This window comes from Aotus nancymaae, unplaced genomic scaffold, assembly GCF_030222135.1.
Source record: "Aotus nancymaae isolate 86718 unplaced genomic scaffold, 86718_ANA_hifiasm-v0.15.2.pri h1tg000108l, whole genome shotgun sequence".
NCBI lineage: Eukaryota > Metazoa > Chordata > Mammalia > Primates > Aotidae > Aotus > Aotus nancymaae.
This window is the reverse complement of record NW_026988523.1, coordinates 39,919,094-40,128,698: the sequence shown is the minus strand read 5'-3', so window position 1 is coordinate 40,128,698 and position 209,605 is coordinate 39,919,094. Positions and strand designations below refer to the sequence as shown.

Sequence of the window (209,605 nt, the reverse complement as noted above, 5' to 3'; positions counted from 1 at the left end):
TGTGTCTGAGCTCCTGGTGAGGGAGGGGGGAGCATCCGAGCTCCCCGTGATGGGGGTGTGTGTGTCCATGCTCCCAGCGAGGCAACCGGCCTTACAAGTGGCATGGTCAAATACACATATTTAATAAGCTCTAGGAGAAGTCATGAATATTTATGAAAGGAGAAATGCGTGCAATCACAGTTGAGTTTCTTACTCCTTCATGGGTCCCATGTTCAAATAATGGCAGTGTTAGCATGATCCTAGGGTAATGTGTTCAGCCCTCTGACATTAAAAGGTGAAACAGAGGACATGAAAACTTGCTCTGTGCATCCTCTGCATACTGGCCAGAACCTCTCTGTCATGGGTGGTCTCTTAGCAGGCAAGAAAGGAGAGGCAGCTTCAAGCTGTTTGTTGTTATCAGTGCTGGAGTCTTTTGAAAGGGCTGGTTTCTCTTAAATCCTTTGTTGGAGTGTCTGTTCAGATTTGTGTGCATCTTTAATTGGGCTGTTTTACTTAGTTTTAAGATTTTTTTGTATATTGAATACAAATTCTTTCTCAGATCTGTATTTTGCAAATAGTTTCTTTCAATATGTGGCTTGTCTTTTCATTCTCTCTTTTTTTTTTTTTTGAAGAAAAAAGGAAGAAAGAAAGAGAGAAAGAAAAAAAAAGAATGAAGAAGGGGAAGAAAAAGGAAGAGAAAGAGGGAGAGAGAATGGGAGTATTGCTTTATTGCCCAGGCTAGAATGCAGTCAAAAATGGGAATTGAAAACCTCTTTTATGCCAATAATTGTGCTTAACAATGGAGACAGGAAGGAATAAGGGAAGAAAATAACAAACAAGCAGCCAACCAATATTTCGTTTAAACCTATGAAATGCTATGCAATTATTGAGGAGTGATTTACTTCCAATTATGTAGTCACTTTTGGAATAGGTGTGATATGGTACTGATAAGAACGTGTGTTTTGTGTATTTGAAGTGGAGAGTTCTATGAATGTTTATTAAGTTTACTTGTTCCGGGTCTGGGTTCAAGTCCTGAATGTCCTTGTTAATTTTCTATCTCGCTGGTCAGTCTAATATTCCATTATGTAATGTCCTTCTTTGCCTCTTTTGATCTTTATTGCTTTAAAGTCTATTTTATCAGAGGTGAGAATTGTAACTCCTGCTATTTATTTATTTATTTATTTTTGCTCTCTGTTTGGTTGGTAAATCTTCCTCCGTCCCTTTGTTTTGAGTCTTTGTGTATCATTGCATGTGAGATGGGTCTGGATACAGCATACCGATAGGTTTTGGCCTTTTATCCAGTTAATAATATATATGAGTTTAATACTGCCATTTGATGCTAGCTGGCTGTTTTGCCCATTAGTTGATGTAAGTTCTTCATTATGTGCATGCTCTTTACTTTTTGATATATTTTTGGAAAGGTTGATACTGGTTGTTCCTTTATATGTGTAGTGCTTCTTTCAGAAGCTCTTGTAAAGCAGGCCTGGTGATGGTGAAATCTCTAAGTACTTGCTTGTTTGCAAAAGATTTTATTTTTCATTCACTTGTGAAGCTTAGTTTGGCTGGATATGAAATTCTGGATATGAAAGTTCTTTTCTTTAAGGATATTGAATATTGGCCCCCACTCTTTTCTGGCTTGTAGGGTTTCTGCTGAGAGATCTGCTGTAAGTCTGCTAGACTTCCCTTTGTGGGTAACCCGACCTTTCTCTCTGGCTGCTCTTAGTATTTTCTCCTTCATTTCAACCCTAGTGAATCTGATGATTATGTGCCTTGGGGTTGGTCTTCTTGAGGAATATATTTGTGGTGTTCTCTGTATTACCTGGAGTTGAATATTGTCCTGCCTTACTAGGTTGGGAAAGTTTTCCTGAATAATATCCTGAAGAGTATTTTCCAACTTGGATTCATTCTCTTTGTCACATTCAGGTACACCTATCAAACGTAGATTAGGTATTTTCACATAGTCCCATATTTCTTGGAGACTTTGCTCATTCCTTTTTATCATTTTTTCTCTAATCTTGACTTCTCATTTTATTTCATTAAGTTGGTCTTCGACCTCTGATATCCTTTCTTCTGCTTGATCAATTCGACTGTTAAAACTTGTGCATGCTTCGTGAAGTTCTCATGTTGTGTTTTTCAGCTCCATGTCTTTTCATTCTCTTAACAAGGTCTTTTCCAGAGTATACACTTTTAATATTTAAAAAATCTGCTTAATTCTTTGTTCTGTGTGTATTGACACTTTATGTTGCTTGTTAAAATTAATTACTGAACCCAAGGGCAGATAGCTTTTATTCTATGTTTTCTTCTAGAAATTGTATAGTTTTGCATTTTTAGTATAAGGATGATTTGAGTGATTATTTGTATATGTTGTAAAGTTTTCACCTACATTCATTTTATTTCCTATGATTTCCAATGAATTGTTCCTTCCCTACTTTTGGGAAAGACACAGGATAGTGGGCTCTGTTAGAGTAGGTAGATAGCTAGACATGAACATGATGGGAAGGCTCACCTAGAGGGACCATCAAAAATTTATATATTAGTAGCATCTCTAATACTGGAGTGGATGGGCACCTGTCAGTTGTGGGTAGGAGGAAGAAGAGGTACCTATGCAGAAAGAAACACCCTAGAACTCCTCTTAGGATGCCCCAATCATCATTCACTCTACAGTTAAAATGTAGAAAATTCCTAGCTACATGCTGATAAGAAGGACAAAGGGGGCATTCTTAAGAGAAACCTGGCACCATACGCACAGATTAGGGCAGAGAAGAAGATTCAAAAGAGATAGGCAAGCACAGGAGGTACAGATGTGACCACTGTAGGGCCTTCCTGGGAGGCAGGAAGAAGCCAACCCCAACAGTGGATTTGGATTGATCTCCACACATGTGCCTTAACCAACAGTGAGGAGGTTCCACAAGCCAAAGAGGGGCAAGTCAGGGACCTAAGTTAGGAGCAGAAAAACCAGACAAAGAAAACAGGTGGAGACTTGAGACAGAGGCAGGAATGTGAAGAAGTCCAAAATAAAATTCCCTGCACAGGACTCTTGGGCTGTTTTCCTGCACGATCAGCCTGTTCCTCCCTTGGGGCCTACCTATGTTTTCTACAATAAGCTCTTTACACTGTGTTTATTTTCAATGAAGTTATCTGCCATTTTTGTACTGCTTCTTGGTGAAAATCTTTCTTCCAAGTTAGACAAGAACTGGGATATCAACTCTTTTCAGTAGTAGCTCCATTTTAGTTCGTATTTCCAGAACTGTGGGTGCTGAATAACTGGAGCTCTGATTTTAAGTGCTGCAGAAGGAGACCAGTAGGGGGCGCTAGCCATCACACTGGGAGCAAGAGGGTCCTGCAGTGTCCCAACTGCCAGCAGGGGATGTGCTGCCACAACACTGAGCAAGAGGATTCTGCAGTGTCCCCAGCTGCTAGCAGGGAGTGTGCTGCCAATACTCTGTGATCAACAGGACCCAACAGTGCCCCAGCAGCCAGCAGGGGGCGTGCCACCACTAAACTATGAGCAAGATGGCCCTGCAGTGTCCCAGCTGTCAGCAGGTGGTGTGCCACCACTACACTGTGAGCCAGAGGGCCCTATAGTGCCCCGAGAAGCCAACAGGGGGCACGCAGCCACCACACCATGAGCAAGAGGACCCTGCAGTTCTCTGGTTGCCAGCCCAGGGGCGCCGCCATGAAACTACAAACAAGAGGGTCTTGCAGTGTCCCCAGTGGCCAACAGGGGGCGTGCTGCCACTACACCGCAAGAGGGCCCAGCAGCACAGGCACCACACCATGAGCAAGAGGACGCTGCATAGCCCTGGTTGCCAGCAGGGGGCCCGTTGCCACTACACTGTGAGCAAGAGGACCCTGCAGTACCCGGCCACCAGGAGGGGACATCCAAGCCTGCCTTTTCAGATTCCTGAGGCTCTGCCACTGATGTGCATCATGTCACGGCGCCACCCTGTGTCACGTCACAGTGGTCTGCAGAGTTGTGTTCTCCTCAGTATAGACCTGGGGGGCACTTCGAGGGTGGAGCTGTGTCCTCCTCCAGAAGGACACCAAAAGCACAAACCACAAAACGAAAAACAAGACGACTTCCTCAAGATTATTTTGGAACTTTATAATTTGACTGTCCTATTGGATTTCTGTCTTGAATGGGACCTGTAACCCCTTTTTTCCTCTCATTTGGAACACCTGTATTTTCTCAATGCCTGTATCCCCATCGTATCTAGGAAGTAACTAGCTCGCTTTTGATTTTACAGCTTCATAGGTGGAAGGGACTTGTCTTTTCACAGATGAGACTATGGACTGTGGACTTGTGAGTTAATGTTGAAATAAGACCTGTGGGACTGTTGAGAAGGCATGATTGGTTTTGAAATGTGAGGACATAAGATTTGAGGGGTCAAAGTTAAAGAATCATAGGAATGTAGCTAAACATATAAAAACTTTGCAAACCCATAATTTTTATGATGAAACAAATACATTTTATCATCTTTTATGTATAATATGTTTTAATTTTTTTTAACCCAATGAAATGTGAGTTTTGTGATTTTGATCTTACTATAGCAATGGTTTTATAAACAAAGAAAAATGAATAATTCAGGATTGCAGAGATGTTGGACTATTAAAAGTAGTTTGGGTATTAAATTATTATGAAATAATTATGTATTAAATAATTCTAAATCCAATAGTTGTGATTGAACAGATCTGTAGGCATATGTAAGTGTTGAGGTGAAAGTGACAAGCAAAGCAGTTATGTTGAACATTTACGTCTGGAGGTAATCGACAGAGGAACTGGCTGTGGACCTTCACCTCTGCATCACCTTTGTTTTGTGCTGTAACTGAGTATCAAAAACAAAACAAAACAAAACCACCACTTATTTCTCAAAGAGAGAGAAAGAATATTTCCTTCAATTTAAGCATTCCTAAATTGCCACCTGATGGCCCCTGCACTCCTGGAGGAGGCCAAGGCAGAGCAGACCCTCAGGTGGGCGGGCAGTGCATTTGACCCTGAGGACATCAGGTACCCGGCCCGCCCATCCACTGCTGGCGCCCAAATCACCGCTGCAGCCTAGACGTGGCATGGGAGCAGCAAGTGGCTGGACACCCCAGACCACGCCCACGCCCCCAGCTCCTCATGCTGGGCACCTGGGCGGCAAAGTCAGGTGGTCCGCCCTGCCAGCAGCTGCTCAGTCTCATCAGTGTGGATGCAGAGTGCCCGGCGCAGGGGCCCAGGATCCGGAGAGGTGTCCAAGAGGAGCAGATCCTCAGGCCAGATGGATTGTGCACTCGGCGACCCTGATGCCACCCAAGCGAAGCTCCACCATCCCACACCAGTACCAGAGCTGTACCTGCAAACTGCGCATCCGGCATGGGCAGCAGTGGGGGCCGGTGGGTGAAGGAGCAACCCCTGACTTTCCATGCATCTCCCGCTCCGTGACACCTGCCAGGCAGACACCGGGGCCAGAGTCTCAGCGTTGAAGCCAGGCCATCCACGAAGCCGCTCCAGTGCCGCGGAGTGCCCATGCCAGACCCGGTCTCCCTTTGAGGAGGAGTGGGGCAGCAGTATGGTCAGACAGGTCTCCCCCTCCTCCCTTATATGAGATATATGTAAGGATTGATAATGTTCCACCAGGAACTCGTGTTTGTGATATGAAATGCACGCCTACAATCCTGCGCCTATTGTCCTTCGGCAGCCCGGGCGAGCCCAAGAGAACCCGGAGCCCAGCGATGCCTGCCCCCAGCTGCAGCCCCTCCTGCCTGCGCGCACCTGGGAGCGGCTTCCGGGAGCCGGGCGGCCTCCGTGGCGCAGGCGCGCACCTAACGGCTTTGCGGGGATCGCTTGGTCTGAGAGGTCGGAGGCTGCAAGCGTTGCTGCTGAAGGCTGTGGTGGACCCGGCTGAATCACGGATTCTGGGCTAGAAAGCGATTTGGGATCGTAGACTGGGGGTTGGCGCCGGGTGGGGGTGGGAGGAGGCAAAAGCTGGTTGCTGGGGATCTGAGAAGTCACCACCTTGAAGAAGTTCCTCGGGTTCGGGAGCCAGGGGCCAAGGCAGAGCAGAACCTCGGGTCCTGGGCTCCATAGACCCCGTCTACACCGCTTCCTGGCACCGAATCTGGGACGCGGAACAGCGAAAGACCCACAGGGTGGCGGTCAGGGGCAACGCCGCGGAGGTGGTGCTGCCTGGCACACAGGAGCGGAGACCTGGAAGTCCGGGACAAGCCGCACAGGTAGCGGGGCTCAGCGCGGGGTTGGAGGGTTGGTTCCCTAGGCCCGGCTTCTCCCCTGGGACGGGGCCTTGGAGGGCGCTGGGCACCCTCGGAGCATCGGAGCCAAATGAGCCTCAGCTGCTGTATCCCTCCTAATTCCCCAGCTGGAGCACTTGGAGAATGTGAGTGATTTAACTCACTAAGTTAGGCATATACAGTGTTGTTATTTTTAACGTTCATGTTTAAAATATGGTGTTTTCTACATTACAGGAGGTCCCTACTAAGAGAACTCATTCCCCCATCAAAAATACCGGGAGTCATTTTCAGTAGGCGAAAATTTTTTTAGATAAAACTGCCCGTTTTACATAGATCGGTTCTTTACTGAAAGGTCTTAGAGGGAAACTTGGAAGTGGGAGGTGGGTTTTGTGTTCTTGAATGAGAAGACACATTTTTCTCAAAATGTGAGCTCTTTTTATGTTTATCAATTTTACATAAGCCGAATGAAAATATCAAGGTTTTAACATTTTTGCAAGACATCTGCTGTCTTTTACTATTGTGATGACATTTTAAATAATTTTATAATGGACTGAAAAACTGCTTCTCTAGATATTAAAATGTGCTATTAATTTGAATAATTAATTACTAACAGCTGAAAATACAGATAAATGCATGGAACAGAATAGGAAATCCAGAAACACTGAAATGATATAAAACATATGTAAGGATTGATAATGTCGACAGATATAAACAGGAAAGGATGAATTATTAATGAAAAAAATGCCTGTTCTTTGAAGAAAACTAATGAAATTTTATATCACAAACATGAGTGCCTGATGGAACACAGACTGAAACTTTTACATATGCAAGTGAGAAAAGTATCAGAAGAAAACACAAATGCTTATTTTACAGGTATATTTTATGTTGACAAAGCCTTCCTAAGAATGACCTCAGAGGCAGGCATTCTGAAGGTTGATTTAGCAAACTAAAAATTAAAATTACCTGTGTATTGCCGGGCGTGGTGGCTCACGCCTGTAATCCAAGCACTTTGGAGGCCAAGGCGGGTGGATCACCTGAGGTCAGGAGTTCAAAACCAGCCTGACCAACATGGCGAAACCCCGTCTAAAAAAAAAAAAACTACCTGTGTATCAGAAAAAAAATGAGAAAGAAAACATACTTGAAAAGTATTTACTATATTATATATATATTCAGATGAGAAGTGTGTTTTCATTTTACAGGGAATTCATTATATTATATATCATGTGATATGTATAGTACTGGTATGTATAGCATATACATTACATATATAATGTTATATGTATATCAGTTATATATACAAATCAGATGAAAACTTACATATATACACACTAGATGAAAAGTGCATCTTCATTTTATAGGAAATTCTTTAAAATCAAATAAAAACTCTAATAAAAGTGGGCAAAGAACTTTTTGCAGATTTACAAGTTACTTTTGTACGTAGGAAAGAATTCTTTGAGTTTCTGGTATAAGAATTTAAGTTAACAGAGGAATGAAACTGTTTTCTGTCCACAATGTGTGTGAGGATGTTTTGTGCTGCTGCTTAAGGTTTAAGTGGCTGATTACCTTTTAGATAGATAATTTGGTGGTAAGTACTACATTTAAAAAACGTGTATACTCTTTGCCCATCAATTCCATTACACTAAAATACCCTTAGGAAGTGGAGATACAGGCATTTTGTTTTTTGCAGCAATTATTTTTAAAAGAACAGATAGAATGAATTCTATAAATTTCTGTTGCAACCATAGGATGGAATAATATGTGACCATTGAATGTGACAATAGATATAGAAGTATGTTGATGTGCGAAGATTTATTTTGTTATAGCCGGCAAGGAAAAAAGAATCAGTTTGATTATACATACACACAAACATACTATGGTCTTGTGTTAATGAAAAATGTGTACAAAATATGATAACATTTCTAATTTCTGGGCATTTGCGTTTTAAAGTTTTTCTTATCTGTGATTGCTGCAGTGAGCATGAACAACACTTCTAGTACAAGTTTATTATTAATGAAATAATTCTTGGGAAGAGGAATATGAACATTGCCCAGATAAAAATAATCTCTCGCTTTCTATTTTTTATCATTATTATTGTGCATTATTATCTATGAACTTTTAGCCTCTTCAGAAATAAAAAGAGAATGTTTTTATCTGTCTCCAGATTTTATGTATATATTTTATTATGTACATATATTTTTCTTACATGTAGTTTATCTCATATATGCAAACAATGATAGATCAGTCATTTCATTTTACTTGTATTCTTTGAAGATAAAAATAACAAATATAAATGATTACTATTGCAAAAATACTGCTTTATAGGAGTTTATTTAAAAATATTGAACTCCCCATCTGTATTTATCCATTCTTTCATTCAATTTATTCACCAAACATAACCTGAGTACCTGTTCTGTAGCAGACATATTCTACTATCTCTCAGGACCCTTCCATCCTTAAAAACTTCATGTTGACCTGCCCTGTCTGTACAAGCCAAGAGATTTGAAATGGGGATATTAGGACTTAATCTCATTTAAACTTTATCTCCCATCTTTCAAACAAAAGAATTTCTGAAATTAGAAAATAGTAGAAGATAACCTTCAACTGCCCTTTCAAAAGTTTATCAGTCTTAAACACTAATATTAATCATGGGAAAGTCTGATTTGCATATATTCTCTAAATACAAGTATTGAATTAAATGATCCATACCTATTCATTTGAATCATGAGTTTCCTTTGTCTTCAAGTTGTTTGAAAAATCCAAGAATTAATTTGTTTAAAAAATGTGTTACTGTTATTTCAGTGTTTTTCCCCGTAGTACCTTTAAGAACTGAAATGTATTTAAGTGCCAGTTATATCCCTAGAACTGCCCTAGACCTGCTGAGTATACCATGTGCTACTTAATGTAAGGACTCATGGATTGTGTGATGCCCCATTATTATATATTTCAATACAATAATTTTTTAATGCTACCAATTATAATTGTAATAAATCATGAATTATAAGTGGCATTGAAATATCAGAGGTGTTAAAATATGACCTACTCTTCAAGTCATCCTACAAAGTAGGTATAATTATATTATTTTACTTAATTAAAAATTTTTTGTTAAGTAAGTAGTAATAGAAACAATCCCAGAACTCTAGGAAGCTGAGGTGGGAGGATTGCTTGATGCCAGGAGTTTGAGACTGGCCTGAACAACAAAATGAGATTCTTGCTTTTCATAAAGTCTTAAATTAGTAGCTAGGCATGCTGGTGCACATCTGTAGTCCCAGCTACTCAGGAGACTGGGTATGGAGGATTGCTTGAGCCCAGGAGTTCCTTGATACAGTGAGATATGATTACACCATTGCACTCCAGCCTGGGCAAAAGAGTGAGACCTTGTCTCAAAAAACAAAAATCTAACGATTTTGAGTTGTGGCTGTAGGAACTATTTTAAATACTTTGCATAGTTTCTCATTTTAGCATCATGATGTCCTTTGAGATAGCTATTACTGTTGTTTTTACTGATGAGGAAGTTGACGCACAGAAATGCTAATAGCTGGTAAATGACAGTTTAAAGTAGGACTGAAACCCTAGTTGAACTGAATCCAAAGACCGAGCTCTTTCTATTCAAATAGGCTGCTGTTTTCATTAAGGTAGTGAGTAATAAGAGCTAAAAAGTATTGTACTTTCTTCAAGAAAAATAAGGAAGAGGGAAAACATGCTATTCAATGTTTACAATTATGTAAATGACTGTATATTTTGAGACATTGCACTACCGTTTCCTAAAAGGTCCTCTTACTCTTGCACTACTGCTCTGCATTTGGCCTGTGCCAGTGGCTGTGTGGAAGTGGTCGCTCTCCTGGTGAACAGAAAATGCCAGGTTGACCTTTGTGACAAATAAAACAGAACACCTTTAATACAGGTATATAGTAGCCAACTCTTTCAGAATGACATGGCTTTAATTTATATACATAAAATGAAAATAAATTTATTTTATTTAAATATAAGTAGTTGGTGAAACCTGTGGAATATGTATTTTGAATTCTTAGAATTTACAATCTATTTCTTGATCTAATATGGACAGGCTGTACATTGCCAGGAAGAGATTTGTGCCATCGTTCTGCTGAAACATGGCACCAACCCACATCTTAAGGATATCTATGACACCACTGCTCTCCATTATGCTGGGTATAATGAGAATATGTTACTGGCAGAAAAACTGCTTTCTCATGATGCAAATATTGAAGCAATGGACAAGGTGTAGATCAATCAATTTTCTTTTCAAAGTATTAGTTTTAACCTTGACATAGGTAAGGGTCCATTTTTGATATTTGGAAGCTCAAGCATTCACTCAATGTAAGCAAATTAAGTTATTTTGAAATAATTGTCTAAAATCATATTTTAAATAATGATACTTTGAAAGAAGCATTAAAGGGCATTACTTTTTAAAATACACTTTGGAAAATATTTGTGAATTTCTTAAAGGTAAAACCTTTTCAATTTTTTTTTAAATACAGGGTTTTTTTCCCCTAATTAATGTAAAACAACACAGGAAAGAAAATATGCCCTGAAAATAGGCTTTATCTTAAAACTCAAACAAAACTAAAGTAACTTAGAATAAATGGACATCTTGCTGCTGCTGACAATTTTCTAAAAACCTGATGTATCATCTCTCAGTGGTGAGGCTTAAGAGGGAAAAATGGGAAGGGAAAAGGAGAGCCGTCAGGAGTACGCAGGGCGCTTGGAAATTAGGTAACAAAGGAAAATGCAAGAAGAGGTTTTTAGTTTGTTGTTCTTCCAGTTTATGTGTTGAGACAAGATGCTCTTTAGCTGTGGGGCTAAAAATTTTGGTTTGAAAAAGAGAGTGAGTTGAAATTTGCCTAGAGATTAATTTTAGGAGGACTCCGAGGAAACCATATTGGCAGTGAATATGTGGTGACAACATGAGAAACACTTCAACAGAAGGTGAAACAAATTATTAACTGACTTACTACCCATCCAGGCAGAAACAGCCACTTAAATCTAAGATTCTAAACTTTCCTCTCAAATCTAGAATGTCCTGATGGAAAGGTGGGAGACAAGGAGCTTATTCATAGCAAAATAAAGTTGGATTTTGAGTTTATTTGTCCCTGTTCTGTTCATACCCATGAAAATTAAATGTAGATTTAATAAATGACTCTCTTACTCTTTTCTTTTTTGGCCACATCTACAACCGATAAAGGGAATTAGCCACATGGGTGAGGGATGAGACTGAAGCGATTGCCTGCTGCACTAATTCTCAGAATTGTGCATTATAGTGACCCGAGCAAATTTTGTTAAAAATCTAAAATTTTAGGCTTTCCCCTGAAGCTTTTGATGTAATAGATCTAATAAGGCCTGAATGTGTATGTTTTAAAATGTTCTCCTGAAGCTGGGCACAGTGGCATGTTCCTTTAGTCCCAGCTTGAGCCTAAGAGTTTGAGTCCAGATTGAGCAACATAGTGAGACTCTTATCTCTAACCACAATAACAGCAAAAACAAACAAACAAACAAAACCCTCGAGGTCTGGATATACTCCTGTTTAAGACCCCCAGAATAGATAAGTGCAATATATACATTTCTGTATCTCAAAAAATGTACAAAATCTCTGGAAGAGTTGGCATTTGCTGGGTGCTACTTTCTTTAAAGCTCTTTTCAATAAGATTAGCCTGACTTACCTGTCTTTATGTCTGTGACTGGGAAGTGCAAGGGAATATTATTGGCAGTATCTCTCAGCTTTCAGAATAACACCTATTTTCCCACCATTAATCATTCACTGCCCTTCAGAGAGTCTTCAAAAATTTGCTTGTAGGTAATCTTTCCATAAGTAGAGGCTGACTCTTTAATGATTTCATGTTCCTTTGTCACCATACAGGTGATTATGTGTCAACAAATGTTCATTACAAATTGGATTTTCTTAATTAAAATAATAGCCAATTCTAAATTTTTTTTTAGTTGATGTTGTATTATGAACTATCTCAGTATATCTGTTAAGTTTATAGATCTTTAGCATAACCAGGATGTCAGCTTTACACACTGAAATCCATGGAGTTGATATATATTTGATATAAATCAAAATTATTTTGATTAAAAGAATTTCCATAGAAATTATTTTAATAATTTAGTGTTGGCAGTCATATAAACTATCTATTTGGCTAACAACCTGGGAAAACTATATACAAATAGATTGTAAATGAATACATGTTGGAAAAATTCTTGAAGTGAGTATTATGATTCTTAATAGCAATTTTTATTATATATGAGGACTTTTTTTTTTGGTAAAACTTATGATACTAGAGAAAGAAAATACTTCACATGCAAATACTTGAATTATACACAACCATTTTGTTACACATTCACAGCAAATATAAAAACAAAAGGGCTATATTCTAAATGTGCACAGATTTGTTTGCCTCTATAAATTCAGTCAACATGTAAAATTTAGAAGACTTATGCAGAAATCTGGACTTAAGACTTGTCTCAAAAAATCAAATATGATGTCCCCTGAGTTTCTATCACTGTCGGCCTGCTGTGCGGTGGATGCTCATTTATAAAAGGTGTATATTCTCCAGCTCGCTGCTGTGCCGCATCAGTCCTTTCCTTACTCAGATAACCTTCCTTTGTCCTTGTGAGTATTTGAGTTTACAACTCTTCCGTTTTTGATAAAGATTTCAAGGCTTTTAAGTCAACGTGTATTTGTTTATAATATATAGTCTATAGATTATATAAATCCCTCAGTTATGGGGTTGAAATTTAGAATTTAGTTTAAAAGTGTTTTTCTTTATACCAAAAATAATCATCTTTCCATATGAATGCCTAGAAGGTTTTTAAGGTTATTCCTGGTTATAGTTGATAGTTTATGAATATTGCAGGCATTACATCTTTCTCCTCAGTGACCTTCCTTAAAAATGCAAGAGACTTACTGACTTTCATTATGCTAGAAATAACCCATATGGATCAGTATGAGAACATTCATTGTATTTGTATTTGCTTTATATTTAGCCTAAAATAAAAAAAAAAAATTAATAGCCATTTAAATGGAAACCAGTAAAAATGGATTTAAAAAGTAGAGTTGCATTAGGATCCCAGCATTACCATTACAATTGAGAAAAGAATTTCTTACTGAACTTTGGTTTTCTTTCTTTTTTTTTTTTTTTTTTTTTTTTTGAGACAGTCTTGCTGTGTCACCAGGCTGGAGTGCAGTGGTGCAATCTTGGCTCACTGCAACCTCCACCTCCTGGGTTCAAGCGATTCTTCTGCCTCAGCCTCCTGAGTAGCTGGGACCACAGGCAGGTGCCACCATGCCCAGCCAATTTTTGTATTTTTAGTAGACACGAGGTTTCACCATGTTGGCCAGGCTGGTCTCCAACTCCTGACCTCAAGTGATCCACCTGCCTTGGCCTCCCAAAGTGCTGGGATTACAGGTGTGAGCCACCATGCCCCACTGGTTTTTTTTTGTTTTTTTTTTTTAAGTTTTTAAAACCTGTCTCTCTTACACAGAACATACTGAGCTTTATAACAGTTAAGATAAAAATCTGTTCTCTTGTATTAAAAGAAACCCATGGACTATTTAATAATATGGAAAATATGTACATTTGAAGCCAATCACTCTTAATTCAGAGCTCATTTCCTTAGTGACCCATTTGGAGCAGGAGTGCCTGACATTGGCATCTGGGATCCTAATATCATTGATAGAAGTGAATCAAGCAAGTTTGTACAACCCAGAGGAAACCTCCCACTGTATTGGGAAGCTCTGAAAACTGTATCTCTGAAACTCTTAGTTCCTTAAATGTTAATATTTGCCACAAAAAGTATTGTCAGATGGGTATTAGGTAAAGTTCAAGAGATTTCTTGATTATTGGATATAAAATACAGTTTTGTAATACTTCTCATATGCAGATTGTCATGGTGTCTTTCTCTTGGGATACAATAAGCAGATATTCTTCAGAATATAGTTTAAGAAACTGCTCTAGAGATAATAATTTAGATCATTAATTTATGTAAAAAACAAAGTATTTGCTACTATGTTTTAGGTTTTTGGGGCTATAGAGATAAAAGATACAGGCCTTACTCTTAAGAAGCTCTTGGTTTCAGGGGGAAACAATGAAGTGATTACAATAAACCATGCTAAGTGCTGTGATCAAAGCAAGGATTCTTGGGACTGGTATGTTTGAAGGGAGTTCTGATGATGACCACAGTTAATGTGGGGAGGCAGAGGAGGGGTGTTTGCAAGGCAGAGAGCAGCACATCTGAAAGCATAGAGGAGTGAGAAGGAAGGGACTGGTTTTCATTTACTTCCTTTCTTCTTTTTTATTATTATTATTTTTTAAATTGCATTTTAGGTTTTGGGGTACATGTGAAGAACATGTAAGATTGCTGCATAGGTACACACATGGGAGTGTGATTTGCTGCCTTCCTCCCCATCACCTGTATCTGGCATTTCTCCCCATGCTATCTCTCCCCAACTCCCCACCCCCCACTGTCCCTCCCCTGTGTCCATGTGTTCTCATTGTTCAACACCCACCTATAAGTGAGAACATGCAGTGTTTGATTTTCTGTTCCTGTGTCAGTTTGCTGAGAATGATGGTTTCCAGGTTCATCCATGTCCCTACAAAGGACACAAACTCATCGTTTTTGATGGCTGCATAGTATTCCATGGTGTGTATGTGCCACATTTTCCCTGTCCAGTCTGTCATCGATGGACATTTGGGTTGGTGCCAAGTCTTTGCTATTGTAAACTGTGCTGCAATGAACATTCGTGTGCATGTGTCCTTATAGTAGAATGATTTATAATCCTTTGGATATATACCCAGTAATGGGATTGCTGGGTCAAATGGAATTTCTATTTCTAGGTCCTTGAGGAATCACCACACTGTCTTCCACATGGTTGAACTAATTTACACCCCACCAACAGTGTAAAAATGTTCCTATTTCTCCACATCCTCTCCAGCATCTGTTGTCTCCAGATTTTTTAATGATCACCATTCTAACTGGCGTGAGATGGTATCTCAATGTAGTTTTGATTTGCATTTCTCTAATGACCAGTGATGATGAGCATTTTTTCATATGTTTGTTGGCCTTATGTATGTCTTCTTTTGTAAAGTATCTGTTCATATCCTTTGCCCACGTTTGAATGGGCTTGTTTGTTTTTTTCTTGTAAATCTGTTTTAGTTCTTTGTAGATTCTGGATATTAGCCCTTTGTCAGATGGGTAGACTGCAAAAATTTTTTCTCATTCTGTTGGTTGCTGAGTCACTCTAATGATTGTTTCTTTTGCTGTGCAGAAGCTGTGGAGTTTGATTAGACCCCATTTGTCTATTTTGGCTTTTGTTGCCATTGCTTTTGGTGTTTTGGTCATGAAGTCCTTGCCTGTGCCTATGTCCTGAATGGTTTTGCCTAGATTTTCTTCTAGGGTTTTACGGTGTTAGGTTTTATGTTTAAATCTTTAATCCATCTGGAGTTAATTTTACTGTAAGGTGTCAGGAAGTGGTCTAGTTTCTGCTTTTTGCACATGGCTAGCCAGTTTTCCCAACACCATTTATTAAACAGGGAATCCTTTCCCCATTGCTTGTTTTTGTCAGATTTGACAAAGATCAGATGGTTGTAGATGTGTGGTGTTGCCTCCGAGGCCTCTGTTCTGTTCCATTGGTCTATATCTCTGTTTTGGTACCAGTACCATGCTGTTTTGATTACTGTAGCCTTGTAGTATAGTTTGAAGTCCAGTAGTGTGATGCCTCCCACTTTGTTCTTTTTGCTTAGAATTGACTTGGCTATGCAGGCTCTCTTTTGGTTCCATATGAAGTTTAAGGTGGCTTTTTTCCAGTCCCGTGAAGAAGGTCATTGGTAGCTTGATGGGGATAGTGTTGAATCTGTAAATTACTTTGGGCAGTATGGCCATTTTCACGATATTGATTCTTCCTAACCATGAACATGGAATGTTTCTCCATCTGTTTGTGTCCTCTCTTATTTCATTGAGCAGTGGTTTGTAGTTCTCCTTGAAGAGGTCCTTTACATTCTTTGTTAGTTGTATTCCTAGGTATTTTATTCTCTTTGTAGTAATTGTGAATGGCAGTTCATTCTTGATTTGGCTCTCTTTAAGTCTGTTATTGGTGTATAGGAATGCTTGTGATTTTTGCACATTGATTTTGTATCCTGAGACTTTGCCAAAGTTGCTTATCAGTTTCAGAAGATTTTGGGCTGAGATGATGGGGTCTTGTAAATATACAATCATGTCGTCTGCAAATAGAGACAATTTGACTTCCTCCTTTCCTAATCGAATACCCTTTATTTCTTTTTCTTGCCTGATTGCTCTGGCTCGAACTTCCAATACTATATTGAATAGGAGTGGTGAGGGAGGGCATCCTTGTCTAGTGCCAGATTTCAAAGGGAATGCTTCCAGTTTTTGCCCATTCCATATAATATTGGCTGTTGGTTTGTTGTAAACAGTTTTTATTATTTTGAGATACATTCCATCAATACATAGTTTATTGAGGGTTTTTATTATAAAGAGCTGTTGAATTTGGTCAAAGACCTTCTCTGCATCAATTGAGATAATCATGTGGTTTTTGTCTTTGGTTCTGTTTATGTGGTGAATTACATTTATAGACTTGCGTATGTTGAACCAGCCTTGCATCCCTGGGATGAAGCCTACTTGATCATGGTGGATAAGCTTTTTGATGTGCTGTTGCTGTCGGTTTGCCAGTATTTTATTGAAGATTTTTGCATCTATGTTCATCATGGATATTGGCCTGAAGTTTTCTTTTCTTGCTGAGTGTCTGCCGGGTTTTGGTATCAGGATGATGTTGGTCTCATAAGATGATTTGGGAAGGATTCCCTCTTTTTAGATTGTTTGTAATAGTTTCAGAAGGAATGGTACCGGCTCCTCTTTGTATGTCTGGTAGAATTTGGCTGTGAACCCATCTGGACCTGGGCTTCTTTTGGGTGGTAGGCTATTAATTGCTGCGTCAACTTCTGCCCTTGTTATTGGTCTTTTCACGGTTTCAACTTCTTCTTTTCTATATTGTATGTTGAAGTTCAAACATCTTAGAGAAGATTTTTAGTTCATTTGAGAAATTTGTAATTTTATGAATTTTTTTTGCTCTTTTAAAGGACAGAAACAACCCTTTTATTTGCTATATTTTGCAAGAGACAGCAAATGGTGAAATTTTTAGTGAAGGCCGGGTGTGGTGGCTCACGCCTGTAATCCCAGCACTTTGGGAGGCCAAGGCGGGTGGATCACGAGGTCAAGAGATCGAGACCATCCTGGTCAACAAGGTGAAACCCTGTCTCTACTAAAAATACAAAAAATTAGCTGGGCATGGTGGCACGTGCCTGTAATCCCAGCTACTCAGGAGGCTGAGGCAGAAGAATTGCCTGAACCCAGGAGGCGGAGGTTGCGGTGAGCTGAGATCGCGCCATTGCACTCCAGCCTGGGTAACAAGAGCGAAACTCCATCTCAAAAAAAAAAAAAAAAAAAAAATTTTTAGTGAAAAACCAGGAAAATGTATGTGCTGTTGATAGGCTGAGGCAGTGCAGTAGTTCTTGTTTAAAATAAAAACCTGAGTGTTCTAGAGTGGAGCCACTCAATTAAAAATATTAATAAGATTAACATAATTATGGCACATAGTGAAAAATATCAACACAAATAATCAGAAGAGCAAATATCTGGACTAGGATCCATTTTCTCTTATAGTGTTTGTTATTTGTAATCTGATGTTTTTGGTCTTGTAATCTTATATTAGCTAAAGATTTTTGTATTAGTTTTATTAATTTTTGAAGCGTGGACTTTTAGTTTATGACTACTAGTATTGCCATTATTGTTATTTATTGTTTTCAGACTGCAGATGGCTCTTATCTGACTCCTAGCTGATATAAATTACAATATATCAGACTAGGAAAGCAATGGGGAAATCTTCTTTTAAATCTTTGCCTACTTTAGATAAATGACCTCAGCACTGTTTATTGGCCATCAAGGGACTACAAGTTAGCAACTTGTATTATGTCACACCCCACGGAAACAAGAGATTTCCTTGTTGTCCCTTTCTTTTAGCCTTTGTGATAATTTACAAAAATGAGCACTTGAGCAACCAAGATGCTTATAGACACAGGATAGTACATGTAAATGGTTATTATGTCTACATTCACAGGCAGGATATTAAGTTGATAAAGTGTTTCCAACTAGCTGTTTATTATTGACTTTATTAGAGTTCTTGAATGGATTTATTTCTTTGTTATTTTAGAACAGCCCTGATGCTTCCTGTACATCATGGCTCATCGGGTATTGTCAATATTTTTCTTCAGCAAAATATTAATGTCTTTACTCAAGATATGTGTATGAGATGCAGAGGATTATGCTATTTATTGTGGTTTGACAAGGTAAGTGTTTGTATTAAAAGATGGGTTAATACTAAATTGATGTTTAAAATAATTGCAACCATTGAATCTTATACATTAGGTGAGAGTTCATAGTTTGGTTCAGGTCATTTGAAATAGCAAGAGTTAGACCACTTTTTAGCTAGAAATCAAGCAGAAGGCTAGATTAGTTAGAAGTAGAATGCAAGATTCTTTCAGGACTTTCAAGACCTTTATGCCTAGGGATCTCAATGTGGTTCATCTTATTCTAAGTATGATCCCTATTCATCAGATGAAAATAAAGCCACATCTTTGACTTCTGTTTTCTTCATTTCTTTTGTTTTCTTTTTTATTTTGTAGAGGCAATGTCTCACTATGTTGCCTAGGCTGGTCTTGAGCTCCTGAGCATAAGTAATCCTCCTGCCTCGGCCTCTCAAAGTGATAGCCATCATTCCTGGCCTGACTTTTCTAATGAGTTATTGGATCTTTAAATGTTTAATTTAGCAGAAATTCTTGTATTGTCCCCTGGGGATATCTTCTGTGTCTTCCTTCTTTGAATTTTCCAAGAAGCTAAGGTGTTTTCTAAGTCCAAGGAAGGCAATCTTTCTTTACAAGCCAGAAGGGGGAAAAAAGGCCATTCTAATTATTCTGTTGTTTCCATGGATTCACTTGATTTATTGGTGCTATTGTAACTGGTCCTGCAATCTGATAATGATTGACCTTTGCCACAAGGATACATTCACTGATTCAGACCCCTCAGTTTTCATGGTGATTCATACACAGAGTTCAAAGCTACCGTGTTTATTAGTTATTTACTTATGCTCAGCCATTGTTCTTAGCACCCTGCTCTGGGACCCAGGCCTCCTAGCTTTACCCACACAAATAGTGAGCAGATTGATGTTTCTCCTACACTAAAAACATGATTTGGAGCCCACATCTTCGCTAGACTTAGCCTAGGCCTTCATGGTAAGTTAACCTTTGAGACCCCTGTTGGTCTTTTCTCTAACAAATATTAGTTGAGATTGTTCCCACCAGTCAGAGATGTTCAAATAATGTTGCAGGAAGAGATTAGAGTTCCCTTTCCCTTTTGCTGTCAGATTTGTATCTTGAGGCTCTTTTATATCCTATGCAGCAGCTTTGGTTAGACAGCAGAAGGTTCCATGTTGCCTTTCCACAGAGCACTGGGAACCAACTTGCAGTCGGCCCCTCAAGTAATCCATTTCTACAGTAATAAAAATCTCCCAGGCTACTTGCATATCTACCTCAAGTTTTAAATATATTTTAAAGTTCCACTTCACAGGAAACCATTCGATAAAATTCTCTGAATCTCAAGTAGGTGATTTGGATTGAACAGAGCTGAGCTTCATCTATGACTCATGAGTATGCATGTATAAAACAGGGCTTTGCACTTGCTTCAGCAGCATATACTTTAAATTGGATCAATAGAGAGCAGATAAGCATAAGCATGGGTGCTGCCTAAGGATGGCTCACAAATTCATAAAGCATTCCGTATCTTGCATTGCCCCTGGAAAGTCATTTGACTATTTCTTGACCAGCTCCAAGGAAGCAGTGTGAGTCAAACCAAAATAGGAGACACCCGATATTAAAATTGTGATTATCACTATAAAACTATTGATGTACGGTGATGTATGAAATGAGAACAGAGCTGAGTAACATATGGGACACTACATGCAAATATGTTGTTAGTACATGTCTTGGAAATGGGAAAATATCAACTTGCATTTCCTTCATAAACCTGAAAACCAATAAAAGCAGGGGCTTTTCTTGTATGTTAGTTGGAGAGGACCATGGAGATCCAGCATCCTGGCACAGATGTGCTGGCTCAGAGTTTGAGGAGGTAGAGAAGGAGTGGTGGTTTTCCAAGCCAGGTTTTGACATCTGTTAATTTTCTGCTCTTGGTGTGATTGATGAGCTCAGTAATAGGGGACAATTATGTTATCTATTTTAATCAGATAATCTATTTATATATAAATTTAGTTATAAGTTATGAATTACCTAAAATGCCCTGAATTACAAGCCACAATAAATACAACTAATGAACAAAATTAGCACTTAATAACATTTTATGAAAACTGCAACATTTGAATATTAGACCCTATGGGAAAACACACATCAAGCTCCATTTGGGACTCCAAAATAGTTTCAGCAATAAATTCAAGAATAAATTATCCCATTGCTTTCCTATTTCTCTGAACATTTGAGCATGTAATCTCGTTACATCTTCCTAACAAGCTAGTGAAGTAAGGTAGACAAATCATTATTTCTTAGAAGTAGCCATGGAGCCTAAGAGAAGCAACTTGTCTGAGCACAGATACCTATTGGTTACAGAGCAAGGACTTGTTCTGAGTGCAGGATGCTTTGCACGATGCCCAGCTAACTACAGTTAATGTACTGAGCTGTGCTCCCTCCATTTATGAGTACTTCACTTTTTTTTTCTTTAATTAAAAGGTGAATAAACTTGTAAAGCTTAAAATTTTGAAGTGTATGGGACAGAAATTAAATCCTGGTATTAGCGCTGATATTGCCTGAAATGGTTTAAGAATTTAAAATGTTTGGTAAATATTTTTTATTTTAGTATTAAAATAACAATTTTATTTATTACTTTTCTATACATAGAATTTGACACCAAATTTTAGAACATAAAAAGAAGATACTTCAAGGCAAGTTAGACTTCTGATAGTAAATTTCTCATTTATCTTGTTGGTCCTACTCTTGATAAAAAAGAAAGTAAGATGTAAGATTAAGGTAGTTTTAATGGAGAATGACCAGTTTAAAAATATGTGTAAATTGCAAGTATATATACGTGTATACATATATATGTAAATTAATTTTCAAAATTTAACATATTTAGTTTGGAATTCAGAGTTATTTAAGAAGGTAGTTGTATCTAATTTATAATCTGAAACAGTATCATCTGAGAAAAACCATTTACTTAATTACAATCCCTAAAATTCTATATAATATTTTTTGCATAAATAAGAAAGAAGATTGTTAAGTTAGTATTTTGTATGTTTTCTCTATAGTCACATTATAACAAATTGAAGTTGTTATACGTAGGGATCTTCTATTTCATTTTTATAATGAATTGTTTGTATTTAGTAAATAAAGAATTATAGTTGATGTATGAATAATGTGGGGGTTAGGGACTGGGGGTTAGGGACTCTAAGCTCTGTGCAGTTGAAAATCTGAGTATAACTTTTACTTTCCCCATCTTAGCTACTAATAACCCAGCATTGACTGGAAGCCTTCCTGATAACATAAACAGTCCATTAAAACCTATTTTACTTGTGCCACATTATTATATACTGTGTTCTTACAACAAAGTAAGCTAGAGAAATGAAGCTGTTAGAAAGAAAATCATCAGAAAAAATATATTGACTTTTCATAAAACATAAGTGGATCCTCACACAGGTCTTCATCTGTCTATGGATTTCAGAGGCAGGAGAAAATCTGCATATAAGTAAACCCCTGCAGTTTGAGCCCTTGCTGTTCACGGGTGAACTGAATTACATATTAATTTTTGTCACTAAGAAAGTAACAATCTTTAGAACTGGGAACTCAACAGTCCCTTTCTTGTGCCATAAGTAAATGGCAATAAGAACTGTAAAATCAAACCAGCGTGCACCCATACAAATTGGAGATTATGTTTTGGAGACACCTACTGAGTGCAGAAGACAGAACAATTCCTTTGTGAGAAGTACGAGTTATGTTACATATTCTTACATAAGCAGAATGGTTTTATCTGTCATAGTTCACACACACACACATACACATATGCACATGCACATATACACACACATACATAAGCTCTTGCACATGCATATGTGCACACTATAAGTTCAAATTCCTGCTTATTCTTTATGACCAAATCCACTATTTGCAGGGAGCAGCAGATAACACATCCTACACTTTGGATGCAGTTCTTTTGACTTTTTGACTTGTTCTGTGATAAACTGCCTTTAATGGGTGAACCATGTTTCTAGTTTTATAAGAAATAAAAAGATTAGAAGCAAGTAAAAAGACCTCTATGATCAGTAGTGGACTGTTGTACTTTACTCAGTGATCATATGTTTTTCTCCAGGTACACAAGTTACTTGAATGATGAGTTCTCCAGTTATACAAGTTACTTAAATAATTAATTTATTATTATTATTGTTATAAGAACTGGGGTTTCTCTATGTTGCCCAGGCGAGAATACAGTGTCTATTCAGTGGCGCAATTACAGCCCACTTTAGCCTTGAACTTCTGGGCTTAATCAGCCCTCCTACCTCATCCTCCTGAGTAGCTGGGACCATAGTCATATGTGGTTACATCTAGCTGGATACACAATTATTTATTGATTGATTTGTTTGTTTATCTGTTTATGGTTGAGACAGTGTCTCCTTCTGTTGCTAGTACTTGAGTGTAGTGGTGCAGTCTTGGTTCCCTGCAACTTCTGCTTCCTGGCCTTAAATGATCCTTTCACCTCAGCCTCCCAAGTAGCTGGGCCTACAGGCATACACCACCATGCTTAGCTATTTTTCTTTTTAAGGTATGTATGTATGTATGTATTTTTTAGATGCCCACTATATTGCCCAGGCTGGTCTGGAACTTCTGACCTCAAATAATCCTTCCTTATCAATGGCTTTATTCAATAAGATACAGAAATACAAGAATCTCCAAGTCAAATATCAAGGAGAAAAAAGAAAAACAGATAGGGAAAGTTATTCTGCAAAATAACCACCTGATGACAGTTACATATCATATCAACTTAACAACAATTTTATATGATGCATTTGTGTCAAGGATTTCCAAGACCACCCCCAGATTTGGTGACTCACTAGAAGGTCTCACAGGACTCAGAAAATAATCATACTCAGATCTTTAATTTATTACAATGAAAGGGTACAGGCAAAATTAGAGGGAAAAGGTGCATCTGGTCAAGTCTGGAGGAAACCAGGCACAAGTTTCCAGGAGTTCTATCCTGTGGAGTTCCCAGGATCTGCTTAATTCTCCCAGCCTCACATTTTGGCAATACATGTGCAGTGATGTCTACCAGTACCAGAATCTCATTAGAGACTCAGGACCCAAGTTTTTTTAAATGGAAGTTTCTGTCCCTCACATGTACCCAAATTCCAGACTCCCAGAAGGAAAGCATCTGTTCAGCGTAACCACGTTGTTTCTCTAAACACTTTAGACACAGTGAGCCATTATTCTCAGGGAATGGTGGGAACTCTCTCAATTTCAGTTTCCTAAACACTAGCCAAGGGGCCAGCCTTGCATGCAGGCCTTTCTAAGGATGTCAGTCTTTTACCTGCTATATGAAAGCTTTTCTACACAGAAGTATTAGCCCCAACTTAATTTTTGGTGTTGTTTTAAAATTTCATTTTAACAGCAAGTAATATAAGGTAACTTGGTACTAGTTTCCGTTGTATGATCCATCCTTAGTTGCAATGCTGGTTACTTTTTTGAGTTTTGGTGACTAACAGGTATTTCTATGTAAGTTACCGTAGCAGTATTAGGTAATTACAATCTGTCCTCCTTATCTCATTAGTCTTTCAGTAAAATTGTTAAATAAGCCTAATAATTTCTGAGTTAAAATTAGAATAAAAATTGTCTTTTATTTTCATTACATGAATAATCTAGTTTTCATCTTGTGCTAAATCCCTGTTTAGAATTGTGAAATAAGATAAAATAATCATTTTATCAATATTTTCTTGCCAGAGTATGCAATTAAATTTATTTGTTTTACATATTTTATATACTTCAATTTGAGAAATAATGCCTACATGCTATTACTTTGGTCTTTAATCTCCAATTTTGGGGGTCACCATGTCTTGCTTAAATATGTCATAATAATTTATAGGTTCAGTGAATATCTTTTATTTTTCATTTTAGTTTTTGTTCTGGAAATCCTGGGATGCATAGACATTGAGCATGTTTTTTAGATCAATAACTATTTCTTAGAGCAGTTTTAGGTTCACAGCAAAATTGAGAGGAAGATACAGAGATTTCTCATTATTTTCCAAGCCTCCCACACATGCATGGCCCTTCCCATTATTAGTATTTTCCACCAAAGTGGTACCTTTTTTTTACAACTGATGAACCTATGTTGACACATTATAATCATTCAAAGTTCATAGTTGACATCAGGCTTCATTCTTAATACTGTACATTCTGTGAATTTGGACAAATGTATGATGACAGGTATCTATTACTTTAATAGGATGGATCAAACAGTTTTACTGCCCTAAAAATTCTCAATACTATGCCTGTTTATCTCTCCCTTTCTTCCTAGCAACTCCAACCACTGATCTTTTCTATCTTCATAGTTTTACTTTTTTCAGAAGAGTCATAGTTGAAATAATACAGTGGATATATTTTTCACTAGTTAAAAAGTTGAGGTTCTATGGTAATTGAATGTAGTCATTTAAGATATACTTTGTTCTTTTGTTTTTCTTCTTTTTATCATAAGATCTGATGACATGTGCTTTACATATTTAGAAAACATGATTTGTGTAGATATTTGCCACATAACGGAAAGGGTTAAGGAAAATGACACCATGCATTACCACACAGCACACACTGGAGCATCTTGGTTTATGGGGTTGGTTCAGATAGAGACTCTGTTCCTTGGAAGGGAACAAGTTCAAGCGGTTGTACTTTATAAAACTGGAATCACAAAGTCTTCCATACGTACATTCAGTTGGAAATAAGACCAGGCAGTGAATGCTATAGGTAAATACCCATGCTCCTCACTGATCCTCTTCCTTTGAGAAATGAGTGTAAAAACGGTCTGTATTATGATGACATGACTCACCTATGACTAGATTCTCTGTCATGAGGAATGGCAAGGAAATCACACAATTTTGCTTTATATGAGGTTTAAAAAGAATTTTTTTCTCCTGCTAGGGAGAGGGGAAAGCATTGGCACAATCTGGTAGGAAGAGGGCATTGATAATTTTCTTTTTACACATTTTTCACATCAGATAGTACTGCCTGGCAGCCTGCCACACCGCCCCAGTGTTTCTTAAGCTTCTCTCTGAATGTGAGGTGTGATTCAGAGTAGATAAGCTCTTAAAGGAGTGATCTTTCCAGTGGTTCTTTCTGTGGGAGGTAAAATAGCAGGTGAATTTGGGCCTCATTATACGTAGAGTTGAGCATATAGCTACAGCTAAATAAACCACCCAGCACCTTCCCCAGAAGAGTGTTAGCCAGAGTAACACATTGATCTCTCTTGAGCTCTTCACTGGCAGTTGGAAAGTTTTTGCAAGGACCCTTGTTTGTGGTCTGATTCCTATGTTTCACTGGCTTCTGGTGATAAGTCGTTTTATCCTAACCTGAACAATTTTAACTGCAGAGCTAGGGAGGCTGTGTTGTGTTCATCAAAATAAGTGCAGTAGTTCCCCCTTAAATGTAGGAGATCCATTTCAAGACTCCCAGTGAATGCCTGAAACCACAAATAGTACTAAATCACATGCCATTTTTTTCTACACATATAATTTAATTTATAAATTAGGCACATTAAGAAATTAACAACAATAACTCATCATAAAATATATTGTTATGGTTCTCACCCTTTTTCTTGTGATGATATGAGGTAATACAGTGCCTGTGTAATGAGATGAAGTGAGGTGAATGAGGTAGGCATTGTAATGCAGTGTTAGGCCACTATACACCCCCTGAATCTAAGTCAGAAAAAAGGTCATGAGCTGTGAGTGAGCCTGGATCTTCAGGCCTTAATGATGTTGATGGCTGGCAACAGAAGGAGACCGTGTTGATGACTAATGGGTGAACAGCATGTGCAGTGTGGATGTACTGAACAGAGGGATGATTCACATCCTGGTCTGCATGGAGGGGCTCAAGCTTTCATAGCACTTCTCAGAATGGCACACTAAAACTTATGACATGTTTATTTCTGAAGTTTTTCTTGTGATATTTTGGGCATACAGTTGACTATAAGCTGTAACCACAGAAATAAAAACAATGTAAAATCTGTGTTTGGACATTGACCCATTTCTTGGTGTACAATTCTTAAAATCATTAGAAATTCCAAACTAATGTCTTTTTGTATGCTAATGATTGATGGCTGGTAGCCCCTATGTAGATTCAGGATGGCAACTGGTCATTATCATGAAGACATTGATTAGAGGGTTGAGATCTGCTGTCTCACTCGGCAGACTCTGGGGTGAAGAGAAAGCCTGAAGGTTTTCAGTCACCAACAGCCAATGATTTACTTAATCAGTGGTGCATATGTAATAAAGCGTTCATAAAGACCCGAAGGGACTGGGCTTAGAGAGCTTCCAGTTTGCTGAATACCTTTAGGTTCCTGGAGGATGGCGTGTCCTGGGAGGGCATGTAATCTTCCTCCCACTTCCCTCACACTTTGCACTGTGCATCTCTTCATCTGTACCTTTTGTAATGGCATTTATAGCAAACTGGCAACTGCATTTCCCTGAGTACTTTGAGCCATTCCAGTAATTCAATTTAACCCAAAGAGGGAGTCCTGGGAACCTCAATTGAACCCCAAATTGAAGCCAGTTGGTCAGAAGTTCTGGAGTTTCAGACTTAGGACTGAGGTAGGGAGGCAGTCTCATGGGATGAGCCCTTTACCTGTGGAATCTGATGCTATCTGCAGATAGAGTGTGAAAACTAAATTAGAGGACACCCAGCTTGTGTCATCTGCAGAAGTGATTGCTTGCTTGTTGGTGGGGAAAAACCCTCCCCACATTTGATCACAGAAGCCTTCTTTGTTGATGATTGTTTCTGTGGTGTGAGAGCAGAGAAAAACATGGCAAGTGTGTCTTTTCCACACTTGTCATGGATAAGGGAACTACTGTATACTCTGTTTTAACTGCCCTCCTCATATTTTGGTTCAGAAATCATGCTCTTTGACACTGGTCACTCATCACACCTGTTCTGATAACAATACCATTTTCAGCCAATTTCATCGGGTTTGGCTAGGATGACTTGTACACAGCAGTTCACTTGTAGATATCAAATTTTGATAAATTTATTCATTGCATTTAATAAATACAGATTAAGGGAAGTAAGAGTTCTTACTGCACTAATCACATACCAGTAGGTATAACTTATATTAATTCTAATAAGGTCTCAGGTATGCTCCCAAAAGAATGCTTTGTAACAAAGCGTCAGTCCTATACTTTAAAGAAAAATGGTCTAAAGCATGCACATGTGTGCATAATTTTTTTTTATGAAGGTAGAGTCTTGCTATGTTTTCCAAACTGGTCTCAAACTTCTGGGTTTCTCAAGTGATCCTCTTGCCTCAGTCTCCCAAGTAGTTGAGATTACAGGCATGCATGACTGCCTTCTCATGATTTTAATATTCTATATATTTATTATTGATTTACAATGCATTTTGTTTTCCTTTAATAGATCCTGGGAGTTCTGATGAATCTGCAGTCAGGTAGGATTTTATAGATTTGAAAAATTATATTAACTAAGGAAATATAAATGGGAGAAACTAATATCTGTTGAGTGTTGTATTCTGGGCTAACCACCCTATTATGTGCTATGCATTTATCTCATAAAGCCACCACAGCGTCTGTGTTCTTATGATCTACTGTGTATTAAATAGGCAACTGTGGTTTGGAGAGGTTGATTAATTGGCTCATGACCCCATACTTAACAAAGTAGCTGATTCACAGTTAAACCATCAGCTGCCTGGCTTCCAAATCTTTCTTTTGCTCCTCAGCATAGATTGATAAAGGTCTGTGCAGCAACTGGATCAAGATATATGTTAGAATCAGATTAATGAATACAGTCAAATCTAGTTATATGTTAACTCTCATTTAAGGTTATTGTTAGAAATGAGGTTGGTCTAACAGTTTGTTCTAGTAAATTTGACAATTTCAGTGGTAACCAATATCTTATCTTTACCATCAAAGGCTTTATCTTTACCATAAAAGGCAGTGTAAAGGTTTGGCCATAGGATTGTAAATTTTACAAAACAATATTAGACAAGTCTTAGAGGGAAATTACTTGACTTCTCAGTTTGGTTTTCCCTTTAGGCTGGTATTTCTACTTCCACAATACTTTTCTTTAGTCTTTTTTTCTTTTTCCATGACATTTCCATAACCTTCGCTTGATGTTTTAAAGTGTTCTTTTCTGCCTTTGGCATTTCTTTTGTTCTATTATTTTTTCAAATTCTGCTGGCTATGTATCCCCAATTCTCCTATAGACAATCGAAAGCATGCAGAATTTCAGAATTTTAAGGAATCACAGGACTAATTAAAATAACCTCTAGTACTTCAACATGTGTTAAACGTTGTGGTCAGGTGTTTTTCTAGATAGAGAATCTGAGACTCAAATAGATTAGGATAGTTTTCTTTTTGGATGTAGGAAGTGGTAGAAATGAGATTTAAACTCATTTTAAAGCCCAGTACTCACCCTTCTTTTTTTATTTTATGGGCACGTTGTTGTTATTGTTGTCGACAGAGTCTTGCTCTCTCGCCCAAGCTTGAATGCAGTGGTGCAGTCTAGGCTCACTGCAACCTCTGCTGCCTGAGTTGTAGCAATTCTGCCTCAACCTCCCAAATAGCTGGGATTACAGCCACTCCATGGTGGCTCACACCTGTAATCCCAGCACTTTGGGAGGCTGAGGTAGGTGGATTAGGGGGTCAAGAGATCCAGATCATCCTGGGCAAAATGGTGAAAATCAGTCTACTAAAAATACAAAACAAATTAGCTGGGCATGGTGGCAGGCACCTGTAATCCCAGCTACTTGGGAGGCTGAGGCAGGAAAATTGCTTGAACATGGAAGGTGGAGGTTGCAGTGAGCTGAGATCATGCCATTGCACCCTAGCCTGGTGACAGAGTGAGACTCTGTTTCAGATAATGATGATGATGATGATGGTAATGATGATGACGACGATGATGATACAAAGGGGGAGAGAGTCTGGTGCACCCAGTGGATAGAATGAAAATTAAATTAACTGTTAAACCCAATGGCAGTGGCTAAGAATGAAATGAGTGGGGGAAGGCCAAGTTTGAGGAGAAACAATACTTTATTGGATAGGAATATGAATTCTTCAGTAAGAGATCAGAATATTGGAGTTTATGACAAGTTTAATAAAGATAAATTACAAGCATGAAGAACACAAGATGTTGGGAATTTACAAAGACACATTAAAATAGAGGGTTCAAGGGAGCTTTAAACAAGCTGCCGCATATTTTTAAATCAATGACAAACTTGAAGATTTTTACTGAAAGATGCTAAAACATTTTGAGACACTGGAGAGTCTCTACAGCAGATAGAAATGTGGCATCACACGCTTCCATTGTGATTTACAGAGGGTGGCTTAGAGCTTCTTGAGTACTAGGGGCTGGAGATTGCTGAACTACATAGATCTGTAGCCCAGGGCAGGTGCCTTCTCACCTCTGCTTCTTTTCATAATTCACTGATGGCCTTCCAATGTTCATGTAGGCTGGGTCAGGGGCATGATTGACTGGCCAATCAGTCATGAAGTTCAGTTGGGTAATTAGAGGTGTGTCTATGCTGGGGACAGTGGATGGAGACTCCAGTTAGCTTTTTATTCAGGAGCAGGGATGTAGAGAGCCACTCCTGGTCATTTGAGGCCATCCTTTCAGGAATCTGTGCTTTCATAGATTGAAGAATTGAAGATTGGAAACTGCCATGGCACCCTGCACAAGTGGAATCTGGAAGCCAATAGGAAGACTTAGATAGTACTTAGGGAAATAGAGGTACAACTACCAGGACTCTGTTTTTCCAGCAGTCTCTCTTCTTGGATATCTGAGTGAGTGCCTACGAAGGTTTTTTTTTTTAGAGGGAGTCTTGCTTCATCACCCAGGCTGGAGTGCAATGGCATGACCTTGGCTCACCACAACCTCTGCCTTCAGGGTTCAAACATAATAGCCTCTCTAGTAGCTGAAATTACAGGTGTTTGCCACCACACCTGGCTAATGTTTGCATTTTTAGTGGAAACAGGGTTTCACCATGTTGGCCAGGCTGGTCTTGAGCTCCTGACCTTAAGTGATCTGCTCCCCTCAGCCTCCCATAGAGCTGGGATTTTAGGCATAAGCCACCATGCCCGACTCTACCTGTGAAGGATTTAAGGGCTTCCTAGTTAATGTGGACCTGAAAAACGTAGGACGTATAAAGTGAGTATAATTGAATTTTTATTACTGTTAATGTGTTACTCTTTCTGGGAAGAGTATTCTAAAAGAGAACATACCCCTTTGTTATTAGACTTTTGTGCACTTAGCACTCACACGTTTCAAATATTGCAGGTGATTCCCCATAACGTTTTGGGATAAAGGAAAGCAATGGGACCTTCTTGAGTGGTTTCCATGCTGAGAAATCAAGACTGCCAATTTGAAGTGACACAGATTAGCCTTTTAACCAGAGATAGATAATGGACAAGAAATGGTGGATTTCTGCCTTGTTTTAGGTCATCGGGTTTCTTCCAGTTTAGGTAACAAAAATTACATCATTTATTAGTTGAATTTTAAGTACAACTTCAGGATAGATAATTTGTCAGGGTAAATTAGCATCAGGCTCTGGTATATATTGGCTGTCAATATTTGTTATGGAGCTCAAGGTCAGTTTTCATTGACTATTGTATATATTTAGACAGGTAGAGGTGTAAAAATAGGTAACCAAAATCTATTTTTAGAACAGAGACCATATTTTAATTATATCAAGAAACATTATTTAATATAGTCGGCTGACCCTTTCCCAGATTGTGTTTTTGTATTTTGGAGGGAGAAGGTGAATATGAGCTGGCAGTTAAAAAATTTGTAAAGAAATCAACTTGCTCATTTTCATTGTATATTTTGGCTCTAAAGCATTTTCCACAAACTGTGTGTTGATTCATGCCCTAAGCCAGATGATGACGACTTGACTGTTACCACCAAGGTAAAGTGGCCTCTTGTAAAATTAATTTTCTCAGTCAAGTTTTGCATATTATTTACTTTTAAAATTTAGCAGTAGTTTATCTACCTTTTCTTATGTTGGTAATAAAAAGTTGGTCAGAGAAAAGCATAGACATGGCGAACATTAAAAACTTTTTTTTAACCTTGTTAACTAACGAAAGATTGATTAACTACTGTGACAGGGTAGGGGCTGAAAGAAAATGAACTGGAAAATACATAGTGGCAGGAAAATCACATTAGAAAATGCTTTCCCCAGTAAAGGAAATATAAAATTTGGTTAAGGTTTATTTGGATACACATTAATATTGGCTTTTAAATCATATTAGTGTTACTTTCATAATATTTATGCCTGTATAAATCTTCACTGAATCAAATTACTTGTAGTTATCATGGAATCTCCTGGTACTATTTATTGGCAAAACTGTACAGCACATCGCATATACCTTTTTCTGGACACCTATTATTTTGGTATCATACAGTTTTTAGGAGAGATTTTTTTTTCTACTTCTATTACAACTTCTGTGGTGAGACTAAAATAATGTTAAAATTTGTAGAAAACTAGCTGAGTATGGTGGTGTACACCCGTAGTCCCAGCTAGTTGGGGGTTTGAGGCAGGAGGATTGCTTGAGCCCAGGAGTTTGAGAACAGCCTAGGCAACATAACCAGATTGTATCTGCTTTAAAAATATAAATTGTAGAAATGTAGAAATGATAAATTTATGTTACCAAACTTGGTATTACAAATGGATTTTTGTGTGTTTTATAAGTTGTCCATAAAGGGTATATGTAAAATGCTTCATCTAATGAATAACATGTATTTTACTGTGAATAACCAGTTATAGAAGCAGACTCTTAATACCAATATGGTAAGACTTTAACACCATAATTTTGTCATTGTAGTTTATTTAAAATATCCACTCATAGTCTTTATATTACATTCAGAAATTTAAAATTACAGAATTTTTATATTTAGTTGTTTAAATAATCACTTGAAGTTCCTGCATACTATGAGCTACTGGAGGTCATAGACATATTTGTGTGTATCCTGGAGTACCTGAAATACAGTCTTCCATGTAAGAAGCATTGTCGTTGCTGCTCTTTTGAGATGGAGTTTCACTTTCACCCAGGCTGGAGTGCAGTGGTGGGATCTTGGCTCACTGCAGTCTCCACTTCCTGGGCTCAGGTGATCCTCCCACCTCAGCCATCCAAGTAGCTGGGACTGTAGGCCTTTGTCACCATGATTGGCTGAGTTTTGTACTTTTTGTAGAGATGGGGTTTTGCCTTGTTGCTCAGGCTGGCCTTTAACTGTTGGACTCACATGATATGCCCACATCAGCCTCTCAAAGTGCTGGGGTTACAGGCATGAGTTGCCACATTCAGCCTTAATAGTTGTTTAATCTGAATAAATAGATGAATGAATTTTTATCTAATGGAATGTTATAAGTAATATACATAATGTATCTATTTATTAAATGCTACAGTTAAAAAATATTGCTTACATTTGTATTATTTTTTAATGTTTAAATATGTATGTTTTGATGTGTTATTTTGAGAAATTATACCATAAATAAAAAGGAGATAAATTAGAAATAGAGCATTAATAGCAAAGAGGGTTACAATATATTTTGTAGTATAACTCAACTGGAATCTTAGATTATGATTTTAGACTAAAATTTCTTAAATATTTTATTAGCCCCAACTCATGTTAGCCATGCATTACTCTTTTTTTTCCCCCCCTTAATGCCACTAATAAGCCAATATGCATTACTCTTTAGAATTCTGGTGACCAATTCTTCCTCTAGGTGGAAAGTTGATGGAAAGTTCTAGCTTTCCCTCTCCACAATAATAACAGTCTTTCAGGTAGTGGCAGATGACCATAGTTAGCTAATTGAATGTTTTATAGTAATGAAACTAAACTCTGTATCACAGAAATATTTTTTAGAAACTAATTGTAGCATAAGTATTAACCTGTATTGTTAGGGCTATAAAGGAACAGAAGGCTCAGTTACATATCAATTTCTCCATGTCCTTTATGGTACGTCATGTTGTTTCTTTTCTCTCTTGGATGAAGCTCATAATAAATTGACTAGTTAGCTTCTTTGTTGTTTCTCCCTTCATCCTCACATTTTAAAAATGATTTATCCCCACCTAATTTTTTTCTCACAGATCTCATTTCTGGTCTTGCAGTCCATCTGTGTCTTCATAGTCAGCATATTTAGTCCCAGCTTTCGCTTTAGTTATCTACATGTGGCTTTCATTCAACAATTAGTGCCCGCAAGATTTACTCTTGCTTTTTTCCTTTTCTTTGGAAGAGCTGAATTTATACATTTATCTTTATCTTTTTGACAAACAGAATAAAAGCAACTAATACTATTTGCAATGCCAATCCACTTAAATAAGGTACCACTATAAACTAAATTCTCATTTTCCCCCACAAGAAGTGATTTATGCAAATAATTACCTCCTGCATATGCCCATAATGAATTATTTTCTCATGTTTTTGAGCTCATAATTGATAAAGTATTTATGTGCTAAGTAAATTACTGCTTCATAGTATAATTCTGCTAATTTGCATGATTCATTTAAGAAGCTAGTATAGTGCCAGAAAAATAAAGTTTAGAATGTGCAAAAAATCGCTTTGTGTTCTGAAAATAAGTTTGTCTAAAATCTAAAGAATTATTTCAGGTTAAGCTGTGGCCAAATGCATCATTCTATGGTATATCTGGATGTGCAAAATCATAAGGAGAGTTAGAAACAGTTTAAATTGTAGTTTTTACTGAAATTGGAACTTAAAAGGATAATGCTGGGATTTTAATATGTTTATATATTTTGATTGTCCAATATAGATCTACAACAAACATTTTAAGTTAAGAAAAAAACCTGGGGAGTAGTAACTATGTGGGACTATAATAACGACAATTTTGTTTAGTGTTGTAGTAAATAGAAGTCATTTTCAAAAAGAGAACACACTGAGGACTTTTGTGGCAGCCACACTTATGGCAGCAGAAGTATAAAATAATAATGGTGCATTCTAATGTTATGACTGTGGAGAGAAATGGGAGGGGCCTGACTTTTCACTAGAAGCAGCTGGTACATAGTTTTGCCAGCACCAAGTAGAAGTCAAAAGACATGTTAGCATCCTGGTTCTGCCATTTACTAGCTACAGGACCTTGGAAAAAATTCTTTATTTGATTGTCATTGACTTCATTCATAAAAATGGTGCTAATGGTACCTCTCAGGTGTGTGTAATGAACAAAAGTAGTGGGAAATGTAAAAACATTTGTAACCTGGAAAATATGTTTACAAATGTGAGAGAAAATGATCACAGCAGTATTCAGTGACTTAGTAAATCTCGAGAAAAATGTTTGTAAACCTGATGGATGATAAAATGGCAGCAGCATCAAGAAAAGAATGGGAAAGTAGGAAATGGCATGTGGCTTTTAAATTTGGGGTAGGGGTGTGTTCAGTTTCGGCAGGCCACTAGGACTGAAGATGTCCTGTAGGAACATAGCTGTTTGGCAGATGAGACTTCCTGATGAAATTTTAAGTGTTTTGACCTCGAATTTATTTTGGTTATAGATCACAAACTGTGCTAGTCAGTGAGACACTGAATATACAAGATAAGATCTTATGCTATAGTAGTAGGAACAGAAAAAGAAAGAGCAAATACTTCTCACTATAAAGGCTTTCTATAAAGAAAATAGAAAATGTTAGAAGATATGAAGGAAGTTTTTGGTTAGGATGGGAATGGGAAAGGAATGGAAATCTGTGGTCAGAGAAGACCTCTCTGAGTATGCTATTTAAGCTGCCAACTGAAGGATGAGAAATAGCCAGCCATGTGAAAGTCTAAGAGGAGTCAATTCTGAATGGAGACAACAAAGGATCACGTGTATTCATTTTGCTTTTAACACCCTGGGATGAGCAGAAAGCCATCATCATAATGATTTTTTATGATTACAGTATGTACAACAAATGTGAACTTGAACGCTGGCACATTTTAGATGCTTTAGATGCTTCCTAAATAAATGTTCTTTTTTTTTCCTTTTAAAGAAAGCTTGCTACACTTTTGAAGTTCGTTCTTTCTTTCTCTCTCTTTTCCCTTCCCTTCCCTTCCCTTCCCTTCCCCTCCCTTCCCCTCCCCTCCCCTCCCCTCCCCTCCCCTCCCCTCCCCTCCCTTCCCTTCCCTTCCCTTCCCTTCCTTCCCTTCCTTTCTTAACAGGGTCTCACTTTGTTGCCTGTGCTAAAGTGCAGTGGTGCAATTTCAGCTCACTGCAGCCTTGACCTTCCAGGGTAATGTGATCCTTCCATCTCAGTCTTCTGAGTATCTGGGATTACAGGCATGTACCACCATGCCCAGCTAATTCATGTGTCTTTTGCACAGATGGGGTTTGACCATTTTTCCCAGGCTGGTTTCAAACTCCTGGGCTCAAGCAATCCACCCACCTTGGCCTCCCAAAGTCTTAAGATTAAAGGTGTGATCCACTGTCCCTGGCCTGATGGCTGCAGCCACTCACCATGGCATGTGTATACCTATGTAACAAGCCTGCATGTTCTGCACATGTACCCCAAACTTAACGTATAATTAAAAAATAAATGAAATTGTTGCACAGTTGATCACATATTTGCTTGCTTTTATTTAAATATAACATAAAAATTTTATTATTACATTATCATTCTATTCAAACTTTTTTTTCTATCAGTAAAGATTTCATTAAAAAATATGTAGGTGTTTTCAAATGTTTGTTTACGTAAATGAAGCATCTTCTATGGTGTTCTATTTATGCTCAATATGACATATTTCCAAGTTTTCTATCATAAATATCTTAACACTGAAATTTTTATGAGGATATTAAAAATTTTTTAATATTGTAAATATTACACCAAGTAATATATATTATTTATATATTATATATGTATATATTATATATACTATATATAATACACACATTTATATTATGTATAACATGTATTTTATATATATATATATAATGTGCGTGTGTGTGTGTGTGTGTATAAGTTTTTTAGATAGAGTCTTGCTCTTTCACCCAAGCTGGAGTGCAGTGGTGCAATCTCCGCTCACTGCCACCTCCACCTCCTGGCTTTAAACAATTCTCTTGTCTCATCCTCCAAAGTAGCTGGGACTACAAGTGCGCACCACCAATCCGGGCTAATTTTGTATTTTTGGTAGAGACAGGTATCACCATGTTGTTCAGGCTGCTCTCAAACTTCTGACCTCAGGTGATCCACCTGCCTCAGCCTGCCAAAGTGCTGTAATTACAAACATGAGCAAACGTACCGTACCTTGCCTATATATATATATATATATATATATATTTATATATATATATATTTGAAACAAAGTCTTCCTCTGTCACCAGGCTCCAGGCTGGAGTGCAGTTGCGCAATCTAGGCTCACTGCAATCTCCGCCTCCCAGGTTCAAGCAATTCTCCTGCCTCAGCCTCCTGAGTAGCTGGGTCTACAGGTGTGTGCCACCACTCCCAGCTAATTTTTGTATTTTTTAGTAGAGACGGGGTTTCACCATGTTGGCCAAGATGGTCTCAGTCTCTTGACCTTGTGATACGTCCCCTCAGCCTCCCCAAGTGTTGGGATTACAGGCGTGAGCTACTGCGCTCGACTGCCAATATTTATTTTTTAAATGTTTTATTTTTGGTGGAGTTTGCAAAGTAGAGTTAGGTACTTCGAAGCTAGTTCCTGACTGAAATATGCACATGCTAATATTTTATCTGTGAATATGTTTCCTTTGGGGTGCCATGCTCAGATAAGCAAGTCAATGGACATATGAAGATAACAGATGAGCCTGATCTAGAAAGTGTAGATGACATTCTCTACTGGAATGCTTTGCTTCTCTTATTTTTTAAGTCAAATTAGTTTTAAAATACTAAATTGAAACTTCTGGGGAGACAGAGTGTTGCTCTGTTGCCTAGGCTGGAGTGTGGTCGCATGATCTTGGCTCGCTATAGTCTCCACTTCCCAGGCTCAAGTAATCCTCCCACATCAGCCTCCAAAGTAGCTGGGACTACAGGCACACACCACAATGCCTAACTCATATTTATTTATTTATTTATTTATTTATTGTAGAGATAGGTTCTCATTATGTTGTCCAAGCTCGTCTTGAACTCCAAGCTCAAGTAATATACCTAACTTGGTTTTGCAAAGGGCTGGGATTATAAGAGTGAGACACCAAGCTTGGGTAAATTTATTTAAGTAAATTGATTAGTGCTGGGTGTGGTGATGCACATTGGTTATCTCAACACTTTGGGGGACAGAAGTGAAAGGATTACTTATGACCAGGAGTTTGAGCCAGGTGTGGTGGCTCACACCTATAATCCCAGCACTTTGGGAGGCCGAGGTGGGTGGATCATGAGGTCAAGAGATCGAGACCATTCTGACCAACATGGTGAAACACCATTTCTACTAAAACACAAAGCAAATTAGCTGGGTGTTTGAGATTGCAGTGAGCCATAATCATGCCACTACATTCCAGCCCTTGGTGAGAGTGAGACCCTGTTTCAGAAAAAAAGAAAAATAATTGATAAGAAAGTCTTTATGCGACTCATTATAATTTTTTAAATGGAAACTCATGTTTGATATTAACTCAACAGTGTGTCCCCAAGAAAGTGTCAGAGCCTTTACCTAGACCTTCCAATGGGAAAAAATATATATAGTCAATGTAAAAGAAGGTAAGAATACTATTTTATTTAAAAAGTCATTTGATAGAATGTTTTATTTTTTTAAATATGAGCACTAATATATTCAAATAGCTAAAGAAAATGTTCTATTAAATGTATCTTAAGTAAAGGAGAAGTAAAATGGTGACAAGTTGTATATCTAATCTGGGTCAGCAGTTGAGTCTATTGAGAGTACCAGCAAAGGAGATGAATTGTTAGTTCCCATTTTAAGATACTCTTAAGATCTGAGGCAAGTCAGGAAAGAGGGAAGAGGAAATGAATAAGAGAGAGAATGAATGAGGAGGGCAGAGTGTACATGGAATAAATGAAGAAACGGTATGTGTGTGTATGTAAAGCAGGGTAGTAAAGTCAAATTGATTTTTAGAAGGAGGAGGAGCAGGGTGATAGAAATGGGAAAGAAGGTAACATCAGCTTCCAGCCCCAAAGCGTGTCAGAGAACTAGAGTAACATCTTCCTGCTCTTGCTGTCATTCTCAGTATTGGTGAGGCATTAAGGATTGAGGTACCTCACCACACAGACCTGTGTTTTATCTACCATAGATGAATATCACCATAAATGGTCAGCCACGTATGGCCATAATTTAGTTTTATAGAAAATGTTATAACTTCATCGAATAGTATCATATAGGCCAAATTAATATAATTGAATAGTGTCATGTGATTTATGGAGAGGAAGTTAGAGAAGGTATAGCCTGATTAAAAGTTTATTAGAAACATTATGGCTTATAATGAAGAATTAAATTCAGGGACTTCATAGGGAAGAAATTGAGGCTAAGTTCCAGATGGGCAATTAAGGTAAACAAATGTGGAAGCACATTAGTGTAGAACAGAGCATCCAAATTTTCATGAATTAATTGAGGAGCTTCTGGAAAACAGACACTCTCATTCAGCAAGTGTGGGATTCTGCCTTTCTCAGGAGTACACAGGTGGTGTTTGTGGTGTTCCTTGGACACAGCTCTGAATAACAAGGAAATAGCCTTCCTTTAGAGAAATCTGGAAAAAGAACCATTGGACAGCAATTTAAAAAATAACAGAATCAAGGGAAGGCATTAATCTCCTTTCATTTCTGAAGTAGGATTGTAGCCACGGAGGAAGCAGAATGAGATGAAAAAAAGTATTGGTGTATACTACTGCTGAATACAGATGAAAAAAGTGGTCACAATTATCCATAAAAAGCAGTTAGGAAGAGAAGCATCAGGATGACAGATCTAAAGATTACTTTTGCAAGGGAAGAGGGATTGTGAAAGGGCAAGGAAGGGGGAAGAAAAGAAAGCTTGTTGGGGGACTTCGGAGATAAAACCAAGGAAGCTTCAGACACCTCACTTCCAGTTTCTTGGGCATATGCCCAGTCCAGCAAAAGCAGTTATCGCTGTGGAGCACACTGGAGGCAGGAGAGAGGGCTAGAATTGGGGCAAACCACAGCAGCTAATTTATCTTCATAACTGTCAGGCCTCGGAGCAAGAAGTTTCATTGACATGAGTGAATAAGATATGATTAAGTTGCATTTTGGCTAATTTGGGGGGGGTGTCAGCCAGTTCTTTGATATGATAGCTGTTTTATAAAAGTCAGTTACAGAGTAAGATGACATGCCAATCTTAGCTAATTTTAGAAGCAGTCATATTATAAAATTTATTCTGTGACTACCAAAATTGTCATTTTCTAAGAATACTGCACTGATCTTGAAATATAAAAGTTTGTTCTTTTCTATCAAGACTGTGACAATTCAATGTTTTCTCTTTTGATAAATATTTTGATATTGAAAGCTTATTCTATATGGTTTGACGTGTTTTAAGTCTTGCATAAGTGGATCAAAGAACTCTTAAGGAAAGGTTAAACAAGAGGATATGAGAAATTTAGGTGCTTCAGTAGCCATGTGGGCATGGGAAAATGAGAATTTTGAGAAACTGTTATTTCATAAGTGTGTATCATAGCTGATCAATTTAGAAGACTTTCTTTGATGAGAGGTGAATCACACATTCACCTGAACTGGCATCCCAACTGTGTATTTCCTAAGTGACAGGACAAGGGGAAGCACATGATAAATATTTGTGGTGTTCTGGCATCAATGCCTTTGATGTTCCAAGTTTAAATACTCTGTAGCATTCACTATCAGCCTTGACATTGATTCTCTCAGGTTATGATTTGCTCCACTGTTTAATGGTCCCTTTCATCCTTATCAGCCCAACATGTTCACATTAATATCCATACTTTTCTATCTTAGTTATAGGCATTTGAAACAATCTCACTTTTGAAATATAAACTTTGTGATTTAGGGATCTTGTATTCCTATTTTACTCAGTATATTTCCATCATGTTGCTGTCCTAGGCAATGAAAAGGAGATGCCAAAAAGAACCCTCAAAACCTTAAGTAATTATTTTCTGAGCCAGGCATGAGGACTCAGCTTGATACTAACACTGCATGAATGTTCGGTTGGCCCTGGTCATATCTGCATATAATTGATGACATGTCCCCTTTGCTTTGTAGGGCCTCCTGAATAACATCCTTCCTTGAAGGTAATTATATATATTTATTTTTAATTACTAACTTGATATTGTATAAAATATATATGATTTATTATTTTCTTTTAAAACTCATTCAGCCTACCACTGAAATGGAAGATTCTGTTGTGAGAGAAGCAGTACAAAGAAAGAATGTACAGACATCCAGAGCAGGTACAATTTCAATACAAATGGAATGCTGGAAATAAGTACATTAAATGAGTCGAAGTACTCACATTCTTCTTACCCCTAATTCTTTTTATTCTAAATTGAATGAATACATTGACATAAATGTTATTGTTGGTATCCATATTTTAATATAAATTTAGAAGTATAAGAAAATAAGATTTTTAAAATGTGAGTTTTAACTCAGATTGTTTCTATTTTAATGTTTTAAGTAGCATAACATTTCCAATATGGAATTTTTATACTTGTCAGGGATTCAAAGCAGTGAATTTTGAGATTCTGAGATATTTTCAGTGTCTTGTGTGCTAGTTGGAGTTCTGGTATTTACCTAAAGGAATGCTTTACTTAGATGTCAGTTTCCGTATTAACGTTAGAGACTTCCTGTTAATGTTATTACACTGATGATCTAAAGGCAATGAGATGTTCTAATGAGCAGACTGTGTATGCATGTGTGTGTATGGGTGTGTATGGGTGTGTTTGTGGCATCTTTGGTTATTAAAAACTAGGAAAGTAATCATTCATTCATAACTGGAAGACAGTCTTTTAAAATGGTGATTTTCAGATTTTTTGGTATAAAAGCTTTTTTAAAAAAAAATTGCACAGAGGCGACCATCATGAACATCATTGAGGCTACCAACATCATTGGCTGTTTTCCATTTCAATGCCTTTTTGAAATCCTTAACTATATTGTGATGCTCAGAAATAATATGCAGAATGTTTGTGTCCTAAAATGGAAGGTGAGTGGTTCTACACTTTACACATCTTTCTTCCACTTTGTATTCTATTTTCCAGATGTATCCACATTAATATGATTAGCTCTGGTTTAATTCGTTTTATGCTTTTCATTGTATTCCCTTATACCACTCTACCATATTTAATTAGAATCTCCTGTTGCATGAAGAAAGAAAAAAAAGAAAAAGAAAAATACGTTGGGTGCAGTGGCTCACACCTGTAATCCCAGCACTTTGGGACACTGAGGCGGGTGGATCACGCAGTCAGACCATCCTGACCAACATGGTGAAACCCCATCTAGTCCCAGCTATTCGGGAGTCTGTTACACAGAAATGGCTGGAACTCAGGAGGTGGAGGTTGCAGTGAGCCAAAATTGTGCCACTGCACTCCAGTCTGGCAGCAGAGCAAGATTGTGTCTCAAACAAAAAAAGAAAAGGAAAAATAATGTCAGATTAAAAGGGGCTTTTGTTTAATCAGTTTGTAACTGTGAATATTTACTATATGAGAGTTTAAGGCTGAGAAGTTCAGAATGCAAGAATGCACCACCATATTTAACAAATGCCCTTAGAATTATGACTCATGAGCCTTTAGCCTATGAAGTTATGACAATTCATTTCTCTAATGAAGTTTACTGCTCTCAAAAAAAAAAAAAAAAAAAGACAAAATAGCAAATGACATTGTCTTATTTGACCTCTTGGACATCCTCAAATGAAACTGCAACTTATTCATGTCAAAATTCTAAACCAACGTTTTGAACAATATATATACTTTGTGAATGAGTCCTTGATGATGAAATGGACTTTCAAGTTTTACTTTTGCATTTTTTGCTCTTTTTCTTGACTTGTCTTACAAAAGCTTAGATTCAACAGTTTTATTTCTACATAAAGCAGGAATATAATTTTTTAATATATTTCTGTCCTGTCTCATGGCATTGTGAACTCTTCAGATCTAGTGTGGACCTAGACTCATTTTTACATGGGAACAATTAGGTTTGTTTCTTTGTTGTGGTTGTTGTTGTTGAGACAGTCTTGTTCTGTGATGTGGTTCAGAGGGGATAAGCTCTTAAAGCAGTAATCTTTCTAGTGGTTTTTCTGTGGGAGGTAAAATGGCAGGTGAATTTGGGCCTTGTTATTACAAACAAGATTTTATTGTGCTTCTCAGACTGGCAGAGCACATATTGTGCTTCCCAGTAGGGCAGAGCACATAGCTACAACTAAAACACCCAGCACCTTCCCCAAGGGTATTGGCCAGAGTAACACATTAATATCTCTTGAGCTCTTCTCCACTGGCAGCTGGAAAGTTTTTGCAAGAATCCCTGTTTCTGGTCTGATTCCTACGTTTTGCTGACTTCTAGTGATAGGGTGTTTTATCCTAAGCTGAACAGTTTTAACTGAAGAGCTAGAGAGAATGTGTTGTGTTACACCAAAGTAAGTGCAGTAGTTCCCCCTTAACTGTGGGAGATACATTCAAAGGCACCCAGTGAATGCCTGAAAGCACAAATAGTACTGAATGACTGTTTTGTTTTCCTATACTTACATATCTATGTTAAAGTTTAATTTATAAATTAGGCACAGTAAGAAATTAACAACTAAACATAAAATGGAAAATTATAGTAATATGCTGTAATAAGTTATTTGAATGTGGTCTCTTAAAATCTATGGTATGGTTCTCACCCTTTTTCTGTGATATAAGTGAAACAATGCCTGTGTAATGAGATGAAGTGAGGTGAATGTGGGCATTGTCATGTAGTGTTAGGCCACTATTCACCCCTGACTCTAAGTCAGAAAAAAAGATTATCAGCTTTGAGTGTTCCTGGACCTTCAGGCCTTAATGATGTTGATGGCTGGATGCAGGAGGAGGCCACGTTGGTGACTAATGGCTGGACAGCACATGCAGTGTGAATACACTGGACAAATAAATGATTCACATCCTGGGATGGATAGAGGGCAAGAGCTCGAGATTTTATTGTGCTTCTCAGACTGGCACACTAACACTTATGACTTGTTTATTTCTAGAGTTTTTAATGTAATGTGTTTAGAATACAGTTAACTGTTAGTAGCTGTAACCACATAATTCAAAACTGCAGATGTAAAATCTGTGTTTGAACTTTGACTCATTTCTTGGTGCACAGTTCTTAAACTCCTTAGAATTTCCAAAGTGATATCTTTTGGTAGGTTAATAATCGATGGCTGGAAGCTCCTAGGTAGATTCAGAATGGGAACTGGTCACTATCCTGAAGACATGGCTGATTAGAGGGTTGAGATCTTCTGTCTCACTCTGCAAACTCTAGGGAGGAGAGAAGGGCTGAAGGTTGTCAGTCACCAACAGCCAGTGATTAATTAGTGATGCTATATATTGAAGCTTTCATAAAGACCCAAAGGGACTGGGCTTGGAGAGCTTCCAGATCACTGAATACATGGAGGTTCCTGGAGGGTGCTATGTCCTGAGAGGGCATGGAAATCTCTGTGCCACTAGCCCCATACTTTGCACTATGCATCTGTCCATCTGTACCTTTTGTAATGTCACTCATAGTATACTGGTAAGTGTGTTTCCCTGAGTACTTGGAGCCATTCCAGCAATTCAATTTAACCCAAAGAGGGAGTCCTGGGAACCAGAATTTGAAGCCAATTGGTCAGAAGTTCTGGAGTTTCAGACTTAGGACTGATGTAGGGAGGCAGTCTCATGGGACTGAGCCCTTTACCTGTGGAATCTGATGCTATCTGCAGACAGAGCGTGAGAACTGAATTAGATGACACCCAGTTTGTGTCATCTGCAGAAGTGATTGCTTGCTTGTTGGTGGGGAAAAACCTCTCCACATGTTTGGTCACAGAAGCCTTCTTTGTTGATGATTGCTGCTGTGGTGTGAGAGCAGAGAAAAACATGGCAAGTGTGTCTTTTCCACACATATAGTGGATAAGGGAACTACTGTTTACTCTGTTTTAACTGCCCCCCTCATATTTTGGTCCAGAAATCATGCTGTTTGACACTGGTCACTCACTCTATCTGTTCTAACAAACCATTTTCAGTCAATTTCATCGGGTTTGGCTAGGATAACTTGTATACTGCAATTCACTTGTAGATATCAAATTCTGATAAATTTATTCTTTGCATTTAATAAATACAAAGAGAAGAGTTCTTACTGCATTAATTACATACCAATAGTTATAATTTATATTAATTCTAATAAGGTCACAGGTATGCTCCCAAAGGAATACTTTGTAACAAAGCATCAATCCTATACTTTAAAGAAAAATAATCTAAATTATGTACACAACTGTGCATACTTTTTTTTTAATGAAGGTAGAGTCTTGCTATGTTTCCTGAACTGGTCTCAAACTTCTGGATTTCTCAAGTGATCCTCCTTCCTCAGCCTCCCAAATAGTTGAAATTAACAGGCATGCATCATTGTGCTTTCTTATGGTTTTAATATTCTATACATTATTGATTTAAAATGCATTTTACCTTTTCCTTTAATAGATTCTGGGAGTTCTGATGAATCTGCAGTCAGGTAGGATTTTACAGATTTAAAAATTATGTTAACTAAGAAAATACAGATGGAAGAAACTATTATCTATCGAGTGTTGCATTCTAGGCTAAATACCCTATTATGTGCTATGCATTTATCTCATAAAGTCATGACAATGTCTGTTTTCTTATAACCTACTGTTTATTAAATAGGCAACTGTGGTTTAGAGAGGTTAATTAATTGGATTACGATCCCATAGTTCACAAAGTAGCTGACCCACAATTTGACCGTCAGCCTATCTGGCTTTCAAATCTTTTCTCTTGCTCCTCAGTACAGATTGATAGAGATATCTGTGCAGCACTTTGATCAAGGTATAGGTCTGAATAAGATTAGTCAGATTAATTATTTTAATGTCTAAATTAATGAGTTTAAATAAGTTGAACTCTCATTTTAGGTTACTGTTAGAAATGAGGTTAGTCCTTGAGTTTGTCCTAATAAATTTGACAATTTTTGTGGTAACCAGTATCTTTTTTTTTTTTTTTAATTAACCACCAAAGCCTTTAAGGCACAGTAAAGGTTTGGCCATAGGACTGGAAGATACTCAAAACCAAGATTTGGCAAATCCTGGAGAGAAATTATTTAACTCCCCAGTTTTGTTTTCTGTGTAGGCTAGTATTTCTGCCTACTTCCATAATGCTTTTTTTTTTTCTTTTTCCATGACTTTTCTTCCTTGGTGTTTCTTTGGTTTTCAAATTCTGCCGGCTATGTATTCCCAATTTTCCTATAGACAGAACCAAAACAGAATTACAGAAACTTAAGGACTCTTAGGACAAATTACAATACCTCTAGTACTTCAATCTGTGTTGAATGTTCTGGTCAAATGATTTTCTAGATAGAGAACTTGAGACTCAAAGAGATTAGGATGCTTTTTTCTGGACATAAGACATGGTAGAAATGAGATTTGAACTCATTTTAAAGCCCAATACTCTTCCTTCGTTTTATTCTATTGGCATTTTGTTGTTGCTTTGAGACAGTTTCACTCCTGTTGCCAGACTGGAGTGCAATAGCACAATCTCTGCTCACTGCAACCTTCGCCTCCTGGGTTCCAGCAATTCTCCTGCCTCAGCCTCCTATCTGGGATTACAAGCATGCACCACCATGCCCGGATAATTTTGTATTTTTAGTAGAGATGGGGTTTCTCCATATTGGTCAGGCTGATCTCGAATTCCTGACCTCAGGTGATCTGCCCACCTCAGCCTCCCAAAGTGCTGGGATTACAGGTGCGAGTCACCACGCCTGGCCTGGCATGTGTTTTAATAATACAAGGGGGAGTGAGTCTGGTGCACCCAGTGGATAGAATGAGAATGGAATTAGCTGGTGAACCCAGTGGAAATGGCTAAGAATGGAATGAGCAGGGGAAGGCCAAGTTTGAAGAGAAATGACACTGGATACAGATTATTCAATAAGAGATTAATGTTGGGGTTTATGACAAGTCTGATAAATTATAAAGATGAGGGACACAAGCTACAAAGGCACATTAAAATAGAGGGTTCAAGGAAGCTCTAAACAGACTGCTGTGCTCTTTTTAAATCAAGAACTGACAAACTTGCAGATTTTTGCTGTGAGATGCTAAGACATTTGGAGACACTGAGCAGTCTCTACTGCAGACAGAAATGCGGTATAATCTAATTGCATCCTGACTTACAGAGGGTGGCTTAGAGCCCCTCGAGTACTGATGGGCTGGAGATAGCTGAACTACATAGATCTGTGGCCCAGGGCAGGTATCTCCTCATCTCTGCCTCTTTTCCCAATTCACTGATGTCCTTCCCATATCCATGTAGGCTGGGTCAGGGGCATCACTGGCTGTCAAATCAGTCATGAAAGTCCGCTGGGTAGTTGGAGGTGTGTCTGTGATGGTAGTGAGTAGAGACTCGTTAGGTTGTTATCCAGGAGCAGGGATATAGAGTGCTCCCACCCCTGGTCATTTGAGGCCATCCTTTCAGGAATCTGTGCTTTCATAGACTGAAGATTTGAAGATTGGAAACTGCCATGGAGCCTTGCACAAGTGGAATCTGGAAGTGGGAACCCACAGGAAGAAAGACATTCAGGTAGTATTTAGGGAAACAGAGGTACAACTGCCAGAACTGTTTTTCCAGCAGTCTCTCTCATTGGATATCTGAGTGCCTATGAAGACTTTTAAGGGCTTACTAGTTGATGTGGACCTGAATAAGGTAGGACCTATAGAGTGAAAATAATTGGATTTTTCCAATTGTTAATGTTTTAATCTTTCTGGGAAGAGTATCCTCAATAAGAAAATACACCTTCGTTATTAGATTTTTGTACATTTAGCTCTCACACATTTCAAATACAGCAGGGGATTCTCTGTACTCTTTTAGGACAAAGGAAAGCATTGGGACCTTCTTAAGTGGTTTTCATGCTGAGGAATCAAGACTGCCATTTTGAAGTGACAAAGATTAGTCTTTATGTCATCCATTAATTGAATTTCATGTTCTGCTTCAGGACAGATAATTTGTGAGAATAAATTATTATCAAGCTCTGCCAATATATTGGCTGTCACTATTTGTTATGGAGCTCAAGGTCAGTTTTCATTTAATATTATTTTATAAATTTAGACAGCTGGAGGCAGAAATAGGTAACCAAAATCTATTTTTGGAACAGAGGCCATATTTTAATTGTATCAAGAAATGTTATTTAATACACAGACGGCTGACCTTTTCCCAGATTGTGTTTTTGTTTATTGGAGGGGGAAGCTGAATATGAACTGGCAGTTAAAAAATTTGTAAAAAAAACAAAAAAATCAACTTGCTGATTTTTATTGTATATTTTTGCTCTAAAGCATTTTCCAAGAAACTGTGTGTGGATCCATGCCTAAACCAGATGATGAAGACTTGACTGTTACTACCAAGGTAAAGTAGTCTCTTGCAAAATCTTCTCTCAGTGGTTTACCTATTATTGCTTTATGATGGTTATGGAAAGTTAGTCAGAGAAAACCATAGACATATGGCTAGTTGATTAAAAATTTTATTTAATGTTGGTAGCTAACAAAAGATTGATAAGTACTGTGACAGGGTGGGGGCTGAACAAAAAAGAACTGGAAGATACATAGCAACAGAAAAATCACCTTAGGAAATGCTTTCCCCAATGGAGAAAATATGAAATTCTGTTAAGGTTTAATTAAATATTAATACTTTGACTGTTAAATCATACTAGTGTGACATCTATGTTTTTGCCAGTATAAATCTTCAGTGGATCAAATTCCTTGTGGTAGTTATGGAATCTCCTTGGCACCTTTTAGTTGAAAAAGTGTACAACAAATAGCATATAGCTGTTTTTCTTGGACACTTATTATTTGGGTATTATATACTCCGTAGGAGAGATTGTTCCTCTACTTATATTATTCGTTCTGTAGTGAGACTAAAATATTAAAACTTGTAGGAAAAATAGCTGGGTGTGGTGATATACACCTATAGTCCCAGCTACTTGGGAGTTTGAGTTTGCCTGAGCCCAGGAGTTTGAGAACCACCAGGGCAGCATAACAAGACTGCATCTGATTGATTGATTTTTAAAAATTATACTAAGTTCTAGGGTACATATGCAGAACATGCAGGTTTGTTACATAGGTATACATGTCCTATGATGGTTTGCTGCATCCATCCCATCATCTATATTAGGCATTTCTCCTAATGTTAACCCTCCCCACTCCCTCCAACCCCTGCTATCCCTCCCTTATCCCCCACTCCTCCCAACAGGCCCTGGTGTGTGATGTTCCCCTCCCTGTGTCCCTGTGTTCTTATTGTTCAACACCCACTTATGAGTGAGAACATACAGTATTTGGTTTTCTGTTCTTGTTTTCTGAGAATGATGGTTTCCAGTTTCATCCATGTCCCTGCAAAGGACATGAACTCATCCTTTTTTTATGGCTGCATAGTATTCCATGGTGCATAGATGCCACATTTTCTTTATCCAGTCTATCATTGATGGGCATTTGAGTTGGTTCCAAGTCTTTGCCATTGTAAACACTGTTGTAATAAACATATATGTGCATGTGTCTTTATAATACAATGATTTATAAACCTTTGGGTATATACCCCGTAATGGGATTGCTGGGTCAAATGGTATTTCTAGTTCTATATCTTTGAGGAATTGCCACACTGTCTTCCACAGTGGCTGAACTAATTTACACTCCTGCCAACAGTGTAAATGCTTTCCTATTTCTCCACATCCTCTCCAGCATCTGTTGTCTCCAGATTTTTTAATGATCGCCATTCTAACTGGCATGAGATGGTATCTTAATGAGATTTTGCTGTGCATTTCTCTAATGACCAGTGATGATGAGCTTTTTTTCATGTTTGTTGGCTGCATAAATGTCTTCTTTTGAGAAGCATCTGTTCAGTTCCTTTGCCCACTTTTTGATGGGGTTGTTTTTTCATGTAAATTTGTTTAATTTCTTTCTAGATTCTGGATATTAGCCCTTTGTCAGATGGGTAGATGAGTGCAAAAATTTTTTTCCCATTCTGTTGGTTGCTGGTTCACTCTAATGATTGTTTCTTTTGCTGTGCAGAAGCTCTTAAGTTTAATTAGATCCCACTTGTCTATTTTGGCTTTTGTTGCCATTGCTTTTGGTGTTTTACTCATGAAGTCCTTGCCTATGCCTATGTCTTGAATGGTATTGCTAGGTCTTCTTCTAGGATTTTTATGGCGTTAGGTCTTATGTTTAAATCTCTAATCCATCTGGAGTCAATTTGTGTATAAGGTGTAAGGAAGGGATGCAGTTTCAGCTTTCTGCAGATGGCTAGCCAGTTTTCCCAACACCATTTATTAAATAGGGAATTCTTTCCCCATTGCTTGTTTTTGTCAGGTATGTCAAAGATCAGATGGTTGTAGATGTGTGGTGTTAATTCTGAGGCTTCTCTTCTATTCCATTGGTCTGTATCTCTGTGTTGGTATCAGTACCATGCTGTTTTGATTACTGTAGCCTTGTGGTATAGTTTGAAGTCAGGTAGCATGATGCTTCTAGCTTTGTTTTTGTTGTTTGTTTTGCTTAGGATTGTCTTGGCTATGCAGGCTCTCTTTTGGTTCCATATGAAGTTCAAGGTAGTTTTTTTCCAATTTTGTGAAGAAAGTCACTGTAGCTTGATGGGGTAGCATTGAATGTATAAATTATTTTGGGTAGTATAGCCATTTTCACAATATTGATTCTTCCTAACCATAAGCATGGAATGTTTTTCCATCTGTTTGTGTCCTCTCTTATTTCCCTGAGCAATGGTTTGTAGTTCTCCTTCAAGAGGTCTTTTCATCCCTTGTTTGTTAGATGTATTCCTAGATATTATTTTACTCTCTTTATAGCAATTGTGAATGGGAGTTCACTCATGATTTGGCTGTTATTGGTGTATAGGAATGCTTGTGACTTTTGCACATTGATAGTGTATTCTTAGACTGCTTAAGTTGCTTATCAACTTAAGGAGATTTTGGGCTGAGACAATGGGGTCTTCTGAATATACAATCATGTCATCTGCAAATAGAGACAATTTGACTTCCTCTTTTCCTAGTTGAATACGCTTTCTTTTTCTTGACTGATTGCCCTGACCAGAACTTCCCATACTATGCTGAGTAGGAGTGGTGAGAGAGGGCATCCTTGTCTTGTGCCAGTTTTCAAAGAGAACACTTTCAGTTTTTGCCCATACAGTATGTTAGTGTCTGCAAGTCTGTCATAAATACCTCTTATTTTGAGATACGTTCCATCGACACCTAGTTTATTGAGTTTTTAGCCTAAAGAGCTATTGAATTTTGTTGAAGGCGTTCTCTGCATCTATTGAGATAATCACATGGTTTTTGTCTCAGTTCTGTTTATGTGATGGATTATGTTTATAGATTTGCCTATATTGAAACAGCCTTGCATTTCAGGGGTGAAGCTGACTTGATCAGGATGGATAAACTTCTTGATGTGCTGCTGGATTCAGTTTGCCAGTATTTTATTGAGGATTTTCCCATCAATGTTCATCATGGATATCGGCCTGAAATTTTCTTTTTTAGCTATGTCTCTGCCAGCTTTTGCTATCAAGATGTTGGTCTCATAAAATGAGTTAGGTTCTCAGCCCAAAATCTCCTGAAACTGATAAGCAACTTCAGCAAAAAGTCTCAGGATACAAACTCAATGTGCAAAAATCACAAGCATTCCTATACCCCAATAACAGACTTACTTAAAGAGAGCCAAATCAAGAATGAACTGCCATTCACAATTGCTACAAAGAGAATAAAATACCTAGGAATACAACTAACAAGAAACGTAAAGGACCTCTTCAAGGACAACTACAAACCACTGCTCAATGAAATAAGAGAGGACACAAGCAGATGGAGAAACATTCCATGTTCATGGTTAGGAAGAATTAATATCATGAAAATGGCCATACTGCCCAAAGTAATTTACAGATTCAATGCTATCCCCATCAAGCTACCAATGACCTTCTTCACAAAACTGGAAAAAACCACCTTAAACTTCATATGGAACCAAAAGAGAGCCCGCATAACCAAGTCAATTCTAAGCAACAAGAACAAAGCTGGAGGCATCACGCTACCTGACCTCAAACTATACTACAAGGCTACAGTAATCAAAACAGCACAGTACTGGTACCAAAACAGAGATATAGACCAATGAAACAAAACAGAGGGCTCGGAGGCAACACCACACATCTACAACCATCTGATCTTTGACAAACCTGACAAAAACAAGCAATGGGGAAAGGATTCCCTGTTTAATAAATGGTGTTGGGAAAACTGGCTAGCCATGTGCAGAAAGCAGAAACTGGACCCCTTCCTGACACCTTTATACTAAAATTACCTCTAGATGGATTAAACACTTAAACATAAGACCTAACACCATAAAAACCCTAGAAGAAAATCTAGGCAAAACCATTCAGGACATAGGCATAGGCAGGGGCTTCATGACTAAAACACCAAAAGCATTTGCAACAAAAGCCAAAATAGATAAAAGGGACCTAATCAAACTCCACAGCTTCTGCACAGCAAAAGAAACAGTCATCAGAGTGAGTCAGCAACCAACAGAATGGGAAAAAATTTTTGAAATCTACCCATCCAACAAAGGGCTGATATCCAGAATCTACCAAGAACTAAAACAGATTTACAAGAAAAAAACAAGCCCATTCAAAAGTGGGCAAAGGATATGAACACTTTATAAAAGAAGACATATACAAGGCCAACAAACATATGAAAAAATGCTCATCATCACTGGTCATTAGAGAAATGCAAATCAAAACTACATTGAGATACCATCTCATGCCAGTTAAAATGACGATCATTAAAAAATCAGGAGACAACAGATGCTGGAGAGGATGTGGAGAAATAGGAACACTTTTACACTGTTGGTGGGAGCGTAAATTAGTTCAACCATTGTGGAAGACAGTGTGGCGATTCCTCAAGGACCTAGAAATAGAAATTCCATTTGACCCAGCAATCCCATTACTGGGTATATATCCAAAGAATTATAAATCGTTCTACTATAAGGACACATGCACACGAATGTTCATTGCAGCACTGTTTACAATAGCAAAGACCTGGAACCAACCCAAATGCCCATCAATGATAGACTGGACAGGGAAAATGTGGCACATATACACCATGGAATACTATGCAGCCATAAGAAATGATGAGTTCGTGTCCTTTGTAGGAACATGGATGAACCTGGAAATCATCATTCTCAGCAAACTGACACAAGAACAGAAAATCAAACACCACATGTTCTCACTCATAGAAGGATAAAGCATTCAAAGTGCCATCTTGGAAACAGAGATTGGATTCCTGCAAGACTACAAACTTGCTGGTGCTTTGATCTTCCCAGACTATAAAACCATGAGAAATATATTTCTATTCTTTATGAATTACTGATATCACATACTCTGTTAGATAATATAGCTCTATATAAGATTCTTCGTTGAAAGTCTTTTTGTGTTGTTTTTTTTTGAGATGGAGTTTTGCTCTTGTTGCCCAGGTTGGAGTGCAATGGTATGATCTCAGCTCACAGCAACCTCCACCTACCTGGTTCCAGTGATTCTCCTGCCTCAGCTTCCCAAGTAGTTGGGATTATAGGCATGTGCCACCACATCCTGCTAATTTTGTATTTTTAGTAGAGACGGGGTTTCTCCAAGTTGGTCTCACTGGTCTCGAACTCCTGACCTCTGGTAAAACACCCACCTAGCCCTCCCAAAGTGCTGGGATTACAGGCATGAGCCATCACGCCCTGCCAAAAGTCTTTTTATTTCAGAACTTTGAACATTTTTTTTTTTTGAGAACTTTGAACATATTACGGCAGTGTCCTCTGTCTTTCATAATTTCTGATGAGAAGTCAGCAACTGATTTGCTGAAGATCCCTTCTCAATGGTGAGATGCCTGTGTCTTGCTGCTTTCAAAGTTTTCTATCTTTTAATCATTTGATTACGATGTTTTTACTGTTCATCTCTGAATTTTTCCAATTTGGAGTTTATTGAATTTCTTAAATGTGTGGATTCAAGTTTTAAATTAAAAAAAAAAAAAATTAGCAGGGCATGGTGATGCATGCCTATAATCCCAGCTACTCAGGAGGCCGAGACATGAGAATCCTTCGAACCTTGGAGGCAGAGGTTGCAGTGGGCTAAAATTGAGCCACTGCACCCTAGCCTGGGAAATGGAGCAAGACCCTCTCTCAAAAACAAAAAAAAATTAAAAGTAAGAATTTTTTAAAGTATACTTACTTTGTTTCCCCACTAGAATGTCAGCTCCAGGTGGGCTGCTGTATCCTCAGTACATAAAACAATGCAGAGCAGGTGCTGAACAAATACTTGTCATCCACTGTAGGAAAAAAACAATCAAATCATACAAAAAGATGTAAAATAAAAAGTATATTGTCTTCACTTCCATCAGTTCCTCTCCTCCTAAGTGACAGTTTGGTGCATGCTTTTAGAAGAAAATGTACAAGCATATAGATTTTTAAATAATATTTTGACAGATTTAAATGGATCATACTGTACACAGAGTTCTCTTTGTGTAGTTAATAATATATTATTTGGGTCCATTCTCATCTGCTTTTTGTTTTGTTTTGTTTTGGTTTTGAAATGGGGTCACAGTCTGTCCCCCAGGCTGGAGTACAGTAGTATGATCATAGCTCACTACAGCCTTGAGCTCCTGGGCTCAAGTAATCCTCCTGCTTTAGCTTCCCAAGTAGCTGGGACTGCAGGTGCACTGCTGCCATACCAGGCTTGCTTCATATGTGTTCATGATGCATGCTTGTCTGGCACGTGGATGTGCCCTGCTGGCATTACCTTTCTCCCATTCATTGCAAAAACAGGTTTTTCCCTGTTTTTTACTATCATGATCCATGCTACAATTAGTGTCCTGGTGCCTGTACTGGGGTACGGTGACAGGTCTATCCCTATCTAGCTGGCTTTGAAGTTTAAAGAGAACAGTGCAGGCCAGGCACAGTTGCTCACACCTGTAATCTTAGCACTGTGGGAGGCAGAGGTGGGGGTGGATCATCTGAGGTCAGGAGTTTGAGATGAGCCTGAACAAAATGATGAAACCCCATCTCTTCTAAAAACACAAAATTAGCTAGGTGTGGTGGCTCATGTCTGTAATTGCAGCTACTCGGGAGGCTGAGGCAGGAGAATCACTAGAACCCAGGAGGCGGAGGTTGCAGTGAGCTGAGATCACACCATTGCACTCCAGCCTGGGCAACAAGAGTGAAACTCCATCTCAAAAAAAAAAAAAAAAAGAAAGAAAGAAAAGAAAGTGCAACTTACCATTTTGCAAAGCTGGCCCCATATCAGGAAACCATATAGAGATGGACTATGGAAATTCCCTTTTAAGCACAGTTAAAAACAGTTAATGGTGAAGGATGACTTCAGATGATGCCCCATGTCTTTTCTGTCTTTTTATTATTAACTGTGTCATTCTTTTTGTAATGTTGTGCTCATTACAACTATTCCTTCTTGGTCAGGTTGACAAATTTTTCTGTGAAGCAGTGTTAAACATTTTTATAAATATGAAACTTATCTGTTAAACTACCACCTGCTTCATGTTAGCTGAGTTGCAGGTGGAATGTTTAAGGAAGTTCTAGCCTTTTCAGCATTTGTGAAAGCGTGCTCATGCTGACACTGAATTTTCTTAGTCTTACCTTAAATCTCTGAGTCTTGACCTGCAGGAGAGATGGTGTTCAAATTCAAGCCTGCATCAGAATCACCTGGATAGCTTAATATATTTGGTTGGTTGACTGATTGATTGAGATGGACTGTCACTCTGTCTCCCAGGCTGGAGTGCCATGGCATGATCTTGGCTCACTGCATCCTCCGCCTCCTGGGTTCAAGTGATTCTTCTACCTTAGCATTTGAGTACCTGGGATTACAGGCATGCAACACCACACCTGGCTAATTTAAAAAATATTTTTAGTAGAGATGGTGTTTTACCATATTGGCCAGGCTGGTCTCAAACTCCTGACCTCAGGTGATCCACTTGCCTCGGCCTCCCAAAGTGCTGGGATTACAGGCTTGAGCCACTGTGTTGGCCGACAGCTTGTTACTATAAAACGCAGCTTTCTGGGCCCCACTCAGATTTTCAGTTTAGTAGGTCTGGGTGGGGCCTAAGTATCTGCATTCCTAACACATCCCCAGTTACTGCTGCTGCTGGTCCAGGTCGACATGTAGAGACACACTGGAGTTGATCCTCGTTACTCAAAGTGTAGTCCGTGGACCAGCAGCCATGGCGTCACCAGATGCTTATTAACAGTGCAGAATTTTAGGCCTCAGCCCAGATCCACTGAAACAGAATTTGAATTGTAACAAGTTCTCTAGGTGGTGTATATAGACAAAGTTCATGAAACACTGGAAGAAAGCAGGAGTAAAGAAACTTTTTCTGGAAACTTTCAGCATTCCGGGCCATATGGTCTTTGTCACAAATACTTGTCTCTTCCTGCGTAATGGAAAAGCAGCCTTTGATAATATGGAAATCGATGAGTGTGACTGTGTTCCTGTAAAAATGTATTTAGAAACACTAAAATTCAAATTTTACAGAATTTGCATCTGTCATGTAATATTGTTTTGATTTTTTTTTTTTTCACTGTTAAAAACATGAAATCTGGCTGGGCACTGTGGCTCATGCCTGTAATCTCAGCACTTTGAGAGGCTGAGGCAGGTGGGTTGCTTCAGGCTAGGGGTTTGAGACAAGCCTGGCCAACATGGTGAAACCCGGTCTGTACTAAAAACAAAAAAATTAGCTGGGTGTGGTGGTGCATACCTGTGGTCTCAGCAACTCAGGAGATTGAGGCAGGAGGATCACTTGAACCCAAAAGGCGGAAGTTGCAGTGAGCCAACATCATGCCACTGCACTCCCGACTAGGCAAAAGAGTGAGATGCTGTGCCCCACAAAAAAATTAGCTGGGCACGGTGGAGCATGACGGTCATCCCAGCTTCTTGGGAGGCTGAGGCACAGGAATTGTTTTAACCTGGGAGGTGGAGGTCACGTTGAGCCAAGGTCATACCACTGCAATCCAGCCTGGGTAACAGAGCAAGACTCCGTCTCAAAAAAATTAAAAAATGAAATCCATGCTGAGCTCACGAGCCGTATGTGGACCTCAGTCCATTTTTGGCCAGCCCCTGGCTTAGAGGAATGTTCTTCTGAGAGGCAGGTCACCTGATACATTCTACTGCCAGCTCACAGTGTGACCTCGAAGCCAGTTAGCTCACCTCCCTGGCTCTAGATTTTGTCACACGGAAAATGAAGGGGTTAGATCTCAAACATGTCAAATTCCAGGCCCATCCCTTCCTTCTCATGCGCACAGCAGACACCCACAGTCACTCATGGCGTTCTTTCCCACTGAGTTACCTTCAAGCAGCCCTCCACATGCCTGCTGCCAGTGGACTGGAGTTGAGCAAGAAATGGCATCTCGTTGCTCTTCTGTGACTCCATGTTCCCTAAGATCACTTCTAGCTCCAGTGCCCCTGCATTCTGCCTTGTACATTATATTCTTCTTACACCCTAGTCCCTTGACTTTACCAGGATGCGCTGACAAACTCTGTCTCTTTTATTTCTCTTCAAATTTCTTTTTGTATTTTTAGTAGAGATAGGGTTTCTCCATATTGGTCAGGCTGGTCTTGAACTCCCAACCTCAGGTGATCCACCCACCTTGGCTTCCCAAAGTGTCAAAATGTTGGGATTACAGGCATTAGCCACCATACCCAGCCTTTTTTCTTTTTTTTTTGAGACGAATTCTTACTCTGTTGCCCAGGCTGGAGGGCAGTGGCATGATCCCCATTCACTGCAGCCTCTGCCTCCCTGGTTCAACTGATTCTCCTGCCTCAGTCTCCCAAGTAGCTGGGACTACAGGTGAAAGCTGCCATGAAAAGCTAATTTTTATATTTTTAGTAGAGATGGGGTTTCACTATGTTGCCCAGGCTAGTCTTGAACTCCTGAGCTCAGGTTATCCACCTGCCTTGGCCTCCCAAAGTGCTAGTATTACAGGTGTGAGCCACCATGACCATCCTTTTTTTTTTTTTTTTTTTTTTTTGAGATGAAGTCTCACTCTGTCACCCAGGCTGGAGTGCAGTGGTGCCATCTCGGCTCACTACAACCTTTGCCTCCCAGTTTCAAGCGATTCTTGTGCCTCAGCCTCCTGAGTAGCTGGGATTACAAATGTACACCACCATACCTGGCTAATTTTTGTATTTTTAGTAGAGATGGGGTTTCACCATGTTAGCCAGGCCGGTCTTAATCTGACTTTAGGTGATCCACCCACCTCAGCCTCCCAAGTGCTGAGATTACAGGCATGAGCCACTGTGCCCAGCTAATAGTTCATTCTTGTACATAACTTAGTATTCAGTTGTGCAAATGCACATAATGGGTAAATCAGTCTGTTCACTTGCTAATAAATGTCTGGCTTACCTCCAGTCTGGGTTATCATAAACAAAGTAGCTAAGAATGTTCCTGTATCAGTCTTTTATAAATATATGTTCTCAGCTCTCTTGGGTGGATGTCTGGGAAGGGAGTGGCTGGCTGTATGGTCACTATGTCTAACTTAAAAAAAAAAAACTGCCAAACTCTTCCAGAGTCACAGAAGCATTTTATAGTCATGCCAGCAGAAACCACAATCCAAAATGGCCCTAAGCTCTACGAGGCCATACACAAAAAAAGAGGACATAAAACTATTACACACAAACTAATGAAGCATTGGGCTTTTAAACCCAAAGACAGAAGCAGGGAGATCACTCACACCTGCCTTTTTTCTTCTTTTTTTCGAGATGGACTCTCACTCTTTTCCCTAGGCTGGAGTGCAGTGGTGCAATCTCAGCTCACTGCAATCTCTCCTTCCCAGGTTCAAGCAATTCTCATGCCTCAGTCTCCCAGGTAGCTGGCATTACAGGCAAATACCACCACACCCAGCTAATTTTTGTATTTTTAGTAGAGACGGGGTTTCACCATGTTGGCCAGGCTGGTCTCGAACTCATGACCTCCTCCCACCTCCACCTTCCAAAATGCTTTGATTACAGGCATGAGCCACCGTGCCCCAGCACACCTGACTTTTGAGAGGAAGTCACTCAGGGGTGAAGAAATGTTGTAAAGGGGTCCAAGAAGCCATGCAGACCCCCAAGCCCAGGCCTCCCTCACCTGGGTCCCCGAGCCTAGGAAACCCAGCAGCCCAGAGCTGCACGGGCTGCATTTCCTTCTCCAGTTAACGGGATCTGTGTGTAAAAGGCCACACCAGGAAATTCCAGCCTAGGACAGGGTTGTTCTTGTCATTGTCTCTGGTTCCACAGGGGTTACAGGTGCCAGATCTGGTTTATGCCTCTGGGAATTATGCAAGTAATTCATCTGTCAATGTCCCGAGGAAATGATGCCCTGGCCCCAAGCTAAGCATCCCTAAACACCAGGGTACTCACAGAGCCAGGCTCCTTTCAGGTGGCCCACTTTCAAGCCCAATGAGCCAGTTCTCACCACACTCTCCCTGGCAAGATGGAAGTGTAGAGATGAATAAATACAACTTGTACAACTAAAACCTGCCCAGCATTTACTCAGGCTAGGGCACATCTTATTATGACATTTATCTCACTGAATTTTCAGAAAATGCTCTGGGTAATAAATGGAGGCTCATGCCTGTAATCTCAGCACCTTGGGAGGTCAAGTTAGGTGGATTGCTTGAGCTCAGGAGCTCAAGAACAACCTGGGCAACATGGCAAGATACCATCTCTACAAAAAAAAATTAGCCAGGTGTGGCACATGCCCATAGACCCAGCTACTCGTGAGGCTGAAGCGGGAGGATGACTCCAGCGTAGGTGACGGAGGCTACAGTGAGCTAAGATGGCACCACTACACTCCAGCCTGGACAAAAGAGTGATACCCTGTGTCAAAATAAGAGGCATGTCAAAATAACAGTGAGGCATGAAGGAACTTCATGGACAGGCCTTGAGGTCCCCACCCAGGTCTCCCTGCCTTCACTCTCATCCCTAATATCCACCTTCCCCAGGGCAGCCTGGGTTGTTATAAACCAGAACTCAGCTGTGTACGGTGGATCACACCTGTAATCCCAGCTACTTGGGAGGCTGAGGTAGGAGGATCTCTAAAAGCCATGAGTTGGAGACCAGCCTGGGCAACATAGTGAGACCTGTCTCTATTAAAAATAAATAAATGAAAAGGCCAGGCACAGTGGCTCACACCTATAATCCCAGCACTTTGGGAAGCTGAGGCAGGCGGATCCCCTGAGGTTGGCAGTTCGAGACCAGCCTGACCAACATGGAGAAACCCTGTCTCTACTCAAAATACAAAAATAGCCAGGTGTGGTGGTACATGCCTACAATCCCAGCTACTAGGGAGGCTGAGGCAGGAGAATCGCTTGAACCCAGGAGGCAGAGGTTGTGGTGAGCCAAGAATGCACCATTGCACTCCAGCCTGGGTGACAAGAGTGAAACTCTGTCTCAGAAAAAATACATGTATAAAATAATAAATAAGTCAGGCATGGTGGTGTACACCTGTAATCTCAGCTACTTGGGAGGCTGAGGAACAAGAATAGCTTGAACCCAGGCGGTGGAGGTTGCAGTGAGCTGAGATGATACCACTGCACTCCAACCTGGTGAGAGAGCAACACTTCATCTCAAAAAAAACAAAAAAAGAGTGTATGTGTTTTGTTCTACTTCCTGAACCCTCAGGGACTAAACATCGCTAAGCACAAAAACAGCAGTCAGTGTCACCTCCTCGGTGAATTAAGAGCCAGGTCAGTGGAGGACCGTCTTGATTCAAACTCCGTCCCCCTCCTGAGGCTCTGCCTCTCCCATGGTGTCTCCAAAAACCTGCTTGCCTGGCAAGCTCCAGTTAACACAAAGGTGGGCATCCTTCTTCCATGAAAGGAAGCCAAGCCAGGCAATCAGCAGAGGTGTTGGTGATGAGGAATGCTGAAGTCCATGTTACAAATGTGGCCTTCATAGCAGGGAGAACACTGCAGGTGAGGCTGAAGGAATCCAGGTGATAGGTGATATTAGGGGTCAACTTGACAGGGTTAAGGGATACCCAGATGGCTGGTAAAGTGTTATTTCTGAGTGTGTGCCTGTGAGGGTGTTTCCAGATGAGACTGGCATTTGAATCAGTGGGCTCAATAAGGAGGATCCATCCTCACCCCATGTGACTGGGCACCACCCAATCAGCAGAGGGTCCAGACACAAGAAAAAGTCAGAAAAAAGGTAAATTCATGTGATTTCTCTTCTGCAGCCAGGATGTCATCCTCTCCTGCCCCTGGACATCAGAACTCCAGAACTGGCCTCTGGGACTTACCCCAGTCATTCCAGGTTCTCAGGCCTTTAGTTGTGGACAGAGAATTCCACCATCAGTCCCTGGGTCTGAGATCTTCGGACTTGGCCTGAGCCATGCTACCAGCTTCTTGGGTCTCCAGCTTGCAGATGGCCTAGACTTCTCCATAATCACATGATCCAGTTTCCCTAGTAGATACCCTCTCACCCTCAATCCATCCACTCATCCATCATCTATCAATCATCCATCTATCATCTATCCATCCACTTATCATGTATCCATCCATTATCTATCCATCTATCATCTACCTATCATCTACCAATCTATCATTTATCCATCCAACCATCCATCCATCCTACTAGTTCTGTCTCCATGTAATAAACAGGGACCACACCTCTGCCTGCCAACGACCTTCAACTGGGTCATGGAGATGGGCCATTTCCATACAATGCTTAGCCATGGAGGCCCAAGCTCTAACTCCCACGAGACAATTTCTCCCATCACCTGGACCACCCAAACAACCTCCTACCAGGGTCACAAGGTCCTCTGCTGATGTCCTAGTGGCTGGCACCATGGATGTCCCACATTTCCATCCACCATCTGGGTCTGACTGAAGGCCTGTATCCTGGGCATCCCTGAAATAGAATGAGGAACTGAACTTGGGTCTGGATTTTTTCTCTGTAAGGCCAACGGGTCTGTGGAGAATCCAATGCACCAAGCTGGCCCTATCACAGCTTATCATAGTAAGCTTACCCCAGAACAGGCAACAGAAACTAAAACAGCCACCGTACTGCCCCCATGGCCACAATCCACTGCCCCCACGTCACTTGCAATTTCACGTTCCAGCTCATCCCGCCTCAGGATGCGTCTTACGTCATTGTTTAATTGGCAGTTGCTTTTCTTTCTTACTGTTACACATAATAATAACGTATCATGCAACTGATGGTGTCTCAGATTTGAAGAGTTAGGGTATGTGCAGTGGAGGCCCTGACCTGATTCCCAAAAGAATGACAGAGATGGTGCAGTGGGGCATGCCTTACATAGAGGGTAGAGTCTAAAATCCAGTACAGCCAAAATCACCTGCAAATAGGGCTTCTTTGGCTAAACAAATGTACATGGTCAGTTGGACATGTTCTGTGTTGGACAGAAACACTTCAAACAGCAGGAACACAGGTTGAGGGGTGGAAAAAAAGGCTGACATGACAAAGCATCAGCAATCGTGAAATCTGGGTGACAAGCTTATTGAGTTTTATTATATTAGTCTTTCTATGTGACTGTACCCAGGCTGGAGTACAGTGGCACAATCTCGGCTCACTGTAACTGCCGCCTCCTGGGTTCAAGTGATTCTCCTGCCTCAACCTCCCAGGTAGCTGGGATTAGAGGCACCTACCACCACGCCTGGCTGATTTTTGTATTTTTAGTGGAGACAGGGTTTCACCACATGGGCCAGGATGGTCTCAAACTCCTGACCTCAGGTAATCCACACACCTCAGCCTCCCAAAATGCCAACATTACAGGTGTGAGCCACCGCACTCAGTCAACTGAACACTTTTATAATAAAAAGTTAAACACTTTTTTGTTTTAAAATAATTTCAAACTTATAGAAAAATTACTCAAATCATACTAAGAATTCGCTCAACTCACCACTATTAACACATTGCCAAGTTTACAGTAACATTCTGTCTCTATCCACACACACACACACACACACACGCATGTACATGCACACAAACACACATCATCTCATCATTTTCTAAACCATTCAGTTAAAGGCCTAGCACAGTGGCTCACACCTGTAATCCCAGCACCTTGGGAGGTTGAGGTGGGTGGATCACCTGAGGTCAGGAGTTTGAGACCAGCCTGGTCAACATGGTGAAAACCCATCTCTATTAAAAATACAAAACTTTGCCAGGTATGGTGGTGCATGCCTATAATCCCAGATACTCAGGAGGCTGAGACAGGAGAATCACTTAAACCCAGGAGGCAGACGCTGCAGATCACGCCACTGCACTCCAGCCTGGACAACAGAGCAAGACTCTGTCCCCCCCCAAAAAAGGTAAGATGTAGACTCTACATATCTTTACTCCCCCAAAACTGGGGGTATCCCCTTACAATCTAGGACATGCTCTTATGTAACTGTAGCACAATTTTCCAAAACAAGAATGAATGTTATTAGCATGCATCTGGTGTCCTGCAGTCATATACAAATTACATGAACTGTCCCAGTGACTCTTCAATAGTAATTTGAAGAAATTATTTAAAACGTCTAATCTTGAAGATGGCCGCTTAGGAGGAAGTCGGGATTGCAGCTCCGAGAGAAGGCACAGAGGGTGAGTGGACGCCGCATTTCCAGACGGATTTTTACTGCCCACAGACCAGGAGATTCACAGGAGGAGAAGCCCCATGGGTCGCCAGCACCGCTGGTTTGAGCGGCGTGGCCGCTCAGCCTACACCCTGGGGTGGGGGGCAGTGGCTTCTTATGCAGAGCGAGAGAGACAGAGTTCCCTCTAAGCCAGCAAGGGGAGCTGAAGCAGGGAGCCAAGCTAGGAGACCCCCGGGCAAGGACGCGCCACGAATCTCAGAGCCTCTGCTTCAGCTGACGCAGTGGCACACACGGCAGCGGATTTTAACTGCCCACAGACCAGGAGATTCACAGGCAGAGAAGCTCCACGGGTTCCCAGCGCCTCTGGTTGGACCAGAGCAGCCGCTCGGCCTGCACCGGGGGCGGGGAGCAGCGGCTCCTTGAGCAAAGTGAACGAGACTGTGTCCCCTCTCGGCCAGCAAGGGGAGCTGAGGCAAGGAGGCAAGCCAAGAGATTACCGGGCAAAGAGGGCCCCTCTGGAAACACGGCTGAACCCGGGACGGTCCAGCTCTGTGGGGGAGGGGCATCCTCCATCGGAAAACACCCTGCAGTTCCCGGGGCAATTTTCCGTAACCAAGACAACCCGCCACTACAGAGACTCCATCACTAAAGGGGCGGGCCAGCATAGCGGAAGCAGTTCTAACTACACCCATCCAAGCTGGGCGGAGCCCACAGCAGCTCAGCGAAGCCTCTGCAGGCTGAGTGTGACTAGCCTGCCACCTTGTGGGCAGGGAAAACGGTAGCAACACAGTTGAAAAGTATAAAGCGCTAACCCCCTGGGCCAGAACACCTGGGGGGAAGAAAAGGGGGTTTATGAGTTCAGCTGCTGCAGACTTAAAATTACCAAAATCAGAAAGACAGCAACTACAAAGTTAATAGGCGGATAAATCCACAAAGATGGGAAGAAACCAGCGCAAAAAGGATGAAAACACCCAAAACCAGAACACCTCTCCTCCTAAAAGGCAGCATAACTCCTCACCAGCACGGGAACAAGACTGGACGGAGAATGAGTGTGATGAAATGACAGAATCAGCTTTCAGAAAATGGATAATAAGAAACTTCTGTGAGCTAAAAGAACATGTTCTAACCCAATGCAAAGAAACTAAGAACCTTGAAAAAAGACTTGATGAAATGCTAACGAGAATGGACAACTTAGAGAGGAATATGAGTGAATTGATGGAGCTGAAAAACACAACACGAGAACTTCACGAAGCATGCACAAGTTTCAACAGCAGAATTGACCAAGCAGAAGAAAGGATATCAGAAGTCAAAGATCAACTCAATGAAATAAAACGAGAAGGGAAGATTAGAGAAAACAAGGTAAAAAGGAATGAACAGAGTCAACAAGAAATATGGGACTACGTGAAAAGACCTAATCTACGTTTGATAGGTGTACCTGAATGTGACGAAGAGAATGCATCCAAGCTGGAAAATACTCTTCAGGATATTATCCAGGAAAACTTCCCCAACCTAGCAAGGCAGGCCAATATTCAAGTCCAGGAAATACAGAGAACACCACAAAGATATTCCTCTAGAAGAGCAACCCCAAGGCACATAATCATCAGATTCACCAGGGTTGAAATGAAGGAGAAAATACTAAGGGCAGCCAGAGAGAAAGGTTGGGTTACCCACAAAGGGAAACCCATCAGACTCACAGCAGATCTCTTAGCAGAAACCCTACAGGCCAGAAGAGAGTGGGGGCCGATATTCAACATCCTTAAAGAAAAGAACTTTCAACCCAGAATTTCATATCCAGCCAAACTAAGCTTCATAAGTGAAGGAAAAATAAAATCCGTTGTGAACAAGCAAGTACTCACAGATTTCATCACCACCAGACCAGCTTTACAAGAGCTCCTGAAGGAGACACTACACATAGAAAAAAACAACCAGCACCAGCCACTCCAAAAACGCACGAAATGGTAAAGAGCAGCAACACAATGAAGAATCTGCATCAACCAATGGGCAAAACAGCCAGCTAGCATCAAAATGACAGGACCAAACTCACACATAACAATATTAACCCTAAATGTAAATGGACTAAATGCCCCAATCAAAAGACACAGACTGGCAAATTGGATAAAAAGCCAAAACCCATCAGTGTGCTGTATCCAGGAAACCCACCTCACATGCAAGGATACACAAAGGCTCAAAATAAAGGGATGGAGGAAGATTTACCAAGCAAACGGAGAGCAAAAAAAAGCAGGAGTTGCAATTCTCATCTCTGATAAAATAGACTTTAAAGCAACAAAGATCAAAAGAGACAAAGAAGGCCATTACATAATGGTAAAAGGATCAATGCAACAAGAAGAGCTAACGATCCTAAATATATATGCACCTAATACAGGAGCACCCAGATACATAAGGCAAGTTCTTAAAGACTTGAAAAGAGACTTAGACTCCCACACATTAATAGTGGGAGACTTCAACACACCATTGTCAATATTAGACAGATCAACGAGACAGAAAATTAATAAGGATATCCAGGACTTGAACTCAGACCTGGAACAAGCAAACCTAATAGACATTTACAGAACTCTCCAGCCCAAATCCACAGAATATACATTCTTCTCAGCACCACATCACACCTACTCTAAAATTGACCACATAATTGGAAGTAAATCACTCCTCAGCAAATGCAAAAGAACGGAAACCATAACAAACAGTCTCTCAGACCACAGTGCAATCAAGTTAGAACTCAGAATTCAGAAGCCAACCCAGAACCACACAGCCTCATGGAAATTGAACAACTTTCTCCTGAATGTTGACTGGATAAACACTGAAATGAAGGCAGAAATAAAGATGTTCTTCGAAACCAACGAGAACGAAGACACCACATACCAGAATCTCTGGGACACATTTAAAGCAGTCTCTAGAGGAAAATATATAGCAATAAGTGCCCACATGAGAAGAAAGGAGAGAACTAAAATTGACACCCTATCATCAAAATTGAAAGAGCTAGAGGAGTAAGATCAAAAAAACTCAAAACCTAGCAGAAGACAAGAAATAACTAAGATCAAAGCAGAATTGAAAGAGATAGAGACACGAAAAACCCTACAAAAAATCAATAAATCCAGAAGCTGGTTTTCTGAAAAGATCAACAAAATAGACAGACCACTAGCCAGACTAATAAAAAAGAAAAGAGAGAATAACCAAATAGATGCAATAAAAAATGATAAATGGGATATCACCACAGATGCCACAGAAATTCAAACCATCATCAGAGATTATTACAAACAACTCTATGCACATAAATTAGAAAACCTGGAAGAAATGGATAAATTCCTGGACAGTAGCCTCCTCCCATGCCTAAACCAGGAAGAAGTTGAAACCCTGAATAAACCAATAACAAGGTCTGAAGTCGAGGCAGCAATTAAGAGCCTACCACCCAAAAAAGCCCAGGCCCAGATGGTTTCACAGCCGAATTCTACCAGACATACAAAGAGGAACTGGTACCATTCCTACTGAAACTATTCCAAATAATCCAAAAAGAGGGAATCCTTCCCAAATCATTTTATGAGACCAACATCATCCTAATACCAAAACCCAGCAGAGACTCAACAAGAAAAGAAAACTACAGGCCAATATCCATGATGAACATAGATGCAAAAATCTTCAATAAAATACTGGCAAGTCGATTACAACAGCACATCAAAAAGCTTATCCACAATGATCAAGTAGGATTCATCCCGGGGATGCAAGGCTGGTTCAATATACGCAAGTCTATAAATGTAATTCACCACATAAACAGAACCAAAAACAAAAACCACATGATTATCTCAATTGATGCAGAGAAGGCCTTCGACAAAATTCAACAGCCCTTTATGCTAAAAACTCTCAATAAACTAGGTATCGACGGAACATATCTCAAAATAATAAAAGCTATTTACGACAAACCGACAGCCAATATCATACTGAATGGGCAAAAACTGGAAGCATTCCCTTTGAAATCTGGCACTAGACAAAGATGCCCTCTCTCACCACTCCTATTCAATATAGTACTGGAAGTTCTAGCCAGAGCAATCAGGCAAGAAAAAGAAATAAAGGGTATTCAATTAGGAAAGGAGGAAGTCAAATTGTCTCTATATGCAGACGACATGATTGTATATCTAGAAGACCCTATCACCTCAGCCCAAAATCTCCTGAAACTGATAAGCAACTTCAGCAAAGTCTCAGGATACAAAATCAATGTGCAAAAATCACAAGCATTCCTATACACCAATAACAGACTTAAAGAGAGCCAAATCAAGAACGAACTGCCATTCACAATTGCTACAAAGAGAATAAAATACCTAGGAATACAACTAACAAGGAACGTAAAGGACCTCTTCAAGGAGAACTACAAATCACTGCTCAATGAAATAAGAGAGGACACAAACAGATGGAGACATTTCATGTTCATGGTTAGGAAGAATTAATATCGTGAAAATGGCCATACTGCCCAAAGTAATTTACAGATTCAATGCTATCCCCATCAAGCTACCAATGACCTTCCTCACAGAACTGGAAAAAACCACCATAAACTTCATATGGAACCAAAAGAGAGCCCGCATAGCCAAGTCAATTCTAAGCAAAAAGAACAAAGCAGGAGGCATCACACTACCGGACATCAAACTCTACTACAAGGCTACAGTAATCAAAACAGCATGTTACTGGTACCAAAACAGAGATACAGACCAATGGAACAGAACAGAGGCGTCAAAACAGAGATACAGACCAATGGAACAGAACAGAGGCGTCGGAGGCGACACAACATATCTACAACCACCCGATCTTTGACAAACCTGAAAAAAACAAGCAATGGGGAAAGGATTCCCTGTTCAGTAAGTGTTGTTGGGAAAACTGGCTAGCCATATGCAGAAAGCAGAAACTCGACCCCTTCCTGACACCTTACACTAAAATTGACTCCAGATGGATTAAAGACTTAAACATAAGACGTAACACCATAAAAACACTAGAAGGAAACCTAGGCAAAACCATTCAGGACATAGGTGTAGGCAAGGACTTTATGACCAAAACACCAAAAGCATTGGCAACAAAAGCCAAAATAGACAAATGGGGCCTAATCAAACTCCACAGCTTTTGCACGGCAAAAGAAACAGTCAATAGAGTGAATCGGCAACCAACAGAATGGGAAAAAATTTTTGCAGCCTACCCGTCTGACAAAGGGCTGATATCCAGAATTTACAATGAGCTAAAAAAGATTTACAAGAAAAAAACAAACAAGCCCATTCAAAAATGGGCGAAGGATATGAACAGATACTTTACAAAAGAAGACATACATGAGGCCAACAAACATACGAAAAAATGCTCATCATCACTGGTCATTAGAGAAATGCAAATCAAAACTACATTGAGATACTATCTCACGCCAGTTAGAATGGCGATCATTAAAAAATCTAGAGAAAACAGATGCTGGAGAGGATGTGGAGAAATAGGAACACTTTTACACTGTTGGTGGAAGTGTAAATTAGTTCAACCACTGTGGAAAACAGTGTGGCGATTCCTCAAGGACCTAGAAATAGAAATTCCATTTGACCCAGCAATCTCATTACTGGGCATATATCCAAAGGATTATAAATCATTCTACTATAAGGACACATGCACACGAATGTTCATTGCAGCACAGTTTACAATAGCAAAGACCTGGAACCAGCCCAAATGCCCATCGATGATAGACTGGACAGGAAAAATGTGGCACATATACACCATGGAATATTATGCAGCCATTAAAAACGAGGAGTTCACATCCTTCGTAGGGACATGGATGAACCTGGAAAACATCATTCTCAGCAAACTGACACAAGAACACAAAATCAAACACCACATGTTCTCACTCATAGGCGGGTGTTGAACAAGGAGAACACATGGACACAGGGAGGGGAGCACTATATACGGGGGTCTGTTGGGGGGGAGGGGGGATAGCGGGGGGGTGGGGAGTTGGGGAGGGATAGCATGGGGAGAAATGCCAGATATAGGTGAAGGGGAGGGAGGCAGCAAATCATACTGCCACGTATGCACCTATGCAACAACCTTGCATGTTTTTCACATGTACCCCAAAACCTAAAATGCAATAAAAAAAAAAAATCTAATCTTTTAAAAAGATGTCTGTAAAAAGTTCATAAAGAGAAGAATGAGACCAGGCATGGTGGCTCACTCCTATAATACCAGCACTCTGGGAGGCTGAGGTGGAAGAATCACTTGAGCTCAGGAGTTGGAGACCAGCCTGGGCAACATGGTGAAATCCCGTCTCTGCAAAAAATACAAAAAAAATCTGTTGGGCATGGTGGAGCATGCCTATAGTCACAGATACTCGGGAAGCTGAGGCAGTAGCATCACCTGAACCTAGATCAAGACTGCAGTGAGCTATGACTGTGCCACTGCACTCCAGCCTCAGCTACAGAGTGAAAGCCTGTCTCCAAAAAGCCAAAAAGACAATGCATATTAGATGCAAAAAGCCAAAACGATGATGCATATTAGATGATTATTTGAAAGAAAGATTCTTCAAATAATCCCCAATAAGATGTTGACAATGGGCAGAAAAAGATGTACAAAAAGAAAACCACAAGGTGTCTGGGCATGGTGGCTCACACCTGTAACCCCAGCACTTTGGGAGGCTGATGTGGGTGGATCATCTGAGGTCAGGAGTTCAAGACCAGCCTCGCCAACATGGCAAAACCCTGTCTCTACTAAAAAGACAAAAATTAGCCAGGCATGATGGTGCATGCCTGTAATCCTAGCTACCTGGGAGACTGAAGCAGGAGAATTGCTTGAACCCAGGAGGCAGAGGTTGTAGTGAGCTGAGATCACACCACTGCACTCCAGCCTGGGAGACAGAGTGAGACTCCATTTCAAAAAGAAAAGAAGACCAGAAGGAGGTGTACTAAAATGATGAAAGTGGTTGCCTCTGGGTGTTTCATTACTACGATCTGCACGTGTTTTTTTAACCCATGTTTCCTATGGTGAGACAGTATTATTTTTCTAAGGAGTGGGGGATGGGGGGAACAATGTCAATAATAACTATACCTAATATTTTAAAAAGCCAAATCTATCAGGTTGAACATGATGTCTATGCAAGAAATTAAATACATACATACATACATACATACATACATACATACATACACACATACCCAAATCTGAAGCTAAAGCAAGAGCAGTCCAGTATATGGCTGTCCTAGGCCAAGCCTTCTGCAGATATTTAAGCTGCTCATGGCTCATGTGTTTATCACATTCAAGGTGATGGACTTGGGGGACAGAGTTGGTGTCTCTGAGACAACATGGCCAGCACAGGCAGATTCAAGACAACTCCGCAGAAGAGCAAAGGAGAGAAAAGTCAAGCGGGGAAATCAGCATGTTCGTTCATTCATTCATTCATTCATTCATTCATTCCCCACGACCTCCCTGAGGTCTCAGGGGCCCAGCCTTAACTTGTGATCCACCAGAAGGTGATCCTGGACAGGAAGGAGGTGCTGGACTCTGGGCAAGGATTCTTGTGGAAAGAAAGAACAGGTTAGGGAGGAAGAAGGGAAGGAATGATTCAACTTTTCATCTAGGCCAGAGCTTGGCAAGGAGTAGTCAGTCAGCTGTCCGTTCTTCCTTCAAGAGGACCAGTGTCTACTTCATACCATTCTGCACCCCAAAAGGATTCTCTCCTAAGCCCCAGGAGAAAGAAACTCATAGCACCTCCTCTCATTTCACTCAACAGAGTGTCTACCAGGTGCAACCACAATACAACAAGCTATCAACCCGCCTTATCTTCTATCCCCACAGCAACCCTAGGAGCTGGTGTTACCATCATCCCCACTTCACTCATTCATTCAACAAATGTTTTCTGAGCACCTATTATGTGCTAGGCACTCTATAAGGTACCACAGGGTTACCTTAGATCCCCACGACAACCTCCTAAGCTGGTATTACTATTGTCCTCATTTTCCTCATTCAGGCATTGAATATTTATTGACCACCTACTATGAGCTACACATGCTACCAAGAACTTATATACTTGCATTATTTTATATCCTCATGGAATTCTATAATTCTATAAACCTAGTATTACTATTATCTCCACTTCATTCATTCATCCAACAAAAATTTCCTGAGCACCATCCATGTGCCAAGCACCCTGCACACAAATCTAAACAAACAGAAATGACCCCTGCCTGTATGGAGCTTGTGGTCCACTGCAGTAATCATCAGTAATACCTGCCAAGATTCTCTACTATTAATAGCTAGCTCTGTTCTAAGTGCTGTACAAAAATTACCCTATCTAATCTTCATCCCCAACTCACAAGGTAGGTGAAAGTATTATATCATCCCTGTTTTGCAGTTGAAAGAAACTTGGGACCAGAGATGAAATGATTTGTTCAAGGTCCCGCAGCTAAAAGTGGTGGAGACAGGATGTGAGCCCCAAAGAGTCAGGCTCCAGAGAGACATGTGTCAAATGATCACATAAACAAATGCAAAACTGCAACTTCTGAGCCTTGATATATGTCCTGAAGGTAGAGAAATATTACCAATGAGACAAAGTCAGCTGATCTAGTGTACCAAGGTCCGAGAAGCTCCCCCAAGGAAGACAGTCAAGCTGGCACCTGAAAGGTGAGTAGAGAACTAAGTAACGAGGAAAGGCAAGGCATTCCCAGCAGACAGCAGCATGTGCAAAGGCCTGGTGGTAGAAGGAAGCACGGTAGACTCCAGGAACCAAGAGGGGGCCTGAGCAGTCTACACTGAAGGCTGTGCACAATCTACACTGCAGGCCACATATTTTGGTATTCATTCTAAGGGGAAGTACTGAGAGACTCTAAGCAAGCTATCAAATAACTTATTTCCCAGAGGCACGAAGATGAGCCCCAACTCAACATACAGGCAAGGAAAGGGACTGACACAGAGTCCTGGGATGACAGACCACGCCTGGCTTTCAACACAGATGCATTCGGGTCAAAATTCTGAAACACAAGCTTTAAGCAGGAGAGGAAGAAATGTCACCATGTAGCAATGAGAACTTTAGACAAGGACTCCACTCAAAGTCCCAGCCTTGTGCAGAGATAAGGCATTTACAGAGCCCAATAAGGCAGCATACTCAAGTGGTTTTCCATCCAAGGCTGGGTGTGTTTTAAAGAAATACTGTATCCTGGTGGGGTGTGGTGGTTCACACCTGTAATTTGAACACTTTGGGAGACCAAGGCAGGTAAATCACTTGAGGTCAGGAGTTGGAGACCAACCTGGCCAACATGGCAAAACCCTGTTTCTACTAAAAATACAAAAATTAGCTGAGAGTGGTAGCTCACAACTGTAGTCCCAGCTACTCAGAAGGCTGAGGCAGGAGAATCACTGGAACCCAGGAGGCAGAGTTGGCAGTGAGCTGAGATCCCATCACTGCACTCCACTTTGGGGACCCTGTCTGTATCCAGGCCCTATACCGACCAGGTATTCTGATTAAGCTGGTTTGGGGTTCAACTGGGGCCCTGAAACTTTAACATTCACATTCTTCTTGGAAAAGAGCCTGGGCAGGATAAGCCAAGAGCATTTTGTCACAATGGACAACAAGGAAACTAAGCATAAACAGGATTGTTACAAGGCCCAAGAGCCAAGCAGAAGTGGCACTGCAGGCTAAAAAAGGGACAATTTGAGCTTGGACAAGGAGAGTAAGTGCAATGGGCTAAAACATACCATGTATTTTGATTTGTTTGTTTCTTTGAGACAAAGTCTTGCTCTGTCTCCCAGGCTGGAGCACAGTAGTGTGATCTTGGCTCACTGCAACCTCCATCTCCTGGGTTCAAGTGATCCTCCCGCCTCGGCCTCACAGGTAGCTGGGATTACAAGCATGAGCCAGGACACTGGGCTAATTTTTGTATTTTTAGTAGAGACGGGGTTTCACCCTGTTGGTAACCAGGATGGTCTTGAACTCCTGATCTCATGGGATCCACCAACCTCAGCCTCCCAAAGCACTTGGATCACAGAAATGAGTCACCATGCCTGGCCAAAAACCTCCATTTTTACTTAAGGTTTTAATGATTAATTTCATGTTATAATGTGAAAAGTAATGAGTCTCTAGCAGTCTTATCCCAAAAACTGGGGCTGATTATAAAGCACTACTTGCTCAGTCCCATTTTCCTTCAAATCACATATTTTGAATAAATACACTAGTTTCATTTTCCACCCCTGTATAGGGGTGGTAAATACTACTAGGAAAAAAACCATAATTAGCACCAGTACAAATTCAAGGTTTCCAACCTGAGCGTAAGCATTGCTTTGTAATTTTTTTAACCCATCCCAGGTTACAGTCTCCTATTACCCCAAAATGAAATCTCAAATGTCCTCCATTCTGCCTAAAACCCTTGCTGGCCCCTCAGTGGAAAACATCAACTATGAATTATGGGTCTCTTCACTTTACCTTCACACCACAGATTTCTGTCACACTGACTGTGCTTATCACCATGTATGTCTAGCATTAGACTGGACTCCTAGGGAAGAGGAACTCACATTCATTTCTCAGTCCCGAGGGCAAAACCCCAAAGTGTAATTAAGGAAAGAAATAACCAATTCTTTCAAGTTCTGAATTCGTGGTCCTCTCAAAAATGGCAGTGTGTATTCAAGCTCTGCTTGTTTTCCTGATCCAGTTCTCTATTTTGGGGGGTCTTACAAAATAGGCGAGGAAGTAAAAAATGTCTAGAAATTACTCCCACATGGTAATCTTTGCAAATAAAACTCTTAGACCTAACTTTATACTAATAAAAATTTCATGATTTTTTTTTTTTTTTTTTGAGACAGGGTCTTGCTCTGTCACCCAGGCTGGAGTACAATTACAGCTCCCTGCAACCTCATCCTCCTGAGCTCAAGCAATCCTACCTCAGCCTCCCAAGTGTTGGGGCCACAGGCACTAGCCACCATGTGTGGCCCATTTTTTGTAGAGATGGGGTTTCACCATGTTGCCCAGGCTGGTCTCAAACTTCTGGGCTCACAGGATCTGCCTGTCTCAGCCTCCCAAAGTGCTGGGATGACAGGCATGAGCCACTGTGTCCAGCATCAATACCACATTTTAATTGTGTGTTGAGGTGGCTGGATTGAAGGAAGAAGTGGGTACTCCATTTTCTTTTATTTCCCAGTCCTAAGGGGTTTTAAACACACTAATATTAAAGTTTAAATGCCCCAGAGCTGAAAAAGAGATTTAAAAACTTAACAGTCTCACAGTGATTTCAGAGATGAAAAGCATGATTTGCCAAATTTAAAACAGCAATAGAAGCAATAAGTAGCAGATGAAATATAACCAAACAAAAAATAGTAACAGAAAAAAATCAGTAACTGAATTATCCTACAATTCAAATCAAAAGGACAAAATAGATTAACAAGATGAAAGAAAAAAATGTTAGAAATATGCAGATCAACCTTACCAATACTGCGTATAGAAAGAATACAGTATTTTTTTTTTTGACAAATTTATTGAGCATCGAGCATCTAGTATACTACAGTCATGATACAATAGAGAATGAGAGACATGGAATGTGTCTTCAAAACGTCCACATTCTAGAACAAATGAAGGTGTAGTAACCAAAGAAATTACTGAAGAAAACTATGCTTATGAAGAAAGGGGGTAGGAAGAGAAGGAAAGGAAAAAAATAAATGTATACATTTTATGTTTTAGCCAAATTTAAGGCAAAGAGATTCTAATAGAATTTCAAAGATTTCAGGCTGGGCGCGGTGGCTCACACCTCTAATCCCAGCACTTTGGGAGGCCAAGGCAGGTGGATCACGAGGTCAAGAGATCGAGACCATCCTGGTCAACATGGTGAAACCCCATCTCTACTAAAAATACAAAAAATTAGCTGGGCACGGTGGCGCATGCCTGTGATCCCAGCTACTCAGGAGGCTGAGGCAGGAGAATTGCCTGAACCCAGGAGGCGGAGGTTGCGGTGAGCCGAGATCGCGCCATTGCACTCCAGCCTGGGTAATGAGCAAAACTCCGTCTCAAAAAAACAACAACAAAAAAAGAATTTCAAAGATTTCAGAGATAAAGTATCCTTCAAGCATGGTGAGGATTTGGTGTCTAGGGTAATCAAGTTTTTAAAAACATCTGGATGGCAATGTTTTTAAACGAATACCACACGTGGACAAGGATACGGTTAAATTGGCACTCCCATACATTTGAAGTGGAAACATAAATTGTTTTAATTTTCTAGATGTAAAATTTGACGATTCCACTTCATGTACAGCTTCAGAACCTTACTAAGGTTTCTGCCAGGCATGGCAGCTCACGCCTGCATTCCCAGCATTTTGGGAGGCTGAAAAAGGCGGATCATTTGAACTCCTGAGGTCAGGAGTTCAAGACCATCTTGGCTAACATGGTGAAACTTCTACTAAAAATAGAAAAATTAGCTTGGTATAGTGGTGCATACCTGAAATCCTAGCTACTTGGGAGGCTGAGGCAGAACTGTTGAACCCAGGAGGCAGAGGTTGCAGTGAGCAGGGATTGTGCTACCACACTCCAGCCTGGGCAACAAAGCAATACTCTGTCAAATAAATGAATAAATAGAACCTGGGCAACAAAATGATACTCTGTCAAATAAATAAATAAATAAATAAATCCTCAGTAAGGTTTCTTATACCCTTCCCATCCCCTTCCATTCTTTGTGCTATTGTCATACCTTTTACTCCCACATTATAAAACTTATAATGCATTATTATTTTTGCTTTAAACAACTATCTTTTTAAAGCTACTGTTTCTTTAATTCACAATGTTGTACAACCATCACCACTAATTGCAGAACATTTCAATCACACAAAAAGGGAAATCCTGTACCTGTTAGCAATCACCTTCAACACAACAATCTTTTAAAGAGATTAAAAAAGAAAAAAAAAAAGTCTTATTTTACTTCCATAGTTACCATTTCTAGCACTTCTCAATCCTTTGTCATTTGCCTTCTGCCTGAACAGCTTCAACATTTCTTGTGGATGTCTGCCAGCAACAAGTTCCAGTAGGCTTTTTTTTTTTGTGAGACAAGGTCTTGCTCTGTCACCCAGGCTAAAGTGCAGTGTGGCTCAATTACAGCTCACTGCAGCCTCTGCTTCCTGGGCTAAAGCAATCCTCTCACCTCAGCCTCCCAAGGAGCTGGGACCACAGGTGTACCACCATGCCTGGCTGATTTTTGCATTCTTTGTAGAGATGGGGTTTTGCCATGTTACCCAGGCTGTTCTCAAACTCCTGGACTCAAGCAATCCTCCTGCCTCAGCCTCCCAAACTGCTGAGATTGTAGGTTTTGGCCATTGCACCCAGCCCCAGTAGGCTTTTTAAAAAAGTACTTTAAAGATGTCTCTCCAAGCCAGGCACAGTGGCCCACACCTGTAATCCCAGCACTTTGGGAGCCCGAGGCAGGCAGATCACGAGGTCAGGAGTTTGAGACAAGCCTGGCCAACATAGTGAAACCTCATCTCTACTAAAAATACAAAAATATTAACCAGGTGTGGTGGCATGCACCTGTAATCTCACCTACTCGGGAGGCTGAGGCAGGAGAATCGCTTGAACCTAGGAGGCGGAGGTTGCAGTGAGCCGAGATCACACCACTGCACTCCAGCCTGGGCAAGAATGACTCTCTCAGACCAAAAAAAAATAAAAAATAAAAAATAAAAAAAATAAAGCGGTCTCTCCATTGTACTTTGATTTGCTAAGTTTCTGATGAGAAGTCTGCTGTCATTCTTGTCTCTGTTACTCTGTACACGATGTGTATTTTTTCTCTGCCTGCTTTCAAGATTTTCTCTTTATTATTGGTTGCCAACAATGTGATGATGATGTGCCTTGGTGTGGTTACCTTAATAGTTATTCTCCTTGGGATTCTTAAATACGTGGGCTTACAGTTTTCATCAAATTTGGAAAATTTCTGGTCATTTACAATCTTTTTTCTGTTCTCCCCTTTCCCTCTTTTCTGAGGCTCCAATTACATATATGTCAGACTGTTTCTAACAATTGTCCGTGTTATAGTCATTGATGTTCTTATCAATTTTTCCATTTTTCTTTCTGTTCTCATTTTGGACAGTTTCTATTGCTGTCTTGAAGTTCAGTGATGTGCAGCGCCTCAACTACTGTTAATGCCACCATTGTACCTTAAAATTTATTTCCAACTCTAGATGTTCTGTTGGGTCTTTTAAAAATATACCTTCTAGTTCTCTTCCCATTATGTTAACCATTTCCCCTATTTTTTTGAACCAAGAACATATTTGTAATTGCTGTTTTCATGTTCTTTGTTAATTCCATCATCTGTCATTTCTGGATCTAGTTGATTTTTCTCCTAATTATGCCATATTTTCCTGGTTTTTTGCATGCCTGGTCATTTTATTGAATGCCTAACATTGTGAGTTTTGTGTTTTAGATTTTGCGTATTTCCTTAAATAGCACTGGACTTTGTTCTCACACACAGGTAAGATTCTTTAAATTGGCTGGATCTTCCAAGACTTGCTTTTTCATTGTTAGAGTAGTCCCAGAGTACCCTTCAACTTAGGGCTAATTTAGCCTCATTACAAAAGCCCATGCCCTTTTGATGCCCTTGTATATACTCTGGCTAATGGCAACACAGACTACTCCCAGCTCTGTGAGAGTTCCAGGAATCATTTGACCTGCTCATTTCCAGTGAGGTTCTTTCTCTGGCCTCAGGTGCTCTCCTCTCATGCATGTGTAGGTCACGACTCAACCTGACTTCAGGAGACTCCTCCACCTGCCTCTGGAGTTCGATGTACAACTCCCACATCTCTGGTACTCTGCCCCACAAATTATGACAATCTTCCCTCCCCAGCAATCCCCATCTTGTCCTCTCAATTCAGTAAGACACCAGGCTTTAATTTGGGTTCCCCATCCCTGCTCTGCACCCTGAAAACTACCTCCAGATAATAAATTGGAGCAACCATAGAACTCAGCAGGTTTGTTTCCCACCTTTCAGTGACCACAGTCCTGTGTTGCCTGTTACCCAGTGCCTACAAATTGCTATTTCATATATATTGTCCAGTTTTCTAGTTGCTTAAAATAGTAAGGTAAATCCATTCCTTGTTATTCCATCACTCCTGGACAATATATATTCAAGTAACAGTTTCTCAATTTTGTATCTTGTTGTTGCTGTTTTGAGACAAGGTCTCACTCTCACCCAAGCTGGAGTGCAGTGGCTCATAACTAACTGCAGCCTCAAACTCCTGGGCTCCAGGTATCCTTCCACCCAGACCTCCCAAAGTGCTGGGATTACAAGTATGTGTGTGCCTTTACACCCTCAATTTAGTATCTCAAAAATTAGTCTTCATCAAACTCTATCTCTTTTAAAACACCAAACAATATTTTTCTTCCTTTTATCTTGGAATTTGCTCTGCTTTTCTTAGTTTGACACTGAACTCTTAATTCTCCTACCTCTTTAATTATGATTTGATTCCTGAATCCTGAAAGTTTTAGGAAAGTTTAGGCAAGTTTCCAAAATCCTATTCTTGCCATATTTTCTTCTACATCTGTGTAGGACTTCACCCTGTGAAGTTCCACAAATTCATTCATGACCTCTTTTGGGGCTTTTTATATTTTTTGGGGGGGGTTCTTAACAGAAGTAACTATGTGACTGGTCTTGGACTTCTTCATTCACAGAGGGGGAAAAAAGGTGAATACAAAATATAATTTCTACATTTTAAAGAGTGTGTGTGTGTGTGTGTGTAATTTTCTTTTTTTGAGCAGAGTCTTGCTCTGTCACCCAGGCAGTTCAGTGGTGCAATCTTGGCTCACTGCAACTTGTGCCTCCGGGGTTCAAGCGATTCTCGTGCTTCAGCCTCCAGAGCAGCTGGGACTACAGGAATGTGCCACCATGCCTGGTTCTAATTTTTGTATTTTTAATAGAGATGGGGTTTCACCATTGGCCAGACTAATCTCGAACTCCTGTCCTTAAGTGATCTGCCGGCCTCAGCCTCCCAAAGTGCTGGGATTACATGCATAAGCCACCATGCTGGCTATAAAAATACTTTTATACACATACAGCCAGAGGGAAAAACAGAAGTTAATTCACTTAAAGAATGATGATCTCTAATATGGGTAACATTATCTTATTTTTCTGTATTTTCAATACACACATGCATGCGTGCGCACGCACGCACACACATACCTATTTTTTAAGTCCTCATTTCTAGCTCATACCTCCAGCTGTTTTTGCAGGCCAGAATCTCACACCACTACTTTAAAAGCAAGTCACATATCTTCCTCCTAGAGCCTGTCTCCCTCTGTGCCAGTTAGTGATACCCAGTCCTCCCATAAGCTTCAGTGTCATTTCAACTTGTTGGAAACAATAAATTTCAATCCATGAGAAACAATATCATTGCAGAGGGCTCCAGAATAATGATCTCAAAGGAGCACTAAAAAGCTAGCTGAATGAAAAACCCCCTTTTTTCCAGGTCAGAGATGTGAGGAAAATCTGCAAGGAGGAAGATTTTCATGTCTTTGTTAATTCCATCATCTCTGTCATTTCTGGATCTACTTGATTTTTCTCCTGATTATGTCATATTTTTCTGTTTTTTTTTTGTTTTGTTTTTACCTATTTTCATGCTTCATGCCCTTGGCATAGAAGCAGCTTGTTCCTGGGGAAAAGAGGTAAATTTGGAAGAGCAGGCCAAAGTTGGACAGTAAGCCAAAGGGGGAAACTGTTGAGCAGAGTCAAGAGGCTGGGGACTTGAGCCTGCATTTTGGGGGGTACCCATAAATGACAAAAGGAGAAACACGTCATAAACCCAGCTTCAAATGGCGCTTTGGCATAAAATTATTTTGCCGCCCAAACTCGCATTTAATATTGGTTGAAATGAAAAAGACATACCAGCCATCAACTTTTTACCATGTAATTAACCAGCTCTGAATAATGTCATGTCTTTTTACTTTAATGCTCTTTTGAAAATGGGTAACAAACGAACAATGTACAGAATTCAAAAGTCACAAAATAGTGTGGACCTTGAGAACATTGTGCTAAGTGAAACATACCAGTTACACAAAGACAAACACTATATGATTCTACTTGCATGAGCTATCTAGAGTAGTCCAATTTACAGACTCAGATAGTAGAATGGCGACTGCTGAAGGTAGGGGGAAGTATTAAGTACTTTTAATGGCTATGAAAAAGTTTTGGAGACTGGTTGTACACTACGAATATACTTAACACTACTGAACTGTACCCTTAAAAATGTTTAAGGTAGTAAGTTTTGGTATATGCATTTTATCACAATTAAAAATTTTTTTAAAAATTAAATTAGTATAGAAAGTATCACCCAATTGTGCCTTGTGGCCACTCAGTTCCACTCCTCAGAGACAGCCAGTGTTAGGATATATTCTCATCTTTCCAAATATATTCTATCTATATATGCTTGCAAATATATGCCTTTTGAGATAAAACACACTCATACACAAATAGTAGCATACTACATGTACTGTTCATGGACTTTGGTCTTTTCATTTACTATACCTTAGAGACTTTACTAAATTACTTCATACAGAACTTCCTTAATCCTTTTAAGAGCTGCTACTAATCCACTGTATGACTATATCAATTATTTTACTAGTTCCTTACGGGTAATTAAGTTTTATAAGAACGTTTGTGCTTACAAACAGAGCAATGAATACCTTTGTGCTATCTTTAACCCCCACATATGCAACACTGTGTGTACATATATGCTATATGCCTAGGATAAAACTACTAAAACAAAAGTTATGTGCATTCTTCATGTGTGACAGCATGTATGCACATTATATTTATTTACATACAAATGTGTATTGAAGTATAGCATACATTCAGAACAGTACGTAATTCTTAAGTTCATAGCTTGATGAATTTTCCCAATATAATCCCACCTAACACAGAGATTAAAAAAAACAAAACAAGATTATAAGCCTCCAAAAGCTCCTCATGACTCCATCAAGTAAACTTTCTAAGAGTAATACTACCCTGACTTCTAACACACCTAACATTATGTGAGTCATTCATGTTGTGTGAATTATAATTCATTCTTATTGCTAATATCCCATTATGTAAATATATCACAACTTACCTAAACTTATCTATACTACACAAGGTATGTGCATTCTTAAATTTTAATAAATATTATTCAACTGCTCTCCATAGAGTTTAGAATCTTACCATTAATATATGTAAGTAGCTATTTTCCTACACCTTAGCCAACAGCTAATCAAACTTCTTAATTTTGGCTAATCAGATATTTTTAAAATGCTTTCAGTACAGTTTCAATTTGCTTTTCTCTTATAACAACTGAAACTGAGAAAGATTTCACACATTTATGTCTGAAAGCCACTTGTCTTTCCTTTGAACTGCCTCTGAAAGTGCCCACTTGGCCTTTTGTATCAGCAAGTGATCCTGCTTTGTAAAGGAAATTAGTCCTTTGAACATGCTGCATGGCAACTACTTTTTCCCAGCTTATCACTGGAGTCCCAATTTTGTTTATACTAGTTTTTGCCATGTCTAGTTTGTTTTTTGGGGGTCTTTTTGTTTGTTTTAGATGAGAAGTCTCGTTCTGTCACCCAGGCTGGAGTGCAGTGCAGTGGTGGGATCTCGGTGGCTCACACCTGTAATCCTAGCACTTTGAGAGGCCAAGGCAGGTAGATCACTTGAGGTCAGGAGTTCAAAACCAGACTGGCTGATATGGTGAAACCCCCATCTCTACTAAAAACAAAAAAACAAAAACAAAAAAAAATTAGCCAGGTGTGGTAGCAGGTGCCTATAATCCCAGCTACTGAGGAGGCTGAGGCAGGAGAATCGCTTGAACCCGGGAAGTGGAGATTGCAGTGAGCTGAGATCACACCACTGTACTCTAGCCTGGCCGAGAAGGAGACTCCATATATAGATATATACATAAAAAGTGAAATAAAGATCAAAAGAGACAAAGAAGGACATTACATAATGGTAAAAGGATCAATGCAACAAGAAGAGCTAACGATCCTAAATATATACGCACCCAATACAGGAGCACACAGATACATAAAGCAAGTTCTTAATGACTTACAAAGAGACTTAGACTCCCACACAATAATAGGGGGAGACTTTAACACCCCATTGTCAAGATTAGACAGCTCAACGAGACAGAAAATTAACAAGGATATCCAGGACTTGAACTCAGACCTGGACCAAGCAAACCTAATAGATATTTACAGAACTCTCCAGCCCAAATCCACAGAATATACATTCTTCTCAGCACCACATCACACCTACTGTAAAACTGACCACATAATTGGAAGTAAATCACTCCTCAGCAAATGCAAAAGAACACAAATCATAATAAACAGTCTCTCAGATCACAGTACAATCAAGTTAGAATTCAGAATTCGGAAACTAACTCAGAACCGCACAGCTTCATGGAAATTGAACAACTGGCTCTTGAATGTTGACTGGATAGTCAACATTGAAATGGAGGCAGAAATAAAGATGTTCTTCAAAATCAACAAGAATTAAGACACAACATACCAGAATCTCTGGGACACATTTAAAGCAGTGTCTAGAAGAAAATATATAGCAATAAATGCCCACGAGAAGCAAGGAAAGATCTAAAATCGGCACCCTACCATCAAAATTGAAAGAGCGAGGCCGGGCGCGGTGGCTCAAGCCTGTAATACCAGCACTTTGGGAGGCCGAGGCGGGTGGATCACGAGGTCAAGAGATCAAGACCATCCTGGTCAACATGGTGAAACTCCGTCTCTACTAATACAAAAAAATTAGCTGGGCACGGTGGCGCGTGCCTGTAATCCCAGCTACTCAGGAGGCTGAGGCAAGAGAATTGCCTGAACCCAGGAGGCGGAGGTTGCGGTGAGCCGAGATCGCGCCATTGCACTCCAGCCTGGGTAACGAGCGAAACTCCGCCTCAAAAAAAAAAAAAAAAAAAATTGAAAGAGCTAGAGGAGCAAGATCAAAAAAACTCAAAACCTAGCAGAAGACAAGAAATAACTAAGATCAGAGCAGAACTGAAGGAGACAGAGACACAAAAAACCCTTTAAAAAATCAATAAATCCAGGAGCTGGTTTTTCGAAAAGATCAACAAAACAGACCACTAGCCAGATTAACAAAAAGGAAAAGAGAATAATCAAATAGATGCAATAAAAGATGATAAAGTGGATATCACCACAGATTCCAGAGAAATACAAACCATCATCAGAGATTATTACAAACAATTCTATGGACATAAACAAGTAAACCGGGAAGAAATGGATAAATTCCTGGACACTTGCATCCTCCCAAGCCTAAACCAGGAAGAAGTCAAAACCCTGAATAGACCAATAACAAGGGCAGAAGTTGAGGCAACAATTAAGAGCCTACCACCCAAAAACAGCCCAGGTCCAGATGGGTTCACAGCCGAATTCTACCAGACATACAAAGAGGAGCTGGTATCATTCCTTCTGAAACTATTACAAACAATCCAAAAAGAGGGAATCCTTCCCAAATAAGCTTATGAGACCAACATCATCTTGATACCAAAACCCGGAAGACACTCAGCAAGAAAAGAAAACTTCAGGCCAATATCCATGATGAACATAGATGCAAAAATCTTCAATAAAATACTGGCAAACCGATTGCAACAGCACATCAAAAAGCTTATCCACCATGATCAAGTAGGCTTCATCCTGGGATGCAAGGCTGGTTCAACATATGCAAGTCTATAAACGTAATTCACCACATAAACAGAACCAAAGACAAAAACCACATGATTATCTCAATTGATGCAGAGAAGGCATTTGACAAAATTCAACAGCCCTTTATGCTAAAAACCCTCAATAAACTAGGTATTGATGGAACATATATCAAAATAATAAAAGCTATTTACGACAAACCAACAGCCAATATCATACTGAATGGGCAAAAACTGGAAGCATTCCCTTTGAAATCTGGCACTAGACAAGGATGCCCTCTCTTAACACTCCTATTCAATATAGTATTAGAAGTTATAGCCAGAGCAATCAGGCAAGAAGAAGAAATAAAGCGTATTCGATTAGGAAAGGAGGAAGTCAAATTGTCTCTATATGCAGACGACATGATTGTATATTTACAAGACCCCATCATCTCAACCCAAAATCTCCTGAAACTGATAAGTAACTTCAGCAAAGTCTCAGCATACAAAATCAATGTGCAAAAATCACAAGCATTCCTATACACCAATAACAGACTTAAAGAGAGCCAAATCAAGAACAAACTGCCATTCACAATTGCTACAAAGAGAATAAAATACCTAGGAATACAACTAACAAGGAACATAAAGGACCTCTTCAAGGAGAACTACAAACCACTGCTCAATGAAATAAGAGAGGACACAAACAGATGGAGAAACATTCCATGCTCATGGTTAGGAAGAATCAATATCGTGAAAATGGCCATACTGCCCAAAGTAATTTACAGATTCAACACTATCCCCATCAAGCTACCAATGACCTTCTTCACAGAACTGGAAAAAACTACCTTAAATTTCATATGGAACCAAAAGAGAGCCCGCATAACCAAGTCAATTCTAAGCAAAAGGAACAAAGCTGGAGGCATCACACTACCGGACTTCAAACTAAACTACAAGGCTACAGTAATCAAAACAGCACAGTACTGGTACCAAAACAGAGAGATATAGACCAATGGAACAGAACAGAGGCCTTGGAGGCAATACAACACATCTACAACCATCTGATCTTTGACAAACTTGACAAAAACAAGCAATGGGGAAAGGATTCCCTGTTTAATAAATGGTGTTGGGAAAACTGGCTAGCCATGTGCAGAAAGCAGAAACTGGACCCCTTCCTGACACCTTATACTAAAATTACCTCTAGATGGATTAAAGACTTAAATATAAGACCTAACACCACAAAAACCCTAGAAGAAAATCTAGGCAAAACCATTCAGGACATAGGCACAGGCAAGGACTTCATGACCCAAACACCAAAAGCATTGGCAACAAAAGCCAAAATAGACAAATGGGACCTAATCAAACTCCACAGCTTCTGCACAGCAAAAGAAACAGTCATTAGAGTGAATCGGCAACCAACAGAATGGGAAAAAAATTTTTGCAATCTACCTATCTAACAAAGGGCTGATATCCAGAATCTACCAAGAACTAAAACAGATTTACAAGAAAAAAACAAACAAGCCCATTCAAAAGTGGGTGAAGCATATGAACAGACACTTTACAAAAGAAGACATACATGAGGCCAACAAACATATGAAAAAATGCTCATCACTGGTCATTAGAGAAATGCAAATCAAAACTACATTAAGATATACCATCTCACACCAGTTAGAATAATAATCATTAAAAAATCTGGAGACAGATGCTGGAGAAGATGTGGAGAAATAGGAACACTTTTACACGGTTGGTGGGAGTGTAAATTAGTTCAACCATTGTGGAAGACAGTGTGGTGATTCCTCAAGAACTTAGAAATTCCATTTGACCCAGCTATCCCATTACTGGGTATATATCCAAAGGATTATAAATCGTTCTACTATAAGGACACATGCACACGAATGTTCATTGCAGCACAGTTTACAATAGCAAAGACCTGGAACCAACCCAGATGCCCATCGATGATAGACTGGACAGGGAAAATGTGGCACATATATACCATGGAATAGTATGCAGCCATAAAAAACGATGAGTTCGTGTCCTTTGTAGGGACATGGATGAACCTGGAAACCAACATTCTCAGCAAACTGACACAAGAACAGAAAATCAAACACCGCATGTTCTCACTCATAGGCGGGTGTTGAACATTGAGAACACATGGACACAGGGAGGGGAGCATCACACACTGGGGTCTGTCTGGGGGAAATAGGGGAGGGACAGCGGGAGGTGGGGAGTTGGGGAGAGATATCATGGGGAGAAATGTCAGATATAGGTGATGGGGAGGAAGGCAGCAAATCACACTGCCATGTGTGTACCTATGCAACAATCTTGCATGTTCTTCACATGTACCCCAAAACCTAAAATGCAGTAAGAAAAAAAAAAGTACTGTAATTACAAACCACAGGAATTTGCAAAAAAGTACACAGGGAGGTCCCAAGTACTCACGCCCAAATTCCTCCAATGTTATAACTTATGTGACTCTAGTACACTGTCACCATCAGGAAACTGATCTTGGTACAATCCCAAGTTTATTCAGGTTTCAACAGTTTTGTATGCAAAATGGGACTTGAGAATGCTAGAATTTGTATGCAATATGTGTGTGTGTGGTTGGATGAAATTTTATCACATTTGCAGCTTTGTATAATCACACCTGAGATACACAACTGTTCCATCCCTACACAGCTCCCTCATGCTACCACTTTACAACCACACCACCCCTCACCTCCCATTCCAACTCCTAGCAACCACTAAATCTGTTCTCTATCTCTGCAGTCTCATTTCGATAATGTTACATAAATGCAGTCATACAATATGTAACATTTGACTGTCTTTTTTTTTTCTCTTTTTTGAGACAGAGTCTTGCTCTGTCACCCAGGCTGGTGTGTAGTGGCACAATCTTGGCTCACTGCACTCTCTACCTCCTGGGTTCAAGTGATTCTCCCATAGCAGCCTCTCGAGTAGCTGGGATTACAGGCATGCGCCACCACGCCTGGTTAATTTTTGTATTTTTTGTAGAGACACAGTTTCATCATGTTGGTCAGGCTGGTCTTGAACTCCTGACCTCAGGTGATCCATCTGCCTTGGCCTCACAAAGTGCTGGGATTACAGGCGTGAGCCCCCACGCCAGGCCTTCACTCAGTATAACTCTCTTGAGATAACCTAGCAGTACAAATTAGTTGTCCTAATATGTTAAAATTTAGCATGATATGCACTTGAGTGTATATAAACATTTTTAACATTTTAAAGTTTAAAACATTAAAATGTGAATCAAAGGCATATGAAATCCCTGTTTCACTGACACAGAACAAGGATTCTGAGATACAAATTTTGAAAACTGGTAATCTAATATACGTCTAGTACAATCCATTACAGGTTGAGTATTCCTTATCTGAATGCTATGGAGCAGAAATGCTTTGGATTTGGAATTTTTTCAGATTTGGGAATATGTGCATTATATACTAGTTGAGCATATCAAATCTGAAAGTGCAAAATCCAAAATGTTCCAAAATCCCAGAACTGTGAGTGCCAATATGACACTCACAGGAAATGCTCACCAGGGAATTTCAGAGTTTGCATTTTCAGATTAGGGATCCTCAACCTGTACAAGCACTTTATAGAAGAAAGGCCCAAGGCTCAGTGCTGTCTTATCAGTGTTTTTACAAGAGTACATGGTTTACAAGAACTCGTGCTTTTGCACTTTTTATGGCCAAGCTCTAGATTCCAGTTCTTTCCCAACCCACTTGAGTATGTGACATTCAAATATGACCACTTGCTCTTCTTCTCAAATGACCACAGTTTACTACCCTTTCAAGTTCTTCCTAATGATTGAGAAAATGAACTCCTCAAATTTCCAGCTCTGTGTGATGCTTTAGCTAGCACCACACCTCAGGTCCAATTCTCCCATCTCTATATGCAGCAGGTCCACATGACAAAGCCTCACTCAGAAAGAGCTACCCCAACCTTGGACAGATTCAAAAAAAACTCTTCTCCTTCTCCCTCCCTCCAGATGCCTAGATTCCCTCTCTCATTCCTCCCTAGTCTAACCAGCTAAGTCTTCCGGATAGCTCACCCCCACTGCCTGTTAGCTAACTGGGTGTGACAAAGCAAGTCCTCACACCTTCAGGTTTAGAAGGCAAACACTCCAGGAACTTACTTCTTGAATACCAATACCTTCGCAGTAACTTCCCTGCCTTTCCAAAGAGTGCTCTAAACAGGTAAAAGCTATAATACAAACTCTACATATTTTTGTCAAACAAATACCAAAAATGGCAGTTTTTTTTTTTTTGCAATTTAAAAAATCTGGTTGATAAGTTTATCGCTCTAACAATATTAGATCTAAATGGAATTTGAAGTAGTGGTAAAAGGCTGGTTGTGGTGGCTCACAACTGTAAGCCCAGCACTTTGAAAGGCCAAGGTGGGAGGATCACTTGAGGCCAGGAGTTTGAGACTAGCCCAGGCAACAAAGTGAGACCTTGTCACTACAAAAAATAGAAAAAATGAGCCAGGCATGGTGGGGTGTGCACCCGCAGACCCAGCTACTTGGGAAGCTGAGGTGAGGGGATTACTTGATGTGGGGAGATTGAGGCTGCAGTGAGCCATGACTGCACCACTGCACTCAGCCTGGGGAGACAGAGACAATGTCTCAAAAAAATAAAGAAAGGAAAAAAAAAGAAAAAAGGAAAGGAAGGGAAAGAAGTGAAGGAAGGGAAAGCATGAAAAAGGAGGGGGGAGGACGGAATGAAAGGAAAGGGAATGAGGCGGAAGGATGGAAAAAGGGAGAGGAAGGAAGAAAAAAGAAGGGAAGACAGGAAGACAGAAACACAGAAAGAGTAGTGGTAAAGAGCTTGGACTCTTGAGCCAGACTGCCTGGGTTCGAATCAGGCCTCTGCCACTGTACTACCTGGATCAAGAGTTAGTCAGTTTGTGTTCAGTCTACTCATCTGTAAAATGGCAATAAAAGCTACCTGCCTCATGGGACTGTTGCGAGACTTTAATAATATATGTAAAGCATTTAGACCACTGCCTAGCACATAGTAAATATTATCTGTAAGTATTAACATTAATCTCTACTACAGTCCAGATTCACTTCTTTGTGACAGTTCTCTATTCCGCTTGGACTCTTTTCAGTTCAACCTGCTTCTAAAATTTCCATACCAAGAAACAATGACAATGTGAAGAAATTTATTTCTTAAATTCATCTTGGCTAGTCAAAACTACTAGAACAAATTCTCTTTTAAGTCCTAGCAGTTATTAACATTTTACTAAATATAAATGCAAGCATTTAAAGTACAGGAGTAATGGAACAAATGCCAAGCCAAAGCAGGCTATCTAACAGAACATATATATGACACTCCCCGTCAAACAAAAAAACATGGAGGCGTAATAGGGTCATATGGATGTTTGTGTATGCGTCAAATGGCTCTGAAGAGTTTCACAGCAGCCTACTGACAGGGAGAACTGTCTGTTTTGGAGAAGGGGTGTGAAGACTTTTCACTGTACATGCCTTGCTATCTTTCAAATCTGAAGCAGCAAATGTATTACCTAGACAAGATTTAATTTTTTAAATGGGGGTGCAGAGGTGACTCTAAATAAGTACTCTGGAAGCCAGGTGTCAAGTCTCAATTTGCTACTACCTGTGTTATCTTGGGCAAGTCGCTTAACCTCTGAGTCTCAGACAAAGCAAGGAGCAATAAATAGTTGTAGGTTCTTTTTTTTTTTTTTTTTAGACAGAGTTTCGCTCTTGTTGTCCAGGCTGGAGTGCAATGATGCAATCACGGCTCACTGCAGCCTTCACCTCCTGGGTTCAAGTGATTCTCCTGCCTCAGTCTCCTGAGTAGCTATTACAGGCACCCACCACCATCCCTGGGTTTTTTTTTTTTTTTTTTTTTAAATTTCTTGGAGATGGAGTTTTGCTCATTGACCAGGCTGGAGTGCAGTGGCGTGAACTCAGCTCACTGCAACCTCTGCCTCCAGGGTTGAAGCGATTCTCCTGCCTCAGCCTCAGGAGTAGCTGGGATTAGAGGTGCACACCACCACACCTGGGTAATTTTTTTATTTTTAGTAGAGACGGGGTTTCACCACGTTGGCCAGGCTGGTCTCAAACTCCTGGCCTCAGGTAATCTGCCCACCTCAGCCTCCCAAAGTGCTGGGATTACAGATGTGAACCACCACACCTGGCCCTAGGTTCTATTCTAAAAGTTGCACACGAGAACAGAAAGCCAACATGTTCTCACTCATAGGTGGGTGTTGAATAATGAGAACAGGTGGACTCAAGGAGAGGAGCATCACACACTAGGGGCAGCTGTGGGGGGTAAGGGAGAGACAGTAGGGGGTGGGGAGGGTGAGGAGGGATAAAATGGGGAGAAATGCCAGATATAGTATGCACCTAAAGAAAAACTAAAAAAAAAAAAAAAAGAAAAAATATATTTTTAAAAAGTTGTATTATCTCAATAGGGCAGTAAATAGATGGTATTTTTTTTTAAGATATGAGAGAGACAGTAATCCAACATTTTGTAAAACAAGGCAATTTTTTCATGGACTTTATTTTCAAATACAGTGGACCCTTGAATAACATGGGTTGAGCTGCATGGGCCCATGTATACGTGGATCTTTTTCAACCAAATGCAGACCTGTATATATGGAGGCCCAACTTTTCACATACCCAGGATCTGCAGGGCCCACAGCAGGGACTTGAGTATGCCAGGATTTTGGTACAAATAGGGGTCCTAGAACCAACCCCCTATGGCATATGTCCTATGCATGTACCATAGGACAACCAGACTAATTTTACAGTGTTAAGAAACATAAATTTGTCAAGCCTATTAACCTTTCCAGATCATTTGTACTATTCTTACATAGAAACCCTTCTTAGAGGGGGTCTAATATATAGGAAATATCTACATACAATGTTCTGCATATTAGGGCTGGGCGCAGTGGCTGATGCCAGTAATCTCAGCACTTTGGGAGGCTGAGGCGGGCAGATCACCTGAGGTCAGGAGTTCAAGACCAGCCTGGCCAACATGGTGAGACCCCGTCTCTACTAAAAACACAAAAATTAGCCGGGCATGGTGGTGGGTGCCTGTAATCCCAGATACTTGGGAGGCTGAGGCAGGAGAATCGCTTGAACCCGGGAGACGGAGGTTCCAGTGAGCCGAGATCACACCACTGCACTCCAGCCTGGGTGACAGAGCAAGACTCCATCTCAAAAAAAAAAGAGAATATTCTGCATATTAGTATCTCTTGCACAACTTCAAAAGTGTTTTAAATGAACACATCTTTATGCTATGCCATGATCAGCAATAAAATACATTAAAACAATGTTTAAACATATAAATGACTATATACAAGAAACTTATTATACTTAAAGGCATTTATTATCAAACACTGAAAAAAAAAAGTAACATCTTCAATCAATGGTTAACAGCTATAACTGAGGACAGATTTTATTTCAGGAACATATATATAATCAACTTTTCATCCTAACAGTCATCTGGCAAAGTAGGTTGGTTGGTTTGTTCTTTGAGACAGGATCTCTCTACTACCCAGGCTGGAATGCAGTGGCACCATCATGGCTCACTCCACAGTGGGCTCACTCCATAGTGACCTCAGCCTCCCAGGATCAAGTGATCCTCATACCTTGGCCTCTCAAGAAGCTGGAACTAAAGGCATGCACCACCATGCTCGGTTAATTTTTGTATTTTTTTTAGAGACAGGGTTTTGCCCTGTTGCCCAGGCTGGTTTGAAACTCCTGAGCTCAAGAGATCTGCCAGGTGTCAGCCTCCCAAAGTGCTGGGATTACAGGTGTAAGCCAACCCCTAAGCAGGTGTAAAACTCCCTATTTAACATAAGAAATTGAGGCACCATGAACATAAGGCCACGAGTCTAAGAACTGAGAGAGCTGGAAGCTCCCCCCGATCCCTTAGATTTGAGCTCAGTACACCAAACCAAGGGGGCAGGGAGGGCTAACTTAATGTTAGCTGGCAGGCTGGTATAAGTTTGCAGCAGAATTTTCATTGATTTATGAGAAAATGGGGAAAAGTTAGGGCACAAAATAAACTTTTTTTTTTTTTGAGACGGAGTTTCACTTTTGTATCCCAACTGGAGTGCAATGGCACCAACTCTGCTTACTGTAACCTTTGCCTCCCAGGTTCAAGTGATTCTCCTGCCTTCGGAGTGGCTGGGATTACATGTGCACATCACCATGCCCAGCTAATTTTATATTTTTAGTAGAGACAAGGTTTCACCATGTTAGCCAGGCTGGTCTGAAAGTAAACTTTTCAATATAACTAAATAATTCCATTTAAAGATCTTTTATCCTGGCTGGGTGCAGTGGCTCATGCCTGTAATCCTAGCACTTTGGGAGGCTGAGGCGGGCAGATCACGAAGTCAGGAGATCGAGACCATCCTGGCAAACATGGTGAAACCCCGTCTCTACTACAAATACAAAAATTAGCTGGGCATGGTGGCAATGCCTGTAGTCCCAACTACTCAGGATGCTGAGGCAGGAGAATCACTGGATCCAAGGAGGCGGAGGTTGCAGTGAGCCACAATCGATCACCCCACTACACTCCAGCCTGGAAAACAGCAAGACTCTCTCAAAAACATAAAAAATAAAATGTATTATGAGAGAGTCTGTTCTTTCCAATTGTTTGAGTGAAAATATCCTTTTGTTAAATGAAATGATGGTGACAGGAGACAGTGGTGTGATATTTGTTTTTATTGGCTGTACCTGGTAGAAATAAAAAATCAGGCCAGGCACGGTGGCTCACGAGGTCAAGAAGAGATCAAGACCATCCTGGCCAACATGGTGAAACCCTGTCTCTACTAAAAATACAAAAGTTAGCTGGGCATGATGGCATGTACCTGTAATCCCAGCTACTCAGGAAGCTGACACAGGAGAATCACTTGAACCCAGGAGGCAGGGCCTGCAGTGAGCTGAGATCACACCACTGCACTCCAGCCTGGCGACAGAGCAAGACTCCATCTCACAAAAAAAAAAAAAATCAGCATTTCTATTTCAGCCTCCTTATTTTGGGGAAATATTTCTTTAGAAATCTAAAAGTCTGGCTCTTTACATCATTATGGCCCCAAAATAATCAGGGACTTTACACACAGATAGCACATGCCCCTCAAGATTCTCTCTTTAACTTCTACCTTATTCTGTTTGGATTAGGACATTTGGGGATTGTGAAATGAGAATCAAGTTGAGTATAAGCAATCTAAAACCATGTGCTGACACTGGATCCTGGAAGAGGACTTTCTTCAGAATCTTTTTCATCTGTTAACTTTTCTCTGGGCTCAAACTCTCTTTTTTTCTTTTTCTTTTTTTTTGGAGACAGAGTTTTGTTCTTATTGACCAGGCTGGAGTGCAGTGGTGCGATTTCGGTTCACCGCAACCTCCGTCTCCCGGGTTCAAGCAATTCTCCTGCCTCAGCCTTCCGAGTAGCTGGGATTACAGGCATGCACCACCATGCCCACCCACCTAATTTTGTATTTTTAGTAGAAACTGGGTTTCTCCACGTTGGTCAGCCTTGTCTCGAACTCCCAACCTCAGGTGATCCGCCTGCCTCGGCCTCCCAAAGTGCTGGTATTACAGGCATGAGCCACTGCGCCTGGCCTGGGCTCAAACTTTCTTTTCCTAAGAGTCACATCTTTGAGTAGTACTGCTACATGGCAATCACTATTCAAACTAACTTGAGGTGTCCAATAATCAGCTTTCATTTAAAGTCTCTTTCAGCTAGACAAAATAAAGACTTTCAATGTTTTGTCTACCTACATCGAAAATTAGTCTATATATGTATATATATGTGATTGTATATGTATATATACATATTTGATTTTGATCAGCCTGTTTATAAGCTATTTCCAAAACAAGTTGACCTGTAAATTCATTTATTAAATGAGTAGCTTATAAGCTACTTGATTTTTGCAAGTAGTTTATAAACAGGCTGATCAAACTGAACAAATTTCTTAAAAAAATTTCACTGTATAGATAGCAAGTAAGTTACTCTTCTTATCAGCATATCTTATGTTTACCTATCCTTCAACAAGCATCTAAGTTAAACTGTTTTATGTCCACAGCTACACACTGAAACAACACTTTCAGTCACAACATATTAAATTCACATTTAAAACTATAAAGAGATTCAGTTACTTTTAGTCTTACATGTACTTATATACACTTTTAATATACTTCTTGATTTTTTTGATGCACAAACACGCAGCTCTTGCAGGATATATAACTATGAGAATATTTAGACTGTATGCTTATTAAATGGTTCAAACTCACTTTTTTAAAGAAAGCCTATTTCAAGAACTTAAGCATACAATAAAGTACTCCTTCCATGCCCCAATGTCAAAAGAGCCATTTATTTTAGACTACCTGTTTCAAAAAATATCTAAAATTGATCATAATTCTGCTTAAACTCCATATTAACCTAGGATCAAAAGTTATTTTTAGTTCTTGTTTCTTAAATACTTGAAATGTGCTGCTGCATCATGTTTTCCTTATATATTTATTCATTCAATTAACTTCAGGTGGAAGGTACTTATGAGTTTAAAAGTCCTTTCCCAAAGTGGAAATAACATGAAAATTTTGCATAAAAGACACTCAATGTTTCTCAAAGGGTATCTGAGAGTCTAATCAGCCTATTAACTTGGTTTGGAATGACCACCAACAACAAATGTGAGCTTTTTGTCACATCTATGTATTTTCTCCAGTAAATTAATACCTACATTTTAAATGCCTTTTCAAAATGTTTCATTTGGCCATGTGATAATTATTTCCCCTGTAAAAAGCTACAGGATTTTAGTTTAAGAGCAAATGAGATAGATTATCTGGTCCAGGAGAAGGCTAAGTGGAAAGATCAGCACCCTGAAACTTGTAACCAATAACAAGACAAACTCCAATGCTACCTTGTTCATGTAATTAACAATATGTGAGTAGAAATAAACAAAGTAACTTGCCTAGGAAAATTTAATGCGTTAAAATAAAATATAACAGACAAACCAATTACAACATTAAAAAAAAAAAACTAAAATGATCAGTAACACAAATCGCTCAAGTTTAGCAAAGCGTGTGTTTTTAATCTGTTGTGGGTATCCTACTATACTAATAATCAACAACGTTTAAGTCATCCCAATGCCTAAAACACCACGATACACATAACATACTTGTCCTTTACTCCAATGAAGCTTAAACTCAGACTCAAACTCACACCATTTCCCCCTCCTGGCACACTAATATATACGAGGGGAAATCAAAGAAATCAGATATGTTAAGTGCCGGTATCTTCTTCCAGAATAGGGTCAAATTCGTGTTTGGGCGCAAATGTCACGGTCCCAAGAAGTCTGCAAATTCTTACTAGAGCTGGAGTACAAACAGGCCTGACCACAGAAACACCCGTCCTAGCACCAGGAAGACCCTGAGTCGGCGCCGGCCCCAAAGCCTCGGCTGCAGCGATGGGGGGGCAAGAGGTGGCCGCTGGCCTCGCGGGCGCGGTGGACAGGGTCCCACACCCCCGGCCCGCCTCCCGAGAACCAGGAAACCTGGCAGGCCGGTGGGGATCCTCCCTCCTCAGACCCTCGCGCTCCAGCCCAGCGCGGCCCGACCGCTCTGGCCTCCCGACTGCATTCTGTCACCTCATCCCTCCCTGGCGACCTCGAGGCCCCACCACCTTCGCCGTGCAGCCTGGGCTCGGACTGCCCCTGGGGCAGGAGCGCCCAGCCGCCGCCTCCTGCCCGGCCCCAGCCCGTTCCCCCGCGGCCCGGTCCGCACCAACCCCAGGCCCGAGCTCCAGCCTCGCGCTCCCCATCCTCAGCCTCCGCCCTCGCCCCGCGCGGCTGCTCCCAGCCCACTCCCCAGCCAGCTACCTGGAGGCAAAGGTGGCAGAGCACTTCACCCAGGGCCCCGGGTTGAAGAGGGCCCGGTGCTCGGGGTCCCGCTCCTTCTCCCGCTCCGCCGCCGCCCCCACCACCGCAGCAGCACCCCAATAGCTCGGTCGCTTGCTCCAGGTCCGGCCCCTACAGGCCCGCCGCCCAGCTGCCGGGAAAAGAGCGAGGCAGGAGGAGCGAGGAAGGCGTGCGCAAGCGCGGAAGGAGGGGACGTGGCGCGCAACCGCCAGGGAGGCTGGATTGGCCGGTAGAGACTGAGGCAGCACATCCCGGCGCGCGTGAGGGGCGGGGCCCGGGAGGGGGCGGGGCCTGGAAATAGTGTAAAGAGAAAAGAGAAACTTTTTCTTTCAAAAGCTCAGGCGGAACAACTAAGCCAAAATATGTTTAAAAAGGTTTCAAAAGAAAAACTATAAAATAAAAGAGGAGGAAATTGTGGGAAGTAGAAAAGTTCCTATGGTCCCAGCTCCACGGGAGGTTAAGTGGGAGGACTGCTTGAGCCCAGGAGTTCAAGGGTGTAGTGAGCTATCATTGTGCCACTGCACTCCAGCCTGGGTGACAGAGGGAGACCCTATCTGTAACAAAAACAGTTTGGGGCCAGATACAGTGGCTCATGCCTCTAATCCCAGCACTTTGGGAGGCTAAGGCAGGTGGATGACTAGTGATCAAGAAGTCGAGACCAGCCTGACCAAAATGGTGAAAACCTGCCTCTACTAATTAGCTGGGTGTGGTGGCACGTGCCTGTAATCCCAGCTGCAGGTCTGCACCACCATGCTTGACTAATTTTCTTAAATTTCGTACAGATGGTGTCTTTCTATATTGCCCAGGCTGGTGATCTCAAACTCCTGGCCTCGGGTAGTGTTGGAAATAGATGTTAGAAACAGATGGTCGGTACCACAAAGAAAAATTAGCACTGAGACAAAGGCTCTTTCAGCAACACAATTTTTTACTTCCTGGACTGCAGGAAGAGTATTCCCGGTAGCCATTGTGTCACGAGAGAACAATGAACAAAGGAGTAACCAGGTGAGCTGATCCCAGTTCGGTTCCATAACACAGGAAGCAGATGCCAAGGTGGAATTTGATGTGCAAGAGATTGATAGGAAAAAAAAAAAAAAAAGCCTGTGAAGAATAAAGGAATGCGGGAGCAAGAATAAGCATGGACGGGCCGGGTGAGGTGGCTCACGCCTGTAATCTCAGCACTTTGGGAGGCCAAGGCAGGCAGATCACCTGAGGTCCAGACTTTGAGACCAGCCTGGACAACATGGCGAAACCCCATGTCTACTAAAAATACAAAAATTAGCCTGGCATGGTGATGGGTGCCTGTAATCCCAGCTACTTGGGAGGCTGAGGCAGGAGAATCGCTTGAACCCAGGAAGGGGAGGTTGCAGTGACCTGATATCACACCACTGCACTCCAGCCTGGGTGACAGAATGAGCAAGACTCTGTCTCAAAAAAAAAAATCATAAAAATTTTTTTAAAAAGGCATGGATGGACACCATGGCTCATGCCTATAATCTCAGCACTTTGAGAAGCCAAGGCAGGAGGATCACTTGAGGCCAGGAGTTCAAGACCAGCCTGGGCAACATGGCGAGACCCTGTCTCTACAAAAAAATAAAATTATTAGCTGGGTATAGTGGTATGTATCTGCAGTCCTGGCTACTCCAGAGGCCGAGGTGGGAGGATTGCTTGAGCCCAGGAGGTGGAGGCTGCAGTGAGCCATGATGGAGCCACTGCACTCCAAATCCTATCTAAAATAAAAATAAAATAAAATAAACAAAACGAATATTCATGGAGAGCGTACTGACCCACAATGCAGGTCTGACAACTGTTTGAGAGCTCTGCAGAGAGCCCAGAGCAGACTGTCCACATAGGAGCTGTTTGTAAGGCAGGAAAGGCCTAAATCTGGAATCCATGGCATGCAGAGTCATTGGCTGGCACAGCCTGGGAAGAGCATGCCTCAGCATGAAGCCTGTGGTGGGCCCCAGTGTGTAACGGATGGAGTGTCTTGGCCAACCAGACCTCTTGCAGTAGGCTCTTTTTTTTTTTGAGACAGAGTCTCGCTCTGTCACCTAGGCTGAAGTGCAGTGGCACAATCTCGGCTCACTGCAACCTCCGCCTCCTGGGTTCAGGCACTTCTCCTGCCTCAGCCTCCCAAGCAGCTAGAACTACAAGCACGCACCACCACACTTGGCTAATTTTTGTATTTTTAGTAGAAGTGGGGTTTCACTGAGTTGGTCAGGCTTTGTCTCTAACCCCTGATCTCAAGTGATCCACCTGCCTCGGCTTCTGAAAGTGCTGGAATCATAGGCATGAGCCACCATGCCTGCCCCAATATATATATTTTGAATGAATGGACACTCAAAAAATGTTAGCTATTAGTATCTTTTCACAAACAATAGGCCCACAGCAAATATCTTTTCCCAAATAAAAAGGAAGTCCTGGGCCGGGCGCGGTGGCTCAAGCCTGTAATCCCAGCACTTTGGGAGGCCGAGGCGGGTGGATCACGAGGTCAAGAGATCGAGACCATCCTGGTCAACATGGTGAAACCCCGTCTCTACTAATACAAAAAATTAGCTGGGCATGGTGGCGCATGCCTGTAATCCCAGCTACTCAGGAGGCTGAGGCAGGAGAATTGCCTGAACCCAGGAGGTGGAGGTTGCGGTGAGCCGAGATCGCGCCATTGCACTCCAGCCTGGGTAACAAGAGCGAAACTCTGTCTCCAAAAAAAAAAAGGAGAGAAAGAAAGAAAGAAAAGAAAATCTACAAGCATGTTGGTGACCTCGGACTTAGCATCCAGTGGCAGCTCACTGGACTTCTCCATGGGAGGTGTCTGGAGCTGGCGCCTTGGGCTCCAGCAGACGCTCCCCCTCCCCGAATTATCAGTTACCATGAGTTTCCTCATTCTCTTTTGTCAAAATTCCCTTGATTATCCATGGACTTATGTAGGGTCCAGCCCTACAGGGTCCTATAAGCCCCTCTCTACTGGTGCGGAGACAAGAAACTGTAGAAATAAAGATACAAGACACCGAGATCAAGAGAAAGAGAGTTTGGGCCCAGGGGTCCATTTCCAACCAAATCTCGGAGTCCAGTAGTGGCCCCGAGTGCCTGGTCACTCTGACTTTTATTGCGTACAAAGCAGGGACAGGGTTGGTAGGGCAGATCATTGGTGGTCTGTGGGTAACACCCCACATGGGCACCGAGGAAGGAGAAATGTACAGACCCCCGGCACAATTAGTGCCTGAAGTATAACTCACTGCTTATTTGTGTCTAGCTTATATATAATCATACTTAGTCCCATATAATCTTTCTATATAATCATATAATATCTTACTGCTTACTATATCTAGCTTATATATATAATCATACTTAGTTCCATATAATCTTTCTATATAATCATATAATCTCTTACTGCTTACTATATCTAGCTTATATATATAATCATACTTAGTTCCATATAATCTTTCTATATAATCATATAATCTCTTACTGCTTACTATATCTAGCTTATATATATAATCATACTTAGTTCCATATAATCTTTCTATATAATCATATAATGGATGTAGTCGGAGCTGTACTGACACATTTAGTGCTGCTTTATATAATCGTTCTATATAACCATATAGTAGTTTGTAGTAGGAAGAATGCCTAGAGCAGTCACAGAACAGAAGCAGTACATAGGAAAACAGCCAGACCAGGATGAGAACCAGAGGCCCAGGCAGTGGTGTCCCTGCCTGAAAGGGCATATGCTGTATGGCAGGCTTGGAGCAAGAGCCTCTCCTCCTGAAAAAGGAGTTGTAATATCTTGCATCCAGCTCCTGTGGAAAGTAGGCCTCAGGCCTGAGATCCTGCAAATAACTGAGGGAGAAGAACCCTCTGGTGTGACCAGTCACGGCAGCTGTACACCCTGTCAGTCTTTTCTCACTTCTGTGCTAGCTCAAATCATCCTCCCATAAATACCTTAGAGAAGAGCACAAATCTGTCAGCTCCCACTGCATTTGCTTACAGTATCCTTCTATTAGAAATCCTTTGAAGTCTGCAGCCCCCAGATAAGAAGTGTTGTGCACGACACCTGTTGCACACAGCCCACCTGCTTGCCTCAGTGACCTAATGGGGGTGGACCCCTTTTCTGTACATGACCCTCTACTACTGCACATGGCACAGCCCCCTACTGCGCACGGCCCACCTCTCTGCCCAGGTGACCTAATGGGGTGGCTCCCCTCGCCTGCTACTCACGTGATTATGTATGCCCTATCATTAAGCCTATAGATGACCTCAGGCATGACCCTGCCCCCCTGTCTTGTACCCAATAAATACAGACTCTTCTGGACATTTGGGGCCTCGCCAGTCTCCACTCATAGGTGGCATGACCCCCTGAATCCAGCTGCTCTTCTCCAGTTCTTCAGTGTCCAATCTCTTTACTTCTCAGATCCTGCACCTCAGCACAGCATAAGGGACATCCCACGACCCTGTGGGGCCAATAGCCCTACAGTGGTCAGTGATAGGGTCAGGTAAATCACATGTCTCAGAGACAGGGGCCCAGAACTTTCAAGTAGCCGAGGTGAGGGCAGGAGCATATTGTGTCAGTACTTTTTTCATACTTGTCAAGAAAGAACAAAGACATTAAGATTTATGTTACTATTACTGATTACATCTTCTAAGAAAAAAAAGGAACCAGGTGCAGAAGCGGAACATGAAGGTGGACATGGAACGTGACCACTGAAGCACAGCATCACATAGAGACAATTAAGTCCCTGGATGTCTGCAAGCCTCCCTGACAGCTGTCAGGCCTACCACAAGAGCTTGAGAGAGCAGAATTTTCTCCTAACTCCAATGTCTCCCTTCCACAGCTTGCTAAAGAGCCGGCACTTTCCCAGTGCTGCCGCATAGCCAAGGTGCCCTCCAGCAGCCCTTATGTGGGTGTGACAGAGGGCTTAGAGCATCTTGCCTTAGGGTCACTTCTTTCACAATGTCACCTTAAGTTCACACTTTGAAACCTGAGAAATATTAGCAAAATTAAAAGGTTATACTGAGTACATATATTTAGGTATCTATATCTATGATTACTTATGTGATTATATTTCTAATTCTTTTCTATTTCATTATTTATAGGGGAACAGGCTGAGGCTTCAGAGCCTTGCCTCGGTACTTGCAGGGTCTCCCACCCACAGACTTATGCATTCATGTAAATTCTACAATCAGTTGTCAAGTTACATAAGGCATTCTGTTGATATATTGATATTTCATGGGTTTTGCAGAAGAACGTGGAGGAAGGGCCGGGTGCGGTGGCTCAAGCCTGTAATCCCAGCACTTTGGGAGGCCAAGGCGGGTGGATCACGAGGTCAAGAGATCGAGACCATCCTGGTCAACATGGTGAAACCCCGTCTCTACTAATACAAAAAATTAGCTGGGCACGGTGGCGCGTGCCTGTAATCCCAGCTACTCAGGAGGCTGAGGCAGGAGAATTGCCTGAACCCAGGAGGCGGAGGTTGCGGTGAGCCGAGATCGCGCCATTGCACTCCAGCCTGGGTATCAAGAGCGAAACTCCGCCTCAAAAAAAAAAAAAAAAAAAAAAAAAAAGAACGTGGAGGAAATTGACATCTTTATAATACTAAATCACCTCATTTATAAATAAGTTAAATCTCTTCACTTAATTAGTTCTCATCTTGCCCTTCAGTAATTTTAAGTATTTCTCCATACAAAGATTATGTGCATTTATTCAGTGGCTTGTTCTTAGGCATATTATGATTTTGTTCTATCATGAATGATATGTTACTTTCTCATATTTTCTAGGTGATTACTGCTGATGTGGTGGAAATTTTTTATTTTTAATGTTGGTTTTGTAGCCAACAATCTTGTTGAACTATTTTGTTAGTTCTAATAGTTTATTAATTCTGCTTCATTTTCTGTGTATCTAATCAAAACAATTGTGCCTCTTTGAGAAACTATATAGCATCAAGGTTAAGAAGGTGAAATCTAGAAGCCATAAAAACTAGTTTTAAAACTGGAGTTAACTGCTCTACTGCCTTTCCAGATTACAAATTTAATGTCCAATTTTCTTCCCTGACACTATATTCCTCAACTGAATACTCCTTTTCTAACATTCCTAATCTTCCCATCATCACTGCCCCATCTATACCACAGAGGAAGAAATCCTTGGCCCTATTGCCTCCTGCTGCCATAAAATCATGTTTTGTAGATATCAGAGTCTTTTTTTTTTTTTTTTTTTTTTTGAGACAGAGTCTTGCTTTGTTACCCAGGCTGGAGTGCAATGGCACCATCGTGGCTCACTGCAACCTCCGCCTCCTGGGTTCAAGCAATTTTCATGTCTCAGCCTCCCGAAGAGCTGGGATCACAGGAACCTGCCACTATGCTCAGCTAATTTTTGTATTTTTAGTAGAGATGGGGTTTCATCATGTTGCTCAGGCTGGTCTTGAGCTCCTAATCTCATGTGATCCACCCAGCTCAGCCTCCCACAGTGCTGTGATTACAGGCGTGAGCCTCAACGCCTGGCCTCAGAGTCTACAGAAGGAGGATGTGGTGGAAGATACTGAGCAATGGGATAGTAGAGTTGGGAACAGAGTTAAGTTTCATAAGGAATTAGGGATATGAGAAGCTCTAAGAGCCAAGATTTGGATTATTCAACTCAGAAAGGGGAAGGAACCTTGACTTCATGACGGTAAAAAATTCCACCACCTTTGCCAGAAAGAGGTGATTCACACGCTGATATCACTGTGTTCTCAGGGAAATAGCTCCCACAAGGTATTGCATTAGGGAGAAGCCACGGTGAGGAACAGTGATGAGCAGGGCATGAAGAGTGGTTGTCCTAAGCCAGATATGATGTCGTGAGGGTGAACTCCAGGACCTTCTGTCCTTCAGGACGATCCCACAGTCTCACTGACCGCTGAGGCCAGACTCATGAAAGCTTTGCCTTTCCAGAGACTGATCAGGGGAAAAGGTACTGACACAGCCTCTTCAGCTCCTGGCAGGGAGGGGCAAGGACTACTCACATTGAAAGTGGCCCCTTGGGGGATGACGGGAGGGTCCTTGTGTCCTGGGCTACCCTAGGTCTCATCTGACCTTGCATAGTGAAAGCTACTCATGGGAGAACTCCCTTATCAGGGAAGCCCTTAGAGTGGAAGGGCTTTCCTAACATCGACTCCCATTTCTGGAAGTCTATGCCATTCTTCTCCACTCTCTGCTGCACTGTGGTCTTAGCCTCTGTAGAGAATGTTTGTTGGTTCTCTTCAGCATTACAACATCCCATTCCCTTCTTAGGGATACCCTGAATTTGAGTAGGATTAGAGTTTGAGTAGGATTAATCTTAACCTGGTCCCTCAGGAGGAGTAGGCACTAATTATTTAAACAAAGCAGTATGTCCCATCCCTGTTATACACAGTATATTTCATCCCTGTTATACGATAATGAGTTCTGCAAGAAGTATACACTTTTTTTTTTTTTTGCTTAATTCTTTTTTTTTTTTTGCAATGGAGTCTCACTCTGTCACCCAGGCTGGAGTGCAATGGCATGACCTCGGCTAACTACAACCTCCACCTCCCAGGTTCAAGCAATTCTCTTGCCTCAGTCTCCCGAGTAGCTGGGACTACAGGCGCGCGCCACCACGCCAGGCTAATTTTTTGTATTTTAGTAGACATGGGGTTTCACCATGTTGGCCAAGATGGTCTCAATCTCCTGACCTTGTTATCTGTCCGCCTCAGCCTCCCAAAGTGCTGGGATTACAGGCATGAGCCACCACACCGGGCCGAGAGACTTCTTTGAGCCTTGTATGGAGACTTACCTGAAGCCCACATCTACCTAGGATTGTGAGGCAATATTTTCCTTTTACTATTTAAGCCAATTTTCTGATAAAGTGCCTTAACCTGATAAACTATTATCTGCCTAGCATTCAGTCCATCGGACGTTTCTTTAAAACAAAAATGGAACAGTTCATGAATTTGTGCCTCATCCTTGCACAGGGGCCATGTTAATCTTCTCTGTATCATTCCAATGTTAGTATATGTGCTGCCGAAGTGAGCATCATTGGATGTCTCTGACGTATTTCTACATTCTGCACAGGCTCAACCTGTAACCAGGTGCTTCTCTCGTGCTCTCTCACTACCACCCCAACTCCTTAACCCTCCTCCTTTGCTTATTCATCCCACAACCCGCTTTCTCCTCTAGTTCTTGCCGGATTAGAGCTCCTGACACAGTCAGCCAACATCGTTCCATGCTAGCCCCCTGGACGTTTGTATCATACAACAGCATGTAAGTCTTCACTGCTGCCTTGGTAATTCTCTCACCCTTCTCTCTTTTTTTAATTTTTATTTTATTTTATTAAAAAAATTTTTTTATAATAAAAAATGTGGAATGGTTCACGAATTTGCGTGTCATTCTTGCGCAGGGGCCATGCTAATCTTCTCTGTATAGTTTCAATTTTAGTATATGTGCTGCCGAAGCGAGCACGACCCTTCTCTTCTTAATTTTCTAAAGCCTTTGTCATTTGGCATCCCTAAACCATCTCCTCTTCCTACCTCCTCAGATAATTTCAGCCGAAACAGTGGAAAAGATGAGGTCATTCGACCTCAGCTGTCACTCTACTCAGGTATCTTGGGGTTCTACCTGGAGAGGTATCTTGAGTCCCTCCAGGAATACTCTCCACTCTCTCCTTTCTCTTCATCTGCTTCCTTGGACAATAATAAGGTGTAGTCTCGCTAAGCGAGATACAGCCTGAGAACAGCAGGGGGGCAGACTCTTCCCTGATGTTAAGTAGCGCTGCCATCCTGCCCAAGTCCTATTTAACTAGTTTCAGTCTCTTCATCTTTAAGACAGATCTAATACTTTGCTCATGGCACTGCTGTAAATCCAAACACAAGAATGTAAAAATGCTTCTAAATTCAGTGCTGGGCAAACCTGAGGCGTATTTTGTTTCAAATATGAGCTGGTTTTCCTTGACATGGCCAAGTCCGTCCCCTAGGTCTCTTCTACTCCGTTTTTCTCCAGTCCCCAGGCTGGGTTCAACTCTCAGTGGCCGCGGTGGCCTGGCCCCAGGGCGTCCGCGCTCCCCGCCAAGCGCTCCTTAAGGACCCGACAGGATCAGGAAAACTCCACGACCAGAATTCGAGGACGCCTGGAGCCCTGCCCCAGTGTCTCGGGGCTCTGGCTGCAGCCCTGACTGCGCCGGAAGTTTCTTGAGGAGGCACCATCGAGTTCACCCCTGTACTCTCGGTCATGACCCCACGTGAGCAGCCCGGGTCTGACTTGCGTTGCTGGCTACTTGCGGACGCGCCCCGGGCCCGAGCTGTGGGTGGCTCGCCCGGGTACTTTTCTCGTGGGTCAGGGACAGTCGTGAGCCTCTACCTTTCAAGAGTCGTTTGCGAGGCGCCAGCTGCCAGATGGTTTCCGTAGTGTAGTGGTTATCACGTTCGCCTCACACGCGAAAGGTCCCCGGTTCGAAACCGGGCGGAAACAAGATGGAACTTTTCGCTTTTGTTTTTCCTTCTCCATATCCATTCGAATTTTACATAACAATCCGCCAAGACCGCGGTGAGATCGCGGAACTCTAGGTCCGAGGACAGCTGAAAGGACTCAAACGCAGACCAAGCGGCTCTCTACAACGGGTGCGAGCGAGCGGGCGGGCGCCCCCGGCGGCTGTGGGTGACTGGGTCCCTCCAGAGCAGTGAGACCTTTTGACAGCAGCAGACACCGTGTCGCGGTTCCGCCCCGTCAGTTTTCTGCGTCTTTTCTAACACCCAGAAGGCCACTCCCGGCACATTGGGAACCAGAAATGGCTGCTCAGTGAATGAAGTCGTCGCTTCCGACCCGGACCCCCAAGGACAAAGTTGTGGTTCAGGGCCGAGTCCTGAACGGCCTCCTTTTTTCACACCCTGCTCAGGCTCCGGCTCTGGGCTCAGGCTCTGGCTCTGACCTCCGGCTGCGACTGCGACTGAGACTGATCCGTTTCCTCCACATAGTTTACAAACCTGTATGGAGATCCAAGTGTGTGCTGGTGATTATCTCGCTTTGCGCTGATTGCCGGTATCATTAACCCCGTAGTCCAGAGGAGCGAAACCAACGTGGTTGAGGGAGCTGGTATCACAAGTCGCTCTGCTCTATCACCCCCACCAAACCTGCCTTTATTGTGCTTATTTTCTCCACTTGTCACCATCCAGTCACGAAAATGTTAATTCTTTCTCTTTCCTCTCATTTTAGGATTCTTAGGGAATCCTAAGCTCTTTGGTTCTAAATCAGGTGGAAACAACGTACATTTTGTACGGAACCAGCCCCCACACCCCACCCATGGGTACCCTGAGTTCGGAGGCAACAAAGGAATGAGAAAAAGACGGATTAAGAATGAAAGTGGGACCAGGGGACCATCATTTTGTACTGGAGCCAGTGAAGGCCCTGAGCTCTGCGTTCCACAATATTTATTGAACACAATCACGTTCATCTATAGTGCAGGTGGTAGGGTGAAACGGTGAAGGGAAGCTGTGCATCAAACATAAAATTGACAGCAGCACGGTTTATGTGAGTTTCTCAAGAGCTAGAATCGTATGCTTATCAATAGACCGTGCAGCTGGTGGGAGTGGGCTCAGCCAGGAGCCTACATGTCTGGTTACATTGCAGTGCTTCAAGGGAGTGTTATGTCCTTGGGCACTTTGTTTAGAATATCAGAGCTTAAGTCACTCTGTTCCTGAGAACATGCTGGTAGTAGAGAAGCCTTCCTCCCCAGAGGCCTCCATGGCCTTCCGCAGTTTATTGTTCCTGATTTCTTTTATACATTACTTATAACCACTTTATGTAGGCACCTGTAAACCCTTTCTCCATTGCTGCTTCCCCCAACGCATTTTTAATTAAAAGATTATTTTCACAACTCTCCTAAAAGAGGGGCAAACAATTTGAACAGACACTTGATCAAAGAGGATATATGGATTGCAAATAATCACATGGAAAGATGTCCAACATCATTAATCATTAGGGAAATGCAAATTTAAAACACAATAAGATACCACTACACACATATCAGAATGTCTAAAATTTAAAAGACTGACCATACCAAGTTGCAAGGATGTGGAGAAACCAGAACACTTATTCACTGCTGGTGGAATTAAAATGGTACATTCACTTTGGAAAACAGTTTGGTGTTTTTTTTAAATGTTGAATTACTACGACTCAGCCATTTCACTCCTAGGTATTTACCCAAGAGTAAATAGAGCATATGCTTATATACACACGTTCATAGCAGCTCTATTTGTAATAGCCCCAAACCACAGACAACCCAAATGTCAATCTATAGCAGGAGCGGCAGAGAACAAATCTCTGGAACACTGAACTGAGGACGGAAGTGACTTTTTATTCGGCAGGGAGCTGTGGCGGGCAACAACCTCATTCACCGAGCTCCCCGAGCTGCAGCTTCTCTCCCCTTTCATAGGCTTACAATGCTAAAGGGGAAACTGAGGCAGAACTATGTCATTGTCCATTTGCTGGACATCCAACTTTACAATCTTTTGGCTTCATTGATTTGCTAATTCATATGCAGGGCGAGCGGGGACCAGTAAGGGAAAGGGGCTTACAGAGACAAGACAAAAGCAACAAGCTGTTTGTTGGCAGAGGTGTTTCCAGGAGGGAGCCTGGTCTGTGGAGACATGGAGGCATGAACCAGTGCCAGGCTCCAGCCTGGGGATAACATTCATTTGCAGCTCTTTCAAGGTTAACAGCAGAGATGCTGGGAACTAAAGAGGGAGTCATTTTCCCAGCTCTTTGGTATTTTATTTCATTTTTTTTTTCCTTCTTCACTCTCCTTCCCATGTGGAAGTAGGGGGAGGAGGTGAAATTGAAAGAGGCAAGGGGGTCTCCCTTGTCTTTTTTTTTTTTTTTTTTACTTCACAGCCTTCAGCTTCATAATCCCCTCTCAAATCAACAGGTGAAAGATCAATCCATACAATGGAATGTCACTCAGCCAAAAAAAAAAAGACGGAACTACTGATACATACAATAACATGAATCTCAAGTGTGCTGAGTAAAAGAAGCCACCGCACCCAGCCTCCATTAAAGCATTTTGATTTTACAATAAAACATTTTTGGGCCAGGCGTGGTGGTTCATGCCTTTAATCCCAGCACTTTACGAGGCTGAGGCGGGTGGATCGCTTGTGTCCAGGAATTTGGGACCAGCCTGACCAACATGGCAAAACCCTATCTCTACTAAAAATACAGCAATTAGCCAGGCCTGGCGGTGTGCACCTGTAATCCCAGCTACTCTGGAGGCTGAGGCAGGAGATTCACTTGAGTCTGATAGGTGAAAGTGGCAGTGAGTGGAGATCCAGACTGGGCGACAGAGAGACTCTTTCTCAAAAAAAAAAAAAAAAAGGTGGGGCCTATGAACTGTGCCTAACGTGTAAATTGGCCCTGATTTGTGGTGATAATGTGTATACACATGCCAACACTTGTTCATTTTAAATATGTTACATTTATCGTTGTCAGTTAAGCTTTAACATAGTTATTATAATTTTTTTAGTAGTTCCTAGAAAAAAAAAAAGCCCACATATTTGAAGGCTGTTTGGAATATTCATATAAAATACAGGTCAACCATCCCAAATCTGAAAATCTGCAATCCAAAATATTCCAAAATCCTAAACTTCTTGGGTGCTGACAGGATGATCAAAGGAATGCTCATTGCAGCATTTTGGATTTCAGATTTTCAGATTTGAGATACTCAACTAGGGTAGGTATAATGCAAATATTCAAAAATCTGAAAAAATTCAAAATTTAAAACAATTCTGGTCCCAAGTATTTCAGATATAAGATACTCAAATTGTACTTTTTTTTTTTTTTTTTTTTTTTTGAGACAGTGTTTTGCTCTTGTCACCCAGGCTGGACTGCAATGGCGTAATCTCGGCTCACTGCAACTTCTGCCTCCCAGGTTCAAGCAATTCTCCTGCTTCAGCCTCCTGAGTAGCTGGGATTATAGGCGCCCACCACCATGGCTGGCTAATGTTTGTATTTTTAGTAGAGACAGAGTTTTGCCATGTTGGCCAGGCTGGTCTTGAACTCCTGACCTCAGGTGATCCACCCACCTCAGCCTCCCAAAGTACTGGGATTACAGGCGTGAGCAACGGCGCACAGCCAATCTGTACATCTGTACATATTTTTAAATATTTTTAAGGCTTTTTTTTTTTTTAACAGGGTCTTGCTCTGTCACCCAGACTGGAGGCTACAGTGCCTAAATAACTTCTTTCTACCTCCTGTATCAGGGCTACAGGCATGTGCCACTAGGCCCTGTGATTTTTTTTTTTTTTTTTTCAGATGGAGTCTTGCTCTGTAGGCCAGGCTGGAGTGCAATGGCATGATCTCGGCTCACTGCAACCTCTGCCTCCTGGGTTCAAGTGATTCTCCTGCCTCAGCTTCCCGAATAGCTGAGATTACAGGTGCGCGCCACCTCCGCCGGCTAATTTTTGTATTTTTAGTAGAGACGGGCTTTTACCATGTTGGCCAGTCTGGTCTGGGGAGAATGAAACTGGAGGATGGCTCGAGCCCAGGAATTTGAAGCTGCTGTGACCTATGATTGCAGCACTGCATTCCATCCATGGGTGAGAGAGTGAAACTCCATATCTAAAAATAAACAAAAAAAAACAAAGTCTGATCCTTACTAGGATACAAGAGGGAAATCCAGGGACAGAGAGACAGGCCTTGTTTATGAGAAGAAACAAGACCATGGCTTCCCATGGAATTTCTAAGGTAATTTGTAACCGGACCCCTTGAGATTTCACCACACCAGCATTTTTAGTGACCGAAATGATGAAAATTCTGATCAGGCCCTTGCTTGCTTGCACTTGTGTTTTGCCCAATATTTCTTCTACAATATAATTATAAACTGCTAATGTACTGCTTTCTTTGTCAAGCAGAAGAATATAACTTAAAGTCTTGAAAAAAAATGCAGAAGGACCAGGCATGGTGGCTCAAGCCTGTAATTCCAGCACTTTGGGAGGTGGAGGAGGTGGAGGTAGGCAGATCACTTCAGGTCAGGAGTTCAAGACCACCTTGGCCAACACAGTGAGTGAAACCTTGTCTCTACAAACAAACAAACAAACAAAACCCCAAAACAAAAATTAGCTAGGCATGGTGGTATATGTCTGTAATCCCAGCTATTCAGGAGGCTGAGGTGGGAGAATCGCTCGAACCTAGGAGGCAGAGATTGCAGTGAGCCGAGATCGTGTCACTGCAATCCAGCCTGGGTGACAGAGTGAGACCCTGTCTTTAAAAAAAAAAAAAAAAAAAAATGTAGACGATTCTAATGAATGCCTTTAAGGATGTTGCAGCCAGCTGCTGACACCCAGAAGCTGGTTGTTCAAGGTGTTATCTGAGACTGAAGAAACACAGACTTTTCCCCTCAAGTCTCTGAAACTCCCTCTCCTTTATTCATCAGCAGCATAAAAACTGCCCACTTCAGCCAGGCGGGGTTGCTCAAACCTGTAATCCCAGCACTTTGGGAGGTCGAGGCAGGCGGATCACCTGAAGTCAAGGGTTCGAGACCAGGCTGGCCAACATGGTGAAACCCTGTCTCTGCTAAATAAACAAAAATTAGCCAGGCTTGGTGGTGCACGCTGTAATCCCAGCTGCTAGGGAGGCTGAGGAGGGAGAATTGCTTGAAACTGCAGCCTCGAATTCCCAGGCTCAAGCGATTCTCCCACCTCAGCCTCCCAAGCAGCTGTGACCACAGGCGCCCGCCACCACACCCAGTTAATTTAATTTTGTAGAGACAAGTTTTATTATATGCCCAGGCTAGAAATGCATCTTTTAATTCCCATAGATGAGCCCTCTGCCAAAGCAACAGTAAAAAGTTGGAAGTACGGCCAGGTGCGGTGGCTCATGCCTGTAATCCCAGCACTCTGGAGGACAAAGCGGACAGATCACGAAGTCAACAGATGGAGACTAGATGGGCGCGGTGGATCACGCCTGTAATCCCAGCACTTTGGGAGGCTTTGCAAGGCAGGTGGATCACCTGAGGTCGGGAGTTCGAGACCAACCTGACCAATATGGAGAAACCCCATCTCTACTAAAAACACAAAATTAGCCAGGCGTGGGGGCGCATGCCTGTTAATCCCAGCTACTTGGGAGGCTTGAACCCGGGAGGAGGAGGTTGTGGTGAGCCGAGATCGCGCCATTGAACTCCAGCCTGGGTAACAAGAGTGAAATTCTGTCTCAAAATAAAACAAAACGAAACAAAAAAAGAGAGATCGAGACCATCCTGGCCAACAAGGTGAAAAAGCCCGTCTCTACTAAAAATACAAAAATTAGCTGGGCATAGTGGCACGCACCTGGTAGTCCCAGCTACTAGGGAGGCTGAGGCAGGAGAACCGCTTGATCCCAGGAGGCGGAGGTTGCAGTGAGCCGAAATCGCGCCGCTGCACTCCAGCCTGGCGACAGAGCACGACTTTGTCTCAAAAAGAAAAAACGAAAAAAAAAAAGAAAGAAAGAAAGCTGGAAGTACATTAAAGCCCAGCCATAGAAAGAGTTTTAAATCACTCATTTTGCATGTCATCCTGCTCTTGGACAGGTTCAAGACTTACTGCTAACTGAAAAGACTCGGGTGAAGAGTAGTGTGTATAGTGTGTGGTATCTGAGTAAGGAGAAAATGGAGGAAATATATTTATGCACATATACATATATACATGTATAGATCTAGTTGGCCTCCCACGTCGGCAGGTTTCCAAAACATTGGAAAAAATAAAAAATAATGCAAATACAGACAACACAGTATAACTACATTGTATTAGGTATTATAAGTAATCCACAGCTGATTTAAATTGTGCAGGAGGATGTGCATAGTTATATGTAAATACTATGTCATTTTATAGGAGGGACTTGAGCGACCGCAGATTTTAGTATGGGGTGCTATCCTGGAAAAATACCGAGGGACGACTGAAGATCATCTAGGAAGGGCACGCAAGAAACTGTTAACAGTTGCTTCGGGGAAAGAGAATGGGGGAAATCAGGGTAGGGATGGAAAAGAGACTTTCCGCCGCGAATCACGCCGAGGTGCCCTGCATCCAGCCCTGTGCTCCGGCCCCAGCCCAGGCGCGCTGCCAGGCAGAGTCCCTTGCCCAGCCCCAAGGTAGGCAGCCCATCTCCGGCGCCTGAACGTCCGCCAACCTCATAGGCCTAGTGAAGACCCCAAATTTGACGCAAAAGGCCTGAGGCCTCGGGAAAAAGTTACCCGAATTTCCCGCAAGCTCAAGGACACCCAGGAGCGCCTCACCCCCTCCCGCCCCTGAGGGCTCCCTCAGTTACTCCCACGCCTCCCCCTTCTCTCACCCGCGTCCAGCTCTCAGTCGCTCTTGCGCCCCGCCCTTCCGCCCTCCGTCACTCGTGAGCCCCGCCCCTCCTCTCGTCCCGCCCCGCCCTTCTGCCCTCCGTCACTCGTGAGCCCCTCCCCTCCTCTCGCTGCGCCCCGCCCCGCTCCCCTCCCCGCGCCTCGCCGAAGTCGGGAGTTTTCCCGCCAGCAGGCGTGAATCAAGACCAGAAGTCTGGGAAAGGCTGCTCTCAGTTCCCGACAATGGGGGCTGGACGAGACAGAGACTGTACTGGCAACACGCCGGTGGAAGGGAAGCAGAGCGGAACGCGCGCGGGCTGTGGCGAGGGGGCGGAGAAAGAGCTAATCCAAACGCGCTGCCCCGTCAGCCTCGCGTAGACGTTGCGGGTTCAGCCCCAGGAGGACTAAAAGACCGCCGTGTCCTTCCCGAGGGGAGTGGCGGTCCCACTGACCTGCACACCTCACCTCATACTCGTGCGTGGACGTGGTCCCGTCGAGTCCCGTTCACTCCAGTTCCTCCGTCTCCACCCTAATCTTAATTACTGGTGTGTCGTTTGAAAGGGTTCTGTGAATTTATCAAGCAGGAAAATCTGGGGTTGAACATAATTAAGCAATTCTCTTTAATTAAATCGCTTTCTGCGTCTTTAATTTGCTAACATGCATTTTCTAATCGTAACTAACTTTTGCTTTACGTTTACTTTCTATCAGACTAGTTTACAGTGTCATCGAATCCTTTTAATAATCTTATGAAGTAACTATTATCAAAATATTGCAGATGAAGAGATAAAATTGTAGAGACATGCCTGAGATCCCATTATATTAAGTGTTGGAGCTAGATGCAAACCCAGATCATTTATACTGATTGCCCGCAAATCCCTTTTTATGCTGGTGCATCACTTGAAACCAGGCCTGCTGAGAATGTGATTTATCTTCGAGTCCTTGGAGGGGTAAACTGGGAGGTTCGAACCAAATAAAGGAACTGAGCCCCAGCCCTACCACGGAAGGGGTGGATAGCTTGGCTTCTTCTGGCCACAAGGTGAGGCAGTGAGGAAATTGCAGGAGGCTGGGCTTGGTGTCCAGCAGTACTTCCTGCTGCTTTGAACAAACACAGCTGCTCACCCTTCATCCCTTACAGAACACTCCCAAATATTCCAGTGAAACCCTGAAGGTAAAGCCAGTGCTGGAAGGAATCTAAGCCTCCTGCTCCTGAGGGAATGGATTTTAAAACCCTTTGGAGTAAGTGGTGAGAACTTCACCCAGCTTTATCAGGAGTTGGGGGTATGGAGAGAGGAATGGATTCTGAACAGATTTGACTCCCATCTCCTTCTAAGGGAATATACCTAGACAAGAATAAATGTCTTTTGTAGAAGTCTGGGAATAAGACAAGGAAGCCCGCTGGGCAGAGACTTGGCAACTAGAGGCAAATGGGATGGTATGAGACCATGGACTTGAGAAGTCAATGTTAGGATGATACTCCAAAAGGCGCAACAGAAAAAAGCTGCACTTCGCTCAGCACAAGGTACCCAGGGACAAGGTCAGCCCAACACATCTGAGAGCATCAGGGTGCCAGTCTAGTCACAGGGACTTGCGGTTGCCCCCTTTTTCTGCTATCTCTAGGTCATTGGTAGCTCCACCTTCACCAAGATGCTACCTCGGGAAGATAAGGGAGTGTCCCAGTTACCGATTGCTGTGTAACAAACCACTCCAAACTTACTGGTGCAAAAACAGCAAGCAGTTTATGATGTCATGGATTCTGCGGGTCAAGAATTTGGAAAGGGTATAGTGTGGATGATTTGTCTGTGCTTCAGAAGCACTGAGACCTCAGCTGAGAAGACTTGGAAGCCTGAGATGACTTGAAAGCTTGCGGCTGGAATCATTTGGAATTGCTCATTCACATATGTAAAAGGTACACTGAGGCACAATTAAAAAATTTTTAAGAGTTCATTTGAGTAGGAAGCAATTTATGAATTAGGAAATACCAAACCAAAAGAAGTTAGAAGCTTAGTTTTCCCATGAAAATCATCACGGGCAAGTATTTATGGGGTAAATGTGGAAGCAAAATAAAAAATTTGATTGATTGCAATTATACAGTTGCTTTATTCATTCTAACTTGTTGGAAAGTCCCTAGTTATATAAGTTTGTTGGCTACTTCCAATTGGTTGAGCTTAAGTTCTGTTTTTCTTTAATATAGGCATTTACAAGAAATGGCTCAACATACGTTTCCCTTGTGTTTGTAAATCAAGAAAGGTTGAGGTCACTTATGAGGCCTGGTTTTGTCTGCTCAGGGATTCTTCAGGCATGGTCTCCATTTTAATTTACTTCAGCATCTGTCTGAGGTTATGCTGGCTGTTGACCGGGATCTCAGCTGGGATTGCCAGCAGGAACACCTATGTGGTTACTCCATGAGGTCGTTCAGCTTCCTCATTTCCAAGGTGGCTGGATTCTGAGTGACTCCTAAGAGAATCAAATGGAAGATGTATCACTTTTTTCAACCTTGCATCACTTCCATCTTACTTACAGGCCCACCCAAATTCAAGAGGAGGAAATATAGACTCCACCTCTTAATGGGAGGAGTGTCACATTTAAGAAGCACATGTGTGTGGAATATCTTGTTACAACCCTCTTGAAAAATGCAACCTGCCACAGCCATTAAATTTTGAAGTGGTTATACAGAAATAGATAACTAAGACTTAGTGTTATGAGGTTTACTTAGTTCCTCTAGGTAAATGCTTGTTATTGTTTGATTTGCTAGAATGAAATCTGCTAGTATTCCTTCTGTAATTAAAAAAAAAATAACTTTAGGCTGGGAATGGTAACTCATCCCTGTAATCCCAGCACTTTTGGAGGCTGAGGCAAGCAGATTACTTGAGCCCAGGAGTTCGAGAGTAGCCTGGGCAACATGGTGAAACCCTGTCTCTACAAAAAAATACAAAAATTAGTGGCGCATGCTGCTCAGGAGGCTGAGGTTGGAGGATCACCTGAGCCTGGGGAGGTCAAGGCTACAGTGAGCTGCGATCATGCCACTGCACTCCAGCCTGGGTAACAGAGTGAGATCCTGTCTTAAAAACAAAGTGTTAAAAAAAAAACAACTTTAAAAGAAGATCCCTGAAATTGTAGCCAGGCTTAGATTCTAATTCTGACCACAATATTAACTGATTATGACCTTGGGCAAATCATTAAGCTTCTCAATATCTCAATTTAAAATTTTTTCCAAATGAGAGAAAATGATTTAAATATTCTCTTAAAGTAGCTGGAAAAGACAAACAAAAGCAACATTGCATATTACATGCAGTTTTGCAAAATTTGGGCTCAAGTTCCTTGAGATGCTTACAAAAAATCAATTCAATGGCTGAATAAACTGAGGAAATGCTGTATATTCTATCCCTCACCCACTCTTGAAGAGTCTCAGTGAACATTAGGAAGTTAAACATCTGAGCATTCCCATAGGAAATAAATTTATTCAATTTGTTTAACCAATCAAATTAGTTGAAGGCTAGAGATTTCAGATTTTAGGGACTGGGCTTTCAGGAACAGGCCAGTGTGGGGATTTGCCAGACTACCTGGGTTTGGTAACTGGTTCTACAACTTATTGTGTGTTCTTGGAGAAATTATTTAACTTTCCTGTGCTTCAATTTTCTCATATGCAAAATGTACTACTATTATGATTTTATATTTGGTTATTACAAAAATAAGTTAAAACATTTTTTGTTACATTTTAATTTAATCACTTCCATAATGATGATATGACTAATAATTCTGATCTAGATAGACTCTAGTCTCACTACTTTTTTTTTTTTTTTTTTTTTTTGAGATGGAGTCTTGCTGTCTTGCTCTGTTGCCCAGGCTGGAGTGCAGTGGCACAATCTCAGCTCACTGCAACCTCCACCTCCTGAGTTCAAATGATTCACCTGCTTCAGCCTCCCAAGTAGCTGGGATTATAGGCATTCTAATCTTGTATTACACCTGGCTAATCTTGTATTTTTTAGTAGAGATGGGATTTCTCTATGTTGGTCAGGCTGGTCTCAAAATCCCAACCTCAGGTGATCCGCCTGCCTCAGCCTCCCAAAGTGCTAGGATTACAGGTGTGAGCCACCGCGCCTGGCCTGTTATCTGCTTTCATTACTCCTTGGGAGTCCTCAAAAGGGTCATATTGCTTTTTTTTCCCAATTTTTTTTATTGTGGTAATATTACATAACATAAAATTTATCATCCAAACCATTTGTGAGTGTAGAGCTCAGTGGTATTAAATACATTCATATCATTTTGCAACCATCACCATTATCCATTTCCAGAACCCTTTTCATGTTGCAAAACTGAAATTCTGTACTTATTAAGCAATAACTCCTCATCATCCCTTCCCTCAGCTCCTGTCAGCCACTCTTCTAATTTCTGTTCTATGATTTTGGCTATTCAAAGTACCTCATATCAGTAGAATCATACAGCATTTGTCCTTTCATGACTTGTTTATTTCACTGGACATAGTGTCCTCAAGTTTCATCCATGTTCTGGCATGTGTCAGAATATCCTGCCTTTTCAAGGCTTAATAATATTCTATTATATAAGGTTGACATTACCTTTTGTTACTTTAGGAATTACAGTCTGGGGGCTGGCCTTAAGCAACCAACATGTTTGAGAGAGATATCTTCCTCAATGGTCTTCATTGATGTACTCCTATAGAAATATGCTACATTTTGCTTCTAGGAAGGGTCACCACACTTAATTAGCCCAGTGTTTTCCTCCAGAATTTTAATGTGTCTGTAAATTCACCTCTTAAAGGAGAAAGTGAAGGCAAGACAAAGAAAGATATAGGAATTGGCAGAAATAATTCTTCACACGAGTCCCTTCCTGGACAGCATTCTCAAGCTAGATATGTAAAAGAGCAGGCTCACAGAGCTGAATTAAGGAATCAGATTTTATAGGATCAGAAAATGATCTTAGGAAACTGGGCCATTTTTAGTCTTCATTTCTTTTTGTGTTCTTATTGAAAATTGTGAAGAGGGTGGAAGATATATGCTGAGGTGGCAACCAACAAACATTCTCTACAGAGGCTAAGACCACAGTGCAGCAGAGAGTGGAGAAGAATGGCATAGACTTCCAGAAATGGGAGTCGATGTTAGGAAAGCCCTTCCACTCTAAGGGCTTCCCTGATAAGGGAGTTCTCCCATGAGTAGCTTTCACTATGCAAGGTCAGATGAGACCTAGGGTAGTCCAGGACACAAGGACCCTCCCGTCATCCCCCAAGGGGCCACTTTCAATGTGAGTAGTCCTTGCCCCTCCCTGCCAGAAGCTGAAGAGGCTGTGTCAGTACCTTTTCCCCTGATCAGTCTTTGGAAGGGCAAAGCTTTCATGAGTCTGGCCTCAGCGGTCAGTGAGACTGTGGGATCGTCCTGAAGGACAGAAGGTCCTGGAGTTCACCCTCACGACATCATATCTGGCTTAGGACAACCACTCTTCATGCCCTGCTCATCACTGTTCCTCACCGTGGCTTCTCCCTAATGCAATACCTTGTGGGAGCTATTTCCCTGAGAACACAGTGATATCAGCGTGTGAATCACCTCTTTCTGGCAAAGGTGGTGGAATTTTTTACCGTCATGAAGTCAAGGTTCCTTCCCCTTTCTGAGTTGAATAATCCAAATCTTGGCTCTTAGAGCTTCTCATATCCCTAATTCCTTATGAAACTTAACTCTGTTCCCAACTCTACTATCCCATTGCTCAGTATCTTCCACCACATCCTCCTTCTCAAGACTCTGATACCTATAATATATAATTTTACAGCAGCAGGAGGCAATAGGCCAAGGATTTTTTCCTTTGTGGTGCTGGATGTTGGGGACTAGTTGTAAAACTAGTCTCCACTAGAGGGAGACTTAATCTCAAGAAAGAAAACAATATGAAATTTGTCAAGTTGAGAGGAAGTAGAGGTATTAACTCATTTATATAATAGCTTTTGTATTATAGCCAACTATTTCTTCTTTAAAAAAAACTTTTTGTTGTAAAAATAGAGATTATTTATTTTAGATTTCTTTAAATTTTTTTATAATTATGTAAAATACATGTTTTCAAAATAAAGTCTATAAAACAATATTCAAAGAAGTTTATCATCTACCCCTAATGCCTTCTTATTATTTTTTCTCTCTCCCTAAAGGTAATCACTTGATTTTTAGTAGAGATGAGGTCATTTATGTTGCCCAGCTGGTCTCGATGTTCTGGCCTCAAGTGATCCTCCCAAAGTGCTGGGATTACAGGCATGAGTACCGCAGCTGGCCATTTGTATTTCCTTCTCTGTGAAATGTTTAATCTCTAGCTCAGCTTCCTTTTTTCCTTTTTCTTCCTTTCTGTTTTTTTTTGGACATAGTCTTGCTCTGTCGCCTGGTCTGGAGTGAAGTGGCTCGATCTCAGCTCACTACAACCTCCGCCTCCTGGGTTCAAGTGATTTTTCTGCCTCAGCCTTCTGAGTAGCTGGGATTACAGGCGCGTGCCAGGCTAATTTTTGTGTTTTTAGTAGAGATGAAGTTTCACCATGTTGGCCAGGCTGATCTTGAACTCCTGACCTCAGGTGATCCATTCGCCTTGGTCTCCCAAAGTGCTGGGATTACAGGCGTGAGCCACCACACCTAGTCTCTTTTAATTTTTGTAATGAAAAACAAACAAAAAAGAACACACAAAAAAACCCTCTTTTACTGATGAGTATACATACAAATGAACCTAGACAACCACTAAGAGCCCCTCACACTTTCGTGTACACATGTATTCAGAAAACTATTCCATTTTTTTTTTTTTTTTTTTTTTTTTGAGGTGGAGTTTCACTCTTGTTGCGGAAGCTAGAGTGCAACAGCATGATCTCGGCTCACTGAAACCTCCACCTCCTGGGTTCAAGCGATTCTCCTGCCTCAGACTCCTGAGTAGCTGGGATTACAGGCCTGTGCCATCACGCCCAGCTAATTTTTTGTATTTTTAGTAGAAACGGTGTTTCACCATGTTAGCCAGGCCAGCCTTGAACTCTTGACCTCAGGTAATCCACCTGCCTCAGCCTCCCAAAGTGCTGGGATTACAGGCATGAGCCACTGCACCTGGCCACTATTCCATCTTTATGGCAGTCAGTCAACAACTGGTTCTGCTGCATCTTAAAAGTGCACAACTTCTAAAGTTTAAATATATGGTCTTGGTCAGGTGCGGTGGCTCATGCCAGTAATCCTAGCACTTTGAGAGGCTGAAACAGGAAGATCACTGAGTCCAGGAGTTGGAGACCACCCTGAACAACAAAGTAAGACTCCATCTCTACAAAAATTTAAAAATTGGCTGGGCATCGTGGCTCATGCTTATAGTCCCAGGTACTCAAGAGGCTGAGGTGGAAAGATTGCTTGAGCCCAGGAGATCAAGTGAGCTGTGATCACACCACTGTACTCCAGCCTAGGCAAAGAGTGAGACTCTGTCTCATAAATAAATAAATAAACACTCTTAATTACACCAATGCCTCAATGTCCCAAGACAGATTGTCAGTAACAGAATCTCAACTGTGTCTCAAAGAATCAGAAACAAAAAGGACAATTCAGTGTAATCTACAATATTGAGATATCTACAGGAAAAAAAAATTCATATTAACAAATTCCTTGGCCAGGCACAGTGGCTCATGCCTGTAAGGTGGCTCACACCCTGAGGCCAAGGCAGGCAGATCACAAAGTTAAGACATCGAGACCATCCTGGCCAATGTGGTGAAACCTCGTCTCTACTAAAACCACAAAAATCAGCTGGGCATGGTGGTGCGTGCCTGTAGTCCCAGCTACTTGGGAGGCTGAGGCAGGAGAATCTATTGAACCCAGGAGACGGAGATTGCAATGAGCCAAGATTGCGCCGCTGCACTCCAGCCTGGCGACAGAACAAGACTGTCTCAAAAAAAAAAAAAAAAAAAAATCCTTCCTTTTCTCCTTCTTACCTATTCTCCTCAGTTATTGACAAAGTTTTTCTACAGTACAAGAGAAAAGCCAAATTACCCAACATCAACTTTTTCAAAAAGAAACTTAAAAAGGTATAAGGCAAGAGACTTACGAATGTAACACCGTTGAAATGATATACCGAGCACTAACCCTAAATCTACTATTACTACAAAATCTGAGGAAAAAAACCTTTGCATTTCTGTAGAGTTTTAAAAAATTCTCCAAACCACTTCGCATCTGTAGTGTTTTGTATTTTTCAGACTTCTCATAAGTAACATTTCATCAGGATTACCACCATATGCCACAGTTGGTATGGAATAATTGTATCTAATAGATGAAAAAAAATACACATAAAGAACAATGTACCCTAATGTCATCCAGTGTTAACTACTGAGAGTTCGGATTATAATTTATATCCTATTCCAAACCCTGTATGCTATCCTAAACCCCTATATATTCTGTTTCACAGAATGCTAAAGTCACTATATTTATGTGTTCAAACAAGTTTTGGAAATGCTGTGTTAAATAAAGCTTCACTGTTTCCCATAGATTCTGGTTTTCATTACTGTTTTAAAAAACTCCCGTGCCACCACCATGCTCCTGGTCCGCGTCCCGCTCACTCCCATCGCGGACCCGCAGCAACTAAAGCTCTTGGTTTTTTTGAGGCGGAGTCTGTCGCCCAGGCTGGAGTGCAGTGGCGCGATCTGGGCTCACTGCAACCTCCGCCTCCCGGGTTCAAGTGATTCTCCTGCCTCAGTCTCCCAATTAGCTGAGACTACAGGCGCCCACCACCACGCCTGGCTAATTTTTTGCAACTGCAGCTCTTGCTGCTGAAGGATCTCAGCCTGGCCAACAAGGAGAACACGTCCCTGGTCCTGAGCGGGACCGTGACGGGGCCAGCAAACCCGTGAGGATCTTCTAGGAGCCTGCGGAGCTGAAAACTAAAGTAGCTACCCCTGGTGTGGAGGATGAACCACTGCTGAGAGAAAATCCCCGCCGCTTTGTCACCTTCCCCATCGAGTACCATGATAATTAGTAGATGTATAAGAAGGCGGAGGCTTCCTTCTGAACCAAGGAGAGAGATTTAATATCCCATGTTCCGGCTTTCTTCGCAGCAGGTGATGGTATAGTAAATGAAAACTTAGTGGAGCGATTTAGCCAAGAAGATCAGATTGCAGAAGCCCATTATGACTTAAAAACATACATTCTTAAATATATAGTCTCCTTATTGACACTTACACAAAAGATCCCAAAGAAAGGGAATTTCTCTTAAACACCATTGAAAGGATGCAGCTCACTGCAACCTCCGCCTCCTGGGCTCAAGCGATTCTCCTGCCTCGGCCTCCAGAGTGGCTGGGATTACAGGAGCCTGCCACTATGCCCATCTCATTTTTTTATTTTTAGTAGAGATGAGGTTTCACCATGTTAGTCAGGCTGGTCTTGAACTCCTGACCTCGTGATCCTCCTGCCTCAGTCTCCCAAAGTGCTGGGATTACAGGCATGAGCCACCGCACCCAGCCTAAAAAATATTTTCAAATTTAAAAGACACATAGGCTGTCTCAAAAAAAATTATTATGTATGTCCTTTTAGATTTTACCTGTAGTTCAGCCGGGCACAGGTGGCTCATGCCTGTAATCCCAGGACTTTGGGAGGCTAAGCTGGGTGGATCACCTGAGGTCAGGAGTTCAAGACTAGCCTGGCCAACATGCTGAAAGCCCATCTCTACTAAAAATACAAAAATTAAGCTGGGCGTAGTGGTTCATGCCTGTAATCCCAACACTTTGGGAGGCTGAGGCAAGCAGATCACTTGAGGTCGGGAGTTTGAGACCGGCCTAGCCAACATGGTGAAACCCCTTCTCTACTAAAAATAAAAAAATTAGCTGGGAGTGGCAGCGAGTGCCTATAATCCCAGCTACTCGGGAGGCTGAGGCAGGAGAATGGCTTGAACCCAAGAGGTGGAGGCTGCAGTGAGCTGAGATCATGCCGTTGCACTCCAGCCTGGGTGACAGAGTGAAACTTCATCTCAAAAAAAAAAAGCCAGGTGTGGTGGCTCACTCCTGTAATCCCAGCACTTTGGGAGGCCAAGGCGAGTGGATCACAAGGTCAAGAGTTTGAGACCAGCCTGACCAACATGGTGAAACCCCATCTCTACTAAAAATACAAAAATTAGCTGGGTATGGTGGCGCCCGCCTGTAATACCAGCTGCTTGGGAAGCTGAGGCAGGAGAATCGCTTGAACCGGGGAAGCAGAGGTTGTGGTGAGCCAAGATCACGCTACTTCACTCCAGCCTGGGAGCCAGAGTGAGACTCCATCTCGATAAAAAAATAATAAAAATAAATGAATAGATTTTACCTGTAGTTCATACTTTGAAATAATCACCCAATAGTGTCTTATTCTAGCATTGTCTAAATCTCTGAGCATCATCTGGTGGAATCTTCAGTAGGAAACCATGAGTTATTAATACATTTTTCATTCAAATATTAATTTCAGAAGGAAACATAAACTAATATTCTTTTTTTTTTCAGACAGAGTTTCGCTCTTATTGCCCAGGCTGGAGTGTGCAGTGGTGTGATCTCGGCTCACTGCAACCTTCCCCTCCCAGGTTCAGGTGATTCTCCTGCCTCAGCCTCCTGAGTAGCTGGGATTACAGGCATGCACCACCATGCCTGGTTAATTTTTTTTTTTTTTTTTTTTTTTTAGTAGAGACAGGGTTTCATCATGTTGGCCAGGCTGGTCTTGAACTCCTGAACTCAGGTGATCCACCGCCTCAGCCTCCCAAAGTGCTGGGATTATAGGTGTGAGCCATCATGCCCAGCAAACTAATATTCTTAATAGGGCTAGTTTTAATTAACCTGTTATGTTTGGGGAAAAAAAGCTGAGACACTGCATGAAAGATGATGTGGGATATATGTTGATCTTTTGGCCCCATTTGCTAATTGTATTTGTTATTTGAACATCGTCCTGTTCTATTTTTAGTTTTCTTCATCATTTATTGTATACTCAATTTTTAAATTTCTGTAATATGAGACATTTTCTATCTTTTAATTATTGTTACCTAAAGTTAATAAACCCAGATTCTATGGTCCTTACACTTGTGCAACATTAAAATGAATAAAGGCTTTGCCTTGCATTGTTAGGAAAAAACGAAAAACAAAAACCTGCAATTTGTTTTGCATTTTGCGTTTGACCCAGGAGTGGTTTAACAGCATGTTCTGAAATTTCCCTTTGGGGAAGTGTATGGGAGAGTGAGTGTGAGTATGTGCAAATAAAATTCCCTTTGGAAAAGGCTTTTTGGTTTGTTATTGTTTGGTTTGTCTAATTGTATTATATTTTGGTCAGAGAATACTATTTGAATTATTATTTCTTCACTTTGGATATATTGAGATTTTCTTGCCTTTAACAGCACTCAAGAAAAAATAAAAGAGATTTTCTTTGTAGCTTAGGATGTAAATATCACATTTTTGTGAATGCTTTATGCATTTTTTTAAAAAAAGTTTATTCTCTATTATTAAGGTTCAGTTTAATATTATTAAATCTACTTAAATAAATCTATTTATTAGGTTGTTTAGGTCTTCTATATCCTTATTGTTCACTTGATCTTTCTAGATCTGAGGGATTGATTTGTTAGTCTCCTATTATTGTGTGCCTCTATTTTTCCTTGTATAAAATGTCATTACCTTTTTAATTAAAATTGTAGTTAAAGTTTCTCTCTTTTAATGCTTTTTAGTCAGAATTCTACTTTGATGGATAATTACAACTGCAACCCCTGCTTAAATCTAGGAACAAATTCTGGTACATCCATTCGTCATTTAGCCTTCCTGAAACTCTTCTTAGATGTAGTTCTTTTATACAGCACAGTGTTAGATTTTGCTTTGTTAGTCAACGTGAAAATTTTCTTTTAATAGGTGTGGTAAACCCATTCATATTTATTGATGTTATCTGTATGTTTGGCCAAAGATCTGCCTTACAAATTTTATGTTGTATATATATTTAAGTTTAATTTCACCATGTGGTCTGTTTCTCTTGCTTCCTCCTCGCGTCCTGCCATCCCCTTGGCCTTAAACATATCTTTGATGTTTAGGAAGAGTTTGTATTTTTGTTCTAATGGATACCTTTATCCTAATAGTTTTATACAATACATACGTTCTCTCTTTTTGGCTACTATTTATATGAGCAACACTGAAATTATCTAGTAATCTGTTATTCTCCTTAGAACCTACCTTGAGGAAAAATCCTTTTACTCCTGGTTAATATCTGTGTCTGATAGAGAGCTTATTTTATTTCTCATGTACTTGCCCTAATCTCTCTCTCTTTTTTTTTTTTTTTTGAGATGGAGTCTTGCTCTGTTGCCCAGGCTGGAGTGTCATGCTAAGATCTCAGCTCACTGGAACCTTTACCTTCTGGGTTCAAGTAATTCTCATGACTTAGCCTCCCAAACAGCTAGGTCTACAGGAGTGTGCCACCACAGCTGGCTAATTTTTGTATTTTTAGTAGAGACGGGGTTTCACCATGCTACCCAGGCTAGTCTTGATCTCCTGACCTCAAGTGATCCATCCACCTTAGCCTCCCAAAGTGTTGAGATTACAGGCATGAGCTACCGAGCCTGACCCCCTAATCTCTCTTCATTGATAGTTGTACTATACTTACAGGATTTCCAAGAAATGTGGAAAAGTTAATGATTACATAGTAATGGTTTCTTGATGTATTTAAATACATGATAAAATAAAAGTATCTATTTCCAGACTTCATGGTCAACCTATATATTGTCAAAGCATATAGCCATGATATCCTATACTGGTACCATTATAACCATCATTTATTCTTAGTTGTGCAAGTAAACAAATTTATTCACACCACTAGTGAGAGATATTGATGTCTCTTCAGTGATTTTGGTTGTTTAAAGCTTGTTATTTGGTCTTTTTGTTTTAAGAAATAGTGTTATAGCTCCATCTCCACGAGTGTTCCTGCAGAGAGGGCTACCCCATAGGCAGTGTGTGAAGAGTAGACAAAGCTTGTTCTTTGGCTCCTCAGGAAGGGGATCTTATCAAGACGATTATTCTTTTGTATTGTTGGGGGAAAGGAGAAATGTAACGGCAGTCTCCGATAGAGGGAGCCTTAGCCTCAGGAAAGAAAACTGGATCAGCTATTTTAACTATAGAGAAGTTTTGAAATATAGCTTTTACATTTGTAGCCATGCCTCTCTTCAGGGGTCAGAACTACCCCTTCATTTCCTATAAGGAAATCTACAAAAGCCAGGGTGTATGAATAGCTCAAAATTTGGCCAGTAGTTTGGTTGGATGAAATCCTGTTAGCCCAGGAAATGGGGCAAAAGCCAGGTCTCCTATCCAAGACCCATCACCACCTGACCCAGTGAGGTGACATGCAGGGCACCTTGGAGCTACTTAGAAGAAACCCTGGAGAGCTCATGGTATAACTAGAGACAGTGATTCAGGTGGTTAAACTGTGTAATCGATGAGATAAATGCCCATGTTTTTACTATAAAGGGTTACTAATCATTTTTTCTGGTTTTAAAAATTGCCATGGGAAAAAAAATACATCGAAAGTTTCAGTTACTAACTTCTGGCTATTATAAAATAGAAAGGATTACATAAGGTAATTTAACAATGCAAAGTGTTAAAGGAAAAGTTATTGTGCATCTCTTTAATATCTGGGAAATGATGCAGAATGAAACCAAACAACTTGGAGATATAATCAATTCAGCAAGACTTTAAGATCTGTCAAAAGAACTCTCATACATCATTGAAGGAGGTGTAACCCCTATGGAAGGAAATTTGGTAATAGCTATCAAAATATACATACTACTTTTTGGCTTCACAATTTCATATCTATAAATTTATGCTCCAAATATACTCATACACATGCAAAATGGCACGTGAATAAAATTATTCATTGCCAAATTGTTGTAATAGCAAGTTTGGAAGCAACCTAAATGTTTAACAATAGGAAATCGATGAGATAAATTGTAATACATTATTAATGTAATACTACACAGCTACAAAAAAGTAAGAAATTTCTTTATGCATTAAGATGTAATGATATCCAGGCTGGGCATGGTGGCTTATGCCAGTAATCCAAGCACTTTGGGAGGCTGAGGTGGGAAGATCACTTAAGGCCAGGAGTTTGAGGCTGCAACAAGCTATGATCATGCCACTACACTCCAGCCTCAGCAACAAAGTGAGACCCTGTCTCCAAATAAAAGTAATGATAGCTAAAATACAGATTTTATATTTTAAGTTGGGTGCAGTGGCTCATGCTTATAATCCCAGCACTTTGGAAGGCCAAGGTGGGTGAATCACCTGAGGTCAGGAGTTCGAGACTAGCCTAGCCAACATGGTGAAACCCGTTCTCTACTAAAATATAAAAAATTAGGCAGGCTTGGTAGTGGGTGCCTATAATCCCAGCTACTTGGGAGGTTGAGGCAGGAGAATCACTTAAACCTGGGAGGTGGAGGTTGCAGTGAGCCAAGATCACTCCATTGCTTTCCAGCCTGGGTGAAAGAGCCAGTCTCTCTCTGTCTCTCTCTCCATATATATATATATACATAATCCCCATTTTACATATAAGGGTACTGAGACCCAGAAAGATTAACTTGTGTAAGGTCACACATTTAGACAGAGCCAGAATTTAATCCAGGCAATCTGACTCTAGCACTCATGCTGGTTGCCTTCACTTAGGTCCAATTTATACATCACCTATAGAGTACAGGTTACACTTGTACTTCAATAGCAGATTATCTCAATCCAAATAAAAGATTTCCTAATGGTTTAGTTTCAGTTATCAGAGAACTTAAGTAATGGAAGAAATATCTTAAGGCATATATAAAGGATAGGGCCTTTAATGAGCCCTTCCAACTTTGGAAAAAGTAAATCTGATCCTAGTAAAAGACCATCAGCTGTACCTGAAGTCAACCAGTTCATTTGAATAAAGCCTAAAATTCAATACACTTTTATTAGAAGCTTACAATTGCCTGTCACTACTGATATTACAATTTCCTAGTGTCTGTGAAAATTTTTTTTTTTTTAATAAAGACAGGGTTTCACCATGTTGGTCAGGCTGGTCTTGAACTCCCGACCTCAGGTGATCCACCCGCCTTGGCCTCCAAAGTGCTTGGATTACAGGCGTGAGCCACTACGCCCTGCCATATGAAATCTTAAATGGAAGAATTCACATAGGATCAAGCCAGGATTGTACCTTGGATTTTTTTTTTTTTTTTTTTCTGAGACTGAGTCTCACTCTGTCACCCAGGCTGAAGGGCAGTGGCTCGATCACGGCTCACTGCAATCTCTGCCACCCAGGTTCAAGCGATTCTCTTGCCTCAGCCTCCCAAGTAGCTGGGACCACAGGCGTGTGCCACCATGTCCAGCTAATTTTTGTATTTTTAGTACAAACGGGGTTTCACCATGTTGGCCAGGCTGGTCTCAAACTCCTGACCTCGACTGATCCACCCGCCTCAGCCTCTAAAAGTGTTGGGATTACAGGCGTGAGCCACTGTGCCCGCCCTATACCCTGGATTTTAGATTACAGAGACAAGTAATCTAAAACAATCACCTTTCTCTCCAGAACAATAGGTTAGAGGATCCAGAAACAGACCCCAATATGTTAGGGAATACATTAAACGTGGTATTTCAAATCAGTAGAAAACAACTTACTCAATAAATGATGTCAAGACAACTAGTTAGGGCATCTGAAGCATAACCTTGTCTATATTCACTAAAATTCCAGCAGGAACGAGAATATAAAATGTAAAAACTGAAGCTGGGGTGAATTATTTTTCAAATATTGGAATTTACAAAAAGCCATTCAAAGCATAAAATCCAGAGCATAGAAAAAAATGAGTAATGGCCAGACACGGTGGCTCACACCTGTAATCCCAACACTTTGGGAGGCCGAGGCTGGCGGATTACAAGGTCAGGAGATTGAGACTATCCTGGCCAACATGGTGAAACCTGTCTATTAAAATACAAAAATTAAAATACAAAAAAAAAAAAAAAATTAGCCAGGCGTGGTGGGGCACGCGCCTGTAGTCCCAGCTACTCGGGAGGCTGAGGCAAGGAAATCACTTGAAACCGGGAGGCGGAGGTTGCAGTGAGCTGAGATCACGCCACTGCACTCCAACCTGGCAACAGAGCAATACACCGTCTTAAAAAAAAAAAAAAAGATAGGTACAAGATCATGCTTAAAAAAAGAAAAAATGAGTAATACATTTGACTACATAAGTACTAGAAACATGTCCATTGCAAACACTCACACACACACACACACACACACACACACACACACACACAAAACCAAAATAAAAAAAAAACAAAAACAAAAACCCAGAAAAGCCACCAACCAAACAAAAGTAAGTGATAAACTAGAGGAAATGTTTGCAACATATTTGACAAAGGACTAATTGCCTTAATATACAGAGTTCAAACAGATTAATAAAAATGATCAACAGGCTGGATGCAGTGGCTCAAGCCTATAATCCCAGCATTTTGGGAAGCTGAGGTGGGCAGATGGCTTGACCCCAGGAGCTCAAGACCAGCCTCTCTACAAAAAAAAAACAAACAAACAAACAAAAAATAAGCTGGGCGTGGTGGTACATCCCTGTAGTTTTAGTTACTTAGGAGGCTTAGGTGGGAGGACTGCTTGGACCTGAGAGGCAGAAGTTGCAGTAAACCAAGATTGTGCCACTGCACTCCAGCCTGAGTGACAGAGACAAACCTGGTCTCAAAAAAAAAAAAAAAAAAAGGCAACAGCCCAATAGTAAGTGACAAAAGACATCAAAGGCCATTTTCAGGAAAAATGAATTAAAATTGAAAGGAATATTTTTTTTTTTTGAGACAGAGTGTTGCTCTTGTTGCCCAGGCTGGAGTGCAATGGCGCGATCTTGGCTCACCACAACCTCCACCTCCAGGGTTCCAGAGATTCTCTTGACTTAGCCTCCCAAGTAGCTGGGGTTACAGGCATGTGCCACCACGCCCAGCTAATTTTTTTGTATTTTTAGTAGAGATGGGGTTTCCCCATGTTGGTCAGGCTGGTCTCGAATTCCCAGCCTCAGTTGATCCACCCCCCTTGGCCTTCCAAAGTGCTGGGATTACGGGCGTAAGCCACCGTGCCTGGCCAATAAAAAGGGTTTATACACATATAAAAACACTCTAATTAAAGAAATGCAAATTTAAAACAATGATATACCATGTTGGTGGATGTGGTGGCTCATGCCTGTAATCCCAACACTTCGAAAAGTCAAAGGGGGAGAATCACTTGAGGCCAGAAGTTCAAGACGACAAGACTGAGAAACATAGTAAGACCCTATCTCTACAACTGTTTTTTTTTTCCCCCCAATTAGCTGGGGATGGTAGCTCATGCCTATAGTCCCAACTACTTGGGAGGCGGAGGTGGGAGGATCGCTTGAGCCCAGGATATTGATGGCACCACTGCACTCCAGAGCTTAGGTGACAGGGGAAGACCCTGTCTCAAAACAAAAACAAAAGGCCAGGCGCTGTGGCTCACGCCTGTAATCCCAGCACTTTGGGAGGCCAAGGTAGGCAGATCATGAGGTCCAGAGTTCAAGACCAGCCTGACCAACATGGTGAAACCCTGTCTCTACTGAAAATACAAAAATTAGCTGCGAGTGGTGGCACAAATCCCAGCTACTCAGGAGGCTGAGGCTGAGGCAGAGGTTACCGTGAGCTGAGATCGTGCCACTGCACTCTAGCCTGGGCAACAGAGCAAGACTCCATCTAAAAAATAAATAAATTTTAAAAATAAAATTATATACCATGTTCAGCCTACAGCTTAAGAAGCAATATGATAGGCCGGGCGTGGTGGCTCACGCCTATAATCCAAGTACTTTGGAGGCCAAGGCAGGTGGATCACCTGAGGTCGGGAGTTCAAGACCAGCCTGACCAACATGGTGAAACCCCGTCTTTAAAAAAAAAAAAAAAAGAAGAAGCAGCAATATGATATAATGGTTAAAACTGCTGCCTCTAGAGTCAGAATACTTGGGATTAAATCTGGCTCTACTCCTCACTGTGTAATCCCCAGTTTCCTTGCTTGGATTGAGAACTAACTGAGAAAATGTAATAAAGCAATTAGAACTGTGCCTGGCATGTACATAGTGACTGCTCAGTTAACATTAGTTCTATTAGTTCAATTAATTAGTTCTATTAGTTCAATTAAAATCAGTTTAGACTGAAAAAAATAGAAAATCGATAACGGAAAATAGAAAATCGATAACGGTGTTGAAAAGAAAGAGAGAACTAGCCATGCATAGGCTGTTGGTAGAAGTACAAACCGGTGCAATGTCTTTCAGTGGTAATTTGACATTATCTACCAATTTTAAATGCACTTTTTAAAATGTATCCTATAGATCACATGTACATAAAAATACATTTCTGACTTTGCAATGTACTTTTAAAAATGTATCCTATAGATCACATATGTACATAAAAATACATATATGTTCATAAAGATACATAGGGATTTTTCATTACAGCAATGTCCTTAACTGCAGAAGACTATAAATAACCTAAATGGTCATCCATATGCGTCTGAATAAACTATGGTGCATCCCAAAATAGAATATTATGATAAAAACATAATTCCCAAGATAGTAAAAAAGCAAATCAAAAAGCAATGTGGACAGCTTTCTCTCATTAGTGTTTATATTCATAGAATATTTCTGGAAGAAGACACAAGAAATGAATAACAGTAGTTGCCTCTGAGGAGCAAGACTGAGAGTTGAAATCAAATGGAGATTTGCTATTCACTGAACATCTTGTTAATATGAAACTTTTTTCCATGTACCTTACTTTTTCTTTTTCTTTTTTTTTTTTTTGAGACCGAGTCTCACTTTGTTGCCCAGGCTGGAGTGCAATGGCACAATCTCAGCTGACTGCAACCTCCACCACCTGGGTTTAAGCGATTCTCCTGCCTCAGCCTCCTGAGTAGCTGGGATTACAGACCCATGCCATCAGGCCCAGATAATTTTTGTATTTTTTTTTTTAGTAGAGACAGGGTTTCACCATGTTGACCAGGCTGGTCTCGAATGCCTGCCCTCAGGTGATCCACCCACCTTTTGGCTTCTCAAAGTGATGGGATTACAGGCATGAGCCACCATGCCAAGCCTACTTTTTCTTTTTTTTTTCAAGTCCTTGAGGCCAAGTAGCCATACCTTTTCAATTAAATAAAAACTAGTTAACTTTTAAAATGAGTGCAGTCATCATATATCATTACATCCTTATCAGAAAAGCAGAGGGAAGCATACCAACTGAAGACAAATTCTAAGAGAAACAATGCTAGCATATCATTGCAGCTTGCCTAAAGGACCAAAATGGATATCCTACAGCAAAGATAGTCCTTGGTTCTTAACTCTTCTCTCAGCTGGGCGCAGTGGCTCACACCTGTAATCTCAGCACTTTGGGAGGCCAAGGCAGGCAGATCATGAGGTCAGGAGTTCGAAACCAACCTGACCAATATGGTGAAATCCCGTCTCTACTAAAAATACAAAAATTAGCAGGGCATGGTGGTGCATGCCTGTAGACCCAGCTACTGGGGAGGCTGAGGCAGGAGAATTGCTTGAACCTGGGAGGCGGAGGTTGCAGTGAGCCAATGCACTCCAGCCTAGGTGACAAAGCAAGACTCCATATCAAAAAAATAAAATAAACCTCTTCTCTCTTCCACCACTCTAGAGTGATAAGAACCACAGGGACTAAGCACACGAGTTCTTTCCAGATCTCACATTATCCAGGTATCAACTCCAGAGCCTATAAAACAAGAGCTGTTCTTCCCTCCATATACAGAAGTATAGGAGTGTTCTTATATTTGATGTGTTGGTTAAGATGAGGATTCTGGGGGAAGAAGGAAAAGAGAAGGAACTGACAGATATAATTTATAATGCTTTCCTGGTCCTAATTATCTATATCTTTGGGCAACTTATTTCCTAGTTTTTCCCTTTCATCTTAACACCTTATAAAATGCACTTTACAATTCACAAAGCACAGTTCTACTTTTTCATTAATTCTCCTAACCACCTTGTAGATGGGTATTACAATACCATTTTAGATAAGTTTCAGAGGGGTTGCTTTGTCCCACAAATATTAGGCTTATGTCCCGGCACTCCCAGTGAACTCTCCAAACCTGGTGTTTTCCACTCTGTGACTTTCTCTTCATCCCTGCTCAATTTCCCTGCACCAGCATCTGATTCCATTTTATTCCAGCCAACACTGAACACCTGTGTTCTTAGTCACTGTGCTTCTAGAGAGTGATAGAGGAAATTATTTAAGGACCAAGGACAAGATATGTTTTTCCTTCTAAGGACAGATTTTAGTTAGTTGCTTTTTACATATTGTTTCTTTGTCATTCTGCCTGAGAAAACAAAGCAGTGGGTCTTATAAACAGGATCTCTCCAGTATTGAATACCTACTATGCTATGGTATTGTCTAGACACTTTATTCATTTTATTTCACTTATGCTGTAAAAGCAGGCTTTATTATCTCGAGTCAAATGAGTTGATAGAAATTTAGTGAAAGGCAGCTGGGCACAGTGGCTCACGCCTGTAATCACAGCACTTTGGGAGGCTGAGGTGGGCAGATAAAGAGGTCAGGAGTTTGAGACCAGACTGACCAACATGGTGAAACCCCGTTTCTACTAAAAATACAAAAATTAGCCAGGTGTGTTTGCACGCACCTGTAATCCCAGCTACTCAGGAGGCTGAGGCAGGAAGATCGCTTGAACCCAGGAGGCGGACATTGCAGTAAGCCAAGATTGCGCCACTGCACTCCAGCCTAGGCGACAGAGCAAGACTCCGTCTCAGAAAAAAAAAAAAAAAGAAATTAATGAAGGCAAGTCAGTTGCTTAATGTTATATAGCTCCTATGTTCCCATGTTGAATAAGGATTCAAACCCCAGTATCTGGCTTTACAGCCTGTGGTATTTTACACTGTGTTGTCCAACAAACACAGCTGTTGAGGTTACATGGTTTGTTAAAGAGGTTAAAAACGCCAATCAAAGGTCACGTGTAAGTTCTTAAGAAGGGGTAGATTATGCCAGAAAAAAAGTAGCTGCTGTTCAGCTAGTTTTCTCACATTTACTCAGTCTTTTCCCATCTCTAAAATGAAAATGAATCTAAGTTCCAGAGAAAACAAATGGGGGCAGTGTGAGCCAAGGAAGGGAATAGTAAGTAGGAGGGAAAGGAAGCCCCTGCTGATTGGGAGGTAGTCCCAGGAGGTCGCCTTCTGCAGTTGCCAAGCAACAAGTGTAAACAGCACAAGAACATGGCCACTAACTACAGTGCCAACCAGGTAAGTTCACATTCTCCATTTCTTTAATGTTTACTTTTGTTTTCCAGATTCTATCTTTAGACTGTCCCCTCTCATAGGATTCTGATCTTTGAACAGATAGCTGAAAGTGGGGTGAGATAATATTTTACCTCCTCAGGATAGAGAGCCCAGGGAAGATCCAAAGGTATCTCCAGGTTAAATTTGTAGGGTGTAAACCAGAAGTTGGCAATTTGTTTTTTTTTCTGTAACAGAGCAGAGAGTAGGCTTAGCCTGGTGGCTCACACTTGTAATCCCAGCACTTTGGGAGGCCGAGGAGGGCAGATCACGAGGTCAGGAGTTCGAGACCAGCCTGTCCAATATAGTGAAACCCTGTTTCTACTAAAAAATACAAAAATTAGCTGGGCATGGTGGTGCATGCCTGTAGTCCCAGCTACTCGGGAGGCTGAGGCAGGAGAATCACTTGTACTGGGAGGTAGAGGTTGCAGTGATCTGAGATCGTGCCACTGTATTCCAGTCAGGGCAACAAAGTGAGACTTCGTCTCAAAAAAAAAAAAAAAAAGGGCAGAGAGTAAAAACTTTAGGCTTTGCAGGCTAAGTGGCAAAGTCAAAAATATTATGTAGCTACTTACATAATTAGAGAAAAACATTTTTCCATAAAATGTTTAATAAATTCAAAATATAATTGAATATAATTTTTGTACTACTAATGAAAATAATGGAATTTTAGGGGATGAGAAAAAATTTCACTTAACTGGTATTCAAAGTTATTGTTCCATTTTACTGAATCAATTGTAAAATGTTCATCTATAAAAATCATCCTTAGCTCTCAGGCCATCCCAAAACAAGCAGCAATATGGATATGGCCCATAGTCCATGGTTTACCAACTCCTGATCTAGACCAGTGCTGCCCGACAAAGAGTGTGAGCCACAAATGTAATTTTAAATTTTCTAGTAGCTACATGAAAAAATTAAATACGCTGAATTTAACCCAATAAATCCAAATAGTATTTCAACATTTAATCAGTATTGAAAAAATTACAATCAGACATTTTACATTCTTTGTACTAAATCTTCAAAACCTGCTGGATGTGGTAGCTCATGTCTGTAATCCCAACACTTTGGGAGGCTGAGGCAGAAGGATTGCTTGAGGCCAGGAGTTTGAGACCACCCTGGGCAATATGGTGAGAACTCGTCTCTACAAATAAATTAAAAAATTGGCTGGGCATGATGGCATGCACCTGTAGTCCCAGCTACTTGTGAGTCTGAAGGAGGAGGATTGCTTGAACCCAGGTATCCAAGGCTGCAATGAGCTAGGATCATGCCTCTGACTCCAACCTGGGTGGCAGACCATGATCCTGTCTCAAAAAAACAAAACAAAACAAGAAAAAAAAACTTCAAAATTCAGTGTATTTTTTTTTTCTTTGACATGGAGTCTCACTCTGTCGCCAGGCTAGAGTGCAGTGGTGCGATCTCAGCTTACTGCAACCTCCACCTCCTGGGTTTAAGCAATTCTCCCACCTCAGCCTCCCGAGTAACTGGGACTACAGGTGTGCGCTACCATGCCCAGCTAATTTCTGTATTTTTTTTTTAGTAGAGAAGGGGTTTCACCATGTTGGCCAGGATGGTCTCGATCTCTTGACCTTGTGATCCACCCACCTCAGCCTCCCAAAGTGCTGGGATTACAGGCGAGAGCCACCACGCCCGGCCTTCAGTGTATTTCATACTTATAAAGCACCTCAATCAACAATTTGAACTAGTCATATTTCAAGTGTTTAACAGCTCCATGTGGCTACTGGCTCCATGCTGGACAGCACACATCTAGACCAAACAAATTACACCCTTGACATAGGTGAGTTAAAGCCTACATGGTTGGTCAGGCCTTTGGTCTTCAAATCTAAAGAACTGTGCCTAGTCATCATTTCCGGGTTTGGGGCCTTGAAGCTTCACAAGGATACTTATCTTTCTCTCCACAGTATGAAAAGGCTTTCTCATCCAAGTATCTGCAGAACTGGTCTCTCGCTAAGCCAACAAAAGAGGTATTCCATGTTCAGTGCACCTACAAGACAATCTCATGTTCTTCCTGCCACTTAACTCCTTTTAGCCTTCTCTAAATTCTCATATCCTTCTCTGACCACACCCTTAATTCAAGCTCCCCAAATATTTTTTCTTTTTTCACTCATAAACATTTCTCTCTTTCACTTGCACCTCAGTGCATCTCTTCCCATGAAGGCTACACTCAAATTATTGCCAATGATCGTGGTCATCTATTGCCTTCTGTGCCCCGTTCCAAGGTGAGATACTATCTTCATTCCTATCAAGAAAGACAAACAATTGAGGCACAGAACTGGGAGATTTGCAGTCTCTCACAGCCATTATCTGAAAAATTAAAGTGTAATCTAATTAATGTTGCAATGTGAGAGCCCCTGAACTTCCAGCCAGCTTATCCAGCAGGATAGAGTTGTGTTTAGCACCCTTCACAAGTTTTTAAATTGATCAATGATCTGTAAAAAAGAAAGCCTTCAGGTGATTACACTTGTGCAGTGGGTATTCCTCTGCCACACTCAGCCTAAGGATGCACAATTTTTTTTTTTTTTGAGACTAAGCCCTACTCTGTTGCCCAGACTGGAGTGCAATGGTGCGATCTCAGCTCACTGCAACCTCGACTCCCGAGTTCAAGCGATTCTCTGGCCTCAGCCTCGCAAGTAGCTGGGACTACAGGTGCGCACCACCACACCCAGCTAACTTTTTTGTATTTTTAGTAGAGAGGAGGTTTCACCATGTTGGCCAGGCTGGTCTCAAGCTCCTGATCTCAGGTGATCCACCTGCCTTGCTTCGGCTTCCCAAAGTGCTGGGATTACAGGCGTGAGCCACCATGCCTGACCTTTTTTTTTTTTTTTTTTTGAGACAGTCTCACTGTGTCGCCCAGGCTGGAGTGCAGTGGTGCAATCTCGGCTCACTGCAATCTCCACCTCTCGGGTTTAAGTGATTCTCTTGCCTCAAGTCTCCCGAGTAGCTAGGACTACAGCCTCAGATTCTCCTGCCTCAGCCTCTCAAGTAGCTGGGACTCCGGCTAAATTTTTGTATTTTTAGAAGAGACGGGGTTTCACTGTGTTAGCCAGGATGGTCTCGATCTCCTAACCTGTGATCTGCCAGCGTCGGCCTCCCAAAGTGCTGGAATTACAGGCATAAGCCACAGCACCCAGGCTAAGGATGCTGAATTTAAGTTGGCAGAGGAAAGGGGATGAAAAAATTAGGCCTGCAAAGCCTAAATGAGGGAGGTGGGTAAGGAAGAGTGGGAAGATTATGCTTTCAGTCTTGTTTCATAACCATGTATTCCTGAAGGTAAAGAATGGAAATAAGATGAACAGAGGTTCTGTCAATTGGTCAGTTACTTGGAGTGAGAAGCCCTATTGAGGTATCCCTTTTCATTTTTAGGCAAATCCTTGGGGTTCCTTCATGGGTACCTGGCAAATGCCTCTGAAGATACCCCCTGCTCGGGTGACACTGACCTCGCGTACAACTGCTGGTGCTGCCTCCCTTACCAAATGGATACAGAAAAATCCTGATTTACTCAAGGCCTCCAATGGGCTGCGTCCTGAAATCTTAGGCAAGGTATCTATTCTTCCCATCTAACCCCAAACCCTGTTCTCAATTTCTTTTCAACCTCAAAAAAGGTATATTGTTATGCCACCACTATCCCAGCAGGGGGACCTCTAACCAATCCATCTTATCCTGACTAGTCCCTAATCACCTTCTGAGGCCTGAAGGGATGGGCTAAGGACATCTTACCCCGAGCAGTAGAAAATGATCTAATCTCAAAGTGGGGGTGGGTAATTAGAGAAATCAAATTTAAATTTTCTTATTTGAAACTTGATCTACTGCCCATGGTATGGGGAGAAAGGGAGTTCGAATCCTGAGGTGCACTGGGAATGATCTGGGCCTGACCAGAGACCTGACTGTCTGTTCCACTCTACCACTGACAGTCCCATGATCCAGACAGTCAGAAGACACTCAGGAAGAAGTCTATCACAAAGACCGTACAACAAGCACCAAGTCCAACCGTAATTCCATGCTCCCCAGCTGCCAACCTCAATTCCCCAGATGAACTCCAAAGCTCACACCTGTCTGCAGGTCATACTCCAGGTCCCCAAAGCCCAGCAAATCCTAAGAGCCCACCCAGAAGTCCACGTATGCTAGAACTCTGGGCAGGGCCTAAGCTAGCTGAGGTCCAGAAATACAAACCTTAAACTTCATATGGACAAGGTAGCCACACGCTGAAAACCTTGTATAGCAACTGAGTGAAATAAACAAGAGTCCCCAGGCAGAACTGTAGAACAGGGAAATTTTGGGGTGGGAGTAAAGCAAATTTGGAAAATAAACATTTTTTGTTGAATCTTTTACTGATCTGGATTTTCTATTCTTGCTATGGCTGCCTCTTGTAACACAATTAGGGGAAAGAAGGTGGGGGAAAATAAAGTAGGGAAAAGAACATAATGGTGGTTTGGGTGGAACACATTTTTACAAGAATTGAGTCAGTTATACTCCAGAAATGACCAAGAGAAAGTTGGTCTGAATCATGGAAAGAGGGCAGAATCTCAAAAAACCAGTCCCTCACTCCTACCCACTCATTTTTTATCCTGAGCACGTACAACTAATGACTTCAAAATCAGAAACAGAATTGTTGAACATAGTATGTGTATGTGTGTTTGGAGGTGGGGAAGAAAAGGTAGAGAAAGCCAAAGGAGAAGACACTATGCTTGTGTAAGACTTTGTATCTAAGCACACGTACAAATATAGTTTGAAAATTGAAGATATTAAAGTGATTGGAAGACAGAGAAGAAAAAGATGGTAAGTAGAAATTTAAGGCATGATGCTCTGTCACACCTCCCACGCACCCACTACCATGCTTCAAACACCCAAATGGTAAGAAAGCACCAAGAAATTCGACTGCCCTACCCATTTTCTAGCCTCCAACATCTGTTTATCATTGACCTCATTTTACATTTTCCTGGCACTGGCTGTTAAATTTAATGCCCTTGCCAAACCTTTCCCAGTCCCAATGACGAAGTGTTCTCTCATGATCACTTGTCCCTAATTCCAAGGACAAAGTAGAGAACAGCTCATTTAAAATGAAGGAAAGGTACAAGGACTCCCCAGGGCCCCTCTAGTAAAAACAGAAAAGCAATCATTACTTAAAGCCAAATATTATTTGGGACCCTGAATGAAGACTACTGAAGCAGCAGGTCCACACCTTAAGTGAGGTCTTCCTATCCAACTGACACCAGCCAGTTACTGTTTCCCCTCTTCAACCCACACTTTAACTGGTTGGCCAACAACTCAAAGTGACAGATGAGATAGGTCATTCCAGAGTTTCCAAAAACTATCAAACAGCATGCCTGCTAAAGCCTGGCCTATATGGATTTTAAAAGCAGCAAGTTTTCTCGTCATACATTTTTTGCCAGGTTTTCAACAATCCCTTCTTTTTTAATCTCTATTCTCCCTTCTCCCCAAGCCTGTGTCTTCAGGTCATCATCCCTTAGCTATCACCAACACTAGTCCTCTGTGACCCTGACTGAATCATAATTTGCTGAATTGTACCATTAAGCTTATAATCAGTCCTTAATGGGATTTTGGTGCCTGTAATAACTCAAAAGCACTCTACATGCATCACTTCTTTTTCTCCTTCCTTCTCTGAGGCTTCTCTGTGATATTTAAATCTCTGGCTAAGTTCTATTTGATTTCCCTGAAAATTTTTCCAGTTATGAGATGTAGGAAAACTGACGACCGAAGGTCCCTTCCCAACAGCCATTTTCTTGGTTTCTCTAGATTTCAAGGAGAGTCAAAGATAAAATGAGTATTTTAATTCGGTTTCAGAAAAAAATGGTATATGACTTCGATGAGAAAGCATAAAATTAGGAGGCTTTTCTGGAAATGCAAGAAAAAGAAACAACCTTTAATATGTTCAATGATAATTTTCTGGATTTTCCTCGTGTCAAAAGCTATACATTTTCTCCTCAAGCAGCTGCTCTAAGAACTAACTAGCCCTCTTTATCTCCCTCTAGCTAGGATAGACTAATTCCCCTCCACCCCCACCTCTCTTCTTTCAATAACACTGCGTAGGTGTTAATGGCCTGGGCTCTCACCAATGAACAGAATTGTCCTTTAAGCCAGCAACCCACAGGCAGTGGCACCCAAAGCCTCACCCCCAGTTCCCAGGGCAGAAGCCACAGAGCTGGCATTGTTTCCACTGTCTCAGGAAAAAGGAGCCAAAAGCTGACCCTCAGCATAAATCAGAGCCCAATATGAAGAGGGAATAACTGCTTCTAGGCCCAGAGTAGGCAAGCTGTGGGCATAAAAGGGGAGTTTTTGCAGCCACCTCATTTTTAGAAACAAGGGGGAAATTAGACCCTTTTCCACTATTATGGTCTACAAGGTACTCTACTGCTCCAAGGGGATCTGAAAGCACAAAAGGATCTAAACAATTAAGGATAACTTTTCCCAGGCTGGAGATAAGAGTGATAAACAGAAAGATGGGTGAATGTAATAATGTGTAGGAAGATGATGCTGGGAACCTCCATTCTTCACATGGCTGCCAGCCCTAGAGAGGACAACACAGTAAGAACCAGAACAACCACTCCAGACTGGTATAGCTGGGGAATCTTCAGGCCTTTTCCTAGGTCCCACATCTGTGGATAGAGGAAAAAAAAAAAAAAAGGAATTTCAGTAACCAGGACACTTACAGTTCTGCCTCAGAAAGTAATTCTACCTAAAGGAATAGACACCTCCTCTCAGCATAAGTCTAGAGAAAAGCATTTCTACCCTTATGCCCCACCTTTACCTTTCTCAAAACCCACAGTATGGAACCTATTATCCACTTATTCCAATGACAGAAAATCAAGTTCTATTGTGTGGTGATGGTAGGAGGAATGTTCTCTAGAATGCCACAGGCCCTATGTGGTGTACAAAAGCTTCCAGACTGAATAGATACAACTTTTCCTCATGACCACACGTCTAGATTAATGTTTCTCAAACTATGTTCTTCCAAACACTTGTTCCTCAGAATGTTGAAAGCATTATATGGGGCAAAAACAGTTCTTTGGTCATACAAAGTTTGTAAACATTTAACTGCAAGACTTTCTAGACAGTTTATTAATGCATACTGTGAATCTCCAAAAGAGAGATATAATATGCATGATTTCCTAGATACAGTCAATCACAGAATCTTTTTATAGAGGGAAACTCTGTTTATTAGAGGACTAGTATTTCTAAAGGATACTCTGATCTAGAACACTATTTCTCAATTTTGTTTTGACCGTGACTCTACTAAGAAATACCTTTTAAATTGGAACCCAGTAGATATGTATATATAATATAGAAAAACTGATAAAACAATATTTACCATTACTGAGTGGTGCCATATATATATATATACACACACACACACACACACATATATATATGCATATATAGATTTATATATGTTATATATAAAATAAATTTCATTAAAAAATTTTTTTTTCCTTTTTGTGGATAATGAAGTCTCATTATACTGTTCAGGCATGTCTTGAAATCCTCGGCTCAAGCTATCGTCCTGCCTCTCTACATCCTTAAGAGCTGGCATTACAGGCATGAACTTCTGCACCCAGCCTCTCCAGCTGGCACAATCTTGGCTCACAGCAACATCCACTTCCCAGATTCAGGTGATTCTCCTGCTTCAGGCCCCTGAGTAGCTGGGACTACAGGTGAGTCCCATCAAGCCCAGATAATTTTTGTATTTTTAGTAGAGATGGGGTTTTACAATGTTGGCCAGGCTGGTCTCAAACTCCCGACTTCAAGCGATCCACCTGCCTCAGCCTTCCAAAGTGCCGGGATTACAGGCATGAGTGACCACACCCAGCCCCAGCCTATTATTTTCTATTCTATTTACATTTCTTTTTTTGTTGGTAGCATGCTACTAAATTGGTTTTCTACCCATTGAGTTAAAACCCATATTTCTTTTTAATATTAAAAAATAGGCCGGGTGCAGTGGCTCACACCTGTGATCCTAGCACTTTGGGAGGCCGAGGTGGGCGGATCATTTAAGGTCAGGGGTTCCAGACCAGTCTGGCCAAAATAGTGAAACTCCATCTCTACTAGAAATATCAAAAAATGAGCCAGGCATGGTGGTGGGCACCTATTTCCAGCTACTCGGGAGGCTGAGGCAGGAGAATTGCTTGAACCTGGGAGGCAGAGGTTGTGGTGAGCCGAGATTGTGCCACTGCACTCTAGCCTGGATGGCACAGAGAGACTCTACCTCAAAAAAAAAAAAAAAAAGGCGACAGGGTCTTATTATGCCTTGCCCAGGCTGATATTGAACTCCTGGGCTCAAGCAATCCTCCTGCCTCAGCCTCCCAAAGTGCTGGGATCACAGGTATGAGCCATCTCACCCAACCCACCCCCTGCTTTTTAAATTTTTTTTGAGACAAGGTCTCACTTTGTCACTTAGGCTGGAGTGCAGTGGTACAATCCCCGCTCACTGAAGCTTTGACCTCCCTGATCTCCTAGGTTCAAGCAATCCTCCTGCCTCAGCTCCCCAAGTAGCTAGGACTACAGGTGCCGGTCACCACGCCCAGCTAATTTTTGCATTTTTGGTAGAGATGGAGTTTCACAATGTTGCCCAAGCTGGTCTCGAACTCCTGACCTCAAGTGATCTACTGGCCTCAGCCTCCCAAAGTGCTGGAATTACAGGTGTGAGCTACCATACCCAGCCCCAGCCTAGATATTCTATTCTATTTAAATTTCCTTTTTTGTTGGTAGCATGCTACTAAATTGGTTTTCTACCCAGTGAGTTAAAACCCATATTTCTTTTTAATATTAACAAATAGAGACAGAGTCTTGTTATGTCTCGCCCGGGCTGGTACTGAACTCCTGGGCTCAAGCAATCTCCTGCTTTGGCCTCCCGAAGTGCTGGTATTACAGGTGTGAGCCATCTCGCCCAGCCCCCACTCCTTTTCTTTTTTTGAGACAGGGTCTCACTTTGTCACCTAGGCTGGAGTGCAGTGGCACAATCTCAGCTCACTGAAGCCTTGACCTCCCAGGTTCAAGCAATCCTCCTGCCTCAGCCCCCTAAGTAGTTGGGACTACAAGAGCCTGTCACCAGGTCCCGCTAATTTTTTGTCTTTTTGGTAGAGCTGGAGTTTCGCCATGTTGCCTAGGTTCGTCTTGAACTCCTGAGCTCAAGTGATCCGCTGGCCTCGGCCTCCCAAAGTGCTAGGATTACAGGTGTGAGCTACCACACCTTCGGCCCCACATTTAACAAAACACTAACTTTGACTCTCTTGTGTCCTAGGGATATTAACATATTAATATTACATTATAAGTAACTAAATGAGTCCCTGGGGCAAAAGTAGTCTGCATTTTCCACACTTCCCACATACATGGCTGTCTTAACACACACATACGCCCACAGTCTCAATGTAAAACTGCCTAAATTAGGAGTCAGTTCAGAGAAAAGATGGAGAGAGCCCAGAAAATTAAAAAAAAAAAAAATCAAGATGAGAAGATGCTTCCACCTCAACCCTCAAATAGCTTCTAACTAGATCAGATTAAAAGTCAAGTAAATTCTAGAGTTGTTTTGCTTAAATAGGAACAGTGTTTTATAAACAGTTGAGTCCTACTGGGTAGTGGTGGTAGGCGGGGATATCCCCTAGAATGCCACAGAGCCTATAACCTCCTAGACTTTTCTATCAATCCTATTCCCCACTCCCCCATTAGATCTTCTGGCAAGTCAACTATCAAGTTCAGAGGCCAAAAACTACAGGCTGTCACAGAAAACACAAAATCCTGTCCCACACTCAGAACCAGTACTTGCTAGAAGAAAAAATAAAAGCAGACTTAAGGTCCTTGAGGTTCCTCACTGCTCTCAACAAAGAGATTACCATCACAGCCAGGAACCAGGACAGAAAAGCTCTGAGTTCTGGGATTCTGTAAAACCTCTCCACTCTTCCCCCATTTTGAGACAAAGACAAATATACAGCAAGTCTCTGCCTGAGCCAAAACATGAACAGAGGAAGCTGATCAGATGATTTTCTTTACAGAGCTTTGTTCTGTGGAATAGGAAGTCATTAATGGAAATGTCCTCCCTCTCTACCCCCTCCCCCTCAGGGAAGTGAAAAGTCATTTTAAATCAAGCTGAACACTGCCCCAGGGAACAGCTGATACAGACACTTAATTTGATAAGTCATTTAGTCTCTCACTTTTTTTATTCCATTAAACTGTCTATTGGACCAGACCAAAATCCAGAAAGCATTTGTCTCTAAGGCTATGATTCAGAAGTAATAAAAAGTCAAATTAAGGCAAAAGCATCCATCTGACAGTTGGCTCAGGTTCAGAAGTAACAAAAATACGAAATAATTGAATTTTTTTATTTTTATTTTTTTGAGACGGAATTTCATTTTTGTTGCTTAGACTAGAATGCAATGGCACAATCTCGGCTCACCACAACCTCTGTCTCCTGGGTTCAAGTGATTCTCCTGCCTCAACCCCCTGAGTAGCTGGGATTACAAGCATGTGTCACCATGCCCCACTAATTTGTATTTTTAGTAGAGACAGGGTTTCTCCATGTTGGTCAGGCTGGTCTTGAACTCTCGACCTCAAGTGATCTGCCCACCTTGGCCTCCCAAAGGGCTGGGATTATAGGCGTGAGCCACTGCACCCAGCCAAGAACTGAATTTCAATAATCTTCTTGGAAGCAAAACTAGGGAGACTACAAAATATAAAACTTTTTTTTGAGATGGAGTTTCACTCTTGTCACCCAGGCTGGAGTGCAGTGGTGTGATCTTGGCTCACTGCAACCTCTACCTCCCGGATACTCCTGCCTCAGCCTCCTGAGTAGCTGGGATTATAGGCAAATGCCACCACACCACACCAGCTAAGTTTGGGTTTTTTTTCCATTTTGTTTTGTTTTTGTTTTTGTTTTTGTTTTTGAGACGGAGTTTTGCTCTTGTTGTCCAGGCTGGAGTGCAATGGTGCGAGCTCGGCTCACTGCAACCTCTGCCTCAGCCTCCCGAGTAGCTGGGATTACAGCCATGAGTCACCATGCCCGGATAATTTTGTATTTTTAGTAGAGATGGGGTTTCTCCATGTTGACGAGGCTGGTCTCAAACTCCTGACCTCAGGTGATCTGCCCGCCTCGGCCTCCCAGAGGGCTGGGATTACAGGCATGAGCCACTGCGTCCAGCCAAAATGTGAAATCTTAAAATTCTAGAGGAGGGACTGATTTCTGACCTGGAGAAGGCTTGATTAAACTTTAATTCCTTTAGAAAAAAAAGAAAGACACCAGATTTTGATTTTGATTTTATTTATGATCCACCCTCCTTGGCCTCCCAAAATGCTGGGATTACAGGTGTGAGCCACAGAGCCCAGACTTTTTTTTTTTTTTTTTTTTTGAGATGTGCAGTGGCATGATCTCAGCTCACTGTAATCTCTGCCTCCTGGGCACAATCGATCCTCTCACCTCAGCCTTACAGGTAGCTGGGACCACAGGTGCATACCACCATACCTGGCTAATTTTAGAAACCAGTTTTGAGCTGACCATGAGGTCACATAGAAGGCAACATGGATGGTTTTCACTCCATTAAAAGATTCCTAAACTCGATATTAAGATCTGGGATTCTTGGCACCCAGTTGCTGCTAAAGTTGGCCTGTTCTGTCCAATAGCTGAAAGCAAAAATTCAATATAATGTCTAGATAACAAAAAGTAATCTATTTGAGTCCTGTCAGAAGCATTACTCTGGGTCAACAGGTACTTAAGAATGAAAGTAGCAACAATATTTATCTAGCTCATAACTGAATCCCCAGTGTCTACAACAGTACCGGACACATAAATAGGTACCAATTAATATTCATCTAATAAACATGCCTTCTATGCCTTCAGGGATCTCTTTTAATAATATCCCTCTTAAAAAGGAAGAGTTCACAATGAGACTCTGCAAGTATCTGTGAAGCCTGTATCACTGCTCAGCTACAGCACCAGCAGGACTGCCAGAGAATGCACAGAGGAACTTGTTTAGCTTTCCCCAAGAGGACCCTGAGTCACAACTAACCTTAAGAACAGCACTAGCTGGGCACGGTGGCTCACACTTGTAATCCTAGCACTTTGGGAGGCTGAGGTGGGTGGATCACCTAGGGCCAGGAGTTTGAGACCAGTCTGGCCAATGTGGCGAAACCTTGTCTCTACTAAAAATACAAAAATTAGCCAGGAGTGGTGGCACACGTCTATAACGCCAACTACTTGGGAGGCTGAGGCATGAGAATTGCTTAAACCCAGGAGGCAGAAGTTCCAGTGAGCTGAGATCGCGCCACTGCACTCCAGCCTGGGTGACAGAGCAAGACTCCACCTCTGGAACAACAACAAAAAAGAACAGTACTAAACCCAGTAATGAAGGAGAGAATCCTCCTAGCCTCCCCACCCGCTTCACTGAGAAAATGTGCAAATCCCCAATTAACTTACCAAGTGTCGGATCCCATTCCAGGTATGATACATGAGAGGAAAGACGAGTGCAAACTTAGCTGTGTGGATCAGTGCTGGCCCCAGATACAGGGACTTCACGAGTTCCAAATAAGATTCAAAGTTCCCAGGGAGTAACAGGGCTGACATGCCAAAAAGAGAGACCCCTGAGGAGAAAACCAAGTAGCTCATCACAGCTGTTCACAAGTTACAACTAATATGATACATAAAACTGGGTTCCATGACAGCACAATTCTAAACCATTTTGAAATGGAGAAGATTTTTTTTTTTTTTGAGACAGGGTCTCATTCTGTCACCCAGGCTGGAGTGCAGTGGTACTATCTTGGCTCACTGCAACCTCCACCTCTCAAGTTCAAGTGATTCTCCTGCTTCAGCCTCCCGAGTAGCTGGGATGACAGGTGCCCACCACAATGCCCAGGTAATTTTTGTATTTTTAGTAGAGACAGAGTTTCACAAAGTTGGCCAGGCTGGTCTCGAACTCCTGACCTCAAGTGATCCGCCCACTTTCACCTCCCAAAGTGCTGGGATTACAGATGTGAGCTACCACACCCGGCCTTGAACTGGAGAAGATTTAAACTCATGTTCAAGTTTACAGTGGGAGATAGTCTACTTGGGATCTGTTCATAAACTAAATGTGCCATGTGCTTTAGTATGTTATTCCTCCTTTCAACATCCCTCTCTATAAAAACGTCACCTGCCAGTTTAGAAGTAACTAACACCTTGGTATATCATCTAGTTGATCATCTAAGTAAGAAAAGGTAAAAACAGTATACTCAGTTCAGAGAAGAATGAGAAAAAAAATTGGGTTCTCTTTTTTTATTGAGACAGACTCTCGCTCTGTTGCCCAAGCTAGAGTGTAGTGGTGCGATCTCAGCTCACTGCAACTGCAACCTCTACCTCCTGGGTTCAAGTGATTCTTGTGCCTCAGCCTCCCAAGTAGCTGGAGTTATAGATGCATGCCACCATGCCTGGCTAATTTTTGTACTTTTAGTGGAGACAGCATTTCACCATGTTGGCCAGGCTGGTCTCGAACTCCTGTCCTCAAGTGATTCGCCCACCTTGGCCTCTCATGTGCTGGGATTACCAGCATGAGACACTGCACCTGGCCTATTTTTTATCTTTATTTTCTAGTGTTGCTACCTCTGAAGAGAGAAAAAATTTAAAATCATTCAAATCTCTACCACACAAAAATTTAAATTTAAATGAATTAGAGACCTAAATATTACAGCTAAAACTATAAAACTCTGAGAAGAAAGCATAGAAATAAATCTTCATGATCTTGAATTAGGTAGTGGTTTCACAGATGATACCAAAATCATAAATGACAAAAGAAAAAACAAATGAATTGGATTTCATCAAAATTACAAACTTTTGTACTGCAAATAACACCATCAAGAAAGTAAAAAGACAACCCAAAAGAATGGGAGAAAATATTTGCAAATCATGAGGAACTTTTTTTTTTTTTTTGAAACGGAGTTTCGCTCGTTACCCAGGCTGGAGTGCAATGGTGCGATCTCGGCTCACCGCAACCTCCGCCTCCTGGGTTCAGGCAATTCTCCTGCCTCAGCCTCCTGAGTAGCTGGGATTACAGGCATGCACCACCGTGCCCAGCTAATTTTTTGTATTTTTAGTAGAGACGGGGTTTCACCATGTTGACCAGGATGGTCTCGATCTCTTGACCTGGTGATCCACCCGCCTCGGCCCATGAGGAACTTCTATCCAGAATATATAATGAACTTTTACAACTCAATTAATAAAATGACAAATGGATCTGAATAGAGATCAGTCCAAGAAGATAAATGGCCAATCAGTAAATGAACAGATGCTTAACAAATATTAGCCATCAGAGAAATGCAAATCAAAACTATTATGATATAATGTAAATGCTATGTGTATATATTTGGAAGATTATTTCCCTATGTGAAAGAAAAAGTATGAATATTTTAATGTCTGACAGGGTTGCATTATTTGTTGGGGCTCAATGGCTATTGACCACCAATGATTAACAAATATGAAACACAAATTAGAAATAAGATGTCATCTTGGTGAGGTGAGTCATGCCTGTAATCCCAACACTTTGGGAAGCCGAGGCAGGCAGACTGAGGTCAGGAGTTTGAGACCAGCCTGGCCAACATGCTGAAATGATTTTGAGGACATCTGACTTATTTAGAAGCAGTCTTCTCTTTTTGAAGTGATTAAACTAATTGACATAATTCTGTATCATTCATAGGAAAAGCAAAAGCTGAATATACTGTTACTCACATCCCTAGGATTTCCATGAGTTTTGACTCTCCTAAGTCATTTGGGAGTAGGTGGTGTTATCCTAGGATAACATCATATCAGGGTCTGGTCTTCTGTTGGTTAGTATTGGTATGAGTGACCATCCCTGGGACTCAGCCATGAGCCTGCTGTCCCATTTGGTGCATAGATCAGGGCTGAGTTTGCCCAGATATCTAAGGCATCTGTGTGGCTCTTGAAGCTTCAGAGCTTTGTGTTGGCACTACAGGCATGTGCCATCACGCCCAGCTAATTTTTTGTAGTTTTAGTAGAGACGAGGTTTCACTATGTTAGCCAGGCTGGTCTCAAACTCTTGACGTCAGGTGATCCACCTGCCTCAGCCTTCCATCCTCCTTGTCTGCTTCAGTTTCTTAAGCTCTTAAATGAAGACATTCCTGTTTCTCAGATTATTCTGAGGGTTAAATAATTATGTAAATGTTTAGTAAATAATGGCTATAGCAACAGTTGTATTTGAATTAGGTGGTATCTTTCTGAAGGATTGAGTCCTTAAAAGCAAAAAACATAAAATGATACAGTCTCTGGATATACACAGAATACTGGTTATTCCTGACTGGCAGGATTATGGGTAACTTTTTGAAGTATATATTTCTTTTTTTTTTTTTTTTTTTTGAGAAGCGGAGTCTTGCTCTGTCTCCCAGGCTGGAGTTCAGTGGCACAATCTTGGCTCACCGCAACCTCCGCCTCCCGAATTCAAGTGATTCTCCTGCCTCAGCCTCCCGAGTAGCTGGGATTACAGGTGTTCACCACCCCACCCAGCTAATTTGTGTATTTTGAGTAGAGATGGGGTTTCACCATGTTGGGCAGGCTGGTCTCAAACTCCTGACCTCGTGATCCACCCACCTCAGCATCCCAAAGCACTGAGATTACAGGCATGAGCCACCGTGCCCAGCCTCTAAGTATATATTTCTATAATATTTTCATTCCTTGCAATATTTTCTTATAATCAGGGGAAAAAAATTTATACAAATCTCTGAGAGCTCAAGGAGATCTGGGATCATTACCAGATTCCAACTCAGATATAATTAGGAGAGAGATCATGTTGGCTGACTGCCTCGCTAATATTTCAAAAAAGGCTCCACCTCTTCAGACAGGAATATTAATCAGTTAATTCAACTGAAAGTTATTTTAGCCAAAGCTTTCATCGTTGCAAGTGAAAAACATATGAGAATCAAATATGAGATTTTAAAAAATTCTCCTCTGATGTTCAGTATATTGGGAATCAGGAAACTGACCCTACTCCTAGAACCTGAGTGCCTGAGGAGAGAGTCCTCTAACAGTTAAACAATTTCAATTGGGAAAAGCCACTGAAGCTGTCCTATCTAATCACTAAGAAAAATTAACCGATGCTTTTGCTTGACTGCCGAGACCAGTTCCTGCTGGCTCCACCGCAGTTAAGTGCTATATATGGAACTGTGCAGACTGTTAGCAAGGCCTATTGTCACTTCCAGAAATTATAATAAGCTCTCTCAGACAATTCTTCCTAGCAAGCCCCTGCAGATGTCACTACAAACGAAAACATCTCAAAGAGCCTTCATGAAGTTGTCCAACTGATGATTAAAACTCAGTGTGACAGCACGTGATTGTTCTTTTATTTACAGTGTTGTCACACTAATCTCATCATGATGTATATTGCCCATCTGCTTCCCCACCATCTCTCTCGAGGTCAAGAGTATTCATGCAATGAGGTAAAGTAAAGCATTTCTGAGAAGCATTTTCTCTCTGGTTAGAGTTTTGCCAGGTCATCCCATCCTGGTAATACAAGGACTAAGATGCAGCTGTGAAAGAAGAAGGGCTGAGAAGGACTTTTTTAACTACAAATAATCACACATTTTCTGAGAGGTATGGGGTTAACTATTCCTATTATTAATGTAAATAATAATCACCACCAGGCCTGTATTAGGAATTTCATATAGAGTATTTAATTTTTATAATCCTTAACAGTAATTATTTTAAGTAGAAAAAGAAATGATCATGTAGCAGACTGAAAAGTAACTATAACATCTCTCAAGAGATCTCAAAGATGACAAGAACTCTTGGTGCATTTTCTACAGCCCAAGGCCTACTTGGTCTTCAGGCTTGTCAAAATTATAAGAGACTAAAGTATAGAAGATAGACAGCAAAACCTCTTCTAATAATCAAAATCTACAGCCCAGAAAGCCAAATTAAAAATTAGCAGGTTAGAACAAATGGAGGAAATTTTGACAGAAATGTCATTTAGGCCAAGTTGATCAACGCTGGATAAACCAGAATCACACATACACCACACACATTTCTTCACTAACTGGATAATTTGTGCCTTCCAGGTTCAATGTCTCTCTCCTTTGGACTCCAGAGAATAAACACTGAATATCTGGTTCCTTGGCCTTCTCTTTTTTCCTTTTTTGTTTCTGATTATCCATTTCCCTCTTACTGTCACCACCACTCATCTCATTCTTTGCCTCTCCCAAGAGGCAGGTCAAACCCAAATGCCTATAGGAGCCACACAGATGTGTGAATCAAGCAGAATATAAGGCAATTAAGGCCATATAGACTATGGTGCTCACAGAAAATTGTTGGGAGAGGGGAGCTACGTATGTTCCACTTAAAGGTATTCAAATTCCATTCCTTTTCATCACACTACAAAGAAACAAAGTACATCTCTTGACCAAACATGGTTCACAGGCTACCAGTTTGTACTGTGAGAAAGGATTTAATACTACTAACTGAATTTTTGCCTTACTTAATTTCAATCACATTCTGGTCTTATGTCTCTAACACATTCAGACTACCCTGATTTTTTAAAAAATATCTTTATTGGGTATAAGTGAAATACAAAAAATTGTACATACTTAATGCATATGTTTTTATGAGTCTGGAACTTTGGTTGATGTTTTAAGCTACACTACATTACTCAGTGACATGCATAAACTTTTCTTTTTCTCAAATGCAGGGCAAATCATATCCACTATGAAAGAATTTATACTAGTTTTAAGGTCTCTCTCTAGATTCTAACAGTTGCCCCCATATACAACAAAAAGGTTTTATCCAGGCTGGGCATGGTGGCTCAAACCTGTAATCCTAGCAATTTGGGAGACTGAGGTGGGCAGATTGCTCGAGCTCAGGAGTTTGAGACCAGCCTGGGCAACACTGAAACCTCATCTCTATTTTTAAAAAATTATTTAAAAACTAGGCCGGGTGTGGTGGCTCATGCCTGTAATGCCACCACTTTGGAAGGCCGAGGAGGGTGGATCACCTGCAGTCAGGAGTTTGAGAGCAGCCTGGCCAACATGGGGAAACCCTGTCTCTACTGAAAATACAAAAATTAGCCAGGCATGGTGACATGTGCCTGTAATCCTAGCTAACAGGGAGGCTGAGACAGGAGAATTGCTTGAACCTGGGAGGTAGAGCTTGCAGTGAGCTAAGATCATGCCATTGCACTCCAGCCTGGAAGACGAGCAAAACTCCGTCTAAAAAATAAAAATAAATAAAAAATTATTTTAAACTAAAGAGAGAAAAAAAGGTAATATCCAAATTTGTGGACAAAAAAAAAAAACTGAGGCTTGGAGGGGCGAGTGGTGACAAATAACTTTTTCAAGGTAAGGTCTCACAGTTAGTGACAGAGTTAGAACTGAACACGGATCTGTCTCATTCCAAAGTCTGCACTTTTTTCACTTTTTCTACACTCAGTCTGGAATAACCAGAATTTCTAAAGTATAACAGATGACATTTAAGAATCAATAACTAATTATCCCATCTCAAGACAGGTCCAGAAGAAAAAAACAGCCATTTTCAAAGCCCATCAATTACTTTATGAATCTGTAAGTCTTTTGGCTTTTTCTAGAGAATAGGCTACCTGCCTGAGCAGCAGGTTTGCCTAAAAATTCAGGTATCTCTCAGGAAAGTTCTGATTCTTCCATCTGACCCTGTTTTTATTTTTTTATTTATTTCTTATTTTTGAGATAAAGTCTCGCTCTGTCACCCAAGCTAGAGTGCAGTGGCGTGATCTCAGCTCACTGCAACCTCTGCCTCCCAGGTTCAAGCAATTCTCATGCTTCAGCCTCCCACGTAGCTCAGATTACAGAAATGTGCCACCTACACCCAGCTAATTTTTTGTATTTTTAGTAGAGATGGGGTTTCACCATGTTGACCAGGCTGTTCTCAAATTCCTGGTCTTAAGGAATCTACCTGCATTGGCCTCCCAAAGTGTGGGGGTTACAAGCGTGAGCTACGGCAGCCCACCTGATCGTTTTTAAAGACTACCCAAAACATTCAGGACCAGGACCATTCTTGTATCCATTCAAGTTAATTGTATAATTCATATACAGATCTATGAATATCTGTATATATTGGCTCAAAGCTTAAAATATATGTTGTTTAGCATCCTTATTCTCTCTTCCTAATCTCATGCTTTTTAATTGTTGTATGTTTTATCTTGTTATTTACGCTTTCCTAGACTCATTCATTATTGCAGCTTCAGTTATCTGCCATTCTCAAACATGTACCTAATTTCAACTAGACTTTTACATGAAAAAGTCAAATAGAAAATTCTGGCACTGTGAAAAATCCTGAGTATTTATTTTGTTTTATTTTTATTTATTTATTGAGACAGAGTCTCACTCTGTTGCCCAGACTGGAGTGCGCTGGTGCGATCCTAGCTCACTGCAACTTACACCTCCCAGGTTCAATCAGTTCTTCTGCCTCAGCCTCCCGAGTAGCTGGGATTACAGCCATGTGCCACCATATATGGCTTTTTTTTTTTTTTTTGTACTTTTAGTAGAGATGGGTTTTCACCATGTTGGCCAGGCTGGTCTTAAACTCCTGACCTCAGGTGGTCTGCCTGCCTTGGCCTCCCAAACTGCTAGGATTACAGGCATGAGCCACCACACCCAGCCCTGAGTATTTTAATCCTTATGGAACCTAAGTAATGGAAGAGTACTATTAGTCTTCTCTTTCAACCTTTTAAAACATTGTAGGCCAGGCACGGTAGCTCATGCCTGTAATCCCAGTACTTTGGGAAGCCGAGGTGGGTGGATCACTTGAGGTCAGGAGTTCAAGACCAGTCTAGCCAACATGGTGAAACCCCATCTCTACTAAAAATACTAAAATTAGCCAGGCATGGTGGCACACACCTGTAGTCCCAGCTACTCGGGAGACTGAGATGGGAAAATTGCTTGAACCCAGGAGACAGAGGTTGCAGTGAGCCGTGGTGGCGCCACTGCACTCCAGGCTGGAAGCCAGGGCAAGACTCCATCTCAAAAAACCAAACAAACAAAAATTATAAAATTCCTTTTTAATAAATTCTATTATAAAGTCAAACTAGTGTTAACATGCTTTTTAAAATTTATATATTAATCATAAAATTTCTATAGTTAAAATAAATGACTTATCCTGGATTTATTTAGGCCAGCTCGTCCTGTTACTGGAACAAAAGAGAACATGAACTTTTAATGGCTTTTCATGGTCTACAGCATAGCAGTCAAAGTCCTTTACTGTCTGGCCCACTTTCTAGCCTTATCTTTGTCACTTCTCCCATAAACACCATTCTTAAGAAACAGATCTCATCATAATTATCCAATGATTCCGGGTGATTTCCAATCCCTATGCCTTTGCATAAAAGAGTTTCACTGTTGGAGTGCCCTCCTCTACTTCCTCTTCACGAACTCTCCTATTCATCCTTCTTTCAAGCTCCCTATCTCCTTCAGAGTGCAGTCAACTCTGTGTCCTGCATTTGTGGATATATAACTAACTGTGGATTGAGAATACTGGGTGGGAGAATGGATGGTTTTATCTGTACTGAATACGTACAGAGTTTTTGTTTTCTTGTCATTATTCCATAAACAATATAACTATTTACATAGCATTTACATTGTATTAGGTATTATAAGTAATCTAGAGATGATTCAAAGTCTATAATGTACATAGGATATATGCAAATACCACAACCTTTTATATAAGGGACTTGAGTATCTATAGATTTTGGTATCTGTGGAGGGATCCTGGAACCAATCTCCCAAAGATAATAAGGGACAACAGTATTTGTTGGTCTCTCCTCTGGGGTCTCATATCTCCTATTAAAAAGCTATCACAGTGCATTATCAATATTTATTTGTCTTACTCCTTAGATTCCTCTATCCTTGAGAGTAGAGGTTATATATTATCCCTATCTAATTTTTAATGCATAACAGGAGGGTAATTAGAAGGTAGAAAGACCCAGCAAAAGAAACAGTCATTAGAGTCAATCAGCAACCAACGGAATGGGAAAAAACTTTTGTAATCTACCCATCTGACAAAGGGCTAATATCCAGAATCTACAAAGAGCTAAAACAGATTTACAAGAAAAAAAAACAAGCTCATTCAAAAGTGGGTAAAGGATATGAACAGACACTTTACAAAAGAAGACATATATGAGGCCAACAAATATATGAAAAAATGCTCATCATCACTGGTCATTAGAGAAATGCAAATCAAAACCACATTGAGATACCATCTCATGCCAGTTAGAATGGCAATCATTAAAAAATCCAGAGACAACAGATGCTGGAGAGGATGTGGAGAAATAGGAACACTTTTACACTGTTGGTGGGAGTGTAAATTAGTTCAACCACTGTGGAAGACAGTGTGGCGATTCCTCAAGGACCTAGAAATAGAAACTTCATTTGACCCAGCAATCCCATTACTGGGTATATATCCAAAGGATTATAAATCATTCTATTATAAGAACACATGCACACAAATGTTCACTGCAGCACTGTTTACAACAGCAAAGACTTGGAACCAAACCAAATGCCCAACGATGATAGACTGGACAGGGAAAATGTGGCACAAACACACCATGGAATACTATGCAGCCATGAAAAACGATGAGTCCATGTCCTTTGTAGGGACATGGATGAACCTGGAAACCATTATTCTCAGCAAACTGACACAAGAACAGAAAATCAAACACCACATGTTCTCACGCATAGGTGGGTGCTGAACAATGAGAACACATGCACACAGGGAGGGAAGCATCACACACTAGGGGAGGGACAGCGGGGGGTGGGGAGTTGGGGAGGGATAACATGGGAAGAAATGCCAGACACAGGTGATGGCGAGGAAGGCAGCAAACCACACTGCCGTGTGTGTACCTATGCAACAATCTTACATGTTCTTCACATGTACCCCAAAACCTAAAATGCAATAAAATATATATTAAAAAAAAAGAAGGTAGAAAGAATAAATGTGTCTAAGTGACCACTATGAGCAAAGTGATGTACATGGGTATACTCATCTAGTAAATAAAGATTTTCTAAGCACCTATTGAGTGCTAGAGGGTATGAATTATAAATAAGATAGGTACAGTGCCCACTCTTTGAAGACTTTACAGTCTAATAAAAGACACAAATTTGGCTGGGCGCAGTGGTTCACGCCTGTAGTCCCAGCACTTTGGGAGGCCAAGGCAGGTGGATCACTTGAGGTCAGGAGTTCGAGACCAGCCTGGCCAAATAGTGAAACCCAGTATCTACTAAAAATACAAAAATTAGCTGTGCATGGTGGTGAGCACCTGTAATCCCAGCTACCCAGGAGGCTGAGGCAAGAGAATTGCCTGAACACAGGAGGCAGAGATTGCAGTGAGCCAAGATCGCGCCACTGCACTCCAGCCTGGGCAACAGAGTGAGACTCTGCCTCAAAAAAAAAAAAAAAAAAGACAGATTTATAAAACGTTAGCAAACAAAATAATTACATCTTGTGTAATAAAAGCTTTGCAGGACACAACACAGCACAATAAGAACTATGAAGGAATAGTACTGTAAAACAGAAATAAGGAAGCTCATACTTTAAATATGCTAGTAAGCAAAGTGCTCTCTGAGTTAACAATTTTGCAAAGACGTAAAGGATAAGAAAGACCTAACCAAGCACAGTGCGGCAAGATGTCAGGGTGGGCATTTCAGACTAAAGAAAAAATAACATGCAATGGCTCTCAGGTGGGAAAGAATTTTGCCTGTTCCAATGAATTTAAACATCAGTGTGGCTAGAGCACAGTAAGCAAAGGGAGGAATGGCAGCAATGAGTTAGGGAAGGGCCAGATCTGGCAGGGCAAAGGCTATAGTGGATATCCGAATTTTAATCTAAGTGCTAAAGTGAATACAGTCATTGGAAGAATCTAAGGAAGAGAGTGACATGATTCCATTTATTTTCAAAAGATTTTTCTTGTTGTTGTGTGAAAAATGGATGGGATGAGGGCCACAAGAATGCAAAGATTACAGTTGCTGTAACTGACTTTATTTCAGGCCAAATGTTTCCATAAAGCAACACCCAGAGCATAAAGTTTCCTGAAATCCTATGAATTCTAAAATAGGCATTATTAATATGCCCATTTTATAAGGAATAAACTGAGGTTTAGAGAATTAGGCAATTTGTCTAAGTCATCCATCTGGCAAAAACCTGTTCCTTTATAATTTTGATGGAGGGACCATCAGCATTTGAAGGTAACTACTACTCTATAGAACACAGCTACTATATTCAATCATGGAATTAGGAGAGAAGGTTTGGGAAAAACAGGACATATGCTGATGAATGCAAGGTCACCATTCAAAGGGGTGAAGAGAGAAAAAACAATTTTTTAAAAAATAGGGTCTTGCTGTGATCAGGCAGGAGTGCAGTGGCACAATCACAGATCACTGCAGCCTCAAATTCCTGGGCAATCCTCCTTACCTCAGCCTCCCTAGTAGCTGAAACTATAGGTGCAAGCCACCATTCCAGGTTAATTTTTAAATTTTTTATAGAGATAGGGTCTGAATATGTTACCAGGATGGTCTTGAACTCCTGGGCTCAAGCCTTGGCCTCCCAAAGGGAATACAGATGTAAACCACTGCACCCTGCCTAAATAATTCCTCAGTTGTGAAAAATATCTAATTTTAGCCATGAATGGTCTTGAACTCCTGGGCTGCTGCCTCAGCCTCCCAAAGGGATTACAGATGTAAACCACTGCACCCTGCCTAAATAATTCCTTAGTTGTGAAAAAATATCTAATTTTAGCCATGAATGCAAATAGATACATTTTTTATCATTATAGTCGATAAAAGAGTCAATACCCTTTTCTTCATTTAGTGGTGACAAATACACCGAGATAATAAGGGAAACTACAGCTTAATAAATAACTGCTCTTGTTCTTTCAGTAATTTTCAGGATTAAATCTGTTCATCAATATCACCAAACTGAGCAGAAAGCATCCAACTAGAAATTCCTTAATCAATCTAAAAATTTCTTATTCTAAGTAAGCAGAAATAAAAGTAATTGGCCAGGTGCGGTGGCTCATGCTTGTAATCCCAGCATTTTGGGAGGCCAAGGCGGGAAGATCACGAGGTCAGGAGTTTGAAACCAGCCTGGCCAAACAGGTTGGTCTGTTTGAGACAGTGAAACCCCATCTCTACTAAAAATACAAAATTTAACTGGGTGCGGTGGCGAGCGCCTGTAATCCCAGCTGCTCAGAAGGCTGAGGCAGGAGAGTCACCTGAACCCAGGAAGCAGAGGTTGCAGTGGGCCGAGATTGTACCACTACACTCCAGCCTAGGCAACAGAGCTAGACTCCTTCTCCATTAAAAAAAAATAAAAAGTAATTATGAATCTACAGTTAGAATGGCCTAATCATGAGATTTACTCTATCACCCCATCAGTTCAGTGAAAGCAGCTTAAAAACCAGAACTATATATGGATTCCTAACATGAATCATCTTTTCTTTTTTTTTTTTTTGAGATGGAGTTTCACTTTGCCACCCAAGCTGGAGTGCAGTGGCATGATCTCGGCTCACTGCAACCTCTGCCTCCCGGGTTCAAGTGATTCTTCTGCCTCAGCCTCCCAAGCAGCTGGGACTACAGGTGAGAGCCACCACACCCAGCTATTTTTAGTAGAGATGGGGTTTCACCATATTGGCCAGGCTGGTCTTGAACTCCTGACCACGTGATCCACCCGCCTCAGCCTCCCAAAGTGCTGGGACTACAGGTGTAAGCCATCATGCCTGGCAGATGAATCATCCTTATACCTCAATTCCATCATCCCTTTACCAACCAAAGGAATGAAAGAACAGAAATGACAGCATCAGATCTTAGATAGGAGTCTCTATCCTTATCAACAAAACTATATATATAGGTCTATAAGTAGACATACATAAATATACACACACATATGAGATTGCAAATAGCAGAGGCTTAGATTCAGATAATTCCTGCCAGTGTCTCACCAGCAGCTCCTTAAATACAAGATATACACTAGAGCCAATAGCCCTACTGATGACCACTTCAGTTAAAAACAGTTTACAGGGCCGGGCGCAGTGGCTCATGCCTGTAATCCCAGCACTTTGGGAGGCCAAGGTGGGCAGATCATCTGAGGTTCAGAGTTCGAGACCAGCCTGACCAATATGGTGAAACCCTGTCTCTAAATAAATAAATAGTTTACAGAAGCCTAGGAGGGACCCTGAAGGATACTATGAAAAATAGAAACAAGAGCACTTTTACAATACCACCATCACTTCAACAAAGCAAAAGTCAAGAGAAAATCCCTTTCCTACCTCGACAGCTCTATTTGGCACCAAATTTCTGAAGCAAGAGCACACTACATGCTAGGACCTGAAGGCTGCCATCTGCTCTACTCTGTACAAATGGGCTATCTCTTGGCAAGATTGTAATGATGCCTGATGTGATGAATAAAACTTAGGCACTGCTCCCAGGCTAAAGTACCAAAAGAGATGAGACAGAGGGGCTCAGACTGAGTTTTACATAAGGTAAAACAGTGGGGCTTCTGTCTCTCAGATACATAACTTCATATGGATTCTAGGCAAGATATTTTCTCTTATTCCCTAGGATGAGGTTAAACACATAGTAGGGGGCCAGGCATGGTGGATCACGCCTGTAATCCCAGCACTTTGGGAGCCGTGGCAGGCAGATCACCTGAGGTCAGGAGTTTGGAAACCCTGTCTCTACTAAAAATACAAAAATTAGCCAGGCATGGTGGCGGGCACCTGTAATCGCAGCTACTTGAGAGTCTGAGGCAAGAGAATAACTTGAACCCAGGAAGCTGGTCTCGGGAGGCTGCAGTGAGCCAAGACTGTGCCACTGTACTCCAGCCAGGGCAGCAAGAGTGAAACTCTGTCTCGGAAAAAAAAAAAAAAAAAGACATACCAGGGAACAATCCACAGGAGAAGAGTGTACACACAGCAGGGATTTACACACTGTTCAAACTCCTAAGAACATTTTCCTTTCCCAGGAAGGGTCCTAGGACTGCCAATTTAGAACAGAAGTCTTACTGAATATGTGCTAACCGTTCATTGGAGCATTTCTTTTAGAAAGCACTCCGAGAGAGAGATCCAAGATGGCTGATCACTAGCAGCTTGGGCTCGTAGTTCCCACTGAAAGCACAGAGAACGAGAGGACACCACACTTTCAGACGAATATTTGTTGCTCAGGGACCAAGAGATTCCCAGCGGAGGAGCCCCACGGGTCACCAGGGCAACTCTTGTGGCCGGCGCGGCGGTTTTGCTGGCGCCTTAGTGCGGCAGTTCTTGGTGCAGAGTCCGGAGATTCCCGGGCAGAAAAGCACCATCAATCTTAACACTGCTGTTTTGGCCGGCGCAGTGGATTGCTCAGATTTCGGTGCTGGGAATCAACAAGTTGGACGTCCGCTCAGAGACCTAGTTAGAAAGTCAGTAATTACAAAGACGACAGAGGGATAAATATATAATGAAGGGAGGAAACCAGCCTAAAAAGGCAGAGAATACTCAAAATCAGAATGCCTCTCCCTCTACATGGGATCGCAATTCCTCATCAGTAACAGAACAAGGCTTAATGGAGAACGAGTGTGTTCCAATAACAGAAGCAGGTTTCAAAAGGTGGGTGATAAGAAACTTCTGTGAATTAAAAGAACTTGTTCTAACCCAATGCAAAGAAACTAAGAACCTTGAAAAAAGGTTTGATGAAATGTTAACGAGAATGGACGATTTAGAGAGGAATATAAGTGAATTGATGAAGCTGAAAAACACAACACTAGAACTTTGCGAAGCATGCACAAGTTTAAACAGTCGAATTGATCAAGCAGAAGAAAGGATATCAGAAGTCGAGGACCAGCTAAGTGAAATGAAACGAGAAGACAAGATTGGAGAAAAAAGGATAAAAAGGAATGAGCAAAGTCTCCAGAAAATATGGGACTATGTGAAAAGACCTAATTTACGTTTGATAGGTGTACCTGAATGTGACGAAGAGAATGAATCCAAGTTGGAAAATACTCTTCAGGATATCATTCAGGAAAACTTTCCCAACCTGGCAAGGCAGGGTAATATTCAACTCCAGGTAATACAGAGAACACCACAAAGATATTCTTCAAGAAGACCAACCCCAAGGCACATAATCGCCAGATTTATTAGGGTTGAAATGAAGGAGAAAATACTAAGGGCAGCCAGAGAGAAAGGTCAGGTTACCCATAAAGGGAAACCTATCAGACTTACAGCAGATCTCTCAGCAGAAACCCTACAAGCCAGAAAAGAGTGGGGACCAATATTTAACATCCTTAAAGAAAAGAACTTTCAACCCAGAATTTCATATCCAGCCAAACTAAGCTTTATAATTGAAGGAAAAATTAAATCTTTTGCGAACAAACAAGTACTTAGAGACTTCATCACCACCAGGCCTGCTTTACAAGAGCTTCTGAAAGAAGCACTATACATATAAAGGAACAACCAATAACAGCCTTTCCAAAAATATATCAAAAAGCAAAGCGCATTAACACAATGAAAATTTTACACTAACTAATGGGCAAAACAGCCAGCTAGCATCAAATGCCAGTATTAAACTTATATATATTCTAATTGGATAAAAAGTCAAAACCCATCGGTATGCTGCATCCAGACCCATCTCACATGCAACAATACACAAAGACTCAAAACAAAGAGAAGGAGGAAGATTTATCAACCAAACAGAGAGTAAAAATAAACAAATAAACAAAAAGCAGGAGATGCAATTCTCGCCTCTGATAAAGTAGACTTTAAAGCAACAAAGAGCAAAAGAGGCAAAGAAGGACATTACATAATGGCAAAAGGATCAATGTAACAAGAAGAGCTAACGATTTTATAGATCAATGAGACAGAAAATTAACAAGGACATCCAGGACTTGAACTCAGACCCGGAACAAGTAAACTTAATAAACATTTATAGAACTCTCCACTTCAAATACACAAAACATACATTACCACCTCACACCTATTCCAAAAGCGACTACATAATTGGAAGTAAATCACTCCTCAGTAATTGCATAGCATTTCATAGGTTTAAATTAAATATTGGTTGGCTGCTTGTTATTTTCTTCCCTTATTCCTTCCTGTCTACATCAAGTATAATTATTGGTATAAAAGAGGTTTTCAATACCCATTACTAAACTGCATTCTAGCCTGGGCAAGAAAGCAATACTCCCATTCTCTCTCTCTCTTTCTCTTCCTTTTTCTTCCTCTTCTTCATTCTTTTTTTTTCTTTCTTTCTTTCTAAATAAAAAATAAATAAAAAAATAAAAAAATAAAAGAAAGCACTCCACTACTCTTAGTTCGTATCTGATCTCCCTGTGGATATATAAGAGCTAGATCACCTTTGCTGGGAGAGAACACAAGTTCCCCTGATGTCTCAAGGTGACTAATAGAGAACAAACTTAGATTTATCTATGCAGCACTCTAATGTCCAATAACCTCTTCTTGCTCCCACTGAACTGAATAGCTTTCAGCTAAACTAGTAATCATATCACACAGAAATATCAGTTGAAATACAATACTAGTTAGGTAGTTATTATAGTTGGTATGCAGGGGACCAAAACAAGATACTTCTAGAGCCAAAACCTATGATCATACACTGAATAGAAATTTAGGACAGAAATATATAAAACGTATTAACAAAAAAGAGAGTGGTATTCATTTTGTATTCACCAAATATTTATTAAATTATCTACTGCATTCTAGGTACCATATTAGATGATTAAAAATACAGACAGATGCTGTCTAAGCTTCAGGGAACAGGCAATCCAGTAAGGAAGAATGACAATGAACAAGTAAATTACAACTAATATGATTGTTATGAAAGAAAAACTAGAATGCTTTGAGAGTGTGTACCTAGGGAACATAGTCTAGTTTCTGTTTCTGTTTTTGGTGGGGATAGGAGAACAAAGTATGCTATAAGTCTAGATAAAGGAAAGCTAAAAAAGTAAAAATATGTTATATGCATATTTTTGTAAGAAAATAAACACATAAAAATAAAAAAGCAAAAATGACTGTTTCCAGCAACAGCCAGAGAAAATTCTTAACTCTAGCTGACCTCTTGAAAGTATATCCCTACTGTGATAAGATACATCAGATCCCAGAAACCTGATTGTAATCTGCACTCCACATAATAAACCTTCCTACCTAAAAAGGACGTACTAATTATCTAAGACCAGTATACAATTCACCCTGTAGCTCCATTTCATATTATATAAATGAATAAACAGACATTCTGGTCTGTAAAACAAGATTTCATGAGATTGGTTAGTAAGCTAGTCTTTGGGGACTGATCAAGTCTAGGTGATAAAAATGGGTGCTAAAACTGAGTTACTGAAGAATAAGGTTGATGATTCATCTTGGACTATGTTTCATCAATGATCAGTCAGCCATCCCATCTCTATTACACTTCTCTGCTCTCTATAATTTCAATAAATATGATATTAGGAAGTGCTAGGGAATGGGTTAAAAATTTGGTAAGAAAATAATCTGGGCAGGGCATGTTGGCTCACGCCTGTAATCCCAGCACTTTGGGAGTTTGAGGCAGGTGGATCATGAGGTCAGGAGATCAAGATCATCCTGGCTAACACAGTGAAATCCCATCTCTACTAAAAATACAAAAAAGTAGCCAGGTGTGGTGGCACGCTCCTGTAGTCCCAGCTACTCGGGAGGCTGAGACAGGAGAATCGCTTGAACTGGGAGGTGGAGGTTGCAGTGAGCCGAGATCAAGCCACTGCACTCCAGCCTGGGCAACAGAACAACTGTCTCAAAAAAAAAAAAAAGAAAGAAAAAATCTGAGCACAGTGTAACTCATAATTAACTGTTAAAGGGATGAATGAAAAATAAACTTAAAAGAGACTTATTGTTCCCTCTAAATCAAGCTGCAGAACTGCAAAGGAGGCAGTGACTAGGGTCACTGAAACAGCCAAGATTTTCAAAGAAGCAAATGTGTGTGTGTGTAAAAACACATATACATACCTGCACTCAAAGCAATACCAGTGCCACGGTGGCAGATGGACATCGCCATGGGAAGAGACCAACTGTAAAACACACAAAGACAATTTTAAAAAGGAAAAGATGACACCATAGTAGAGTTCATCTTGGCAAAAATATAAACTAATTTTGAAATAGGTGCTATTTTCTTTTTTCCTTTTTCTTTTTTTTTTTGAGACAGAGTCTAGCTCTATCACGCAGGCTGGATTGCAGCAGCCCGATCTTGGTTCACTGCAACCTCCGCCTCCCCTTCCAGTTTCAAGCGATTCTCCTGAATAGGCACTATTTTCTAAAAACAAAAACAAACAAAAAATACCCAGCTTTCAAATTTCTGTGTTTTCACTTTTTTTCTTCCCCACAGACGGAGTCTTGTTCTGTCACCCAGGCTGGAGTGCTGTGGTGCAATCTCAGCTCACCGCAACCTGTGCCTCCTGGGTTCAAGAGATTCTCCAGTCTCAGCCTCCTGAGTAGCTGGTATTACATCCACCCACCACCACATCTGGCTAATTTTTGTATTTTTAGTAAAGACTGAGTTTCACCATCTAGGCCAGGCTGGTTTTGAACTCCTGACCTCATGAGCTGCCCAACTTAGCCTCCCAAAGTGCTGGGATTACAGGCATGAGCCACCGTGCCCAGCCATGTTCCCACTTTTTACTTTAAAAATACAAACCGGGGCCGGGCACGGTGGCTCACACCTGTAATCCCAGCACTTTGGGAGGCTGAGGCGGGGGGATCACCCAAGGTCAGGAGTTTGAGATCAGCCTTAACAACATGGAGAAATCCCATCTCAACTAAAAATACAAAATTAGCCGGGCATGGTGGCACACTCCTATAATCTCAACTAGTCGGGAGGCTGAGGCAGAAGAATCACTTGAACCCAGGAGGTGGAGGTTGCAGTGAGCCGAGATTACACCATTGCACTCCAGACTGGGCAACAAGAGTGAAACTCCATCTCAAAAAATAAAATAAAATGATGTTGGGAGTTTAGACCAGCCTGACCAACATACAGAAACCCCATCTCTACTAAAAATACAAAATTAGTCGGGCATGGTGGCACATGCCTGTTATCCCAGCTACTTGGGAGGCTGAGGCAGGAGAAATGCTTGAACCCAGGAGGTGGAGGTTGCAGTAAGCCGAGATTGTGCCACTGCACTCCAGCCTGGGCAACAGAGCAAGACTCCGTCTCAAAAAAAAAAAAAAAGAGAAAATGCTACAATAAATTACCTATCCTAAATTTTTATATCCAGTCTTCTGGATTTAGCATATATTTCTTAATCCACAGTAGTTGTGAAATACTTTTTGTCACCAAACCCCTTTTTGAATCATGCATCATCAACTTTCCATAGAAGGACAACCAACACTGTTATTCTAGACCTAGTTCTCACGCTCAAGAGGGAACTGGTGGGTAAAATGGAAAGAACAAGAGTTTCTGTAGAAAGTTAACACTCATCTTGGAATGTTAGCTTAGACAAAGAATACCAAACATAATCAAACCATATATTAAACACTCTAAAGAAAAATGAGGAGGTTAAAAAGATCTCAAAAGAAAATTCTACCTACATAATGAAAATGGTCACAGTAAGAAAGGAGTATTCCCAAATAAATTAAAAATATTAATACTAGCTAGATACCACTCTGATCAACTCAGATTTAACAACAGAAATACAAAAGGTGGAAGAGCCACATAATCAAGGGCAGAGAACAATGGGGTGATTTGGCAAGAAGAATCAGGAGACTGAAACCCAGAATGAGCTGAGGCTTGCAAAAATCTCAAGGACAACAAAAAGGAGCTTTTAAAATTGTATTCTGAGACAGAGAGCCTCCTAACTGGGATGAGCAATTTTATGCTAATTGATGACAGAGTGTGAAACAGACTGCACAACTATGTTATCTGTCGAAGAGAATGATTATCAGCATGAAAAAGACGGAAGAAATATTGATTTGAAAGACTTGAAACCCTAAAGAGGTGAGAAAATTAGAAGATTCCAAACACACTTGGGGCTCTGGGACCAGATGAATCAAATCCCATGACTGAAAGAGCTAATAGAAGAAACATATGCACTGTTTTGGAAATCTTTCAGAAATACTGATATAGAAAATGGGAGTGATGTAATATGAAACTGCTGAATTCAAATGTTACCCTAATTTTCAAAAACAGTTAAAATCATAGCCTGGTTAGCCCAGTAATGAAAAGGTAAACGATTTTGTTTTCTAAAAATAACCACATTATTTCCAGTCCCCCATGATCTTCCAGAATCTTGTCATTTCTCCTCAAGCAAGCATTTAGCCTCTACCCTTGAACCTGGGCAGGACTTGATGCTCGACTGCTTCAAAAGATAGAATGCAGCAGAAGTGATGCTGCGTGACTTACAAATTCTCCTTCCTCCCTCATCCTATGTAGAAACCCAAAGCAGCTTACACAGATATCACGTGAAAAGGCCTATGGAGAGAGAAAATAAGGGCCCTATCCAACAGCCAGAATCAACCCAAGACACGTGAATAATTGGATCTTCAGATTTAATTCAGCCCCTAGCCTTTGTGTTTTCCAGCTGAGGTCTCAGGCATCATGGAGCAAAGATAAGTCTTCTTCACTAGTCCCTTATGAACATTCTACATCTTGATTATAGAAAATCAAGATTGTGGCCAGGCTCAGTGGCTCATGCCTATAATCCTAGCACTCTGGGAGGCCGAGGTGGGCAGACTGCCTGAGCTCAGGAGTTTGAGACCAGCCTGGGCAACATGGCAAAAAAAAAAACCCCTGTCTCTACAAAAAATACAAGAATTACCCAGATATGGTGGCATGCACCTGTAGTCCCAGCTACTTGGGGGCGCTGAGGTAGCAGGATTGCCTAAGCCCGGGAGGTGGAGGCTACAGCAAGCAGTGATCCTGCCACTGTACTCCAGCCTGAGTGACAGAGGGAGACCCTGCCTGAAAAGCAAAAAATAACAACAAAAAATACCTCCAGAAAAGTAAAAACATTTGTCCAATGGCCAAGACTGCCAATGGCCAATAAGTACATGAAAAGATATTTAACATCACTAACCATTTACTTCCAGACCTCTCAAAAAATCCAAAAAGTGGTTAATAGAAAATATGATTTCAGATATCTCAGATATCTTTCCCTGACATGCCACTCTGGAAATAGCCCCATGTTCCTGGCTGCTTTCCCCCCACCAACCCCAAGTATATCTGGAGTTACATAAGAAAAGCAAACAAGGTAGTGAAAAAATCACCTCACAACCTACAACCATTCTTTATATGGCCTGTGAAAAAAGGCCAGGACTTTAAATGTAGATTCAGAATAATTTGGGAAGCTCTTTTTCCATTATAATTCTTCCTCAAAACTTTTCTCTCTTAAAAAAAAGATTCACCATTAAACAGGAAGAAATGAGATCACTTATTAGTCTCCTTCTGTTTTAGTGGCATGTCCAGTTTCTACAAACAGGATTATTCCTGGAATCTGGCTTGGAAAAAAACTTAAGGGTTATGGTATTTGTGGAGGTGGTTAAAAAATGGCCAGCCTCATTGGCAGAAACCCAAGAGAGTAGCAGAGCTCAAGATGCTTTACTGGGTTAGCCTAAAAAAAAAAAAGCAGATTTACGGGGACTTATTTCAAAGACATCAGCAAAAAACAGCTATCAATGCCACTTTTGAAGATGAGATAAACAGAGATGTGTACATATGCATGTATGCTGTATGTATGTATATACTTATATACATACACATGTGGTGTGTGTGAGACAGAGAATGCATACATACATATGCTACCTCTATCCACAGAGGGCCTAGAAGCAATGACATACCAGTAGCAATGAGCGCATCTAGCACCCAGATATTGATTTCACAGGAGTCATTTTGAAGAACTCCTATTGGCCAGGTCTGGGACAATTTGAACACCAAAATAAATAATAACAGAGGGCTTGGCCTGGTGGCTTACGCCTGCAATCCCAGCACTTTGGGAGGCCAAGGCGGGAGGATCACGAGGTCAGGAGGTAGAGACCAGCCAGGCCAACATGGTAAAACCCAGTCTCTACTAAAAATACAAAAATTAGCCAGATGTGGTGGCACATGCCTGTAATCCCAGCTACTCAGGAGACTGAGGAAGAAGAATCACTTGAACCCAGGAAGCAGAGGTTGCAGTGAGCTGAGATTGCACCACTGCACACCAGCCTGGGCGACAAAAATAAATAAATACACAGTATAATCCTTTAGGTAAAATAATGCTTGAGTCCATATTATCCTTGAGTCCATACTGATAAAGCAAGCAAGCAAGCATTACCCTATCATAACAAATAAATCTAGAAAATATTATATAAAATTACTAACAATACATTTGGCAACTATGTCGGTAATAAATGATTTAGGCAAGTACCTCCAACAGATACTGATGAGTAAATAACTGATGAGAAAGAATATTTAGTTTCAAAGTATCTCCTCTCCAAAATATGTATTAATTAATAAATACAACATCCTTATTCAATAACTTTATGGTAGAGAAATCTAGCAGACACATCTTAAACAGTGACAAAAGTTAACATCACCAATAATGGGATAAATCATCAGCACCTGCCTCCTGATACAATGTACTCAGAGAACTATAGCATCACTGCAGGGGTATTCCTCCCAAAAATGCATAAATCATAAAACAGCAAATAGCCGGGCGTTGTGGCTCCCACCTGTAATCCCAGCACTTTGGGAGGCCAAGGCACACAGATCACCTGAGGTCAGGAGTTGGAGACCAGCCTGACCAACACAGTGAAACTTCATCTCTACTAAAAATACAAAATTAGCTGGGCGTGGTGGTGCATGCCTGTAATCCCAGCTACTCAGGAGGCTGAGGCAGGAGAATCGCTTCAACCCAGGAGGCAGAGGTTGCAGTGAGCCGAGATCTCACCATTGCACTCCAGCCTGGGCAACAAGAACGAACCTTCACCTCAAAAAAAACAAAAAACAAAAAACACCAAATAAACCCAAATTGAGGAACATTCTAAAAATGTCTAGGTCATAACAAATAAGGAAAGACTAAAAATGTCTTCCATACTGTAGGAGATTAAAGAGACATGACAACTAAACATATAATTCTAGGTTCAATCTTAGGCCTATAAAGAACATTTATGGAGTGGCAAAATTTGAATGGGACCTAAGGTTTAGATAGTAACACTGGATCAATGTTAATTTTCTAATTAACGTAGTGCTGGTTGTACTTTGGAGATTGTCTTGCAATTGAGGAAACACACACTCAAGCATTTATAAGAAGTTGTAGTAGGCAGAATAATGGCCTCCTTAAAGATGTCCATATTCTAATCCCTAGAACCTATGAATATGTTACCTTTTATGGCAAAGGGGAATTAAGGTTGCAGATGAAATTAAAGTTGCTAATAAGACAACCTTAAGATAAAGAGACTAGGCTGTATGCAGTGGCTCACACCTGTAATCCCAGAACTTTGGGAGGCCAAAGTGGGAGGACAGCTTGAGCCTAGGAGTTCAAAGTCAGTCTAAGCAACATGGCCAAACTCCATTTCTAGGAAATATTTAAAAATGAGTCAGGCATGGTGGTGCATGCCTGTAGTCCCAGGTACTCAGGAGGCTGAGCTGAAAGGACCACTTAAGCCTGTGAGGTTGAAGCTGCAGTGAGCCATGATCATTCCCCACAAGTTTTATTAAAAACTTGTAGAGCCGGGCATGGTGGCTCATGCCTATAATCCCAGCAGGAGGCCAAGGCAGTTGGATCACAAGGTCAGACGTTGGAGACCAGCCTGGCCAACGTGGTGAAACCCCATCTCTACTAAAAATACAAAAAAATTAGCTGGGCATGGTGGTACTTGCCTGTAATCCCAGCTACTCAGGAGGCTGAGGCAGGAGAATCACTTGAAACCAGGAGGTGGAAGTTGCAGTGAGCTGAGATCTTGCCACTGCACTCCAGCCTGGGCGACAGAGTGAGACTTTATCTCAAAAAAAAGCGGGTTCTAACTTAAAGAATGAAAAAAAAGAAAAAAAAAAGCCGGGGGAGTGGTGGGGGAGGCAAAGAGTAAAAATTTTAGGCTTTGCAGGCCAAGTGGCAAAGTGAGTGACTCCATCTCAAAAAAAAAACTTGTAGAAAATTTGTGCATTTCAGCCTGGGCAACACAGCGAGACCCTGTCTCAAAAACAAAACAACACAGATTATCCTAGATTATTAGGACAGGCCCAGTGTAATCATAAAGGTCTTTAACAGCAGAAGAGAGAAAAGAGAAAAAAGAAAAGCAGAAGAGGCTCACAGAAGAAAGGAGTCAAAGAAGAAATGTGATGACGGAAGCAGGGTCAACTGCTGTGACTGAAGAATTCAATTTAGCATTGCTGGTTCTGAAGATGGCAGAAGGAGGACACATGCCAAGGAATTCAGATAGCCTCTGGAAGCTAGAAAAGGCAAGGAAATGCATTCTTCCCTAGGGCCTCCAGAAGGAAACAGGGCCCTGCAAACACCTTGATTTCAGTCCAGGAAGATTCTGTCAGACTTCTGACCCACAGAACTGTAATAAATTTGTGTTGTTTTAAGTCACTAAGTTTGCAATAATTTGTTATGGCAGCAAACAGAAAACTAGTATAGATTGTGATGACTGAAAGAGGAGTGCAGCTGTAATGAACACCCAAAAATGCTGAAGTGCCTTTGAAATTGGGCAGTGGAAGGGATTAAGATAATTTTTAGAACCGTAATTTTTAAAAAGCCCAAATTGCCTTGAACAGATGTTAGTAGAAATATGGATGTTGTGTTGGTGAGGATGTGGATAAACTGGAACCCTTATACACTGCTAGTGGAAATGTACAATGGTGCATTTCTATTGTATTTTTAGTAGAGACGGGTTTTCACTATGTTGACCAGGATGGTCTCAATCTCCTGACCTCGCGATCTACACGCCTCGGCCTCCCAAAGTGCTGGGATTATAGGCGTGAGCCACCACACCTGGACCAGAATTTTCTTAATGGTAGTTTTGCAGGATAAATTACCCTTCTAATGCTAGAAGATAGAATTTGGTCATCTCCATATAAAAAAGGCCTAAGATAATCCTTACATTATCTCCCTCTACCCTGAAGGGTTCACCTTATCTACATAGCTGTATTTTAGTCGAGCAAAAGTGATAGAAGTTTCAGGTAGGCTAAAGATCAACCTTAAGAACTTTCACCCACTACCGCTAGATTCTCCGGCTCCAGAGTCCTTACCTGTAGATAGTGATGTGGGGAGATAAGGGACGGTTGGAACCTGTGTTCTTATTCCAGAACCGCTCCATCTCTTCTTTGGCTGTGGTTCCCAACGGAACAGCACTAAAATAAAACCAGAAAGTTTCAAAAGAACTAAAAGTAAGCTTGGTTTAATATTTTGCATAACTTTTTGTTAAGTTCATATTTTGCAATACAGGCCGGGCAGGGTAGCTCACACCTGTAATCCCAGCACTTTCGGAGGCCAAGGTGGGCGGATCACCTGAGGTCGGGAGCTCAAGACCAGCCTGACCAACATGGAGAAACCCCATCTCCATTAAAAATACAAAATTAGCTGGGTGTGGCAGCAGGCGCCTGTAATCCCAGCTACTCTGGAGGCAGAGGCAGGAGAATTGCTTGAATCCAGCAGGCAGAGGTTGCAGTGAGCCGAGATTGTGCCATTGCACTCCAACCTGGGCAACAAGAGCAAAATTGTCTCAAAAAAAAAATTGCAATATATTTTTAGAAAGTTTTTGTTAGGGAAGCAGGAGCCTAGGAGAGCCAGAGTGACACTATTTTAAAATTGACTCCATCTCGCTACAGCAATAGAAAACAGAAAATATTAAAAATAAAATCAACTCCATCTTAAAACTAGCAAGGCAGATTCCTTGCCAGTCACAACCCACGGTCCTAAGATGTTTACAGTTAAGGAAGCAGCTTGGTAATACCTGCAAAGACAAACTCCAGCAATAGAAAGTGCAGATGTCCCAATACCCATAACAACATATGCTTTCAAAATAATTATTGTTATGCTTTGATGTCCTTACACACTAAAATGTCAAGGATAGTTTTCTTTAAATCAACAGAATAATAAATTTTGTCATGCTGTCTGCTCCTCCGCATGTAAGCACAGCTTAATTTAGTCTTTACATAGACAAGACCTCTATATAAGGAACACTTAGGCCAGGCATGGTGGCTCATGCCTATAATCCCAGCGCTTTGGGAGGCTAAGGTGGTCAGACAACTTGAGCCTAGAAGTTTGAGACCAGCCTGGGCAACATGGCAAAACCCCGTCTCCACAAAAAGTGTAAAGAAAATTAAGCCAGGCATGATGGTCCAAGCCTATAGTCCCAGCTATTCGGGAGGCTAAGGTGAGAGGATGTCCTGAGCCCAGGGAGGTAGAGCTACAGTGAGCTGTGATTGCATGATGGTACTCCAGCCTCGGCAACAAAGCAAGACTCTATCTCAAAATATTTTCAGAAAATTAAAAATTAAAAAAATAAAAATTTAAAGACATAGAAAAAAATAAATTAAAAAAAAAAGAGAGAGAAGAAAAAAAGAAACTTAAAGACAGCATGTTCCTCCACTTGTTTCCTTACGACATCCTATTATATAATGGAGTAGTTTCTAATAAACTTGCTCCTTTCACTGCGCTTTGCTACTCACCTTGAATTCCTTCCTACATGAGATCCAAGACCCCTCTCTTGGGGTCTGGGGTCAAGACCCTTTTTCCAATAACAGTATGATGGGCTAGACAAATCCACAGTATTGGGAAAACATGTTCCTCCACTTACCTTACTTTTATACCAAGTTTAATTCAGTTAATAACCTCAATCATCTGATGAGATCATATCAGACGATAACTCTGATATCAGACGATAATTTCTTTTTCTTTTTTTTTTGAGACGGAATCTCGCTCTGTCGTCAGGCCGGAGTTCAGTGGCACAATCTCGGCTCACTGTGACCTTCGCATCCCAGATTCAAGCAATTCTCCTACCTCAGCCTCCCGAGTAGCTGGGACTACAGGCGTGTGCCACCATGCCTAGCTAATTTTTGTATTTTTAGTAGAGATGGGGCCAGGATGATCTTGATCTCTTGACCTCATTATCCACCCACCTTGGCCTCCCAAAGTGCTGGGATTACAGGCATGAGCCACCACACCCAGCCAATAACTCTGCTTTCTAATCCCACCCAATACACAGGTCTGACAGTGAAAGCGCAACTTCTTGTTGGGTGGCAGGGCAAGTGTATTTTTAAAATATTCACATAAATGGATTATGCTTTTCCACGGCCAGAGTTTTAACTCATACATTACCATCTGCTTTCATCTGGCTTTTCAAGATTCCCTTTCAGGTTCTCAAAAATCAAGAACTAGATTCAGCTTGGTACCACAATAGTTTCTTGGTTTCCTTTGTCACTGGGCTAGGTTGAAACCAACTATTAACCAGCTATGCTCAGGCCAGGTGTGGTGGCTCATGCCTGTAATCCTAGCACTTTGAGAGGCCAAGGCAGGAGGATCCCTTGAGCCCAGGAGTTCAAGACCAGCCTGGGCAACATAGGGAGACCCTGTCTCTATAAATAAATAAATAAGAAACAGCTATCCTTAACAATTTATTAGGCTGAGCATGGTGACTCATGCCTGTAATCCTAGCACTTTCAGAGGCTGAGGTGGGTGGATCTCTTGAGCCCAGGAGTTCAAGACCAGCCTGGGCAATATGGTAAAACCCCTTCTCTACAAAAAATACAAAAACTAGCTGGGCGTGGTGGTGTGCACCTATAGTTCAACTGCTCAGGAGGCTGAGATGGGAGGATCACCTGAGCCCAGGGGGATTGAGGATGTGGTGAGCCATGATCATGTCACTGCACTTCAGTCTGGGTGACAGACTGAGATCCTGTCTCAGAAAAAAAAAAACTATTATGTGCCTATATTAAACATGATTTCATTCCTTCAAGAAAGTATCTGTCTAGAGATTATCTATTAATTACAAAAGGAAGCAACAGTAACTTCACAATAGAAAAATTCTAGCAGACATTTGTTATCCAAATGATCAAAGTTAAAAATTAGGCCGAGTGCAGTAGCTCACACCTGTAATTTCCAGAAGTTTGGGAGGCCAAGGCAAGAGGATCACTTGAGGCTAGGAGTTTAAGACCAGCCTGGGCAACACAGTGAGACCTCCATCTCTAATTTAAAAAAAGAAAGAGGGCCAGGTGCAGTGGCTCACGACTATAATCTTAGCACTTTGGGAGGCCTAGGCAGGCAGATCGCCTGAGCTCAGGAGTTTGACACCAGCCTAGCCAAAATGGCGAAATCCCACCTCTACCAAAATTACAGAAAATTAGCCAGGTGTGGTGGTGAGCTCCTGTGGTCCCAGCTACTCAGGAGGCGGAAGTGGAAGGATCCCCTGAGCCTGGGAGGCTGAGGTTGCACTGAGCCATGATCACTCCACTGCAACCCAGCCTGGGTGAGATCCCATCTCAAAAAAAAACAGAATTAAAAAAAAAAAATTAGCCAGGTGCAGTGGTTGACGTCTGTAATCTCAGCACTTTTGGAGGCCAAGGAGGGCAGATCACCTAAGGTCGGGAGTTCAAGACCAGCCTGACCAACGTGGAGAAACCCTATCTCCACTAAAAATACACAATTAGCAGGCGTGGTGGTACCTGCCTGCAATTCCAGCTACTCGGTAGGCTGAGGCAGGAGAATCACTTGAACCTGGGAGGAGGAGGTTGTGGTGAGCCGAGATCATGCCACTGCACTCCAGCCTGGGCAACAAGAGCAAAACTCTGTCTCAACAAAAAAAAAAAAGGAAAAATTACTGATAATGGTAAAATATGGCATCATATGGCCCTTGACATGATGTATTGAGGATATAACATCATCCATTACTCCTGCCAAAAAAGCACAACCTGAATCTAATCATTAGGAAAGAATCAGAAAAAGCCAACTTGAGGAACCCTACAAAACTGGCCTGTATTCTTCAAAAACTGTCAATGTCATAAGACTGTAGAGAAAGTCTAAGCAACAGTTCCAGATTATAGGACACTAAAGAAAGAGGTCAACTAAGTTCAATGTGTGAGCCTAATTAGATTCTGGATGGATAATGGAGAATTGTGTTTCTTTTTTCTTTCTTTTTTTTTTTTTTGAGACGGAGTTTCGCTCTTGTCACTCAGGCTGGAGTGCAATGGCACGATCTCAGCTCACTGCAACCTCCGCCTTCTGGATTAAAGCAATTCTCCTGCCTCAGCCTCCCAAGTAGCTGGGATTACTTACAGGCATCCGCCATCATCCCAGGCTAATTTTTTGTATTTTTAGTAGAGACGGGGTTTCACCATGTTGGCCAGGCTGGTCTTGAACTCCTGACCTCAGGTGATCCACCTGCCTCAGCCTCCCAAAGTGCTGGGATTACAGGTGTGAGCCACTGCACCCGACCTTGTTTTTAAAATAGAGATGGAGGTCTCATTCTATTGCCCAGGCTGGAGTTCAGTGGCATGATCATAGCTCACTGCAGCCTCAAACTGCTGGGCCCAAGACATCCTCCTGCCTTAGCCTCCCCCATAGCTGGGGCTATAGGCACACGCCACCACACTCAGCTAATTTTTTATTTTTTAATTTTTTGTAGAGACAGCGGTCTCTTTCTGTTGCTCAGGCTGGTCTTGAACTCCTGGCCTCAAGTGATCCTTCTGCGTAGGCCTCCTAAATTGTAAGGATTACAGACATGAGCCACTGTGCCCAGCTGACTGTATTTCTATAAAATACATTATTTGGGACAAACGAAAAATCTGAAAATCAACTGTATACCAAATAACAGTTAATCAATGTTAAATTTCCCGAATTTGATAATTATGCTTATATAATTATACTACATTATGTAAGACAATTTCTTTATCCTTAGGAGAAACATTTAGAGGTAAATGGTCATGATATTCAAACTTACTCTTAAAGCATTCAGTGAAAATAGTAATAATTAAATATATATTAGGCTGAACTACACTAAGTCATTAATATTCCACCAGTTTTGACCTACAAAAATAAAAACTTCATATAGCATAATCTAAAATACAGAAAAAGAGTGATAAGCAAACACAATAAAATGTTAACAACTGACAAACGTGGGTGAAAGGTATACAGAATTTCATCAAACTATTCTTATAACTTTTCTGAAAGTATAAAATATTTCCAAAACAAAAAGTTTTTAAAAAGTCACACAAAGGCAATTGCTGACATCAACAGGCTGAGAATAAATATACAGCATGAAAGTCCAGGTGCAGTGGCTCATGCCTATGATCCCAGCGGAGGCAGGAGGATCACCTGAGCCCAGCAGTTCAAGACCAGCTTGGGCAAAATGGTGATACCCGTCTCTACAAAAAATACGAAAAATTAGCCAGGCATAGTGGCATACCATACACCTGTAGTCCCAGCAACAGGAAGCTGAGTTGAGGAAGTCGAGGCTACAGCGAGCTTTGATTGTGCCACTGCACTCTAGCCTAGGCAATAGAGAGCCTGTCTCAAAAACAAACAAACAACACGCATACATACAAACAATAAATAGTGACCACAATTACTTAAGTTTCAGTCAACTGTCTACAACTGCCCACTTTCGTACATATCCACGAAATCTAAGTCAACAATCTATTGCTTTCCCTCAGGAAAAAAAAAAATAATCTCCACACTTAGAAACTTACTTTCTGACACAGAGCTGAGGGCTAAAGTGGTTTCGAAGGCAATGACGACCAACGTGTCTGCAAGACAAGAGAATCAAAAATCAATATACATTTATAGATCCACTTCAGTATATCAACTTCTATTTTTGTACTATATTAGACTTACAGGTGAAGGAATGGATTAAAAATAAGATAAAAACAATGACAGTATCAGTGTCCTTGATATCATTTTCCAGTTGAAAAGCTACAACTTTAAGTAACTTGAAAATAATCAGAAATATTACCTAAAAATGCGAAATAAAGTTTGTTTTTTGTTTTTGAGATGGAGTCCCGCTCTGTCGCCAGGCTGGAGTGCAGTGGTGCAATCTCAGCTCACTGCAACCTCTGCCTCCGAGTTCAAGGGATTCTCCTGCCTCAGCCTCCCAAGTAGCTGGGATTACAGGCCCGTGCCACCATGCCTGGTTAATTTTTGTATTTTTAGTAGAGACAGGGTTTCACCACGTTGGCCAGAATGGTCTCGATCTCCTGAACTGGTGATCCACCCGCCTCGGCCTCCCAAAGTGCTGGGGGCCACTGTGCCCGGCTGCAAAATAAAGTTTTAATCAAACACAAATAATACAAGATAAAAGAATAAGAATAATCAGAGTTGGAAATGTTCAACAGAGAAACAGTGACTTTTTAAAAGCTAGGTCTTATTGGAGGTGAGATATAAGAGACAGGGTTAACAAAACAAAACAAAAACAGAATAATCCCACTGGTAACTGCAAGCGTATAGCTTAGCTTTAACAGAAACCTGATACAAATGGATGAATTTAAAAGGTTGGGCCAGGTGTGGTGGCTCATGCCTATAATCCCAGCACTTTGGGAGGCTGAGGCCAGTGGACTTTTTTTTTTAGTATATGTGCTGCCAAAGCGAGCACGGGGCCAGTGGACTACTTGAGCCTAGGAGTTCAATACCAGCCTGGACAACATGGTAAAACTCCATCTCTACAAAAAATATGAAAATTAGCTGGGCGTGGTAGTACATGCCTAGAGTCCCAGCTACTCTGGAGGCTGAGGTAGGAGTATCACTTGAGCCTGGGAGGCAGAGGTTGCAATGAGCCAAGATCGCACCACTGCATTCCAGACTGGGTGACAGTGATAGACCTTGTCTCAAAAAAAAAAAAAAAAAAAAAAAGGTTAAAGACTGCAAGGGGTTTGTGAATAGAGCATCCTAAATATTAAACTAGGTCATTTCAGAAACTAACATCAATCAAGCTCCAGATAACCTGAGTGAAGATTCCAAGTCAAAAAGTCTTTCATTGGATTGCAAATCCATATGAGAAATAAAAACAAAAGTAAAAAGGCAAAAAGTGTTTCATGTAATTATAATAACGTGCAAAAAAATGGGAATGAAAAAAATTTTTTACTGACCCTATGAAAGTTTTCTACTTAAAAGTTGCTATTTTTGAAATGTATATATCAGTGCCAGAATTGCTTTTCAAGTCACAAACTAAGACGTGCCCAGGCACTCTATCTAAGGAGAATGTAACTGATCCAAAGTTTACACAGTATGGGTTTTGCACCCCTACTCTGGAATATCCAAAATCTGAAACCTCCTAACCCAAAACTTTTTGAGGGCTTGACATGATGCTCAAAAGAAATGCTCACTGGAGCATTTTGGATTTCAGCTTAGTGATACTAAACCAGTAAATATAATGCAAATATTCCAAAATCTGAAAAAAATCCAAAATCCTAAAAACTTCTGGTCCCGAGCTTTTCAGAAAAGGGATGTTCATCGTGTATTATGAAAAACACATGACCATTATACCCTTCAGTCACATCATTATATCAAATCTTTCCAAAAGCATTTAAGAAAGTGAATAGAGTGAATCTCTGGGACTAAAACTTAAAAATACATTGATTCTACAAGTTTATTGCATATCCACTATGTGCAAGGCACTAGTAGGATACAAGATCTCATAAAGATCTAATGATCTTCTGAAAAAGCTCATGATGTCCCTCACACCATTGATATTAAACGCACAAACTTTTCAAAAGCTGTATGCTTCCCATTAGTACACTAGAAGGGCCCACTATTTGAAGGAAAAAAAATCTAACCAACACTTCCTTCTTCAGCTCTTCCCTCTTTCCAGCTTTGAAGGAAAGAGGTGAATACAGACATTGTATACCCAAGGCTCCCAGAAAGAAGTGGGAACAAATCTCTTTCAATCAATTGAATTGTGACTCTGAAGTTGCAGGGCACGCATTCCTCACACCAGGCTAGGCCCAGTCACTCAGCTACCCAGCAAGAGTTTGCAGATGTGGGTTGGAATCTATGGCGTGCCCTCTCTGTCTAGTGCTATTGTTTCCCAGACAAATATCAATGTCAACTTTCTACAAGGCCCTCACAGAAACTAGCTGCACAAATGCCATAACCTTATTTGAAATATGGCAAAAGTAGTTATCTGCCCTTCCCTTTCATGTGAAAACAGAACTCTGTATTTTTAATTGACAAACCAGAACTTAGAATTTCTAGTTACTGTTGCCCCCTTCTAAATGCATTATACATGTCTCCCCAAAATGTAATCATTGCTCAAATCACTTTTGAAACTCTTCTCTGGATTGGGGCAGCAAAGGTAATGTAAAAATAACATTAGAAAGTAAAAAATCAAGACTGAAATCTCAGAATAAGTTGTATAACTTGAGTGAGTCATTGAGCTTCAGCGTTTTCATTTATAAAATGGGACTGGTAATACCTACTTTATTGGTTACTGAGTGGACTGCACAAGAAAACATACAGGAAAGCATTGTCTAAACCACAAAATACCACATATATATGTAAGATATTATCACTGATCTCCCCACGGTCTTTAGAATTTGCATCACATTCTCTTTAAAACCCTCAGAGGTGACAAGAATATCATCTACTGAAAATAAATTTGATTTCTGGAAAAAAAAGTTATTCAAAGTCAAGTCTATGTGATCAAATTCAATTATACCAAATGTAGTCCAAAACAAGATGTGACTATAATATAATGAGTTTCTCTTATTATAGTCATATGACTTTGCCCAGGCTGGACTACAGTGGTGCGATCTTGGCCCACTGCAATCTCTGCTGCCTGGGTTCAAGCAATTCTCCTGCCTCAGCCTCCTGAGTAGCTGGGAATACAGGTGCCCACCACCACACCGGGCTAATTTTTGTATTTTTAGCAGAGTTAAATTAATATATAAAGTTAATATATAACCTTGAATGACATGATGAACAGTAATTTGTATACAAAAGTTCTGGTTAATGATTATTACCACTCCACTACCAAGCTGTAACCTAAGTCATCCTTGATTTATTTTCTCTCACCCCATATATATGCATGGAATCGCCCAACCTTATCATTAACATCTCGGAAACTTCATCCCAATCCATTGCTATAATCTATATTCTCTTCATTTCTCACTAGGACGTAACAGGAGCTCCTGAACTGATCTCCCTAGCACCAATCTCTTACATATGATTCAATACCACCAACACTAATTTACTGAAAAGTAAATAAAATAACATGGTTTCATCATTCTTTCACCTAAAAGTCTTTAACAGTTAATTTCTCACTGCTTACAGTATAAGATCCAAACTGTGGGCAAACAATGCACTTTACAATGTGGCCCAATCCAACTCTGGGCCTAACCTCCCACAAATTCCTTTCAATCCCCTCTAATTCTGCCACACTGAACATTACATCATGTCCAGATACAGCAAACCCTCTTTTGACCACATGACTTTGCTCATGCTGTTCTCTGACTAGAGCCTCCCTCAGAGTCTGTTAAACTCATCCTTCAAAACCCCCTAAGTGCCGGCACAGTAGCTCACGTCTGTAATCCCAGCACTACGGGAGGCCAAGGTGGGTGGATCATTTGAGGTCAGCATATCAAGACCAGCCTGGCCAACATGGTGAAACCATGTTTCTACTAAAAATACAAAAATTAGCTGGGCATAGTGGCACACACCTGCAATCCCAGCTACCCAGGTGGCTGAGGTAGGAGAATCTCTTGAACCCAGGAGGCAGAGGCTGCAGTAAGCCAAGATTGTACCACTGCACTCCAGCCTGGGTGACAGACCAAGACTCAGTCTCAAAAAAAAAAACCAAAAATTAAAAAAAAAAAATTCCTGGATAGCAAGACCACCACTTCTTTAGCCTTACTTGCTGTATCTACCATGCTCTCACACTTGTTCATATCTATCAATATTTCTTACATTGTTTAATAATTAATCTATTTATCTACCTGCTAGACTTTGAGCTCAAGGACAGGACTGGAATAGTTTGGATCCATAGTACTTGTTTTTTTGAGACGGAGTTTTGCTCTTGTTGCCCAGACTGGAGTACAATGGCACAATCTCGGCTCACCCCAACCTCCACCTCCAGGGTTCAAGTGATTCTGCCTCAGCCTCCCGAGTAGCTGGTATTACAGGCATGCACCACCATGCCCAACTAATTTTATATTTTTAGTAGAGAGGGGTTCTCCATGTTGGTCAGGCTGGTCTCAATTCAAGGTCAGGCCTTGGATTCAAACAGTACTTACAATAATGTAATAATGTCTGACACATAGAAGAAGCTAAAGAAAAAAGTTTGTGAATGAATGTGCTTATTTTAAAAAGCAGTCTCATAAATTGAGAGTTAAACCTTAATATTTAGGGACATTTCACATACAATATTTAATACAATTAGATAGTTAATGACTCTTGGTGACTTTGTGCTTAAGGAGCATGAACATTGTTAGACAAAGCCTAGCTGTCCTTAGCTTAGTTCTCTGACTCCTTGGCTTTGGCAAGTCATTCCTTGACTGATTGCCAATGGTTTGTGTTACTTGGCTGGTTGTTCATCTCTGGCTGGTCCCTGAACTGTTTAGGGAATATATAAAATATACAGCATATATTCAAAAACCATGACAATACTCTGATAACTAATAATTAGACAAGCATTAAACATATTTACATGTGGGGGAAGGGGAAGAACTGGTAAAGGATACAAAATTTCAGTTAGGAGGAATAAGTTCAAGAGATCTATTGTACAACTACATAGTACAATTATTACGTTATTAGATTATTATTGTTAATCATAGTTAATAACAAGGTATTGTATACTTGAAAATCACTAAGAATAAATTTCAAGTGTTCTCCTCACAAAGATGTAATATATATGTTAATAGCTCCATTTAGTATATACACGATTTTTCAAAACATGTTTTACACCATATATACAATTTTCATTTGCCAATTAGAAGTAAATAAATAAACTTTTTTTAAAGTTTAACCAAAAATAAAAATAAAGGCCAGGCACAGTGGCCCATGCCTATAATCCCAACACTTTGGGAGGCCAAGGTAGGTGGATCACAAGGTCAGGAGCCCAGCCTGGCCAAGATGGTGAAACCCAGTCTCTACTAAAAATACAAAAATTAGCCAGGCATGGTGGCAGGCGCCCACATTCCCAGCTACTCGGGAGGCTAAGGCAGGAGAATCACTTGAACCGGGGCAGCAGAGATTGCAGTAAGCCGAGATCGCACCACTGCACTTTAGCCTGGGCAACAGAGCGAGACTCCATCACAAAAAAAAATAAAAATAACAAAAAAGAAGATTGCCCCCAAAAAAAACAACAAAAAAAGTTTAACCAATATTTCTCTTAAGCGGGCCCAAGTTATTGCTGTTGTCAACACAAATGAGGAAACCACAATCATGGAATCAATGACCTTGACTTGTCCAAAATAAACCAGAAGCCAGCTCCTAGGATTTCTCAGAAGGTATTTTCCTTTGAGGTTAAATCAGAACATTATGAACAGTTCCAGATCCCTCTGGTAAAATGGAATTAGGCTGGAAACTTCTATCAAGAAAAAAATGTAATTCCTCATCTTTCCTCCTAAAAAAAAAAAAAAAAAAAAGCCCTTATGAGAAATAGAGGTGCCCTTCCCATGAGAGCTTCAGATTGCCACTAATGAAAAATACATCTTTCTTGGCATTGAATCCTAGCATGGACAGTGCTGTACAACTCAAATGATACTGTATGGATACACTTAATGAGCATAATGATCCTCAGCTTGTAAATATTAATCCCAAAACTCCTATAATGAACTGTTTGGGACCAATATGATCATTTCAAACTAAATGTTAATTCTACCAAAAGCCCCTAACATCTATACGAAAATATATCAGAGAATTCAAAACCATTCAATTATGGTCAAACCATCTGGAATAAAGGAGGCAGCACTAGCAAAACAAGCCTTGGCATACCTTAGAAAGAAGACACATATGGAGATGAAAAACAGGGAGAAAATGAAGGATTAAGATAACCCTGATTTCAACTCCAAAAGGAATCATTTTGTCACTGAAAAAAATTAAACAAAGTCCCTCTATTTTTAAACTGGGTGACTGAAGTGGAAAGAAAAATGAGAACACATTTGGGGAAATCAGGGATTGAAATCTCAATAGCATTGAAGCTAACTTTCCACAACAAATAATTTCCAAAAATAGGACTGGCACAAAACTGTACTGGCATTTGTACCAGGAGCGTCTAAAGGCGCTAGTCTAGTCGCTGTGAGAGGCTGAGTAGAGAATGAGACCTACATAGCAGAAAGTTCAGAATGAAAGAAAATCTAGGGTATTTCTCTGGACAACTAACTCATATTTTAGAGAAAATCTGGGACACTCACTTTCTCTCCCAAATAAAAAGATGAACTAAAAATGAATTCCCTGTACTGCTTTGGGGCAGCAGAGGATCGCCCTGGGTGCTAATGCCAATCGCCACCCCAGTAGGGGTCCAGGCCTTCTGCACCCTTTGCCAGCGGCCCGCTGGGAACGCTGACAGTGCCACTCACTTCCGGGAGCAGCCAGTGTCTGAAGGCATTAGAAGCAAAGGCAAAATACACCAAGAACTCTCTCTCCGAAGCTAAATGTCTAAATAACGCTCTCGAAATCTTAGGAGCCGTGGGTGGCTGACCTCGACGTTATTTTCTCAGAGCTCGGCTCTGGGTGCAGGCACGAGAGCAATTTCCGGAAGAAGTACTAGAGGAGGTGGAGAAAACAGAAGGGGCGAGAGCCGCGCGCCCCTCGATGGGGAGTCAGTGACCCCGAAGCCCTACGGAGCGCACCGGAGCTGCTGGCGGGGGGCTGGAATAGGGGTCTCTAGGATTCCCGAGCGTTTGGCCTCCACACCCATGGGTCCTCTCCCCGCCCAGGCACAGGGTAAACACTTGTCAGCAAAACGTGAGGGACCAGTTCAGGTCTCCGGAGGGCCGCAGCCACCAACTCCCAGCCCCACATGAAAGTCACCTCAGCAAGAACGCCGCCATCTCGGGTTCCGGTCTGGACGGAAGTGACGCCAGGCGGCCCCGCCACCTAGTGGTGGAGGCGCGCGGGCCGGTGTCGGGGTGTCAGGTGACTAGAGTCTCTTTAGAAGGCGGCGGAGCTTCTCCGCTCATCTGTCCTCAGATGGTTTGCTGGTTGTTTTCTGGTTCTTTGGTCTCCTCCCCCGCCTCCTTCCGCTCACTTCTACCGGAATTTGCCAGGATTTCGGCAGAAACGCCGCTGGCTCAAAATCTGTAGTCCGTGTTCCACCTGCGTGCATATTCATTTTGTATCCCACTCCCGAACAGCGAACGGCGGACTTGTTTAGAGCCTTCCTTAAGGGCTTGGCTGGCTGTTGTACTCCCTCTCCCTCCTAGGTCGGCCTAAAAACGTCGTGGTTGGCGGGTTCAGACACCCAAGAAAAAAGATACTTTGGGCTCGCCCCTGTTCTAATGTGAAGCTTTAACCAGAGAGATACATAAACTGTGATCTAAGTTGGGGAGTGTGTAAAGGGGTCTCGAGAGGACCTTGCGGACCACCATTCCCATGAACGAGGAGCCTCGTCTAACCATCTGGATCTGACCCCACAATTCCTGGGTTTGAGCTGCCACATGAACCAGGCGCCCACTAGCCGAGGACAATGCTCTCTTGTTCCTTGTTTCAGCGCTATGTGGGTGACACCCACAGTTAGAAGAACCTGGAGTGAGGGGGAGAACACGCTTTGATTTATATATATATAGGAACCCAAGCCCCAAGCACAGGAATCAACTGACGACCACTCAAGACTGAAGAAAGAAGAGCAAGTGAGAAAGGAAGGGAACAGAGTGGGGAGTAGGGTGGAGAGGAGTAAAAAGGACAGCCCAGAGCAAAAACGTTTAGTTTTATTACTACAAAAAAACATACTTAATTATATTAATATTCAGATCTTATGTATATTTAGCATCCCTGCACTTCAGGATTTAAATAGCACAGATTCACTTATTTCTGCATCAAATGAATAATACTATTTTGCATTTCTATAATGCTTGACAAAGAAAGCACATTCATACGCTTTAGGATTGGAAGAGGCTCTCTAATCCAAGCTGGGATCTCCTCTGCAACACCCCTGACAGCTGATCTTCAAGACTCTGCTCCCACACATTGAATGATGGGTACCTCAAAAAACAAGTTTTATTTAGTGAACAACTTATTCATTAGAAAGACATTTAAATACAGCTTTGTGCTATCGAACTTCTAGTCATTGATCCTACCTTAGCTCTCTGGAGCTTCACATTAACCCAGGGGATGCCTCTTTCGCTCAGCTCTTTTTTTTTTTTTTGAGACAGTGTCTCACACTGTCAATCAGGCTGGAGTGCACTGGCATGATCTTGGCTCACTGCAACCTCTGCCTCCCAGGTTCAAGCGATTCTCCTGCCTCAGCCTCCCGAGTAGCTGGGATTACAGCCACGCACCACTGTGCCAGGCTGATTTTCTGTATTTTTAGTGGCGACGGAGTTTCACCAGTTTGGCCAGGCTGGTCTCAAACTCCTGACCTCAAGTGATCTGCCCACCTCGGCCTCCCAAAGTGCTGGGATTATAAGTGTGAGCCACCGCTCCCAGCCCAATGGGCTCTTTAAATATTAATAATTTCATTTAGCATGTAGGTATGGACTTTTCTTCAGTCTGCGAAAAGTTCTGTAGGGGGTTCAAAGCTACAGACGTTTATCTTGTCCCCAAGAAGGCTACAGCCTTAGCGGGATCAATAAAGAAATGCAACAAAGAAAGTAGCAACAGCCCCTTGGAAAGAGTGTAGATAAAAGGGGTGGTTAGTGTTAGGGTCACAGCAAGGCAAGCCCACAGACCCCCTCCCTGTTCTACCATGCTAAGCCAAGCTCATAACAAAAACAGCCTCAAGCCTTGTAAACAGGGCACTTGGGTTCCAGGATGTGGTCACACCAGCTCTCAAACCCAGGATGTTAACCCAATTAGGCAGAATGTCAGCCCCTGAGAACCAAGATGCAGTTTTTCTTAGAACAGCGCCCTGCTACCTGCAAACCCCCTATATAACCCACAGAGTCTGTAAGCCAGACTGCTGCCTTCACTGCCTGTGGTAAGGCAGCAGCCTGGCAGGTTGAAATAAACTTGCTAAACCTGACCCTGCGTCTGCCTCTCCATCCTTTTGGTCAACCTTACAGTTAGATAAGGAGAAAATGATTACTTACAGTTGGGAGGTGGAGTTAGGTGGAAATTTTGGAGGGGGAGGGTTTTGGGTTTTTTGTTGTCGTTGTTTACAGTACTTTGAATTGCTGTTTTATAGAAATGTTGACTACAACATCTTGTAAACATTTGTCAATGATGATAATTTTGCCTGTGGACTTCATAAGCAATCCCATATTTAGAATTCTACAACCCAAATCTAATACTAATGACCAAACCCACCAGGACTGTGGCCTAATGAGATCCCAGGAAGGTACCTGGATACTGTTCCTATACATGAGCAGGTCTGCAGTGGTCTCACAGCGGGACTAACAATGACCACCCCACTCAAATTAACCTCTAGAGGTCAGGCACAGTGACTCACACCTGTAACCCCAGTACTTAGGGAAGCCAAGGCAGGAGGATCACTTGAGTACAGGAGTTCAAGACCAACCTGAGCAACATAGTGAGAACCCTGTCTCCAAAAAAAATTGAAAAATTAGCTGGGTGTGGTGGGGCCTGCCTGTAGCTCAGCTAATCTGGAGGCTGAAACAGGAAGATCGCTTGAGCCAGACAGACTGAGGCTGCAGTGAGCACCCACACCACTGCACTACAGCCTGGGCCACAGAGCAAGACCTTGTCTCTGAAAAAAAAAAAATTTTTTTTAACTAGCTGGACGTGGTGGCGTGCTCGTGTAGTGGTCCCCAGCTACTTGGAAAGTTGAGGTATGAGGATTGCTTGAGCCTCAGAGGTCAAGGCTGCAGTGAGCCATTATGCCACTGCATTCCAGCCTGGGCAACAAAGCGAGACTGCCTCAAAAAAACAAAAAAACCTCAGCTCCGGTTATGTAGACATTCCCATTGCTAACTCCACCCTAACACAAACACCTTCAGATTCTCATGATGTACCAAATTGAATTCACCCTCTTTCACCTGTCATTTAAGGCCTTTCACAGACTGGCTTTGACTTTTCTGTCTGGTGTTGTTTTTGACTATGCCACTTCAAGTTTCCCCAAATCAAGTCAAAATTAATGGCACAAGATCTGCCCTTAATATATTCAGCACATCACAAACCTACATAACACACACATACAAACACAAAACACACACCACACACACACACACACACACACACACACATTCTCTCACCTCTTTGTCCTTGCTTTTGCTGTTCTATCTTCTTACATCACACACACACACACACACGCACACACACACACATTCTCTCGCCTCTTTGTCCTTGCTGTTGCTGTTCTATCTTCTGGCAACCTTTCCTTCCTCCCTTTCCAAAATGGCAGTCAGCCTTCAAGGATTGGTTCATATCTAACATCGCCTCCTAGACACAACTGTTCTTCCCTCTGAACTATTTATTTATTTGTTTATTTATTTATTTTTGAGACAGAGTCTCATTCTGTAGCCCAGGGTGGAATGCAGTGGCACAGTCACAGCTCACTGCAGCCTTGATTTCCCAGGTTTAAGTGATCCTCCTGCCTCAGCCTCCCAAGTAGCTGGGACTACAAGCATGTGACAACATGCTCAGCTGAATTTTAAAAAATTTTTAGTAGAAACGAGATCTCACTATGTTGCCCAGGTGGGTCTCAAATTCCTAAACTCAAGTGATCCTCCTGCCTGAGCCTTCCAAATTGCTGAGATTACAGGTGTCAACCACTGTGCCTGACATAAACTTCATTTATTGAATAAAGTTTGTTTTGTCTTTAATTTCTCATATAACTTACTCCATCTCCCTGATGTTGCAGCTGTGTGTGCCCTCTTTTGTACTCCCAGAGCTTTGTTCATTACTAAAGGAAGCATCACAGCTTATTATAGTTGGTTGTTGATGGGTTTGTCCTCTGATCCTCCCACTTCCACCTCCCCAAACCAAATTTTCCACTCCTTGCAGGAAGGACTTAATTTTTATTCCTCTCTCTATTACCTGCATTCTCATACTTTACATATTGCTGGCACTCAATACAATTTTGTAGTCTTGGTATAAATTGAAATTGACTTAAATAGCAGCATCAGGCATTGAAGGACTCCTTGACAAAGAGGGAAAGGTTGGAGGCTTCTTGGCGGGAAATAGTCCGGTGGAGAAAAACTTCTATCTGGGAAGACTCATGCAGGATTCAGGGAAGTGAGGGGAAAAGACTCCTGTAGGTCCTGGTCATCTCAAGAAGTCCATAATGCAGCCCACGTTAGTGAGATCACAAGGGATATCCTATTTTCAGAGTTCTCTGGGGGACACCCACCTCTAGTTCCTAGGGCTCTGAAGCAGCCCCTCAGGCAAGGAGGCTAAGGAGGAGTCCCTTTTTATGGCCTTTAAATTGAGGTTCCCTATCCGTCCCTCAGAGAAGTCTGTCTGTGTCCCTGTTTTTGTCCCTCTCCCTCACCAGCCAGCCCCCTACTAGCATTCCAGCCTGGGACAGGGAGAGGCCAGTAGACACAAAGCCCTCTGTGTATGGGGTGGTATGTGTCCCCCCACCCCTCCACCCAGACTATACAATGCCCCTTCTGCTCCCTGCACTCTGCCCCCCTCCCCACCACCTCTCAACTACACATGCCAGGCGGCAATTGGTTACTGGCCGAGGACAGCCTCCTCATGCTGGGGCCCCAGGGGATTTTAAGCGGGTTCCAGGAACCCCACGCTCAGTTCCTGGTTCCCCACTTTCTCAACCCCACAGACGCTCCGGGCCCCTGCCCCTGCCCCAGCCATGGCTCCTGGGGCTCCCTCATCCAGCCCCAGCCCTATCCTGGCTGTGCTGCTCTTCTCTTCTTTGGGTAAGTGGAGCCACCCTAGTCTGGGTGCCTCGGGACTCAGGTGTGGGGACTCAGCGGCCCCCACTGCCTTCGCTGCACTCCCCACTACAACCAAAGAAAGAGCAAGCGGGAGCAGGAAGGCAACATTATATTCAGAGAGAAAAAAATACGTGACCAGGTGAGGTGGCTCACACCTGCAATCCCAGCACTTTGGGAGTCCAACGGGGGAGAATTGAGCACAGTAGTTTGAGACCAGCCTGGACAACATAGTGAGACTCCATCTATAAAATAAAAATTAATTATATAGATATAAAGTTTTATATAGAGCTATATATGAAAAACAAGAAAAAATATGCATTTAGAGGGAGGCAATAGAGGTATTCTCTGAAAAGAAAGGGTAAAAGAGATTGTAGCGAGGGTAAAAGAGAGTGGGCGTGGCTGGACCCAGGTTGGAAACCAGTAGCATGCCCCCAGAGCCGTGCTAAGAGCCCAGTGGGAAGCAGTGTTAGATCTCGTAAAGGAACAGACTCAAACACCTGGGTTTGGTTCCCACTCATCTTCTGGTAGTGCAGGAAGTGCCTAACTTTAGTTTTCCAGAAGGAAAAGAGAGTGTGATCTAAACAGGGAGACCAGGTTTGTGGTCTCAGCTCCTCAGATTTTTTGTCTCTTTGTGGCTCCTCACCTGTTGTGTGGGTGAATGGAGGGAGGTTCTATGAGATTCTGCGATCTTTTCCCTCTAAAGCTGTCTTCCTTCATAAGTTAACAAGCCCTTTCCTTGCCCTCTGGCAGATGTTGGGTGAGCAAGAGGTCAAAGCAGTATTATTGGAATGGCTCCTTTCCTTCTCTGAACTGCCCTGAATCCTAGTGCAACAAGTGAGCCGTAGGCAAGTGGTGGGAGGGAGAGGGGCAGCAAGGGAAAGGGGGCTGGCCAGAATGCCCACGGTTCTCTACTGTGAGCTGCTTGAGCCCTAGACTCTTCTGGGTTATACCGGGCTACTTGGAGGTACCCTAAGAAAATATTAAAGATAGAGAGTTGGAGAAGGGCACAGTGAGAGAAGTAGAGGGAAGGAATCTTGTATAAGGGAGAGGGAGAGTTCTATCTCAACACTTGTTCCACTCATAGAACCATTTAGCAGAGCGGAGAAGGGCAATGGTTGATATTATAACAGGAAGAATAGAAGTTAGAGCCAATGAATAACCTCCCTTGTTACACAAGGGGGATTCCCAAGAAGGTTCTCAGGTGGAAGTTCCAGGAGGTAAGTAAATAGTGTTGCACGCTGAGGTGAGAGATTCAGGACAATGGGGGTGGGAGCAGGGGTGGCATGAGCCCCCCAACCTTCATTGAACAATGAGACTTTGTTTGATTTCCACCTCCCCCTCCTGTAGAACAAAAAGGTTCACAGTTGCCCATCCCTGGGGCCAGCCCACACACATAGTCTCTCTGGAATGACCTTCCTTGTGTGGGTAAGTCTTGGGGGTGGCACTGGGCCAGAATGGCCAAGAGGGTGAGGACGGTTGAACTGTAGAGGGCTCACGGGTAGCGTCATCTGAGCCCTAGGCTTGGGGTCTTGCTCTGCACCTAGCTGAGAGGGGTATGAGGTCCTTCCCTTCCTGACTCCCCATACAAGAGCAAGCTGTGTGGCAACCAGGGATTCAGCAATGAGGACAGCTGTCAGGGAAGAAGACTTACATTCTCTAGTTATCTTCATTTTTTTTCTGCAAGAAATTTGAGTTTGCTGCATTGTGAAATACAATGCAGCTGTTAAAATAAGATTGATACCTATGAATCTACAGGGAAAGCTCCTCCAGATACATATATTTTTACGCAAAAAAGAAAACACTAAAATACAATGCAATATGTATGTAAAAAAACCTATTTGTTGTAAGTACATGTATATCTTGAGTTTATTGAGTTTGTACTGAGTTTGACTCATATTAAACGGATAACTGGTTACATCTTAGAAGGGACTAGAGGAAAGGAATTTGTTGGGCTGAGTGTCCAAGGAGACTTTTGTTTTATTTCTATTGCTTGAACAGTTTATAAGAAGAACACAATATGTATTACCTGCATAATTTATAATAAATTTTAAAAATTTAAAACACTACATCTAAAGGATAGCTTAAGAGTTAGATGCTGATCCAAAGGGAACGTAAGACTTAAAAGACAGAACCCAATCTCTGGAAGTCCACAGGAGAATTCTGTTAGTGCTGATTTCATCTCCTGTACAGACATGCTGACGAGCTTGACAGACACAGCATTTATACTCATCTGTTCAGTTAGTCCCAAGAGACTTGGGGCTCAGAATTTGCTGTTTCTTTTCCAAATTGGCCTCTGACCTGTGACTCAGCCTTGGATTTCCTACTGACCTCGCTTCCTCACTGGGCCCATATGCGCATCTGATTCCCCATTTGTGTTTGCAGTGCTGTCCCCGGCCCAGGCCATCGTGGTTTACACCGACAGGGAGGTCCATGGTGCTGTGGGCTCCCGGGTGACCCTGCACTGCTCCTTTTGGTCCAGTGAGTGGGTCTCAGATGACATCTCTTTCACGTGGCGCTACCAGCCCGAAGGGGGCAGAGATGCTATTTCGGTGAGTACCTGGAGGAATCCTGGGTTTGGAGAACAGAAAGTGCTTCAAAGAACAACAAAAAAGAGAACTTGGGCTAAGGAGAGGGAAATCCTTTATGAACCATAACCCCACCTTTGGTAAGGCAAATGGCAATCTTTATCACCCTGACTATGTCCAGTCTACATTGTTCTCCCTTCCCCAGCACTACCTTTTCCAGCCCAAGATCCCTTACCCTGATGCCGGAGCTAAGCGTTTGTTTTTTTTTTTTCTTTCTATAACAAATTATGAAGCTAAGTTTTGACAGCTGTGTTCTCATTAGGGTCCTCTCACATGCTTCCCCTCATTCCTCATAGATCTTCCACTATGCCAAGGGACAACCCTACATCGACGAGGTGGGGACCTTCAAAGAGCGCATCCAGTGGGTAGGGGACCCTCGCTGGAAGGATGGCTCCATTGTCATACACAACCTAGACTACAGCGACAATGGCACTTTCACTTGTGACGTCAAAAACCCTCCAGACATAGTGGGCAAGACCTCTCAGGTCACGCTGTATGTCTTTGAAAAAGGTGCGAGAGGGGATGGGGACAGGGATCTGGGAGGCAGTTTGGGAGGGGATCAGGGCGGACTGAGGCTGGGGCCAGAGGCACAGAGCCCGGCCTAAGGACCTTCGGGCTCTGGGAGGGTGGGCAGAAGGCAGTTTTGACTGGGAGTCCTACATCCTCAGTGCAGGGCACAGACGCGGACTAGGAACCACAGATCCAGGGCCCTGCTCATTCTCCCACTTCTTTTCCCACCCCTCCTAGTGCCAACTAGGTACGGGGTGATTCTGGGAGCTGTGATCGGGGGTGTCCTCGGGGTGGTGCTGTTGCTGCTGCTGCTTTTTTACCTGATTCGGTACTGCTGGCTACGCCGGCAAGCGGCCCTGCAGAGGCGGCTCAGGTAAGTGGCGGAGCCTGGCTCCCCTCCCCGTCTCCCCACTATCCCCGCTTCCCCCACCGGGGCAGAGACTACTACAGTGGGTGGAAGGGCCGAGGTAAGGAGGAAGCTGTGTCCGCGGATCTAGGGGTTCTGGCGAGGCCAAACGCACAGCACGCTCTCTTCCTGCAGTGCCATGGAGAAGGGGAAATTGCACAAGCCTGGAAAGGACTCGTCGAAGCGCGGGCGGCAGGTTAGCTAGACTTGGGGCCTGTGCGAGACGGGAAGGAGAACCCTGCGAGCCGCCGGGCAGCAGCGAGTGGTGGGATGGGAACGGTCAAGCCCCAGTCGCGCGGTGACTGATGTGTGCGCCTCTCTCCCAGACGCCAGTGCTGTATGCCATGCTGGACCACAGCAGAAGCACCAAAGCTGCCAGTGAGAAGAAACCCAAGGGGCTGGGGGAGTCTCGCAAGGATAAGAAATAGCGGTTAGCGGGCCGGGCGGGGGGTCGGGGGTTAGGGGTGGAGTCCGCCAAAGGCCCAAAGGTGGTGGTCATCGAGATGGAGCTACGAAAGGATGAGCAGAGCTCGGAGCTCCGGCCTGCTGTCAAGTCCCCCAGCAGAACCAGCCTCAAAAACGCCCTCAAGAACATGATGGGCCTGGACTCGGACAAGTGATGGCCGCCCCCCACCCTAGGCCCTGCCAGAGCAGGGGGACCTAGGCTCCTCTTAGCCCCGTCTAGGTGCTTCCCTTCCTTGCTCCCCCGCCCTGCCCTGCCCGCACCTCCCTTTGAGATGTAAGTTTCATTCCAGAATTCATTCCCTAGGCAATTGTATTTTCCCCCACCTTCACCCCTGGCTTTCTGGGAGCCCAGGAGCTAATCCTAACCCTCACCTGCCCCAAGGACTGTGTGTTTGGTGCCTGTCCGCCTGGGCACTGAGAAGAAAGTGACCTTGATACCTTCTGCCTCACGTCCAGGCCACCTGGCATTCCCATCCCCTGCATTCCGCAGCCTATTCCCTGGCTGTTTCCTCTCCCATCCCCTCCCTCCCCTCTACCAGGTGGCCCAGCTCCATACTCTGTCCCCCCCAGCTAATGCCCAAAGCACCCAGATCAGACTGTCCTTCAGGGTTTATTTAGGTTATTATTTTTTATTTTTTAATCCATTCTTTGTTTATCTGTGCCCATCCTCTGCCCTTACACCCATGACTGAGGACCAATGACGTCATGTGGCTTTTGCAATTCTTCACCCCCCTCCCCCTTAAGTCCTTAATGAAGAGCCAGCCCAAGCAGAGGGGCCCCTGATCCTCACACTTCAGTATAGCGTTGGTGCCCCCCACCACCACTTTGGAGCACTGTTCTGGGACTCCAGGTCTTGAAAGAGAGGGAGAGAGAATGGATCCTCATAGGTCAGGGAGTGGAGGAGGGGCAATGAGCCTTAAGAAGTGGTTTTTAAACAACCAAACAGAAAGCAGGAAAAACAAATGGGAAATGGTGGGGGGAGGAAGAGGCTGCAGTCCAGCCACAGGGGATTCTTAGGATTTTTCTACATTCTGTATATTTCTTCTCAAACCTCCAAATGTCCTTAAATGTTTAATAAACACTGACATTTCCAGAAGCTGCTGCCTCGTCAAAAATTTCCTAGTTCTCCTGGGAATAATTCCTGCCCCCAACCCATCCCCAACCTTCCATACTTGGATTCAGTTGTTAAGTGTGTTTTTTGGGGGTGGGCTTATATAGTGTACTAGAAGGAACTCTGAAATAGGCTCACAAGACACATTCATACATTCAACAAATATGCAGTGAGATTATACTATGTTGTAAACTCTGTCAGTCTCTGCTTTTACATGAGTTAAGACACAGAATTCCTCTTCACCAAGATCTGAATCTTAAAACATCCCAGCCACTCACTAGCTGTGCGATCCCCGGGACAGTTGTGTTACTTTGGTAAGCTTATTTATGTACTTGTAAACAACTTAAATGATACCTGCCCTGCTTAATTCCTAGGGACTTTGTAATAATCAAATGAGATTCTGTGTATGAAAAATTTTGTAAGCTATAAGTTGATACACAACTAAAAATATTAAGGAGTTTAATATCTGTTTCTAGTCCTTGCCTAAGGGAGTACACTTTACAAATTAGCACAAATCCCATTCACCTCGCTAAACAGACACTATTTGTTTTGTTTGTATACAGTTTTTCCTCTGTTTACCTATTAATAGCTACACTATTAATAACTCATTAGTTTGTTGGTATGTCAATTTAGGTACACCATTAAGAACCTGGTATCCTGAACTGATCGTGGAAAAACATATTATCATTTTCCCCTGGGGATTACTGATGGCAAAAAACAAACAAACAAAAAACAATGCTCACAGGTCATTTCTTCCCCTTGTTAAAAGGCTAAAGATATGATTAACACCAGCTTTACCAAAACCCAGAGTGCTTCTGTTTGTTTGAGGGGTGTCTTCCACATCTTTAAAAAAAAATTAATTTGACTTCATATAAATATAAAAGCTAATGGATTATATATAGCTTTTCGTCTGGGGGAAGGTGGGAGAGGAAACTTAGTCATAACTCAGTAATAAAGTTGGGAATATCTTAAGATCAAGATTCCTTATTGGTTGGGCGCAGTGTCTCATGCCTATAATCCCAGCACTTTGGGAGGCTGAGGCAGGTGGATCAGCTGAGGACAGGAGTTCAAGACCAGCCTGGCCAACATAATGAAACCCCGTCTCTACTAAAAATACAAAAATTAGTCGGGCATGATGGCAGTTGTCTGCAATCCCAGCTACTCAGGAGGCTGATGCAGGAGAATCACTTGAACTCAAGAGGCAGAGGTTGCAGTGAGTTGAGATCGTGCTATTGCATTCCAGACTGGGCAACAGGAGCAAGACTCTGTCTCAAAAAAAAAAAAAAAAAAAAAAGATTCCTTATTTGTTAAGATGCTAAACTGTCCATTATTCATTAGATAGTTGCAGCTGGGTTCTCTGCTTAAACTTCTCAGGCTGTCTCTGCTTAAACTTCCCAGGCTGTTAGGAAAGTCAAATGAGATAGGGTGTGTGGCTCCCACCTGTAATCCCAGCACTTTGGGAGGCCAAGGTGGGCAGATAGTGGAGTTCAAGACCAGCCTGACCAACACAGCTAAACACCGCCTCTACTGAAAATACAAAAATTAGCTGGGCATGGTGGTACCTACCTGTAATCTCAGCTACTCAGGAAGCTGGTGCACAAGAATTGCTTGAACCTGGGAGGCAGAGGTTGCAGTGAGCCAAGATCGTGCCATTGCACTCCAGCCTGGGCAACACAGGGAGACTGTCACATTTAAAAAAAAAAAGAGAGAGAGAGAGAATCAAATGAAACATTATGCTACTTATGAGATAGAGCATAGCTCAAAGCTTCTCATTTAATTACACTTTTGTTCTAAAATTTATCAGCCACCTGCATTTTGCTAGCTCAGTTTACCCAATTACTTTAATATTTTTTATTCCATCAGGAATCCTAGTATCTTGGGACAACATTTTGCAACCTTTGCATTAGCATTTTCACAAGCATTGCCACACTTAACGTGGGTTTTTCTAGGACTGTGCCCATTTTCCACAATCCCCAACAAAGTAAGCCACAACCCCCTTTTTTTCCTCTGCAGTAAACCATTAATTAAACTCCAGAATAATGATTCAGGTAAAGGGAAATGACATTGTTACATGGGAAACTTTGAATCCTATCTAATTATTACTTTGAAATAAATTGTTCGTAATTCTCAGTGCATTGTTAAAAATAGCCATAATTTTGACCAGGCATGTGAGCAGTTTGAAAATAATTTTAAAAAGTTGACCATGAAAAAAAGAAACCACCAAGATTATAACCCAATTTATGAATACACATACAAAACATCTAAATAAACTATTTGCAAAAAAGAATGCCACAGTGAGTTAATGAAATAATAAATTATGACCATGAAGAATTTATTCTGGGATGAAAGAATAGTTCAGTATCAGGAAACCTATTAACAGAATATATTATATTAACATGGGGGAAAAAACATAATTCTATCAAGAGGAGATGTGAAAACAAAACACCATTTCTTAGTAGCTATTCTACAAAACATTCTAGGAATCCTTAGATATAGACACTAGGTTTTTGTGAAAAAAGAAAAAAACATCTAGGTAAAATGGAAATAGAAATAAACATAACGAAGACTATTTTTCAGAAATCATTTAAAAAGCATATTAGGCGGGGCGTGGTGGCTCAAGCCTGTAATCCCAGCACTTTGGGAGGCCGAGGTGGATGGATCACAAGGTCAAGAGATCGAGACCATCCTGGCCAACATGGTGAAACCCCATCTCTACTAAAAATACAAAAATTAGCTGGTCATGGTGGCGTGCGCCTGTAGTCCCAGCTACTCGGGAGGCTGAGGCAGGAGAATTGCTTGAACCCAGGAGGCGGATGTTGCAGTGAGCCGAGATTGTGCCACTGCACTCCAGCCTGGCACCTGGCGACAGAGTGAGATTCTGTCTCCAAAAAAAAAAAAAAAGAAAAAGCATATCAAATATGAAACATTGCAGCCATTGTCATTAAATTAGAAAACAAGACAGTACATATATTATCACTAATAATATTCAATATTGTTTTTGAAGAATTTAGCTAGTATAATAAACCAAGAACAAGGAAGAACCTGTATAAACTTATCTTTATTTGCAGCTAATATAATTGCGTTTCTAGGAAATCTATAAGATGAAACTAGACAAGTATTGAACTAAGAAGTCAATCTGGTAGTGTGATTATAAAATCAATTTACTTCTGTCTATAACTAGAAATCTAGCTAGAAATGGAAACAAGAGGGAAGCCCACTGATGACAGTAAAAAGAACAAAAACAAAAATTAACAAGAAAGGTACATAACCTATATGAAAAAAATAAGACTTATTAAATAACAATATGTGAAAGTTGTCAGAATCCAAATGGAGACACTCGTATTAAAAAAGGAAAAACAAGACCAGGCACAGTGGCTCACTCCTGTAATCCCAGCACTTTGGGAGCTGAAGTGGGTGGATCACTTAAGGTCAGGAGTTCAAGACCAGCCTGGCCAACATGGTGAAACCCTATCTCTACTAAAAATACAAAACATTAGCCAGGCATGGTGGCACTCGCCCATGATCCCAGCTATTCAAGAGGCTGAGGCAGGAGAATCAGAACCTGGAAAACGGAGGCTTCAGTCAGCCGAGATCGAGCCACTGCAGTCCAACCTGGGCGACAGAGCAAGGCTCCCTCTTAAAAAAACAAACAAACAAACAAAACAAAACAAAACAAAAAACCTGACAGACAGAGCCAGGGAGGGCTATGAAGAAACAGGTTCTCGTGCATAAATACCTGATAACAAAAGCTATCACAAAAAAATGCAAAATGCGGACTCGAAGGAAGGAGGGCTGAGGAATAAAAAACTACAAATTGGGGTTCAGTATATACTGCTCGGGTGATGGGTGCACCAAAATCTCACAAATCACCACTAAATAACTTACTCATGTAATCAAATACCACCTGTTCCCCAAGAATCTATGGAAATAATTTTTTTTTTTTTTTTTTTTTGAGACAGAATTTTGCTCTTGTTTCTCAGGCTGGAGTGCAATGGTGCAATCTCAACTCATGGCAACCTCTGCCTCCCAGGTTCAAGCGATTCTCCTGCCTCAGCCTCCCGAGTATCTGAAATTACAGGGGCCCCCCACGCCTAGATAATTTTTGTGTTTTTAGTAGAGAGGGGGTTTCGCCATGTTGGCCAGGCTAGTCTTGAACTCTTGGCCTCAGGTGATACAGCCACCTCAGTCTCCCAAAGTGCTGGGATTACAGGTGTGAGCCACCACACCCGACTGGAAATTAAAAAAATTTTTTTTGATTCTATGAGAAATAAACATTGGTTCAACATTTTTGAAATATTTTCTTCCCCCTCATTAAATTATTAAATAAAATGATAAATCTATTTAGATTAGGCTATAATCAAATGGATTTTTGATCTCCTTGCAAATGAATTTTGCCTACTGTATTGCAGCCATATTTTTTCTTTATCTTTGCATGTTCTCACTTATAAGTGAGAGTCAAGCACTGGGTACAAATGGACATAACAATGGGAACAATAGACACTGGGGACTATTTGAGGGGAAAGAGAGAGGAGGGAAGGGCTGAAAAACTACTTACTGGGTACTGTGCTCACTACCTGGTGATGGCATCATTTGTACCCCAAACCTCAGCATCACACAGTATACCAATGTAGCAAACCTGTCCATGTACCCCCTGAATCTAAAATAAAAGTTGAAATTAAACAAACAAACAAACAAAAAGAATGCAAAAACTGCAAACTTGCACAAAGGCCGTCAGAACCTTACACAAAATATACATCTACAACTGTCTGTGAAGCCTCTAACTGGCATTGCCTTTATTGATTCTTGTAGCAAAGGATAATTATTAATATCTCAAAACAATTATGTAAGCTTCCTCGTTTTGCCTTTAAAAATCTTGGTCAGTCAGGCACGTTGGCTGATGCCGGTAATCCCAGCACTTTGGGAGGCCAAGGCGGTCGGATTGCTTGTGTCTAGGAGTTTGAGACCAGCCTGGGCAACATGGTGAAACTATCATCTCTACAAAAAATGCAAAAATTGCCAGGTTTGGGTGAGCACCTGTAGTCTCAGCTACTTGGGAGGCTCACTTGAGCCCAGGAGGTGGAGGTTGCAGTGAGCTAAATCACACCACGACACTTCAGCCTGGGTGACAAAGCAAGACACTGTCTCAAAAAAAAAAAAAAAAAAAGGCATTTCAGTTTAGTGGTAAATAAATGGATTATTTAATAAATATATTGGCATTGGCACAATAGACTTATATGTCTGGAAGAAAACAAAATACATTTTTTCCCTCACATCCTATACAAAAATAAAATAAAATTGCAAAAAAGACAAATATTAGAAGGAAATAAAAATATTTGTTTAATCTCCAAATGAGGAAGACTTTTAAGCAAGACAGGAAATCCAGAAATCATAAAAGAAAGTAATAAAAAGTTCAACCTCTTTTTTTTTGAGATGGAATGTCACTCTGTCACCCAGGCTGGAGGGCAGTGGCATAATCTTGGCTCACTGCAACCTCTGCCTCCCAGGTTCAAGTGATTCTCCTGCCTCAGCCTCCCAAGTTGCTGGGATTACAGGCGTCCACCATCATGTCTGGCTAATTTTTATATTTTTAGTACAGATGGGGTTTTGTCATGTTGGCCAGGCTGGTCGCAAACTCCTGACCTCAAGTGATCCTCCTGCCTCGGCCTCCCAAAGTGCTGGGATTACAGGCATGAACTACTGTGCCCAACCTAGTTTAACCTCTTTAATGGCAAAATACATTATAAACAAAGGCAAAAGACACTGGTGATGACGGATAAAATACAACACATATGAAATGTCTTTCTACACATTTCTTTTTCATTTTAGGTGGAGTCTCACTCTGTAGCCAAGCTGGAGTGCAATGGCGCGATCTCAGCTCACTGCAACCTCGGACTCCCGGGTTCTAGTGATTCTCCTGCCTCAGCCTCCCGAGTAGCTGGGACTACAGGCACACGCCACCATGCCCAGCTAATTTTTTGTGTGTTTTTAGTAGCGACGGGGTTTCACATGTTGGCCAGAATGATCTCGATCTCTTGACCTCGTGATCTGCCCACCTCAGCCTCCCAAAGTGCTGGGATTACAGGCGTGAGCCACCGCGCCCGGCCTCCACACATTTCCTAGTATCTCCCCAAATTCCTGCCTCCAGCTACTACCCCATTTCTCTGCTTCCCTGTATAGCAAAACTCCTTGAACAAGTCTAGGATTACCATCTTTAACACCTCCTATATTTTCTTCAGCCCTCGTCAATCACGCCTCTACTCCCATCACTCCACTAAAACTGCTTGTTTCAAAGGGTGTTAATGATGCTTGTTTTGCAGATTCAATGGTCACTTTTGTCTTCCTCATCCTCTCAGCAGTATTCAACATTACCAGCCACTTCCTCTTTCTGTGAACACTTTATCTCTTGACTTCCCAGAAACATACGAACCTGATTTTCTCCTATCTCTTTAAGAAATGTATAACTTTTTTTTTTTTTTTGAGACAGAAGCTCGCTCTGTCACCCAGGCTGGAGTGCAGTGGCGCGATCTCAGCTCACTGCAACCTCCGCCTCCAAGGTTCAAGTGATTCTCCTGCCTCAGCCTCCCGAGTAGCTGGGACTACAGGCATGCACCATCACACCTGGTTAATTTTTGTATTTTTAGTAGAGATGGTGTTTTATCATGTTGGCAAAGCTGGTCTCAAGCTCCTGTGTTTGAGTGATCTGCTTGCCTTGGCCTCCCAAAGTGCTGGAATTACAGGCATGAACCACTGTGCCAGGCTGATAAATTAACTTTAAATCAGAGATTGCAACAACTTAGAAAACATCTTTTTGTTTGTCCTATACAATATGTTTGTGTATTCAAATAATGCTATGATTGGTTGTCACTGGACAACCATCACCTTGAGATGAATATTGTTTTCCCTTTTAGATGGGATCTAATCCTTACTTCTCTCATTTCCTTACCTGCCTGACCACTATGAACATATGAGTTTGCTACCCTGCCTTAAAACATCTAAGAAATTGTTGGACAAATATTCATGTGTGGAAGTAAGGTTGGAGAAGGAAAGACATGGTCAGACTACACACACAGAGCTTTTCACACTTCTTCAAATAGGCCACCAGTGGTTGCATCCATCTCTGACTACATTAATTCAGTCATAGTCCCACCAATTATTCTATCATGTAGACTATATTGCAAAGTGCACTTCCAGTAACTTGTCTAATAATATAAAAAGAAGAGAGAAGGCCAGGCGCGGTGGCTCACGCCTGTAATCCAAGCACTTTGGAGGCCAAGGCGGGTGGATCACCTGAGGTCGGGAATTCAAGACCAGCCTGACCAACATGCTGAAACCTGTCTTTAAAAAAAAAAAAAGAGAGAGGAGAGATGAATAAATGACTAACATAAACACATATCTATAGTAAGCAAATAGAAAATAAGCCAATTTCCTACAGTCCAGTCCTCATTTCCTTAATTGGGCCAAAAAACATATTCCACTTCTTTCACTATGCATTCTGTATTTCCCCACTCTCAGTCAGAACCTCAGATGTTCTTCACCTGTACAGGGCCCCACACTTCCATTTCTCACTCAAGGTCTGAGCGCTCAGCTGTCTTGCCTTTTGTTGTTGTTCTTGCTACCACATTTGTCCATTAACCTTACTATTAAGCTGGGAAGTACTAAGTGGCACTCCCAGAGAATCCCCTGGGTTCTGGAAATAGCCCTGTCTCCACTGTGCAGCCAACTCAATTTCCCCTATGTAATCAGGATCAGTCACACCAGCCAGTGGAATACAGTAGCCCTCCCTTATCTGTGATGGATGTATTCCAAGACCTTTCTGGATGCCTGAAACTAGGAATGGTACTGAACCCCACATATACTGTGTTTTTTCCTATACATAAATACCTATGATAATTTTTTTTTTTTTGAGATGGAGTCTCGCTCTGTCACCCAGGCTGGAGTGCAGTGGCACGATCTCAGCTCATTGCAACCTCTGCCTCCCTGATTCAAGTGATTCTCCTGCCTCAGCCTCCCAAGTAGCTCGGATTATATGTGTGTGCCACCATGCCTGGCTAATTTTTGTATTTTTGATAGAGACAGGTTTCAACCATGTTTCCCAGGTTGATCTCAAACTCTTGACCTCAAGTGATCCACCCACCTTGGCCTCCCAAAGTGCTGGGATTATAGGTGTAAGCCACCCCATCTGGCCCATGATAAAGTTTAATTTACCAGTTAGGCACAGGAAGAGATTAACATCAATAACTACTAATAATAGAAAACAATTATAACAGTGTGTCAACATCACTACTCTTGCATTTTGGGGCTATTATTGAGTAAAATAAGTGTTACTTGAACACAAGCACTTGGAGAGCTGATTTGATAACTGAGGCAGCTACTAAATGACTAAAGGGCGGGTAATGTATATAGCATGGATATGCTGGACAAAGGATAATTACATCCCTGGCAGCACAAGATTTCATCATGCTACTCAGAACGGTATGTTATTTAAAATTCATGAATTGTTTATTTCTGGGATTTTCCACTTAATATTTTCAGACCACAGTTGGCTGTGGGAAACCTTGAGTAGTGAAGCCATAAATAAGTGGGTATGGGGAACTATTATAATCATTTGGTTTGGCTTTTTCATTCAGTGTCATATAAAGCCCCAAACAGCCAGGTGGCATTCTTGTCTTCCAAGTCAATGAAACAATTGCTGTGTTCACTGGTGAACACAAACTTCCTTTGGAGACTAAGTCCTCCAAACTTCTTTTGTTTCCCAGCTCAGAGCTGCTGGGAAACAAAAACTCTATGAGTGGGTTATTAGTGTAACAGTGGAAGAGCCATTCCCGCTTCTACTTGCTGACTCCTGAACCCATGTATTCTGGCTATGGGGAAAACACCACCACATAATGGCCTCTCATTCAAGGCACATACTGCACCTTGTAAGATGGATCCCCAGTCTTTCAGGGTATTTTCTCCCAAGTGTTGCTTTGAGTCTTTAGTAAGTCAGTCCATGTTTCAAATAGGCATCTCCTTCCAGGTGATAAGAAATGTGGTAAGATCACTTAATTCCATGAACATGAGCCCATTACTGTACTTCCTTTGCTGTGAAATGAGTTCCTCATTTAGACACAATGCTATGGGGAATGCCATGACTATGGATAAGGCATTTTGTGAGCCCACAAATGGTGGTCCTGGCAAAAGCACTGTGGACAAGAAAAACAAACCCATATTCAGAATGTATCTTTCGGCAGGGCGTGATGGCTCATGCCTATAATCCCAGCTACTTGGGAGGCTGAAGTGGGAGGATTGCTTCAGCCCAGAAGGCAGAGGTTGCAGTGATCCGTGATTGTGTGACTGTGCCACTGCACTCCAGCCTGAGTGACAGAGCAAGACCCTGTCTAAAAAAAAAAAAAAAACCTCTGCCCTCTCCATGATGGAGAAAGTCCAGGGTAATTAACCTACCATTAAGCATCAAGTGGGAAGGTGGTCCCCTCAGAGAATAATGTCTATCAGGACACAGTATTGGTTTCTGCTGTTGACGTATTAGGCACTCAGCAGTAGCATTAATTAGATCAGCCTTGGTAAGGGAAAGTTATGTTGTCGAGCTCACGCATAGCCTCCATGCCTGCCAAAATGGCCACTTTGACCAAGGGCTAATTGAGGAGCACTGCGGGTGCCAGGAAAAGAGGCCTTTGGTGGATATTCACCTGGAACATTAATTTTTTTCACAATGTGTATCCATTCTGTGTTCCATTCATATATCTCTTCTTCATCTGTAATATAAACCGGTATAGATGTAGATATATGTTTATTATAAGAAATTGGCTCACATGATTTTGGAGGGTGTGAATTCTCAAGATCTGCAGAGAAGTCCCAAAACCTGCAGTCTGCAGGCCTGACTACCAGCAGCTAATGGCATAAGTTCCAATTCAAGTCCAAAGGCAGGAGAAGACCAATGTCTCAGTTTAAATACCATCAAGCAGAGAGAATGAATTTTCTCTCATTCAGCCTTTTGTTCTATGTAAACCTTCAGTAGACTGGGTGAGGCTCACCCATAATGGGGAGGACAATTTGCTTCAGCCTACTGATTCTAACATTAGTCTCATCCAGAAACACCCTCACAGACACACCCAGAATTATGTTCAACCAAATATCTGGGCACCTTGTGGCCCAGTCAAGTTGACACTTAAAATTAACTATCACATACAACCATTTCCATTTAATGATAAACTGCTGCTTTGTGGCCAGGCACAGTGATTTATGCCTGTAATCCCAGCACTTTGGGAGGCAAAGATATGTGGATGGCTTGAGCCCAGGAGTTTGAGATCAGCCTGGTCTCAACACGGAAAAACCCCATCTCTACAAAAGACACAAAAATTAGCCAGGTGAGGTGGTGCACACCTGTAGTCCCAGCTACTCATGAGGCTGAACTTGGAGGATCAATTGAGCCCAGGAGGCAGAGGTGGCAGTGAGCCGAGACCTCACCACTGTGCTCTAGCCTGGGCAACAGAGTGAGACCCTGTTTCAGAAAAAAAAAAATGCTGCTGTGTACACCCAATATTATGGTTAGGTGAGTTAAACAATTTCCAGTTCACGAAGAGAAGCTAAGGTCCCATAGTTACCTGATGTCTTCTAATCTTCTTTTCCTGCTTAGTTCATTTAAGGGAGCTGAGTGTGCCACTGGTCTACAAGTCAGGGTCATATATATAGATAGATAGATACATATACATTTTTTTTTTTTTTTGAGATAGAGTCTCACTCTGTCACCCAGGTTAGAGTGCAGTGGTGCGATCTCAGCTCACTGCAACCTCTGCCTCCCTGGTTCAAGCAATTCTCCTGCCTCAGCCTCCCGAGTAGCTGGGATTACAGGCGCCCACCGCCACACCCGGCTAGTTTTTGCATTTTTAGTAGAGATGGGGTTTCACCATGTTGGCCAGGCTCATCTTGAGCTCCTGACCTCAGGTGATCCACCAGCCTTGGCATCTTAGAGTGTTGGGATTACAGGCGTGAACCACTGCTCCAGGCCTCCAATGGGACTTTTAAAGTCAAGTCAGATGTAGGAAAATTATTTTTTGTGCAGCATTGTCCTGGTCCTTGCAGTATTGTCTGGCATCCTTGCCTCCTAAATACCAGGAACCTTCACCACCATCAACACACACACACACACACACACACACACACACACCCCAAAAAAACACCCCCACAGATTCCCAAAATATCCTCTAGAGGGCAGTGCACCCACTGTTTGAGAACTGATTTAGAAGCCTAAATGAGGCCTGGGGCCTTCCCATGAGTTATAGGAGAGTTTATCTTAGCGTCAGGATATCTACACCTACTCACTGTCAAACACTAATGGGAGTCTGTTGACCTTCTTGGCCTTCTTTGCTTCTAGGCCTGCATTTTGGCCCTACTTTGCATGTTCTGAGCCCCATTTGTTTCATTTAAACCACTTTTAATTCCAGAGAGCCTAGTCACATGCTCCCTGGAGTACCAGGAGAAGCAGCTAGATGAGGAGATCAAGGCACTGATACAAATCTGGAAGGAGTCTGCTAGGACCGTCGGGTAAAGCCAGGATCTGGTTCTTCCCTGGAAGGATGAGGGACCAGAGAAGGTACATATCTTACCTGTCTAGGTTGTGAGGGACCGAGTAGATATGCCTGAGCTCAGCTAAGGGAAGTTCTGCCCTATCAGTTAGGCTGGACAACATCCTTGGCAAGCAATCTACTGTCTTTCACTTATCTAGTCCCTTATCAGGGTAATACAGAGGGTCCAGATTCTGGAGCGAGACTGCCTGAGTTCTGGTTCTAGCTCAACCACTCACTTGTTTTGGGCAGCTTATTTAAAATTTCTGTGCCTCAGTTTCTTCATTTGTAAAATGGGATAGTATCTATGTCATCAAGCAGCAAGAACTAAATGAGTTAATATATGTAAACGTGCTTAGAATGGGATCTGACACAGAACAACTTACAAATCTTAGATATTGCTATTATCATCGCCATTCATGTCCTGTAGGTAGGATAAGGCTAGGGAATCACCTCAAGTTGGAGGTGAACATTCCTGAAGACCCTAAGTCTAATGTAACCTGAGCCAACAAAGAGTTATATGCAGGTAAGGATACTCTCAAGTGATCTAGTGGAGGTGGCTGGCTCCCCTTGCTTCATGCTGACTGGTGAGTAAGGAAAGCCTATAATGACGGTGACCATGGTGATCATGATCATGATGATGACTGAAGCATGATGCTGGGAGGAAGGGGCTAACAAGGGAATGAGGAGGCTCTTCCTGCACCCTAGTGAACAGGCTGACTTTCTGCTTATCTGTGGACTGTGAATCTCTGCCCGTGCAGATCTGGAGTCAGAGCTGCCACCTAAACAACCAGAAAAGGCACCATTTTACTACAAAAAGCACACCTCCTGACCCCTACCCTCAATTTTCAGAGGCACAGGCAGAGGAGCTACATCTGGAGAGAAGATGGTGAAGGGAGACAGCAGCTCACCGGAGAGTGATTCCAGTGAGGGCTAGTTGTCAGGGACTGAGTACAGCAGGGACAAGGAAGCTGCCAGGAGCCACTCCCACTGCAAACAGTTCCAAAAATAAGGGGAATTCAGCAAGGGCAAGAGGGTGGAGAGAATGGCAAAGAGGTGGGCACAGAGGGCAGTTCCCAAAAAGGACATTAGGGCAGGGATTAGTTGCAAGAGAAGGAGATGGAAGAGATGGAAGTGGAAGAGCTAGTTCTAGATTGGGGCAAGATTAAGGAATGTGGAGGGTCCTACCCAGCAGCAACACCAAGTCTCTGAAATTAGAATTGCAGGATTGTCCAGGGAGCAGAATCCTTCTACCTTGAGCTGCTTGAAACTTCGCCAAGATCTTCATATTTGGACTTCGGGAACATATTTACAAGTACATCCCCTGCGTGGATTGCCAGACCTCTCCCATGTATAGATGGGACTATAATCCCAGCTCTGCCACCCCTACACAGTCAAAAAAAAACACCAAAACAGATATCAGCGATATAGATTTGATATTGTGATATAATAAGAAATATATATTTGGTTTTCCTCCTCCAGTTTTGGCACAGTGGGTCCCAGCACAGAGCTCCTAAAACCCTTAGAATTTCCTAAGTGAGCCAGGTGCAGTGGCACATGCCTGTAGTCCCAGTTTCTCAGGAGGCTGAGGTGGGAGGATTGCACCTGTGAATAGCCACTGCACCGAAGACTGGGCAACATAGTGAGACCTCATCTCTAGAAACAAATTTTTTAATTAAAAAAAAATTTTAAAGAAATTCTTGAGTGTTAAGAGGAGGAGCATCTTTTATAATTTGTAATAAGACCCTTTCAACCTTACCTGTGTTTATGTTAATGATGTGACTCTTCGGAGGATGAAAGCCTAGTTGCCAGAGAAACCAACGTTGTGATTAGAGGTTTGGAACTTTCAGCCCTCCCACCCCCCATCAGGCCTTCAGGAAAGGCAGAGAGACTGGAGATTGACTTAATCAACAATAGTCAATGATTCAATCAACCATGCATACATAATAATGCCTCCATAAGCACCTTAAACATGGGGCTTGAAATTCAGAGAGCTTCAGGTGAACACATGGAGGTGCTGGGAGGGTGGCACACTAGGGAGGGCATGGATGTCCCATGCACCCCTCATTCCCATACTTTGCTTTATGCATCTCTTGCATTTGGTTGTTCCTGAGTTGCATCCTTTATAACAAACCAGTAACAGTAAGCAAAGCAGTTTCCTGAGTTCTATGAGCCATTCTAGAAAATTACTGAACCTGATGATTCCCATGAGGCATGGGGAACCCCTGATATACAGCCAGTTTGCCAGAAATATAGGTCACAATTTGAGACTTGCAATTCGTGTGAGGTCTGGATAGCGAGTGTCACAATTGGATTGGTAGGACACCCAGCTGGTGTCCAGAGTTGGATAATTGCCTAATAGGAGGAGAAAACTCAAACATTTGATGTCAGAAGTGCTGAATATTTTTTAAAATGAGTTTTTTATTTTTAGCTTTCTTCCTTGGCTGTTCTTATGCTTGTATTTTCTGCTAAGCCATTTATAAAGGCTTTCATCAATTCCCCAAAGACTCAGTTTTTGCTCCACAAAAGAAAGCACTCAAGAATAATTCCTCAGTGATTAGTATTTGAGAATTAGTTCTTCAGTAGTAGGTACCAGAAGGACAGGGAAGAGAAGCAAGTTTCTAGAGCCCCAAGATCCCAACCTCAGCTCAGGGCCCCAAGGAGGAGTTACAGGCATGCTAGAGAGAAAAGGATCAGTTTGAGTACCCATGGTAGGAATAAGTAGCCTAGCACAGAGAATACCATGTTCAGAACCTTCACTGAGAATTACCATTGGTTCAGCAAAAGATGTTCAAGTCTCTCTTTCTGGTCAGAACTATTTTTCCCAAAGCAATGTCTGTTTTTGCTACCATGCCCTTTATTAAAAATAGGAGTATGAGCATGAGAACAAGCATAACATTTTTAAAGCAAGAGATGGTAAAGGGAAAAATAATTTCAGCACTGTGCTCCAGATCAGTGTGGCAAAAAAAAAAAAGTCAACAGATACTCCCAAGCAGCTGAGTCTGCAGGAGAGGAGCTGGTGGCAAAGAACTCCAGCATTGCCTTAGCATCAGCCACAAAAGTTCAATTCACTAGAAACACCTGCCTTACCTTAATGCCCACAGGGGGAGACCAGGTAAAGCACCAGTCAATTCTCATCTTGTGTCCATAGAACAAGGGTAGAGGGAATACACCAGCTTTGCCAGATGCACTGGACACACAGCAGGTGTGGCAATGAGGTTATCCTTTCATTTGCCTTTGAGGCTGGGACCAAAGACCACCATCATTACCATATTGTACTCAGAACAGAGCAAAAGTAACAGTAAAATTTCCTCCTTTTCCCTGGCATCAGGAGAAGGGGGGAATTCCTTTAACATAGGGCCTTCTCATGAATTACTGGTCAATTCTCCTAATAGCCTATGGCAATGGGCTTGCTAGGCGTGAGTAAACTTTGAGCCATAGGTTACCTTTTAGGGTTATTGTCCCTTGCTTCCCATTCATAGCTGCCACATGGTTTACACACACAATTTTTTTTCAGAGACAGGGTCTCCCTCTGTCACCCAGGCTGGAGTGCAGTGGTACGATCATAGCCCATGACAGTCTTGAACTCCTGGGCTCAAATGATCCTCCTGCCTCAGCCTCCCAAGTAAATGGGATTATAGGCATGCACCATCATGCCCAGCTGACTTTTATTTTTTTGAGATGGAGTTTCACTCTTGTTGCCCAGGCTGGAGTGCAACAGTATGATCGTGGCTCACCGCAACCTCTGCCTCCCAGGTTCAAGTGATTCTCCTACATCACTTCCCAAATAGCTGGGATTACAGGCATGTGCCACCACACCTGGCTAATTTTGTATTTTTAGTAGAGACAAGGTTTCTCCATGTTGGTCAAGCTGTTCTCAAACTCCCAACCTCAGGTGATCCACCTGCCTCGGCCTTCCAAAGTTCTGGGATTACAAGCATGAGTCACCACGTCCGACCTCCAGCTGACTTCTATAGTTTTTTTCTTTGAGATGAAGTTTCACTCTTGTCACACAGGCTGGAGTGCAGTGGTGCCATCTCTGCTCACCACAACCTCTGCCTCCCGGGTTCAAGCGATTCTCCTGCCTCAGCCTCCCAAGTAGCTGGGATTACAGGTATTTGCCACCATGCCCAGCTAATTTTGTATTTTTTTAGTAGAGATGGGATTTTACCATTTGGCCAGGCTGGTCTCAAACTCCTGACCTCAGGTGATCCACCCATCTCGGCCTCCTAAAGTGCTGGGATTATAGACGTGAACCACTGCACCTGGCCTGACTTCTATATTCTCAAATCAAGACGGGACCAAAGACCACCATCAGTGGTCTTAAATATGAAGAAGGAGACTCAGAGATAAGTAGAATGTGGTTGCCAGAGGCTGGGAAGAGAGGAGATGGAGAGTTATTGTCTAAAGGGTATAGATGTAGAGTTTGTTTTACAAGGTGAAAAAGAGTTACAGAGATGGATAGTGATGATAGTTACACAGTATTACTGAATGTATTTGATGCCACTAAACTGTACTTCAAGATGGTTAAGATGGAAAATTTTATGTTTTACCACAATAAAACAATTGAAAAGGGAAAAAAATAAAAGAAGGAAAGGGAGTGGCAAAAACAGATCATTCTTTGCTCAGTCTTTAAGCATTCGGCTTCTGGTTTTAGTGTATAGAGGTAATTTCTCAGCAATGTAAGCTACTTAAAAGCCATCATTTTATGTAATTCGTGGTTTAAAATTTTAGTGTAACAGTGGTGCTCTCTAGTGACCAGCAGAGTCTTTTCCTTCCCTTGCATTTGATAAACAGAGGGAGAGGAGGGGAGAAT

At 41.6% G+C, this 209,605-nt stretch overlaps 3 protein-coding genes, 4 long non-coding RNA genes and 3 other non-coding genes across 17 annotated transcripts; 5 read left to right on the top strand and 5 right to left on the bottom strand.

Moving 5' to 3' along the window:
- Nucleotides 1-29,628: 29,628 nt before the first annotated feature.
- On the bottom strand, nt 29,629-95,795 carry LOC105715310 (uncharacterized). Of its 2 annotated transcripts, XR_001107020.3 has the most exons (4): nt 95,679-95,793; nt 61,389-61,494; nt 53,830-53,926; nt 29,629-30,236 (listed from the first exon to the last, which is right to left on the bottom strand). It is a non-coding gene; the product is annotated as an uncharacterized LOC105715310 (long non-coding RNA). The 2 variants fall into 2 exon arrangements; XR_010340375.1 differs by lacking the exon at nt 29,629-30,236 and having other exon boundaries at nt 48,087-53,926; nt 95,679-95,795.
- On the top strand, nt 40,665-47,986 carry LOC135272275 (uncharacterized). 3 transcript variants are annotated; one of them, XR_010340378.1, is made up of 5 exons: nt 40,665-40,695; nt 40,782-40,854; nt 41,472-41,603; nt 45,076-45,106; nt 47,086-47,986. It is a non-coding gene; the product is annotated as an uncharacterized LOC135272275 (long non-coding RNA). The 3 variants fall into 3 exon arrangements; XR_010340376.1 differs by having other exon boundaries at nt 47,068-47,986; XR_010340377.1 differs by lacking the exon at nt 41,472-41,603 and having other exon boundaries at nt 45,076-47,986.
- A 7,832-nt stretch (nt 95,796-103,627) lies between the features above and the next one.
- Nucleotides 103,628-103,734, bottom strand: LOC135272338 (U6 spliceosomal RNA). Its single transcript, XR_010340499.1, has one exon. It is a non-coding gene; the product is annotated as a U6 spliceosomal RNA (small nuclear RNA).
- A 318-nt stretch (nt 103,735-104,052) lies between these two features.
- On the bottom strand, nt 104,053-104,159 carry LOC135272435 (U6 spliceosomal RNA). Its single transcript, XR_010340576.1, has one exon. It is a non-coding gene; the product is annotated as a U6 spliceosomal RNA (small nuclear RNA).
- Nucleotides 104,160-105,091: 932 nt separating this feature from the next.
- Nucleotides 105,092-105,164, top strand: TRNAV-CAC (transfer RNA valine (anticodon CAC)). The gene has a single exon. It is a non-coding gene; the product is annotated as a tRNA-Val (tRNA).
- Nucleotides 105,165-109,336: 4,172 nt separating this feature from the next.
- On the top strand, nt 109,337-110,626 carry LOC135272276 (uncharacterized). The gene is made up of 3 exons (XR_010340379.1): nt 109,337-109,427; nt 109,595-109,742; nt 110,500-110,626. It is a non-coding gene; the product is annotated as an uncharacterized LOC135272276 (long non-coding RNA).
- A 2,005-nt stretch (nt 110,627-112,631) lies between these two features.
- On the bottom strand, nt 112,632-132,608 carry LOC135272296 (uncharacterized). Its single transcript, XR_010340408.1, has 2 exons — nt 132,081-132,608; nt 112,632-114,456 (listed from the first exon to the last, which is right to left on the bottom strand). It is a non-coding gene; the product is annotated as an uncharacterized LOC135272296 (long non-coding RNA).
- Nucleotides 132,609-133,215: 607 nt separating this feature from the next.
- Nucleotides 133,216-137,497, top strand: CFAP126 (cilia and flagella associated protein 126). The gene is made up of 5 exons (XM_064370466.1): nt 133,216-133,242; nt 135,195-135,217; nt 135,371-135,512; nt 136,657-136,833; nt 137,205-137,497. Exons 1-5 carry the CDS (start codon nt 133,216-133,218, stop codon nt 137,466-137,468), a joined length of 633 nt encoding a protein of 210 aa, XP_064226536.1. The 3' UTR covers nt 137,469-137,497.
- A 1,563-nt stretch (nt 137,498-139,060) lies between these two features.
- On the bottom strand, nt 139,061-183,269 carry SDHC (succinate dehydrogenase complex subunit C). 5 transcript variants are annotated; one of them, XM_012449598.2, is made up of 6 exons: nt 183,170-183,262; nt 175,897-175,953; nt 170,461-170,562; nt 163,248-163,309; nt 145,712-145,875; nt 139,061-139,907 (listed from the first exon to the last, which is right to left on the bottom strand). In XM_012449598.2, exons 1-6 carry the CDS (start codon nt 183,187-183,189, stop codon nt 139,803-139,805), a joined length of 510 nt encoding a protein of 169 aa, XP_012305021.1. In that variant the 5' UTR covers nt 183,190-183,262; the 3' UTR covers nt 139,061-139,802. The 5 variants fall into 5 exon arrangements, with proteins under 5 accessions (XP_012305021.1, XP_012305020.2, XP_012305022.1 ...); XM_012449597.2 differs by lacking the exon at nt 183,170-183,262 and adding an exon at nt 182,989-183,007; XM_012449599.3 differs by lacking the exon at nt 183,170-183,262 and adding an exon at nt 181,594-181,612.
- A 4,718-nt stretch (nt 183,270-187,987) lies between these two features.
- MPZ (myelin protein zero) lies at nt 187,988-193,213 on the top strand. The gene is given in 6 exon segments (XM_012449601.3): nt 187,988-188,133; nt 190,534-190,700; nt 191,033-191,246; nt 191,484-191,619; nt 191,788-191,848; nt 191,979-193,213. Coding segments are annotated over 6 exon segments (939 nt in total). The 5' UTR covers nt 187,988-188,066; the 3' UTR covers nt 192,273-193,213.
- Nucleotides 193,214-209,605: the final 16,392 nt, after the last annotated feature.

What these genes read in the sequence shown, in the direction of transcription:
- CFAP126 (XM_064370466.1), top strand. Translation starts at nt 133,216, where the DNA reads ATGGCCACTAACTACAGTGCCAACCAG. An exon ending in GAAAAGGCTTTCTCATCCAA is followed by an intron (nt 135,218 to 135,370) that starts GTATCTGCAGAA and finishes CCTTAATTCAAG; the next exon opens with CTCCCCAAATATTTTTTCTT. An exon ending in GTCCTGAAATCTTAGGCAAG is followed by an intron (nt 136,834 to 137,204) that starts GTATCTATTCTT and finishes TACCACTGACAG; the next exon opens with TCCCATGATCCAGACAGTCA.
- SDHC (XM_012449598.2), bottom strand. Translation starts at nt 183,189, where the DNA reads ATGGCGGCGTTCTTGCTGAG. An exon ending in ATGGCGGCGTTCTTGCTGAG is followed by an intron (nt 175,954 to 183,169) that starts GTGACTTTCATG and finishes CTTGTCTTGCAG; the next exon opens with ACACGTTGGTCGTCATTGCC. An exon ending in CCCCACATCACTATCTACAG is followed by an intron (nt 163,310 to 170,460) that starts GTAAGGACTCTG and finishes TGTGTTTTACAG; the next exon opens with TTGGTCTCTTCCCATGGCGA.